Here is a 284422-nt window from a genome sequence, read left to right as displayed (position 1 = left end):
TACTGAAATATTTAGGGGAAAAAGGGGCATCATGTTTGTATCTTAGTCTCAAACAGTTCAGGGAAAATAATTATATTAGATAGGTTGATAGAGAATAATAAAGGAAAGTGATAAATTTAACATTTGAAGAACCTGGGTGAAAGATATGAGAGTTCTTCCTACTATTCTTGTACTTTTTCTGTAAGTCTGAAATTATTTCACAATAGAACACTTTGAAAGTGAAGGATACATGTCTAGATAAAACTGAGAGAATTCATTGCCAGCACACCTTCACTGAAAGAAACACTGATGAGTTTTCAGGCAGAAAGAAAATGATCCTATGTGAAGACACAAATGTGGGAAGGAGTGAAGAGCAAAGGAAAGGGCAGATAAAAATGGATATTGGCTATATAAAATAATGTTTAAAATATATGTAGAATTGAAATGTATGTCAGTAAAACAAAAGTGGAAGGATGGAGCAAAACTGTTGTGAGTGTCAGAATTGTTGATGAAGTGGTAAATTTCTCATTTATATGAAATACAGTAAGTCAGGGATGTATTGTGATATCCAGGGCATTTTAAACATCTCAGGACCCTTTTCACTCTTAAAAATTGAGGGCCTTGTATCCAGAAGGAAATCTACTTCAGGATGACACCTGCACTCCAATGTTCATAGCAGCACTATTTACAATAGCCAAAACATGGAAACAGCCTAAATGTCCATCAATAGGTGACTGGATAAAGAAGATGTGGTATATTTATACAATGGAATACTACTCAGCCATAAAAACCGACAACATAACGCCATTTGCAGCAACATGGATGCTCCTAGAGAATGTCATTCTAAGTGAAGTAAGCCAGAAAGAGAAAGAAAAATACCATATGAGATCGCTCATATGTGGAATCTAAAGACTCATGGACAGAGAATACAGACTTGTGGTTACCAGGGGGGTAGAGGGTGGGAAGGGATAGACTGGGATTTCAAAATTGTAGAATAGATAAACAAGATTACACTGTATAGCACAGGGAAATATACACAAAATGTTATGATAAATCACAGAGAAAAAAATGTGACAATGAGTGTGTATATGTCCATGAATGACTGAAAAATTGTGCTGAACACTGGAATTTGACACAACATTGTAAAATGATTATAAATCAATAAAAAATGTTAAAGAAAAAAAAAGTGAGGGCCCCCATCAAACACCACAGTAATTATTGCAGACAAGATCATCCACTGATAGGTGCTAAAATTAGAGGGTAAAAGTGTGGAGAGAAATGGCCAAGTATCCCCCCCACCTCAAGCTATTTAATAACTACAAAAGGAAAGAGTAATTTTAGTGGAGAAATCCATCAAAACCCACCTCGACACCAGCTAAAAGAGGGAAAATCTGACTTTTAAAAAGTTAGCAAGAAGAGAGAAAAGAGGGCATTAAACTGGTCAAAAGGAAAACAGATTGTAAGATGAAAGATATCAACCTTAAAATTTCAGTATTTATATTAAAGGGAAATAGACTAAATACTCCATTAAAAAGCAAAGTTTGTCAAGATTGGATTAAAAAAAGAAACAAGTAAGCCCCACTCATGCTGCTTACATCCAACATACCTTTAATGAAAAGACAGAGGATCAAAAGGAAAATGATGGGAAAACATACCGTGCAGACATTAACCAGAAGAAACCTGGTGCTATTATCAGACAAGATAGACTTAAAAAAATGGAGTGAGAAAGAAATATCAGAATGGTCAATCACCAGGAAGATTTAACATTTCTAAGTATGTTTATATCTAATAACATAGTTTCATACACAAAGCAAAAATGGACAGAACTGAAAGGAGAAATAGATAAAATCTTTTATAATGGGAAGTTTTAAAACATCACCCTCCATAACTGGTAGTGCAGGGGTGAGGGTATAGCTGAGTGGTAGAGCAAGTGCTTAGCATGCACAAGGGCCTGGGCTCAATCCCCAGTACCTCCATTAAATAAATAAATAAATACATACATACACCCCCCCAAACAACAAAAAAGAATGTAAGTAACTGGTAGTACAAAGAGATAAAACAATCAAGAGTCTTAACACAGTTAACAAACTTACCATATCATGAATGCTGGAGAGGGTGTGGAGAAAAAGGAACCCTCCTACACTGTTGGTGAGAATGTAAATTGGTGTAGCCACTATGGAGAACAGTATAGAGGTTCCTTAAAAAACTGAAAATAAAGTTACCATATGATCCAGCAATCCCACTCCTGGGCATGTATCTGGAGAAAACTCTTAATTCGAAAAAATACATACACCCCAGGGTTCATAGCAACACCATTTACAATAGCCAAGATATGGAAGCAACCTAAATGTCCATTGACACATGATTGGATAAAGAAGATGTGTGTGTGTGTGTGTGTGTGTGTGTGCACAATGGAACAGTACTCAGCCATAAAAAATGAAATAATGCCATATGAAGCAACACAGATAAACCTAGAGATTATCATACTAAGTGAAGTAAGTCAGACAGAGAAAGACAAGTATCATATGATACCACTTATTTGTGAAATCTAAAAAAATTACACAAATGAATTTATTTACGAAACAAAAAGAGCCTTACAAACATAGAAGACTTACAGTTACCAAAGAGGAAAGAAGAAAGTGGAAGAAGGGATAAATTAGGAGTTTGGGATTAGCAGGTACAAACTACTATATATAAAATAAATAAACAAGGTCCTACTATATAGCACAGGGAACTACATTCAATATCTTGTAATAACCTATAATGAAAAAGCATATGAAAACGAGTATCTGTATAACTGAATCACTACACTGTACACCAGCAACTAATACAACATTGTAAATCAACTATACTTCAATAAAAAACTTACCATATTATATATATGTATACATCATATTTATGTAGTTATATATGATATGTATATGACACTGTACCCAAGAAAGACAGTAAATATACAAAAAAGATGTTCAACCTCGTTAGTCAACAGAGAAATGCAAATTAAAATCAGAATGAGACATCACTTCACACCCATCAGAATGGCTGAAATTGAAAAAACGGAGAGCTCAGGTGTTGGGTGTGGAACAGCTAGCCCTCTCCTGCACTCCTGGTGGACGTGTGACTTGGCAAAACCACTTTGGAAACTGTTGGCAGTAGCATTTAAAGCTGATAACACACATACCCTGTGTGATCCGGCAGTTCCCCTCTAAAACATATATAGATAAATATATAAAATATAGACTGTTCAACACTGGAAACAAAATATAAATTGTGGCTCAGCCTTATCCTGTATAGGAGTGTTCTTCAGTGGTTACAGTGAATGAACCACGGCTGCGTGCAACGGCCTGGATGAACCTCTCAAGCACCGTGTTGAGTGAAAGCAGTCGTTTGTAAAAAATGCTTTCTGTATTATTCCATTTATATGAAGTCCAAAAATAAGCAGACTTAGTTTGTGGTATTAGAAGGTAAGTGGCGACTGGGAGGAAGTGTGAGGGGGCATCTGCCGCTGCTTTCTGGTTTTTGTCTGAGCGCTCGTTACTTGGATGTCTCGTGTGAAGACCCATGATGCTGTACGCTTAACATTTGCATGCCTTTTTGTATGTATACAGAATGCCAGGGAATGTTTACTTAAAACTACAATGAGACCATTTTTTAACTTTCCAGAATGACAAAGATAAAAAGCTCGATAAGATCGTGTAGGCAAGGTTGTGGGAAACACAATGCTTGTGGGGGTGTAAGTGGGAATGACCTCGAAGAAGGGCAGCTCATCAGTATTTATCAGAATGAAGACGGCACGTACCCGAGGCTCCTTCCGGGGGTATGTTTGCTCGTGTACAAATGGCACGTCTGAGGCCTGGTATTGAGGTTTCGTTTGTAACAGTAAAAGTTTGATAAGGGACAAGTTAAATTATGGTACATTCATGTGATGGAATACCTTATGGCTGTTACATAGAACGAGAGGGCTCTGTAGATACTAATGTGGATGCCAAGATATAGTAATTAAAAATAGCAAGGTGTAGAGTAGTATTTATATCGTACTATTATTTGTATTAGAAGTATATACGTATACACACAAATACACACATACCACCGTGTAATATACAAAATGTATGAACATAGGAAAGCACTTTCATATTCACAGACTATCTCTAGAAAGGTATGTAAGAAACTAGGGGCAATGGTGGCTTCTGGAAGATACAGCTAGGTGGCCTGGTGCAGGAGCAGGAAGGAGACTTGACTTTTCACTATATACCCTTTTGCATCTTTAGAGTACAGAATTGTACTATGGGAATATATCCACTAAATACTAATTTTTAGAATAATTGTGCAAAATCCCTTAGAAGGATATGATGCAAGAGGCTGGTGTGTTACCTTTCAGTAAGTCCAGTAAAGCTGCATTTCTCTTCACGGTGAAACAGATCTTTGGTGTGACACCAGATGAAGGGTTGGCTTTGCGTATGGGTGCCAAGATGTAAGGGGGGAACACCCTGCCACGGATGCTCATACTGCCAGGGTGTGTGGGAATGAGCTGATTCAGACCTCCTGTCTCATGCTCACTTGGAGACACAACACTCACTGAATGAAAGGGTGGGCCTCTCTTCACCTTTTACAGTGTGATTGTTCCTTCTCTCCTTCCTTCTGAACGTGTATAAGTTGAATTCAGATTAAGTTAAAAGTGATGCAACTCTGCTGCTTCCTTTTGTTCTTTTTAAAAATGTAATTGAGATCATATTATGAATATAACATCTGCTTTTTATGTCTTACTGTATCAGAAGCATTTTCCCATGCTGTCAGAAATTGTTCATATGACTGTGAACATTTGAATAATATTACATTACTGAAATATGTCATAATTTGCCTAATCATTACTCATTGGACATTTACATTATTTAAATTTTTTGCTATTATTAATATGGTGACAAGCCATCTTTATGTATTAGTCTTATACTGCATTATTTTCTTATTTCTTAGAAGTAGAATTGTTGTCAAAGGGTATGAACATTTTTCAGTACTCTTGAGATAGAGTGCTAAATTGTCTTCCAGAAATTGTTTGGTTTGCACTTCCACAGCACCCTTGCCAGCTTTGGATATTCTCATGCGAAAAAAAAAAAAGTCCTTTTTAATTTGAAAAAACTCAGTCTTATAACTTTACTGATACTTTTGAATGATAGGCCAGAGGCAGGGATATCAGTGTCCCTTTCAGCGTGAGCAGATTTGGACTGTTTCCCCAGTGTTGTGTGGAGTCATGAGGAAGAGCCGGGGCTCTGAAGCCTGACAGGTGGATGGGCTCATGCCCTGCTCCCCACCCGCGGCACCGGGACCTTTGAGAGGCAGCTTGCTGTCTGTGCACCTTGCTTCCTCATCTGTGAAATGGGGAGAATAAAGAACTGCTCACAGGGCACTGTGGCCACATGGGTCACATGCTGCAGGGGCCCACAAGGTGTCACAAACACAGGACGTGGAGGCCTGGAGTTGTGCACCTCCATGGCCCTGCACAGGGTACTGTGGGGATTCAAAGAGCTAAAAATGTAAAAAGCTCCTAAAACTCTTTGACACTTGGGTTTAGTTAGTTTTGGCTTTTATTCTATGTGAAGAGTGGGGCTATGAATGATTTTTAAATTTTCTCTATGCTTTTCTTTATTCTCCATGTTTTCTGTAGTTGACATGTGCTATGTTTTTATCAACAGATGATATCTATATATTCTGTATCATATGTCTACGTATTATAATATTACATGTATTATATTGTAGATAGAAGGTAGACAAAATATTCATCCAACATAAGAAACTGGGGGGAAGAGAGAAGTTGCCATTTAACAGATAGGGAATAAGAGGTCTTGTCTCTCTCCCATTGCCTAGCAAGATAAGCACTCAAGTATTTATGGATTGGTTGAGTACGTCATATTTATCTCTACACTAATAATGTTGACAATAGCAACCAATACCAGATTCATTTGAGCTACACAAGCTGGTAGTGACAAATAATGTATTGACCTATTAGGACAGAAAATGTTTTAATGGGTTCATATCAGATTAATATGAGGACTTTAAAAAAAATCTGACAGCTAGATGATAATTTAAAACTTTAGGAAGTATTTAGTAGAATGTCAAATAATAAACCTTCTGATCACATATTATTTAAGATTCAAGATGTAAAAGAAAACCCCAAACATTGAACTTTTGTAGCATTCAGTTAAGTGACAAAGTGAACCTTAGTTCATGGAACTCTGGTGACAGTGCTTTCATTAAGGAACGAAAATCTCCACCTTGGTTTGTGTTCTGCAGTAGGGTTGTTCCCAGATCAGGCTGCTTCAAGTGACATATGAAACAGCGTATGGCTGTCCCTACCATCCCAAAGCAAATGTTTGTTTTGTTGCAGTGATGGAAACATTTCCATTGGTGAAGCAAATATTTAGAGCTGAAAGAAACATTTGGGCAGCCAGGATGTGTCAAAATAGAACAGATGCCTGCCTTTTAAAAACACAATTAAAAAAAAAGCCACCTTGTACTTGCTGCTGGGGTACAGCCACAGTGGATTAAGCAAGAAATTAAATATTATGGATGTCATTCTAATCCCAGCTCCTAGGCGGCTTGCACCTTTTTTCTGTCTTGGTTTTTCTCTTCCAGAAAATGGGGATAACCATTCTAAGTGACTGTGTTCACAATGAAGCTTTTTTCCTCTAAATATTTTCTTTGTTTTTAAAATTTTGTTCTTTTGAATCAGAAATATATTCACATGAAACACAGTTCATAAGGATATACATACAGTGAAAAGTCTGCCTTCAGTCTGTGTCTCCAGTCCAGTCGCCTCTCCATCTGTGATCAGCATTACCCGTTTCCTGTCTGCCTTTATCTTAATGTGTATACACACAGCTACACACGTGTTTGTATGTGTGTGTATACACATATTTTCTCTTCTTTTTTAACACAGAGGTCCCATGTACCCTTCACCTAGTTTTCCCCGTGTTCTTTGTGTCCTTTTTGGTTTTCTTTGTTTTTGAGGTGGTTGATTCTAAGAGTTTCCTTATTTTAAACGTGCTGACTGTTAGATCGCAGAGTAGGGGGCAGGCGTGTCGGGCTGCTCTTGCTCGACCCTCCCCTGCTGGTGCAGTACGTGCAGCACGGAGTTGGGAATCTGGTTCTGCCCTGGGACTCACCATGGCTGTAAGTCCCTGCGCCTCTCCGTGTTCTTTTCTCTTCATCTGTAAAACAAAAGGGAAGGAGAAAGAACAGGAGATAGACTAGGTGAGCTTTAACTTTTCTTCCAGATCTGAGTGACTTCGTTTGGTTGTCACAGGTGAATTTGTTTTCTTTTTTTAAACAAACTTCACTGCCTCTTCTGAAAGGAGCAAGATTCAAGTACAGTTAAAGGTGGTTATTAATCTGGCCTTTCCACATATGCACAAACATACATTTGGCTTACCTGGCCTTTGGCATTCAAGCAGCAGTGATTCCTGATTATCATACTCCTTGGTCTTTAAAGCACGGTTCCTTGCCCTGGGACTTGTCCACTGCACTGTGGGAAGGGCTGGCTTCCCTGCTTGTTGCCGAGGACGGGCAGTGTTGGACACTGCTGTCCGGGACAGCCGGCAGCAGTGTTTGTCGTGCTATTAATCCTTTGGAATTGATGATCAAATATGAGAAGCAACGCCTCTTTGTTTTTGTTTTTAATTTAGCAGAGAGGATTAAAAGGAAAAAAAAAACTTTAGACTATAGATCTAAAAATAGACATCATGGATGCTGATTGGAAACCCTCCCAGCCTTTCATATGAGAGATCTCAATTTGTGTTACACAGAGGGGCAGCTCACTTCTGTCTTGTTCACCAGTTATACTACTCCCCAGAGAAGCTCAATAAATTTTATAGGGAAGTTTCCTCCTTATGTGGAAGGAGCTAAGCTCAATGACTGGTGTGGCTGAAATAATTTAGGGCTCCAAGGGAGTACGTCTGCCTTGTAGAGTAACATATCGGAAGTAAATGTGCAAAAACATTGGATCTTGGTTGATTTGTCTGTGTTATTGATAGTCCTGGGCACTGGCTCCTGTGACCCCAGCCTGTCCGATTTGGAATTAAACTGCCCCCTAAAACTTGCATTTAGTTCACTGCTAAAATAGTCCTCCTGTGTGCTCCACTGGTGGTGGCTGCGGAGCTTGCCTGCTCACGCTCTGCCGTTTTCACCACTAACCTTTAAACCTCCAAACTTGGGCTTAGTTGAGTTTTTACATCTCTCTTCTGCCTCTCCAAGCCGCACAGAGATCGTCTTCCACTGACATTAGGAAAACAGAGCTGCCTTCTCTTTTAGATTGACAGTGGACCAAGCCTGCCGGATTCCCTCCGTCTCTAAGCTAGCAGCGCAGTACGTTTTGCGCTGGCTTTTTACTCAGTGATTTATACTCGCAGACGTGGCTGGATGATATCCAGTGTCCTTTTGTCTTTGTGTTTATTTTTCTCGCACATTTAATGTATTTAAAGGATATATTGTCTTTATGGTTCACTGGGATAAGGAGGGGATTGGTGCAAGTTTTAATGAGAGGTCCCTGGCTCTCTGTGTTGAGATGAGAATTATTTTCTTGGTTAGATATCTTTCTTTCTTGCCTTAGGTGGCAGGAGGCAGTGTTTTGCTGCTTTTTGAAATAGCATTTCTGCCTAACGATTTTTAGAAGGATACTGAGAGGACATTCAGTTTCAGGGCATCATCAGCAACTTTTTCTCCTGTTGTTTGAACTTTCCTCATTTAAGGAGAGGGGAGAGTGTCCTGTCTTGTTCTTGAATTTACATATCAAGATCAAGATGGTGGGAACCAGCCCCCACCGTTGGATCAATTTTTCTAAAAACTCTTTCATTCAGGTTAATGATATTTGGAACTAGTTTTCTCAAAAACTGTTTTTGCTGCTTGGGAATAGTTAATTAGCAGAGAAGAAAGCATTTGGCTTATTTGCTTAATATTTTAACCAAGTGAATTAGACAGGTTGGGGGCTGGGGGAGGGGATAAGAAAGTGGGTGGGGGAGGCCCCATAAACAAGGTGATATATAATATTTTTTTTGTTCTCCTTTTAAATAAATACCGATCAGCTTTATGTTCAGAGACAATAGGAGCCGTTGGCTTAAATTTGCAGTTTACTGTATTTATGGCTGTAATATCAAGGTGCTGCCGTCGTAATTTCATGCCCCAATGAGAAGAGCAAGGTCGAAGCAAATGCTTCCATCGGCATCTGCTAACACACTAACTCATAAACAAGGCCCGGCTGGATCAGGTGGCACGGAATAATACAGGCTAATGAAATACAGCACAGCTTTCCATTACTGTTAGTTTTTACAGTGTCGTCATTACGTGTAATTTATGTGTAAAAAATTCAATTTTATACAAGGCACTGGGAAATAGGGGTCTACAGGTCATCCAACGACTTTTAGAGGCTCTGAGAGTCCTTATTGTACTCTACTGTTCCAACAAAATGTTAATAAAGTAAAATAAAAATACTTTTTTCCCTTTTCCCTCCCCTAACCTTTTCTGAGAGAGTTGATTTTTCTTTTAATTTGGGGAGTATTTTTAGCCAGCCATCTTCTCTGCCTCATCTCCTCCCAGAGTGTGCATGGGCAGATACGTAGCTGTGCTCTGAGAGAGGTGACCCTGCTCAGTCTCCCTGAGTCCCAGATGAATCTCCCAAGCCCTGTGAATAGAGGGACCATGGTGGCGGAGGAAGACGGCCCGAGTGGCCAGTCCATAACTGCTATTGGGTGCCACTGGCCCTCTGGCCCCATTCCCTAATCCCCGTCAGACTCGACGTTTTTGAACGTTTATAAACTTGGGCTGGGCTGGAAGGGACTGTCAGGCGTTCGTCACCTTGCTTATTTCCAAACTATTCCTAACCCTGCTGTTGCGGTGGTTGTTTGACCTGAAGGATGCAGAGAACACTGCTGTCTGCTGTCATCTGTCTTTCTGCTTCACCTGCATAGAGCTAGGTCCCGTGGTAGTGTCCAGCAGTCACTGGGGATAGCGTTGAGGTCACTTATTCTGAGAAGCCCTTGCACAGCCAGTCCCACAGAAAGAAGTCAGCCTTCCTCAGCGCCCAGTGTTGTCTGAGCTGAGTCGTGGGAAAGGACCCAGCGGCGCTGTGCTCTGAGCCAGTAGGCTGCAGCTCACAAAGCCAACCGCTTTGGTTTTGTTTGCTTTTTAATAGAAATCTTCAGAAAAAGAAAACAATTTCATGTGTCTCCTAAGGGATAAAAATAAGCAGGTGTAGCGGCCCCGAGGCCATTCACTTCAGTTGCCACAGCAGTGACTCGAGGGCTTTATTAATCAATAGAGTGTAGCTCACTTGATCTGTTCCTTTAAAAGAATCCTCTTTTAAAAGGAAGTGTTGGAAAAGAACTCTCTGGCCCACCGTTGACACAGGAGCAGTCTCCTGGTAAAGGAAACCGTGTGGGGAAGTAGATTCCAGAGAACTGAGGGAGCTAGAAGCCCGCCCTGACTCCGGGGCGCATGCAGCTCCGTTGGAATTGAGAGCTCCCAGTTTTGCAGGTCAGGCAGCTGTGGTCTTAAAGGTGAAATGACAGTCTCTGCCTCTCAGAAGCAGGCATCCTGCTCCACCTGCTCACCTTGGATGAGTCCCCTCGTCCCTTTCTCCTCGTCTTGACTGAAGCTAGTGAGTGGATGGAATAACTGAGCAGGACTTTCCAATAACACAGTTTAATTGTCAGTGTCACAGACTGGGGGAGGGGCTGGGAGTCCCTGGAATCCCCAAGTAGAAGAAGTGAAGTTACTGGAAGAGCATCTAAATGCAACGTGCTAGAGATACCAGATCATGCCGTTGACACCCCAACTAAAAGGAAATTTTAGGCTTTATTAAAATTGGTTAATTCTTCCAAAGGCAGCAGCTAAAGGATGACTTGAGGCAGGGAGGGGAGGGGAGGAGGTTTGCCTGCCACAGGATGGTGACACCCTTTCCTCCCATCTCTTCTCAGCCCTTGCTCAGTCCCTCTGCGGTTAGATTATTCCTTGCAGATAGCAATCAACTGGAAGGAAGTATGTGTGTCTAATTTGCATGAGATTATTTAAAACAAAAAAAAAAAAGGTCTGCATTAGCCAGGGTGATGGTAAACAACGCAAAGAGATGCCTTTTATAATATAGCCCGTGTCTCAGCTTTCAGAGCCAAATATAATTCACTTACAATTGGCAGTTTCCTTTATTATTCCTTTTAACCTTTTGGATTCTGCAAGGTCTCACTCTAAGCTCTCCACTGTTTATCTCACTGGGGCTGGATGGGAACTGGATGTCTGGTGTGTGGGTTCTCGGCAGTACCCCATCCCGGAAGGCAAGGTCCTTTCAGTGCCAGAAGCTGATGACTGGATAGATAACTATTGTGTTCTCAGAGGGGTGACACCCCACCCCACCCCACCTCAGTCTTATGAGCCCCAGGAGAATCACTTGAGTCTTGTAAAGTCCTAAACCTGGTCAGTCTTCCCTAAGCTGGGGAAACTCGAGAGGAAAAGGCCACTAAGGGAAGCGTAGGCACCAGTCTGTGAGAGGCTTTTGGATTTATTTGATTAGAATATTAGAATAAGATAAGGTCACTCTACCTTTGTCACTCTGGTGTTGTTTAAAAAGTTGTCCAGGTGTTATTTGCAGGTAGGACCCAGGTGTTCAGTTCCTGTGTTGTTTTGGTATGGCTCCCAAACAACATTCATTGGCTTTTCCCTATGGATGGGGTGCTGGTAAGGAGAATGCGGGGAGACAGTTTAGTCCTGATACCTTCTTTAACAAAATTGAAGATTTAAGACATCATTTCAGAATCTGCCATTTGATGTGCTGTAACTCTGTGCCATGGTGGGAAGCCACAGGCTGGAGATGGAGAGCCAGGGGTTCCACCTGGAATTACCATGCCTTTACTAGTATGATTTGAGGCGTATTTTTCACCCTCTTTGGGCCTCAGGTTTTTTTATCTGTTAACTAAGGGCAATGGCTAGGATAATGGCCTGGCTCTGATATTATATTTATTCAGCAAGATCATTAAAATGCTTATTTTTCGAAAAGGAGAAAAATGGTTCATTTTCTGTAACAAAATCAAAGTCCTGACTCTCTGGAGAACCAGGGATATCAGAATTCCAGCCAGTGTAAATTTAGAGCATCAGATGGTAAGGTCTCTGTAAAACAAGAGCTTGGAAGGAAGTGCCGATGCCCTTTACTCTGTGGCCTCACTGGTGGACTCGGCTGCAATAATACAATGAACATGTTTTATTAGGAAAATAGGCTTCGTAAAAGCTCAGGGCCGGAGGGCAGAACAATAGGCGGGGAGTCCTGTCCCTTTAACTGGCTCCAGCTCTTGGGGCCGCAGCACAGCCTGTAACTTACTGTATATTTCCCCAGCGTTAAACATTATCGTACTTGTTTATATTTGAAAGAGCCAAAAGGGAAAATGAGAATGCAACTGAATGCTCCTTTTGGGAAAATTATCCTCATTTGCAGCCAGCGGCTGACAAGGCGCACGAACCACCAGGTTTGTAAAATTCCGTTGTGTCCGGTGACCACCAGGCTCGTGCTGATGTCGCACGTGCCACTTTCTTCTCTCATGGCTGCTTATGACCAGTTAAAACAGTATCTTTCCTACCAGAACTCTGAAGGGGGTTCCCCTTCCTACTTAGAAGGAGTGACTGGCAGTCGGTACACAGGCTGGAGCCCGAGAGGCGTTCGCTCTGGGAAACGTGTTCTCCGCCTTTGCTGGCTCGTCTGTCTGTACTGCCCCTGTTCTTGGGAGGTGAAATCACAGTAAAGCGATCCTTTTGCAGCAAGCTGGGGAATTAGGGAGGAGGAACAGCCCTGTCTAGCCCCATGTGCTCAAATTCAGCTTTAGTATTTAAAGGTGCTAAGTGCTAACAAATGATCCTCTTTGCACCCTGCCAGCCTTTCATCTGCTCTGTCAGTCTGTCGAGAGGATGATGCACTCAGGGCCAGCCCAACAGCACTCAGACTTCACGGGGGTGTAGCCTTGCCCACCGCTGACTAGCTCTGCTGCGGGCAGAGGAGGACGAGAGAAAGAGATGCAGTTTTAAATAGGGCTAGACCTCAACTGCTCAGTGCAGAGAGGAGAAAAGGAGGTCCGGGCCATTTAGAATAGTTCAGGTATTCTCCCTTGACCGCTTGTGGTAGGCATGAAAAGTTTGAGGGACGGCTGCAGCCAACTCACACGCCAATATGGTGCAGGGCAGTGCTGTGCTTTCGAGCATTAATGTGCTCCATCTATTAGCCCCTTGGCACGGAGCATGAGGCACCATGCTTTGGAAGATGCTGATCCTCAGAACCTCCTTGTACTTCATCTGCCCCCAGGGGCAGATATACCATGCTGTGGGCCTGTAATGGAGAGCTGCCGACCAGATGTGGGAAAGCTCTCGGCTCTATTTCAAAAGCTCTGTGTTGTGGCTGGACTGGATGTTGGGATTCCCAGAACAGCACGGGCGACCGGAGTGCTCTTCTGCAGACTGGCAGTGACCTCCCACCTGCTTCTCCCACTCACAGCAGCTAGAGCACTTCGGCACACACAGTCCCTCCCCTGCTGCCCCGTGGGAACGTCCTTCTCGCACCTGCGTGCCCCTCTTTTTTCCGATGCTCTGTGTTGGTTGGTACGCTCCTCCTCTTCTGTCCCACAGAGCCAGCGTCTCTGGTTTGCCTCAGACCTGTTGAAATATTCCAGCTGCATGCCCACTGGAAGTGTGGTCTTCATGGGTTTTTCACTTGCCTTTTATTCCTCCGTGAGCAAATGCTCTCCACATGTCTTAGCCACTGCAAATGGTGCCCTGTTATTTCCTCATGTCCCTGGTGCACCGTGGTTTACAGTGTTAGGAGGATGGGGAAAAAGGGAAAGAGAAAAACTAGCCAAAGGCGATACAGGCAGCTTACGATAGGCTAGAGTAATAATCATCTGAAAGTTTGGGCCTGGCCTTGTTTTGATCTGTTTTCTTGTTTTATTTTCTTCTTTACATTCTATATCCCATTCATACTAATCACAGTCAGTCCTGATTTTTCTTTTTATTTCTGCATTTGTCATAAAATAAAGCAAATTATTCCCGTCTTCAGAAACGATCTAGACTAATTAGTCGTCTCACCCAATAATTAGTTTTTTGTTTCCCTGTCTGTTTTCATGCATTATTGTTAGTTTTTTCCCCTCTTTTTTTTAACACCATTACAGATTAAAATGAGCCACATTTGCAGTTGATGGTATCTGTTTTCGGGGGAAGAATGGAGAATTGCAGTATGGAGCGACTTCAAAAGCAGCAATAAACTCAAGGATAAATTAAGGAAATTGAATGAGCCACATTTGGAAGCAGTGTTGAGGCTAATATTCTGTCGCTTAAGGTTAAATTGCAACTCTGAGAGAGGTTCCGGAGAATCCGAAATTGGGGAAGCAACTTACCACAGGATTCTAGGCATTCTGTGACTCTAAGGTCTTTTCTCAAGTGAAGATTTTGTTGCAGCCTTGGACACTGCAAAAGGTACTCACCTGTGATTATGTCCTCTTCTCCCCCAGGGCTGACAGATGAAGAGATTGATTTGGCTTTCCAGCAGTCGGGCACGGCTGCCGATGAGCCTGCGTCCTTGGGCCCAGCCACACAGGTGGTTCCTGTCCAGCCCCCTCACCTCGTTTCGCAGCCATACAGTAAGTCACCCGCTCAAACTCCTGCTTTAACCTTGATTGGGATTCAGGACTCTGGCCAAAAAGCAGCGCTTCACATCTCCCAGACTCAGTAAGCCAGGAGAAACTAAGCGTAGGAGATGGCGCTTAGGTTTTTCCAAAAGAATGTGACATATCCAAATCCTCTTCTAGACAGACTTCTAAGCAGGTGACAAAGGTTTAAGAAGAGACAAGGGACCAGAATAAATGAGTTTATTGTATTATTTCAAGCATTTTGGTTTCAAGCAAGAGTGTAAAAGTATTCACTGGTTCTGTTTCCATTTTCTTCTATCAGTGCCTTTTGCATGTTACTGTTTTACTAATAAGAACATAAACATTTGATTCATGGGTGCATTCTTGTTTGGTCACTGAAATAACTTGTCTCCTAATTTTATTTTTTGGAGTTAATATTAGTAGATTTAGGCTAGCCTTCCCCACCCCACCCCGCTGTCCTTCCTTCCTTCCTTCCCCTGGCTATACCATGTATATTTATGTGGTGGCAATCTGTCAGAGAATTTTAGAGGAAAATGCGAAACTCCTTTTCAAATGTAGCTTGTAATTATTACATGAGACTATGACCCATGAGAGGTTTTTTTTTTTTATTTTTAAATGAAAGCTACTTTAGGAATAAAAAGATTCTTCAGTAATAAATGTGCACTTCCAAAATATAGGCAGAACCCCTTCTTTTAGTCTCATGAAAAGTCTCAAAAGGTTGAAATTGACTTCAAAGCAATGGAAAATTGCTTGGTTTTGTGTGTTTAACATAAGATCTTAGCCTTGGATCTGCTGTCTTTCAAAATGCCTATTTTGTAATTGTCTTCATTTTAATTGTCTCTCAGAAGTTTTATTTTTTCAAAACATGATTTAAAAGTTCTAGATATCAGATTTTAAAAGGTGCAATTTAAAATGCCAGACTTGTTTTCACCCCCACCACGTGGCCGGGAGCTACCTTCTACCCCCATTTCACTGTCTTCCTCACTGGCTTAGCCACAGCTAGGGAAGTGCAGTCATCCGTGTAGACAGCGCAGGGGCCAGGCAGTGGGTTAGAATCCACTTTGTGTGTCACAGATCTCATTTAGATACGGCCTTTCTTTTGCTCTGTGGATAAGGCTGAATGGGTGAGGCTGGGTAGCATGAACTCAGGTTGATCTCATCCGTGGTTGCACAGGTGTCACGTGACCTCTGAGGCCAGAGCTACCGCGCTCAGTGGGTGAGCCTTGTGCTGGGGCTGCCGAGTCAGCAGCAGCCGTTTGCCAGCCTGGAACTCGTTTCTCCTTCCTGGCTAGCGTTCTGTCCGATCCATTGTGTTGCTTTGGGTCACTGAACTATACTCTGTGTGTCGCGAAGTCTCCACACTTTTTCTTTAGTTGTGTCCCTGGGCTCAGGCGTCTGATGGGATTTGTTGAGGAAGGGCAGTGGCAGCTGGGGTGCAGAGTTTTCTAAGCGGCACATCTGTTCTATTCCAGCTGTTTTCCTCCATGGCTTAATACCAAACAGGTCTCTCGGCTGCTTGGAAACTTCTTGCTCAGAACTCATTGTTCTGGTTGGGCACAAGTTGGCCTAAAACATGCGTTTGCTTACTTTCAGTCGGCACAAAGGGTTAAGCTGCCAGTCTTTCTGAAGGAGGCAGAAGAACGGGGCTGGGAGGGGCAGTTCCGTCATTTAAATCATTCTTCTGCCCAGATCTCTCTGAGAAAAAGCATTACGCAGTTAGGTATTTAGGTGGGAGTATTTTTAAGAATCTCCCAGCCCTAAAAATAAAATACATCTTCTTAGAGACAGACTCCTTCCTGCTTTGACGCTAGTATAAAAACAATGGTAATGGTAATTTTAAGTACCTGAAGTTTTTAGTTGTCACCATGGCGCTTCATTCTTCTTCCACTGTTAACACTGCTCCTTTCAGCTCCCGGATGACTCTACCTCTTCACTTCTGTACTTTTGCCAAGAGGTGTCAAAACTGCTCCAAAAAAAAAAAAAAAGCTTGATTTTGATTAATATAGAGAAACAAGACTTTGCCTGACTGATAATAAAACTGATAAATGACATTTGAATTACTTGTAGCGGTAATTTATTACATAAAATATCTTTTATTTGACATGCGATTAGTTGCTGGAAGCATCACTCAATCTGACTAGTTTAAACATGCTCTGAAATGAACCCCAGTAAAAACCAGGGCTGTCTGCTGCTGGCGTTATGAAATATACTAATCCTGGAGTGAGGAAAAAATCTGACTTTAAATATTTAAATGATTAATTGGGTTTATATATTTTTTTACCTTTCTAACCCCCTTAATTACAAGCAAACTCAGGGGAGTTTCTGAACTAGGTGTGCAATCTGCATGCTTATCACCGAGGCATTGTCTGTGTCGAGGAGGGATTTATGGCCTCCATTCATGTGCGTTCCTGCCGATTTTACATCTGGAGCTTGGGCAGCCCTTTCCTTCCCATTTCTTGGCTTTTTAAGGACATTCCATCTCTGAGCCCAAGCCTAGAAAATGGGATTTTTCTGGGCTTAGCCCCAAATGTTCATGTCTCACAGAAAGGTGGCTTTTCTGAAACCACCCCAGGGAGCCCAGTGCTCCCAGATCCTCACCTCTGGACTTGCCCGCCCCCCTGCTCTTGGTGGCAGGTGTCCTGCTCAGTGCTTCTTTTGATATCTCTGCTTTTTGGTGAATGTGGTTGACCTTGAGATGTTAGTAAATGCCAGTGTCAGCAAAGAGAACATGGAGACCTACCGGTTCAATCCATCAGTGTTTATTAAGCACCTGCTGTATGCTCGGTACAGTATTATGAGAGCTTCAAAACATGATCTTTAGGAATCTTACAGGCTCTCTGGGAAAGATAAGACAAACTCTTAAGAAAAGGATAATAATATAAGACATTGTGATTTAATGCCAAAATTAATTATACCGACAAGAAACTCCACAGGAATACAGAAAAGAGAAAAATTAATGTGGGCTGGAGAAGTCAGAGAAAGCTTTGTGCAAGTGGTAGAAGGTTGACACCAAGGGGAAGCGTGGTGTCACCCAGTGTGAAGATAAACCAGTGTTGTCAGGGCCTAAAAGAAAGTCAGGCAGAGCTCAGGGAAAGTCAGGCTGGAATGTGAGAGGAAGTTTGACATCCTCTGTTTCTCATTTTGGTTTCTTTTTGTTCGATTTTGAATCAGGAATCAGTGTGTCTGTGTTTATGTGCAGAGCCTACCACAGTTCTCAACATAAAGTCCTGATAAATGCATGATTGATCCATTCACTCTAAGATGATTTTTCTTCTCTCCTTCCAGAGAGACGAGCAAAGTAACTTTGAGATACAAGCAGGGCCAGTGTGAATTTTGTACGGTAATAATTTTTCTTAGGCTTAAATATTTACGCCCCTCACTGTCTTTGATAAACAAATTAAGCTTTTTCAAAGACTGACCTGCAGCTTCAGTTGCCTCTTCTTAAAATAGGACTTAGATGTCTGAGGTTGGTGGAAGGCTTTGCCATTCAGTAGAAATCCTGAGAGAGAAAGTGTGTTCATTTTCGGTTTGTTTCTTTTATAGCCCTGTTTAGTAGCATAAACTTTCCCTTGATTATCTTAGTTCACTGAGCAAGCATTTATTCTTGAAAGCCTGTTGTGTGCCAGGCACGGTGCTAGACTCTTAGGATGAGCCGAGTAAGAAGTCCTGGCTGTTCACGCTCTGCAGGTGCTCCTGTCTGGTAGGAAAGGTGGCTGAGGGAACACAGCAGTGCTGTGAGGTCAGCCCCGCTGAGGGCGGCAGTGGTGCAGGCAAGGTGAAGGGGCGCTTCAGAGAGCAGGGGCTGCATCACTGGACCTGGGGGATGACTGGTTCAGTGACTAGACAGGATGGACCGGAGCAGCCAAGCTAAAGCAGAGCCATGTGGACGTGAAACCCTGTGATGTTCAGTGGCCGCAGCAGGGGGTAGAAGTATCAGAAGAGTCATTACCCTGACGGACCACAAAGTCACACGGGTTTTTTTTTTTTTCACTTTGAAATGCATCGTTTATTTTTGAGGCCATATTACCTATTTGACCATATTATTCTTAGACTAATATTAAATATTAAAATGATTTGTACCATCCGAGCAGATGCTGCATGGGGAATTGGAGAAGACACCCCAGGAGAGTGTTGGGTGGAGCCAGTGTCCAGATGCTCCCTTTCAGATACCTTCATTCTGGCTTGGACAGAGGTTCCCCTTGCCTTGATCAGTCCCCTGCCCACCATCACACGCCACTGAAATGTGTACTCACTTCCTATTAAACTGTGAGTTCCTTGAGCTCAGAGGCCTTTTTTTTCCCCCTAAATCTATGACCGGAGGCTCTGACTTAACAGGTGTTTTAGAAAATGCTTGTTGAATGAATAAATGGTGGTGGAAGTGTGCTTGAGAATTGAAAGGCTGCTGAGTAAGACCATCAGCTTGGGGGCAGGGGGCGGGGGGAGGGGGGTGGCCAGGTGGCCAGTCGGTGAGGCCTTCTGTGTGCTTGGCCGTGTGGGCTGCAGAAGTAGAGGATAGGCCTTGCCTTCAGGAAGTTTAATGTAAGGGAAGCCCCGGGCTTGGGGCAAGACAGCGAAGACTCTCTGTGCCATCCTGCATGGTGTGAGTGGTGAGAGCTTTCAGGATTTAAAAACAAAGGAGAAATCCCCAGGGTACTGGTGTCAGGCCAGGTCTGTGGAGAATTCAGCGAAGTCGGGGTGGGGCCAGGTGAGCACCTCTAGAGGTGAGTGTAAATGAAGGCTCGAGTGAAGACAGCCTCTCTTTGCCTACCATTTTTCTGTCAGTTTAGCACACAGCTCTCACTTTTTGCTCCAGAGGTTACTGGTTTGTGTATGAAAAAATCATTTCTCTAATTTTGAGGAAATTGTATGTTTTCTCCTTTTGTCCACGTGACTGGTTTAGACTAGCAGCTCTTCAAGGGCTGTCCGTTCTGTTTGCTTTGTGTTATGCCTGGTGCGGTGCCTCGTGGATGTAGAATAAATGCCACATGCAGACACTGAAGAGGCAGGCATTGCAGTAGAGAACTTTCCTTAGATTTCTTAGACCGCTGGAAGAGTCTAGCTAGGATTATGGCTGTGTTGACAGTGCAGCCTGTGTTAGTTATATGAGATTCTGCAACAAATAAGAGAAAACCCCCAGATCGGAGTGGTTTAAACAAAAGACTATTGTTCTGTTAAGTAAACACAGGCAGTCTAGGCTGCTGTGGTGGCTTTGTGGTTGTCAGGGACCTCTGCATCTCTCACACCTGGCCGGTATCCATCTCGTGTTCCAGTGTGACTGCTCCAGCTCCAACTGTCCCCTCCACAGTCCAGCAAGCAAGAAGCGGGAGAAGGAAGGAAAAGGGCAAGGCACCGTCTAGGGACATGTCCTGGAAATCGCCCACATCACTTCCGCTTTCTCCGCATAGGCTGGAACCCAACCACATGGCCATACCTGTCTTCAGGGAGGCTGAGAAATGCAGTCCTTGTTCTGGGGGGGGGGGCATGTTTCTAGCTTTCATATCCCATAGAAACTTGGAGTTGGAATTAACACTAAATTCAGGATAGTGGTTACCTCTGAGTGGAGAGGAGCACAGGGCTAGCTAGCTTCACTGGTGTTTGGTAAGTTTTAACTGGTGAAGTAGGCAGCTTTGGGATTGCTAATTTTGGTGTCATGTTTCATAACATCTAAATATTATATTCTACTGTGTGTATCAAATATTATGGGTGCAATTTAAAAAGTTGAAATAGAATTTTCACATCTTGCTTCTTCCCTTGGTCTCAGCTGCTAACTCAGCAGAGAACTTAGAACCCACCATGCTGGGTATTGTTCTCAATCACTGACTTCCTTTTGCTGTCTCTCTTTAAAAAAAAAAATTCCTAACAGACTTAAAAAAAAGTCAGCTTTATTGAGGTATGATTTGCATAAAATAAAAATACACCCATTTGATTTGTACACTCTGAGTTTTGACAAGTGTACACCCCCATGTAGCCATCATGGTGTAGAACATTTCCATTCCCCCTGAAGGTTCCCTGTGCCCCATTCCCAGCCAGCCCCACCCCACCCCGACTCTGGAGCAGCCCCTGGTCTGCATCTGATTGCTCCCCTTTAGGCTTACCTTTCCTAGAGTTTTACATGAATGGACTCATGCTGTATGTCCTCTCTCATGTCTGGTTTCTTTCACTCAGTGTCATGTTTTTGAGATCCAGCCAAGTTGTTGTGCGTATCAGAAGTTGCTTCCTTTTTATCATTGAGCCATCTTCCACCGTAAAGACGCACCATGGTTTGTTGATGGGCTTCGGGCTTTGGGCTGATTCCAGTTTTGAGATGTTAGAATAAAGCTCTTGTGAACATTTGTGTACAAGTCTTTGTATGTTTTTATTTCCCTTGGGTAAATGCCTAGGAGTGGAATTGCTGGGTCATATGTTCAGCATAAGTTTCACTTAATAAAAAACTGCCAAATGTTTTTCAGAGTGGTTGTACCATTTAACATTCTTGACAGCAATGTATGAGAGTTCCAGTTGCTACAGATCCTCATGAACAGTCGATGTTCTCAGTCTTTTTAATTTTAGCAGCTTTAATGTGTGCGTAGTGGTGTCTCATAGTCGTTTGAGCTGACGTTTCTGTGAAGACTAATAATCTTTTTATGTGCTTGTTGTCCATTTGCATGTCTGCTTTTGTGAGTGTCTGTTCCAGTCTTTGTCCATTTTAAATTATCTTCTTATCGAGTGGGAAGAGTTCTTATGTACTCTAGATTCAAGATCTTTGTCAGATATATGCATGGTTAGTATTTCCTCCTAGTCTGTGGCTAGCTTTTTCTTTTTCTTTATGTTGCCTTTTGAAAAACAATTTAAAATTTGATGACATCCATTTCTCTCTCTCTCTCTTTTTTTTAAACAATTCATGGTTTCAGTATCCTATCTATGAAGCCTCACTTACTCCAGATTGGAAAGATTTTCTCCTATGTTTTCTTCTAGAAGTTTTATAGTGTTAGCTTTTATCTTGAAATCTGTGATTCACTCTCAGTTAGTTTTTGTGTATGGTACAATGTGAAAGTCAAGTTTCATTTTTCCTAATGGATATCCAATTGTGCCACCACCAGATGTTCAAAAGATTATCCTGTCACCATTGAGTTACATGTCCCTTTATCCAAAAATAATTGTTTATATATGCATGGGTCTGTGTCCAGACTTATTTTTTTAACTTTTAAATCTGTTGAAGTGTATTTTATCTATTATAAAACTCACCCATTCCAAGTGTACAGTTCAGTGATTTTTTTGTAAATTTACTGAGCAGTGCACTTATAAATCAGCTTTAGAGCACTTTCACCCCACGTAAGAGCCTTTGTGCCCATTTACTGTTAGTCTCACCTCCAGCCTCAGGCAACCACTCACCTACTTTCCACCACTATAAATTTACCTTTCCTGAGCATTTCAGGTAAATGGACTCATACGCATCAGTCAAGTGATCCCTTGAGCCTGCCTTCTTTCACTTAGCATAACATTTTTGAGATTCTTCCATGCTGTAGCATGTAGCCGTACTTCCTTCCTTTTTATTGCTGACTAGTGTTCCATTATATGGGTGTCTGTCAGGTCCTGCTTTGGCTACAGGAATCACGCTGCTATGAACATGTGAGGGCCAGTCTCGTGTGGGCGTCCAGTCTCATTCCTCCTGGGTAGCCATCCAGGAGTGCGATTGCCAGGTCATATGGCAGTTTTATGTTTCTATTTTCTTTCTAATCAGCTTTTTTGAAGTATAATTTATACACAATAAGACTGATTCACTTTAAGTGTACAATTTGATAAATTGTATACATTATAATTAGCTTGTAACCAACACTATAGTCACAATATAGAAAATATCTGTCACCCCTGAAAATTCCTTTGTGCCCTTTACATCGTCCTCTCTCCAATTTCTGGTTCGTGTCAACCAGCCATCTACTCTCTGTCACAAAGTTCTGCCTTGAGAAAATTTCCATGTAAATGGAATCTTTCAACATGTAGTCTTTTGTGTCTAGTTTCTTTACATTAACATAATGTTTTTAACATTGACCCATGTTGAGATCATCTACCTACGTATCAGGTAGTAAAATATTTTATATGATAAGTACATATATTTATATAATTAATTAAAAAACATATTTTATAAAATAAATATATTTTAAAAGTATGTATATATCAGGTAGTAAATATTTTAGAGTTTGTGAATTACACATGTTTTTGTCACATGTTCTCCCTCTCCGCCCACCCCAGATTCTTTAAAAATAAGAAAATCATTCTGAGCTCACAGCTGAATAAAAGCAGGATGAGGTAGGACTTGACCAGCCAAGCAGAGCTTGCTAACTCCTGTTACTCTGTTGTGTGGTTATTTCACAGTTTGTTTATCCTCTGACCATTGATGGTTGTTTGGGTTGTTTCCAGTTTGGGGCTTTTATGAATAATGCTTCCATGAACAGTTGTGTACAACAAGTCTTTGTGTGCACAGATATTTCCTTTTTCTTAGGTAAATACCTAGGAATGGAATGCCTTAGTCACATGTTAGGTATATGTTTAACTTTGTAAGATACTGTAAAACTATTTTCCAAAATAGTTGTGCCATTTTACATTCCCATCAGCAGTGTGTGAGAATTTCCATTGCTCTACATCCTTGTCAACACTTGGTATTCTCAGTTTTTAAGTTTAGCCATTCTAACATATAGGTATTAGAATCTCATTGTACTTTTTAATTTCTGTTTCTAAAATGGCTAATGATGTCACACATATTTTCATGTGTTTATTGGCCATTCATGTATCTTTTGTTAAGTGTTTCTCCCAGTCTACTGCCCAGTCTTTTTTGGGGGGTGTGTGTGGTGTAATTAGGTTTATTTATTTATTTTATCTGTCTGTATTTTTAATGGAGGTACTGGGAATGGAACCCAGGACCTTGTGCCTGCTAAGCACGCACTCTACCACTGAGCTATACCCTCCCTCCTGCCCAATCTTTTTTAAAAACTACCTTGTTTGCCTTTTTGTCATTGAGTTGTAAAAGCTCTTTATATATTCTGGTTCCGGGTCCTTTACTGGATATATGTTTTGTAGGTATTTTCTCTCAGTCTGTGGAGGTATTTTCTTGACAATGCCTTTTGAAAGCAAAAATTTAAAATTTTGATGATGTCTGTTTTATTCTTTTTTTCTTTTTATGGTTCAAGCTTTTTGTATCTTAAAATGTCTTTGCCTATGCCACAGTTGTGAAGATTTTCTTCTGTGTTTTCTGTTTTCTTGCAGAAGTTTTATAGTTTTTGTTATTTTGTTTAGGTGAATGATCTATTTTGAGTTAATTTTTATCTATGGTGTAAGGTAAGGGTATCCTTACCCTCCATGAGTATCCAATTGTCCAAGCACAGTTGTTGGCAAGATTATCCTTTCCCCATAGAACTACCTTGGTCTCTGTCAAAAATCAGTTGTCCATACAGTCATGGGCCTATTTCTGGACTCTCCTGAATCCTTACAGTTTAATTAGAGCTCATATGTTTTAATCGTTGAGTGAGAATATAGATATACCTCTTATGTCCTTCCTGCCTAAAGATGACACTGCTGATAGCTTTGCAGCCCATGAGAGGTGGAAAATACCATCTTTCAAGTGAAGACAGGTCGTAGGTTTCCAGATGTGACTGCTGTCGGGCTGCTGTGGTGCCTTTGCCTTCCAGGCTGCCCGGGTGCTTCTGTTCAGAACGGAGCTGCTCTGTTTCTAGTCGCTGCGCCGGTCTGCCTTTCTGACCACTGCCTCTGGTGCCCTTTGGCTGGTCACCGCTCTCCATGCACTGAGCCTGGTGCTCTTGTGCTGTAACAAGCACTGTCTGGCGGGCTGGCTTCATTCCAGGACTTCACTGTGGATGAGCCTTTCTTATCATTTAATTTTCAGGGTGGCTTGTGAGAAAAGCTGATGGGGTGATTTGAGAAGCTCAGTATACGGCTGTGTGGAGTCACAGTTCCAGCCCTGATGAGCCTGGAGGGGACCACGGCGAGGCTTGCCTGGCACCTGCCCCTGCCATGCCCCACACTCAGGACGCCAGCCTCCGCAGGGACTGGATAGTTTCTCCCTGCTGTCAGCTAGCACGTCATAGGTACAGATCATCTCAGCAAGATGACTTGGTGACAGCTTTCAGCTCTGTATTGTTGATGAGTCTTTGCTGGATTGTGGTATTTCTGTGGTGTCCATGAGTCTCTGACTTTGTGACTTCAAGCTCAACATGGCTGTGCTGTGTGCGCGATTCCCGGCCTCACCTGATGATGTTTGTTCTCACCTGCTAGGTGAGAATCTCTTGGTTGATTGAGCTATAACTAAAGGAATTAAGTAATGTTAGTTTAGTTGATGTTCAGTGAATGGTTAAGGAGCCAGGGGCTCCTGCCCCTGACGTGGCTGCCGTACACTGTGAAATCACCTGACACTTGAGCCTTTGGGCAGGCAGACCCCAGGGACGCTGTCAGAGCTCAGGCTAGTTGATGGAGTCCTTGGGAGGTTAAGGAAGGCGTTGGGTTTTGAAGAGCCCTACCCTCGTCTCCCTACAATAGTTTGACCTCTGACGTCGCTGCAGCCTAAGACATACAGGCAGCCCCAGAAATGCTGCCACAGTCCACTGTCCCTTCATTCTCAAGAGAGGCCAGTGATGAGGTTGGTGAAGTGCTGTGCCTTTTGGTGAGTTGGCTAGTCGTGCCTGATGGGGAAGTGCTGTAGACAATTTGAGTCTGAATGCCTTTAAATGTATCATCATTCCTCAGTTCTTTAACTCTAACAAAGCTCTGCCACCTTCAGTCACATGGTTGGTGCTTGATAAGAAGAGAAGAGAAAACCGTCTTTGGGAGCCACCTGGTTGGTGGTGTGGTACCGGGATCTCTGACTTCAGGCTTCTTGCCTGCTTGCCCCCTGGGCTGCCGTGTCTGCAGCTGGGCATCTGCTTCAGACTGGAGGCTTTGAAGCTTTTGAAAAGCTCATTCATTCCATTGCTCTTAATTTTTTTTGGTGGGGGAGGGGGAATTAGTTTATTTATTTAATTTTTTTTAAATGGAGGCACTGGGGATTGAACTTAGGACCTTGCATGTGCCAAGCACGTGCTCTTCCACTGAGCTACACCCTCCCAACCCCCGTTTCCCTTCCTTTTGAGTTAGAGCATTAAAGCATCTGGCCCCATTTTCTGCCTGTGACTGTATTTTCTGGACATTTGGGAGCACGGTGACAAGCGGCTGTAGCTCCCAGGTCTCTGGGTTCCCTCACTGGGGGGTCTGCACTGGGCTTGGAAAAAATTGGCCCAGAGTGGGCAATGGGGAGGGCTCCAGTGGTCATGGCTGGGGGTTGAGCTAGTTTCGGGTCTCGCCGGGAGCTTTCTCGCTAGCCCTTGTCTGTAGCCTTTGAAAGGCGTGCAGTGGATAAGAGTTATCTCCACCTCAGTTTTTCTCTTTTTTCATTTTGCCACAAGACAGAATTGTATCACACATCTCCAAAACGAGTAAAATGGCATTTCAGCTTCTTGTCTTTATAGACTCTCTGAACTTTAGGAAAGATCATTCTGGTCCCTTTTCATTAATAATGAAAACCAGGGGGCAATAAAATGTTCTTAGCACAAGCACGGCAGAAGCAGGGAGCAGTGTGGGGGTGAAGGTGCGGCCGGCACGGAGCCACAGGTGTTTCTTGGTGCTTGAGGAGGTCAGGTTCCCAGAGGTGGCAGCAGCTGCAGGAGGGGTCCTGGTTCTTGGACCCCTGACCCGCCAGCATCTGCTCAGCCTCAGCCCCAGCACCTGCGGTCAGAGGCTGCACGTCTCCAGGCACGCATGGGATGTTTGCAGGAAAGAATGCAGCAGACTTTGGGTTCTGGTCCAGTTTGCAGCCCAGTTGCAGCTGTTTTCTTGTAAGATATTTATTGGGTATTTGAGAAGTCAGTGGTGAATAGAGCTTTCTGGACACGTGCCCATTTTGAGTGCTCCCTTGGGGGATTTTGGCAGCCCAGATGGATGTTCTGGGTGTGGATTAAAGCCCTCTCAAACAGTGACTTTCTTGAAAAGTGGCAGGGTTACTCTGTCTTTGCTTTGTCCTCCTAAAAATGAACTTGCCTTGGAATCAGGGCTCTCAGCAGAGCAGGCTGAGACACGAGAAGTACCTGCTTGGGCCTGGGAGCCTCCTGGCTTCTCAGGGTCACGGTGAAAGGTCCATCTACCTCAGTGGTCTCAGTGCTTTCCATTTAGCGAGCAGCACCTCTCTGTGTAGATCTGCGTCGGATGGGGTGGGCACTGCAGGTCAGAGCAACAGAACCCCCTCTGGAGACAGTGTTTAGATGTGAATCCTGAGTGTCACTGCGAGCCCAGAAGGGGGTGGGGAAGTTCTGGCTTGCCGTAACACAAACCCTAGAGCCCCAAAAGAATAGATTGATAAATTTATGTAAGCATGAAAACACTTATGCCAGAGAACACCATAAGCAGAGCCAAAAGAAAAATATACTCGGAAAGATTTTTGCAACTCCTGTCATAGACAGAGGGCTAATCTCCCTGCTGTATAAGAAGCTTTCATAAATTGATTAAGAAAATTGATAAAGAAATAGAGTAGAAAAGTAGGGAGCATATAGTATACCAAAAAGAAAATGCAGATGAAAAGATGCTCAGTCCTCACTCACAATAAGATAAATGCAAGTTAAAGCTAGAGTGAAGTTCTAGTTTTTTGCTCCAGCATTGGCAGAAATCTGCGCATGTGATTAACTCATTGTGTTGGAGTGGCTGTGGGGAAACAGGTGGGAATGAACTGGTTCAGCCCCCATGGAGGACCGTTTGGCCGTCTCTGACGCAGCCTCCTAGGCATTCCCGTTTACAGATGTGCTTGTACGTATATGCGGGATGCCACGTGTACGTGGTCATTGATGGCAGCACTGTGTGAAATTGTAAAAGACTGGAAGTCATCTAAATACCCATCAGTAGGAAATTGGCTTAATAGAATACAATGCAGCTTTAGAAAAAAAGAAGAATGAGAAGTAGAGGGAAAGAGAAGGAAAATAATGCCTATCTGTGTTGCCTCATATGTGCATAAAAATTCTCTGCAGGATAAGGAAGAAACTGTTGACAGTGGCTTTTGGTGGTGGAGGAATCCTCTTTGCAGTAGACTGATATGTGCTGTGTCATGTTTGGGCTATGTATCACCTATTCAAAAACTGTAAACCAGAGAAGGGAATTGAGGGTCATGGGAGAGGCTACCTGTTGCTTACAGTTTGTGCAGGAGACTCCAGGGCTGGGCCACATCGGGAACCTTGTGTGGAATCCACAGGCGGGATCGGCAGGGGGTCCAAGTAGAGACTCTTTCCAGGCTCTTCCATCACTGTTGTCTCTGCCTCCTGAGAGCCCCATTCAGCAGCTCAGGGAGAGGGTAGCGTCTCCCTCACCCCCTTGGGGTCTTCATGACTTGCATCTCCTCTGATCATACCAGCAGCCCCTCCCTACTCCATGTGCCCACATCCTACCAAGGACTTTAAAAACCATCCGTCACCTGCCCTCCTTTGGTCATGAAACCCTAGGATGTGACCAGTACCTCAGAGCTTGCAGCCCCAGGGGAAAGGGGAAGGCTGAAACGCCCAGGTGTCCGTCTCTGAGGACATAAGGCCTCGGGCTGCGTGCGGTGCTCCTTTCATTCTGGGAATGCGGTGGCTCTTCCTGCTTCACCTTCTCTCCCAGGCTTGCTTCCAGATCCTAGATCCTAGCAGCGTGCCTCGGATGGGTGCCTTCTGCGTCACTTCCCATGTCACTGTGTCTGAGTCCACAGACTGGTTGGTGTCCGGCACCACCGATGGTTCTGGAAACGGTGGCCCATCCCCCACCTCACACACACACACACACACACCATGGCAGCTCCCTTGAGAGGAGGCAGCTGTGTGGCCTGGACTTGGCTGCTTGGAGTGGACGTTCCAGGTGGATTTGATGCCTTCCCCTGCACCTCACGGAATTGCCAGGCAGCAGATCAGATTCTGGACCTAAAAGCACTTTGTAAACAGAACATGGGGAAGGTTATGGAGTAGAGAACTCCCCTCCCCTCCTGTGGAACTAGAATTTGTTCGTGGGTTGGGGGTACTCTCTGTAATGAAGGGCCTGCTCCTATGTGAAGGCCGGCTGCCCAATTCCAGATCCCCTGAGATGTTCCATCATGGTCCCAGTTCCTCTCACCATTTGTGGTCCCTTGCAGTAGCTCCTCCCACCTGCATCTGGTCATGGGTGCTACCTGATGTTCTCCCAAAATACAGAGCTGACCACATCCCTCCCTGATCCAGAGCCTTCAGCAGCCCCCACCGTTTGTGAAATGACAGGTTCCCTGGGTGCGCTCCCCACCCGGCCCTGCCTTTTCCACCTGCACCCCCCAACCCCTCTTCTGGCCAGCAGCAACCCTCCGCTCTTGGTGAGGCCCAGGGGCTGCCTCATCTGCTCAAGCACAGGTCTATCCCTGCCCATTCTCTTGCTCGTCCCCTGCCTAGAGCACTGTGCCCAGGACCCCACAGTCTTGGCATCCTCCTCCTCCAAGGGGGTGTCTGCCGCCCCGGCGCTCACACTGCCCTGCTGGCTGTTCTCCATACCTCTCTGGAGTCACCAGTTCAGTGATTTGTAGGCTGTCTCCTCTTCACCAGGCTCTGTTTTCACAGAGTAGAACAGATCAGGGGTCTCGTCACCTCTGTCTCCCGTGCCCCCAACACTGTCGTGCACACCGCCAGCACCTCCTAAAGTTGAGTGAACAGGTGATGCAGCCTTTGTCCCTGGGTCTGAGGTGGCTCTGAGCACAGCCCTGTACGTGTAGGGGGCATGTGGACGCACTTTCACCACACTCAGCCATGCTGTGTCAGCCTCACCGGGTCCTTTGTTCCACGAAAGTGAAGCCCGTGCCCTCGGTCTTCAGATCCCCACGCCGGCTCTCGGCCCCTTTAGACACCGCCACCCGGCAGGCGCACTGTTGAAGCAGGTGGTTCCGAGAGCCTGGGAGGCGGGGGAGACGCAGCCCAGCTGGTGTCCCGGTGCTCACTCATGGGCTCCCAGCGTTGCTCAGCCTTTGAGATGAGGAGACTGAGTTCACCTGCTTCCCCGGCCCCGGGCAAGGGCGCCAGCGCCACTTCTCCTGACGCCCTTTTCTCCCGACCTTAGGCCCTGCGGGCTCCCGGTGGAGAGATTACAGCGCCTTGGCCATCATCATGGCAGGGATTGCGTTCGGCTTTCACCAGCTCTACAAGGTAAGTCGCCCCTCCCCGCACACCCCTTGGCATTCAGCCCCGTTCTCCCCGGTCCTGGGGTGTGTCTGTGTGGAGGTGTGCAGGGGAGTGTGTGATGAACACCCTGGAAGGGGCATCTGGTTCCAGGCCTGTCCTGCCCCCACCTGGGCGGGTGTGCTTGGCAGGTTCGGACCCTGCCTCATCTGCGGGACTCAGCGTCTCCTCGGAGCCCCCGCTGCACAGGGTGATCAACAAGCCACGGCCAGTACTCAGAGCAGCACCCGGCACGTACTGAGCAGTCTGTGCTTTTCTGAGAGACAGAATGGCGTGGTGGTTAACAGCATGGTCACCGGAGCCCAGCTGCCTGAGTTGCATCCCGGCTCTGCCACTTAGTAGCTGTGTGACCACAGGCTCGGGGTTTCATCTGTAAAATGGGGACAATGGTATCTACCGAGGCTGTTGTGAAGCTCAAAGGAGTCGGTGCTGCTTTGGAAAGTGCTCTGTGCCCAGCACATAGGAAGCGCTCTGTACGCTATTGTTCCACTTAGTATTTAAAACCAGCTTTGAGAATCTCAGTACAATCATATTTACAGGATCTACTTTTTCCTCCTGTATATTGTGTTGGCATCCATGTAAATCCAGGATTTTTCACGGACTTCATAGTCAGCCCTCAGTATCCCAGAGTTCATTGCTGACGACAGAGCTGCAGGCGTAGAGTGAACGTTGATACCAGATCCTCCTAATCAGATACTAATTGCCAGGTCACCACTTTGATTTGAAGCAAGTCTTTTTTAGACAATGCAGAGCCAGGGGATGGCCCCAGAGACACAAGGTAAACAGGGGCTGGAGGGCTTAGTCTCTGTTGGTCCTGGAGAGACAAGCCCCCTTCTTTCTGAGGCCGCCTGCAACTCCATCCCTCATTTGGTGATTAAAAAAAAAAAAAAGAATCTGAATGAATACCCAGACTCACTGTTGTCATCACTTTTAGCACATGAGGCATGCTGCAACACTGCACTCTGGGATTCTTAATTTTTGACTTAAGTGCAAAAGCTAATGACAGAGTTGTAGCAGAATATAATCTTTTCGGTGTAACATCTGTTCCTAAACTTGGGAATTTCCATGTCAGAAGCAAGGGGTTCTGAGTCCTGGGACTTTTCCCTCTGAGCCGATGCCTCCCATTACCTTGTGTGCTGAAAGCCAGTTTCCAGTCACTAACTGCGTACAGTCACCAGGAAGAAGGAAGTGCTAAGACAGGATTCTCAAATTAATGTCCTGGCTCTACTGACTGGTACGTGATAGTCACACGGCTGCCCTTGGACGGCCTGTGATCTGGTGGGAAGAGAAAGCGCATAGCTCCCCTTGGAGCATAGCGGAGATACGAGCTATCATCGGTTGTTCCCATAAAGCTCTGATCCTTGGTCTCTGCTTTCAGAAGGAGGAGACAGTGAAAGATCAGTCACAACGGTGACGAGAATTTTTTAAATATCTGCAAAGTTAAAAAGAAAAAGGAGAGGCAAGCTGTCATCTTGTTTTGTAAATACATAAAGATTTAGACTAGGGTAGTGTATGTGTTCCTTTCCTTGGCATTTTTGATCTTAGAAATGAAATTTTTAGTTCAATACACACGTAAGAATTTCTTGACTTTTATACTTAGGAAATTTTCTACCTAGAACGTCAGGCTACATTTGATGAGTTTCAGCTCAGTTGTGGGTAATAATTTACACGATGGTTGAAAAGCACTTTGCAAAATAGAAAATGCTTCTTTATGTATACTAAACAGTGCTCTTCACTTAGGAGTTGCTCTTGAAATGAATTCTCCCACAAACCCCTTGTGAGAGACCTCCTTTCCCTTCCCCAGTACGGAAGCCTTAATGGAGAAGTTGCTGTCTTTTCCTATCCAGGACCCAAATGGAGTAGGAACCAAAGTTCTCCTTTCACACCTGCCACTTACCACACCTGCCAGGTGTGCACGGAGCTACCCCTGGTGCCACCTCAGTAAAGCTGGTGACTGGTCTCACATTCCTTAAGTGGGAGGGTGTCATGTCCTGAGCTTTTGGAGTTCAGAGCACATCTTTTATCTGGTTCTCCCAGCGGGCACCCTGCCGTCTACCTCCGCCCCTTCACACCTCAAAGCGAGGAACCAGTTACCAGCTGTGCCCCACCTGCCTTCTCCCTGAATGTTCCGAGACCCTCGTCCTCCCCTCGTCTGGGTTCCCCGTGTTCTGGGCCCCTTGTTTGGCTGCCCTGCAGCGTCAACGTCCCTTTTCCCCAAGGTCAGTTTCTTCTGGTTCTGTCTCCACCTCCCCCATCGCCCCACGTCAATTCTGGGAGAATCTGGCTGCATTTGTCTCTGACCTGAAGGAAACTTGTTCTGAGGATTCAAGGCTTTTAGAAAAAGACTGAGGTGTGGCCTCCTTAGATGGCCTTGGAATACCCACATATGACACCCTCCTAGTAAAAGAACCAGCGGTCCCACGAATCTCTTATGGATTTCGATCTTGTTTCTTGAATAATTTTTTGTTTAATTTTATTCATTTGTTTCTGAATAGATAATTTAGTCATATGGTTCCAAATGTTAAAGGTTCAGAAAAGTGTACAGTAAAACGCTTCCCTCCCACCCCTCCCGCAAGCCACCAGTGGTATCACTTTCTATATAACCTTCTACACTTTGTATCACACAACTTTAAAAGTAGAATTTTGAATGTTTTGGTCACAGAAATATTATCTATGGCAGTATTTAAAAAACAAAATAAAAGAACCAAAAAGTTCTCCATCCCAATAGGTCAAGTTGATTTTTCATGTTCCCTGGTTCTGGTTCCGATTCAGACAGAATTTTTCTGTGCTTGTGATCACAGCCTCATAACTTTTGGATATCTTGGTCATTTACGGTGTTGGCGTAGGGTTTCCAAAAGCCGGGAGTGACAGAGAAAGTTGGTCGGCAGAATCTGAGAGAGTGTTGGAGAATAACCCCAAGTACCTACGCGTTCCTCACGCCCGCCCTGCTTCTTGCAGAAATACCTGCTCCCCCTCATCACGGGCGGCCGCGAGGACAGGAAGCAACTGGAGAGGATGGAGGCGAGTCTCTCGGAGTTGAGTGGCAGCGTGGCACAGACAGGTAAAGATTAATGACTCCATCAAGTCACCCCTCAAAGCCTTCTCCGAGCAACCCCTTCTCTGCCCCCTCCCCTCTCCCCTCCGTCTCCACTTTATGTGGTGACTTCATTTATCTGCTCTGAGAATCTGTTCACATTTGCAAATGAAGCCGCCGTCATTTCGGTTTAATTTGAAATTGCTTGTTTACTGTCGGCGCGGCCTCAATTAATTATGTTTTTACGGAAAGGCTCCCAACCTCAGAATATTAATAAGGGGAATAAAATGACAGCCTTTCTAAGGGCTGTAAAGTTCATTTTTAATTTCTGCTTCTATGAGGTTTTCAGGGGGGTTTTCAGCAATTTTCCCCCTTCCCTCTAAGAATCCAACACGGGGTCAAGAGAGGCTGTAATTACTGCGGCTCCCGGGACCCTGGCCACCTCCTCTGTCATCGACTCCACGGGGCTCGCGTTCGTTACCCGGTGCCCCAGTGACGGCCCAGATTAGCTGGGACCTGTCGCGCTGGAGGTGATTTTCTCCTTTATAAACTTGTTTACTGGATGGAGGCTCTGAATCTAAAAACTCAGGCAAATGAGAGAGCTGCCTGTCCCAGACAGGAGTCTGTCCCTCAGGGGCATGTTTGTGATGCTCTCAGAAATCCTCCGGAGCACATGCCCTGCTAGCGTTTCTCCTCGGAGGCTGACAGTGAGGCCTGGACAAGTCGCCTGCCACCAGGGAGCTCTGGCGGCCTCGGGGGTGGATGGGGATGGCAGGAAGGAGCAGGAGGGAATCAGCATTTGTGATTTTTAACCACTCCTGGGTACGGTGGACCTGAGATGTCTCCCTCCCAGGACTGGAGGCTTTCCATGAGTTCCACAAGGACACAAGGAGGCCTGGAGATGGGGATGCAGACAGTAGCGAAGTTGGAAGAGCCAAGCAAATTATAAGCAGATATAATTAGAGGGGAGAGGTTTTGGACGGATATACTGTTGACCTCAGACAACTACATGATAGAAAGATAAAGTAGAAATACTAGAGGTTAGATACAGTGCAGGTGGATTACACAGAGTGCAGGTGAATTATATGGATTGCAGGGGGTGGGGGATGTGGGCAGACAAATCAGATGCAGCAGCTTATAGGTGTGTGGACAGAGAGAAGGAAGAGTCTGTGTGTATCGTTTAACAGATGCGACTGCTCTTTCCTCCCAGTGACACAGTTACAGGTGACTCTCGCCTCCGTCCAGGAGCTGCTGATTCAGCAGCAGCAGAAAGTCCAGGAGCTTGCCCACGAACTGGCTGCAGCCAAGGTACTTGTCCCTCATCCTCTGGTCCCTCCAGGCCCGGGTCTGCCCCGCACGCTCCTCACTCTGGTCCTTTGTGCCCAGTTCAGTACATCCCGTGGGGTCTGATTTTGTTTTTTCTGATGCTGGTTTCACTGTTCTTGTAGAGATAGGGGGCAGGCACCGTGTGGGTGGTGTGGTGTTCAGTGACAGGCTGTCCTTTCTGTGTCCCTGTCACCTCCCAACAGGAGGGAGGAAAAGCAGTTCTCTGTCTGCGGTCCTCCCGCGGCAGCACACACCCTGCTCTGGTGGTGGCTGGTGTAGACGCGGGATAGTCTCCACCTGCAAGTTAGGTCACAGGCCCCAGTGCTGCCTGGAGTGGTTCTGCGGAACAGGGCAGGAGAGGTGTGCCCAGGCCCTGGGCTAAACTCCTGTAATGGGCAGGTTCTCTAAACCCAGGCCTCGGGGTCCGGTAACCCCTAAAAGAGTGTAGAGCCACCTGAGATCAACCGGACGGTTTCCAAGCCTCACTTCCCAAATCTGAAGCCACCTTGGCAATATTAGATTCTAGAATCAGATCAGACCGCCGGGGTTAAAATTCTCCTCTGCCACATACTAGCTGTGTGACCACAGACAAGTTGCTTAACCTCTCCAATTCTTAGTTTCCTCGTCTGTGAAATGGAGCTATAACGGTACCTCCCTCATTGTCTGTACACATTGAGCACAGTGCCTGACTGCTGTCAGCTCCCGGGCTTCTGGTGTGGGAGTGTGTGTGTGTGTGTTTGTATGAATGAGTGACAGGGTCATTCCTGAGACACACAGGGCCCAGGAGATAGTGGTCCTGTGGCTCCAGGCCATCCACTGTCCTCCCCGCTTCATCCTCTCCTCTGGTTTTGCTTTCTGGCTGCTTCTATGCAGCCATGCTGTAAAGGATCTCACTCCGAGTGGCTCTCCCAGGGAAAGCCCCACCCTAGTGCCCAACTCATGTGAGCCAGCACTCAGATCTTCTGCATTTGCAAAACACAGCACCTTATAGGTGTGTGGGAATCTTTCCGTTTCGAATGGAATCTGGTGTACCTCCTGGGAAAAGGGTCCCCGAGAATCCTCGTGGGATACCGCACACACAGGCACCACCTGCACTTCCTCCACAGATGGCTGTGGTTGCTGGTGGCCATTGCCGGCCACCGCGCACGCTTCCCGCAGGCAGGCCGCCCGTGAAGCAGCCGGGAAGGCCGGGTTAAGGCCCCCACCCCTCTTTCCTCCATTATCTTTTGGAGTGCAGGCCTGCCCATGGCCAGAAGCCATTCCGGAAATTGGAAAACTGTTTTCAGACCTTAAGCATTAAGATTAAGACCACATGTTGCGTTTTAAGAGGGGAGGGGGGCCCAGGATAGTGTTTGGTGGTTGAGGGCCTCCTCTGAGAGTTTCTCGTGCTTGTTTTTCTGATGACCCCCCAGCCCCCTTCATTCTCTCCCTGCTGAAGCCCTGCTCACTGGTTTGGTGTCTCAAGCCGTAAGTGTGAAGATTTCGGTTACCCCATAAACCAAAGACTCAGAGCTGTGTTTTCTCAGCTGTAATGTAAGTTTTTATAACTGGCTTCCAAACTCCTACTGCAGCACTGTAAAAAATTAAAAAGAAGAGCGTTAAGTAATTAAAAAACCTACATAAAACTGAAGGCTGGGAGTTTTCTACAACTGTTTTTTAAAGAGACTGGCTAAAAAGCCCCAGATGTCAGATTTTATTTCTAAATCCTGGCATCTGGCACCGTACGCGTTTGGAAATTTGAGTCCTTTGTAGGCCGGTGAGTGGAAATCGCTCCCTTGTTAATGGGCTGCTCTGGCTTTCAAGGTCTCAGAGAAGCCAGCACAGTGGCTCCTGGATCTGCGCTGCCTGGTCTGGAGTGGGGACCCCGAGGGGCCGTGTGCGAGGCGGCGGGTGCTGCTGTGCATTCGCTCTGAGACTGCCCGGGATTTCCTTCCCGAGACCTGCAGCCCCTCAGAGGGGCTTCTCCCTGCAAAGTTGTGCCGGGGATGGGACCCGCAGCCGCCCCCACCCCATGTCAGAGGCCCCCTGAGGCTCCCCACCTTCTCCTGAACTTACATTTCGGGTTCTCTGTGTCCGGGGATGGGGCCTTGCACGATTAACTGTGCACGTGAAGCCACTTGGAGGCGGCCTCTGGCCTGGAAGATGCAGGCCCGCACTCCAGAGGCCGTCACACCTGGAATTGGCCCGTAAACACTTCACAGGCAGCTTGGCCACTGGCATCTCCCATTTGGGGGACAGCCATCCTGGCTTTCCTCTTCTCCATCTATCCCAACAAGATTTGCCAAAGAAAGGTGTGGTTCTCTGAAGTTTATGTGGAAAACAGCGTTAAGTTCAAAGGGAAAGTTGTGCACGGAGGGTGGCGTCCGTCTGAGGCTATCGTGGCTGTTTCCTCAGTGAGCCCTCTTCTGGGAAGGAGTTGATTCCAGGATGTCTTCCTTCTCTCTGCTGAGCCTTCAGGGTCATCCCAAAGAAACAGCTGTGGATGGGCGGCGGGGCTGCAGGTCTCTGACAGCGTGAGGAGGGCATCCTGGGTGAAGCCTGTCTTCTGGGCTTGCTTGAGATGAGAGCACGGGCTGGGCTGGGCAGTTGCTCTGGTGTCTCCCTTGACCCTCCAGGGTGGCTCCGAGGACCTGTGGGTGGAGGTGGCTGCCTGTCTCAGCCCCAGAGATCGTGTGTGTGTGTGTGTGTGTGTGTGTGTGGTATCTCTGCAGGGGACGGACTTAAGTGGAGGGAGTAGTTGGTGTATAAATGGAATTTATTTATCTTATTAGTTTTGTTTTAATGGAACATTTCAAACACACATGGAAATGGGGTTGGGGGCACACAGTGACCCCTCATGCTCTGATCACACCGCTGCCGCCCGGGCCTCATCTGCCCGCACTCCTACCCCCAGTTATTTTGAAGCACATCCCAGACAGCATGTCATTTCATGCTGCAGACCCTTCAGTTTGTATCTAAAAGATAAGGGCTCTTTGGCTGTTGCTGTTGTTTTATTTTACATGACCAGGGTACCACTACTACACCTAAATGCATGTCATGATTCCTTGGTATCGTCAGCTATCCAAATAGAGTTGTGGCAATGTTTGTTTTAAGGGAGTCGCCATTTACCGAGGCAGGCAGACCCTGAATGGGCTGTGGCAGGACCTTCCAGAGGGAGCTCCAGGCTGGTGCCACAGGACACAGAAGGCCCCGGGTTCCCCTGCCACCCCAGCAGTCCGAGCTCCGTGGGATGGGAGGGAGGTGCCACTCTGACTCCCTCAGCCCTCTGTGTTTTGACTTTCAGGCCACTACGTCCACCAACTGGATCCTGGAGTCCCAGAACATCAATGAACTCAAGTCAGAAATTAACTCCTTGAAAGGGCTTCTTTTAAATCGGTAGGAGCTGAGAAGGCACGGGCTTCTATTCTGCTTTCTGCCTAGGGCTGGGGGGGAGGGACCCCCCCCATCTCCCTAGGGGGCCCCTGTGCACCTGGTCCCTGACTGAGCATATGATTCAGATACTGACTTTGGGAATCTCCTGCACTTCCACCTTTCCTCACTGGTAGGCCCTGCCCTCCCTGCTCCAGAGGTGACAGTCTGCAGCGCCCACATGAGTTTTGAAATACAAATAGCTCCTCTGCCGGTCAAGACCTGGTCAAGAGCAGCTGCAGCCAGAAGCGGGACATTGAGCAGAGGAGAGTGTCCCTGCCCCTCCAGACAGGGCCGGCTCCTCCCCTGCCCTGAGCCCCAGCTGGACCTCCCAGTGACAACTTGGTCCCAGAGGAGGTCTCCCCAGAGGGCCAGGCCAGCAGTCTTTGTACCTGTTCAGCTTGAAGGGTCCTACGATTCAAGAAGGGCCTGCCCCCCCCACCCTCACTGCCTTTGGTCTCGCTCTGCAGCCCCTCCAGAGGGACAGCCCTGAGTGGAGGGTGATCAACTTGTCTGGGCCTATCTGATTTTAAAACTGAAAGTCCTGTGTCTTGGGTCCCAGGGGACAGTTGACCACCCACCTGCAGGGCACCCTGGGGTTTAGTGGGGGCTGTGCAAGACGGCAGCTCTTCAGGTATGGGGGCCTGGTGTGGTCTTGTGGCTCCAACCAGAAGACCCAGTTCTTCAAGCCACCCACTTGTAGGCTCTCTCTGGGAAAAGAGCGTATCCTTAAGAGAGGCAGGGCCAGGCTTGGGGTGCTAGAGGGCTGTCCCTTGGGGACATCCTCTGTGTTTCCGAACCAGGAGATGAGAGCCTTGGAGGCCAGAGGGACAGAGAGCAGGTTTTTGGGTTACTTTGGAGCCAAGAAAACAGCCAATTGAATTTCTCACTAGCGTCTGTGACACAGGTGAATGCTGAGGCCCGAGCTGTGTGCACTCTGCGGTGAGGTCTGAGGTGGAAGGGCTGTTCTGGGACCAGAGCTGGGGGCATGGTGGGCAGCCCATGAGGCAGCAGGCCTTTGTCCCCTTGGCTCAGGCAGGGGTGGTCCCACCTGTCCTAGAGATTGATTTCCAAGCCCTGGCCAAGTGGCCCTGACTTCCTGGGTCCCTCCTGGAGTCGGCTTTGGTCCAGGCTGGCTGTTGGCCCAGGGCTCAGGATGAGGGCACAAGAGTGGGAGGGAGAACTGACCCTGATGTCAAGTGTTATGCTCAGAGGTTTCCTAGAAAAGTGCTAGGTTACCAGTGTTACCCTTCTGGGGCTGGTACCTCTGAACCAGAAGCCAGGCTCTCCCCTATCCCCTGCCTTTGGCCCCCAGGCCATGGACAAGTTAGAGTCGAGGCCCAGGTGTCTTGGGTTCCCAGGCTTCTGGCTGCCCCTCCTTGCTCGCTGCCTCTCCTAGGGCTGGATGCTGGGGCAGTGTTGGAAGTACAGCAGGGAACAGGCTCTAGTGTTTCGCGCCTTTAGTGGGACAGGGTGCTCTGCAGGCAGCCACTCCAACCTCAGGGGCCCAGAGGCCCTGTTTCTGAGAGGAGGGGGAGAAGGGAGTTGGTAGTGGGTCGCAGAACTGCGTCCTGTCCCCTGCTTGGTGGCCCTGGGGTTGCTGCTCACCTTGGATGAGCGCGTGAGGTCTGGGAGGGTGTGGCTTTGCTGAAGGTGAGCCCTCCTCTCTTCTCCTTCCCCTGCCAGGAGGCAGTTCCCACCCTCCCCTTCAGCCCCGAAGATCCCCTCCTGGCAGATCCCGGTCAAGTCGCCGTCCCCCTCCAGCCCTGCTACCGTGAACCACCACAGCAGCAGTGACATCTCGCCCGTCAGCAATGAGTCCACGTCGTCCTCGCCCGTGAAGGAGGGCCACAGCCCCGAGGGCTCCACGGCCACGTACCACCTGCTGGGCCCCCAGGAGGGGGGCGAGGGGGTGGTGGACGTCAAGGGCCAGGTGAGGATGGAGGTGCAGGGTGAGGAAGAGAAGAGGGAGGACGAGGAGGACGAGGAGGATGAGGACGTGAGCCGCGTGGACGAGGAGGACTGCCTGGGGGTACAGAGGGAGGACCGCCGGGGAGGGGACGGGCAGATCAACGAGCAGGTGGAGAAGCTGCGGCGGCCCGAGGGCGCCAGCAACGAGAGCGAGCGGGACTAGGCGCCGGGGGTCGTGGGCCAGGTGCGGACGTGGCCTCGAGCCCGGCAGGGGTGGCGTGAGGACCGATGCCTGTCCCCCCGTGGGCTCACCTTTCCATGCGCCCAGCCTGCCACCTCCTCGGCTCAGCCCCAGACAGGCAGGCCTCCACCTTGTCCTTGTGTCAAGCCGAGGGCGCTGAACTCTGGGCTCAAGCCCCCCAGCCCCTCCCGGGCAGACGCTCTGTCCAGGGGTGTCTGCTGAGCGTCTTAGCCAGCCTAACACCGTGCATGACAAGAGGTAGTTTTATTACCTGACTCCTGACCCTCAGCAGAGGAGGAGCCGCGTGACCTGGCATCTGCCATCCCCTCCCTCTGCCTGCGGCTCCCTCACTGCTTCTCACCGGTGGCCAAGGGGCCTCCCTGACATGGTTCCAAAAGCAGGCAGCCCTGCGCGTCTCTCTGGCGGGGGCCCCACAGCCGGCCCTGCCCGGATGATGCCGCAGCCCCAGCCCCACCGTGCCCGGTCGTGCTGCACCTCTGACTGTCCGCTTGCCGCATCGTGGCCCAGCTACCGCCGTGGGGAGATGGGGTTCCGCCCCCACGCAGGAGCCGAGCATCAGGGCCTTCCTGTCTGTCCCCGCCCTGCTCCCTAAACACGTGTTCCTGTGTGTGATCAGATATAGGTTTCAGAGTCTAAGATACGACTGTATATAATTGTAATAAATACGAGTTGCCACTATTTAATTCCTGCCTGTGGCTCCCTGTCTGCTCACAGCTCCGTGTGCCTGGGAGGTGGATCATGGCCAAGGCCACGCCAGGTGGGCTCTAGGGAGGGGATGTGGGGGCCAGGGCCAGGGCAGCCCTGTGGTGGGCCTGATGGAGGGCAGCCCTGCCTCCCTCGTCCAGTCCCTCCCCCAAGGCAGGTGTTGAGGCAGGCGCTCACCCACAACTGGAGGGCTTTGTCCTCGGTCCCGAGCGTGTGCTGAAGGGCGACATTCTGATCTAGGAGGAGAAGGGACCTCACGTTACTGTATATAGACCTGGTGTGGAGTGTGATGAGCTCTCCTTCCTTAAATGGATGCGTGTGCTCCCAGGAGAGAGTGTCTCGTTCCCTCTTCCTCCCCCATCTCGTCTCCATCTCACCCTCCCTGTCTCCCTTTAACCTTCACACAGCACTTAGCTAAACCCAGAAAAACAGCGCTCGCTACTCCTTCCAGGGAGCATTCCGCTCCCTGGAGCCCCCGGTGCTGTGGCCGTGCGTGGGGACAGAGGGCCTGGTCACGTCCAGCGCCTTGTGTAGGCACAGAGGCTCTGGAAACAAAGTGCAGGGACAGCGGCCACGGAGGTGTTGCTGCAGCCCGGTATGTACCCTCCAGGGAGGCCCGTGGCCTCCTGACCACGGCACCCGGCCTCCCGCCCGCCTGGCCCGGGGAGGGAGGACACCGCTGGCTGAGGGTGAGAGACTTGGCACTGGGGCTGTCTTGTCTCAGAAAACATTTCACCTTCTGCCCAGACCCCCTTTTCGGGCTCCTGCAGCAAACTGACTTGCAGGCTGGGGGGCCCTTTGGAGGTGTCAGGTCATGGCGACTGGCCTCTCCCTGATCCTCTGAGCGTCCAGCCTGGTTTCTCTGGTTTTGTCTTTGATGCTTATAACCTCACATGACATCCTGGCTCTCTGTTTTTCCGCCACGTGCTCCCTAGGGCCAGGCAGAGCCCACTTGAGTTACCTCTGCTCCTTGCCATCCCTGTAGAAGCCAGGGTTCTCAGTCCCCAAGGGCTTCCAGCCCAGTCTGCCAAGGGGTCCCAGTGTCCGGGAGCCAGGTGGGCAGACCTGGGATGGGTGAGCAGAGGGCTGGTGGCTCAGGTGGAAGCATCCCTCGGCCTCAGGGGCTGGAGACAGGGTTTCCCACCCTCTGACCTCTGTGAGTGGAAACCTGGGCCCTGCATGAGGTCCCCCCTTTACTTGGTGGCCATTTCTCATGGTCTCTAATTTTGCAGAGGCTGCTCCTACAATGGGACCAAACGGGGTCGGGGTGGCCAGAGGGCAGGTGCCCTGGGACAGAGACGCAGCCAGAGCTGCTGGGGTGGGGACAGCGGGCACCATGGGGAGCATTTTCTCCAACCTGGGGGATTGGTAGTCTTGTGGGTCCCTGGACTCACTGCGGGGGGAAACGATGGAAACCTGGGCCCCAGGGGCCTTTTGCCTTGTGGGTCCTGAGCACGGATTTCGGCTTTTGAGGACAGAGATTCTGGCGTGATTTCAGGGAGGAAAAAACCCCTCCCCAAAACGGCGTGAGTGCTGCCTAATAAAGGCAGCTGCTGGACGGAGGGAAAACAGCCCTTTGAAAAAAAAAGCCTTTCATTAGAAAAATAATGCATTTCATCCAAATAAGGTAAAAATATTTGGAATGGGGCAGAAGTGAGCAGCAGGCAGCGCCTGTCAGGCCCTTTCTGGAAGGGAGAAGATTATTAAACTCAATTACCAAGTATTTTTGTGAAGTGTCTTTTAAGAAAGAACTCGCCCCAGTGCTCAGAGGCTGCAGGATTGGCCCTCTGGCCCCTGAGGTCCCCCCAGCTGCCTTGGGTGGCTTGTGGGCTCTGTCTTGGACAGGGCCCTGCCTAGGGCAGCCCCAGCTCCCTGCTCTTTGCGACGCCCCCAGAGCTGTTGAGGCAGCTACTCCCTCTGCCTGCTGATCGGCCCCCTTCCGCGAGGGCCAGGCATCGGTGTCCTGGGACACCCCAGCGGGGAAGGGAGCGTCTGGGTGAGGGAAAAAGGATGCTGAGTTTGTAAATGTTTTCTTTTTTTCGTATTGTGGAAATACATATCTGATGTTTAAAAACCCAATCGATATGGAAAGGAATAGAGAGTCCAGAACCCCCCTGCCTCCTCTCCGCTTGGTTTCACGGTGTGGTACTTAGTCTCTCTCTCTCCCTCTTTTTAAAATAAAGATGGGAAGTTCCTTTTCGGTGTTGTGTGACTTGCTTGTCTCACTGGAAGTGAATCGTGTGTCCCCAGAGGCTCACACCAGGTGGGAGGAGAGGGGTTCTCTGGAAGGTTTCTCCCCTGGCCTCCCCCTGTGCCCAGCCAGGACAGAGGCCAGAACCTCCCTCTCCTCTGGTGACTGTCCCAGCCACACCCCAGCCCCAGGCCCTGCCCCAGAGCCCAAGGAGGAGGAAGGGCAGGCAGACGGGCCTGACAACTTGATCTTCAGGAGTTTACTTAATCCTTAGTGTTTCTTCATCTGTTTGTTTAAAATTGTTTCTGCCAAGGCATCCAGAGAAGAAGGTCGGAGTCTCCAGATGAATCAGGCAAGAAGGCGCCAGCGAGACCCCGAAGGTTGGGATGGCTCCAGCCGCAGGTGAAGCACTCACCTGGGGGTAGACCCCCGTCCTGGCTGACCCCTCCCTGCCCCGGACCCCTCTCTGGCCCCTGCTCCTTCACCTGACACAGGTGTTTCCCACCCCAGGATCAGCCACCCCCTGCCAGGGGCAGACACCTCCAGGGCGCAGTGTTGGTGTGTGACTGCCACCTCTGCAATAGCTGTATCCCCGCCCCCATCCCTGCCCTGGGCGTGCGCTCTGACTCAGGGTGGAGCTTGCCATCTCGCCGTCTCCAGCGGTGTGGGGTGCTTTTCCCAAGTGGTGAACAAACCTTAATAGTTTACTTTCATCAAGCACTTTAAAGCTCTTGCTGTTCTAGAAGAAGAGATGAAATTTTATTATTTTATAAGGAAAACGCCTACAGCCTTTCCTAGGCTGACAAATCCTGGGAGGATCTTCTTTACAGTGACGCGGACACATTTTTAAATACACTTTGGAAACTCAGGTGCCCGGCCCTCCATGTCCCTGGCCTGGCAGTTCTGGGAGGATGTTTCAGGGCATTAGTTCCAGGATGCCCTGTAAATCCAAGGTGCAGCTGCTGGGCCTCAGGGAGGCTCTGGGCAGGGCCTTGGGGCTCTTTGGTGGAGAAAAAGCCTCGGGTGGTGTAGAGTGCGGTGCTCACAGGAAGAGAGGCGGCTGGGTCTGGCCATCTGTCCCTGTGCTGGCTGTGGGCTCCTGGCAGGTGCTTTCTTTCTGGCCTCTCTAGAGGGTGAGGTGGCTTCTTCCGGCGAGGGTCGCACAGGTCTGGCCCCTGTTCATTCCCTGCAAGGTCCCCAGGACTCCAGCTGGTCTGAGGGGTTCTGCCGCCCGCCCTGCTTGCCCTGGGCCAAGGTTGCCTGTTGGGCCAGAGCCACCCCTCGTGAAGGAACAACAAGCTGCCTTCTCCTGGGTTGACCGGACATGCTGGCCATGCTGCCCGGGGAGGGGCTGCCCTGTCGCTGTGGGTCCGGGTGGGCTTGCACTGGGCTGCCTGTGACTGCTGAGGCCTGGCTCCTGTGGGTGACTCAGTTGCTGGGAGCACCCAAGCCGGGCCAGGTCTGTGGGAGATGGGCAGGCCACTGAGCTCAGCGTGAGCCTGTGCAGCTGGTTCTGGCTCTTTCCAAGAGGTTACAGAACTCTTGAATTTGCCCCAGTTTGGGTGTAGGAGCGTCACCCCACTACAGCTAATTAAAGCCCATAATGAAAACATGTTTTACTGCAAGTTCTGCTGAGTCCGACAAGCCACAGGGAGACTCGTGGGGCCCGAGCCCACTCTGCACCCCTGGGGCGGGGCACCGCTGCGGCTGCAGGCCCCTCCCTCCTGGGGGCGGAGGCCATGGGCTCAGTGGGCAGTGCCTGGGCTCAGGGCAGTGCCTGGGCTCAGGGCCGTGGGCTGGCCTGGGTGCAGCTTCCTGTGGTCCCAGACCTTTGTCGCCCTGAGGCTCTTCTGAGGAGTGCCCTGAGACCTAGTGCCCCCTTCCCTGGGCTCAGTGCAGGGGCCCTGTCTTGTCCCGGGTCGAGTCTGGAAGCTGGTGCACAGCAAGGCTGGGCCTCCTGTCCACCATGTATGGATCCGCTGAGGTCCATCCAGGCCCAGGAGACCTGGGGGCAGCTGGGGAGGGGGCAGTTTTGGGGGCGTCTACCCTGAGTCCCTGTCCTTTCTCCCCTGGGCCCCAGCTGGAGTTGGAGCCTCTGTGGGCCCTGCCTGGATGCCGCGGCAGCGGTGCCCAGAGGGAGCCCTGTGGTCGCACCACCCACCCACCCGGCTGAGATTGGGGCCTGGCTCCCTGCCTCCCCTCAGGCCCTGCGGGAGGGCAGCTCGGCCCACCAGGGCCTGTGAAGCTCCAGTAATGGTTTTAATTTGTTGAACTTGTGTTTTATCCCATAAATTAGTCACTGTTTTATTTAACAGAATCGAGATATCCACAAACAATAGGCGAGTTCCAACTTGAACATTTTAATAAGACAGAAAAAAGTATATATTTTCACGTCTATTACAAACATATTTATGTAAATAGCCTGTGGGCCGCGTTCCAGGAGAAAGGAAGAAAGGGAAAGGGCTGGGGCTGGGGCTGGGTTAGACACGAGGCTTCTGTGGTGGAAACGACATTGAGCAGGGCCCTGGGAGCAGTGCAGCCCCTTGGTCCCCCCCAGGAAAGCAGTGCGCTGGTTGCAGGGGTGTGACACCCGGCGAGACGCTGCTCTGGTGGAGGAGCGCCGGGGGCCCAGCACACGTCACGTCTCCTCCCAGGGGCCCTGGGACGCCTGGCCACCTGGTGGGAGGTTAGCTCAGGGCAAGGCTGGCAAGATGGCACAGAGGATGAGCTTTACTGAGAATCGGGTCAACATGGAGAAGTGTCAGGGTGGACCAGGCATAAGGCCTGCGCTCTGGGCGGGGCCTGGCGGCTGTGCTCGCACCACCCAGGCTTCTAAGGGAGCCCCAGCTGTGGTGCCACTGGGGCCAGCAGCTCAGGCCTGGGGCTGGGGGCTACAGACCCAGGAATTGGCCCCCTCTGGCTCTGCCCCTGCGTGCCCCAGGGAGGAGCCGAGCCAGCATCCAGATCGGATCCGGGTACGCACTGTTCCCGTTCCCAGCCCAGGCAGGTTCCTGCAGGAAGGAGGAAGGAGCCGAGGGAGGAGGCAGAGGGATGACCCTGCCAAGCGCCTGCCCAGTAGCCCTGGCTTTAAGGGGCAAGGGCTGGCCAGGTTGGGGCCTGCGTGCCTCTGGAGCCTGTGCCCAAGGCCCAAGACATCTATGCGGGTCAGCTCTGGAGCCTCCTCGGGGCTGGGAAAGGTGGTAACTTCCGGCCAGGCAGTGCCTGAGTCCCCCACTGTCTGTCCCCAGCTATCCTGGAGAACTTGGCCCCATCCCGGGGCGAAACTGGTCTGCCTTCTTCCCTGCCAGGGTTGAAGGGTGACCGACACCCTCCTCCCCTCCCTGCCTTGGCACACAGAGCCCGACTGTGGTGGCTGTGCCACCTGGCACGGCTAGGTCACTGCCAGCCACTTGGGGCTGATTTTAAAAATAAAAGATAACTTGATAGTTTTTTTTTCCAGTTTTTATTGAGTGAAAATGTCAAACCTTGCATCAGTCATGCAAAAAAAATCAAATAAATAAAACACATATATTAAATTTCTAATAGCACTAAATTCAAGTGGAAAAATATTCAGTTCTTAATAACCAGGTGCCGAGGAGACCAGATTCAAGTAATCAGAGCACACGCTGTTCAGTTCGGTTTTCACGTTCTGCATTTTTCATCTCAAAACCTCTCTATATATCTCTATATATCTATATATGTATATACATATAGATATATACACACATATGTGCATACATATTATTTTATATTTATATATATACACATACATAGTTATAAAACATTAAAAAGAGCATTGGTGGATCAAGCATTGTTTTCCCCACGGAAAGAAAATAAAACAAAAATTACACGTTAAAATTCAAAATGAGCTAGCAATGGCTTATAGTCCTAGTGTGCAATATGAAGGTTACAAAAGGCTAGACTTCGCACTGTCGGCATCTTCTTCTTTTTTTTTTTTTTTGTTTGATTTTGCTACATTGAAAAATGTTTTTTTTGTTTTTTCCTTTACAAAACTCCTTCCACAGATGCCCCGGTTCTGTGGTCGGGCACAAAGTCTGGGCAAATGCTCAGCAGCAGCACGTGGTGCCCACAGAATTCAGGAGGCTCTGGTAGGGGCTGTTCTAGAAAATCATTTGTTTCCTGTTGAATCGGGTACACTCCATCTGACCGATCCTCCCTCCCTGCTCCCTCTCCAGTTCAGAGGATCCTGGCTTTCTGGCTGTGGGCAGCCAAGAGGACCAAAAAAAAAAAAAAAAAAAGTAAAAAGTAAACCTCCAGCCCTCTGCCCCAGCCGGGCCAGGCTTCCCTTGGAGACCTATGGGGAGGAGGTTCTGGGTGACAGCCACTCCCCTAGGCTGGGCCTGGCACACTCCCTGTGGCCATGTCACAGGGTCCAACCTAAGACGGGCTGGTGGCCTGGAGTGGAGAGAAGGTGAACAGGTGGGGCCTTGGGCAGCCTGCCCTTGGTCCCTGTCGCCCTTGGAGCCACTGGCCAGGCATGTGCCTGCCAGACAGAGCCCCCAGCTCTGGCCTTGGTGACCGCATTCTTGAGGGAGGCTGGGGGGATATTTTGCAAAGGGAACCAAATCTGGATGGGTTGCACCAGCAAAAAAGTATCCCAAGCAAAATAATAAACTGGGGAAAAAAAAGCCCGAAAAAGCCACACGCATAACCAATAGAGAAAAACTCAAATATTAAATTAACTACAAACTTGTATCAACAATAATAGTCCTTTTTTCTTGTCTCTACAAAATTCAAGTTAAAAGTTGGAATCACGCAGCTCCCATCAGTGCTAGTGTAAAGACAGACAGCCTCAAACTGGTAAGGCCTCTAAACTAAAATGCTAAACAAGAATCCCACGTGAGCAAATTGCACTCGGGTCTCCAACCCCAGGGCTGGTCCGAGGCGGCTCTGTGCTCTAGCCGCCCGTCTGCTTCTGTTTTCTTTTGTTCTATGTAGAATAATAACCTTTACAGGAAAAATACTGTACAACTTATTCGCATTTTTCCCCATGTAGAATATTAAAGCCCCAAACAGTCGCATCCTTCCTGTTCTCGCTGCCTGGGTGGCTGAGACCCCCTGCGGGCCAAGCACCGTCTGCTCTTCCGTCTGGGACCCAGAACAGCCCTAGGGCGAGAGTCACCGAGCAGACGGAGGCACGCCCCTTCCCAGGCCCCAACCCTGGAAGCAGACACCAAGGCCGGGCCGGCAGTGGGGACAGAATGACCCCGAGCTCTCATCACTGCCAATTCCATGAGGCACCCCGCCCCTGCGGTCCCTGTCACCCGTGCGGTCGCCTTCTGCCCCGCCCTCCCCCAGGGCCAGGAGGGAGGGTCTTAGCTGCACGAATGGGAGGCCCTGCCCGATGCTACAGGTGCTGGCGCCTCTGGTGGTGGGGGGCGGGGGTCGCAGCAACCCCCAGCGCCCGTCACAGTCCTGAGCAATGAGGAATCCCCCCGGCGCGGTCGCGGGCCCGGGGTCCGGCGCGGGGAGGGAGCTTGGGGCCGGCGCCCGCCTCGCCCCGCCGCTCCCCGGGACCCCTGCTCCTCGTGCGCACCCCGGACAAGAGCACCTTCTATTTCCCTGAAGAAGATCCCCGACCTGCAGCTAGAGGAGGGTCCCCGGCAGCCTCTGTCCTTCGGCCGTTGAGCTGCCGCGGCGGGCGGGGCGGGCGGGCGCGGGGGCGGCCCGGGAGCACCAGAGGGAGGCCCCCGCCTCTGTCCTGAGACGGACTCGGGGTCCGGAAGCACCGGCGGGGCCGGCGGGGCAGCCCCGAGCCCGGAGCGCCTCCCGACGCCGGAACCACAGCCAACACCTAGCTCTGTACAAAGGAAGCGTTACACATAAATACCGTTTCTTACAAAAGTAATAATAACGATAGGAGAATGAAGAGTTAAGACCCCGAGGGCGCCCGGGCGGCCCCCCGCGCGCCACGCGGCCCGGCGGCTAAGGGGAGGCGGCGGCGGGCGCGGGGCCGGAGGGCGCGGGGGCGCCGAGGGCCGCCAGCTCCGGGCTCCGCGCCCCCGGCCCCGCCACCGCCTCGGGCAGCGACTCCTCCGAGTCGGTGCGCAGGTCCTCGTCGTCGTCCTCGTCCTCGTCGTCGTCGTCCTCCTCGTCGTCCTCGTCGTCGTCGTCCTCGTCGTCGTCCGCCTCCTCCTCATTCAGCTCCAGCTCCTCCTCCTCGTCCTCCTGCGAGGACTCGCCGGCCGCGGGGCCGGCCGCGGGCGCGGCGGGGCCGGCGCGGGGCCCGAGGGCGTCGGGCGGGCCGGGGTCACCCTCGTCGCCCGGCCCCCGGCCCAGGCCCGCGGCGGCCGCGGGCAGGAAGAGCAGGGCCCCGGCGGGCTCGGCGCCCGGGGGCAGCGGGCCGTCTGGGCCAGCGGCGGGGCCGGGCGCGGGGCCCTCGGCGCCGGGGGAGGCGGCGGGCGGCTCGCCGCGCTCCTGCTTCTCGTGCTTGCGCTTGTGCGAGTCCATCTGCGACATGCCCACGACCGTGTGGCGGCAGCCGGGGTAGGTGCAGTGGAAGTGCGAGCACTTGAGCTTGTACTTGCAGTCGGGCACGGCGCAGTCGGCGCTGGAGCTGAACTGGCAAAAGCCCGCGGCGCTGATCACGTCCTGCTTGCCGTGGTGCTTGCGGTGCGCCGTGACCTTGGTGCTGTCGGTGCAGCGGAAGCGGCAGCGCAGGCAGTGGAAGTGCGTGCTGGTGCCCGAGAAGGGGCAGTCGGCGAAGTGGCAGCTGAGCGAGGCCTTGAAGCGCTTGAAGTCGTCCAGCACGAGGTTGTCCACGCGGTCGTGGTGCTGAGCGTGCTTGTACATGTGCGTGCGCCCACAGAACTTGTAGCCGCAGTTCTCGCGCGTGCAGTGGTAGTGGGTGACCTTGAGGGAGAACTGGCAGGCCGCGTCCTTGCAGTCCTCGTAGAGGTCGAAGCGCCGAAAGCCCTCCAGCATCATGCCCTCGTCCAGCATCTTGCGAGAGGAGGCTGTCTTGCGCCGCTTGCCGAAGGGCGACATGTCCTCAATAATCCAGAAGCGCTTTTTGGCCCCCGAGGCTGTCGGCATGGAGATGGTGTTCCCTGGGGAGGAGGGCCGGATCAGTAGCCCACGTGGGCACCATTCCCAGGATCGAACCCTCAGGGGTCCCCAATCCCAGCATGGTGGCCAGAAGGCAGCATTTGGGAACAACTCCTCGGCTTCCCGTGGCTCTGGGGATCTCTCCTATTAACTACCTCAGGACAGCCGGGGAGCCCCAGGTGTCCCCCTGGGTCATCTCATGCCTGAAGGACAGCCACATGGGTGTCTGCCTTGGTGGGTGGCAGAGCAAGTGGCTCTAGGGGATGTGGTGGCTGCTTCTTGGCCAGTTTGGGTGGGAAGTGAGGACACGTCCTGGAGCTAATTGAAGCTGAAGGGGGAATCTAGGTCGGCAGAGTGTAATTACACAAGTTGGACAGGGGCCAGGATGCCATCACACGCCTGCCTCTAATGAGGGACAGGCCGGCTCCTTCTCCCGCTGGCTAACCAGTTTCCCCGGCTGCCCGCCTGTCTGTGCATGGGACCAGCCCACTCCCAGCAGGGATGCCAAGCGCCCTGGGGCTGTTTGGAGCTGTAACTCCCTGCCCCGAGGAACACCTTCTCCTTGGTGCCAGGAGGTTCTTTAAGGTCTTGGGGTTTTCTGCCCCAAGTGGATTAGAAGGCAGCTCTGCTGAGGGGCCAGGACTGGAGTAAGGACTCAGCCAGCGGATGGGTGTCTATCTGTGCCCTATCTCCTGGCTCCAACTGCCTCTCTGGGCTTATGATGCCCTGTTACTAGGGCCACCCAATCCACTGTGTAGTTGTGCCTTCGTTAGTCTCTTTCCATTCAGGGTGAGGGGAGAGCAGCTCCCTGTGGCTGCACAGGCAGCTGGGGAGGGGCAGCCATCCTAGCACCGCCCCCTCCTTGACCCAGGCCTAGCCTACCCAGGGGGTAGGGTGGGCACCCTCCAGGCTTCCCCCACACACTGACCTCCCAGTCCTCCTGAACCTGCCTGGAATCTACCCTGCTGCACTGTCCACCTGGGAGCTAGACCAAGTCCCCCACCCTCAGCAGGTGGAGAGAAACAAGGACTGTGATGGGCTGGGGTACCTGGCAGCGGGCAAGGGAGGGCCTGGGGCCTGGGGATCCAGGTGGGTGAGGAGTGGCTGCTTTGGGTCTGAAGTCACAAGGCTCTATCTGGTTATGTCAACGACAGAACTTCCCCTGGGCTGAATTCCATGTGGGGGGACCCTCTGCCTTGCTCTTTACCATCCCCCTGGGCTAGCCTAGTGCCTGGGACTCAGACAGAATGTGAGGTAGAAATGAATGGAGGAGGAGGCAGAGTCAGAGTGATGACTACACCAAAGGGCAGTGCAGGGCAGGCCCTGTGCCCGTGGGGCAGCAGGTACAGGGTGGGACCAGGAGGCACCTTGGCTGTTGAATACTGCCCGGGGCCTGGGCCTCTTCCTGCTTGGCTCTGGGGCTGGGGGTCGAGGCTAGTATCAGGACCCTCCAGACCGGACAGGTCCCAGGCCCCAGTAGCTTTCCCAAGAGCATCTCTGGCCCTCCCTTGTGCCAGGCCGTAGGTGAATTCCCCAGAGCAGAAGGGATGGGCTTGGCCTTGAAGCAGGAATCAAGGGGTGGGGCAGACATGGCCATCTCGGGGCTTTGGCCAGTTGTTGAGATGGAGTGAACCCCAGGGAGCCCTGGTGGTGACCTTCTGGCCCGCCCAATGCTGAGCAGGAGCCGAGAGGAGCTGTCCTTGGGACAAGGACCAGGCTCTCTGATCTTGGGTGGTGCTGGGCTGTGAGGGATGCTGGGAGGCCCTGTCCTTGGCCCGGAAGGCTGCAGAAAAGGATCAGAACCTGGACCACAGTCTCGAGGATCTCGAGGGTCAGCTAGGGTGACAGACACTGGTGGAGAAGGCATGTGTGAGTTACCTGCGGCGTCCTGAACTAGGGGGACGTCACTTTTTACTGGAGTTGGAGTGGCAGTGATGGGCGGGAAGCTGGGCGGGCTGTTGACGGGGTGGGCCAGGCCCCGGGCGGCTCCGAGAGTGGCGCTGAGCAGAGAGTATGAGAGACAGGGTGGAGAAAAGAGACATGGGAGGGAGGGGAGGGGCGCCCGGAGCATGGCCGGAGAGAAGGATGGGGTCAGTGGGGGCTGCGGAGCCACGCGGGCAGCCTCATCACCAGCAGCAGCAGGAGGAGGAAGAGGAGGAGGAGGAGGAGCCGGGCAGCCTGGAGAGGGTGGAGAGAAGCAGAAAAAAAAAAAAAAAAAAGAAAACCAAAACAAAGAACAAACAAAAAAGAACCAAAATGAGAAACCCAATGGCAGAAGCAAGTATGATGAAAATGTGTGAACAGATGAGGAGCAGACAGAGGCCACAGAGAAGAGAAGGGGGAAGTGGCAGATGAGAGAGAGAATGGGAGGGGGAGGCAGTGCAGGCGCAGATCACAGTGGGCTGAGGCGGACCCCACTCTGGGGCCAGAGCCGCTGGGGCCCACCTGCCCCCTGGCTGGGGGCTGTGCCGTCTTAACCGACAGCTCTCAGAAAGCCCAAGCCTGGGTCTCCTCCTGGAAACGGAAGCTGAGGGCAGAGTGCTGGGGAGGTGGGCCGGGTGGCAGGAGGTGGCCTCAATGACCCATGTCCCTCAGACCAGCTGGCTCTGCCACACATTGGCCCATCCTCTTTTGGGGCTGCTTGACCATGAACCTCCTGTCCTAAGCTGAACCCAGCATTGCTGGGCCTGGGGAGGAAGGGCCTGTCCCAGGCTGGGAGCTCCCGGCTCCCGACGTCCCTCCCTGGCCGCCTGCTCACCTGCTGCGGTGCTCTCGTTGCCCACTGGGGTGCTGGAGCAGCTTCGGTCCATGGTGGAGGACTCGGAGGACATGGCACCCGGGCTGCAGCCGGTGTAATCCATGTACTCGTCTGTCTCAGTGTCCATCAGGCTCGGGGGGCCCTGAAAGGAAGTGTGGGGGCCCTGAGGAAGCTGGGCTGGGGGCGTACCACCCCCAAGGGGCCAACTGTTGCTTTGGGTGGCCTGGCCCACCATCTGGAAGCAAGAGCGTGACGAGGGTGATGCCCTATTGGCACCCTGGGGGGGGGGGGGGACGGCCTGCCTGCGCCTGGCTCTCACCTGGGAGGGGGGCACGCGATCGAAGTTCTTCCCCAGCATCCTCCGCATGTGCTTCCGGGCGTGGGAGGTCATCTGGTGCTTGAGGAGGAAGGAGAACTGGCAGCCCTCCCGGATGCAGTGGAAGTGGCTGTTCACCTGGTTGTACTTGCAGCCTGTGGACACAGCCCCCCTGGGCCGTGAGCCTCCCCCGACTGGCCAGCGCTCATGGCATCCACTGCATGCGGGGCTCTGTTCTGGGCACAGGGAATGCGGCCAACAAAGCAGATGGCGTCTGGGAAAGACGTACTTCCCCCAAGGTGGCGTTCCTATGAGGAGGGCTTGTACCACCCCACCTCACCCCCAGAAAGTCCCAGGCCACCAGGCTGTCCAAAGCCTGGGCTTCCCCTCTAGCTTAGCATGGAGACATGTGACAAGGCAGGCCGGCTCCCCCTCCCTGCCCCACACGCTGAGAGGTGCAGGGACTCCAAGGCAGGGGACCCTAAGGCCTATCCACTAGATCAGCCGCCTCCCAGCATGCCACCCGTCCCCACATCTCTCTGGAGAGCCCAGATGCCGCCTGCCCCTAGACTTGCTGAGATGGCCGCAGGCCGGCTGGCCCTCTGCCCTGCCCCCGCCCACCTCTGCTTTGCTCTGGGCTGAGAACAAATAGAGCAGGCCGGATTGAAACGGTATCAGCAAAGGGCAGGTGAAGGCCTGCCCGTTGCCGTGGCACCTGCGCTGGCCAGGTGTCTCATATCATCCCCCAGCTTTGTTTGGCCCCAACTACCACCAAAAACACCCAAAGTTGAGTAAATACCGGTAACTGCAGAATCCCCTGACATCTGTAAACTGAGCCCAGGCGCAGCACAGGCCGCCGAGTGTTGACATCTGTTGCCATGATTACCAGCCCTCTCTCAGGTCATGAATTATTTTTGAATTAATACTTGCAGGAAAGGTGTGTTTCCTTTTTTTTCTGGCAGCTGACTTGGAGAACCTTCCCCTTCCCCTATGCAATGGCCAGTCTGCTGCAGGCAGCAGCCCCGCCTCTGCTCCCCAGGACCCTGCCACCATGACCACCTGAGTCACAACAGGCCTTGCATGTGGCCTGGGTGTCTGCGTCCAGCCTGCCTGGCTCCCACCTGCCTTTAGTTTCTAGTCTCTTCCTGGGCAGATTCCTGCCTCACATCTGCAGGCCCATAAACATGTGGCTTCATCCTGAGGCCGGAGGGTGAGCTCTGCCCTCTGTCTGCTGGCCCTGGAGCCCTCTCTCCATGGTGTCCCCAGGGCAAACTGAGGCCAATGAGCTTCTCAGAGAGGCCTTGTTCTAGGGCGGGGAGAGGGGACAACTTCCCTGCCGAGGGCTCAGCTCTCAGCAGCGGAGTTAACTCCATGGCACCTGCAGCAGAGCTCAGGACCACTTGTGGCTTCCTCTTCCTTGCCCCATGGCCACCTCCTTCCAGGTCACCCCAGGTCACCGATGCTCTAGCTGAGTCCACAGTGTACCTGCTTGTTCCACCAGATCCCCAGCACCAAGCCCGGTGCTGGCTACAGCAAACACTCAAAAAACTCAAAAACTCAAAAACTACCTCATCTGTCACCCTCCACCCCACCTACTGCGAGAGCACAGAGCCCGGCACATAGCAGCTCCTCAATAAATGTGTGCTGAACAATGAATAAACCACAGTCCAACCTGGATAAAACCCTGGTAGTTAAAGCCATGGGAAGAGATCCCAGGGCAGTGAACTCCAAGCGTTCCTAAGACTTACCTGCAAGGCCCTGTTGAAAAGAAAAGGAAAAGGAATCAAGCGGAGGCCTGTACACCAGAGACAAGGCTCCAGGCATTTTCCCCGGGGGGAGCGGAGGTGCAGCGCTCTGAGTCACCCTTGCCCCTTTTCCTGGGCTCTTGGGGTTTGGACTGTTTTCCTGGGCTCCTGGGGTTTGGACTGTTTTCCTGGTTTGACAAGCCTGGCCTGTGATATCCATGTCATTTTTAACAAAACATGAAGCCTGATGCGCAGGGGCAAGAAGTGGGTCCCAGGAGAGATGGCCCAGGCCACAGGGCCTCAGGGGGCAGAGCCACAGCCCTGCCACTTGCTGCAATTCCGTCCCCCGGCCCTGGCCTTCAGTACCTAGCCTGCCGCACTCCTCACGCTTGGTGAAGTACTTGAATCCGTTGGCTGCCCGCCGCTCAGCTTTCTCGTGCTTCTTTATGTGCCATGGCAGCTTGGTGGTGATGTTGGTCACAAAGTAGCAGCCGGTCCGGAGACAGTGGTAGTGCCCGCGCATCCGGAACTCGCAATGCTGCAAGGGAGGACGGAAGAGTCAGGACAGGCAGGTGACTTCTGTTAAGTTCCCACCTACCCCAGGCCTCTGGGCTGCTGGCAGGCCCTTTGCATATGTGTGTACTTCCATGTTCAGAATCAGAAAACACAATTGTGTAAAGACCTTTCACATGTTAAAAAGTGTGACAGGGACATAAAAATATGTCCCCTTTGTCATTTGACTGAAACATCCTACCTGGTATTCATACCTATTCCTACATCCACTGCAGACATCATTAATCTATTCAAGCACTCCTCTCAGTGTGCCCAGACCTAGCCAGACATCACTAATCTATCTGAGCACTCTTCTCAGTGTACCCAGACCTAGGCAGACATCACTAATCTATCCAAGCACTCCTCTGTGTCTGCTCAGACCTAGGCAGAAAAAACTAATCTATCCAAGCACTCCTGTGTGCCCAGATCTAGGCAGACATCACTCATCTATCTAAGCATTCCTCTCTGTGTGCCCAGATCTAGGCTCAGGCTCCTAAATACATTGCCAGGCAGCCCCCACAAATTTTGGGGGTAGGCTTTTATGTTTATAGTCAATCTGATCTGCCCCTCCTGTCTGGGGCACAGACAGTTCAATCTCTTCTCTGTCCAATGGGCTTATGTTAATACTGTAGGCCTCTGGGGAAAGGGAGCATAGCTCTTCCAGGATGGGCAGAAAGATGCCAAGTGCACAGAAGCTGCTCAGCATGTCGTTATCACTGAGGGTTAGGATGAAATGACAGACCTCACCAACTGAGAACAATCGGAACTCCTGTCCGGGGGTCTTCAGAGGCCCAGGGGCAGTGTCCTTCCCAGAAGTTGGAGGGTGTGAGAAACAGCGTCTCTGCCAGGAGGATCTGGTCCTGGGCCCTGTGCCTCCCTGCTCCCACCCCCGGCCCCGCCCCGCCCACCTTGCTGACCTGGTTGGGACAGAGGCACTGCAGGGAGTAGTAAGCAAACTGGTCTCGCACGTTCATCAGGTTGTTGTTTGGGTTGATGTGGTCCAGGCAGTGGGACTCGGCCTTGCCAGAGGTTTTGCAGACGTACTTGCAGTTCCCAAAGAGACAGTGGAAGTGGAACTTGTTGGCATACTTGCAGTCCGTTGCAAGGCAAGGATCGCTGGAATGAAACCACGGCCCAGAAGGTCATTGGCATTCCTGGTGCCCGCCCCGCCGATGTCCTGACATTTGCTCATGTTGGGGTTCCACTCCCCAGGCCCCCGCGGTGCAATCAAGAGGAATGGCCCCTGGGCTGCCCTTCAGCTCAACAGGATGATTCAGCCAGAGGAGACTACAGATCCCAGAATGCCTTCTTGCCTTCTTTTTAGAGCTCTGATGGTGCATAAAGGATTGCAGTATGTAGGCTGCCCAGAGCACAGCATGCTGGGACACGTAGTTTCCATGGCCGCACCTCAGGATTAGAGATAAGGACGGCTGCAATCACTTCTTGGATATGAAAATGAGGGATGGTGCTGCCAGCCCTGGCGGGATGCCAGGGAGGGCCTGGCTGACATGGCACGGGCACTGCCCTGGCCGTAGCTGACTGACAGGTGCAGATGGGTGGGCAGCCCTACCAGGAAGCTTTGCTACCACGGGCCAGTGGGAACAGCTGCCCAGCGTGCCAGGTTCTGCTGAGGCTCACAGCTGCTGGGGCTTCCAGGGACGGCTCGGGGCTCGGGGCCACTACCCACTCAGAACCTCACAAGCCAGCTGAGTGGTGGGATGATGAGGGGTGCTGGGCAAGCCCTGGTGGCTGGCCTGCCCTGTGAGCGGCAGCCCCCGCCCTGGAGCCCCGCCTCCCAAGCTGCAGGCAGGTAGGAGGGTGCTCCATGCAGCCTTCTGCTCTGGCTGGCAAGGCAGCCACCCCTGACAACGGACCTGGGGTGGGAACTCTAAGTCCAGGAAACTAAGAGGGCTGCCACTTTGGGGAGGTGAATAGAGGAAGAGACACTGGGAAAGGGACAGAGAGGAGCACAGTTCCCCTTCCATGCCGTGGGCCCAGCCCCAGGTGCTCAGAGAGGGAGGACAGCTGCCACTCAGGTGGTGTGTGTTCATGTCCAATTTATTACTTTTATTGAGAACAGGAAGCCGCACACATAATGATACAGAGTCACCGTTCTCGCCGCAAGGAGCCACCACCATCCAGTGAGGAAGGTCCCTTTCACCCCTGAGAGCTCAGACCCTTGTGCAGGTGGGTGGAGGGGGACCTGGCCCCTCGCTACCCACCTATGACTTTGCTTGCCCTGCAGAGACTCAGCCATGGGCATGAGCCAAGAAGGCCTGGAGGGAGACACAGCCCTCTTTGCCAGGCAACGACCACCATTCCCAGCCCACCCAGGCTGGTCCTCACAGCATCACCACTGGCCTCTCCGGAACAGTGGCCGCTACCTCCACCATCTCTTCCACCCCTGGCCGCCTGCTCTGGGAACAGGCAGTGAGGTCTGAGCAGCAGCATCTTTGGCTAGAAGGACATGGCCCGATGACCGTGTCCCAGAGAAGCTGGGGACAGCCAGGGCTACCACACGGTGAGGAGCAGGGCTGCCTCAGCTGCCCTTGCTAGCACCTACTCCCGAGACACACAGGGACACAGGACTCCCGGATCATCGAGGGACTCACTTCTCCTGGAACTGGAGGAATCCGGGTTTGACCTGGGGCTTGGCGTTTTCTAGAGAAGTCGTTGCCAAGGGCGAAGTGGGCAGGTGAGGCACTGACGCTGGAATCTGAGGCATCTGGGGTATGGTGGAAGCCAGCTGCTTCCAGGCGAGGAGGGTGGGGGTGGAGGGCACAGCGGCCGGGCTGGGAGTGGGCCCCTCCAGGGAGGAAACCGCGGCCGTGGTGATGGGAGGTGCTGGAGGGGATGAGGGGGCCAAGGAAGATTTGGTCTCAGCAGCCGAGGCCGGGAAGGAAGCCTCTGCATTTCCTTTCACTGTTCCTCCCTCGGTCCGGAAGTGGAAGCTGCGAGAGGCAGAAGAGGGGGTCTCAGGTGGGGAGTGGAAAGAGTCCTTCCCTGGCATGCCTGCCTGCCTGCCTATGACCCCAACCCCAGCCCAGGGGCCCCCCTGATCTTCAGTACCAGGTGCCAAAGGCCACTCACCAGGAGGGAAGGACTGAGAGCAAACTACTGTGTCCTTTGATCTTGAACTTGGGCTCCTGGCTCTGCCCTAACTACACCTTCCTACTTGTGACCTTCCAAATGTGCTGTCCCTGGCTCCTCCCTACTCAGAATGGGGTGGGGGACAGCAGGCTCTGGCTCCTGAAGCCCAACCTTCCTTTCAGAACGTGTTCTAAGATATAAAGGTGTGTCTCAGGATTCAAAGACTGCTCTTCTGCAGACCAGCAGCAGGGGCTGCCTACGCAGTGAGAAGAGCCTGACCCAGGGCTTAGAGAGCAGTGGAGATCTGTTTTAAATGTTTGCAAGTTTGGGGTTCAATGACAACAGGCGGCTGGGCTTGCTGCTTTTCAGCTCAATGAATTTTACAAATTAATTTCATTATTTTTAGTCAAAGAGAATAAACAAATGCAGTACTGTGCCTTAGAAAGGCCTTCACCTAGGGTCCCCCGTGTGGGTCAGAGCTGGTCTCTCCAGCTGACTCTGCAGGGAGCACCTGTGGGAGGGCTGATGGCTGCACTGGGCTGGGTGCAGATGCAGCTGTTGCTCACGGAGGAGCCTGGGTGGGCTCAGGGGACCTGGCTGGGGGCTGAGCCGGTGGAAGGATGGGGGAGCCTGTCTTTTTCCAGGCAGCATCTTCTGAGAAGCCAGCGCAGCTCCTGAGGTCTGGTCAGAACTGCACATGGGTCCTGCTTGGAAGGCGGTTAGAGGTCTGTGCAGCCCCCCAGCCCCACCCAGCCCAGAGCCGGGCTAGGACGAATGGGGCTATGATAGAGGGGCCCCTGGGGACCCCTACTCACTTGGCATGCTTGATGGCCCCGTCCAGGGTGCTGAAAAGCGCGCCGCACTCCTCCACCACGCAGTGGAAGTGGGCCTTGTGAAGGAAATCACACTGGGCGTCGCAGAAGTCCTTGGTACCAAACCTGGCAGAGGAGCCGGCAGCTTAGAGGAGACCCTGGGGCTCTGGTGAGGCTTGGGTGGGAGGTGGGGCTGGACACTGGCCACCGGGATGGTGGGCATGGCTCTTCCCTCTCCCTTGCTCGCCCCGCAAGCCCCTCACCTGCGAAGGTACACCTTCCAGGGCTCTGATAGCTTCTCCTGAACCAAGGCCTTCACGGCCTTGCCCAGGAAGGGCGAGGACTCCCCGGCGGGGCTCCCCTCCGCTTCTGTCTTGATGTGCAACAGGCTGCCGAGGTTGGGGTTGCCCTGAGACATCTGTGAGGAGGACAGGCCCATGCTTCAGGCTGAGGAACCTCTGGACACTGACCTGACTGCCCTGGGAGCAGCAGCAGCTCTCGGCTGCTCAGACCTCTCACAACTGACCAGAGCATCACGGTGCTGGCAGCCAGGAGAGGAGGCCCGACTCCACGCGGCTTTGGCTACAGAAGAGCCCTCTCTGAATGGATGCTGCCGTGGGCAGCCTGCAGCGCCTCCCTGGCCCTGTGGAGCTGCCCAGTCTCCTTGACACAGACCCTGTGCTCCTAGGGAGCCATCACTCAATCTGAGGCCGAGACTCAGGGCACACACTCCAGCCCAGCTTTCCCCAGACTTTGCGGCTCCCTGGTTATTTTCCTGCCAGGTTTTCAAAAGAAGTGCAGGAGGAGGAGGGATGGGGGGAACCCCCACGAATTCCTTGAGAACAAGAGAAGGCACACAAAGGAGGAGCAGGGAGGGAGGGAGGGAGGGAGGCTCACAGGGTGAGATCCAGACAGGCTCACTGCTGCAGGGAGAGGAGGGGAACTGGGCGGGGGAGCCCTCGTCAAGGCTCGACCCACGCTGGGTGTTGGGTGTCGGGCTCTGACAAGAAGGAACAAGGGGGTGCAGGGGGCAGTGACCCAAGAACGGAAAAGGGGAGCAAGGGAGCAAGCAGGGGAGGGAGAGAAGGCGGAGGGCAGGGCTCGGGGCAGAGGCCAGCGGGAGGCTCCTACCCCCGTCAAGGGCCCAGCCAGACCCCCACCCGGTGAGGTCCGGTCCAGGCCCAGCTCCCTCCTCAACAGTCACTTGTGTACAGTAACCAAATTAATCTTTCTGTAGTCAAATTTATCATGTGAAGGGGGAAAATATATTTGAGATGATGTATAATTTACAAAGACCCTGCATTATTTAAAATAAATATTCTGGAGCGACCTCTGCGAAAGCGTCCGAGACCATTACTCAACCCGAAAAGTGGGAATTGATGCTTTGCTCCCACTTTAGTCCCCCCACCACCTTTTTAAACAAACAAAAAATATATAAAATAAATAAAATTAATAACTAAGAGCGAAAGAAGTTAGAGGGCTCTGGAAAAGCTTTTGGAGCCCTCCGTTTGAAGGGAAAAAAAGGGTGTCAGAGGCTGGAATATATTTCTTCAGCCAGTTCATTAAATTAATTTGTAAGCAGTGGCTCTGAAATTATATCCGATGAAAAATGGCCTCAAAATTTAAATGGTACAAACTCATCTTATTAGAGGCAAAACATTAAAAAACAAACACATCCCCCCCACCCCCCAGCACAGCTTTAATTTCTCCGGGCGGGGGAATGGGAGGCGTGTGATGGATGGTTCTTACCTTATTCATAAGCGAGGATAAAAGAGATGAATTTGCCGGGACTGCGTGGCCATTTGATTCATTACTGGAACACACAAACCAAGGGGCTTTAGCTCAGACATACGTGGGACTGAGCCCAGAGACTCACCCCTCCCAACCGGCCCCTGTGGCTCCAGCCCCGCCTGCTGCATCTGCCCGGGCAGGAGGCTGACCCCTTGTCAGTAGGGGTTGGCCCCTGGCCCCGCGGAGTCTGGCTCTGAGGGTGCCGTCTGCAGAGCCTCCTGCAGGGGCGCAGAGCTGGGAGGTCTGAGCCTCGCCTCACCTGGGCTCCTTCAGGGTCAGGTCTAAACTGCGGTCCTGGGAGGCCTCGTGGGGACCTGGGGCGCCGGCACTCTCACCAGGCTCCTGCTTCACCTGGGCTGGGGGGAACCTGGCAGGGGTGGCCTGCTGCCCGTTTCCTACAGGGGACGGGAGGGAAGATGGTGTTTGTTAGAGGGACCGAGGGCTACATGTGGGCACAAACCGGAACCGCCCAAAGGGAGGGCAGCGAGCTGGGTGGGCTGGGGCCCCTGGGGAGCCCGGGCTGCTGGTCAGCGGTTCTCCCCACTGACATGATCGCTTGTGACACTTCCCCCTGTGTGGCAATTCTTCAAGTGATAATTATTGCAAAATTATGTCAAAGTTGTCCTGGCTCAGGGCCTCCTGGAGGAGAAGGGCGGGAGGCTGGGGAGGGGGCTGGCGCGGGGGTGGGGGCCCTTCATTTTCTCCACCGACTGTCACAGTCAATTTGCGGGGCTGCCGCTTAGGCTTCTATTAAAGACTCTGTTAATGCTGAGGGAAAGTGGCAGATCTAGACTGGGAGCTGCGCCCCCTCTGCAGGTCCCGTCCCCACTGTTGCCGGGGCGACGGCCCTGCCTTCCACTGAGCATGCCCAGGAGGGGCATCTGCTGTGTCAGGGCTATGGAAGCTGACAGCCAATCAGAGTGGTTCAAACTATGTGACCTCGCCCGTCAAGCTGTCCAGGGCAGGGATATGAGGCCCACCCTGGCCAGGCTGGGCTGGACCCGAGTGGGGTGGGGGGAGCCGGCGGGGTGTGGGCATAGCGGGGAAAGGCTGGAGTCGGGTGGGCAGAGGATTCAGGAGGCCAAGCAGAACAGGGCAAAAGAAGTTGCTGACAGGACCAGGTCCACCGAGCCTTCCCCCACAATCCCCAAGTGACTGAAATATTAATTTGCCCCAAGGCACTGCAGCTGACAGAGAGCTGCTTCACAGACAGCAAGTGGCATTTTATTAAAAAATAAAGGAAAATAGTGCCCTCCCCTTCACTTGACCTTTCTTTTCGGGAAAAAAGCTTTTTCTAATGAAAAGAAAGTACTTGACAGTCTGGCCACTGAGCCCAGGGTAGCCCTGGAGAGGGCTCTGCCCCAGACTGCAGGCACCTGGCCCTGGGCAGCCCTGCTGGTCTCTACCACACTTGGAATGGAAGGTGGGTCATCCCAAGCTGCCAGCTGACAGGGGTGTCCCACTGGGAACATGATAGTTTTCAGAACTCACCAGGAGCTCCCCAAAGTCACCTGCCCAAGGTCCCCAGGACCCAGATCCTACTGCCAAGCACTGGTCTCTCTGGAGAGCCTGGGCAGAGACCTGGGCTGGGCTGCAGGAACCCTCAGTCTTGCCGGATCTTGAGACAGTCTCATGGGCTCAAGAGCCAGACTGCTGAGGTCAAGTCTCAACTTGGCCACCTCCTAAGGGGTGTATTTGGGGACCCCTGACACTGTTCCATCAGCTCCACAGGCAGGACTTTGACTGTCATCTTCCCTGCCATGTCTCCAGCACCAGCCCAGTGCCTGGCTCTCCAGTAAGCTGCTCTTAGCAAGCACTAGTGGTTGATGAATGAATGAATGAATGAATGAAGTGAGCCACATCCCAGACGAGAATCGAACTCTTCTTAAGGATTCAACTAATGCTTATTATCCGGATGGGGGAACGCAGAGAGACAGGAGCGAGGTAGACATAAAAGCCAAAAACAATCCAGAGAAAAGTAAAAACTTTTTTAAAGAGCAGAAAATTTGAGAGAAAGGAGAACTGCTCCCCATGACGAGCCAGAGGAAGGACAGAGATGTGACTTCAACCTGGCAAGCCACTGGCCAGGTGTGGCTCAAGTTAAAGAAATGCCAATTGAAATCCAGTTCCTGGGTCACATTAGCCAATTTCAAGCACTCAATAGCCATGTGACCAGTGGCTACCACATCGGACAGTGTAAAGCAGCACATTTCCACTAGAACAGAAAGTGTTACTGGACAGGAGATTACGAGGGAGAGCCTGGGAAGGGCGCCCTTGGCCTTGAGGGTGAATCCCGGCATGATTCCCCTGAGCACCCTTGTAGTGTGGCCACCTTGCCACTGGGCTGGACTCACGTCCCCTCCCAGCCACGTGGAGGAGGTCCCAGGGAAGCTCTGGGACTGTTCCCACCAGGGGCTGGACTTGTGACATGGCAGGGGGAAGACGGGGGCAGCGGAGCTAGCAGGTGCCCTGGAATGCACAGGTGCCCCATGGGGCAGGGATTATTGTCCCCATTTCACAGACGAACAAAGAGAAGCAAGAGCTGCCTGGGGTGGGCAGGCCAGAAAGAGGGCCCCTAAATAGGAAATAAACAGGATGGAGGCAGAGACCAGGCAAAGAGAGGGGCAAGGAGTAGAAAGACACCTCTGCCAAACATCCCCTGCCCTGCTCTGCTCTGCACTGAGACCAGGGAGCTCCTGGGGTCCGAGAGGTACTTGATTCCTGGGCAGTGCCCAGGCTGCTCACCTGGGTCAAAGGTGGCAGAGGGCTTGAGGGCAGCGGCTGCCAGCCTGGCCATCATGGGCGAGATGAGGCCCTTGCTCGCAGAGATCCTCTCCATGATGGAGGCTGGGGGCACCGGGACAGAGGCAGCTGCTGCCGGGGCCGAGTCACCAGTTCCTGAGGCAGCCAGAGTGGGCGTGTCAGGGGTGACCGAGGCTGCTGTCCCAGATGACATGGTACCCATGAGGCCGGGGGCACCCACAGGCAGAGAGGCACTGCCCCGGCCCGGGAGGATGGGGAAGTAGGGCGCAGCGGTGGGCAGGCCCGAGTTGGAGAGGGCCAGCGCCAGGGGGATGGACCCAGGCAGGCCCTGGGCCAGCAGCCCCGAGATCTTGCCGTTGGGAGGCTTCGTGGCGCTGGGCACAGCCTCGGAGGCGGCAGTGGCAGCGGCCAGGGAAGCAGAGGACTGCTGGCTGGTGGGGGAGGCGCTCAGGCTGGAGTTCTTGCTGCTCAAGGCAGAGAAGTCGACCAGGTCGTCGTTGCTGGACTCCTCGTGCTCCGTGTCCTTCGCGCCCAGCAGCGAGGCCGGCAGCCCCAGCACGCCCGAGCCCGAGGAGCGGATGTGCCGGCGCTCGTGCTTGCGCTTGTGTGAGGTCATCTGGCTGGTGGAGGTGAAGGTGAAGCCGCAGCCGGCGCGGATGCAGTGGAAGTGGTTGGTGGCCTTGCTGTACACGCAGCCCTCGTACTTGCACTCCTCGTACTTGTAGAACTTCTTGAAGCCATCCTTGGCGTAGGCGTCATCCTTGATGTGGTAGCTCTTGTGCTTCTCAATGTCACACTTGTTCTTGAAGGTGAATGTGCAGCCGGGGCGCCTGGACGGGACAACGGAAGCCTGTAATGGGGCCTTGTGGGGCCAGGAGAAGGCCTTGCCCTGCTCCCACTGCGGCCCTGGGAGGGATGGGCCTCCGGGTGGAAGACCAGGCTGGACACTAAGGTGGGGCCACTGAGCAGCCCTCCACTCCTATTCTTGCTTCCCTGAGGAGGCAGGGCCCTTGAGCCACCCTCTGACCTGGTTCCCTGCTTTCCATCCCTCCCCAAGACAAGAACCTCCCTGCTGCCTCCCGCTCACCTGCAGTGGAAGTGCGTGGTCTTCTGCCCGTAGAACTGGCAGTCGGCCGTGCCACAGTCCTCAGTGGCCCGGAAGCGCTGGAAGCCATCGTTGATGAGCTGGGTGTTCTTCTTATGGAAGTTCTCGTGGGTCATCACGTCCGATGTGCTCGTGTACACCTTGTTACAGCCCACCTGCCGGGACCAGAATGGCAGTCAGGGGAGCTGAGGCCAGAGCGGCTGTTCTGCTGGGTGCAGCTGGGGCCACAGGGTCGTGGGCCACTGACCCTGCTCAGGGGAGCTTTGGTACCTATAAACATCCAACTGGTGGGACTGAGAAAGATAATGTAGGAACCGCAGAAGAAAATCTCTAATGACCCCGCAGGCCCCTAGGGCTGGCCCGTGCTGGGTGTCGAGCTGTCTTCAGAGATTCCTGGGTGTCTCCCCAACATGGGACTGGGAGCCTCGTCCTGTAGGAGGTGACTCTGGAGTTCCCAGTCTGTGGCTCTACCTCTAAACCCCCCGAGGGTGAGCAGGGCTGGACCCTGGGGCCTGGCAGTCACCTTTAGCCCAGGGACTTGACTGGCGGACGGTTCCTGGCACAGGGCCCTCCCTACCCCACCCGAGCTGGGCCAAGGCAGGCAGTGTTGCCATATTGAGTAAAAACCAGTGGAATCTGAGCACTCTTGAGGGCTGGGCCGTGCCAGCGTCTGCACCATCTCAGCGCCCAGGGAGCGAGCCCCCCTCTGCTCCTGGGCCAGGTTGTTTCACAGAGGCCATAACAACCCCCTGACAAATACCGGGGGAGGCGCTCCCGCTGCTATTTGCAACCCAAAGTTGCTCCCCCTGGACCTGACACCTTGAAAAAGCCCAGACTCTGCGTGGCATTAAAACAAAGAATTAAACAAAAACCTCCTCAGGAATCATTTGCAATACTGCTCTTGGTGTTAAAGCCTAAAAAATGTCGGTCTGTATAAACAGCTCGCTGAATTTCACCCGCACCAAGTATGGCCATGGGGAAGGCCCCACCCTGGCCCACCAGACACTGCCCAAGCCTGAGCCCCCAGGACGCCCTCCTCTGGCTGCCCAGCCCTGGGAAGGGAGGCGGGGTGGGGCGGGGGAAGGGCCCTGCCCTCTGGGCGGGGGTGGGGCGGGCCGAGGTGGGCGGGGCACCTGCATGCAGTGGTAGTGGGTGCTCTTCCCGTTGAGGTGGCAGCCGTGGTAGTAGACGCTGCAGTCGTCCAGCGGGCTGAAGCGCATGAAGCCGTGCTGCAGGGAGTTGTCCCGCTTCTTGTGCATGTTGTAGTGCCGGATCACGTCCTGCTTGCTCGTGAACCTCTGCCGGGAGAGGGCCGGGTGGGCAGGAGGCTGGGCCTGGCCCCACGGCCCTCAGGCCTCCTTATCAATAACCCTCTTTGGGGTCGAGGTAGCCTAGACGGCCCCAAGGCCAGCAAACTGGATGCGGAGGGAGTAAGTCCAAAGGTTCCAGAAACACGGACTCTTCCCTGACCTACAGCTTCCCAATAGTTATGCTCAGAAGCAGAAAGGATGAATTGGGCCAGGCCTTGAAGGTAGGGGCTCTGAAAGGCGACAAGTCATTATGTCTAGTGCCACCTACGGGCTCTGCCAGGCTGGGTTCCCTGGCGAGACAGAGGGAGCAGCGCGGTGCAGATGGCCTCCACTCCCCTCTCGTTCACTAGCTCTGCACTTACCAGAGAGTGGCTTTGAACATAAGGGACAATCTATCTGAACCTCAACATAATCATCTATAAGACGGCACCGTAATACCAGCCTCTCAAGGCCACTGGGAAGAATCAGTTAGGTAAGGTGCCCAGGCTGTCTGGCACAGTCCTTGGTGCACGGTGGACTCAGTGAATGGGAGCTCGAACTGTTCTCGCTGGGACGCAGGTGGCTCCAGATCCTACTAGATGCCTGTGGGCAGCAATCTGGGAACACGGACAGGCTGGTAGTTTTTCTGGGCTCTTTGCCTGCCCGAGTTAGGTTCAAGTGGCCCGAGCAGGATGGAGCAACCCCGTCCTACTTTGAAAAGGCCCCTTGGCCGTGACGCCGGCACAGGCGCAGGGCTGGTGCCTGCGGACATACCTGGTAGTTGCACTCGGGGTCGAGGCAGTGGTAGTGCTCGCGGTACTGGTAGGCGCAGTGGATGTGTCCACAGTGCTGACTGCCTGAGAATCTACAGAGAAGAGGGGGCGGACTCAGGCCTCTCTGGAGGCCAGCTGCAGGGTCCTCAGCCGAAGTGGCCGAGGAGAGTCTGTGCCCGTGCTCTAGAGAAGTGCTGCTGCTTGGGCCCCTTGTGGAGACGTGCAGGGGCAGAGGTGATCCCCTGAGGTGAAGCAGTAGAGGCTGAGAATGCTGGGCGAGTGACTGGGCCTGCTGGGAATCCTAGACCCACCGAGTGGCAGGCCATCCTTATCTGCCCTGGGCGTGAGTGCCAGGTGGGCTTGGCACAAGGTGGGGAGGAGGAAGCCGGGCCAAGTCAGAAGTCAGAACAGAGACAGAGGAAGGGACCTGGACTGGGACGGGGTGAGAAGGTGAAGGCAGGAGCCCCCAGGTGGCCCACCTGCCGTTTCTGCAGGTGCTGCCCACCCCCTCCCCACCCAGCGCTGGCGCTAGGGACCCCAGGTGGGCCAGCCCAGGGCTCTGGTGCTGAGAAGTATTAAAGGGCTCTCTCTGTCCTGGGCTTTCCTGACACTTGAAACAGTCCAGAGTTATGAATTTTTAAAGCACAGCATCTGTTTGGCTTCTCATGGCAAGGAGCACGCTCTCCGTCAACTCCGTGGCCGGGAGCCCCATGCTGCCTGGCCACAGCCCACCTCCCAGAAAACCCGTGCCTCCTCCAGGCCCTGAAGCCGCCGGGGTGTGGTTCTGACAGCCTGGATGATGGCCACCCGGGGAGAGCACACCTTGACAACTGTGGACAAGGTGGTGGGCTCCGCCTGCCTGCCCCACCAAGGATGGTGTGAGACTGAGGGAGAGAGGAGACAGAAACCCCCTCGTAAGGGGGAGAACCACTGGCAAATAAATATTTAAGCTGAAGTTGCCAAAAGGGCCATCTGCTGAAGCACTAATAATAATGATAATAATAATAACAGAGCAGAGCAGAGCTGGAAAGACAGGGAGGGACGGGGACGGGAGATGCAGAGCGGGACGGGGAGAAGGTGGAAGGTCAGCAGAAAGACGGCTCTCAGGGCACAGCCCCTGCCACGTGCTGCCCCTCCAGGTGCCGGTCGCCAGGGGTGTGATCTGGGCGAGTCTGATGAGGGGAAGGTTCTTCCCCTGCCAATCCCACTTCCTTAAGGATGTAAAGGGGCAGGTCTAGAGCCAGGGGGTGAGGATGAAGGCCTGGCCCCAGGGGAGCACACTGAGGCCACACCAGCGAGGGCAGCTGCCCTCACCCCTCCTCATCCCTGACTGTTCCGCACTGGCCTGCACCCCACCCATCCATCGGGCCCTTTCGGGTACCCCAGCTCCGCCTGGGGCATAAGCTGCTTATGGGCATATGGCCTGGACCACGTTAAGGGGGCGGGGGCTCTGAGGCGGGGCAGAGGGTAGTCCCTCGGGGGAGTCTGAGAGCAGGAGTGTGTGGGGCTGGGGAGGCAGCAGGCACCTTGGACTAGCAGTCAGATGGACATATGGCCCCACAGTCCCCAGGCATTTCTGCCCTCACCCCACCTTCTCTTCATGGCAGTCTCCTCCCCAGAAGCCTACCTGGCAATATATTTCTGGTAAATGTTTACGTCTTCGGTGACAGCTGGTTTATCTGTGGGCAATCCATTCCTGGTGAGAGACACACAGGGCACAGCTGGTTAGCAGACGGTGGCCTCATGCCCCAGGAGTGTCTGGGGGCAGCTCCCTGCCCGGAGGCCCTGACCCTTCTCTCCCTCACTCTGTAGTGTTCCGGGCACTCAGGGTGGGACTGGAAAAGTCTTCTCGCAGAAGACAGGCCCAGGTTCAGTTAGCCCACCTTCGGCCAGGGCAGGGCTGTGGGCATGGGCCTGGCCTAGAGTCCAACAAGGTAGGAAGCCTGGGAAGCTGGGGCCTGATGCCCCCTTGTACACAGGGAGTCAGGAGGCTGCACAGAGTGGGTACCAGGGGACCCCAGGGGAGAAGGCAAGAGCAGCACCAAGCAAGTACGGCTGAGTGGTTGGAAAAGCTCCCCCCATGCAGAGGGCAGCTCCCTAGATCTGCTCCCGGTCTCTGGCCCTGCCTCCAGGGGGAAGGGTCTTGCTTAGCCCCACAATCATTTTACCACTGCCCAGGGCTTCACGCTGGGTGTGCCCACCCCACCCCAGCCTCCTACCTTCTCTTGCTGCCTTCCCATGGCCCAGGCTCTGAACCTGGGAGCCATGGCCACCAGCTTGGACCGCAGAACCCCCAACCCAGAGTAGGGCTTTCCCAGCCAGCCAACCACAAACCTGCAACTGGCCCTTGGGGTGGCAGGCAGAGGAAGTCATGGGCAGATGGGGGTACCAGGACTATGCAGTGCATGTGTTAACAGATGAGCACATGTACAGAAGTACAGGCAGACCTCAGCGATGTTGCAGGTTTGGCTCCAGATCATCGCAATAAAGTGAGTATTGCAATAAAGTGAGTCATGTGCATTTTTTGTTTTCCCAAAGCATAGAAAAGTTATGTTTATGCTATACTGTAGTCTATCAAGTGTGCAATAGCACCATGTGTAAAAAGCAATACACACACCTTAATTAAAAAATACTTAAGGGGTAGGGACGTAGCTCAATGGTAGAGCATGTGCTTAGGATGCGTGACGTCCTGGGTTCAATCCCCAGGACCTCCATAAAAAAATGCTTTATGCTAAAAAAAATGCTAAACGTCATTTTACAACGCAGAGGTTGCTACAAACCTTTAATTTGTAAAACCAACAACAACAAAACCTGCAATATCTGCAAAGTGCAATAAAGTGAAGCACAATAAAACAAGGTCTGCCTGTACCCAGCGTGAGCATGTGTGCACAGCATGATGTGTAGTGCATGAGTCCACCAACTGAGTCTGAGCGATTATGTAGACAGAGGAGTGTGTGTGTGTGTGAGTGGGTGCGCGCGTACGTATGGAAGCACCTGTGTGAGAATCTGAGTGCACAGTGGATGTGCACAAGGTGTGAGTGTGTGTGTCCATAAACAAGAGCTTCAGAGGCAGGAAGTGGGCCTCTGGGCCACTCCAGTCCCAGGCTCAGGGCTGGCAGTGTGGGTGGGGCGTGCCTTACTTGACAGTGGAGACGGTCCCCGTGGTGATGGAGTCTGTTTTGGAGAAGGTCGACTTCAGGTACTCGGGAGTGTTGAAAGGCAGGGAGGCAGGTGGCTCAGGGCCCGAGCTGGGGGCGCTGGGAGCAGTGGGCACGCTGGCGAGGGGTGCAGGAGCCAGGCTGGGGGTGGGCGGAACCTTGGTGGGGCCCGGCTTCGGGATGGCCCGGACGTCATACTTGGAGGGGCGCCCCACCTTGCCCGTCTTGAAGGCAATGGCCCCGCCCATGTCGGGGCTGCCCTCCCCGGGCTTGAAGAGGTGCAGGTACTTGACGTTCTCCAGGTCGTACTTGGATGGCTTCTTGTAGGCGCTCCCGTTCTGGGGTCGCAAGTGCTCACCTGTCTTCAGTTTCTGGATGAAGAAGTCATACTTGGAGGCACGGGCCACCAGGCCCTGCATGGGGACACTGCTGTGAGAGGGCAGAGGCAGGATGGTGGCCTTGGTCTCCAGGTGCGCCGTGCTGCTGGGCAGCCGCAGGCCCGGCAGGGGCCCCACGGCCTCCTTGCCCGCCCGCGCCTCGGCCGTGGCGCCGTGGGCCGGCCAGGACAGCTGCTCGCCGGCCTTGAGCTTGCGGATGTACTCTTCATACTTGGAGAACCTCGCCCGTTTGCTGAGGGCGTCCTCAGAGGCGGGCAGCGCGGAGGAGGTGGTCGCCTCTGGGGTGGAGCCAGCGTGCAGCTTCTCGAAGCTGATCTTCCTGGCCAGCTCGTCCCTCGTGTTCTGGTCATCGTAGCCAAACATGCCAAGGAACTCAGTCACGGTGGAGGCCGCATAGTCCCGCAGCGAGGAGGCCTCTCCTACAGCAGGGAGGAGAGGGGCAGTCAGGGGAGGGAGCAGGGTAGCCAAGGGACAGGAACCCCCACCCCCACAAAGAGGGAGGGAGCCGCCTGGGGAGGGGCGGAGCGGGACATGATCTATGGACATTTGGCTCACTTGTTAGGTTTTACGACTCTTAAATTAATTTGTTTAAAAAAAAAGTAATTAATACTGGGGTAAAATAAAACGAGTTCATCAATGCCAGGAAAATCAATTTCCTAAATGTTCTGGCCGATGGCTTTTCAGTACATTAAACAAAGTTTCATAAATGTCTCCGCTCTCTCGCCTTGGCCTAATATGAAAGAGAAGTCATTTTACTGGAAGTAAGGCCAGATCCTAACCTGCCTCCGAGGGTCAGGGTGAGAATGGGTGCTGGGGATAGGCAGGGCTGAGGGCCAATGGCTGGGCAGTCAGGAGGGATCCCAGGGGCCAGAGGAGCCACTGAGGATGGGTCGGGGTAGGCCTGGCTGAGCCTGATGGAGGGTCCTCCTTGCCCCCTACAAATGGACACACAGGTCACTTATCCCTGGGAGGACGAGGAGCTTACCCCAAGTCTTCTCAGGACCTGTCCTCTTGGCCCTCTCCCAGCCCCCCAGGTTGCTGAAGGTCCCAGACAACAGGGTCGAGGGGACAGGGACCCTGCTGATGTGTTCGCTCAGACTCCCTCAGGGTCCCCTACTCCAGCCAAGACTAACAATGTGGAGGGTGCTTCAAACCTCCCTGGCCATCCTCTGGTCATTCATGTTCATGCACAAGGGTAGGCCACCCCGAGGGGAGTGAGGGCCGGAGAGGCAGCAGCTATGAGTGTGGCCCATCTCTTGCTCCACTGTCCACGGCAGGACACACAGAGATCCCTGGGGCAACCTCCCTACAGGGACACACGCACATGCACACACACTCAACCTCACATCCCTAGTGACCTTCCCAGCTCCACAGGCACACACATGTGTACATAAACCTCCCCAAAGTCCATACCCAGCTCCCCAAGATGAGCCTCAGGATGGCGGGGCAAGATGACCCCATTCTGCCTGGGGCTGAGAAAACCTAGCAGGATGTAAAAAAGTCTCCGAGCTCCTGCGAGGAGAGGGAGGAGGGAGGACGGCAGTCCTGTGAGGACCAGGACCCCACCAGGTGAGGAGAGGACAGTGGCGAGCAGCACCTGGCACCCACGGTGGGTAAAGCGATTAAAGCAACCGACAGACAGCCGTTCCCCTGGGTGAGGTGGCCGGTGGGCAGCTGTCCTGACCTCAAGCTACTAGGGGTTGGGGACCCAGCTTGGGAGGAGTGGGCTCTGGCTGCTAGATTCAGTGGCTCAGGGACCAGGGAGAGGGGCTAAAAATAGCTGGAGGCAGCTGAGCCCTCGCTATATATGGCAGAGAAACAGAAGGCTTTGAAGGGCAGGCAGCTTAGAGCAGGGAGGGGGCCGGGCAGGGGTCCCGGGGGGAGCCCAGGGGCCTGCATTCCCAAGCCCAGGCTGGGTGGCTAGGGCTTCGGCTGACTATCTCTAGTGCCCAGGGCCGAGCAGGCCAACCTGGGTGTCACACTGCAGTCCCATAGGGCCTCAAACCAGAGGGGTGAGGCCTGGGGCCATGAGGCCACTGGCAGTTCCAGCCCTGCTTCCCCAGCTCTCTGCTCCCCGGGGAGGGGCTAGGGCGCTGAAGGGACAGCAGCCTCTGTCCCTGTCCCTCCCCTCTCCTCAGGCCCAGCGCAATCACCTTGTGTCTGGGAACGGCAAGGGCTTTTCCTATCAGAGGAAACTGAAGGTCACACTTTTCCTCATTGATCTTGCAATGTTTGTTAATTACTCTGTCACTGATGTGGCGAAGGATAATTAAACAGCTCTGTTTATATCTTATATGCATAATTATGTGGCTGCGCAGGGCTCCCCGCGCAGGGAGGAGATGCGCCCCTCGCTGCAGGGAGAGGGGACGGGGAAGCGGGCAGGGGAGGCTCAGGACACCAGGCACAGGCTGAGAAGGAGGCTGGGAAACTGAGAAAAGACCCCAGACCCAGAGTTCCAGCCCTAGCAGTACCCCTTCCCACATGGAACCCTAGGCCCTCCCTCCCTGGAGCAGAAGGAGCTCAGGGCTGCTCTGGGTCTAAGGACAAGCAGACACCAGAAAAGCCTGGCCTTAGCCATCTCGTGGGAAAGAGGTCAGCCAGGGGACTGCGTCCAGGGCAAGTGGGTGTAACGAGATACGCCAGCTGGGCCATCCCTGTGGCTCTGTGCCTCGTCTCTGAGCAATCCTGCCTAGGAGAGCCAGGATCCCTGCCAAGGAGAAGGTGGGCTGGTAAGATGGGGGGAGAAGGCTTTGGGGAGAAGGCAAGAGGAGGGTGGGAGAACAGTCTCATCCTAGAGCTTCTTGGAGAAAACACCTTTGCTGACAGCAAGCTCGTGCGGTTCATGATGCTGACTACCACCCGTCCAGGGACTGCATCACCCACGGCTCCTCCTGTGCAGGTGGGCGTGGATAGTAATCTACCCGTACACCGTCCGTCCATCCATCCATCCATCCATCCATCCATCTGCCTGCCTACCCATCCATCCATCTATCCACTGCTTCCTGAAGACCCTCTGTGTGTTCAGCAGCCCATCTCAACCCTGCTCACACATTTGGGAAACTGCCTTCTCAGGCCCTTCTCCTATCCTTGCCCAAGTCATCTCTCCCATTCCAGTCGTGACCTTGGCCCCAGCCCACCCATCCTCAGTCCTCACTAGGTCTGAATGAGGGGTCACTATTTGCAGCGAGAGTGAGGGAAGTGGGCATGCTCTGTGGATACACACCACTCCTTCCTTGCTGGGCTTCCCTCCTCACGGGGTTGTGTTCCATCTGGGGCTTCAGACACCCACCTGAAGCCTGCTTGGCACTGGGGCCACTGTCATCCTTGGAGGCTGCCCCGTCCGAGTCCTTCTCCTCCATGCCGCCGCCTTCCTTGGAGGGCTCTTCGCCGTGGTCTTCCTCGTCGCTGCAGCCCTGTGGCTGCACCATGTAGACACCCTCGGGCGGCAGCTCCAGACCCTCTCGGGCAATCCGCCCCAACACGGGCGTGGGTGCCGGCTCCTCACTGTACTCCCCGTTGACCCACTTCTCAATCACCGCCCGCCTCTTGTCTTCCTCACTGCGGGGGGCCCGGGCCACCCCCGGCTCGGGGCCACTGCGCTCTTTGTCCCGGGGCCTCAGTGGGCTGCCCTCGGCTTGAGAGCCAGCCTCCGCTCCCTTCTCCACCACCACCTGGCGGCTCAGCTTGGCGCAGATGGCATTGAGCTTCAGGCCGCCTTTGCGCTTGGCCGCCATTGCGGGTTTGCCTGTGGGTGGGTCGGTGCACCGGGTGCCTTCAGCTGCAGGGATGAAGGAGAGGGGTCAGAGGCATGTGTGCCAGGCACAGCCACTCACCTCAGCAGCAGGGCAGAGAGGACCCTGCCCGGTATCCCCCAAGCCAGAGGTCTCCCCAGTCATGGTTCCCCCACGCTGCCCCAAGATGGCAGGCACTTGTTTGTCCCCTCACTAGACTGTGAGCTCCATCCCCAGAGCCTGGCATGTACTAGGTGGTTCAGAAATACTTAGTAAACGAACAAATGAATGAATGAATAACTCTTCAAACACAGAGGCAGTCTTTTCCCAAGCACCTGGCTCCTGGAAGCATTTCCTATACTTGTTTGGCCCCAGGTATCTCCCTGGAGAGGCAGGCTGGCCGTGCCCTGGATAAAGGAGGGTGGGGTTCCCTGTGACACTTGAAGACACTGAGGGACACAGACTAACGAGCTGGTCTTGAGGCAAAGCTAGCAAGTGACAGCAGCCTGACTCCACCTGGGAGCTTCTGCCCACCACACGGCCTGCCGGGGAGCAGACAGCCAAGAGCCAGGGCAGCCCATGCCAATCTCTTGCTTACCATGCCAGTAGCACTTGGCTGGTACCCCTCCCCACCTGGGCACCTCATCCCCAGCAGCCCCTCCGCCCTGCCTGGTCCCTGGGCCCCACCTAACACCAACCTCTGCTCTCTGCAGAGCCCCAGGATCTGCTCCTCTTCTCCAGCCACCAGGACCCTGCAAAGGCGTCCATTTTTCCTCCTTAGGGTCCTTCCTGCCCCTTCACAGACCCTCTCTTGGCTCCTCTGGCCATATTCTGTTGCTTCCCCTTCTCCCCAAGCCTCAGGTAGGGCTGTTCCAGGACAGAGTCCCTCACTGCCCTTCTGAGGGCCACTGGTCTCTGGCTGTGGACCTCCCTCTGTTTTCTCTGCCTCAGCCAGCTCCTGCAGGCCTGGAAGGCCAGGCTGGTCCCAGGAAGCCCACTTTCCAGCCCTGAGAAGCTGCAGCTAAAACATGTTGGGATTCCTCACTTCCCCAATGAAAAGTCCAGAAGCTGTAGTTACGGTGCCTAGTCCCTGAACATGACAGCCCGACACAAACAGCTGGAAACTGTAACTTGGCTGCCTGAGCGCTAGCCACCTCCCTCACGACTGCTAAGCGGGGCGCCCAGGGCCCTGGGGGCAAATGTCAAGATTACTCACCATACAGCCTGGGACCTGCCACAAAGGCCAACAGAAGTGGACACATGTACACCTGTTTATTTGTGTATCTGTCCGTCCATCTGTCTGTCCACCCATTCATTTAGTGAACTCCTATTGTGTGCCAGGCCCTACGGTGGCACCAGGGGCGGGGGTGGGGGCCACGGCAGACACAATCTTGGCCCACATCCGCTTTGTGCACAGGGAGCCCCACTGAAGCAGGGCTCTCTCGTGTGACCCTCAACAGAGTGTGGGCATGGCCAAGTCTGCACAGAGGTCAAAAGGCTAAATGAGGGCAGGTCATGGTCTCAGATTCATAGTCAGAAGCGGCTTCACTATAATGGTCAAGATCCTAAAAACCCACACACCTGGAACCCACTGAGAGGCTTGCTGGGGTGGCCACACCTGTGCCAGGACCTATGCACAAGCAGACTTGGCTTCTACACACAGATGGCTGTCCCCCGATACAGACAATGCCAGTGCCCCCAGATCCTTGCCTTGAAGCCAGGTGACAGCCTGTATGGCCTCACTTGGCCCACAGGGGTCCAGTGATCCCAGCCCAGTGCCAGAGAAGGGTCTGCTCGATTCCCTCCAGTTCTCCCATTCCTGCCACCCTGGATCTGACGGCTCCACCCTCACCATAGCTGGATGCCAACTCTACCCACATTTGTCCACATCTCCAGGTTTGTGCTGTCCACACCCAAATCTCCAAGCATTGTCATGGGTTCCTTCTCAAAGCTCAGCGATGGGGCCCCTAATCACATTATCCCAACCAACCTCTGGCCAGCCGCCAGGCTCCGTGACACCAGGTTTCCTCCAGCAGGCCTATGGAGAGCAAGCCTCACCTGGCCCTCTTTGTCCCCTGCCCTGGTGTAGAAGGGAAGGGTGGGAGTGGGGGAGCCTGCTCTATTTTTACCAGGAGGTAAGCAGCCAAGTGTGTATGGCAGACGGCAAATGAATCTATAAATATTTATCCCAAGGAAGAGGGAAGCAGAAGCTCCCAGGGCTGCACTTGCTGCTGGTGACACCCCCTCCCTGGGCCCCCACCCATCCTGGAGCCTCCTGGCACTTGGGCCCACCCAGCCCAGCCCACCCTCTCCTGATCTCGGCTGTGTGCCTGGCTCAGTCCCTCACAGGCCCCCACCAGCTGCGATGCAGCTGTGCACCCAGGGCCCACCCCCTCCCGTGTGCAGGCCCCTTGGCTCCGCCTACACCCCCTACACCTGCCCTCCAGCTGCTGCTCTGTCCCAGCCCACCTGCCTTCCAGATGTTGCCCTCCCTCTGACTCTACCGCTGGTCCTGGGGGGAGGTGAGAAGGCGTGTGGGCCTGGGGTGCAGGGCAGGAGGCAAATGCAGGCCTTACTCATAAGTGCAAACACATGTGACTTTGGGGCTGCAAGGAGGGGTGTATGTAAGAGATGAGGCTCAAGCTGCCTGCTTGCCCGCCCACCTCCGGCCCTCACGGTGGGGCCTTTCTCCCTCCCGCCCCCATCAGGGTCCTAGGACCTGCAGACTACCCCCTTCGTGGTCTGACCCCAGGCTCCTGTCCATGTAAACATTCCCCTGACTTTCTTCCCTAAAATATAAACGCCGTGGCCAGGCCTCAATGGGAGGAAGCCATCCGTCCCCGGCCCTGTCACTGCCCCTTTCATCTCCTTCCCGCCACCAGCCTGCCCGCTGCTCTATTTACACTGGACACTTCCTCTGGGAACAATACTGCCCAGGAGGCAGGCCTGGGCCGGAGGCTGGGAAGGAGAGGGGACTCCCTTACTGCTTACCCAGGAACCGGCCCAGGAACCGGAGGAGGCGAGGGGCGGGGCAGCTGTGGGGGGCCCAGCCGGGCCTGGGGGGAGGGGAGCAGCCCGGGCCCTCCCAGTCTCCAGCCTCTGGCCCTGGTGGTGCTGGACAGGCTCGGGGCGAGCCCTGGGAGGTGGCACAACACCACGCATGGTCCGATCTCTGGGGTCAGACAGTCGTGAGTTCACTGCCTGGCCTTGCTAGCCCCGGGCCCTGGGGTGAGCTTCCTCCCCACGAAAAGGCTGCAGGCCTGTAAGGTGAGAGGCTGCTTGTCTGTGCCAAGCACAAGGCCTGAAAAGCAACGACCTGGCAAAAGGCAGCCGAGCCCTAGGAGGGGACAAACAGGCAAGCATGGTGCCACATCCAAGCACGAGACCCCAAGACTACGAACCACACCCGGTCCAGAAGAGGCAGTGGGCACAGGAGAGGCTGGAGGGCTGGACTGTGGACAGGTTGGCTGCTCAGCAGCAAATGGTCCCTTTCTGGCTCCCAGAGCCTGAGCCTCCCCTCTGAGGGCTTCAAACCCAACAAGCCCCAGCAGGCAGCTCTCATCTCCAAGCCGAGCGGGTCCTGCTCAGGGTAGAGAAAGGAAGAGGCGAGAACTGCTGTCCATGCACCCGTCAGGCACTAGCTCACGATGTCTCACAAGGACCCCGTGAGGCAGGTACTGTCATGGTCCCATTTGACAGTGGAGGAAACTGATTCTGGAGCCAAGAAGACACTCCAGAGGCCGAGCTCACGAGGGCTGGGGCTCAGCAAGGTGCAGGGCCACCACCATGTCCCCATGAAGGATCCAGGTTGGCTCTAGGAAGTCTTAGGCCTCCCTGCAAGGGCTCCTTTCCACCCCTGTCCATCTCTTCCTCGCCCCCACTCCCAGTTCCCATAACACGGAGCCCCCTAAAGTGTTAACTGTGATGGGTAAAATGGTGCAGCAGATTGCTACAATAAATAATTTACTGATATTTATAAATATGCAAATCAGCCAGCTTCAGAAATCGAATGAAGGGAGGGCCTCGGGAGAAGGGCCCGTTATGGCAGGAATCTCATCACTCCCTCCAAAGGCTGGGGAAGGCCAGGGCTCCTGCCAGTTCTGGTGGGGAGAGGGGGGCTCCTGTAGCTGCACCTGGGCCCCTCGCTCCTGATCCCTGGGGACCGAGGGGGTGGCTGCAATGGCTCCACCTCCTCGCCTGCTCAGGGCCAGGTCCTCCCCTGCCCTCCAGCATGGGCTCATGGGGACCAGAGGCTCCAGTGCCCACCACCCACAGCCAGGTCTCGGAGTCACTTGTCCCGCCATGGGGGTGGGGGTTAGTCCCTGGGGGCTGGGCAGGCCTGGCAGCCCCTCCCCACCCGTGAGTAATGTGTTTCGGGGCTGGGCGGCCTGTCAGCTACCAGGCTCCGCGTGCTTTATGGGCTCTGCCTGGTGGCTCTGAACTCCCTGGTAGGAAATAAAGTTCTCCCTGCGCGTCCCTTCTAAACATTTCACTCAGTGGAAACGGTGTTTAAGAAAAATGAGGACATATTTCTTCCTAAGGATGCAGTGTCCCCATTGGGCAGCCTAATGCCCGCTGTATATCAAGAGGTGGTAAGACAGGGGCCAGGCACCCGTCCCCTCGGGTGGGGGTGGTCTGGGGCCCACCTGCCTGCTGCCAGGTGGCTCGGCGGCCACAGGCACCACTGGGCCACTCTGGTGGCTGCCCGGGCCCATGCTGCCTAGAGAAACACAGCGGCTGGCACCCTCTGAGCACCTCCCCAGTGCTGGAGGTGGTGCCGGTCACTTCTCAGCAGCACCGCAGTGATGCCCCAACATCCCCACACGGCCGCTGTCCTGTCCCTGCTTCCAGATGAGGAAGCAGAGCCCAGCGACGTGGTCAGTTGCCAGGGTCACCCAGAGTCCGCGCTAGAGCCGGACTCCCCCTGGGCTTGGATGCCTCACCATGTAAGACCACACACAAACCTCCCACAGTCTACCAACCAGGGTGGCAGCAATGCTGAAGCCTCCCTGCCACCCCTAAGAACTTAACTTGACAGGCCACGAGCCCCAGTGTTGGGGTGCTCTGCCTGTGTTCATTCAACAGTCTCTGAGAACCGTCTACAGGCCAGGCCCTGAGATTAATTCTGAGGCTATGACATGAATAAGACAGACCGTCCTGGTCCTTGCCATCACGGACTGTTCAATTTAGATGAGGGGGCAGACGTTCAAGTCATTACCAGTGTGATCACTGCGATGAAAAGTCTAGGTGCCATAGGAGCAGCGAGTCTGCAAAGCAAGGAAGGGTTCCTAGAGTCACCTGCTCTCCTACAAGCTCCCCGCACCACATAGCCCATCTCCATCTTAACAGTTCCCTCCCTTTCTCCCTGGCCAGGCCTATCCCTGAGGAGAGGGCTGTCCTTCCCTCTCGGGCCCAATCCCACCCCGGGCTTGAAAGAGAAGGGCCACTGAGCTTCTGCGGGAGGAAGGAGTGGCCACTGATCCCCCAGGGCTGTTAGCCAGGTCCCCTGCTCCCGAACAGCTTCAAGTCGGGACGCGGGGGGCCCAGCCACTATGTCCTACATGCCCCCCTTTGTTTATTTATTTATTATGATTTTTCAGTCCAGTTAAAAGGTTTACTATCCAGACGCGTCTAAGTGGCCTCACTTAGCGTAAGTAACTCTATAAATCAGGGGAACTGTTAGCATCCACCGCACAGGCTGGCTATCAATCTCCCCCAGGTCACAGCCAAACAGGAAGGGGAGAAAAAAAGAGTTACCACCCAGGGGAGATTTAAAACACACACACGGCGCACACACAGACTGCGTGCGCGCACACATACGCGGGCATTTCTCTATTTGTACACTCATTATATTCACACAAGCACATGAGAGCGGCCCGGAAACCGGCAGTGCTGCGGGTGGTCATGATAACCACGCACAAACACGGCTCCTGCAGCCTGAAGGGGATACGGAGCCTGAAGGGGGGTAGTCTCTGGTGGGCCCCCAGGGCCGGGCTCTCAGTGCCTGAGCCACCCTGCCGAGGCCAGCAGCTCTGGAGGGCTGCGGAGGGGCTCTGCTCGGGCCTCTCCCCTTCTGTGGCCCCTGCCTCGGCCAAACCCCAAGGGACCAACCTTTGCCCTGTCGTGTGCCGGAGGGAAGCACTCGGCAGGGAGGTGGAGTTCAGGAACAGGGGTAGGGAGGCTGTCAGCTGCAGGTCCTTGCCCACCGTGCCCAAGGCTGGGCACACCCCAGGCACGGCACAGGACCCAAGGAGGGCAGCGCCATCCCAAGGAGGGACTGGCGGCTGTGCAGAGCACGGGAGGGTGCCCAGGCTAGGCGACCACCGGAGCAACCTTTCCACAGCGGCCTCAGGACTGCCTCCCCTTCTCACTGGAGTAGGTGTGGCTGCAAGTGCACAGAGCTTGGACACAGGCTCCCACCCCATCCCCAGAGAGGCCCCATACCTAGAAGGCCCCACTAGGACCTGGAGTGGGCAGGCCACTCCTGGGCACCCCTCAGCCTCTCCTGGTCTCCTCTGTGGATCCCCAAGGCAAGAGGGTGGAAGACCCGCCCAGGCCCACCTCCTCTCCCACCTCGCCCAGAGGCCTCCCTGGCTCCCCCGCCCGCCGGCCCGCTGCATCTCCCCATGAACTCTATTTCTCTTTCCTCTCTGAAAACAACTGAGCTGTAAATACTGTTTAACCTTCTCCCCCCCTCCCCCCCACCCCCTCCCCTCCGCACTATAAAAACACAAATATGCTATAACTCAGCCGGCCCGGCCGCCCAGCCTCCAACATGCCCTGCGCCCGGGCCTCTCAGGAAGGTCATTACAAACGACTTTCCGATTCACTGCTCCTGAAATAATTTTGTGTATTAAAACCTGAATCTGCACTTTCTGGGGCCGAAAGCCTCGCTTAATTATGGCGGGTGTCCTTGGGACGGACAGTGATCCTTCACTCGCCAGCCCGCGCTCCAGCCCTCCGCCCGCCAGCCCGCCCCCCTCCCTGGGCCCAATCTGTTTTCAAAGTGTGTCTGTCCTTTATTAAATTGTTTTCTTTTCCACATTATCAGTTGCCATGGAGACCTCATCTCTCGGATTATTTGAATTTCATTATATCTATTGATTTGGGAGCATTTCATCTTTTTTATTGTTTTTCTGTCAATTTTCAAAACGAATAACCATCTAATTTGCGTCAGTGCTGATTATGTTTGTCCCTCAATAGAGGTCGGCAGCTGCGCTGGGGAAACAAATCAATGAAAAACCATCATAAAACTCCCCACTCCAGTCTCCAGGATGTGTGGGTGACATTCCACGCCTGCGAGAGACACACTCATCAGCTCCAAGTTCAGCTACGGTGGCGGCAGCTCCGCTCCACGTCCGCCTCCTCTGGCCTTAATATTTAATTCCGCGATTTGGGGCATTATTAGTGGTGTTTTTATTAGTGCGTGTGCATGTGAGTGTTCTGGTGGTGGGCTGGCTGTTTTGTTAATTTGTGGGTGAGGCAGGGAAACCCTGGAGGAGGGCAGGGCAGACGGTGCTGGGGGTGCGGTGGGAAGTGGAGAAAAGGGGGGACGCCCTGGGGATGGGGCCCGGGACCGGGAGGACCACAGTGAGGGGCTGGAAAAGGGGGGACGCAGAAGGGGGACCTCGCAAAGGGGAGGAAAAGAGGGAATTCAAACTGCTTACTTTGTTGGGTTTTTTTAAATAATTTATGCAATTTTAAGCATTTATGTATAAATTTTTTAATAAGCCACCCTGGAGCAGGATGGCCATTAACATCCCAACGTCCTTCTGTCCAATGGGCTGGCGGAGAGGATCAATTTCTGAGAGTACTTTCCCTTTTTTATGACATGATAAAATGCTTTTAAAGCAACTTACACAAATATGGAAATTTTTTTTTCTTTTTTCCCCGTCCCCTCTCCCTTCCCCTAACAGCTTTCTTATCCACCAGGGAGGGGGGTGTGCGCGCACACACACTTGTGCTCACGCTCTCTCTCCTGCTGGGGAGGGGGCCGGGGGGCTGACCAGGAGAGAGCCCCAGTTCTAACTGGAACTGGCCGCCTGTCCTTCTAACAAGGGCATAAACTTTCATTACCCATGCACGCAGTCAAAGACAATTTAGGGAAACGCGCTGCTCGGAAAAGGAAAACCTCAGCGATTCGCGGCCCACGCTGCCGCTGCCGCTGCCATCTGGGGGGCTGCTGCCGCCTCCAACATGAGGGAGCTGGGCCCTGAACCTCTGGCCCTGCCCAGAAGGAGGCAGGGAGGGGCCCAGAGGGAGAGGAGCGACCAGACAGCGCCATGGGAGCACCCCAGCCTGGGGCGGGGGCCGGGCCTCTTCCTTGGTCGTGCTCTCCCCCAACACCCCTCCACTGACCCCTGCCAGGTGTGGTCCCTTAGGGCAAGCACAGGACTCTTCGTTTCTGCCACCCAGTGCTGTCTTGGAGCAGAAGGTTGGCTCTGTGGATGGACGGATGGACAGACAGAGGGACCGAGTCAAGATAAAGTAGGGAACTCAGCCCAGACAGCCTGGGGTCCCTGCAAGAAACACACAGGCACTGGGGAAAGGCTTCCTCTCCAGATGTCACCTGTTCTGGAAGTGGGTCCGGGGCAGGAGTGCCTCTGGGTGTAAAGGATCCGGGTACCAGAGTGAGAGGGGGTGGCCTGGCCACCATCACCTTGACCCTGGGTCCAAGCCCCTAACTCCCTGAGATGGAGCCGAGCCTTGTGAGGAAGAGGGTGAGTGGCCTGCACCCAGACTTGGGGACAACCCTCATTTCCGCATCCCCTTCACCTTGTACACTCTTCTCTTGATGGAAGACAGCTAGAGGGACCTGAGGTGTGAGCCCCGAACCAGGGCTGAGGGGGATGATTCTGGTTTCTGGAGAGGGCCCTTCCCCACCTTGCCACTGCAGTCCCTCTGAGGCCATACCTGGGCATCTGGACGTGCGCAGCTTCCAAATAAGACAAACTGACATTAGAAACTTGGCCCGCCTCTTATAGCTTGCCACTTAAAGCAAGTTACGTCTCTGCACTGGCCATCAGAGTCCTCGCCTGAGATGCAGGGCTGTTGAAGGGATGATGTGGGGTGACATGTCTGGCACAGAGCCGTGGAGTATGGTGCCTGCCACGGTACTCGACGGTGACTGTGGACAGGGCCCCTGCCTCGGGGGCAGGAAGGGCTGGGGCTGTCAGGGCAGAGAGTCCAGCCCTGCTCGGCCCTGCCTTTGCCCAGGGATCTGGGAACTCTCAGTGTCCTCCCGCTTCCCCCATCCCCTCAAAGCCCAACTTTCTCCTTGGGCCCTCCCACCCCAGAACCCCTGAGCCTCTCTCAGGAGGCATCCTTTCCTCTGGGCGAGCTGGCCATGGGCAGCCCAGGAAGGATCCCACAGTGTCCTAGACCCTCAGCAAAAGGAGCAAGGGAGCATCTCTGGTGTGGCCAGGCACCCCCAGCCTTCAGTGAGGACGCAAGCAGAGCAGGGCTGCGCCCACCCTCCTCCTCTTTGGTGCTCAAACCACCCCCCCCAACTGTCATTAAAATAACAAGTTTCTGTTACAATCTAAACATTCCCACATCGCATAAAGGGTTATATTACACCCGAGTCACTCCCGGGCCCGTGTTTGCACAGAAAAGCTCACGGCAGGTCCCCCCTCCTGACGAAGTGACTTATTAAAGTTTAAACAGTAATTAACAGAACAATAAAAATAAAGGGATGTTTGGGGAGTCATAGCGCACACAGGGTTTTTGGCAGTGCCAGCAGTTTTTCAGTGCCCTGCGCTGGCAGCAAAATGCGACTGTGAAGCCAGAGGGGACGGAGGACGGGGCCGGGTTGGGCCAGGGAGACTTCAGGCCTAAAGGGTGAGAAACTGAGGGCAGACAGGAGGAAAGGGATGAGGGGTCCGGAAGGCCCTTCCAGGGTCTGTGTGGGGCCGCCAGCCCCACCAGGACCTGGGGTAGCAGGTAGCAGGTGGGCACAGCCAGAGCAGGAGAGAAGGTCTAATGTTGGCAGGAAATCCACCGACCCAGGTTGCGGAGGCTCTGTGATGCCAGGGCCCAGCCTGGCCCCAGGCACCTTCTGGGAGCTCAGTGCCTTGGTCACATCCAGCCACCTCTGGCATAGACCTGACTTGGGGAGGCGTCAGGTACCCCGGCACCATAGGCATCACCAAACCCTGCAATTAATGATTCCTGGGACTGGACCTCGGCTACTTTAAGCTTCTCTCCCAGTGGGGCAGGTACCTCTCCCTACTCCTATGGCCAAGGAGTTGTAGCCACTAGCCCCTAGATGCGTAAGGACTCAGGGGAAAGGCCTTCCTCTCCACCCTCTGGGAGGGGGAGACCAGCTGGCCCAACTAATGCTGAGCCCCACCTGAAGAAGGAAGTACCTGGCTCACTAAGCCAAGGTGAGCCCCCACTGGTGGAGTCCTCATTTGCAAAGGTTCTCAGGGAGCCGGGCCTGGAGGGGCTGCCCTAAGGCCAGGGCACCCCGCGGCTAGCAGGCCAGGCCAGTCATCCTTTGCCTCTCCTGTTCTCCCCGCACAAGTTCTACCCAGAGGCTCAGACACCTGGCTGGGCAGCGGGGGGTGGTGGGGGACACGGCAGAGAACCAGGCAGGAGCCTCGGAGAGAGGAGGGGCTCCACCTGGGTGAGGCCAGCCTGCTCAGTACTTTATCCTTGAAGCCTCGGGGGCTGGGGAAGAAGGGACAGCAGGAAACCTTAGTGACCATAACGCGCGTGTGTTATCTCATGCTGGCCATGTGATGGGCACCAAGGTACTGCTGGGCTGGCCCTAGACTTACCAGCTCCCCAAGCTGCCCTCTCATTCTCCCTTCTCCCAGACTCCCTGGGCCCCGGTTGTCACAGGCTATGTTGGTGGGGTGCTCTCCCAGGGCCGTCCTCTGTCCTTACAACCCAGAGCCCATGACCAGTCTTGCTTCCCTTGCCTGCCCACCGCCCATGCCTGTCTTTCCCCTCCAAGGAGAGCCTCTGTAGAATCAATGTTCTCACCTCATCAAAGAGCGCTAGTTCCCACAAGAGTCTGTTCAGTATCGCATCCCCAACTCAGGTAATTCCCACTAGGGCACAGCAAAGGTCCGAATTGGGAACACCATGAGGATCATGAGAGTGCTCTGACCCTCCTCTTGGTCTCCTCCATCTCCCTCTGGGCCTCAGGTGCCAACCTGCCGGGGCCCACCTGGGGATACTAGTTCTGCCGTAGCCTCCCTCCACCTTGGTGCCTGCCACTGGCAGCCTGGACCAGCGTCAAGCCCAGAAACCAGCCCCTGGCCCCAGGGCAAGCCGCACCACCAGGTCCCTAGCACAGGTTCCCCTGCTGGTTCCTCCGCATCATAGCCGCAGGGGCTGACGTGAGCAGCTGCAAGCCACGCTTGGAGGTGAGATGCTGGGGTGAGGCCAGAGGCTCTCTCTAACCTCATGTCTCCTGGGATCTGGTTCCTGGGCAGCTGGCGGGCATAAAGGGCAAAGACTTGCTTTGGCTGGGCCTCCACAGTGCCTCTCACTGTCTCTCACCAAGGCCCCTGCTGCCCCGGGAAGTACAAGGCCCCCAGGACCTCAGAGCTGCCCGGGCTCTGGGCACGGAGAATTTTGCCCTGAAGACGTGGAGAAGAGCCAGCAGCCTTCCTTTCCCTCTTTCTCAGGCAGAGCTCTTTGGGGCTCCACCCCTGCCCCAAGATGAGTGACTCATGAGGGGAGAGTGGAGGGCCAGGCAGAGAGAGCTCAAGAAGGGGCAGGCGATGCTTCTCAAGCCCCTAGCTGCTGTGCTCAGGAGCCAGGCTGGAAAGAATGACAGAAGCTCAAACCTCTTCGCTGCTGGAGAAGGCCGACTGAGTCACCCAGCGCCAAAGCTTGGAGGAGGGGGGCAGGGAAGGTACGCTGAGGGTTAGGAGAACTGGCAAAAGGCAGGGCCTCAAAGAGGGCAGGTGGGGACAGAGCCCTTCTAACAGGTGTGCTCTAAGGTGGGCAAACTGGGAGCAGGCTGCTCATCGTAACCTACTCTGTTTCTAGAGCCCCCCCACCTTCTCCCCTACCCCTGGAGCATGGCAGGCAGCTCTGGTTGGACAAGGAGCTCCCAAGGGAGGCAGCCATCAGGGCAGAGGCTGGGCTAGATCTGTATGGAACTTAAGAACTGGAAGGGTTTCGAGGTCTAAGAGGTTGCGAGGCTTGTCGAAAGCCCAGGCCACTCACCTGTCAGGACCAAACAAATCCAGAGACCCAGTTCCTGATCCGGGCTGTCTCATGACCAGCAGATCAAACTATTCCATATTTATGTTTTAAAGGGGAATTTTCTGCAACACTTGGGAGACTGCTCCAGGGCCCATCAGCCCCAAACACCACGAAGGTTCCCTGCTGGACAGGCTTTGAGCCTCACACTGGCCCACCTGGACAAGGACTCCAAATGGCTCTGAACCAGTATCCCTAGGGTGCAGGGCCCAGAATTTGGGCTCCTTGACTCCCTCAGGGACGCACAAGTGGCATCTGGCTCTACGACCTGGCTCCCCCCCTGGAAATGGGTAAGACACAAGGGTGGGTGACCACGTGGGAGGCAGAGCCTGGGCGCACAGAGGGAGCTCGAGGGTTGGGGTAGGGACTTCCTCTTTCAGGGACCGAGCTCCTCCAGAACGTGCGGGCTGTGCTATGAAGGGGGAAGGGAGCAAACACCATTCTGGGATTAGAGGAAGAGTCTGGGAGAGAGAGGCCCTGGAGCGGAGGCGGGTAAGCACAGCCTCAAGGCAGCCCCAGGAGAGAAGATGGGAATGGCAGCAGGGGGCAGAAGGGCGCTGTGGGTGACACTGCCACCCCACCCTCCCCACAGCCCATCTCCACAATCCCCTTGCTGAGGCCAATGGATGACATGAGGGAACTAATTTAGGAGTATTTTCAAAACTGTGGCCCTGGTGCAGGGGTTTAGCAGTTGTCAGCCATCTGGAGTAAGGAATTACCGTCACCCCCCTGATCCTATAGTCCCTAAACCCAAAGCTGGTTACAGCTCAAGGGGGAGGCAGCAGGTGGGTGGGGGTGGGGCCCATTCCAGGGAGATGCCTGCAGGCCGGGAAGCACCTTCCCTCGCCCTAGGAGGGGGCCTGGGCCCTGGGGAGGGGACTGGAGAGCCCAGTGTCCTCTGTGCCCACTCAGGCTCCCCCACCCGCTCACGCACGCTCACTCCCTGGGCCATGCCGGCTCGCGCAGGGGCCGTCAGGTAAATTAGATCTGAAAGCTGACAATTTCTGACCATATTTCCTTGATTATTTCAAACAAATGCACAGCAGCCGCTGTAAGGAGATTAAAGTGACATAAACGTCCCGAGTGGGAGGGGGGAGGGCAGAGGATTCAGGTCACCCCCATCCGTCCCCCGCCTGACAGACGCTATATCGCTATCCAATCCAATAAAAAATCCCCCCCTTTTGCTTTAATTAATTTTACAGCTAGCTTGCTTAATTACTTTCAATCAAAATCCTCCTGCCATCGCAAAATTAGAGATGGTTGAGCTCCATTAGCCTAAATTCTTCATTTCCATATAGAAAAGAGGCTGTCTGCATAGCCAGCCCGGGCCCCTGGCAGGACAGACGCCCGTCTGCCCGCCCGCTGCCAGCCAGCCCACTTCTGGCTTCCGCCCCATGGCTATCTGTGGCCTGTGCATTTCCCTGTTCTCCATCCTCGCCCCTTGGGCTGAAAAGAGTTGAGGTCTAGGAGGGGTACACTCTCCCCTGCCCCCAACTCTTCCCCGGATTTGTGCAGGGACTGCAGAGCTGGGCTGGACTGCTAGGGTTGGCTGCTCCTGGCAAAAGGATGGCCAATCCTGGAATCCTGCTTCCCTGCTACGGGGCCCCTGATGCCCCCAAACCCAGGGCAGACAGTTCTCCTGGGCCCTCTGCCTCATCCCTGCTCACGAAGCAGAGCTCCCAGCAGGGCAGAAACACTTCCAGTCTTGGACTTAGGCCCGGGTCGGTAAAGACCCCTGGAACCAACGCCACCCAACATCAGCCAGGGTCACCTCTCTGCTGTTTTCAGCTGGAATCCTTGCTCACTATCAGAGCGACTCCAGGGCCAGCTGTCTGAAGGGTGCTCACCGGCAATGCAGCAGCCCCCAGACTCTGTCTGGCCTTCTCCAGGGGGCCCCATGGGCTCACCCCTGCTCACCCTCCCGTAGCCTTGGTTCCCAGCCTGCAGCAGCTGCTCTGTTCCTCCACCCCCAGCCTGGGCTGGGGAGGTGGTGGGTCTGGGCTCTGTCCACATCCTGTGCCTCTAGTGGCTCCCTTCTCCCCGCTGCCTGCCTCCTCCTCACATCCCCCAGCCTCAACTCCAGAAGCTCCACTTCAGGTTTTCCACACCACAGCCCTGAGTGTCACCACAGGGTCCAGCCCAACCTGGGCTCCAACTGATTAAGGATCTGCAACAGGATGTAGGGATTACAGTAAAACCTGGCTCCGGATCTACAGGGGCAGAGGGCCAAGTCCTGGCTCTGGGACTCCCCTCACCTCTCCTTTCGGCCCGCCCCCTCAATCTCAGCTGCCAAGGGCCAAGCAAGGCTGAGCCTCTGGGCCCTCTATGGGTTCTTGGCTAGACCCTGGGAATTAGATGACAAGGGGTAGCATAGGGGACCCAGGCCAAGTCTGGCAGAAAGGCAGAATGGGGATGGGGTAGGGAAGGGGAGTGACGGCTAACACCTGCCCCGGATCCTTTGTTGGGACGGGAGGCCAACCGGGTCTTCCTTCTCAGGGAAACTGTACGGAGATAGGGTGTCCTGGGTCTGACTTCTGGAAGCTCCCTAAAGGCTCAGTGAGGCCCTTCCAGGAAGCAGGCTTTAGGGCTGCCCTGTCACTATGTCTGAGTGACTCTGGGGTTGGGCGAGTAGCTGAACCTGGACCTCGGAGCCAGTCTTCCTGGACACCAGGGACTCAGGCTCAGTCAGCAGGTTCTTCGCGGGTCTTGGGTTAAGGGCTAACTCAAGTCCTCCTCTTTCGGGGTCGGTTGAGTTTCTCAAATATATCTCAAATACCTTATGGGCACTGTCCCCATGGGCGCTAGGGACCCAGGGAGAATGGTTTCAGGTACCAGGGAGCTCAGATTCTAATGCGGAATACACACCAGCACCAAAGCATTCCCCACACCACTGAGGGCACAGAGGGGAGGCCAGCTGTGAGTTCCAGGAAGACTTCTTAGTGTCCAGGCCCAGGCTGTGCCTGGGAGGCTGGCAGGTCCAGAAGGTAAGAAGGGTGGCTCCCCTGGGCCCTGCTCTGCCCTCTACACAGGCCTCTCTCCTGCCCCCTCTTCAGTGAGTCATCTGCAGAGTGGACTGGGACTCCAGGAAAGGCAGGAGCAGTCCCAGTCTTTGGTGGCACTTACTGACCTCCTGGTTGCTCTCTCTTCCCTGGGGTGGAGCTGAGCCGAATTCCTGCTCTGCTCCTGACACACCATGCCTGGCACAGACAGGTGAGGGGGTAGAAGGGTGTTGAAGAGCAAGTTCTGGGTCAGCTGCCCAGAGGGGCACAGCCACGGTGCGGTGGTGCAGCTCACCACCCGTCTCCCACCTGCCAGCCAGTACCTGTGGAACAGGGAGCACCCGCCTCTCATCCCTACTCACTCCTTCAATGGGGGAAACACTCCTTCTTCAATTCGGGGCAGGCTCGCCCTCCTCCTATGCATCCCTCAGAGGTCCTGGCTGAAATTTCACTTCTTCCAGGAAGCCCTCCAAACTGCAGGGTCCCTGTCCTCTGTCCTCTCATCACACCCCGCTGTGTTAGATGGCACTTCTATAACAACTTGTTTAATGACCCTTTATCTTGCTCAACTGCAAGATCTGTGGGACAGGACCACTGTTTTAGAGCAGCACCTGACCCAGTAAATATTTACTGAATGAATACAGAAAACTAAGTGCTTCTCATTAGGGAAGAGCTGGGATCAGGGATGTGGCCTGACTTCGGCACCAAGCCTGTGGGGCTCTAGACCTTTCCTCTCTGCAAGGGCGGGGACTCCTCGGGTGGGACTGAGGCTGAAACCCCTTCTCTTGAATCTCTGACCCTCTTGAGCCTCAGGCTCACCTCCAAATGCCCTTCACAGGGCTCTGCCTGGAGAACAAAGGAGGCCCCAGTTGTTCCAACATTTCTCTGGGAGAGGAACAACTGTTGCCGGCCAGGCCCTTTCTGAATAAATCCGGCAACTGTTGATAGTACAGCGCAATTCTCTCCCTCTACTTCTGTCTCTGTCCCAAAAAGGAGAAAAGGAAATGGAAAAAAAGATGGGGGAAAATCCCACCCCAAGCCCCGCGATCTCCCTCTGCCCGCTATCAAGTCTGTCTGAAAATGTTATTTACACAAAGAGGGCACAGGGACAGCCACCTGCCATTGCAGACAACTGGGGCAGCCGTGGCAAAGGGCGAGGCTGTGAGATCAGGACCCAAAAAAAGGAGGTGAGGGAGTGAAGGATGGTGGGGCAGGGCAACAGGAAAGATCAAAGAAAAAGGAGAGACTCTGGAGGGCAGTGGAATGCCTGGCCCTGCAGCCGCAGGAAAGGGCCCTGAGGAGGAGTGAAGGGAAAGGCCAGAGACCTGCAGAGACACCCAGAACCGGAGGGCCCAGGAAGGCTCCCGGAGGCCAGGCTGAATGCGGAGGCAGGAGGTTTGTGTGGGGGCAGTGGGTACAGTGAGGCGGGGAGGTGAAGGGGGAAAAGAGAAGTTGACTGGGGAAGAGGGAGAGAGGTCTATTAAAAACCTCTCAGTGCATAACACAAAATGTCAGGGTTTATAGCTTCATTCTTGGCATTGCCGGGACTGAGAACCCTGCACAGAAATGTCACCGCTTGTCATGTTTAATCACCTGCTGTTTGTTAACACCTTCCCTGCAAGGAGCCTGTCTCAATCTGCCCCTGGGCCCCCGAGGGACCCGGAAACAGAAAACATCCCCATCTCCTTCTTGGCCCTGTCTCAGGATCTCGAGAGCGGTGCTCCATTCACCATCCATCTGAAGGCCACCCAGGAGTCTCAAAGTGACCCTTCCTATCAGGCAGGCCAGGGAAAAGACCCATGTGGTCCTAGCAAGGGGCTATGACATCTAGCAGGGGATGGTGTGTTTCAAGTGGCCGGAGCTGGGGTGCTCCCAGGCTGACTACCTTTCCCCTGCTCCTTCTGCCTGCCTTTCTAGGGCTGTCTGTCCACTCTGTCTAGTCCACTCCTGTTCCCCGACCCTGGGTGTAAGAGAAGATAAATAAAAGAGGGCCCGCTCAGATCCCTGCAGCCTGGAATCCACCAATCTCTCTGCTTGAATAGCAACTGCCACATAACGTCTAACATTCAAAGCCACCATCCTTCCAGTTACAATCCCGGATCACACCATCTGTGGTTCTGGCTTGGCTCTCTCTTGGAGCATGCTTTGCTGGGTTGTTTAGACTAGGAATTCTCAGTCCTACTGTCCTGTAATTCCTTCCTCTGGGGTTGGGGGGTGTGGAACAGGTCACTTGAGCAGCACAAGTCTTCCCAAGAACACACCTGACTGTTCCCCACCCCTGAAAGCACAGTGTGGTTAACACCAGGCAAGGGGCTGGATTACACAACTCAACACATCCACCAGGCTCAAACCCCATGCAGGGACAGCTGTCTGCAAAGCAGCAAGATGATCCTATACAGTAAAGTAGCCCCGTCACTTCTAGAAGCGATAAAGGCCAGAGGTGAGCTGAGCTGTAAGGGTCTTCCAGTGAACCAGGGCGATGTCCTGATCTTCCTTTCCAGCAAAATCCATGCTTACACAGAAACATATCTGACAAACACGCATCCGCACACCTGTCTCCTAGGAGAACGCCCGTTCACTTAGACTTTCCTCCTGAAGAATCCTTCGCCCAGTCCATCCATTCCCACTTCAAAAGAAACAACTCAGAACGTTTTTCAACTCTCCTTCGATCCTTTCCTGCAAACAGATGGGAGCAGCCCTTTCTCTGGAGATAGGCAATAATGAATGCTTTTAGAGGAGGCTTCCACCAAAAAGTTCAAAATGCATTTGCATCAACAATTGTATTTTCTCTCGCAGGGAAGGCTCAGGGATGTGTCCACATGTTTCAGGTGGGATATAGTTGGGGCCCGGGGATGCTGGGGATGTGGGCCGGCAGCACTGTCAACATCCAGGACTGAAAGTTCTCTACCTCACACTGCATTGGAGTGGTCCTCAGGGAAGCCCTCCTCCCCATGAGAGGGAAGCCCTATTCTGCATCTGCCTCCCTGCATTTGGAAACAAATCCATAACTGTCTCTGGGCCTCTGGTTTCCCCATTTGTGAAATGGGACAACTCCCTGTGTCTTTCGCAGAGGGAACTGATGTGCAGAGATGGGACAGTAGATATGGTGTGCCTGGAACCTCCTGGATAAACTCATGGGGTTTCCGTCATCATGATTCTGCATGTTGCACCCGGTCCTCTGCAGGGGAGAAGGGGCTCAGTGTTAACGGGGTGGGGAGAGGGTGGGGCCGCAGCTGCAAGACCTTGCCTATGCCTGGCAGAGGTTTTCAGGCAATGCCTGCTGTGCCTCAGTGGTGAGGTGGGCATGCGCACACCCAGTCGAGTTCACGTGCAACCTGGCTGAGCGAAGCCCACAGAACTGGATGGCTTTAGTCGGAGACAGTTGGAAGTAACCCATCCTGGATGGGGAGTATTCTAGTTCTCAAGGTGCCTGGGCTCTCCTGGACCCTGAAGGAGGGGCCATGTCAATCAGCCCCTCCTCCTGCCTCCAGGACTGAGGGGGTTCATGGGAGATGGGTCTTTCCAGGCCTGAGCAAACCAGGGTGGTCGGTTACCACGTTGCTGACTACATGGTGTGACAGCTGGAAACTGCTCCGAAGCCCCGCCTTCTTGGTGTCAAGAGAAGTGCTCTGTCTCCTGAGTGAACTGACCACACAGGGCCTCCTCATGCCCGAGGGAGGTCAGACTTGAGCCTTTCCTGCCTTGGGGATTTGAAAAGCTCGCCCTCGCCATTGAGGGGGACCCTGAGCACACATGGAACACATCCTCCCAACTCAGCAGGTCAGGGTGGAGCCCCAAAGGAGCCAGGAAGCAGGGTCCAGCTGAGGTTCAGGGGAGCCCCCTGGTCTAGAACTGTTTTGTCCAAGCCACTTGGATTTATCAGATGAGCATGGCCTCCCAGCCAGGCCCCCCGGTATAATCCTCTCATTAACTTACTATTCGATGGGAAATTACTCCTTGCCCAGGAATATAAGTTTTCATCTTATTTTAAGTTAGATTCTTAAAGCAATTACCAGGCATCTGGCGATGACTTCACCGCTGCGGTTGGGCCCTGGAGGGGAGAAGGGCAGCCCTGAAGCTGCACAGATCCCTGGCTCCTAGCCTCGGAGGGGAGTTCAGGGAAAACAGGGAGCCCCTAAACAACTGTCCTGGGTCCTGGGAGGGCAGTGGGGGGCGCACCGTCATCTCTGATATTTGCTGTTGGTGGAAACACTCCTCTGCAGCACCACCTGCCCCATGAACCCACTGGTGACAGTTGCTGAGAAGCCTCAGCAGCTGGTGCCACGGGAGCATTTTCTATTTTTAATTGTTTGATCGGAATATTAACTCATCTAGGCCTGTTCCCAAGACACACTTCCCAGCCAGAGGGTTTCCCCACTCCCAGACCTTCTTCTCTCCCTCTCCAGTCAGAAATCAACTCTGAAGTTACTAACTGGACACACAGACCTCTGTGAGTCTGCAAAGGATCAGAGCACCGGAGAGAAAAAGAAAGAAGGGCCTCACCAGCCTGGGTGCCCCGGAGCAGACCTCTGAGCCACTGACCTGAGGCTCCAGGCAGGGGAGGTGGCTCAAGCATCCAAAGGCACCGCAGCTCCGACCTGACCCCACGTTCCCCGGCCAGCCTCTCCCGCTCCCCTCTGGTCAGCCCCACTGACCCAGTCTGCTCACTTGTCAACCTCAAGGGCGGGGACACTCAGGAGGCTCCCAGGGAGGGGGCGCTGGGAGGGAGGCACGTGGCCCCAGGCTCAGAAGGGCCGGGCTGGCGGCTGACTTGCAGCTTCTATTTCTGAGAGGGAGGGAGGGCTGCCTCTCTATGGAGCCCACAGGAGAACCTGCCAGCGATTCCTCTGTGGGAGCAACACCAAGGGCTTCAGGCCCAGCCCCTGACAGGAGAGTCACACCGCTCAGCCCGAGCTAAGCACCACGCGAGCCTGAGATGGACCTGGCCCCTGCGCTGCTGAGGACAAACCCGACCCCTGTGGCCCCCTCCCCCGTCCTCGGAAGGCCTCCTGGCCCCACACACCCTTGGCCCCCCTGCCGTGCTCTGCCCTCTCAAGGTCACAGGGCTGTCCACACCAGGAGTATTTACTCACCAGACTGGCCCTGTTAGCAGCACTCACCACAAATATGCTTTCTGATAAAGTTGGCAGAAAAAAAGTTCTAGGGCTCAAAACAATGTCAGAAATCACCCCCCACCCCCACCAAGTGACGGTGAAGAGGGGGCTGCCAACAGGTCACACAACCAGCGGGCAAGAGTCTTGGGGGCGGCTTGTGTCCCCCTCACTCTCACTTTTCTCCTTCCTGTTTTACTTCCCAACACACAGCCTGTTGCCAGGGGACCAAGGGCTGGGAATGGTGCTGAGCTAGTACTGGGTCTTGGCCCCCAAAGGGTGCAGCCCAGAAGCAGGGGCGTGGGGAGCGGCCCTCTGTTTCCTCCGCCAGGAGCTCTCTCGGTGGCCTCTGGAGGACAAGGCCAGGCGGCCTCTTACCTCTCTCTCCCTGGGCCGTCTCACCTCGCTGAGCCCCCTTCCCACCCGCCTGCCCTCCCTCTGTGCACATGGGCTTTAATGTTTTTATTACCTGTTTGACTCGCTGCCTTATTGCTTCTCCCCTTAATGGGGCCGTAACCGTGGAAACGAGGAATAAACGGCCACCAGAAAATGAGATGATTAAACAGGTCACCCTGGCAAAACAAACTCAGCCAAGGAACCTCTGGGGGTGGGGAGGGTAGGCTCCTCCTCCCCCACCCATGGCCAGCAGGCTTGGACCAGACCCCAGACCACTGTACCTGTCCCAGGAACTGGGGCAGATACAGTGGGGCGCCCCCTGCTGGGCAGTAGGGGCACCCGGCCAATCCTTCCCCAAGGCTCCCCAACTCCCAGGCAGCCCTTGGGCCCTGGGCTGAGGGGGTGGCAGGGAGGGAAGGCCCTGGTCTAGAGGGAGGTAAAGATTACCACATCAAGGAGATGCACTTTCTGGTGACACAAAGCTCTAGAATTCTCTCCCTGCTGGCTTCCTGGATGCCTCTGGCTTTCTCACTGCCCCGGAGTCCCCCACCTAATGCGTCTCCTGTTCTTATGCAGCACACTGTCCCCTGGAGGGGAGCCCTAAGTTCATGGAGAAAAGGCCAGCGTAGGCCAAGCTCAACTCAGGAAGGTTTCCTCTGGGAGTCCCTGGTCTTTGGAGCCACAAAATGTGTCTGTTCCTCCCCTGGGCCAACCAGCTCCCACAAAGCCTCAGGCCAGCAGGCAACAAGACAGGGTCCTCTTGACTCTCAAGGGATCTCAGCAGCCAAGACCCTATGGCTCTGGCCAAGACTGTGGGGCCAGGAGAGCCCCCAGGAGGCAGCCTGGGGGAAGCTCTGAGACAGACCTCACAGCCAGCTCAGGAGCAGTCCAAACACCACGCCAGGGGGCAGAGGTCCAAAGCCCCGGCATGGGGGCGGGCCTCAGCACAAGCCACCCCTCCTTTCTGGCCTCACTCCCTGCACGCGTCTACCCAGCTGGAGGGGTCCTGGGGCTGGGAGCAGGACCTAGAGACGAAGGACATGCTGCAGTGAGATCTGCTGGGAGGAGATGGAGATGAGCAAGTAAGGAAGCAGAGGAGAGCCCCAGACCACCCACTGGCTACCGCCCTCCTGCCCCCTCCGGGGCGGCAGACAGACTGCACATCAAGACCCCCCAGCCCCAAACCACAGGCATGGTTAGTGGCTAATGTGGGGTCTCCAGCAACTATTCAACGCCTATCTTCACTCTTATGCCCACTTTCCCCCTTCTTGTCATCCCTAATCCCAGCCCCACTCCTTCCTGTAAACCAGGCCGTACAAAGCACTCAAGGAGCTAAAACCCAGGTCCCAAGGGAATCAGCCAAATGTTTCCTGCCTGCCACCCGCTGCCCCTACTAAGAAGCCAGGGAGGCACTTGGCGAAGAGGCAATCAATCAATCAACTCCACCAGCACTAACAGTGGGAAGGCGCGAGACCAGCCCTGTACCACGCACTGGGAGGAGATGCGAATGCAGCGCTAACGCTAATGGTCGCCGTTACGAGCAGCAGTAGTAGAAGGAAGCAAGGTTCCTGGCCTTGGCCTCTTGGGGCTGGGTACAGAAGTCTGAGTGTCGCCCTGACACATTAATGTCATGGGCACAACCAGATCCTCAGAGCAGCAGGTCCCCAGCCAACCTCTGATCTCTTATCTTTTTCCAGGGCCAACTTGGGTGTGAAGCTGCAAAGGAGGAGGGGCAAGAATGTAGGCAGGACAGCCTGGCTTTAGGGAGCTGGGCAGCCTGCGCCCAAAGGGGAAGAAAACTGTGGCTGCACAATGGGAAGTAGGAGTTCTGCTCTGGAGGTGAGGGTTGGGGGTGAGGAGTACAAGGCAGGAGAGAAAAGAGGCTGGTGGAAGTCTAGAAGGTGTGGGTGATACACGACACATCCGTCTGCCTAACTCCGTCTGTCTCAATACCTCCCGTCCTTTATCAAGTTCAAAGACCTTCACAAAACTCCCTGGGCTCTCTGCCCCAGCGCTCCTCTGCCTTGTGTGACAGATGAACACACCTGCTGTCTCCCTCTACCAGGAAGGCCCCGGAAACCTGGGAAGGAGCAGCGGCCTTCATTTCTGCAGCTCCTACAGCGGGTGGTCCCCAATGTGTACTGAATTGAAGACCTCACTACCTGGGGTTTCTTCCCCAACAGAGGACGATACGTCCAGGTGGATCTCGGGTATGAGGATGCTATGCTGTGGTCAGGCAGCCAGAGGGGTGAATGCTGGGCCACCAAAGTTGCTGCCTTTCACAATCAACCCAAGTGAAGCAGTCTCCTCTCCTCTGCACAATGGGACCACCAGCCCTCCTCCTCCTCCCCCCAGCTCCTTCCTCCTCCTGCTGTACCCTGGTCCTGGCTACCCCAGAACAGCTGCTGCCTGCCTTGGGGATCCACAGCTTGTAATTACTACAGAGCAACTTCCTTCCCCTCTGAAGATGAGGAGCAGGAGAAGGGATGAGGAGGAGGTGGGGCAGCAGCCAGGGTGGTCAAGGTATAAAAACCAGCTCAGGGAGGGCAGTGTACAGGACAAGCCTTGGGGCTTGGGGTGGAGGAGCCAGGGGTGGGGGGTCGGGTGTTGGGAGCAGGGGTGAAGAATGGCCTAACTGTTCTCAGAATGGTGGGCCAGTCAGAGGAGGCTGATGGAGGGTCACCTTTATCCTGGCAGGGTCCAGGAGAGGAGTCTGGGCCTGGAGCCTTCCCGGGCCCCACCCAATCCCCTGCCCAGGGACTTGAGCCAGGGGCAGCAGCTTTAATGAGGAGATGTTGCTGCCATGACTCAGCCCTCCAAAGGTACCTTCATTTATTTTATTTTTCCATCATAAAAACCCAAGCTGCAACTCAGATTCCCTGGCCATGGGGGATGGGGAAACACCAGCAGTGACAGCAGTGAGGTCCTCAGAGAGGTCTGACTAACCCGCCCCAGTGCCCTTCTTAGAGAGAAGAATTAATGGGTTCCCTGGCTGGTCCCTACGGGGAAAAGGGACCTGGGATGGGGACCCTTTAGGGATCCTTCAGACCTGCCCTCACGGCCTCTGCCTCCTGTTGGAGCCACTTTTATCCAGGCCAGGTCTTTTATTCAGAGTTTTGCTCTGACTAGACATCATAGCAAAACTTGAACTAGTGCCAGGGCTGGTTCAAGGGGCCACTTCACAGTCCAGAGCTGCCTGCCTGTCTCAAATGCTTTCTTCCAAAGAGAAGGTCCAAATGATACGCTTCTCACCTCGTCCACTCAGCCCCTCCCCTAAGACTGCCCCATTGAACCCTCTTGGTAAAATCAGGCTGGGAGTCAGAGAACCGGAGACCGTAAAGGTCATCTGATGCCCAAGTCCCTTCAAACGTCATAGCCAGCCTCTGTTTGAATGGTACCAGGAAACTTGCTACTTCCAAGACAACCCATTCTGTCCTTGGCTCTGACTGCTCCTTCCTGCCAAGATGGCACCGAAGCACATATCCCCTGCAGCATACTGGCAAAACCGGTGTCCAACCTGACTGCAGGCACTGGCCCCAGCTTATACTGGTCGAGTGAGTGTATCTGGCCAAGTAAAGGCTTGAGGAAGGAAAATTGAGAACAACTCGCTCTGCCCCAAACCTGGCATGGAATCTCCAGAAACCACACAAGAACCTTCCCGATCCCCAGTCTGGGTCTATCGTGTAACCAAAGCAAGCAAGGTTCCTAGAAGCCTCCACTCCTGGCAAGGCCCTAGCCTTGAACTGGTGGCTCACAGAAGTCTTGAGAGTCCGGAGGTGAGCTGACACTCAGAGCAGCAGGGGCTTGGTTGGGGAAGCCAAGTTCTTGGCTGTCTGGGGTCAGATACTTTCCTCTCCTCCCTTGAGACTGTGCCCTTGAAGCACCAAGCCTCCAGGGAATCCCACTCCAAGAACTAGGCTACTGAGCCAACCTGTCTCCGCTCCCTTGATCCCATCCTTCCTGGCCTTGCCCACAGCTGAGGCCAGGCCAGGATACAATGCTGGAGAGGGGCGGGGAGTCTGTAGGCAATGCAAGGGGGTCTTGGCCTGGAGTCCCAGCGGAGCTCATTCCAGGGGAAAAGAAACAGGCCTGGCTCAGAGAGCAGCACTGATTCCTCCTACTGACTCATTTCAACAACACGGCTGCAGCCACCGTGCCAAGTGGACAGTGCCGCCCCTCACGGCTCCCCCTGCGGCCCCTGGCCATCCCTTTGAACTTGCTCTCTTGACTATTTGGCCAGTTACCTGGCAGAACCTACCTCGGATCCTCTGATGGACAGCTCTAGCCCTGGACAGCCCCTTGCTTTCTTCTCAAGATCCCCCTAGGGAGAGTGGGGCAATTATAACCAGATCCCCAAGAATTAGGGGCAAGTTCCTTCTCAAAGCGCTACTGCTGTTTCAAAGCCATTTTCATCCTGTCTTCCAGTTTTTTTTCAGGGCCTAGGAATCAGCCTAGTGGGGCCTAATCCTAGGGAGCTTCCCAACTGCAGCATGGATTTACCTGTGTCTGAGAGCTTCCTCCCTCCTCCCCTCCCCCCTCCTGGCTCCCTCCCCCAGGGAAATCACTCTAAAAGGGCCTAATGGAACTATGTCCTCCTCTCTTCCTCTCTCTCCTCCCTCCCTCCCTTTCTTTCTCTTTCCTTTTTTTTTTTTATTAGCATTTGTGGAATTTATTCCCAAACTCTCCTAATCTTCCGTACACAACCATTTGATTTGCATAACCCAACCCCCTCTCATAAAAACTGGCTGCTAGTTTAATTAAAAAATGTAAATTTGCTGTCATCTCGGGGCCTGGTGAATTAGGACGACATCGGCATTTTTTATTGCTAAAGACGTCCAGATTGATCCAGCCCTTGGCTGAACTATGGTGGAAGAAAAGGGGTCCACATGGCCTCTGAGGGTCTTGAGATCCTGCTATCTCCTCCTGAGAAGCATTGGTTCTCCCACCACTGAATTACTTGTGGCCAGAGTGCTTCAGAACCTAGCCCTGTCCGAGGCTGGAGGCGATGTTATCCCATGGTTGAATGCTTACTGGGGGCCTGGTGCCAGTAAGCTTTTGGGGACTGTGTCTCCAGTTCATATTGTGCTGGAGAGGTCCTCGGCAGAAGTTGCCCATGGTCCCCCAGTAGAAGAGAGCCCCTCACCACACTGGCAATAAGCCCTGGCCAGAAATGAGGGCCCTGGTCCTGGCTGTGTCCAGAAGTATATTCCAGAGATCGAAGGAAGATGAACATGGAGTTGGCCCAGAGACAGGCTCAGAGGGGATCTCAGAAATCCCACCTGCTTCCCTTTTTTAGTGAAGAGGGAAAAAAGTGCTTTTCTTCTGAAGTTCTGAGATTAAATGAAACTTCCAAGTACAAAGAAAAGGTTAAGATGGTATCACCAGATGACTCCTCCAGGAAATAGTCAGATCTTTGACACCCTGGACCTCCCCTCACTGAGTGGCCAGAGTCCAGGCCTGGGTCCTGCTGGGAGTGCCCTGCTCCAGCTACGGGAGGGACCAGCTGACCTCAGGGGCCCTTCTAACTTCTAGGAAAAGTTTCCAGAGTCTGCCCCTGGAGCACTGGGAGACGTAAGCACTGGGAAAGATGCTACAAGAGGTTCTGCCACCCATGGGCACAGGACACCCTCTCTCTAGTAGGGGACACCCTGCAGAAGGGCTTTGGAGTGTATATATAGGGTACAGGGCAGGAAGATGGATATCAGTTCTACTTAGCATCTGGATTAGAAGGAAGAAGATGAGGAGGGCCTGCCTTCCAGTTGAGTAATTCCTGGGTCCCATGTGCCCGCCCACAAGCAGAGTTCACCTGCCCCGAGCAGGGGGTGGTATGTTATCACCCACCCATCTATAGGGTCTGCTTCTTGGCTGGGATGGGTGGGAGACCTATTTCTGAAGAAAGGGGGTGGGGCCCAAGAGGGAGGTGATGAGACACCTGATTAGAGGTAGGGGCGGGCTGCTTTTCTGCTGGAGTGAAGGGCGGGGAGGGGCAGGGCAGGGCGGCAGCAATGGCCTCAGACACCTTCACCACTTTGCCCAGCAGGGGGTGTCACACTCTTCCTGGGCACAGAGGTCCTGAGGGCATCCACACTGAATTCATCAAGATCACACCTGGCTGCACATAGTCTTAAAACCCCTTCCCCCACAAACATACGTGCCTCCCTCCCAAAGCCGGTCGCCATGTCCTGTTACCCAACCTGGGCCCCCAGTTCTGCCTCCTGCCTTCTCTGCCCACTCCCCTTTGACTCCAGAAGGTCAAATGTCAGCTCATGGGTCCCAAGGGGCAATGCCATGAACTTGGGCCATTATAAGCAACTCTCCAGCCACCCACACCACCTTCTATAAATGAAACAGTAGGGTTCAGAGATCAGTCTTAATGAATTATCAACCTGTTTATTACTGACTTCTTTTGAAAACATTTAGGAAGAAGACCGCTGCTTTTGTCAGTCTGGGATCTGAGAGTCCCAGTCAAAATTCAGTTTCAATACAGAGGGCTAATGGAAAGCCTAGGAACTTGAAGCAAACCTCATTCTGGACTCAGGTTGGAAACTCAGATGGGAGGAGAAGTGAAATACTGAATAAAATTAGATTAAAACCGATAAAACACCAAAATCTCAGGATAAACTCTACCCTAGGCCAGCACCATACTACTGGGAACCCTAACCTAGGCATCATGCTAGGCCCCTCAAAACCCAGACGTCAAAATTTACTAGTTTGTCTGGCCTACCCTCTCCCGGGGTGGGGGCTAAGGGGGATGGGAGAGTCCCGGGCCCCTCACTTTGAACTGATAACAGCCGCCTCATCCCACGGATTCTCAGGTGAAAAATACTCATTAGCCGTAATAAGCAGCTTGATCATCCGACACAGCCTTGTCCCAAATAAATTAAATTCCTTTACCTTGAGACAGTCGCCCCGAAACCAGACTAACCACCTTTCCCAACAGGACGCTGCTTTCAAAAACTAAACCACCCCCCACTAAAAAAATAAAAACACACACCCCACAGCCAGACACACAGAGATCTTTGCTGGGGAAAAAAAAAAAACACAAAAAACACGGAGCTATTCAAAAAATACGGAGAACAAAAACCCCCACAAAAAACCCCTAAATCCTCTCTCTGGGTGCCCCCCAGCTCCCTCTCCCCTCGGTTCTTTCATAATGACAAGCATCAAATTAGTCACAGCCACTAAGCAAGTAACAAATAATAACAATAATATCATCAGAAGCCTCGCAATCCAGAAACCAGGGTGAGAAGCGCAGCCGAGCCGGCACCAGACCCTCCTCAGGCCAGCCCCCACCCCCTGCTCAGCTGCTACCTCATTGGGCTAAAAATAATAACTTCCGTAAAAGAACCGAAAGAAAAGTGAAAGAGCCTCCCTGGTTCCCACCGGCCGGTACCTGTACCAAGATCCATTCTTCTCTCTTTGGTCCCAAACTCTTCGAGGAACGCCAAAAAAAAAAAAGAGGAAAGAAAAGAAATCTGTTTAGTCTGTCGCAGTGCCCCCCACTCCCCACCCCAATCTCCCCCCTCCGCTCGCCGCACCCTCCCCCCATCGAGGGGCGGTCAAGTCCCAGGGGCTGGGGGAGAAATGAGAAGGGGGACCGGGGAGGGGGAGGGAGAGCGAAAGTTTCTCCCTCCCTCCCCTCTCGCTCTCGCGCTCCGGCATTGCACACTCAAAGCAGCTCCTCTCTGCTCTCGAGTTTATTAAACTAAAAGAGAAACTATTTATAGACGCGGCCCGGGTCGGGGGGCCCCGCCGGCCAGCGAGCCGAGGGGCGCCCCAGCCTGCGCCCGGCCCGGCCCTACTCCAGGCGCCCCTGCCCCGCCCTGCCGCGCCCCCCGCCCCGCGCCGGGGTCGGAGCCCCGCAGCGGCGCCCCCTGCCCTCCCCCGCCCCACTCCGGTACTCACCATAGTCGGAGAGTCGAAAGCCGAATTCACTTAAATAATCAACTTTCATAATACTTAATTAATGCCTAATTGCAACTGATTACTCCCCGAATAACAAGTTGTTTTAAAGCCCTGATGTCATTGCTCCTGACGGTAACACTCAGGGTAACAGTTTGGCAGGACGGAGCGGGCGGGCGGGAGCGGCCGGGGGCGCTGCCAGGCGCCGAGGTGATTGGCAGGGCGGCCACGGCGCCGCCTCCTCCGGGCCCGGCCCGCGCCGCCCCGGCAGGTGAAAGAGCAGAGCTCAGCCCGCCCGCCCGCGCGCGCGCGCGCCCGTCCGCCCGCCCGTCCGCCGGCCGGGATGCTGGAGTGAATGGGCTCGCGCTCGCCTGCCCCGCGCCCTCCCCCTCGCGCGCGCGCCCTCCCCCTCGCGCGCGCGCCCGTCCCCACTCGTCCCTCACGCGCACCCCTCGCACGCGCGGCCCCGCTCCGCGCTCGCTCCCTCACGTGCACACGCGCGCGGCCTCAGCGCACCGGCTCGGGCGGCTGGCCTTATTGGCTCAGCGATTGCCCAAACCTTACACTTCGGGAGGAGAGAGGCGGGGACTCGGCGCAAGGGGACGAGATGGAGCGGGGAGGCGGGCGTGGGTGCGGCGATCCGAGAGGAGCCGGAGGCTGGCGCTCGCGCCCCAGCGCCAACTCCTGCCGGACGCCGGCAGGCGCGCGCTCGCAAGCTCCCCTCTGCGCTCCCGTCCCGCGAGCTCGACTCGACGGCGGCCGCGCGCGGACTCGCTCCCTGTCGCCGGGCGGCCGAGGGCTCGCGGAGCGCGCGGCCGAGCAAACTTTTCCGTGCGGGCGGGCGCAGTGTGAGCGCTTTGGGGTCGCGCCCTCCGAGGTCTGCGCCCCGTGGGCTCGGGGTGCGGGGTCACCGAGGGTTTTGTTTCCTCCCCATCCCTGAATCTCCTCCAGTTGTTGGGAGTAGCATTTTCTAACTCGGAGGTGAAAAGACTCTGGGGCAGTGGGCCTGGGTGTGCCGGGGAACACAAGCTCGGCCTCACGCCGCTCCGCACATCGTGTCCCGAGCAGGCTCCACGAATGCGGGGGCCCGCGGCTTCTGCCACTTCAGTTTGGCTTTACCTTTAAATGGTCACTGGCCCCTTCCCCTCTCCACCTTACCCCGAGTCCTGACTAAGACAGATTGACCTCTGGTCCCCTCTACATCACTGCTCTCTGGACCTTTCTTCTCCTGCCCTGAAGTTCAGCCCCCAGCCACGCAGCCGCGACACGATGGGGGGCCAGCACTTCCTCCCTCACCCTGCCTTGGCTGCCTTTCCTCCTAGTGCGCCCACCACAGAGCTGCACCGTCACTTGGGCTTCCAACCGATCCTCTTGCCCCTGCCGCCCCCCATGCAGGGCCCTGGCAGACAGGGCACAGACACCCCTCAACCAAGGAGCCAGAGTCCTGCCACCTGCCCCTCTGGCATCTGCTGCATTTCCTGTCTGCCAGCTCATCGCTGGACCAGGGCAACTTGTTCTCTCCTTGCCCTCCTTTCCCCTCAGAGAAAGCGCTTTGGTGGGTCTTTCTGTCCCCAGTCATCCCTGCTGCTGCCAGTTAAGTTGAGATTCCTTACATTTTAGTCACCCAAGTTACCCACTGAGTGGAGGGAAAGGAAGGAGGCAGTCAGGCCAGCAGAAGGTGGGCAGTTTTGCTAGTGAAGTCCCTAGATCTCACTGTTCCTAGCTCTGACTCTGTCCCTTCTGTACCCACTCCACTGCCTTCCTCCCTTCTCCTGTTTCAGGGGAGGCCACACTGCCTTCAATGAGGGAAGGGGACCAGAACCCAGGCTTTCCTTTCTCTGGTCCTTGGGCAGCATTCAGCAAAATGGCGCTGGACTATTTTTGCAATATTTCTATTTTGCAAAGGGAGGGGCTCGGGGAGGCCTTAGGGCAAAGAAGTCAGAGTTAACAATCTACTCTTTCTTCCACGTTCCCCTTATTTTTTTTCTTCTTCTCTCTCTTTTTTGATTGCACTTTAGTTCCAAATAACCTCACAGGGAGGTTATCATGCCTCCCCTATCTGACTGTCTTCTCTGATACCTTCTTGGCAACCCCCATTCATGGTTGTCACACAACCCTCCACCCTTCAGGCCTGCCCTATCCCTATGCAGGAAGAATAGCTGGAGAGGCCAGGAGCTCTGCGTGTCCCCTAGCCCTAAAACCCTGAATAAGGGAGCAGAGCTCCTTAAACAAACCAAGCCACGTGCTCTCCAGTGCCAGAGGCTGGTACACCTGCTGGCACAGGGCAACTGGGCAGTGATGACTCTGAGCCTCTGCTCCCCAGGTGGGATCTCAGAGAGGGCATCTTGGTGTCCAGGAGTGCTCTGGGGTACACACATGCTGCTGGGTGTTCCCACCCATGATCCCCCAAAGCAAGGGTTACAGCATTGAGTTGGAACAACAGGCAATCAAACCCAAACCCCAATCCTGAGCCTCTGCTTCCCCAACTGAGATGCAGAAGGAAGGCTGAAAACACAGGGGTGGAAGGGTGATTTCTGGGTGCATTTGAATTGTGCACATATGGGGGGCTCCCTGCATATGAGACCCACACGGCCTGCTGGCTGCCTGTGAGTGTCCTTCTGGGCTTCTGCTGATGGTGGTCAGGGTGTGGGAGGGCATGCCTTCCAGTTATCCACGCAGGACCAGCTTTGGGGCCTCCAGTGGACAAAGGCTGGAGAGGAATGGCTGAAGGGACAGAACTAAGACAGCCGGAAGGAAGGCAGAGCAGCAGCGCCGGCTGGAGGGACTATCCAAGCACAGCCAGTAGTAGGGGGAGGCAGGAGCTGCCGGAGAGCCTCAGCTGTGCCAAGACAAGGGCCACAATCAGCCACCGCAGGCTTAAGAGGCCCTGCCCAAGAGTGGGGACTTCATGGAGGAAAAAGGCCAGAGAGGCACAGAAAATGAGGCCACCTTGGCGTGTTATGATTTGAAAAGGTCTAAGAAGGTGGCTGAGGCATTGAGGTTGCAAGTGTGAGTCAGAGGCTGTGTAATGGAGGGGTCCCCTGAGTTCTTTCTCTTTGGGTGGATACTCTTACGAAGGGTATGGCCCTGGACTCTGGCATCTCTGAGCCTACAGCCCATTTTGCCTTGAGACCCCTGATGTGTGACACTTCTTTGACCTTGAGGCCATGCCACAGTTTCTGTGCCTGGGGTCCAGGGGATGGGAAGCCTAATGCCACAATTCCTCCTGGTCTCAAGGCCCTGGGCCCAGAGCCACAGCTCCTCCTCACATACCCCATCCCCAGGGGCAAATGTGGAGGCATGCACAGCAGTCCCACCCACCAGGCCCCTCACATGGGCCCAGGGAAACCCATCAGCTCTCCCCAGGCAGACGTCCGTCGCCGGCCCCCCAGTCCCCTCGCATCCCCAGCTTGCCCACTCATTCTCTTTCCCTCCCGAGCCCACGGCCTTCTCACTCACCAGCCTGTTTACACACCAGGTATCTCATGCTTTATCTGCTCTCATTTTGAATTTGTAACTTTCACATAAACTTGAACAAAGCTCCTTTTGTTCCTGCACCCCACCCCAGGATCCCAATAAACTGGTTCCCTCTGAGGCGACTGAGCCAGGGCACAGAAACCTTGGCCAAACGACTGTGTGTGCATGTGAACAAGCATGTTCGCACCTGCGAGGGAGCCCGTATGTTTGCGTGTGAGTGTGCTCCCCAGGCTGACGGCAGGAAGGTGTCAGGGAGAGCCTTGAGCCAGCAAAGTGTGGACGGGAAGGATGGTGGGGACGGAGGGCAGAGCCCAGACACCAGGGCACAGGGATGGGGTCTTCTGCCAGCAGGGCATGAGAGGTCATGGGCCCGGTGGGTGGGCGCTGGGGCAGGGGTTGAACAGTGATGAGGAGGAAACAAAGGGCAGAGAGGTGCAGCAAAGCGGGTGGTGGAGCGAGGGGCTGAGGCCAGGCTCAAACTAAGTGTAAGGCAGATCCAGGGATTGCATTATGGCGGTCTAGGGGCTGGCACAGCCGCACGCTCGGCCCTGTAATCCTGTTAGCCAGCAATCTCCATTCCGAAAGAGCTTCATTTCTTTGTGAATATTTGTAAACTAGATATCTAATGGAAAATTATAGGAAAATTATAGTGAAATTCATGACGGAGAAATCCGATTATCCCTAATTCAATTATGCCATCTTAGCCCACACAGCACATTTCCCATTTTTTTCCCATAAATACCGATGCCAGGGGTCCCGGTAATCAAATAAAATTGAAAATCATCTTCCCATTAAATTCAATTAGCCGCAATTTCTAAAGCCTATCAGAGATTTTAATTACTAAATTATAAAATTCTCCAATGCTAAATTGAAACCAAAAAAATTGCACATCCTTATATTTCAGAGAAAAAAAAAAAGGGCCAGCAAAATCCTTGGAAAATGCCCTCCTCTCTGTGCCCAGCGCCAAAGCAGGTTCCCCACCTGGAGGAACCTCACACTGCGGCCGACTTGCCAGGTTGGGAATGAAGCCAGGGGGTGCCAGGGAGAGGGCCCTGTCAGGGGACGGGCTGAGGCATATTAATTTAGCAGAGGGGCAAACCACACCTCCAACCCCAAGCAGTAGGGGCAGGGCTGGCCCCTAGAAGGGACCCACCTTTCTCACTGGCCATCCTGGCTCCTGAGATGCCCTCAACTCTGTCCCCACCAAGAGTGAAGTCTATAACTGCCACCTTCTTGGCCTGTGGACAGGGCTCGGGCTCAGGCTCAGGTCACAGCTTGGCCTCGGGGCTCTGCCTGGTTCTAGGGTAGCTGACCAGAGGCAGCCAGCTTCTTATCCAGGTGCTGGCCCTCTAACCACCCAGCTGGGCCCCCAGATGGCCTGGGCTGGGTCAGAAGAGGGAGTAGGAAGGAGCCCAATGTTGAGGGTGGCCAGATATCATGGGATGGTTCTGCGGCCCTGAGTCTTCTCCAGGGTATTCCCAGGAGCCATGGGTGCTGGCAGTGTACCAGCCTCCTGGGAGAAGAGCCGGGGATGGACATGGCCCAAATTTGGCCTCTCCCTGCACTTCCGGTTCATTCCCTGTTCTCACCCTCTTCTGGCAGACCCTGGCCAGAAGGAATACCCTTCCCCACGGGAAAGCTGGCTCTTTTACCATCCTCATGTCCTTTTAGGGTAGTGCTGGCCATAACCCCAACAGTAGCCCCTCCCCCCTCCCCCTCCCCCCGCAGGCCACTTACCCCACTCTAAAGGCTGCTCTAGGAGTCAGAAAATCCTGGGCAGGTGACATCAGTGGTAGCATAAACTGACCCTAGATCTGAAACCCAAGGTGGGTGGCGGGGTGGGCAGCTGATGGGCCTGGCCGTTTCAGGGCAGCCACAGCAGAGCTGCCAGGAGCCCAGCACCCAGGGAGCAGGGAGCAGGTTTAATTTGCCAGGCAGTCAGGAGTGCCAGCAGGGGAGGCACCCGCAAACAAAACAAAAACAAAAAAGTTAATTATCTTTGGCTTTTTCTTAATAAATATCCAAACTGGCCCGGCCGGATCCTCCGCTTTGGAGGGAGAGAGAAGGAGGAAAAAACCCCAAACCGAATCCAACAGACTCATTCTCTACCTTTCCCTTTGTCTCTCATCCTTGTATTTATCTCTTATCAGAGGTGGTGACAGTTTCACATTAATTCCCAAATTTTGCAGATGCAAGAATGTGGCCACGAAAGTTTTTTTGGTTGTTTTTTTAAGTTTTGTGGTGGGAAAGTGGGCGCGTGAAGAAGAAGGAGGCATGTGGGAGGGTAAAAGGCGAGAAGAAACAGGACAGAAGCAAAGGAGAGAGTGAGAAAAAGACAGAAGAAAAGAGAAGAAAAGACAGAATGTGTGATACAGGAAACTGAGCTAGTTGCGTTGCCCCTGGGGGCATGGCCCAGCCTGTAGCCCCAACCTGGGCAGGGACCTGTTCTGGAATGTTGTGTTGGCATTTTATTTCAGTTACAATTATCAGCTACAGGAGATAATGGGGATTTTTCATTTTAAAGCTCCAAACCACCTAGGTCTCATTGGCCACTTCAGCTCCCCTGTTGCTGCTTGTTCCTGTGCCAACTCTCTCTTCCAGGAGCTTGGCTGGGGAAGAGGGGAGGTTGGCTGTCCTTCTGAGAGGTGTGAAATTTTTCTGTGTGGAATCGCAAGTTTACCTGGGGAGAGAGATGCGTGTTGCCACCTGGGCCTGTGTGTTCAGACGGTGCTCATACACGTCTGAGCCCATGCTGTTAGAAACATCTGGTAGGGCACGTGTGGTGGGAAGCAGCCAGGACATCAGGCAGTCCCTCACAGAGCACAGGCTCTGGAGTCCCACCACCTGGGCTCAAACCCCAGCGCCACCTCTCACTGGCTGTGCAGCCTTAATCAAGTCACTCACCCTCTCTGAGCCCACATTTTCTCAGCATCAAAGGGAGGATGGAGAGTGACTGCTAATGAGTACAGGCTTTCTTTCATGGGTGATGGAAATATTCTAAAATTAGATAGTGGTGATGGTTGTACAGCCTTGGAAATATACTAAAAACCACTGAGGTGTACACTTGGCATGTAAATTATATCTCAATAAAGTGGTTATTTAAAAAGTGGGGGTAAAAGGGGGAATGGTAATAATACTTATTGCATCAAGTTGTCATAAGGGCATACATAGCACATAGCCAGGCACAGAGCATGCGCTCAGTAAGGATTAGTGATTAGTCATTAATACAAATCGGGAAGGAAGGTTGGCATCCCGGGGCCTGGGCTGGGATTCATGAACGTATACTGCTGGGGCTTACAAATGTCTACCTGGGACCCTGGTGCCGGGCCAGCAGGTTGTCAAGCAGCTGAGCTGCCCCCAACTCAATGCTTGGTTGGGGCTCTTGGGCAACTGCTCCCTGGCAGGGATGAGAGAGTGCACAGCCCTCCTCCTGCCTCCCTGCCTGGGTCCCTGGAGAGGAGACTGCCCACCGTGGCAGGCAGACTCTGCGCTCACTCTCCCTGTCTCACAGAGCACTCATATTTTCCATGTGCAGCAGACCGTGAATTCACCTTCATACTAGTTACAGGGTTATTTAGCTTCTCCTGACACTGACAATCACCAAACTTTAATTCGCTGCTTGGCTTCTCCCTGCTGTGCCCTCTGCCCATCCACAAAATCCCTGGGAGGGGATGGGAAGAACCTAGGTCTGGCCCCCTCTTGCCAAAGCTTGCCCTTTGGAGTGATGGAGGGATGGGGAGGGTGGTCAGAAGGAGAAGATGATGGGCAGAGGGTGGGGGGAGAGAGCAGTAAAGGAAAGAAGAAGTACCACCAGGGCTAAGGGGAGCTTCCATCCTGCTCCTCCGGCCTGACACTAATGTATTCAACCCAACATCCATCCTGTTATGAATGAAGACTCAGCTTACTAGGCTGTGGGTCTCAGGGCTGGCAGCCCTGGCCAGGACCCATGGGACCAGGACTCACTGGGGTCCCAGGACTAACCAGCTGCCACAGGCTGGCTCCTTTGCCTGATGCTGGAGGAGCAGGTGCCCATCTGGGAACCCACCAGAGGGAGCCCATTCTTACCAATCTCAGAAGCCAGCTCTCATTTTCTCCTGCCGCCCCCGTGCCAGTCTCCTGCCAGGCCAAGCCATCCTGCCCTACAGAAGCTTCTCTCTAGCTTAGAGCCCTGTTGCCTGCATCACGCCTCTCTTCCTTTGATGAAGGCAGGTGGGTCTGGCTCAAAGCCGCTGACAAACATCAGATGGAAAACAGAGACTGAGAGATCTCCCACCAAGGACCCAAATCACACAATCTGGGGACCAATCTAGGAGACAGGGCCCAAACTGGCTGTCCAAGTGCCTGCTTCCTCGCCCACTGGGAGAGGCTGCTGCTGCCTTGAGCACCCACAGCAGCCCCAGCAGGCTCTTTGTCTCTCTTCCCTTGCCTTCAGCAGATCCCCTTCATTCTGTCTCCTCTGTGCTCCCACACCTTTCCAGGAGTGATCCCCGCTTCCAGAAGGTCCAAAGAAGCCTCTGGTTGGCTCAGGAGCCAGGCGAGCCCAGAGATCTCGGACTTTTCCTCTCAGCTACCCTCCACCTCCTGAAGCGGTCACCATCACCTTTCCCCAAAGCCTCCTGGGCAATGAGGTTTCCTCTGAGGACCATTCAATGGAATCAGGGGACTCTCTTATTCTCCAAATCCAACCTGGCCCCATCAGTCACTCATTAGGCAGAGAGTCCCAGGAGCAGAGAGGATTCACAAGGCAAGGCCCTGGGCTGAGGGGCTTGGAAAAGCAGAGGCAGTGCCAGGGGCAGAGCCAGGAGGGGAGAGGCAGGGAAATCCACTGGTGGGTCCAATTTCTGTCTGCTTCCTCACAGCCCCAGTCCACTACCCCACCCTGGCTGGCAAGGGAAGTGGCCATGGTGGCCTGGGCAAGAGAGATGTCAACGGGAGCAATGGCAGAGATGGGAGAAGGGGCTTGTTGACTGCAAACTGTCCATTATGGCTCAGATTATAAGCATATTGCGCAGGGCTCTCTGCACGATGCCGAGGAAATCCAATACGCTGAAAGGTTAATGCAATCAATTAGGGTGACAAGGAAGTAAAGTAAAGCCTTCAGAGTAGATGAAAAGGAGAGAGAGGGAGAAAGAGAGTGCGCCATGGAGTTGGGGGTGGCAATCTGGGTGGTGGGAAGGCGAGGAGGAAGAGAAACTCGTGGGATGCAGAAAGAAGGCTGGGAGGGGAAAACACATACAAAAGGCCAGGAGCCCATGAAAAGAGGACAGTAAGAGAGATGGCAGCAGAAGCAGCAGGAAAGGGCAGCTGGTGAGCTGTGCGGGGACACGGCTCCCGTCTCAGACCTCTGACTGCTGTACAGCTGCAATTTCCTTCCCCCTCCTCCCTTCCCCTTTCCCTACCAGCTCATCCTCTAGGGCTTGGAGTCTGGCTCCCAGGTTAGCTCCCAGCACTAGCTGTGTGTCAAGCAGCCTTGGTCCCTGCCCCTGTGCAGAGCAAGTGCCCACCATGTACCGGCCAGAGCCTTCTCAGCCAGAACTGCAGCCTGGTTCCCACCTTCCCCAGAATGGGCCCAAGTTCAGACCCAGACTTTTCCCTTGGCCTGCTTTGTTCTCAGTGGCCCCCACAATCACAGCCTTCACAGCTTTCCCTCACACATCCCAGTTCCTACTTGAAACAAGCCTGCAAAGCAGAGAGCACGGTGGTCAGGACTTCCTTTTACAGACGGAGAAACTGGTGCTCAGAGAGGTTATGCAACTTCCCAGGGCTCTGCAGCAGATGGAGGACCCAGGACTGAGCTGAGGACTCCAAAGATTCCCAGTCCACCACCCGGACGGCATTTTCTTCCCTGGCGCTCACTGGGGGCGAGGAGCCTCACCTTTTCCAAGGTGATGGACTCAGAGGTCCCAGGGCAGGGGTGGGGAACTCCATGGAACCTGCCCAGGGATGGCTGCTGCCTCCTACATGTACGAGGGAGACCCAGGCTCTGGGAGGTGAAAAGGAAAGAAGGCCTGTCAGGCCCCGGGCTAGACACTTTAGGCCACATTAATACACTCACTTGTCCCATAACCCTGCAAAGTAGACATCCTGCTCAGCTTGCAGAAGAGGAAACTGAATCTGAGAACTTGCTGAAGGCTATATGATGGAGCTACAAGGCTCCTGGGATGCCAGGAGCAAGAATTCTGAGGAAACAGTGCCTGTCAAAGAGAGGATAAACCAGGACTTCTAGGTAGGTGGAGACTGAGTAGAAGATGAGGTCCTACGGAGAGCAGAGAGAGAGAGAAGGTGGCCCAAAGAGACCAGGGCTGCAAGCAGTCCCGCAGCCTCTGGGACAGGGCTCCTGGAAGGGCCCCTCAGAGCAGGATGAGAGCACAGAGCAGGATGATGGTTGTACAACACTGTAACGTACTTAATGCTAGGGAACTGCACACTTAAAAATGGCTACGATGGTAAATTTCATGATATGTATGTTTTACCACTTTAAAACAACAACATTAAAAAAAAAAAAAAGAGCAGAGGACAGGAGCCAGAAACTCCAGAGCAAGAGATTGTAAACTTTTCCTATAAAGGGCCAGGCCAGATAGTAAATATTCTAGGCTTTTCGGGCCGGTTTTTGTTGTAGCTACTCAGCTCTGCCAATGTAGAGTGAAAGCAGCCATAACCGATATACAAATGAGTGGCTACGGCTGCGTTCCAATAAAACTTTATTTACAAAAACAGGCAGTGGGCCAAATTCAGTCCTCAGGCCACACGTGCTGAGCCTCGCTCCAGACCATGGAAGCACCCGGGGCTTCCAATGGAAGCAGATGCCAGGTTCCATCCCACTGCCTGGGGACAGAAGTAGCCAATCTGGACCTTACCAGGAAGTGGAAGGAAGGGCTGGGTAGAGGCCTCAGGAGGAAGTCAGGTTCTCGTTACCGACAGAAGATGGAGAAAAAGAAGGGAAAGGGAACAAGGATGGGCATGGGAAACAGATGTCCAGGAACTGGGCTTTCCCAGCTCCCAGCCTCCCGAGAGGCCCTTCACTGTGCTTCAGACCCTCATGTGTGACGTGAAGGGGCAAGACTTGCTGCTTTCAACATTCTAGGAGTCTTGAAGTCATGAGAGAGGTGTTGCGCTACGGCTGGGAGGACGGTAGTGGGGCAGCCACAGGGTTGGGGTGGCTAGGGGATGCCAGGAGAGAGAAAGGCGAGGAGAGAGGCCTAGGGAGCAGAACTGTAACCAGGGTGGTGCTGGCGGCAAAGGGAGGAATCCACGGGCCCCAGCGAGAGCGCAGGGCGCGGGCCGGGCCTGCCCTACACTGGCCGCCTCTGATCACGTTTTTCAGGGCCACTGCCCGCCGGCACAGACAATACTGGGAGAGCCTTTGAAGTCCAAAAGGGATGCCGCGGTGGGAGCCGCGCGAATCTCCTCCCTTCCCCCGTCTTCCTGGGGGAAGGGGCTAGCAGGACAAAACCCAGAGCCCGTCACAGCCGGGCCCCCGAAACGCGTGAGACAAAGGGAAAACAAACAGGTTTGGAGCCAGGCGCACGGTGCCGTGTCTGTCCCCCGCCCCGCCGAGCGCGGATGATGGATGGCTGCAGCCAGCCAGCTCGCCCGCCGGGCAGGCCCCGCTATTTACATAACACTGGCGTTCCACCGGTCACCTCTGACACGGCGCTGCCTGGGGCCGAGGCCCGGTGGCCCCAAGGTTCCTCGAGCCACCCGGGGACAGAGACAGCCTGCGAAGGCCTGGCCAGGCCAGGGGAGCCCTATGACTGGGGAAGGGAGGGACAGCAGCCTCCTCTGGGCACAGGGCCAGAGGCCTCAGGGAGCAAGGAGGAGGCCACGGGGGCCGGCAGCCTCCGGGGAGAGAGGCCGGACTGAACTTCTAGGGCTTTCAAGTCCACGAGGTTCCCCAAGCACGAGCTACACGCAGAGCTCCCAGGGAGAGCCAGCAGTAGCCTCAGCGGCCAGACAGTGCCGCGGAGAGCTGGATCTGGTGCTGCCCAGCAGCTGAGCCCTGGCACCACAGATGCCCCTTGGCTTCACGCCGCCTTGAACACATTCCATGCCCAAAGTCAGCGATCCACAGGCCCCCAGCCCATTTCCAGGCTAAGAGCCAATATGAGACCCTTCTGCCAGGGTCATCTTTTCCTGCCAGGTTCAAATGGGCAGTGTGGTTCCAATTCCCCATCTCCATCTTCCTGATCCAACCTGTGTGTTCCACACGGATGGACCCAGCCCAGGGTGACACGTGTACCAGGTGCCAAGCCACCAATGAGGAGAAAGACCAAAGGATCAGGGTAGGGCTTGGGCCTTACCTTGTAGCGGGTCCTAGAGGCTCCTCTCTCACGGTGGGGGCGTCACTTCATCCTGGGAAGGGACAGACAAGAGCCACTTAGCCTTTCAAGGCAGGACACCTACCAATGCAGCACATGCCCTTTGTACCGCTGTGTGCCCCAGGGCTCCCTACAGCCCCTAGACCGAGGGGCTGATGCTGTAGGGCTGGCCAAGGATGTCAAAAATTCAGACGCGTGGCATGGGCACTTACTTTAGCCCATTTAAATATATGCCAACCATTATTTGAAAAACTTCAGAAAGCAGTGGGAGCTGACCACAGTGGAAATATGGTCCTCAGGACACCTCGAACCAAAGAGAGAAAAGTCAGACCACATTGCACACACCTCCGTGGAGACAGAGCTGACAGTGTGCGGGTGGGGATGCTCCTGGGGAGCTGCAGTGGCTGAGCAGCGGGGCCTTGGGACAATGACAGAGTATAGCAGCACCCCTCCCTTCACTCTCTTCTCCTGGCCTCTGAAGAGAAAAATGACCGATGCCAAGCTGTTCACTATAGCAAATGGGTGACAGAGGTGTGAATGTGGAGCAGGGGCCAGGGCACCAAGGAACCTCAACCCCCACGAACAGGCTACAGACAGTACCTTCCACCCTGGGGTCCTACTGATGAGTCGCCATCATGCTGGGGGCCCTTGCAGGGAGAGGGAAACTGGTCCAGCAAGGTAGGGGGTCTTTAGCCAACACACAATTCAGCCCAGCTTGCCAGGCCTAGGCTCTCTTGCCCAGAGCATGAGTTTGGGGAGCCAGGTTCAAATGGGACATACTCCTCGTGTGGACAGAAAACCCAAGGTGCCCTCTGTCTGCTGACCTGGGCCCACCTGCCCTTGCCCAAGCCAGGCCCTGCCACCCCCACCCCCACTCCCCCAGGCCTTCAGAACTCTACCCACACTCAGGAAGGGTTTTCTGTTTATTAGGTTTTTTTCTTCCCACTCCCTTATTTGTGGCTTATCAATGATGCAAGAGGAATAACACCAATTTCCTTAGGCCGTGTAATCCCCAAATCAGATTGGGGGGATTGCGAGAGGTGAGGTGACCTTGTACAGGGCTCCCGGAATGCCACCCAGTCCTGCCGCCCGCCCTCCCGTTCCCAGGACATATTTAGACAGATAATGCTAATTGTACTCGACACATCCTCCTAAGGAGGGTTGGGTCCTCTGCCAGCTTTTGCTGCCTTTGCTGGGCTGCCTGGGCCGAGGGTACCCACCGGGGCAGAGCCCACCCTGCTGGACAAAGAGTTCGGGTGGGCATCGAGCAGTTGCCGGGGGAGGTTTACCCCATAGGCCTCTGATGTCCATCTGATCCAGATGGTGAGAAGCTAGGGGTCTTCAGAAAGCTGGGCAGATGGAGATAGGGGGCAGCAGAGAGGAAGGGGGAGCCCTGCTGAGATGGCAGAAGGGGCAGAGGTTGGGAGAGTAGACAAAAATAAGTCGGAGAGGAGAGCTAGATGAAGCAGAGGCCAAGCAGGGTTGGGCCATGGGGCAAGGGACGGAGACCCAGGGCCTCCACTGAGAGGCACTGGGCAGGCTTGGCTGTCAGAGCTCACATCCCAGCCAGGCAGCCCAGGGACCCAGTGAGGCATCATCGCCGTCCGGTCCATCCCACACTTGCCTGCCTGAGATCTCTCAAGGCGCCCTGGCCGGCCTCCCTTGAACCCCCAAAGCCCCCCAACTCCACAACTCCAGTATCTCCCTTCTACCACCTTTTTCTCCCCTCCCATCCTCCCCGGCAACTGTGCATTTATTAATTCATGAGGCACTAATTAGTTCTTTGTTTAATTTTGTGTTAAACAGACTGACCGGAATGATAACGACTTGCAGCGCGGTGTTGCCGTCCCCAACCACCCCTGTTTTCTGACAACAAGGGAGCGCGGGAGACCAGAGTGCTGAACCTAAATCCCTCAGCAGTTGCACTTCATTAAGTCAAAATGTGACAAGAAGCTTAGAGAGCAACTTGCAGATCTGATCACACAGAACAATCGGGGAGGAAACTTTTCAGGAGTTGGTTGGGGGTGGAGGAGGGATAGGGGAGGGGCAGAGATGCTTAACCGCACGGGGACCAGGACGTGAACTGGGGTCCCGTCCCTCACCTGCCCCTGGGGCAGGTGGCCTGGCTGATGGGAGCAGGGAGGCTGTCTCTGGGTGGGATCTGGGATGCTGGGTGGATTCTGGAACTCCAGTGGGGACCTGAGAAGTTCAACTTTAGCTCTCTTTTCTTGCATGAGCATCTTCTCCTGTCTCTCTCACTTTTTCTGACGTTTGATTCTGGCCTGTGTGAGCTAGTGAGTGGGCACACCCAGGGCCGGCAGAGAATCAGAAAGCTGCGGCAGTTAAGGAGGGATTCTATAAGGCTGAGGGGAGGTACTGAGCGGGAAAATGCAGAGGAGACCAGGAGACCACTTGGGAAGGGTGAAGTTAAGTGCAACCCTCCCAGGCTAAGAAAGAGAAGTAATGTGCTCAGGGATCACGGCCAACAGACCCACTCTCTGCCAGCTGCCCACCCACCCATCCATCCATCCACCCAGTATTCCTTATCCTAACCACAAAACTGAGGACCAAGAGGCTGAGTTCTATGCAGAGGTACATGGCAAATCAGAAACAGAACGTGGTCTGTTTGGCTTCCAGGCTGTGGTGACTGTAGGCAGGCAGCTGAGCTAACAAGGACAGCAAGCCTTGTTACCTGCTGCCTCCTGTCCTTGTGAAAAAGCAGGATCTCGGCCCAGAGGGGTCAAGCTGCTAACCCCATAGGTCAGCGGCAGGAGCGAGGACGGGAGGGACTGGAACCAAGCCCTGCCCCAGTCTAAAGACACGGCCTCTGCCCTCCTTTTACCCGACCCGAACCTCGGAAGGTGTGGACGATGTCTTACATGAATGAGAACGTGGAAGGGGACATGAGGAGAAGAATGAAAGCACACAGAGAAAGCTGACAAACGGGAGCCCGGATCGCGCGCGAAGATCCTGTTGCCTTCTTCCCATTGGCCACTGCGCCAGCCCAGGTGTGGCCAGACCCACCTGCTGAGAGCCCGCCCAGCCAGCCCGGGGGCCTAGGCCTTCCCCTAGCCTTGCTGAAGTGCAGTGGTCTCCTGCCCGAGCCGGCAGCCCTGGGCTGGCTTCTGTTAATTTGCTGTCAGGCTGCCTAAGCAAACCAATTAAAACTAATCATTAATTATAAAAGAGAGCAGGAAGAGCAGAAGAGAGGGGAGAGGGTGAAGGACCAAGGTGGGAAGGGGGAGAGGGAAAGCCGGACAGAGGGGAGACGCAGAGGGCCTGCAGGGAGCTCTCTGTTGGGGGCTGTGGGCCTGGGAGCTGGAAGGGACCAGGGGCCAAGAGGCGCTGGAGTGGAGGGAGGGCAGGAAGGGAGCCCAAGAAGGTGGCGAGGGGGCTGCCAGGGGCAAGGGGTGGAGCGAAAGGCCAGGAGAGGAGGGACGGGGGAGAAGGAAGGGTGAAGAAGCTGCTGCGACCAGCATACCAGGACCCGAAGAGGCCTCATCCACCCGCAGTCCCCTCGGCTGGAGCCACCGACCATCCTGGACTCGGCTTCCAAGCGTCTCACCCCCGGCTCCCAGGCTCCATATTTATGAGGCTCGGTTGATTATGCAGCACCAGGCCAGGCTCCTCGTCCCTGACACCCCTACCTGCTCTCCAGCCCTCTCAGGCCTTGGAGGCTGGGAGGCTCGGGGCAGCTGTCGGCTGCCCACCTACCCCCCAGTGCTGGCTCCTGCCCCCTCCCCCACCCTCACACACCCTCTCCCCATCCGGCCGCCTGGCCCTTTCACAGGGCTGAGGCCATGTCAGCCGGCAGCTTGAGGAGGGGGGCAGCGCAGACAACAAGGGGCAGTGTCATGGAAACGGGCACTTTCCCCGAGAAATATTCTGTTTGGCCTCCTTCCTGCATTGAGGAGCTGTCAGGAGCCTGAGTGAGAGCCACACCACCCCGGGACCAGGCGTGACAAAACCTATTTTCTGCCTCAAATTTGATTGATTAAAAAACTTTTTAGGAAAACCATGTTAAAAGAGTAAAAAGAAAAAAAAAGAGAGAGAGAGTGTAAGAAGGAGAGAGAGGGAGAAATGAAGGGGAAAGAAAGGAGAGAAAGGAAGGTGCTGCTGGGTGCAGGGCCACGGGCAGGGGCCGAGCAGCTGCCCCCGCAAAGCCGCCAGGGCCTGAGTGTCAGCGGGCGGCCGCCGCGCCGCCAGGCAGACCGGAAAGGGCAAAGGGGGCCCGGAACTTTGACACAGTGCTTAGCAGGACAACGAGGGGGCCGCAGGCCCCGCACAGTCCAGCAGGTGCCGGATCCAGACGAGGCGGCAGCCCGGGCCGGTTCCCCATCCCACTTGGGGAAAGGAGCCCAACACCCCAAGGTAGGTGGGGGTCAGCGCCAGGCCTCTGGACTGACTCCTGGGCGGGTTTCCAAACAGAGTCTAGGCTGGAATCCACACAGGGGCAAAAGGAAGGGGTTAGTAGTTTGGGGGCAGGAAAGGGGTTTTCCCACCTTGTACTCGGAAGTCCTGGGAGGTACCCAGCAGACCCGCTGGTCCCGCAGCGGGCGAAGCTTTTGCGGGTTCCATACCTCTCGCTCGCCCTCTCGTCTCACACTTTCCCTGCCCAGGCCCTTAGTTCCTTTGCCAGATGCTGCCCTGTGTGGTCCTCATGCTTGGCCTGCCCTCTCTCTTTGCCCACCTCAGAAATGAGAGCCCCATGAGAGGCTTGGATGGTGATGAGAGGCCTTGCCTTACTGTCTCAGGGCTGCAAGGGAAGGGCCAGCCTCCCCACCCCTCCTGAGACCCTGCAGGGAGAAGAAACTCCACCATTTCCCAGAGGCCCTGCCTGACCACTCAAGGCAGAGGTGGTTCAGAGGCCCCTGGCAGGACCCATCCTCTCCCCAGGGCAAGGGGTCCAGGTGTGTGGCTGGGTTTGCTCTCCCCCATCTAAGGGCCTCGAAGGTCAAGGTGAAGAACAGATCTGGCGAAGTTGTCAGCAAGGTTTCTCCAGGTGCTGGGAGGGGTGCTCAGCAGCCAGTTCAGGCCCCCTGGGGGCAAGGCAGTGCCTCCTTGGACAGATGGCACATTCCACCAGACACACAGAAGCACAGAAAGACAACGCCTGCTCCCAGCCCTCCACCAGGTAATCGGCTTAGATCTTTCCCTATCCCTGCTCCACAGTGATCGTCAGGTAGTCACTGAGCACAAACTGTGCTAGGCCCGAGGAAGATAAAACATACAGCTTACGGGAGAAAGAGCAGAGTCGGTGAGACCCAGGTCTGAATCCTGCCTCTTCCACTTAGCACCATGGTGTCTGCTGGGGCAGGCTGCTGAACCTCTTGGCCTTAGCTCCTTCAACTGAAGAGTAGTTTATGAGTCCCTACCTCCAGTTCATTTAGTAATATTTCTTGAGCACCTACTATGTGCTGGGTACTGTCCCAGAGTATGGAGAACACTGGTAACCACAGACAGTCCACATGGAGCTTCCAAATGGTGGTTGCTGTGAAGACCCGTTGAAATAATGAACAGCACTGTGGTCTGGCACATAGTAAGCACTCCAGAAACATCTGTTATAAGCCTTTGGGGCCTTGCCTTTAAGAAGCTGGAGAGAGGTCCAGCAATTCTACTCCTAGGTAAATACCCCAAAACTCGGACACAAATGTTCATAGTGGCTCTACTCACAACAGCCAAAAAGTGAACACAACCCAAAGGTCCATCAACAGATGAATGGATAAAGGACATGTTACCCACGCAACAGAGTATTATTCGGCCATGAAAAGGAATGGAGTTCTCATACACGCTACAACATGGATGACCCTTGAAATTATTATGCTAAGTGAAAGAAAGGAGACACACAAGACTGCACATTATGTGGTCCCTTTATATGAGATATTCAGGATAGACAAATCCATAGAGACAGAAAACAGATCAGCAGTTGTCAGGGGCAGGGGGAAGGAAGAAACAGGGAGTGACTTTTAGTAGGTATAGAGTTTCTGTCTGGGGTGATGAAAAACTTCTGGAACTAGATACTGGTGATGGTTGCACAACACTGTAACTGTCCTTAATCCCACTGAATTGTACAGTTTACAATGGTTACAATGGTAAATTTTAAATTCTGTGCATTTTACCACAACAAAGTAAAATGATACAGATAAGAAGAAGGAGGAAGAGGAGGAGAGGCAGCAGCAGGGAGAGGAGAAGGATATTCTCACGTGGCAGCTCAGCTTGGGTGTTGGGAGAAGCCAAGCAAGGGGGCAGGAAGGTGAGTCATCCTAATTTCAGATGGGTCCTCTCTCCCTCTTGTCCTCAAGGACGGCATGCACAGCTGCCCGAGGTGTCCCTAGGCCTCCAGATGCACTCTGTGACAGCTGAGGGAAAAGACAGTATAGGGAGGTGGGGTGGCTCCAGGGATGGGCCTCCCCTCTGGGCACATCACTCAAGAGCCTAAGATTCTGTCTCCCCAAAGCTACCGTTCCTTTGCACACACACACAGCGCGTCTCCTCTCTCGTGTGGATCCCGCCACGCACGGCTCACTCCATCCATCTCTCTGCCGGGCTCCCCAGATCACTTATGCTACTGCCCAGAGTCTTAGTGCAACAAGCTGCCCTCCACATGGGCAAGGAGGGTCTGAGTAAATGACTTCTCCACCCACAGGGCTCTAAGGCTCCCCAAAGACGGGGAGTTCCACCTTGCAGGGAAAGCAGAGGATAACCAGGGAGCTAGCCCTTGGGACAGCCCCCCTGAGCCCTCACCCCGCCCTCTTGCCTGCTCCTGAATGCGTGTGTGCACAGAAACCCCTGCCTTGGCCCGGGAACTGTCAGGAGATCAACAAACAAAAGCTGCTTCTTGACAGGGAGTCATTTATATTTTAGCTTCGTTCCATTATCCTAACGAATCCTTCATCAGCAGATGCAATATTAACAGCAGAAAATCAGCTCATCACATCCGGGGGGATTTCATCAAGACGGCAATCATGTATGCAGCTCCCCAAGCCTTCAAGAGGCCAGTGTGGCTGTTATTTATTTATTTTGTTACTTATTTATTTAATTTTTTGGGTTCTTTCCACATAATTGCACCGCATCTCAGATCTTTAATAAATAATTTGTAGGTCCTGAACTGCAGACAGCTTTGCTCTCTGCCATGAGAGCCTACATTAGCCAAAATATTTACCAATATTTGAAAGTCATTAGAATCAGGAGGGAAGTGGGGAGGGGGGCACTCTGTTCCTCTAGAAACAGTCTGCTCTGGGGCTCTGGTCTTCCAAGAGCCGTCTCTTAGAGTGTGGGGAGCCACCTGGCCTGGAAGTGCCTGGGAGGCAGGCTCATGCTGCTTCCCTGGGCTCACTGAGTTTGAGCAGGGGATTCCTGGGTGCTCTTAGAGAGGGATGTGGCCATCTCTAAGGATGACTGCGGGCTTCTTTCTCAAGGCTGACAGGGACTTGCTGTTGGACAGGACCCACTTGGACAGGACAGGACAGGACGCTTCCAGGAGGCCTGAGCTGGAGCACTCTGTTGGGGTGGCGCTCCCTAAGGTCACTTGACGTCAGGGTGCTCAGCAAGAGAAGCCTTTCTTGTGCTCCAGCAGGCCCTGGCTCTGCTTAGCAGGAAGAAAAGTGTGATCCCTTCCTCTTGGCTTCCCAAGGTTATGCCTCCAACTTCAAATGAAGGGAAAGTTGAGTGGGCCCAGAAGGCAGACTTGTCCCATTCTACAGATAAGAAAACTGAGGTTCAACAAACTGAAGCTCTCTTCCCAAGGCAGCACAGTCAGGAAAAGTCATAGAACCAGGATTTAGGCTCAGAAGTGGCTCGGCTGTGCCTCCATTCTCTCCACGAGGCCAGAGCCTTCCAACAACACAGCCCAGTCTGCCAAAGGCCCCTGGCTCTGACCCACCAGGCTGGAGTGGCCACTAGGGCCAACGGGCAGCCCCTGCCACCACCACTGGGCTGGCCATGCTTTCACAGGTTTTTCCCAGCGGGGGCTGGATTTCTGCCCAGCCAGGAATGTGCTCCCAGGATGTCAATTCTAATCTCCCCAGCGCTCTGACAGAATTAAGCTCCAGTTTGTCCGACAACATCCCAAAGTTTCAGAAATCCAGGGCAGACTCCCTAATCAGGCTGCAGGACAAAGGTCTGGCCTGACCCTGTCACTTCCACTTACTCCTCCTGTCTGTCTCCCGGCTTCGGCCTTTCTGCAGTTTCCTCCACCCTCTGCCCTTCCCTGGCCGGCTCAGCCCCCACCCTCTCCTCCAAGCTCCCCTGTTTCTCCGCCCAGCATTTCCCCTCTCCTAGCAGCTGGGCTAATCCTGTTGCTCTACTATCTAAAGCTGAGGAATTCCTCTGAGGCTGACCTGCCGCTAGTGCTAGGCCTGCTGGCCTCACCTTGGCCAGGGTTCCCTCCCGTTCACTCCTTCTAGGGAACCCCCCAGGCTCAGCCCTTCTCGGCCCCAGGGAGAGGGTGCTCAGTGCAAAGTTATTTCTCAAATTCCCCTGGCCTTTGGGAAGTCTGACTTTGCACTCGTGTGGCTGCCCTTAAGCATCCTTTGGCCTTGCCCAGACTCCATCCTGTTGGAGGGGACAGCTTGTGGGCTCTGGAAAGCCTTGGCCCCTCAGCCATGCTTGGCGACACCTATGTGAGTGGAGACTTCCCTTCCTCAAGCAACCCTGGGAGGCACCAAGAGGAACACTTGAGTGGAGGACAGCAGAAGCAGCTCTGAGCCTGGGATGGGCAGGGCCACGGTGAGAACCCCAAGCCCTGACTCTGCTGGACTGTGGAGCCATTAGAAAGGGGTGAGGAGTGCGGGAGGCGGACAGCTGGGCCAGGAGAAGCATCTCTGTGCATCCAGACAGAGGACAGCTTCCCAGGACACAGGAGAAGCAGAGGTGCCTCTCTCCACTTCTCACCATATCAACACCCAGCTTCCCTTCTACACGGTTCTCGTGTGTCCCCAGAGCACTGGTGCCTGCCTCAGTTTCCAGAGGAAGTCATATGCACATTCAAGCTGGTTGCAAGAGGCCAAACCTTACAGCACATTCAGAGGGGTGTGGGTGGGGAACATGAGCTTAAATCTGGTTTGTTCACATCAAAAGACTCCCCAGGACAGAGCACATGGGAAGCAGCGTGGACAGTTGCGAGGAGCACCGAGGGCTGTAGCACTTGAGCCGTGTGCTGACCAGAAGGCCAGGTCAAGGGGACCAGGCTCCCCCAGAGAAAGCAGGGGCAGGAGGACACATCCAGGTGCAAAGAGAAGGTTCGAGGAGGAAAACAGAAGTAGAAATGTTGTTCTGCATTTTTGCTGACCCTCCAGAGGCACAAGAAATCTAGAGTGGCTAAGGTAGGGGCACTCCCAGAGCCGCCCAACTGGCAGGGAGCACAGAAAGTCCTGGAATGTCGCAGGTAGGCAGGGCCATGCCACTGCTCCTCGGCTTCCCCTGTGACCTGGGTGGAGACCTCAGCCTGGGCATGGAGTCCCGTCCTGCACAGACTGTCTCACGCCCTCCCTCCCCGGCTCCCTCGGCCATGGCCACGTTCTCGGGAGTGGGGAACACTTCCTCAGAATTGCAACGGGGGGGGGGCAGCTCCTCACTCCCTGACGGTCCCTCCTGTACCCTGCATTTCCCCGATCCCAAGACTGGCCCTGCCTTCACCAGCACAGCCAGCAGGGGTGGCCTGGAGGATTCACCTAGAAACCCAGGTGAGCTGGGCTGGTGGAAGGACAGGTAAAAGCAGCTGAGGAGGATGACATGTCTCTGTAACCAGCCCTTTCTCTGGAAGAATGAAAATAATTACTGTATTTTTTCCCCTTAATAACAGAAAAGTCTACAAAGGCCACCGGTGGAGAATGGGAGAGTGCCTGCCTGTCAGCCCTGCAGCTCCACGGCACCCTCCCCACCCCCAACAACTCCACGATCCCCCAGAACTCCCAACTTTGCTTTTCTGCCCTGCCTTCTGCCTCCTCGTCTTTCCTTTCTTGCTGTGCTGGGTGTTGGTGAGATGATGGGTTTTTTCTTTTTTGCAATTTATCAGCAGATTGTGTGGAGCTGAGTGGTGTGAGCCTCACCCTGCTAAATAAAGCTTTGGTATTTCTGATAAAGCCATCAAATTCCTTATCACACTGACACAAAGTGCATTTAAAGAGACAGACACCCTGTCCCTCCCTTCCCACCAGCCCCTGCCCCCTCCACTCAGTTCAGATTTCCAGCTTCTCAGGCTCTTCTGGATCAGACACCAAATACAGCTCCTGAGGATGTGGGGGTGGGGGGGAGGGGGAGGCCAAGGGGCGGGTTGCCCTCTCCAACTCCCACTCACCCATATCAGAGCTGCCAGCACCCTGACCAGGGACTCAGGTCCACAGGGAGTGGCATGTGCTTCCTGCCCCAACTCTGGAACCAGAGAGAGCAATCAGTAGACACGCCCCACAACAGGGGATGTCCTCACAAACAGAACAGTCCTGTGTTAGGACAACAGCCAGCAGCTGGAGGAAGAGTCCCCGGTAAACTGCTGGGCCTGCAGGGCTGCTCAGCCACCGTGAACACATCTGGTGACCTCAGCCACTGTAGGACCAAAGCGAGGTCAAGGACGGGCCCGAGAGGGGCCACTGGTGCCTGCTCAACACGGGGCTGACCAACGTTCACATCAGGCTTGGACCACGGGTTCAGCAAAGCCCTGAGTCCTCACAGGGCCCTGTGAGGTGGGTGAACTATCACACCATTTGACAGATGAGGAAATTGAGGTTGGCCCAAGACCACAGAGCCGGCGGCAGGCCCAGCTGCAGCTCCAGCCCCGGCCGGCCAACGGCTCTGCTGAGTGAAAGACACTCTTCCCCTCATCAATCTGCAGGACTCACGCCCACCTCCCCATTTATGACCCCACAAAGATAGGCCTTCCCGTGTCCCAGTGCCCCTCCCACCTCCCCAGCCCTCGCTCGTCAGCCCAGGCCCTGTGCCCACACAGCCTGTTGGTTGAGGAATCAAATTTATTATTTTTAATTATTTTGATTTATCAAAGCAGCAGCTACAATCATATTAAACCAACTTGGCTTCTTGGCATTTAACAGATACAGCTGCCGCAGGACTCCCCCGGACTCCATAAAACACTCGGCCCGTCCACATGCTCCCCAAGGAGGGCACCCACGGCCCCTTCTCCAAGACCCCCAAATTTGATGACCATCAGCCTCCCACCTGCCCTACCAGAAGCACATGCAGTCCGCGTGGCTGAGGGCCAGAGCGGGAAAGGAACAAGCTGGGCCAAGCTGCTCTGTCCCCCAGCCCGGGAGACCCCTACAGAGTCCTGACCCACTGGGGAGTCACACGTGCCCTCACCTGGCATTTGCAGGGGCCTATTCTCTCCAGGCCTGCAACTGGGCACTCAGTATAGATGAGCCAGATTACTCCTCATGGCCTGGCCCCCGCAGGAATGACTGCCCCTTTGTACAAGGGAAGAAACTGAGGTTCATACAAGGGAGGTCATCTGCCCAAGGTGCATCGCTCAGAAAAACAGCCAGGCCAGAACCCAAACTGATTCATTTTGAATGAAAAGCCTTCATTCTTTTGACCATCCCTCACTGCCTTCCACTTAGGATCAGGAGCAGTGTTCCCGCCCAAGTGCTGGGGCTTTTGGAAGAAGGTGGCAGAAGAGAAAGGGCCCTGAAGTTCAAGGTAATGGCCCGAGGCTGCACACATCAAGCATTTAGAATCCGGGTGCTTAGGAGAGGGGATCCTCGCGAGGCAGCACTGTGGGCAGCAGCACCAAACCAACCAGTTTCTACGGGATGCCCAGGCCCAGCCCAGTGCATGAGGAGGGGGTGGCCCACCTGAAGGGCATGGGTGGGGGGTGCACAGGTGGGGCACAGTCCACTCCCTCTGCATCCAGGAGCCTGCGGGACTGCGAGGTAAAAACCATCAGGGTATGAGAACAGAAGAACTGGGCACTTCAAAAGCCTAAGCAAAACTGGACACAAAGAACATGGGTGATTCTGGCAGGCCTGGAGTGGGCACCTCCAGCGTTCAATGGGCCACAGAACACACTGGAGTCAGTGCGCCACCTCCTAGGGAAAGGCAAATCTTGTGAACATGGGCAGGGCTTCTTGGTGGGGTGAGAGGAGGCAGCAGGGCAGAGAGACAGTCTCAACACAAGTCCTCTGACTTCACACACAAAAATTACAGTTGGCTGTCACCAAACCAGGAGCCAGACCCTCACTGATCCCCACTGCCCAGAGACCCCGCAGCCTAGCATGAAGAGCTTGGCTCTTGTTGCAAGTTCTGAACTCTGATGGGCCCTGATGGTCATGTTATCTGGCCACTCTGAGGTCGAGTTTCACTATCTATCAAATGTGTGCAATAGTAGTGCCTATCTGGGAGGGCTGTGGTGAGGATTCGGGGACACAATGAGTGCAAAGCTCTTAGCAAAGTGTCTACACACTTTCTATGAGCAAAAAGTGGTGGCAGTTATCATCATCACCACCATCATCACCCTAAGCACTTCTCTAACCAGGATACGGAGCCAGGGATTGTGCCTTTGGAGCTGGTGACGGCAGAGAGACTGGGGAAGCTCAGAAATGTCTACAAGAGGTCTTGCCCAGCATACTCGCTAAAGCGTCGACGAGGACTTAGAGCTTAAGGCAGGAGGGGAAACTAGGATGACCTGCGCAGTCACGTTTGCCTATCAAAACTATACATTCACTTGGCTTTCCATGGGGACTCATGCCCTAATATGGGCCCAGCAGCTTTCTGGGTTATTTCGAGTGTGTGTGATAATGACTCCAGGCTTTGCTTCTGCTGCCCCCAGAAAACTTTCCATCTGGGGAGAGGGATGACGGCTGGCAAAGAATGAGAAGGGCACAGGGAAGTCCAAGGTCACAGAGTATGCAGAAAGTAGGCACAGATGGGTTCGCCAAGGGGAAAGGAAGAGCAGGAGGCTGGAAGAGTGGGCTGACCCAGGGGTCAAGGTGAGAGAGGAGAGACAGAGTTGGGCAAAGCCAGTCAGAGCTCCGAGACACAGTGGGTCTGTAGCCCGCCTCCTCGCGCACAGTGCTCATGGGGGCCCCTTTGGCACAGGGCCCCAAGCTGGGCTCCTGGGCCCTAGGCAACCACTTGATGATGCCCGGGGTCCCTGGCTCCTGGATCTATTTACATACGAATGATCTTCTGCCCAAGCTTGGCCCATCAACTCCAGGCTGCAAAGGGTTAACTCCAGACGGAGGGGCTGGCAGGCTCTGCCTTCACTCTACCTCAATTTCTACTGCTCCCATCACCTACCTCCCCCACCCCCTGATCTTAGGAAAAAAACCCCATCAAAATAACTATTTTATGTCTCCAAATATGCAGATCATTTTCTTTAATGAAAGATGCTTGACGTCTCCGATCCAATTAATATGCAAATGCAGGAGAGGATTTATTTGTGACATTCTGTCTGGGTGAGAGAAAACAAAAAAGGCCTGTTAACCAAAACACTAATTGCTGTGACTGATTGTCACATATCATCATTTTCATAGGATCTCCTCCATTCCCAGCTCTCAGGGAGCTTGAAACCAGGACTCATCCACGAGGCATCAAGGAGAAACAGGGCGACCAGCTACCTGTAGTTGTGGCCCCCTCCCACCAGAACTGTGTTGGGGGCCAATGAGAGTGGAGGCTCCGACCATTTCTGGACCCACGGGGTTGGTCCAACCTTCTACAGAACTTGCCAGTCCACCTCCCGTCCTGCAATGCACTTTACTGAGGTGCTGATGTATAGGCTGGAGGAGGGAGGCCTGGTCTCCACTGGATCTGATAGGACAGGGGAGGCCTCAGACAGTATACTTTCCTCCCTTGCTCCAGGACAACTGCTTTTCACAGCCAGTTCCCACTAACTAGGAGGTAGAGGCCGGCCAGTGTTCAGAGGAAGGGAGACAGCCTCTCTGGGTCCTGTCGGTTACCACCCTCTGCTGCCTCTTCCCTTGCTTCTCGTGCTGTATGTTTCACCTTGAGGCTCTCACAGCGCTTGTTGAGAGCAGCCACTTGGGGAAACTGAGGCATGGCATGACATCCTCTTCTTAAGATGACATGGGGAATCTACGAATACATTTGAAGACACCTAGGCACCCACTGCAGCTGGGCAGACACCTGCATGTTACCCCACTCCCCATGACCCCACTGAAGTGGGTGGGTCAGCTGTCACAGCCTCATTTCCCCTGAACAGCTCAGACCCCTCAGTGGGACCATGGGGCCTCCTTTAGGGAAGGGAGTGAGTGTTGATGGGCACCCTTGTTCCCAAAGGCCAAGGGGGAACTGGAAAAGACATGTTTTACTCAAGATATTGGGTAAAGGACAAGAGGGTTCTGGGTGCCGCCAAGTTCCAAACTCGAGGCCAAGGGGCAGAAGATTTGCCAAGGCAGCCTTCTTTCCCACATGGGCCAGTGGATAAGAGAGACTGAAGGGCACAGACTTAGGGCCCTAGTGATGGAAGGCTGACCCCTTGCCACTTGAGCACAAATATTCTGGATGCTCAAAGAAGGCCCCTCTACCTTCCTGTCTCCCCTGTGGAACTTCCCAGAGTTTCCAAAGACTGAAAACTGGGGGCTGGGGAGCCAGTGTAGCAAGGCCACGGAGCCATGGGGGGCTCTGAGCCTCTCTGTGGGTGCTGAGTTCCCACAAATTCGCTGAAGGTCAGTGAAGCAACAGTGGTCAAGTGGAGGACACCAATGCAGGTCAGCCCAGCGTCAGAGGTTGACCCCAGCAGGGCCATGGTGGTGGTGGGAAGGTGGCTGCATCCCACTGACTCCCATCTCAGATGTCCCCATCTCCTGCCCTAGCCCAGCTACCTCCCTCTGGCAACTCCACCACAGCCTGAAGGAATAGCTGGCGCCAGAGCAGCATGGGGCAGACACTCTCCCCCCAGAAGTCCTGCCCCCGCACCCTAGGAACAGGCTCAACAGGATGCTGTGCGGGGGAGCTTGGAAGCCTTCCGGGAAGAGCACAGCCCTGGCACCAGTCCCGCCGGGAAGGAGGTGAGCTGGGTCTGCCACTCCGTCTGCCGCTCACCTGACTCGCGCCCACGGCAGCTGAGCACCAATGGGGTGTGCGTGGGTGCAGACGGGAGGCGAGCATCATGGCGCCAGGAGGCAAAGGGGGAAGGGCGGGCCGTTGGGGAGTGGCAGCAGGTTGGCTGGTCAGCTGAATGGTGCTCTGGCTGTAAGCTCGAGGTGTGAAGGCTCCCCCCACCGCCGGTGTGGGATAAGAAGAAGGATCCTCACGGAACACAGCCTGTCCTATGTGGCCCAGAAGCAACCACTTTCCCGGCCTTGCTCGCCGCCATCAGCCCATGAGAGGAGACAGGCTTGCTCCTACTTAGCTTGTGCCCACCTGCAGGCGCTCACAAGCACAACCTGTGGGGCACTGGGGTTCAGAGAACATCGATATGGTCTCACTGTGCCATGATTTTGAGCCCCTTTAAAACCAACCCATCTGAATATTAAACCTCCCATAAAACCAAGGAGTAAGTGGCTGTGGCTCTGAGCAGTCTATTAAAGCCAGATGCCCACTCCTCATCCCACTGCCTCCTGCTTCCCCTAGTGCCCAGTCTGGGAGCAGCACATGGGAGCCCGGGCTATGAAAGGCACGAAGAGCAAGGTTGGGTCAGGTGAGACCAGCTTCCTAGCATTGGGCGAGAGGCCCTGCATTTCACAAGTGCCCCTGTCATGGCTTAGAGGGAAGGCCCGGACCTCAGGGCGTCAAGTTGGAGGCTCCCTACCTCCCTCAGTCTTCCTTGGCCCTGTCTTCCCCATGGTACAGCTCCTCCAGGACCAGATGCCCAGACAACCTGTCCGACTGATGCATTTCCACCTAATTCTCTCCTGCAAACCGGCTGCTCTTGCAGCCAGTTTTACTCTGCCATCTCAGGTGGCACTGCCTCAGCCTCATGCACCCCAACCCCAAAGCCCTCATTTTCCTGGACCCTAGGGTTCTTCCCAAATCCAACAACATCAGCATCAGTCAGCCCCAAACTCACACCCAACCCGAGCATCTGCCTGCGTGTCTTACTTCATTCTAGTTCTGGGTGGGGACACATCTATTTCCCAAATCCAGGATCTTAGAGCTCTTCCCTCGTGGGGCACTTTCAGAGAGGCAGAAGAGTTCCCCCATCTTTGTGGAAAGGGGTATAAGGTTAACACCATGCCAGCTTTAAAAATACCCCAGCATACAATCCACAGGGTTAGAGCAAAGGCCACGTGGTCAGAGCCCAACTATAAATAACCAGCAAATCCTTTCCCAGAGCCACGGCCCCCTCCCCAGCACCAAGAACCTTTCTGAGGAAATCAAAGTGAACACAACTGTTACCAAGTCACTACTAAAATATTTACCAGCCTGGCGAAGTGCCGAAGGTGCTTGGCACCGAGTGTTTGCTTATTTACAAGGCTGTTTTAAAGGGTAGAAAGCAAAATAAGGTAACCTGAGCTATTAAACCGAGGGGGCCAGGTGGTACCTCCCAGCTGTCAGCTGTCCCAGGCACACAGGGAGCTGGAACAGCACTGGTGGAGATTCCCCCCAAAGTGGGTTGGAAAAGCCAACAGACAAGCCTTAGAGCTCCGGAGTAACCCAACCAACAGGGGCGGGGGCTGGGGCAGGGGGAGCTGAAAGAGCGTTGCAGTTTGAGGTGCTTCTCCCCCAGCCCAAATTATCAGACCGCCGCAAGCTCCCAAGCTGCCCTGGACATCTGCATCCTCACTCAGTGGGGGAACCAGGGAAACTGCTTTTTCCAGAGGTGGGGGGCTCTGGTAGGGAGAGGGGAGGCAGGCGGTGGGGGCCCCCTGAGAAGGACATTAGGGGACATACGGGACCTGAGGAAGAGAACGCACTCCAGTGTTCTTTTCTTCCTCTTCTTCCTCTTTCTTTGAAGTTCCCTTGTGGTTTGAATTTAATTTTGATTTTCTCAACTTTAGCAGATTGAAGTTGAAATAATCTACAAATTACTTAATGTGTTGTAAATCTGGGGGAATTCAGGAGTAATGGGGACCACATGTTGGCGGGAGGAAGCCCACAGAGGGCTGAGGGGAGGCGGCCCTTGCAGACACGCAGGTGGCCATCCCGGGCAGGGACACTGATGATGCCCGTGCTCCCTTGGAGGGAGGGGGCTTGGGCTCCCCTCTGGGTTGGGGTAGGATTCCCAAACTGGCCAGGGAGTCCTGGATGGACACAGCGAGAACGTGTTAAGACGGTGGACTGACCAAGTTGCTGGCCGGGGCAGCCTGGTGACCGTGGACAGGGGGCAGCCAAGTAGGCTGTGTGCCAGGCGCCTGCCAGGCCCCTCGGCCGCGCCAACGCCGCCGTGCTGGCCCCGCTCCCCTCTGGCCTCTCGCTGCATGTGTGTGGCTGTCAGCTGAGCTCCCACCTCCCTTCTCCCCCCTCCCGCCCTCCCTCTTCAGCAGATTTCTCTCAAGTACTAAGCCATATGGTTCCAGTTAAGCTCCATATTTTTCCTTGTCGATTGAAGAGACACACTTTCCTCTTTGCCAGACAGTTTGCAGATTGCTCTGTTGGCTCAATTTCTTATTGGATTTCTCAAAAAACCTGACATTTTAAATTAATTTACAGCCACAACAAAAAGAGTTCAGAATTTTAATGGTGTTGTAAGTAATTTTTAGGTAATCCACTCCAGATTTTGATATTAACCTTTGAAACTGGAGTTCATTGAGCTACTATGTTACAATACCCAGTCAGATTCCAGGCCTAGGGGAGGCCAGGCCTAGGGCAGGGGGCAGAAGCAGCGTTCTGGGGACCCCGTCCAGCCAGGAAACCCAAGAGAGGTAGTGCCTGGGGAATCCTGGATTGGGTGAGTGTCAGTGACAATGGGGTGGAGAGGGGATGGGAAGGGGCCTGTAAGATAGAAGGGCAGGTGCTGGAGAGTAAATGTGGGGGCAAGGGGACCTGCTGAACATTCTAGAAGGACCGGCCAGATTCAGCAGGGGGCAGCATCCCCAGGTCCCTCAGTAGAAAGAGCAGGCTCAGGGCAGGCATGAGGCTGCCCCTCAGTGTACCAGGAAACAATAATGGTAACAGTAATAATAAGGATGACAGCTAACATTTGCTGAGCACTCGCCGTACGTCAGACAGTGAACTACGTGCTTTACCCACGTTGTCTCACTGATGCCTCAGAACCACCCATGGGGTCATGCTACCGCCACCACACCTAATACTAATCATATTAATTGTTAACATGTATTGAGGGTTCACCATGTCTCAGGCATTAAATGGTAACAGAAACCCTGTAAGAAAGATATACTATTCATATCCTCAGGGAGGTGAAGTCAGGTCTCCCCGTTTGGCTGCTACGCACCCACAGCCAGAGCTCTGGGAGCCCATCTTTCCCTGGCTCACCCCACATCTTGTTTCTCCTTTCACAAAATGCTACAAAATATTTATTGCCATCCTGGTCCTTCTGGCTGGAGTGAGCTAGAGGGAGGTGGCGAGGGGGTGTGGTCCTCCAGGCTGGCCAGGCTGGGGCCTGCCCAGGATGCCACCTCTTCCCCGGGCTGCCTCAGGCTCGGCTGAAGGCCGCACGCCAATCCGGACAGAGGAAACTCCGGGCATGGGGAGCGGAGCCCTCGCCAACGTCTTTACTAGGCTCTGGCACTAAGCGGCCCCTGCCTGGGTACGGTGCCAGCTTACTACAGCAGAGTGTTAGCATTCCTTTCCTGCAGGAGCTTCCCAGGGCACCCAGGAAAGGAGATGCAAAGATGGGGCCCCAGCCAAGATGGTCCCCATCCCCGGAGGGTCTGCACTTCAGGGGTGGTCCAGGGCTTGGAAGGGAGGCCAGAGAGAGGCTGGACAGGGGTTGCCCTGAAACCAGGGCATCTTCCTTGGCCCTCTCCCCATCTTGGGGGAAAACAGTTCGGGGGTGAGTCAGCCCCTGCCAAATCCACAGAGACGTCATGTAAATATCAGTGTATGGGACTTTAGGCTAGCTTCCCCACCACGGAAGCTGGGAGAGAATAGATGGCTGGGCAGAGGACTGGAGGGCGACCAGAAAGGTTTTCACTTTACTCGCTTTGGAAGTGAACAGAGACCCCGAGCACACGAGAGAGAAGGACTGAGGGCTAAACGAGGATAGAGAGGGACCGTGGGAGCCAGCGTCAAGGCCGGAACCTGTGAGGGAGGGCAGAGGTAGGAAGGGACCAGCAGCAGCCCAGGCCTCACAACTGGGCGACTGGGGTGTAAGGCAGAGCAGTAGCTGCGAGACCACGCGCCCGTGTCCTTCAAGCCCAGCCTGTGGCCCTCAGAACGGGAAGTGGCCTGGGAAACGCCTGCTCTGGCCGGGTCATCTGTCCATCTAGCAATTCACAACTGTCTGCTGTTTGCTATTCTGGGTGCTGGATTCCTACAAGGCCTTGGATATTCAGAACAAAAAAAAATTCAGCCTCCTAGAAACTCACAGACTTGAGAATCTCGGCCCCTGTATCCCCAGGACCTGGGGATGCGGCAATGGCCCTCCAGTGCCCCAGATGACCCAACCCCAATGCCCGTAATCTGAAAGGTTCTGCCTTCTAGAGTCCCCTTCCTTACTCCCCTCAGGCCTCAAGTAGGAGTCCCAGGCTCCATGAATGAGAAAACCTCCCCCAAAGTGCTGGGAACCATGACAAGAACTGTCCTCGTGACACTTTCGTGGAGAAAAGGAGTCGGAGCCCTCAGTGTCAGGGTGCACACAACTCTTGAGAAGTGAGGGATGGGCTGAAGCTGGGTTTCACCTCCTTCCTGATCCGAGCTCTCAGAAGGGCCAGGCAGCAGCTGCCAGGCTGCCCGCTGCTGTGCCCAGACCGTGCGGGCCTCAGAACCTGTGGAGCCCCTGGCCAGCGGCCAGGCAGCATGTATGAGTGCCGGGGGGTGGGGGGGACTCAGGCTTTCCATGCCCCCGGCACCATGCCAACACGTGGAAGGTTGCACTCACCCCTGGCGGGATGCCACGTGCCCAGGGAGTGGGCATCTGCTGGCAAGGCGTCGTATGAAGAACGTGGGGTCCCACCACCGCCTGTCACTCTGGGCTTCCCTGACACGTCACGGGGGTTGGTCAGATCCTGCCCCGCACGGTGTGGACTATGGGGGCCCTCAAATGTCGCCTTGGCGCCATGCCCACCACATACCGTGGGCCATCCCCATTGGCACCAGGCCGCATATGGAAGGACTCAGACACTCTGCTGGACTCCAGCCAGGCTCCGAATGGCTCTCCCCGCTGGCTTGAGGCCATAAACTGGGCATCTCTGGGTTTGGGCCCATGGTACCATGCACTGTAACAGCCCACAGGACTGCTGTCCCTCCCACTCTGCCCGCAGACAACCACGTTCCATCATTCTTTGGGCCACAGGAAAACGCCAGAAAGCCTCTCTAAAATGAGTTGCATCGTACAAACTATATGTAAAAATTAAAATGAACATCCTTCCCCTTTGGTCACTGGGACAATCCCATCTGACTGATTAAATTTTCATTTGTGTTCCAATTGAGGGAGCAAACCCCAGAAACTTTCTGAATTGTTTCCCTCCCCAGTTGTCTACTGGCCTCTCGCTCTTTCCAAGTCTTTCTTTCTCGGTTTTTTTTTTTTATTATTTTATTTTTTATTTCCCCCTCTTGGTCAGGTTAAAGCGCTCCTGAGGGGTGATTGACGGGGGTTGCCATGGAGACCCTGGCTTGAAAAAAAGCCTCGTTAGTTGCCAACTCTGTGTGTTGTTGTTTTACAACTGTGACCGACCGTCACATGAGAGGGGGGACAGCTGGGGGCCGGGCAGCACAAAGGGGAATGGCTTTTTAATGGAGTGCCTGGCCGGCGCTTGAAGACTCAATAAAGAGTTGCTGGTGAGTCCCCTCGCTGGGCCCGGCCCAGCACACGGGGGCCGGAGGCCCTTTGTTCCTCAGGAACTGGGATGGGAAAGTTGGGAAACCAGTGCTGAGAGGTGAAAACAAGAGGCCTTCCCCCACCGCTCGCGGACAGCTATTTTCTCTCACTCTCAGGGTGCCCGGATCGAGGGGACAAAACCCAGTGTCTTGGACAGACTGCCATGCTGGGGGAGGTGGCTGGGAGGCAGCTGGGGGAAGCAGAGGGAGGTGAGGGAGGCGGCAGGCCTGCCTCTGGCTCCTGCCCCCCCACGGCTCTCGGCGTGAAAGCAGGTGGCCGATGGGAAACTGAGCTGTGCGAGGCGGGGGCAGTGAGAGCCCCAGCTCAGGACCGGCCTGAGCCCCGATGCCACCAGAGGCTGCAGGAGGGTTTTCTGGGGGAGGACAAGGCTCTGTAGGAGAGACTCATGCCATGGGCCAGGAGGATGCTGGCATCCACACACACAGACTGCAAGGTGATTTCTGCCCCTGTCTCTAGGCCGCCCACAAGGACCCCACTGCTGTCTCACCCCATGGCAGCTCCAGATGGGCCCTGTCCCCAGGAAGGGGCCGGGGGAGCCAGGAGGAGGTGTTGGATCAGGCCAAGAACATAGCCCTTTCTGAGGGCAGAAATCAAGTGCCAGTGCGAAACACTTTTCTTCTGTCCTGACCAGACAGAAAGAATGAGAGAGAGAGAGAGAGAAAGAAAGAGACTGGGGTAGCAGTTCTCCAAGTGTGATCTGTGGCCCTCTGCAGTTCCTGAGACCCTTCTGTAGTAATACTAGGATGCAATTTGCCTTTTTCGCTGTGGTGACATCGGCATCGATGGGGCAAAAGCATCGGTGGGTAAAACGCCTGGCTTCCTAGCACAGGTCACTGCGCTGCACTGGCGGTCACTGCGGTCTTCAGCACCGTGCACTTTCAGTTAAAAAAAAAGAGCCATATTCACTTACGAATGTCCTTGATGAAGCTATAAAAAGTGTTAATTTTTATGAAATCTTGACCCTTGAGTATGCATCTCTTTAATATTCTGAGGGATGGAAAGGGAATTACACATGAAGCGGCCCTGCTGTATCCCACAGTCTGACGCTTATCTCGAGGAAACGGACCCGAGTGACAGAGCTGAGAGCTAAACTGGCCGCCCTCCTCACAGGCACCATCTTTCCTTGAAAGAGCAACAGACAGAGAAAGTACGGTTTTTCATATTTGAGGGTTTGGCAGACATTTTCTCAAAAGTGAACAAAGTAAGACTGTCACTTTGCGAGGGGAAAAAAAAAAACCAAACTGACAATATTTGTTGCCAGTGGTAAAATCTGAGCTTCCAAGTGAGAATTAGACTTTTGGGAAATAGTTGCCACTATGACTTTGACAGCGTCCTAAAATGTAACAACTTTTCTGATGAAACTGGTGATGATACTAATGAACATCATTTTTTTTTTCATATCATGTAATGGAATGCTTCAACATTTGGAAGATCTGCCTTCCAAGTGAATCAATATTTTCCAAATGACCCATGCGTGAGGTTACAAAATCACGCATAGGGGAGTGATTCATTCAAAGTGCAAGACAGACCAGTGGGCTATAATGCAACAGTACACAGAGTTCACTGATGTGGTTTCAGATCCCATATTGCAACTAACCTTTGGGAAACTACCAGCTGGTGAGTTTGAGCATAGTATCAAAGAAGGATATCCACAATTATCTGCAAAGGCTATTAAAATAGTCCTCTCTTATCCAACTACACATGTGTGGGAGGCTGGATTTTCTTCATAGACTAACGTAAACAATGCATCATCAAGAATTGAATGCAGAAACACATCTGAGGTCCAGCTGTCCTCGGTTACGTCATATATTAAAGAAACACAAAAATATAAAGTGATGTCACTCTTCTCGCTGAAATTTTGTTTTGGAAAATACAGATACTCTCATAAAAGTATGTTCTTGATGCTAATATGTCATGGATTTATCATTATCTTTTAATGAATTAATAAATATGTTTTTTAAATTTCTGGGTTTTAATTTCTAATACAGAAAATATTGACAGCTATAACCCACATTAGCCAAAGCTCTTTGGGACACTCAATACTTTTTAAGAGTGTAAACTGGTGCTGGACCAACTGTTTGAGAACCACTGGCTTGGAGCAGTGGAAACAGAGAGAAAGGGGGCAGAGAATATGCACCGTCGGGCTCTGTGGAGTGGGACTTGGCAAGGATAAGTCTCTGTACCCGCAGTTGGCCTTGGACTTGGTGAGGGCTGCCTGCCTAGCACTGCCAGGGCATTTGAGGAGAATCACACATCACATCCTAGATTGAGAGGTACAACATCAGGCAGAAGGAGAAGGCAAAGGCTGAGGCAGGGTGAGATGGTACCAGTAAGTATTGAGAGAACCACCCAGGGGCCCTGGGTGAGCAGAAGGAGACAGAGATGGGGCAGCCACCACTTGGCTTGAGCAGGGTCTAGCCCCATAGGGTGGCAGCCCAGGGACGTAGGCAAGGAAATGGGGACCTGAGCCCCACTGCCCTATCAGAATATAAAGAGTTGCTGGTGGAGGGGGTGCCCAAGAATTTAGAGCTAAACAGGGATTCTTGCCACCAGTGTGCAATTCACAGGATGCTCGGGGCCCCTTCCCAGGGACATGTTAATTATCTTCCCCCACAGGTCCCCGTGGGTAACTAGGCTGGAAATGAGCAAAGGCCGGCACCAGCTCACTTTGCTATGTTCTGCATGGGAAAACCAATGGTCCTCAGCCCCATGCTTCGCTCTAGTGCAGAGATGTGGAATTTTCCAGGAAAACTTCAAAATCATCACTGAGAGGGAAGACATGTGAAAACTGATTTTGAAGAGGAGAAAGAAAAAGGGCAGGCCAGGCTTCCAGCGATGCTTAGGATGGGCTGGGGATACAAAAGCTGAAGCCATGTGTTTTTATCTCACACACGGAGTCCCAAGAATAGCACTCAAACTTGACCTGGGGAAACAGGTCACCCCCTCCTCCTGGGGTTTGAAGCTCAGGGACCCACAGGCCCTGTGGCTTCTGCTGAGAGCAGCATCTAAGAGGATGTCTTTGGATGTACAACTAGCCAAATGTCTATGCCAAGTCCCTAACCTCTGACACCCTGAGCAGAGGCTCAGGGTGCAGCACCCAACCAGACACACCTGCATGCCCACCCATCCCACAGACTGCACCGAGAGCTGGCTCTATGCAGGCACCACCTTACATGCTAGGGGTCCATCAGGGATGACGGCAGAAAGCCCTCTGCCATCACAGGTCTCTGCTCTCAGAGAAGTAACCAGGCAACCACAATTCAGTGGCACAGGCACTCGGACAATGAAGCTGTGGGAACACAGAAAGAAAACCCTAACTCAGTCTCAGGCAATCTGGGAAGGCTTTTGGGAGGAGGTGGCATCTGGAGGACCTAGTAGAAGAGACAGTTAAGTGTAGGCAGTAGGAGCCTGGGCTCTGAGGCCAGACTTGGGTTTGAATCCTACTTCTTACTTTTGTGATCCTGAGCCTTGGCCCCCTCCTCCGTAAATCAGAGACGTTATTAGTACCTGCCCCATAGGGTTGCTGAGGGCTTAAGTAAAATAATGCAGGTAAAGAGCATGACACAGGGCTTGGCACATACTAAGCACTCAGTAAATGTTAACTGTTGTATTTATAACTGTGCAAAGTTCTCTTCCCACCCCTGACAGGTCCACCCTAGTGAGACCCCCAGACTAGCCCATACCAGGCACTGCTGCCAGCCCAAAGCAGGAGCACTGATAGATCCCTGGCCCCAGCAGCCTCAGCCCCGACCCCCTCCACATACCAGGCACATCAGGGGAAGTGGGGGAGGGACACCCCCAGAGCCTAGTCCAGCGGACGACAGGCAGAGGTGGCGCTGCCCACCTCTCCTGAGCCTGTGGAGTGTTGAGCACGACTCTTGAAGAGTCTCTTCCAGCACAGAAACTCGAAGTCACCTGCCTGGGAAGGAGGGGAAAAAAAAAAATCCCACGGCCATGCCCTCCCCTGTAAAAAAAAAATTCTAGGAAACAAAATACAACGACATCTTTTTATTTTGTTTTTTTCGGTAATTATACTAAAGATGAAAAACTCATAATAAACATCTCCCAGTCCCCACCTGCTAACAGTAATTATAATAGACTCAACAATAAATGGTAAAGCAGGGCAGAGCTGCATCTCGGGAATTCTCTAGGGCATGTGGATTAGCTCAGAAAGCCTGAATGATTAAAATACACTAATTAAAATTTTGTGTTCCTTGGTAACTCGTCTGCCTGGGCCCCTGGTGTTGGCAAAATGGGAATTAACGTGACAAAAGCAACACAGAGGGTTTTTGTTTTAAATAAAGAAAAAAAGAGAGAGAGAGATTGGGAGAAGGGAAGATCTATATAAACAAGTTAGACACCAGGAGAAAAGAAAGACGAGGTGGTTTAGTCTCTTTCTAACTGGAACTCCAAAATGTTTGGGACAGGAAAGTGTAAGAGAGAGGGTCCAGGCCCTGGAAGGGAGTCCTTCTGCCTGTCCTGGGGTCCCGTCGGGGGCATGGGGAGTATGTGTCCAGGGGTCGCTGTTTAAAAATAATTACTGGAGAGAAGAGGGTAGGAGGGAGAGAAGTGGGGGTAGCAGGTGCCCACCCAGTCCGGCTTTCCAACGGCATTCCTCCAGGGCGGGCCACATACCCCCAACTCCCCGCCCCACGGCCAACGGGACCCTGGGAGGACGCAAGGGAGCTTCTACCCCATTGCAGTTGCACAAAAGAAATTGAACACTTTTGAGTTGCCCTTAGCAACCTAATTGCATCAGTACATTGCACACAGGAGCCAAAGTAACTGAATTTTGATGAAAAGACGGCGGTAATTTACGGCATCACAAAATTAGTTGTCATGGCGACGGGTTAATTACATCTCAAATTAACAATGCAAGTGTGGTGAAATTAAATATAAATCATATTTTCTGCATAAATTATAGGGGTTGATTAGACCGGGGCTCTGGGAGAGGGAAAGGTTGAGCCGCCACGGGCCCCAAGCTGCATTCTGAGCTGACGAGAGAGGCGCCTGCAAACGCGGGCGCGGATGGGGAGCTCTTGGAGGGGACGGGGGACCAGCGGAGTCAGGCGCCAAGGCTGCCGGGGCTGCCTCCCTCTGCTCCGGCTGCCACTCGCAGGCTCAGCTGGCTTCACGCAGCGCCAGGGCTGTCCCCAAAGTTTGTTTCTGTTTGGATCAAACTTTGGATGGGGGAAGGGGCGGGCAGGCAAGAAGGAGGGACGGCTGGTGCCTCTTAGCTGAGTGCCAGGGACAGAAGCTCTACCTTCACCCATCCTAAATGACTCTCCGTGACTCTCCCGGTTTCTATGCCCTGAGCCCTCAGAGAACCCACCACAGATGGCTGGCTTAACCTTGCTCTCTTCAGTTAAATGGGGTCAAATGGTTTCTGAGTCACGGGCATCTGCCTACCAGGGGACAAGCCCTGTGCCACCCGACAGGCAAACAGCACATGGTTTTGGTCAGGGCTACACCAAGTGGGCAGGGTGTGCTGTAGGCGCCCAGGGTACCCAGGCACAGCAGCTTATGACCACGGGTGGCGGCAGGCACATCTGGTTGAAGACTGTGCTTTTCCGGCCAGCCAAGGCTGATCAGACAACACTACCGACCCTGCTCCCTTCTACCCCGTGGCAAGGCGGTTTGACCCGCCTTCCTTGAATAGGGAAGGGCTGCAGAGAGTCAAAGGCAGGAGAGACCCCACAGAGCACCATGTCCGGGCCTCTGGGGCTCTGTCTAGCGGTGCACTGACAAGTCATGGGAATACTAACCAGGCCGCAGCTGCAAAGCGGAGGGCGCCCCAAATGCCCACGCCCTGGTCCCACCCACCTGTCGCTGATGGGCAGCGCTGGCAGCACATCTAGGCCCTGACACCGAGCACTACTGGACCAAATTCAGCTTGGTCAGGCCAGGCAGCTTCACCAGAATGCCGCTGGGTGGATGCTTTAGAAGTACGCCTGTCTCCTCCTGCTCCTCCTCCTGCACCCGTTTCTCAGGTTCTGGAGAATACAGAGGAGAGCTCTGGACTCACAGATGAAAGCCCCATTTGCTACCTGGACACAGGCATCATGAGGCAATACGCCAGGACTTCCAAACTTCAGTGAGCAGCAAATCACTGGAGAAGCTCATTAAACCCGTAGAGTCCACGGGCCCCTGCTTCAGAGATCCTGATTCTGGATCTGGAGGGACCTAGAATCTAAGTTTCTAACCTGCTCCACCAGGAAATCTGATGCAGGCAGTCCCAGGTCCACACTTAAGAAGCACCAGCAACATTGTTATTAATTCCACTTTGCAGATGAGGAAACTGAGTCCCAGCAAGATTAAGTCACTTTAGAAGACAGGGCAGAGCTGAGATTCAAAGCCACCTCTGAGTTGTTACCCATCCCATGCAATGCCCCCTCAAGGCTGTGTCAGGTAAACCCTGCCAGGCCATGTGGGAAATAGGGACCAATGAACCACAAGTTTGTCCTGGAGGAGTACACAGCCTAATGGGGACACAGAGGGTCAAGCAAACAGCACAGCCCAATATGTCCAACCCATCACTAAGGGACAGGGACCTGGGAGCACGGGAGCAAAAGTGGGGACAAAGGGAAGGCAGGGACCAATATGCACTGTCAGCCAACCCAGGGTAGGAGGCACTCCCTCAGGGTCCCTGGGACGGCTGAGTGCCCAGTGGGGCTCTGCCACACTTCACCTGGCCCAGGTGGGAGGAATTTCCTGAAAGGCTTCTGCAGAGAGGTGGGGTGAAGGAAGGAAGAGAAGGCCCTTGGCGGTCCCCCTGACCACGGATGTGCATGTGCAGCTCATGAATATTTTAGTGGCCATTTATTTATCCCTGCACCATCCAGCTGCTGGGGCCACAGACCCAAGGTGGATAAATATAGCCACTGGGCGATCAATGAGGCATCCGCTCCCCTCCCCAGCCACATCCATTAGGCCCCTTGTTCCCACAACCTGCTGGCTGGGCACCTTGTCCTGCTCAATTGGTTTCCGATTTTCATTAGCGGTGGAGGCACAGCCCCTCTCCAAGCCTGGGCGTCCCCCTCACCCTTCTAGGCCCCCCCTTCTTGGGCTGGGCATGGAGCCCGAGGCTGTCGTCAGCCTGGAGGGGCCTTTCAGGGAGCCCGGCCCACCAGAGTGGTGAAGCAGGGAGGTGCAGAGCTCAGCAGCCAGACCTCGCTTCCCTGGCTGGCCCCTGCGCAACGCGGAGGGTGGCGGGGTTTCCCCGGACTCTGCCACCCACACCAGGGCCAGCTGGCAAAGGCAATATAGTTATAGAAAGCTGGGGTTCTTCTTTGCTCACCCTGAAATTTTTGGGTGGCCTCCACATCTCACACCTGGGGGAATGGTGTCCGAGACGGAGTTTCACCGGCAGTAGCATTGGGGTTCCTGAGGCTGCCACAAGGGGACCCACAGCTCCAACGGCCCCTGCTCTTCCCCTGAGCTAGAAGTTACATACAGGCCACCTAGGCCTCCTGTCTTCAGGGCCAGGCCTGGCTCCAGCCGACCATCCAAAGGAACAACAGTGGGCTGCCTGCCGTGCTCTTTTAGGGCCTTGGGTCAGACTGCAAGGCAATGGCTAATTCCTGGCCCCTGCTCCTCGTGCCGGGCTGTGGACACCTCAGCACCTGGGGGCACTGTGTCCAGCCAGGCAGTGACTCCAGGCGCAGTCTTCGCCCTGACAGGGGTCCCGGACCCTGCTCACTCATTCAGCAAACAGTTCCTAAATCCCAAGACGTGCCAGACATTGTCCCAGGGGCACAGCTGCGAGAGAGACAGACCCAGACCCCTGCCTTCAGGAGGGTCGGCCTTGGTGGGGGTGGGGAAGGGAGTGAAATGGGAGTGGGGGAAATGGGGGGTGGGGACAGACAAATAATCAAGTAAACAACTAATGAGTTCTAGAGAACAGTAAAACAAGGGGCGTGGTAGAGAGTGACAGAGGAGGGGGTGGAGCTACTTTGGCTACCTCTGAGGAGGTGACATTTGAACCACAGAGAAAAGGAAAGATAAAAGGGAACAAGTAACCTGGGCCTTCCAGTTGAGGAAGGTGGGAAGGGGGTGGGGAAGGTCTCAGTCCTAAGGAGCTGAAACAGGGAAAATGCCAGAAGGACACCCCACCAATGCCTTCCTCTGGTGCCAGGTGGTGGAAGCCTCAGACCAGTGGCTGGCAGATCAGGTGCCCCCCAGCAGGCTTGCAGAGCATCAACATGGCCTGCGGAGGGGTAGGAGAGGGGAAAGGACAACGGCTGGCAGAAGACCAAGGGCCTGAGGCCACCTGCCCGTTGGCTGTGAACACAGGCCCCTCCTCCAGGGCCACGGGCAGGACAGAAGGAAGCCCATCCAGGCCTGCGTGGGGTCCTGCCTGTACTGGGAGCTGCAGGGCCATGGGGTGACCAAGGGCCAGGGCTGTCTCCAGCCCCTTGACTCCACCCTGAGCCAGCTCCAGAGATGGATGGCCTTGCCCCTCCTGTCCATGTCCATTTGCAGCGAGGACGCAAAGGGTAGCGTGAGAGTAAGAGAAGATGGGGCATAAATCCCAGAGGGAGATGAAGAGGGAGGCAGGCCTGTGCCTTTAAAAGAATTTTCATTTAAAGGCTCCTCTCTCTTCCACCATTTCAGTGATCTATATGCAAATATGCTAATGCATGCAAATTAAGACACCACTTTTAGTCCCAATTTAATAGAAAGCATTAAAATACCATTTTTTTTTCCAAAAAACTCCATATGCATGAAGGAAGGATTTTTTTTTTTTTTTTTTTTTTTTTTTTTACTTTTCGCTAAAGTCACATTCCGGCAGCAATTTTATGCTGTCAAAATGTTCTCAACAAGGGGAGATTTGACTGGCTTCTCTAAGAGCCAGTCACAGGAAGCTCGGGCTCTGCTTCTTGTTGAGCTTCTCTTTTTCCTTTTTCTTTAATTTGGCGGTGGGGGGGTGGGGAGGGGTGGGGCAGGTGGAAGGAAAGAAAGACAGAGAAGAACAACAAAAAACAAGACACCCAAGAGTCTTTTGAAGGGTGCTTCTATTTTCAGGCCTGGGGCCAATCCTCTCTGCGTAAAGTGTGTTCGTTGTTAAACCTACAGCCAAGAGAGTTGCGCGCGTGCGATCTGGTTGTGTGTGCTTGTGGTCACTCCTGCTCTCTGGAGCGGGTGCAGATAGAGCTCAAGATGCCACTGTGTGTGCCACTTGGCAGGAACACCTTCAGGGGCCCTGAACCGCTTGGGAGGACAGTGCCCTTGGTGAGGAGGCAGGAGGGCATCAGGGCGGGGGAAGGGCGGGGGCGTGGCCGGCGTGGCCGGCGTGGCACGGCTCAGCAGCCCCAGCTGCACGTCAAGGGCTGTCTATTTTCACTTCATTCGCTGCTCTGTAATTAAACTCACTGCTCCACTTGGGCTAACAGACCTTTTCCAGAGCGCCCCCCCACCCCCACTGGGCCCATTCCCCCTTATCCCAGCCTTCTTGGCCACTTCGTCGAAAGACTTCAGATCTTAGATCTGAAGGGCCTTTGTCAAAACAACAACGGCACCAACCCTGAACCCCACTGCAGGCTACCCATCCCCGTCCTCGGAGCCCTCTCTTTGGAGTTCCAGCTCCTGTTAGACCTTGATGACTCCAGCACCTGCATTTCGCCAGCTCCTCCATCATGCCTGGCATTTCCTTCCTGGCTGAAGCTAGTCAGGCCCAGGAAGCTGTAAGGTGCTCTGATCCCAGTCGGGTTCCTCCCGAAAGGGTGACAGCCTCTTACAGGAAGAGAAGGGCAAAAGCAATCCTGCTGCCAGGGCGGTGCCCTCAGGGGCAAGGCTCAGCCCCGGGCCACAGAGAGTCCCTGTTTTACAGTCAGGGTGAACACCAACCACCACCAACTTATATGGAAGGGCCTAGGGGCTTGTCATGTCTTGGGTTCATTTACTCTTCTCAGCCACCCCATAGATGAGAATCACCAATTACAAGTTACTAATATGGAGAAGCAAGGCTCAGAGAGGTGAGGCCACTTGCTCAAAGTCTCCAGAAACTAATGCCAAGTGGCAGAGTGAGGCCTGTGTGTCGTCCACATTCTCAGAACCAGCTGGAAGTCAAGGGGCTGTGCTTCCTACCCCAGTTCTGCCCCCTCCCACTTAGGAACCCCAGCTGCCCCACTCGGGGCTTCGGATCCTCATCCGTACAATGGGAGAGGGAGGGCACAGCCAGCTATGGCCCCTTCTGGCTCCATCTGTTCACAACTGTGTAACAGATGGAAGAGAAACAAGGGTAGGGTGGGGGTCTCCCCAAGCCAGGCAGTGAGGTGGACTGGCTCCCCCGGGCCACCCCACACTGTGATGGAGGCCCTGGAGGCAATGACCAGGAGGTCAAGCAGAGCTCAGGAAAGGGGGGTGGAGAGAAGGGTCTAAAAGAAGGAGGCAGAGGAAGAGAAATTGAAAATTGGGGGTAGGAGGAGATTAATGAAATCAGAAAAATACTTAGGCTGGGAGAGAGGAAAAAGAGCAAAGACAAGAAGAGAGAAGACCCACGGGTGCTGGTCCCAAGGCTGGTTGTGGGGACGTGGAGCAGACTCGAGTCACGCAAGTTCTGGCGGCCGTCGGGGCCTGGAGCTCCAGCTCCGGGTGACGGGAGGGGGTTTCACATACACGTTTCTCCAGCGAAAGTGCAAAGGCAGGAGGGAAGAGCAGGGATGCGCCGGCATGATGGGGCCCGTCTAGCAGAGCCCACAGTGGAAAAAAGAGATTTAGATATTTACGGGAAATACATTTGTTGGTGCCAAACCCCTGGTTTTATTGTCAGGGAAAAAACAAACCCAACCACCGAAACTCGTCCTCAACTGAGAATCCACATGGAGGCAAACGATTTCCCCATCAAACCAGTTTTATTGGATATAAATATCTAATTATTCATACCAGGCCCTGGAATGCCAGACATTTGCAGCTTTTATAACATGCGTAGGAGTCTTTATAAAAGATATATACACACACATATATATACACGTAGTTATATATTAACAAACTTGATTTGAATTTCATCTGAGTTATTTTTTGCTTAGTGGGCAGTTTTTTTTGTTTTTGTTTTTAACGAACCTGGAAAAAAGCTAGAATGTTTTGGTGTGGCTCACACCCTCTTTCTGCGGGGGCATTTTATAAGACTTAATATGCCTGACCCAGAAAGCTCTGGGGAAAGGAACCCCTGCACCACTCTGCCGAGACCCACACGTCCCCCCGCCCTCCACGGCCACCTGGCAGTTAGGAAACGCACACTCACTCACAGCACTTTACAACCACAGGACCCACGGCTGCAAGTCAATACCCCACACATGACACAAACATGATGTCCCAAACAGACAAACAGACGTATTGACTTTTTGAACATAAAGCACACAATTATGCTTCAGAGCAACCCCTGTGTCAGCTTCCCACAAACCCTGGGTGACGACAAAGAGCTGGGCAGAGGGGGCAGGAGGGTGGGAGGGGGACGAGGAAAGAGGGGAAGTTGTCTTATGGGGAATAATGTGGATCAGCCTGTCATCTGGAGACCCATCTTCATCTAGAATTAATGCACTAAAGTTCTTTTGTTTTCCCTCTAAATGGTTTTAAAGAGACAGTGAATTCTCGGCCTGGACACGGGGCTCAGTGTGCAGCTGGTCCACCCGCCGGAAAGTGAATAGATCACCAATTCTAAGCTGCCCCCAGTCCATCATCTTCCCATCCCTGTCCCTGCCCCCAATCTCCTGCCGCTGTGCTTTCTCTCAACTTGTCTTGGTGGAAAGAAAGTTAAAAACCTCTGGTTTCACCACTCCTGACCCAAACGCTGTGTTCTACAGAGTGGAGAATGCAAAAGCCCTTGGCCAGGCAGGATGAGGAGTGGGAGAGGAAGAGGGGTGGGTGGGAGAGGATGTAAATACTGCTGAGCAAGGTGCTTGGGCCTGCGCCTGGGGTAGGGGCTGGCAGCAGCCCCCTGGAGGCGGTGCTAAGAGAGGCTGCAGTGAGTACCACAAAGGCTGCAGGAGCCCCCCAGAGCTGCTGAAGCTGACAGGGGGATGGGGACTGGGGAAAAAGAGTTTGAACAGGAACCAGAGAATCCAAGGGGAACCTTGGGGAAATTAGGGTCAAGGGAAGCTGTCCCTTGAGGCCCAAGGGCCGAAGGAACCATTCCAGTTAGAGTGATCTTTGGGGAGACTCTAGCCAGGGGCTGGCTGTCTGCGTGGATGGCAAGAAGGAAACCAACCACATCTCCAGATGCCCTCAACTCAGACCTGTGGATTCACAGGGAGAAAGGGCTCAAGATTAAGGAGGGCCCAGGGCCTCTGCCGAAACCCTTCTAAGAATGCCCACACATCCTCTGCTCAGAGACCTGCACTCAGGGGGATGGAGTGGGGGCCGGGGAGCCGAGAACAAACAGCAGCAACAGGAACAGAGTTGAGCCATTTCAATTATTCATACGCCAGATGGATTCTTTTCCTGCCTTTTTTTTTCCTATAAAAATAAGGAGGGAGGGAGTAGGTCTTACGACAATTTCCTAAATGGGGGGAGGAAGGGGAAACGGGAGGAAAAAATAGAAATCAGGCCCCCCATTCGTACCCACCCCCTGCCCTGGAGACCCCTGATCTCCTGACGGGAGGGCAGGATGGACGGAATGCCCTCTGTCGGGCAGGGACCAGAGGTGTCATTTAGTTTCTCTATGAGCAGAGAGCAAGAAGCAAGGGAAATTGTTGAAGAAAGGGAGGGCGACAGAGAGAGAGAGAGAAGCACGGAGCATGGGGTGGAGGGGGGAGGCAGGCAGAAGAGGGTTCCGACCTTCTGTGAAGGATATAAAAAATCCAGCCGCCTCAGGGGACACCCAACTATCTAGCATATTGCTGTTAAAATGTCTGCAAAATTTAATACACTTGGCATGCCATCTAATCAGTCCTTGGAAACTCGGGCACTCTCTCGCCTATGATCAAACCGCCTCAGAACTTCCGCCTGTGGGAGTCCCACCCCCACCCTGTCCCCCCATTTTAGACAAAGTGGTCCCCCCTCATAAAAACAGCTGCTGTGGCTTTTAGGACACATTTCATCCTGAAGTTCACCCAAAGTGCAGAATCTAGAAGGTTTTTTTGGAAGCAGGTGGAACAGCAGAGAGAGCTGGGGGTGGGGTCCAGGACTTCTGTACCCAGACTTCTCCTTCTCAGCAGGAGAGACAAAGGGTGCTGGGGCAGGCATGTACTGACAAGAATACATGGTCCCAAGATGGGCAGGCAAAGGTTGCTCCTTCCGGGGAAGCCAGTGAGAGCCTGACAGCTCTTATTGAAATAGATGCCCAGCACACAGAGAGCTGTGTCCTCACCAGAACGCAGGCGGACATCAACGTACACATGCCCAACCCTGTGCTCCATCAATCCATCCATTATCAGGAAACTTCTGTGAACCCCACAAGATCCTGTGGCTACTCCAAGTCCCGAACAATCAGCTAGGAAGTTTCCAGATTAGCCCAAGGATGGCTGCCTGACCTTTTACCCCAAACACAGCAATCAGAGCCCTGCATGACCTGGATACTTTGGCACCTGTGTTTGGTTTGACTTGACAAAGAGAACTTACAGAGCTCCTGGCTGGGACTGGGAGGACTGATCCCCCCAAATCTTCCCCCTTCACCCCAAGGAGAGAGAGTTCTCACCAAATCCTCTTTGTCCTTTTTTTGACTTCTTCACTTCTGATTGACCTAAAGTCTAAAGCCGTCTTAAATAGACCTGGAGGACCCAGAGAGGCTCAGAGAACCCCAGAAAGCCTAAGCCTTGCCAAGGTAGAGTGCTTCCTCGTAAGATGGGGGATCGGTGGGGCAGGCCAAAGATGGGGAGAACACAGAGTGCTCCGTCTGCAGGGGAAAGCCACGCTGGCCGGGGACATGGAGCACAGGTGGCCCCTGTTTAACTCCCCTGCCCCTCACCACACAGGCGGGAACAGAGGCAAACAGGTGAAGGAGGTTCAAGGGGGTTCAAGGGGGTGTGGGCAGGGCCAGCTTCCCGGGCAGGCAGCCCCCACAGTCACAGGGCTCCACGCTCAGAAGGAGCGTGCTTGGTTCAAGACCCTGCAGTTGCCATCGTGAAATTCTTAATCATTTTAAGAACGAGGGGCCCTGCATTTTCCTTTTGCGATGGGCCCGGCACATCATGAAGCTGGTCCTGGGTATGGATTGTGGAAGATCAGAGGACCTGGGTTTGAATCCCAAGGCTCAGTCCCCTATAAGCCGAGTGACATCAGAAAAGTTACTAATTGTCTCTGGCTGCAGGGAGCCACATCTATAAAGTGGGGTGATCACACTGCTCTCAGAGTAGCCAGGAGGACCGGGAAGGGTGAAGCGGGGAAAGAGTTCTGGGAACACGATGACACGTTCTTTGCGAGGCCTGCTGACCGGCAGGGGAAAGCGAGGCCTGCTTGTGTTGGTGGTGGCTTCCTCCACCGGGGGGACGACCTCTTCCACTGTGGCAAGAGGTCTCCTTCCCGAGCAGTGTGGCAGGGAAGCCTCTGGCATGCTCAGCCTGGGTGGCCCCACTCACAGGTGAAGAAACTGGGACAGCGTCAGCAGATGACCTGCCTGTGGTCACAGAGCTGCCTCCAGGCAGGGCGACGCTCAGGACATACTGTTCCCGCTGTCCAGGCTTGGCCTTGGCTTGGCCTAAGACACTTGAGATGGGGACAGTGAGAAGGAGGAGTAGGAGGCAGGGTTTGGAAAAGGGACGAAGGAAAGGCCTCTGTACACACCACACACACACACACACACACACACACACACAGCAAAATTAAGCTGAGAACTTGGCTAAAAAGAAAAATCCTATCCCTGTTCCATCGAAACTTACTTTAGGGCAGGAGGTAATTGCCAAGGACCCAAATAAAAAGCCAGCCACAGGCTGTAAATGGCTCTAAGTCTTTAATTAGACCCCAAGAAAAAACAGTGGCGAAAAGAAAATGAAAGTAGGCGAAGGCTCCCGGAGTAGGGACTATGTATGTGGTCTCCTGCCCCTCCCCTGCTCCGGTGGCTTCAGATGAAGGCTACTCTCGCCTGTGGCGGGCATCAGCATGTCCCCTGAACCGGCGAGCACTGCCCACTGTGGGGGCCGGCACAGAGCCAAGATAGCTCTGCACACCCCAAGCGAGGGGTAGCCCTGGTGCTGGGTTCTTCTCCCAGGGCCTTCCTACGCCCTAGCCCACCGAGGCTGCCCGGTGTCACGGCGCCATGGGCCGAGGGAAGGTGAGCTATTTCTACCAGCTCTGGAATAGAGGGAGCAAGGAAAGAAGAAAGCTTTGGGTCTAGAGCAGCTTTTGACACACTCAGAGTACTGCCCATCAAGCCACAAGATCCAGCTTCTTGGCCACTGACCGATCTACCCACACAGCACTCTTCCCCTCCCTGGAGCTGTCTTCAGACTGAGACTCCCAGCCCCTCTCCTGGACCCATGTAGAGTTGGGTGGCTCTGAGATCCTGTAGGCAAAGCAGATGCCCCCAGGCTTCTCCCCAGAGGGACCCTCCTAATCAGGGGAACACTCTCAGAAATCCTCTGGGTGACAAGTGGCACGTGACAGAAACCCCCAGCCGCCAGGCCATTTCACCAAGGAAAGGAACGCACACACAGACCTTTCCCTCCAGGTGGCACCAGCTGCTCCATGACTTCCTTCCAAGCCCTGGCCCTGCCTCTGGCCTTTGGAGAACACAGGTGACCTTGGACTAAGAGTGGGGCTACGCAGAAAAGGGTAAGACATACTTGGGAAGGCAGGGGCCTGCAGAGGGCAGATGTCCACACTCTCCCCTCATATAAACAGATCAACCCAGTGGACCAATCAAATCCCACAGACGGGGAAGCGCTCCTGCTAAGGGCCAAGACCAGCATGCACCAAATGTGGCAGAAGCAAAGGCCTCTGTTGATGTTATAAAAGCAGCCAGGTCCCCATGGCAGAGGGGAGGCATTCCGCCCAGGGTCCAGGGATGAGCTCAGGTGTAGAACACATCCCAGCCCACGAGAAGGAGGAGGTGGAAGCTGCTGTCCAGTCCCTGCCTTCTCATAGCGGCAGGGTGGCGAAGTGGGCTCACAACCAAAGCCCAGTCCACTACAAGCGGACACATCCAAGTGAGGGAGAGACCCTGCCCGACCGCAACTGGCATCAGAAACAGCAGGGGCAACCTCCCTTAAGTCCCCCATCCTGCCCCCCAACAGCTGCCTGGGGCGAGAGTTGTCACACCCACACCTAGCTCCCCTTCCAGAACCGGCACTTGCTGAGAGTGGGGTGCATTGTGCTCCCCTTTCACAGGCCCTCTTCTGCTCCTGCCCCTTCTAAGCCTGGCATACGGGGACACGTTCCAGAACCCCCAAGGAGTGGACTGGCCTCCCAGCCAGAGCGGCAGGCCATGTCCTGCTGTATACATTGTATTCTTTACCTATTTCCTTTCCTGTTTCTCCGACAGAACTTCAGAAACCACAGATTAGGAGGAGGTCTGACAGCAGCATTAAGGGCAGCAGCCACCCTGCCTTCAGCATCTAAGGGCTCTGGGCCCTGCCGCAGGCACTTCAGAGACAAGATCCATGCAAAGACAGTACCACTGTGCCCATTTTACAGAGGAGGACACTGAGGCTAAACATGGTGAAGTGATGGCCACACATCTACAAAACGGTGGAGCTGGTTCCAAAGTCTGTCTCTCTCCATCGTATCTTTCACCCAGTTAGTCCTTCTGTCTGACCATTAGATCTAAGTAGGGGCAGGCCTGGCTGACCTCTTCCCCCCTGTTGCTCTTATACTGGGTTCCCTGGTCACTGGTTCAATGCACGTAAAGTGTAATGTAGGTGACAAGCATGACCCCATTCCCAGCCCCCCACCATGCAGTGCGGGGATGGCCCAGGCCTGCACAGCCAGAGCAAGCTGGAAGATCTTCCCGGGAGGAGAAGCAGGTTTGCATCTGACCCAACATCACATGTCAGTCGGGTGGGGCCTCCCTGCTGGCTCCCCTCCTACTTGCCTTGCTCTGTGGGGGTGGTCAGGCTTCCATCTATCAGGATGGGAAGTGGAATTCCTCTTGGATGAGGAGCCCTATGGCTAGTGCCCCCCGAATTCCTTACCAGCTTGGCAGTGGGTTGGGAGAAGCAGTCCAGGCCCCTGGCAGAGACAGCAGGAGTCCTGCTAATTAATTAGCTCTCCAACCTCCCCAAATGCCCACCAGACACAACCAGATGGTACCAGCAACACGCCCTCTACCGCCATCCTCCCCCTGGGACCACACTGCATCTTCACCTCAGGGCCCCCTCCATCTTTCCCTTCTATGTTGCAAATTCAGTTAGGGACCTTGGATGGGCATGCAGGGCACCCAGGATTGAGTTGGTCCCTATTTCTTGGAAGTGTTCAGAGATGGCCCTAGATCTGAGAATTTAAAACCCCAAATGAACAAGGCCTGGCTGGTACCCCCCAGAAGGGCACCACATAGAAGCTGCTCCAACCAGAAGCAGAAGCCCACCGGGGTCTCTGCAGCACCAGGGACACCCCACTGGCTCTCTGCTGGCACCTCCAGGTCCTAGGTGGGGCTGTGGGCTGCAAGGTGCATGGCTGTACCCTCCAGGCGGGCACACTTGCCCAAGCAGGGGTATCGAGTAACAGAGTATTGGGGTCCCAAAGGCAAGGAACTGGAGTCAAGCAAGACTGGAGCTGCAGTTGAGAAGCCCTGGAAGGACCGAGGCCCAGGAGCCGGGATGGCCCCTCTGCAATAGGTCCTGCCTCGGGGGAGACTGCACGATGACAGGGGCCCAGCACCACTTGGCAGCCTGTGCCCCCGTGCCAGCAGCTGTATGATGTGGGCTCTGGCTGGTTAACCTGTTTTGTTTTTCTGGGCATCGGGTTTTCCCACTTCAAAAGTGAGCCTGAGCTGGACCAGATCCCTGGGGTGGCCGGGAACTGCTGCACGTAGAGCAAGGGGCAGAGTCCTGCTCATGGCTACGCCCGGAGGACGTTCGCTGGGGTCACGACTGTTGTCACTGTTATCATTTTCAAAGGCGTCACTCTTTTTGATTTCAAATATCCTAGGAGCTTCCTTGCAGACAGAGCTACAAAGTAACGGGGACTATCTGAGCTTACAACCCAGAAAAGCCACATTTTCTTAATTTTTTATGCCCAGAATCAAAACTAGTGAGGAGAAGGTAGTGAAGATTTGATCAGAAGCTCTGCAGGGTTTGGCCAGGTTTTGTGAGCCCAAGTGACCCAGAACTGGCCCGCCTGGGATCCAAGAGGCACTGACCTCAGAGCTGCCAGGAGAATGCAGGCACGTGACCGGCTCTTCTGGGCCCATCTTAGGGGGGATGATCTTTGGGGTGAAGCATATTTATCTGGGGCAGCAAGGGTTAATGTGGGGCTGGGAGAGGCCAGGCAGCACGGAGCACTCCCTGTTTATTAATAAGCTATTTATCACCAGCTTTGCTTTTAATGCCATTTGGGCTTAATGTCGTTAATGAAATATAAATACCCACGCTAACGATGTCGGTCAGAGGCAGCACGGGCAGCAGACAGCTTGCGAAGCAGGGCCAAACCGCTGGGCACGCTGGGGAAGAGGCTGAGAGCTCGGGAAGTGGAAGAGGTTCCCCCCACCGCCCCGGCTCGGCACCCCCAGCCCCCTTCTGCTCCCACCACAAGACTCCCCAGCTGGCTATGCCGGGAAAGGCTGGGAGGAGGGCGGCCCAGGGCTGGGGCAGAGGAGGTCTCCCTGCGCAGGGTGCTGTTAACTCCTAGAGAACAGAGCAGGAGTGAGAGCTCCCACCTCGGGGGCTGTGCCCGCCTGGCATCAGGCCCCTTGGCTGCAGGAGGCTGGACTACCACCAGCTGGCAGCGGGCCCCTCTCGCCGCCCTGAGTTCTCTGACCCCTGGGAATGGAGCCGGGGTGAGAAGGGTCACGCGAGGGAGCAGTAAGGACTCCATCATGTTTTCCAATAGAGACCACCCCTCCCCATCCCTGGAATGACGTCCCTGGTAGCCCAGCCCCCTTGGATGGCGCATCTTCCCTAAGAAGCCGGTGAGGGACTACTTGGTGGAATTTGGGGCGGGCTTAAGAGCGTTTGACAGACCAGATGGGTATTTTGGTCAAGACCCAGGGACTCTGGAAAGTGGAGGTGGCCCTGAACAATAGGCTGTAGTCTCTGACCTTGCGCCTGACCTGGCCTGGCCCCCTCCCACACTGTAAGCCATCTCTCCCGCCTCTCCCAGGGCTCAAGCAGACATCCCTTAGCGGATGACTGCCTAACCCAGATTACCCCAGGAACTTCAGGCCTTACCCTCAGGAGAGGCTCTGGAAAATTCCCAGAAGCAGCCTCACCTGGTGGAAGTGGCCCTGGGACTTGCTCCCCAGCCCAGGGACCACAGGGCCTTAGGAGGAAACTTGGACTCCACTCATCCAAGGGCCACCTGGGCCCAAATATAGGATGGAGACTCCAGTAAGTGGTCGACCTTTGCTCCTCTCCCAGTACCATGGTGGTGGAGGTCACTGTGCCCTAGTCCCCACCCTGCCTGCCAAGTCCCCGAGCAGCCCCCCAAGAGTGCTTCCTCTTCCAGAGGGAGCTCCAGGCTGTTCCCAGCGGGAGCCCATAGCCTCTGGCCCTCTACGCTCATGGATGCCCAAGAAAACACAGGATGACTAGTGAAATTTGAGTTTCAGATATACAGCAAATACTTTTTTCGTGTATGTCCAAAACATGGCATGGAACATACTTATACTGGAAATTATTTGCTGTTTATCCGAAATTCAAATTTCACTGGGCTTCCTGTATTTTTATTTGCTAAATCTGGCAATGCTATCCCAGTCCTTAGCAGGTAACACCTGGCCGGTGAGGCCGGTTTCCGATGGGTGAGCAGGACTGTAAGGGGCAGTGAGGGAGAGGAGAGGTCCCTGCCGGCTTGGGACAGTAGATTCCTTTCGACTGGCTCTGTTCATAGCTGTGCCCTGCCTGTCCTCTCCCCTCACTGGTCATTGCTGCATTGCCCAATGCCATGGCTCACCTGTGGAGGGCCCCTCTCCCTGCACCCCCCAAAGTCACCTCCATGTCCCCAAGGGGTACAGGGCTCATTTGCTGGGGCTTGGTGGAGCTCAGCTCAGCGGCTAATCCCCTGGGTGGCTCCTGTCAGATTATTAATTAGCTAAAGCGGATGGGTCCTGGAACAACATGCGCTTGGACTTCAGATAAAGCAGGCCAGGGAAGCTGGGCGGGGGCTGCTTAAAGTGACAAGACCCCGATTCTGAACTGCTCTCCGAGGTGGGGCTGGGAGAGCAGGCAGGTGCCGGGTCAGGGGACTGCTGACAGCCCCTCTGTACTCCTCTCATCTGCTCAGGAGGGCGCGTCGGAGCGGGGTGTGTGCAGACACACCTGGATCCCGGCACGAAAGGGCCCATGAGAGGAGGAGCCAGCGACAGTGGGTCTTGCCTTTTAATAAAGAGCTTGTGCCTAAGCAGATCATGTCACTCAGAACTCTTCTAAAAGCTTCTTATTTCACACAGGACAAAAGCCTGAGTTCTCACAATGGCTCCAAGGCCTGCAGGATCTGGGGGTGGGGCCTGCTCGACCCCCTTGACATCACATGGCATCTCCCCAACTGCAGCCACACCAGCCCCCATGCTGTCCTCCAACATGCCAGGGGGGGCTCCTGCCTCTGGGAGCTCACACTTGCTGTTCCCCAACAGGAATGCTCTTCTCCCAGATATTAATTAGGGTGGCTCAGTCCTTCACCTCCTTCTGTCCTTACCCAAATGTCACCATCTCAGTGGCGCCTTTCCCAAACCCCACATCTAAAATTACAAACCATCCACCCCTCTCCCCCCGCCACACATACTCCCCATTCTAGTCTCCAAACTTGCTTCAGTTTTCTCCTGGACACACGTCACCATCTAACACTACTTTATTTCTTTATTTCATTTATCATTTGCCTCCCTCCACTAAGATGCAAATTCCACAGGGACAGGAATTCTTGCCTTGTTCACCACTGCAGCTCCAATCCCATAGTGTCATCAGCATCAGTAATGCTTGTTGAATGAATGAAAACGAGAAATGAATGATCAGAAGTCAGGGTCTGGACCACCACCCCTTCTGGCTCTGAGTCTCAAGTGGGTGAGCCCTGGCCAACCCTGGTGGGCTCCCCAGACACCTGTCTCTTCCCCCTAGCCCCACCTCATCCCACCCTTCCCGGTTCTGCATCACACTAGGTGCTATTCATACCCCAGTCCTAGCATCTCCCCTAAGATGCATTTCCAGATTCTGGGTGTCCTGAGGGATGTCCTAGGGGACCCATCTCTATGCCACCCTGATACTCCCCTACCAGCTGGGATTGCAACTCTCTCTGCCCAGGGAAACAGCATAGGGTGGGACACCAGTGAGGTGAGGAAACCAGGACTTCCAGCTGCTGCCCGGGCCTAGCTCAGCTGCCGGCAAACTCCTGGGCTTGGATTGTTTTGACCTGAGTCGGTGAAGCTGAAATATTGAGTCACAACGGCCCTAAACTTCATTACCAGCTCTCAACACAGATTACTAAGGGAAAAAAGTTGCTTTTAATTGCGTTCCCCGATTAGCATTTCTGGAAAAGAAATCAGTGATTAATTACACCTTTCCTCCTCTCAACTGCCCTGGCCATAGGGGTCCCAACCCCAGGCTACCATGAGAAGGCTCTGGGTCAGAAAAGGCTCCTGCTCCTGAAGGGCCAAGAAACCAAACCAAACTGGATGCTAAGCACACGGTGGGGACATCCCCAAGGCTGACTTAAGAGAACAAGCAGCTGACGGTGTGGGGAGGCCCAGGTCGGTAGCCATCCAAGGGGCCCCCTCCCTGGCTGCCTCATGCCTCAGCGGGGTGTCCTCTGGGCTGAAGGACTTTCACCTGGACCAGGTCCATACCTGGGTGGATTCTAGAATCCAAGATGAAGGGAGAAGCTGGGAGAAGACAGAACAGAAGCAGCCTGAAGATCTGCCAGAGGAGTTGACGCATTCACAGCCACTGGGGCTCCCCTCGTGTGCAGAACCTGACATTGCTTTTCCTATGCCAGCATATTCTCCCTGTGGAGGGTCCAAGGTCATGGGACGGGACAGAGGCAGGGCAGAAGTGCTTCTCCCCTTATCCACAAGATGTTAACCCTCCCAAAGCCATGGGCCGTCCACTGTCCCCTTCGGAGCAACCACATCACCGAATGAGGCGAGGCCCCTGGGTAGCTCCAGGCTGGGTAGGCGCTGCCAGCCATTCCCAATGCCTCTCCCTTCAGGTCTGCACCTGGTGGAACCCAGGGGCTTCTCACCCCACTAGGAAGGCGGGAGGCGTGAGGGAGAACCGAGGAAGGGAGGCCCAGGGCGGGAGTGTTGGCAACATCAGGCAGAATCCTCGGGCAGCTCTGAAGCCAGAAGGATCAGAAACTTCCCAAACCATCTCCCGCCAGGTCTCTGCCCAGCCCAAAGGTACTGCGACCTTGGAGTCCACCCCCGGGGCATGCTGGAGGACGTGGGTCCTGCTCCCCCCAGCCAGCAAGTCCCTCTCCTGATCCTGCTCCTCCTAACCCCTACCTGGCTGCATGCTCTGGAGCGGCTGGCCCCACATCAGATCAAAGCCTCGGAGGATGGAGTTAGAACTGTCCAGTCCATTTAGGAGTGAAGGCCATGGATCCAGTGCAGGCCGTGGAGGCAGAACACAGAAGAGCCTCCCCCACATGCATGGACACACACGCCTGCCCCACTCAGACACACCTTCCCCCGGGGCTCAGCCCAGCGTTCTGAGGCCGGCAGACACACCCAGGAAGACTGGCTGACACCTCTTGGAGCCAGAGGCACCAGCTGCACGCCTGGGACATCCTTATCAACCCCCGCAAGACGTCGTCGGCAGTCTGCCCTCCTGCTCCCTCCTGTCACTCCCCGTGGAGGTCAGGCCTCCAGAGCTTTCCTGGAGGGCTGAGCTGGCCCATATGGATGGGAATATGTTGCCAGCATGGCCAAGTACTCACTGGGGCCCCAGCAGCCAGCTGTGACAGCTCCAGCCAGGCCTCTGCTGCTGTCTGAGCCATGCAGTGCCCACCCAGGGAGGCCAGGGATAACTTGCTGCTAGGACTGCCTGCCCTGTCCTGGCCCAAGCAGATAGTACCAGGACCCAGGAGAGTGGAGTCTTACGACAAGGACCCTGGAAAAAGGGACAGTGGCCTGGGTCAAGTCTGATGAGGTCCCTATGGCAATTCACACTGTGAACTGTGGAAAGACTTTCCATGTGGAGGGACAGCTAGGATCCCTGCCCATGAGCTGGGGCTGGAGGTTAAACTGGTTGCCTGGAAATTGAGGGGGGTCTTAGACAAACCTATTTTTCAGTCCCCAAAGCTAATCAACTGAGATTCTGTGGGTCCCGGAACACAGGGGAAGGTGCATAGAAGCTCAGCCTTTGAGAACAGAGATCACATTTAAAGCCACAGAGAGGAACTGTATGAGTTTCTGGGCGCAATCTCAGACCCAGCACAGAACCCATGGAGCAAAGACACAAAACAGGCTTCGGCACAGTCTTAGCACCAAAAGGACAGTGAGCTGAGAAGTCCCTGCAGGCCTCAGGCCTTGCCTCCACACAGTGCTGGCCAGGAGGCACCTAAAGTACTCCAACAAGCTTTCTTAGCAGCCAGCACAGCGCCCGGGATGGTGCTTCTCCCCTAACCCATAGATGTTAACCTCTGAAAGTCATGGTTCATTCTTAGCACTGTCGGGTCGGGGCATGAGAATAAGAAGATGCAGGGCCACACATCGGGGCCCCGGAATGCCAGAGTCAGCCCAGGGTCTTGTCTCCCTCCCACCCTGCATTCAATCCATCAGCAAGGCCAGTTCACTCTCGCATATACACACACGGACTCTGCCCTCTTCCCTTCATTTCCACCTTCTCATCTCTGCCACAGCCCTCACTCCAGCAGCTGCGGCAGACTCTCCTCTGGCCTCCTGGTTTCTGCCCTTGCCTCCTTCAACTCCCACGGCAAGCCCAGCCAACTTTTTAAAACAAAAATCAGATCACTTTACCTCCTTGCTTAAAACCCTCCAGCAGCTCCCCATCACTCAAAGAATAAATCCCAACTTCCCCTGGCCCGCCAAGCCCTACACAGCCTGGCCGCTGCCCCTTCCACCTTCCGGCACTGGGACCTCTCTCTGTCCACTGAGCACACTGAGCTTCTCGACCTTGGTTCCTCTATCCTAGCTCTCTCTTTCTGAAATATTCCACCACTCTTCGGACGGCTGTCCACTTCCCGTCCCTCCATCTCAGCTACCTGTCACCTCCTCAAAGACGCCTCCTCTGACTGCCCAGTCACTTCCCACCACCTCCTCCTATTTCCACTCTGCACTAATGGCTTCCATGTTATTTTGCTGGGTTTGTTTACTGTCTGCTTACCCAACCAGAACTCCATGAGAGCCACGGCCATCTTGTCACTCTATCCCAAGTGATCAGAAGAAACCAGGCCCTCCGTAACTGTTGAATAAGTATCATCTAGAGCTGCAGTGTAGCTGGAAATGGGGAGGATCAGAGTCAGACAGGATCAGACCTGCAGACCAGGCTTGAGTATGCACTTGCCTCCAAGCCCACGTTCTGGTGTGGGGATACCTCTGAGACCACGGGTCCCCGCTGCCACCGGGGACCCCAGCCTGGGGCCAAACCCAGTGGCTGGAAAGGGCTGGGTGAACAAGCAGGGGCTCGGCCACGACATTCCCACTCGGAGCCCTCTGGGTTCCTAGGCTTCATTATCCAACCCGAGACGGCTGATGCCAGGATGCGGGAGTCCCAGGGGCTCGTGGAGCCCACACCCTACACCGGGTGCAAATCCCCGCTGGCACGGCCCCTGGGAGCCAACGGTGAGTGGAAACTTCGGAAAGGGAGAAACTAATGGGCATGTTTTGCCGAGGGAATGAAGAAAGCAAAAGCCTGCCACTGAGAAAAGAACTGGCAAACATTCTCCCCACGAAAGCGGCTCCACAGGCACTTTGGCTACCTGCACGCACAGGACACGGGCAGCCAGGGAGACCATCCAGAGGCTTGAAGACGTGTGGACTTGCCATCCCAAGACCCGTGATCATCAAGGACTCAGAGTTAGGCAAGAAGAGCCCAGGAAAGAGCAGAGACACAGACGCTGGAGCGGACCCGGCCAGAGGGCGGCACGGCCATCAGTCCACACGGCCCCGCTGCCGTCAGGGACAACAGCGGCACATCTTAAAGTGTGGACGGACCAATTCTGGGTTGTGATCACATTCTGGACACCAGGAAGGAGAGTCTCAGCCGGATGGTTGCTCCACCACCGCAACCAAGGGCCACATTTACATCTGATTTGCAAACCTCTAGGCCTTATCGAGGGCTTCTGCTAGTTCCTAAGGTGGCATGGCCCAATATGACCAGGCCTGCAGCTTTGGGGACCACCCAAACCCCAGTACCAAGGCACCCATCTCTGCAAGTGCTTCCTTCCCGTAAGTTCAAAGTCCGGAGTTGCAGTACTTGGCCACTGGAGGGAGGGGCAGGACACGCTTGCCCTTGGTGCCCAAGGGGAGGGAGAGCACAGGGCAGGGAGCTGGGGCTGCTGATGACAGTCTGGCACACACGGAGGAAGAGCCCCCAGCCCTGCCCTCCCAGACACTTTCTAGTCCTCAGCTTCAGCCCCTACCCTAAGACACTGTCCATCAGTTTTACCAATACCCAACCCCTCTGGGCTGGTTCCCTCTGGATCTTAAGAAAATATTGATTAATGATCAATATGTGGAAGTCACCTGCTACGGGTCAACCCTTCACCCCAAGGACTGCCACATTTGACACCTAAGGTAAATTGCTGACAACACCAGCCCCACAGACTACCCATCACAGGTATAGTACCTGCCTTAAACAGGGGGCTACTTCTGAGCCTGGGCCAAAAGACACCTGTGGCTTCTTCTCTAAGAAGGGTGCTGCTCGGGCTACAGGACCATTGAGAGAGCCCCAACAAGTCACATGTGAGCTCAGGGAGCAACAGCAGCCGGTGGACACACAGATGGGCCAGACCTACCGTTCCCAGAGATGACGTTCAGCAATGACCCGACACATAGCTGCAGGAGCGGCGTCTGCCAGGGCACAGGCCTCTCCTGGAGGACCTGCACGCTGCTAGCAGCGTTCAGTGTCCTACAGTGGTCATGCTGGGAGGATTCTCCAAGGTCAGTTATTCCAACCTCTTTACTTTTCAGGTGGGGAAGCCGAGGTCCAGAGTGGGAGAAAGCAGTGAGTTGACAGCAGAGCCAGGGCCAAAATGCAGACGTCCTGTTCTGAGGCCCCCACTCTCACTTAGGGTGACTGAGCTGCCAGCAGAGAGAAAGGCCCACACAATCCCTCCCCCGAAGAAGGAACCCCTGAACCGGCCAGTCACAGCCACCACCCACATCTCCCAGTAACATCTTGGGAATCGGGAGCAGCTACCTTTGCAGCCCAAGAAGCTGGGGTCTGAAGTCCATTCCAACACACACCACGGGAGCTGCAGGACCCCCTTCCACGGGAGGTGACAGTAGGAAAGGCAGGTAGGGTGGAGAGGGTCTCTGCCTTCACTCAGCGAGGCCTGTTTGCCTACCGAGAGGAAAAAGGAAAACAGATTATTAGGCCATAATGGAGACCCACAAAGCTACTCTTACCCCAGCCCGCGAGGTGGTAAGGGATTCTCAGACCTTCCCCGCCAATCAGCAGATGGCACTGCATTTAGCATGCTATGCCTGACCCTACATCCAGGGCGCCCTTTGCAAAATTACCAGCCAATTGCCATGAAGTTGTCGCACCTAATAAAAGAATCAAACAGGTAGAAACAAAAATAGGCCAATCAGGTGCCACCTCAGGTAACAACAGAGCTATCACACCCAAGCCTCGGCACCTGGGGTGAAAGGTCAGCCTGACAATGAATCAAGCTGACACTGGAAACCAGATCAGATCCACGCAACTGAACCAACCCTTGGCCTCCCCAGCCTCCCATCCCTCCAGACTTTCCCTCGGCCAGCTCCCAGCTGCTCCCGTGACCTCCCGGTGGCCTTATGGGAGTCCCTAAAAACAGAATCAACAGGTGTCTCTGCAGCTACCAGGATGGCCAGTTTGGTTTCTTCTCTTTTCCCTTCCCCCTCCCCACTCTGGTACTGTGCCCTTACATCTCATAAAAAAAGAAAAGAGGGTGCACCCAGGCACACCCTAAAAGGGGGCTGCTGAGATTCACTTGCCATAGGTGTTGGGCCAAAAACCTGTGGCCAAAGAAAGTTGGTGCCCTGCTACCAGCAACCTTTGTGTCAATTTAAGCAAATATTGTGGTGTTTCCATGGTGATTCCTGTTTTGAATATCCACTGCACTCACTTTTTAAAGGGCTTTTCCTGTTTGCGTTTCAACTTCAAACCTGTAAATATTTTCAGCCTTTTTAGCAAAATTAGCCCATGTGCGTGCAAACACAAACACACCACCAGAGACCTCAGCACACAAACTCCCAGGCCTGGAGTTCCAGCTTCGTGGATGTGAGAGCAGGGTGTGGGAACCCAGGGGGGCTGCCTGTCTGCTCTCACAGACACCCTGCACAAGGGGCTGGCATCAGGGAGGGTGGTGCCTGAAACACCGGTCCTTTCGTTCCCCCTCTGCCAGGAGACTGCAGCATCCACAGCGCCTGGCTTGTGAGTGAGCTCGGCCCTGACTCCACAGTGTGGCATGGTGTGGGCAGCTGCCTGGCAGGTTCTCCCACTTGGCCCAGCCCTCGGATTCCCTGGGGCCTCCCTGGAGTGCACGAACCCCTCCTTTCCTGCCTCCCAAGCTTGGGCCGCGAGTGGAAGAGGGAGTTGGTACTTTGAAGGCAAGACCTTCCAGCATCAGCGCCACCCCACCTCTGCTCTGGGCAGTGCCACAGAGACCAGCTCCCTGGGGGAAGCCTCAGGGAGGACAGTGGTCCTGGGTTTGGATCAGCCCAGCTCCCACCCCACCCTTCAGCACTGTACAGGGTTAACAGCGGGTTTCCTGGTTTCCATGGATTCCCGCCAGGCCCCTAATGTGAGTTTCGTGTGATTTGGGGGAAGTGGATTTCCTTTGTTTTCCAGTTTGGGAATATTTTTTCTTTAAAAAAGAGGAAAAAACACTTTAATGGGAACTTCAGGGCCATTGGGAGACTCACTCCTCTGGCCTCTGTCACTCCCCTGACTGTTGGTTCAAAATCCCCCAAAGCCCTGGGCAGCCCACCCACCAACCAAACGTCTCTGAGCTGAAGACAGAGTGCCTCTGATCACCTACAGCTCCCCACCCCCAGGCCACACTTCTGCTGGGGGGGCTGTACTCAGACACACCATCAGAATGACCTCTGCCCCACCTGAAAGCCAGCTTCTTACATAGATGGCTGACACTCCCCCCTTCCAGGCATACAATTCCCCAGAGAAGAGGTTGAGAGAAACAGAGGTTAAGGTTCCTCCCTGACTCCTGGCGAGGAGCTAGAAAGACCAGAGCCCGACCACACACAAGTGGTGAATGTGAACGATACCAGGGTCTTACGTCCTGGTTCAGAAGGGGGTTCCAGTTACAGGGGAAGAGGGTATTCCAGACCCTGGTAGGGCCCTGGTCTGGCCTCCTCCGGCTGATAGAGAGGCTTGCCCAGGGCAGAGGGACCTTCTCAGCTTTGGCACCAAGAGCAACTGAATAAAGGGTGTGCCCAGGCCTCCTCCTCCTCAGTCTTCCCCATTCCTGCCATCCTCCAGCCTTGCCAGGGTGCAGCCGTGCTCCGGTACTGTCCCCAACAAGTGGCCTGACCCATTTACCAAACCAGGGCACAGGCTCCCAGGCTGGCCACGGACAGGGCCCTCCTACAGCCCAGGCCCCAGGGCAATGGCGGCAGCAGGAATCCCGGTCAGTAGGTGCAGAGCCCAAAGCACGGAGCTCTCTGGCCAGCAGCTCTGGGGTGAAGGCGTGAGAGGCCATGTGCAGGTACAGCAATAACACTGGCCCTAGAATCTAGAAGACATAGTCTGCGTCCAGGTTCAGCCACTTCACTCACTGTGGACCCTTGGCTAAGCCATGGACTCTCCCCAGGGCCCTTCTCCTCACTGGTTCAGGGGAGATAACACCTTCTTCCCTCCTACCTGGCAGATGTGGGGGACCAATAAGAGATACGAAAGGGGTTAAGAGTGCTCCAGAAATGCTCTCAACTACCAGCACCCTCTTTTTCCAAGTCTCTTCAAGGTAACCTTCCAAAATCTTCCGCAAGCAGACCCATGTGCCCCTCTCCTCTGCTCCTCATTCATCCTCCATTGTGGCGTTTAAATCTGTACTGAAGTCATTTGTTCACGAGTCTGTCTCCACCGCTGGATTTTTAACTCCTCAAGGGCAGAGACCAGGCCTTAATTATCTCTGTGTCCCTAGCATTTAGCACAACAGCTGGCCCACGTGGGCAGCGTTAAGTGTTTGTGAAACTGAACTAGTCTCTGATTTCATGTCAGAATCAGTAGGCCCCAGCGCAGAGGCGTCCCTCTCCTCTGACAGAATACTTCCTCAGCGATTTTCACGCTCCGTTCTGTTTTGTTCCCCTAAGTCTCACCCAATCTGCTTCCTGGTCTCTCCCCACCCCTCCATCAGCACCATGAATTAATAACTTTCAGGTTCAAGGAGACCTCTTGGTTACTTGATCCTCCTCCAACTGGTTCCAGTAAGAATTGACTGAGCACCTACTATGTGCCAGGGAATGTGCTGGGAGTGAAGGGCACAGCCTCTATCAATGGGTCTATGTGAGAAGTAATGATATTAATTAACTGGACGTCTTCTCTTCGCCAAGCACCATGCTGAGTGCTGTATATGTGGGATCTCATCAAATCTTTACAACAGCAAGTAGGAAGGATTATGATCCCTGTGGCTAGTTTAGGGAGGGCAGGCACAGAGATACGAAGTGACTTACCAAAGGTCACACAGCTTGCAAGTGCTGGAGCCTGGCTTGGACTCCGGCTGACGGGCTCCAAGGCCCAGCTCACTTGAAAGTTCCCCTTCGTCCCCACCCATGATCTCAGCACCCACTCACATCTAATGCTATTTCCCCTCCTGAATCTCAGTTCTCCTTCCCCCCAAAAAGCTCTCCATCAAATCCCCTGAAGCCACCAGAACGCACTCAGAGGTCACAACCAATAGGAAGGCTAAGGCCAGGCTTAGGTGTTTCCTTGCTAGGCTGCAGGTGGGGGGAGGTGAGGCCAATGGTGACACAGCTGGTGAGCAGGAGGAACCCCTGGATCCACCTGGAAAACAGGGTCCCAGCCGGGGGCATGACCTCCTGGAGAAGGGAGGGGCTAAGTCACCCAGCACTGTCACATGACAGGATGAGGACAAGGTGGCCACCCAGGAGGCAGACATTCTAACAGGACAACTTCTATTTCTTCTCTCCAGACAAAGGGTAAGCTAAGGGGTTTAGCCTAGGGTGGAGGGGGGACACAGAGATTTTGGTTGCCTCCCCAACATGGGGACCTCCCACTGCAATGAACACCTGCCTCAAAGATGCAAGAATGAGAAGCAGGGCCACAGGATCCCGATTTTCACTGGGTGAATATGCAGGGGATGGGAGCACCCATCTCCTCAAAGGCGAGAAGAGGCTGGGAGGTGGTGGGAAAAGATCTACATCCGAGAGGATAAAGGGGAGGAAGATCACGCCAGGGTGGGGAGAGGACAGAGCCCTAATGAGCAGATTTCATAAACCACCTGGAGTGAAAACAAAAACACAGACGTGCACATTGCCCAACTTCAGGGCTTTATGGAAAAGGAAAAAAAAAACAATAAAAAAATCCACATCTTAATACAAAAATCCTACACGATGTGTTGTGGCACGAAAGTGTTTTTCACTGCATTTTTCATCCGTGATCTCACACAGCCCAGGACGGGTACGCCCAGCGCAGTAGGTACTTGATGGTACACAAACAGGGCAAACACATACACAATTAACCAAAACAAGGGCAGCAAATATTCAGATTGGTCCGAACTGGCATCTCATGGCTTCAGCTGGCCTCTGGAGATGGCTAGGTTGGCTCTGAGCATGGGCCCCTTTAGATTCCTGAGGGAGGAAGAAATGGGGCAAGAACACAGCTCAAATGAAAGGAAACGTATGGAGCTTGGAATTCTCAGACCTCCACAGGTGGAACTCCAGGCCAGCTGGTTATGTGGCTTTCTGCACTTAAGGTGCTGTCCCGGTGGGGACAGGGGCCAGAGAGGGAACCCACACCCCAGGGGCCCCTCCTGCACGTCACTCACCCAACAGTTACTATCTGTCTCCTTTTTGCTCCACCCCTCCCCCCTTAAATTGTTGGATGAGTTTACAGAGTTGTGTGCCAAAAACAATCAACTCCAGGGAACAGAGTTATACAAAAAAGGGCGTGTCGCCAGAGGGAGACGGATATCCATAGAAACCACCACCTTTTCACGGTAGCCTAGGTAAAGACGGGGGAAGGGGGATGGCATGGCGGTGGGGCCATAAGCTCCACCCAGAACAGGGCCCCAGAAAATGCTGGGTCGCTGATGACCTTAGGGAGCCACATATAGTGTGGAGAGTCAGGAAGTGGGGTGAGTGGAGACCACCTTGAGGGCAGGGCTGTTTGAACGTGCATGAGCACACACACACACACCACCCCACCGGATCACAGGACAGCAGGCCACAGTGGCTTAGTGTACAAGGTTTGGAGCGAGACCACCAGGTATGAGCTGCCATTTACAAGCTGTGTGACCGTGGGCAAACCACTTTAACCTCTCTGTGCCTCAGTTTACCTATCAGTCAATTGGAGATAATGAGAGTACCTCCTACATATGGTTATGAGGCTTAAACAATGTATTATGTGTAACATGCTGAGAAAAGTAGCTGGCACATAGCACATGCTATTGGTATTTAATCAAATCAATCAAAAAGGCTACATGAAGAGAAGGAGGGAAAGGTTTCCAGCCTCTGCTTCAGTAGAGGAGAAAAATAGTAACAATTCCTGTTTATTAAGTACTATGTACCAAAGACCTTAATACATTAATATACATAATCATCACAAGAATCCAATTAGGTAAGTTATTATCCCAACTTAATAGTTGAGGAACTAAGACTCAGAGAGGGAATGTGACCCACCCAAGGTCACACACCGGGAAGTGACTTGAACCCAGGTCTGTCTGACAACCTACACAACATACTGCTTGGCAAGGAGAGGGAAGTGGTGGGGAGGAAGCAAGGAGGGATGGATGAGCTTCCGGGAGGTTCTCTTTCCAGACTGGACTTAGATGCACAGGAGTGAAACCCGGATGCATTTTTCCCAAGTTTACAAAGGAAAACGGAAATCCTCCAAGCCAGTGACTGCAGATGGAAGGAACAAGGAGCGGAGAAAAGCTAAGATGGCTAACAGGCCCGGGTGTCAACATTCCTCGGGAGGTCCTATCCCAGTCCTGACCTCAGGAGACAAAAGATGCTCTCCACAATCAGGAGGTCCCTAGAGGGAAAGCAGCAATGTTTGGGAGCCACCTCCAAGCAATGAAGGCCCAAGCCTGGGAAAGGTCCTATTTCTGGGTCAGAACCTTATGAACAGCTCAAGTGTCTGCCTTACAAGGACCCAGGCAGATTCCTGGAGGGGATGGAGCACAGGTGAGGGGGGCACAGGCCTCTCCTGTTGCAAGGCCAGGCCCAGGGAGATGTAGGAGGCCTGGGAAACTGAGAGCTGGAGTCGGAGGCTGCCCGCCCTGAGCGATCTGGTTCTCACTCTGCTCGGAGACAGAGGCCACACAGGCCTGGTGGCTCAGCCCTTTCTGCCATCGACCACCCAGACTCATTCAGATATTTCCTCTCTCACTTGCTTTTTTAAAAAAATTTAATGTTCTCTATAATTCATCCGTCCCAGAAGATAATCGATAGAGCCCGTAATGAAAATCTGAGCCATATTTTATGATCCGCTGCAAGCAGAAAGGGCCACATCAGCAGGTCCGGTTTCGGCTCTCCCTATCTGTCTTGCCCACTGCCCCAGGGGTTACTCACCCAGCCACCCAAGCCTGCCCACAGACCCCCACCCAGAGCTCTGCCCTCGGCCACCAAGGTGGGTGTGGACTGGCCAGCTGGAGAAGAGGTTGGGTCCACCACCTTGACATCTCCCAGGCAACCCCGACACCCACTCCACCAACCCCAGTCACAGGATGGCCACCCACCATTACAGGGTCTTTCTGGAGTTGCCCCTCACCTGGGGCCCCAGCACCCCAACCCTGGAATTGCACAACTGTCTACAGTCAGGGCCCTTCCAGAAGCTCACTAGGGTCTGGAGGCCTGCACAGGCCCCGGGGAGCCAGGCCAGCCCCCACCGTGGCATTTGATTCACGACCACCCCCCACCAAGAAAGGCCTCCCACTCTCTGGGGGCTCCTGGGAACAGCTGGGACCCTAACGTCAGTGGCGAGTAGATCACGATTGCTCATTATTACTACCCGGAGCAGGTCCCTCCTGTCTCTGGTCTCCACCTTGTGAGATTAAGGGGTGGATGAGCCAGCCTGAAGGGACACAGGGGGGCTGAGGGGGCAGCCCCCTCCCGTTCTGTAAGAGCCCACGGAGAGGGAGGCAAAGCCCCGCCCCTTGCCCTGGCACCACCACTGGGAGCCAATCAGCAGGTGAGGCTAGGCTCCTCCCAGAATCCCCTGCTGCCTAAACCAATCAGAGAGCACCACAGCGCTAGTGCCAGGGCCAGGAAGGGCGACCCTCCCGAGGGCCCAATCAGAGCCCAGCGAATGCTCCAACATCCCGGGAACAACGACCGAAACCGATGAGAAGTGTGATTCAGTCATATGGTGGACTACTATGCAGCCACTAACAGACATTTTCAGAAAGCAGGAAATTGTCGAGTGACAAAACTCGTATGACTGTCGTTTAGAATGCTGTCCAGTAGAACCTTCAGCGTCGTCTAGCACAGCAGCGGCTGGCCACGTGTAGCTCTCCAGCACTTGAAATGTGGCGGGTGTGCCTGTGGAGCTGAATTTTTTATTTTATTTAATTTTACTTTCATCTAAGTTTAAATAGCCACACGTGCCTAGAAGTTACTGTATTGGACAGCACAGGTTAGATAGAGAATTTCGTTAATGTAAAAAAAAATTGTTAATAAAATTTAGAAGCTTATTATCTCAAGGCAGTAGAATAATCACTATTAACTAACAAAAATAGTTAATGTTTAAGTACACTGTGTGCCAGGCTCAGTGCTCAGTATTTTATATGGATCATCACACTGAATCTTCACTCTCCTCCCAGATATGTATGATCATTATCCCCACTTTATAGATGAGGAAACTGAGGTTCAGCCATGTTAAGTAACTTACCCAAAGTCATAGCGCTGGCTGGCAAACCTGGGGTTCAAACCCAGGTCTCTATGTTCGCCTAACCCATACTTGTAACTACACTACATATTTTAAAATTATTTTCTTCACAGCTTTTTGTATCTTTCAGTGAACATGAGTTATAATCAGGGAGAACATGTCTTTTTCAAAAAGACCTTTAAAAAGAGGCAAATCCTTTTTCTCCAGGAGGGAAGAAGGCCCTGGGCCTCCAGCTTTTAAATGGACAAAGAAGGCAGTGTGGTCTCAGGTCCCCTCTGTCATTGATGCTCCTACTGCCCAGATGCCTGGCACTCAGGAAGCCCCAGGCCCACAGACGATGCTGGGCCTCGGATCCTCCAGCAGCAAGGCTGCCAGTGGGATCCAGTTTCCTCCCAGCCCCACCCTGGAGTCAGTTCCTGACAGGTTTCTGAGCAGTTTTGCAATCATCACCCAGGTCTGCATCTTAAAGAAGGCAGCAGGCCACAGGGCTATCTGCAAAAGACAACGCATTCTTACCGTGGACCACCCTTTCCCACTACCTTCTCGAAGAGCCAAGAACTCCTGGCCAGCAGCCCAAGCCTAGAACATGCTGTGTGCCCTCTGTGGGCACGGAGAGGCGTGTTTTTCCCAGAGGGGACCATCGGAGCCCCCATTCATCCACTCTTCGGACTGCAGCTAGGTTCAGAGCTGGGAGCATGAAGAAAATCCCCTTGAAAAGTCTGTGATGAAAGAAAATGGCCCAGCAAGTACCGAGTCCGGCTAGAAATGGAATCAGGGAGGGTTCTGAGTTGTTTTTGCTCTGTTTCCATAGCACTTCCTGGTGTGTGGGGGCAGGGAGTGATTACCCCACCTGAACTGGTTTCCATTTCAGCTTTTTCTTCCCCCCTGAGATGCACAGATTGTTCTCCTTTTGGGGTAGGTGGGATAAATGTCCTTACTTAGAAGGTTTTTTATTATTATTATTGTTACAGATTTTTGGTTCCTTGCTGTCTGCACTTCTCTGTCATTTCCAATCTACTTTAAGTTCCCCTTGGATATACATGTATTTATATATATATATTTTTTTTTTCGTTGGTTTCAGGTGCTTCTAGTTTATCAAACAATCAGCCCTGTGAGGTACGCTGGGTGTTTCCAGAAATTACATCACAAAAAATCATGCAATTAAAGTGTAAGGGAAAAAAAAACATAGCTGTTGCTTAATTTTGTATTTTAATTAGCGACTTATTGTAAACGGAGACTTTTAAAATGGAGGCGCCTCTGCAAAGCCAGTAAACAAGTTTTTCTAATGAATTAATTTCACCTCTTCCCTCTCCCTCCTCCCCCTCCTCCTCATGGCAAATGTCATCGTCCAGATTTTCTTCGCTCTCTTTTTTCTATTCCACTTCTTAATCCTTGACCAACACACATTAGAAAAAGAATGCCCTGAAATAAAATCAGGAACCCTGGCACCCAGGACTTCTACAGGAGCCCCAGCTTGTATGATCACGGAAGAAGCTTTGATGGTGAGGGTCCTGGCTGAGGACCCAGCATGAAGTTTGCCACTGTGCCTCTTGCCCTGTCCCTGGCCCTGCTTTGCCCCTGCCACACTGCCACACCCCTCACTGCTGGGTCCCGGAGGCCCCTCTGCTCCAGTCAGTGCCCCAAGCTCAGGAAGAGAGAGAAAAGAAAGCCCAGTGCAGCGCCGAATGCCAAGGCAACAGGAAGAGGGTGGAGTCTCGGGACACCTGAAGGCTGAGCAAGAAGGAGGTGAGGAGACCTGGAGAGAGAGGGAAGCTCCCGATGTTGTGAAACCCACGAGACCTCTGGTTGCCTGGACGAAGGAGAAGGGGCACAGGAGGGAGAAGGAGGAGGGAACACACAGAGAAAGAGAAGCTGAAGCTGGAAGGATCTGTCCAGATTATGTGGCAGCTCAGAGAAAGGACACGTCCATCAGTCCCAGGCACCTTCTGAAGGGGAGACCCAGGCCACCACCATTAGAGTCGAGTCCTGCTCCTCCCCTCATAGAAAGTTCCCAGCTTGGGTGGAGGCGGGGGAGAGCAAAGAAAGCTAATTTGCCTCTATTAGCCCAGTTTCTGGGAGAGAAGGCTCCCTGCTCTCTGTTCAGTCCTGCCACCCCAAGGGTAGACAAGCCCCAGAAGTCCCGCAGAAGGGAAGACCCCCGGAAGCTGCCTCTGCCCATCATTAAGAGTGGGTATCACTGGAGGCCTCAATATCCCTGTTCACTGGGGAGCATCTGAGCCCTCCTGTCACCCCAGAGGCTAGGCCAGCTTCACAAGGGCAGGTGTCCACCCAGAGCACCAGAGAGGAGCATGCCTCCTTCTCAGCACTGTCGTCTCCCCAAACCATGCAGAGACACGGGTCTGCTTTCTAGACTCTCTTCTGGGACAAGCCAGGGTACTCAGTATCATGAGCAAAACCCCACACTGGCCATTTTTATTTTGAGCAAGAAGCATTGTAACGGTGAGCTCAGAAAGGGCTATCGTTTACCTGCTTCGTGACTACACTGGTCGGGGAAGGAGGCACTCAAGAAGGCTCTAGAACACCTGGCGGCAGAATCCTGGCCCCTACTCCCAAAGAAAGGAAGGAGGGGAGGAAGGAAGAAGCGGAGAGGAAGGGGCTGGACCTCCATGTCATCACGCACCGGTGGGAACCCAGACCCAACCTCACGACAGATCCTGCTGGGTTCAGCTTCAATCGGAAAGGAAGGCTCCCATCAAACATGGGCTGGGCAGGGATGTGGGCACTGAGATTAGGAATTTGGAAAACCATCTGAGGAACCTGGCCCTGGGAAGACAGCAACAGGATTTAATACCTTATCCCGGCTGTCTGGTAAACACCCTGAACCATCCCCACACTCCGTTAGGCAGCCTCGGATCCTCAGGTGTGCCGGCGACGGGCAGGTAGAGACAGACGTGGGCAGAGACAGGAAGGGGGGTAGTGTAGGCCTGGGGGAGGGGTTGGGGAGGATCTGGCCTGGGAGGATAGGATGGGTGGCAGCCAAGCCAGACAGTCAATGAAACAGCTGACAGGTGCAGAGAAGGGGGGCAGGGAGAAGAGAAAGGTGAGCCGGGGGTGCAGAGTACTTGGGGATGCCACTGTCACACCCCAGGCGGCTGAGCTGGGTGAGAGGAAGGGTCACAGGCTTGTAGGCCACAGACCTAGGAGTTCTGGCTGCCTCTTCTCCCAGTTAAAGGAGAAACAGGGGAGGTGCTATGGACCAGGCCACAGTCTCCCCGAAACCAAATAGGACAAAGCAGCAGGTCGGGGGGCTAGCTTCTAGGGCTTACTGGCACCTGTGAGAGTAATCTGCTGGTGTCCTTTAGGGTCGCCCTCTCCCCAACACACACATATATACCCCATGCCAAAAAGAATGTCAAATCAATCAAGATAGAGCTTCCTTCTAATCCAGGCTGGAGCTGACCTGTGACAACAGGCGTTGAGAAGAAGCAGGGAGGGTGGGGAGCAGCCCTGAGCTACTTCAGAGGGGACTGACTCTCCAGAGATGGCTCAGGGAGAGTTAAGTGTAGACGAATAGAAAAGAAATGCCCAGGGCCCTGGATGTTCCTCAGGGCTGTCCGGGGCACACCCCCTTAGCTAGGATCCCAGCACAGAGGTCAAGTCTAAGAGGCACTCGTGGTGCCACCTCCACCACCAGGCCCAAGCAGGCCACGCCGCTAATCCTCTTTTCCCATTTCCGCCTGCTCCTTGATGTAATTACAGTTTTGGATGGAAATCCACCCGAAGTGTAGCCCCCCTGCCTGATGTACTCTCCCTGCTCTCAGAGAATCGGAAACCATTTCAAAAGCTAAAAGACGCACCACTTTTAAATGTTTTCATCTCTGGCTTCTTTCAGCAACACTCTCAAGGCTGCACTGGCCACCTCTGTCAGCTCCCTCTCAGCCCTCTCAGAACCACAGGGCCTCCTGTGTTCCCAGCAGCGGGAAGGAAGAAGCTCCTGGGCTGTTATCGGTCTGGGCTTGGAGTCCCTTGCCTTCTGCACATTCCCTAAACCCCACGATCCCAAGAAATCCCATCCATAGCCCCTTGATCCAAAAGGCAGCTGAGCGTCCCAGATGGAGAACTGTCCCGCCCCAACCATAACCACATGGGGTGCTGGCCCTGCTGCTGGAGGCTGGCCTGACCCTCAGATACTGCCTACCACCTGAGTCAAAGCAGACCTCTCTGCTCCAATCGTGACCCTGGGGGCACTAGAGGAGCCACCAGGAGAGGTTGGGAGCCTGTGCCCACCCTCCCCTGCCCCACTGCCAAGTTCCTGGCCACCCAGGAGCAGAGTGCTAACACCCAGAGCTCACACCAGCTGCAGCTGTGGGAAGTGTCTTCTGCCTCTGTTTCTGCTCCAGGGTCTCAGACAGAATCTCTCCTCCACTTTCTCAACTTTGGCCTTGCTGGTCTCGACAGTTTGAATCTTTGCATTCATTATACACACAGACACACACACACACCCCACTCCCAAACAGCGAGAAAGAACACACTGAAGCAAAAACCCGCAAGACCTAGGGTTGGGGCTGGAAACCGGCGTCACCAGCTCACCATTTCCCCCACACCAGGCAGGCAGCCAGAGAACCCTGGGCAATACACGCTGCAGACCTCACTAGACATCAGAACACTTGTTCGGGTCCCTACCCTTTGGAAGCGGGTCCCCAGTGCAGCGCTTCGGGCCATTGCTGCTGATAATTTTTCAGAGATAAACAAACCGGTTTGGATAAAACAAGAACCAACCTGAATTCTTTACCCAAAACTCAAAATGAAACTCTCCAGTCACCCCTTCCCTTCCTTTCCCTTCTCCACCTTCCTATGCCATCATCTAGGTCACTAAAATTCAGACAACTTGATTTTTTTTTTTACAAAAATTCAGTACTCCGGCCTTTTTGGCTTATGGACACTACCCTGTGGCCCAACATGGAGAAATGCTGGCTTATTGAAAACATCCTGCATTCAGTTTCTCAAATGTGCCTGAGTCAGGAGGAAGAATGGAGAAGGGGGTTGTGCCCGGGAGCCTCTGCCGGCCTAGTGCCTGGCCTGGAGCCTCCCACCCCCAGGCTCCTTTCAGGCTCAGGGTGTTTACTCCACGTGCCTATGGCTCCCCTCAACCCGCAGCCCCTTTAAAAGGGGTGTTGTGTGGACTGGACATCTGGTCTACCCCTCCTTTCTAGGAGCAGAGGAAAGTAGTTGCTCAGTTCCCCTTGGGAATTCACCAGGTTAATTGAGGCTCAATGTCAAGACAGGAAGGAGGCCAAAGGGCAGAGAGGAAAGACTCAGCCCTGAGGACTGAGGCCCCAGGTGTCGCCCTGCAGGCTCAGTGTGTGATGTGCCTGCCTCCAACCAGAGTAATTCACACCTGACACACCCTCCCCCACTACCCCGTCCCACCCAATCAGGATCCCCGAGTCCCCCCCAGCCTCTCCATGGGGTGCTCTCTGCCTTCTGCCCTAAGCTTGTCTGGAAACTCCACCAGGGCTCCCGCCTCCCAAGTCCCTATCGGTGGGGTCTGCTCGGTCCCTGTAGCTAATTTACACCCGTCAGGGTTTAAAATAGCAGAGGCATAAATGAAAAGTCCAATTTCTTCAAATTTGCATTGTAAAACCATCCTTCAACTTCCTTGAAATAAATTTTACTATTTTATTAGTGCAAACAAAATGGTAATAAAACACTAATACAGCGCCTTGTATCCAGGGGAAGAGCTAAAATTAACATAGAGCGAGCAGTGTTTGCTATTACATTCAATTACCTTTTTACTTGAGATTTACATTCTCATCCCCTTAATCTCCATAGTAGTGGCTTCACAATCATTCCTCCCAGACTCTGCCCTTCCGGAGCCCCCACAGCTGGAAGCCAGGCCGCCTGCCCAGATGGCGCTCACCCCGGGCATGGCGCCTGCCCCTTTCACCACAGCTGCCTTCTGTCACAGGGTACCACTTCCCTCCCTTGCTCTTAATTTTCTCACGTCTCAGCCTCTCGGTACCCAGCAAGTGCAAACCAAAGGGCTCTGACTCGAGGCACATTCAGGTGTGCAGTTATCAATAAGCAGGTGCACAGGGCATGGGCCGGGGGCCTTGCTCAATGAGCCCATAAAGGCTCTCCCTGGCACAAGAAAGGGGCAGGGAGCTAGCTCCTGGGAGCCCTGGGGAAACTGGCATCTCTGGTTTGACAGGTTGTGGGAGACGGTTTGCTGCATGGCACAGCTGGGGACTCTGCATTGTGGCAGGAAGCTCAGCCATCCAGAAGTGGGAAGGGACGAGGAACCACTGGGTCCAGCCTCTTACTCTATCTACAGACAGCAAAGCTAAGGTCTTGGGAAGTGGTTGCTTGTGGGTGAGTGACAGAGGTAGGGCTAGAACCCCCCCATCCAGCACTTTCCTCGACAGAGACAGTCCCTCAGACCAGAAGACCAATCACCCCAACCACAGCCACAAAGCATCTGATCCTCCAGGAGGTTCCCTTTGTTTCCTGTACATGGACAAAAGTAGAATTCCCTGTCTGGGACTGATCAGCCTTGCCCTGAGCCATCAGGGAGATGATCATGTTTCCAAGTGGCCCAAAGACTCAGTCCTGGTTCCAAATCTATTCCAGACGAGCTGCATGATCTTAGACAAGGAACCTTCCCTCTCTGGGCCTCAGCTTCTTCATCTGTAAAACAGGCACAACAATCCCTGTGCTGCCTTCTCAGCAACGGTCATAGTGACTGAAAGATCAAGAAGTCACATTTAAGCCCACGGAGCCTCTGAAGTTTGATAGTAAATCCATTTCTGAGGTGGCCTCTGCAAGGGCAGACAGATGCCAGAGTAAGGGCTGGGATCCTCATCAGGGCCTCAGACATGGGATCTGAGCTCCAGGCCAGGCCACCTCAGACCTCGGGGACTTCACCTTTAACCCACAAGCCTCCTTCTCTTACTGGTCGCACTGCTGCCAAAGACCCTGGATTCTTCCTACAAAATCCTTTAAACTAATTCTGAAGAAAGAATTGCCAACTGGCCCAGGGTCCAGGCCGCCTGACAGGTTCATGAAAGAGCTGGTTTGAAGCAGGGGGAAAAGGTCATACAGGAAACAGATAGGTGCAAGGCCCTATAAATTTGACTTGGCCTGGCTATCACAGCCTGGGGACAAAGTGATTAAGACAAAAGGGGACACACGGCACCCACAATCACATACACAGTCACACAAACAACCATACACAACCACTCACACACCATTTCACGCATGTACAACACATCCAATCACACATACATTCACACATATACAAGCACTCACACAACCAGACACAATTACACACACACAGTCACTCACACACAACCACGCACCACATACACACACCCCATTTGCAACTCTCCCCTCCCAAGACAGTTCTTTCTAAGTCTCGTTCTTAAAATGTCTTCCAGTGGACACTGGGAGAGCAGTCTGGTTCCAACTGGTACAAGGCAAACTTGCCCCCCTCACCCCTGATTCACATGAAATTCTGAGTCCCCGTAGCACAGAGCTGCTTCTGGGACACCGGAAGATAGGAACCTTCTTTAAACCCAACCGGAAGTGAGGGCAAAGGCTGTTGGCAGTTGGGCAGTACTGGTAGAACAGCCCAGCGAAACATTCACACTCACCAGAGCCCAGCCTGGCTGTCCTTGCTCTCGCCCTTTCTGCCTGGGCCCCTCCACTCTCACCCCCATCAAGTTCTGGCCCAGAGATGAGCTTTCAAGACGTAGCTTTTCTGTTCCACAAACAAAAAGCACACAAACCCCCCTGCAAGAAGCAACCCCATGCACAAAACATGAGGTGTTTTATTTGGTTCAAACTGGTCTTCTGCAATTTTTTTTCTTCTTATTTTTTTTCTCTCCACTAGGGAAACAAAAGAAAGTTTGTTGTTGAGGCTCAAACGTTTCTTGGGCCTTGTCCGAGTTCTACCTTGTTTTTCTTTTCCTTTCTGTCTGCCCCCCACCCCCACCCTGCCTTCCCTGTCTCCCCACCTTGAATAAATAAAGCACCCGAAGCTGGCACAGGCTGGTAAGGAAAGTACAAACTATCTCATAATTTTATAATTTTTTTAAACACACTGGCCTAGGGTTTTGGGCAAAGGACAAAAGCTATTGTTGAACAGCATAACACGAAGGTCTGAGTCACCGATACGCCTTGGCTTCTGGAGACCTCATAGGTTTCTGTGGCTGGCACAGCCCTGAGCTCAGCACCCTGCGGGGGCCGTGGGTGCAGGCGCCCTCTCGCCTGGCGCTGCCCCACCCCCTCCCCCTCCCCAGGGCTCCCTACCGGGCGGACACGTTAGCTTTGTTGGTTTTTAATCATAGGGGGGGAATTTAAAGAAACTATTGTGAAATTTAAAGAAAAAAAAATAAACCCAATCACCAATCACCGTCAACCCAGCACCCTAACGCTCTAATCGTCCTTTTAGAGGATTACCTGGCGAGCTCTGTCCATACACATTGGTGATTTTTATAGAGTTTCTATCATGGCGTTCACAACTCTTTTTGGCCTTCAGCGTGTTGTTTTGTTTTTGCTTTTTCACTCACATAATAAACATTTTTCCATGTTTCGAAATCATCTGCAGGATTATTACTTGCATAGGTGACAGTATTTCTTCTGCTGTGTTATTCTTGGGCTGACGCTAGGAAACAAGAGGGGGCGAAGGGGGCCGGGAGGACCTCTCCTTGAACGGAATCATTTATCCATATGATTCTAATCAAGGAGGGGCTTTGCCTTAGTGATCTGGATCACCTTGACTGTGGGACCTGGACTGGGAGTGTGAACCTGGAGGAAGGATGGGGCGGGGGGGGGGCGGGTTCCACTGAAACCTGCCCATCCTATGCGGGGCCACCAATGCCCCTGCCCTCATGCCCAGAGAGACGCTGGTTTCAGCCATGGCCTTCACCCCCACGCTGACCTTCACCCCCACAAACTGCACTTCCTCTTTATAAAGCGCCCTGGCAGCAAAAGGCCCATGACAACACTCTGCTCTCCATTTTTATATCTGAATATCTCAAAGCACTTAGCAGAGACTTTCATTTTCTCATTACCCCAAGGAGAGGAGGTCATTCGGGAAAATGGTACAAATATTCCCATTTGTCAAAAGCAAGGAGGAAGCGAGTTAAAAGGAAAATTCTACCACTTAACTGAGCAAAACCAACCAGGAGGGAACATAAGGGTCTTTTTTGCCACTCCATTCACCCAGTTTGCTTTCTCCAATGCAACTTCAGGAACCTCGTTACCGAAAAGATGGCTCCAGGCCAAAACCAGGTCTCCGTTTCGCCGAGAATCAATCACTTAGTGGCCGCAGCTCAGGAGACCCTCCCACCTCGTCCTGGGTCTCAACCCAAACCATATTCTCTTATGATTATAATTATGTAAAATGTATATTACACACATATATACAGTCACCAAAAGAAAAAAAAAACATGGAAGGAAATACATCAAATACTAAATGAGGTGGTGTTACAATAGTTTGATTATGGGTAGATTTTTCTTTTATGTATTTTCAAAAATTATTTAAAGTATGGTTATATTTTCCTGTATGGAGAAAAGCATGCATGTCAGAGCTATATCAACCTGCATTCAAACTCTGGTTTTCCTTTAATCAGCTGAGTGAACTCGGGTAAATTACTTAACCTCTCTGAGCCTCGTTTCCTGATCCGTACATTGAGCATTGGACTTCTACCTGCCTTGTGTCCTTCAATCCCACAGAAAGTCACAGCACAGCATCTGACACATAGTTGGCGCTCAGTAAATGTCATTTCCATCCGCTTTTAATAAAATGAAAATGTAAAACCAACTCGGTTTGCTTGCTGCCCCTTGGACACCAAAGCAGAATGCTTTACCTGCACCCTCTCCAGTTTCCTCCACATCCTTCATCTTTTCACTGGTTTCCTCTCACCCCCCACCAGCAAGCCCCTAGCAAACAGACCTGACCATGCTGCTCTTGGCTCTCCTGTGACTCACCTGGAGGGTGAGGAGAGGTCTCTCTCTGACCCCCTCCACCAGGATGGGCCCGGTGGGCCCAGGCGAGCCCCTCCGGGAGCAAACAGGCCTCGTGCAAGGACCTGGAGGACACACAAGGCGATCCCTGGATTTTCACCTTGTTGGCAGCCACCCTCGGGTAACAGGTGCCAGGCTGCAAAGGCCACCTGCTCCTGGGGGAGGGCAAGGGCCACTCTCCGACTCTGAGGAGAGGCCAAGGAGAACCAAGATGGCGCCAGAGTCTGGGAGGTGGCTCCTCCCTGGGCCGGGCAGTCCAGGCCTGCCCAGGGGCTGCCACCTTGGGGGGGCCAAGAGTCCAGCCCTGCGCATGGCAAGTCTCCTCCCTGCTCCCTCCAGGGCACTGTACTAGGCCAACACGTTTGCTTTGCTGGTTTGACAAGTATGCTTCAGCAAAATTCCGGTGGCTACAGCCTCTGGGCTGGGGCTGTAGCCTGGTCTTGGACGTCCTGGAGCCCGAACACGGAGACAGGGCTGAGCTCTCTGCCTTTCTGACGACAGACTGGGGAGGATGGAGTGGTAACAGTAACAGCAGCAATAACATCTCCCCTCTGTTACCATGTGCCAGGCTTTGTGCCATGTATCTTACCAGCATTAATTCATTTAATCCTTACAACAACCTCATACTATAGGCACGATTATCATTCTTTTACCAGTGAGGAAACTGAGGCTCACAGGGTTAGGGAGGTGCCCAAAGTCACAGCACTAATAAATGAGGGACTAGGGACTTGAACCTGTACACCTGACCACTACTCTCTGGTGCCTCTGCATGGGGGCCACTCTCCCAGCACAGCTGCTAAAGCAACCACACTCCACCAGGCCTTTTCCAGAAAGGGGCCCCTGAGAGCATCCCCAGTCACCAGGGGACACATATACCCCCAAAGAGCAGGCGGGAATTCTCCTGAATGAGTGCCTCTTGCCCCCTAGGAAGAGGAGAGACTCCACACCTCCACCGAGGGACGATGGTCAGGCTAAAGAGATGCCATTTTACAAACATGGGGTGATTGGAGGAGCATCTGCAAGGTGGCAATATTTCCCTCCCTGGCTCTCTTGAGAATGTTTAAGTGGGGAGGTCTAGGGACGTGGGACCATTCGCAAGGAAGGGCCAGGTACAAGTAAATACCTGTTAGCTGATTTACTGGTGTGGACATGATGGAGAGGGGAAGTATGGGCAGCAGAGCCCACAGCATATTCGAACCCTCAAAACTGCAAGCCTCCTTTGCAAACCAGGGATGATGCCAGCTCAAAATGGTGCACCTTTTCTTTTCAAAGTAAAATTTATCTCTAATGGGAGACTGGCGGTGGCGGGGGGTGGGGTGGGGGGACACCAGACAAGATCCTTGCAGCATGGGCCACCAGCTCCCCAGCTGCCAGCAGCAGGTCCCATGGAAGCTGGTGGAGCCCAGCAGGGTGGGGGCCTGGTGGGCCACCCGGGGCAGACAGTCTCCAATCGTGCTGAGCACAGCACATCGCTTCATTCAGGAACCCAGAGTAAAATGTACAGCTAGGTCTAGAGTTGATTCAGCCCTTAACTCGTTCGGGATCGCTGGCGGAGCCACGGAGGCAACAAGGGCAGGGGGTAGGGAGTTACAGCAACCTGGGGGAGGTAGGGAGGCCATCCCTGGGGCAGGGAGCAGGAGGCTGGGGCAGAACCCCTGCTGATAATGTTGATACACACAAAAAGAAATCATAATTCTTTTCAAAACCCATCTCAAAACCAAATAAGCACTGGGAGTTTCGGGAGGGTGAGTGAGTGTGTGTTGGGTTGGGGGAGGGGGAGGGGGAGCTTGTTTTCCACCCACTGCCAAATTCTCATTTACTGTCAGCTCCAATCCATTCGGAACTCACTGACTCAATTGCCTTTTCACGGGGAAAGGAGCCTGCACAATGCAGGGGACTTTTCAGCTCCACATTAGCACACAGGGCACTGGGCAATGTCCAGGAATAAACACACACGTCCCTCCCAGAGGCCGCCGACCCTACCCCCACCCCCAAACAACTTAGCCAGCCCTGCCAGGGCCACATCTGCTCCCCCCTATTTCAATATTTTGTTGTTGTTGTGTTTTTTAATGTATTTTGGCCAGTGGAGAAGTATGTGTGTGTGTATGTGTGTGTGTGTACACGTGCACGCACACACTCGGGCACACTTATATATGTGTTGGGAGGGGTAGGGGTTCTACCTCTCAAGTACAAAGGACTGCAAGAGTTAATTCTGGGGCAGTTACTCTCCCTTTCTCCCAAAAAAAGGAGGGAAGAGGAGAGATGAAAAGAAGGAATCCAAATTAGGTTCCCAGAAGAAAGGGATCTGAGGAGGTCGGGGGCTCATTTGAAGTGTTGATTATGGAGAAATCAGCATCTGGTCGGGGAGTGTCCCTAAGAACTTGGCAGCCACAAAAGCTCTTCAATAATCGTTATGAAAATAATATCAACAATTACAATTATAATGATTATAATAACGGTGGTCCCCATTTTTCAAGTGCTCGCTATGTGCCCAGCACTACAGTAAATGCTCACACTCATCAGCTGAGTTAACAATTGCAAGGACCCAACAAGGTAGGTACCGTTCACTGTTAGCCCAAATTCACAGGGTCAGAGAGTTAAGAGCCCTGCCCAAGGCCACAAAGACAGTAAGTGGCAGAAGGATTTTAACCCTGTTCTGCTGAACTCTAGCTCTGCCATACTGCCCTGTCCTGGAAGAGAGGGAACATACATGGAATCTATAGAAAGGCAGCCCTAGCACCACAGAGGCCTTGGTTCCAGACAGGGAGGCCCCTCTGACATGTGGGTATCTCCCTGCTACCCACCCCCTGCCTCCATCACTGTCCTTTTAGCCCCGGCTCTGAGAGAAGGACCCTTCTTAAGCCCTTTTGTCCAGTAGAACTTTACGCAACGTTAATGTTCCTTCTCTGTGCTGCCCAATACAGTAGCCACTGCATGGGGTACTTGAAATGTGGCTAATTCGTTGAAGAACTGAATTTTTAATTTAACTTAATCTAAACTGCCACATGGGCTCGTGGCTACTGTATTGGACAGAACAGATCCAGAATCTCTCCAGCTACCCCTTTCCCTCCCAGCCCAAGAGCTATTTTGGAAATAAACGAAAAGTAACCAAAGACAGAAGCATGGCCCACCAGTTAGGCCCCCATCTCAGCCACCAAGCTTCTCCTCCACTCTGTCCTGGCCTTTCAGAAATCACTGGTCTGTCTCCAGCTTATCTGCCTCCCTCCCTCCTTTCCTTCCTTCTTTCTTATATTTCTTTTCTTCCTTTCTTCCCTTCCTCCCCTCCTTTCATGCCTTCCTTCCTTCTGTCCTTCCCTTTCTTTTCCCTCCCTCCTTCCCTCCCTTCCATCCCTCCTTCCTGTCTTTCTTTTTTTCTCCCTCCCTCCCTCCCTCTGTCCTTCCCTCCCTCCCCTCCTTTCTTTCTTTCTTTCCTTCTTAGAAAAAAGCATCAATTTAATTAGATAAATCCTCGGAGCACGTGGCCTGGAGTTCGTCATGGAAATTAACCTGCTCCCAGATCTCAGATAGTGAAACAAGAACCGGGGTGTTTTGGCATAGCACAGTGAAATGGGAGAGGCTGATGGAGTTTCATACACCTCATCTTCCATAAGTGCCCCTCGCCCCTCCAGTGCTCCCCGCTTCACAGCCCCCATGCCCTTGCCTCCTTAGGTCACTGCCACCAGGCCTCCTCTATTTCTGCTCCAGGCTCTTCCCTCCTCACCTCTGCTCAGGCCTGGCAAGCGCCCCCCAAGGCAGGATCACCCACGGGTTGGGGGTGGGGGGTGATAACCTTGGCTCCATCCCCATCACGCCCCTGCCCAGCTCCCCTGGTTAGGCCCTCTTGCACCACAGCTGCAGGTCATCCAGGGACCCACCTTAGGCTTGGTCTAAGGCTGGCCTGTTAATCATCCAATCTTCATCCCACAGTCCCTACTCTGTGCTGCTTGCTGGACTAAGCGCGGTTCGTGAAAAGAATGCTCTACATCAAACCTCAGCACATGGTGACTACAATCACTGTCCTCTCACCTAATTCTCACAAGGTAGGAATTCCAACTCCCATTTTACACACATGGAAACAAAGAACCAGTGGAATTAACTGACCCAGCTGAGAGAGACACAATTCACACCAGGCTCAGCCTGACTCCAACAGCCCCTCTTTACCCCCTGCCAGCCACACAGCGCACCAGAGCGAGCCTCCACGCATGCACAGGCCCCAGGGACCACTGGCACCCAGCACTAGGCTCCTGGGCTGGGCAAACAGGCAGAGACCACCCAAAACTTGAGTGAGTTCCAAGGGTCCACCCCCACCCCAACCCTTGCCTCCTGGCTCCCATGATGAACCTCCCCCGACCCCACTCCCAAGCCCCAGAAACTGCCAGTCTGGCCACAATGGGAAAGAGAGACCAAGGACCCCTGCCCCATTTGGGGTCTGACTCAGAAAGTGGGCATAGCCTTACTTCTCATCTCCTTCTGCTTCATCACCAAAAATACCAGGAGGGCCCCAAGGCAGCCCAGAGAGGTAAAACCCAAAATGCAGAATTTCCAAGCAACACCACAGTGCCAGTGCCCTACATGGACCAAGGTCCAGATATATAGAGAGCAGGCTCTCCCCACTCTCCCATCCACAGCACTTTCTGGTGGGCAGCAAATACATGCAAATACATCCACGTGCACCTCCAAGTGGGTCTGGAATACACAGGCCTGTTCTAAACACTTTACACATCTTAGCTTATCTAATCCTCACATAAACCTCACTGGGTAGGTACTGTTATCCCCATTTTACAGATAAGAAAACTGAGGTACAAGCATAGTAACTGATATAAAGGCACGAGTTTGATCCCTAGCTAACTGGCTCCGGGATGCGTAATCTGTAATACATACAGCTCCTCAATGAATCCATGGCTCAAAACGGCTAAGCACATGTCACATCCAGAGTGGGCTTCCCAATACTACCTGAAAAGCAATACCACCCCCCAACCCCCACCCCCACTCTGCAACCAACTCAGCCCCAAGCTCCCAGTGATGAGAACCAAAAACCACAACCTGGTACAGAAATGCAACCCCAGCACCACACAGCATCTAGATTCGTGGCTTTCTGGAATGGAATTCACAGGGGTCCCCTTTGAGACTAATACCATATTATATAAAACTGGCTCATCTGACATTGGGAGCACCCTGCACTTGACAACGCAACCATGATAAATTCTTCATTACGCTTAATTATTTCAAAGGACTTTCACAGCTACAAGCCCGGTCGACTGTCAGCGCAACACTGTGAGGGCAATAGTGTCAGAGGCCATTTGATAAGAGAGGAAACTGAGGCTCAGAGAGGTCAAACGACTTGCCTAAGGCCACACAATGATTTATTGCAGAACAAGAACTGGAAGGGGGTCTCCTGATGCCTACAACTAGACCTCAGTGGTGCTCAGGACCGCCCAAGTCTTATCCCGTCTCCTCATCCCAGGCCAGGGATGCTGGGGCTTGGCCCATGATCCCCCTCAAGGATCAGATTTCCCTGAAATTCCCAAAGGAGCCTCCAGGACTAGTGGGCCCGGAAATGGCCCTCACATAGCAAGCTGCACAGCTGAGCTCCCCGGGGGCGAGGGGGGCAGGCGGAGCTGCAGACGCTGGCACAGCCCCCGTGGGTACTCTGCCAGCAATTAGTGCTGGGGAAGGGTGCCAGCCTGGCAGAGCTAATTCTCCCACCCTGTCTTCTCATTCACACACACACACACATACACTTACATCCACGCTTACCCACCCCAAGACCAGCAGCAGAGAGGCAGCGCAGTTTCCTTTCGGTAAATCTCGTCAGCAAGGCATACGCAGGGCATGCAATTTGGTCATTACTGCTTTTAAACAACAGAAGAGCCAAATCCACCCGCCATTAACCCGTCTTGCTCTCCCTCCGGGCTTCACACCAGCTCAGTCACCAGCCTCCATCTCTAACTCCCACGCACCCCCTTTTGCATGCTCCCCAGAAGTTGCTTTCCAAAAGAAACAGTCTTAAAACGCACACACACACAAAACCTGACTACAGTAAGTCAAACCTGAATTGTGTCTCCCTTCCCACCTCTGTCCCTAGAGAAAACAATCCATGGTTCTGACATGACCTTGGCTAGGACCCTTCCTCAAACAGCCTAGGAAGCCTAGACAGTGCCAGGCGGATGAGGAGAAGGCTGCCTTTGGCCTGGAGAAGGGCATCTACCTGAGCAGGTGTGGTTCTTCAGATGGGAACCTGGGTGTTGGCCCCGATCCACCTGCGGGGGCCGTGTCACAGTCTGACACGGCTCTGCTCTCCCAGTACTGAGGCCGGCAGGGGTGGGAGTGGCAGTGAGAACTGATTTTGCCTCCTCACTGCCCGCCCCCTGCAGTCCCCCTTCCTGGAGAATTGGAAAGAAGCCCACCAGAGCAAGGAACCCTAGAGGGTCCTTAGCTGGGTTTATAAGATCTGTGAAACCCCTCAAAGTATAAGCAGTATTTATGCTTATGAGATTTTTTTTTATTAGGAGGGTTCTCCAAGGGGGCACATGAACTCAAAAGGGGAAAAAGCAATGACTCCCCCCCCACCATGGGCTCAGCAGTGCCTCACACCCAAGTGGCAGAAAACACAGGGCTGGGTTCCAACTGGCCCTCCTGTAAGTGGCCCTGACGGGCTGCCTCCCTCCACGGGAGCTGCCCCCGGCCTCCTGCTCGCCTTGCCTGGAAGCTGGTCACTGGGAGTGGCGGCCCTGGGAGCTGTGCCATGCCCCTGGGCTGGCGCCCACTCGCCTTCCTGCCACTCGGCCAGGGCTGCCCGCAGACCCAGCAGAGGACAGGCATAGCAGAGCCCACCAGCGGGGAGAAGAGAGGAAGCCAGCGGCTGCTGTCTTGGAAAACCACGCAGATCCTCTAAGCCACCTAGTGTCCGGAGCTGAGCTCTGGCCGCTGCTGTCCCTCCCGCTTCCCAAAGCGGACAACGCAAGGGAGTCGGAGCGAGCAGGACAAGACTCTGGGGCCTTCTCCAGGAACCCGAGGCCAGGCGCAGGGCTGAGCTGGCTGGGAAAACCGTGCCCAGGAGGGAGCAAAGTCTCCGTGGCCCCTGCCCCCCGCCACAACCCAAAGCAGGGCTGAGCCAGGGAGGATGTTCCCACCACCCCTGCTCCTTGCCCCAGCAAGTCACCCTCTCCTGGAGACCCCCCGGTGTCATCTCAGACAAACGTCTCATCCAGGCTCCTCTGGGTCCCCCCACCCCAACCTCTAAGCCTCCTGCAGGGCCCCCAAACCCTGAGCCTGCCACTCCCTCAGGGCCACTTGGGCCCCCTCTCCCACCCCCTCCTCTGCTCTCTCTTTTCTCTGTGTCCTCAAGACTCCTCTCACCTTGAGAAGTGTTAGGATTACCCAGCATTTACACTCAATGCTCTTCTTTATTCCTTAAGACTTATTAAGAATGATAATGAGTTCCGAAGGAGCCACACGTCTCCTTCTCTCTGTCTCTCTCTCTTCCATCCTTCCCTCTCTCTCTCTCTCCCTCCCCACCCTCCTCCTTTGCTCTCTTTCTCTACGTGTCTTTTCCACCAAAGACACACAGGACAAATCCAGACCAAAGGGGAAAAAAAAATCCACCAATATGGACCAAGGGCACATGAGGATTTATATTCAACAAACCCCTCTCTTTTCCTCCCTCTCTCTAGTTGTTTGTTCTCTATTATTCAGATTTAAAAAAAAACTCCCCCTTCCCTTCCCACTGTCCAGGCCACCCCTCGCTCTACTGGACTTTGAACAGGGGAAACAGCAGGGCCCGGCTTGCCTGCACAACCTCCTTAACATGCTGCTCTTAAACGGTTGATTAATTTTTGCAGAATTTACGACAGGCTTTAGCTCTCCACCCCACTCCCTGACACTGTGGCCTCAGAACCACAGCAACTTAACTTGGTGAACTTGAAGGGGGCAGAGATGGGGGTGCCCCCACCCCAGTGGCCTCCTGTGGCTGGAACCACGGGCGGCCTGGCGACGGGAGGTAGACGCACCGATGCCAAAGGCCAGGCAGGAGACAGACCTGCTTGAGGTGCGGCGCGGCACCCACAGGGGAGACCACCAGGCAGCCAGAAGCCACAGCTAACTTTTGGCAATTTGGGACCTTTAAATTCCAAAATGAGGAAGCCAGCAGAAACTGGGCAGAGAGGAAACAAATGACCCTCAGAGCTGACAAGGATGCCCAAGTTCATGCCCACCGGGCCACGCCACACATCCCGGCAGAGGAACTGGCCTTATCGGTCTGCCGGGCTGCCCTTCAGAGAAGGGGAAGAACAGATCCTAATGAAATTACGGTTTTTAAAATGTCTATAAATTAAATCTCTCTCTCGCTCTCTGTGAATCTCCCCCTGAGCTCGCTCCTCTACAAGGCTTGTTTGCCTCTCCTCCGTTCCCTCTGCTCGTGTCTGTTTTTCTGATATAGACATCAAGAGGTTACGGGCTCAATTACAACTCCGCGGCAGTCTCAGCCATCAGACTCGCCTGGCCTTCTCTTCTCCTCTTCAGAAACCAGATACCAAATAAATCCCTCTTCTGCTTTATATTTTTATTTTTAATGCTGAAAGCCTAAAGATTCATTCAGTTGACTCACACCCTTTTTTTTAAACTTACTTCAGATGGGGGAAATATCTTTTTTAATTGCATCGAAATATAAATATAATATAAATGCTTTTCTCTTTATCTCATTCCCCTTCCTTAAGGACACACACAAAACCCTGGCTAATGTGAAATTTCAAAAAGAGGGAGAACAGAGTACAAATGTGCCTAATTAATGCATCTCTGTTTCAGGAGCTGCTGGAGAATATCAGTTGGACAACTAGTATATTTCTAAAGTTACGGGGTGACATCATAAGGCTTCTTATTGGCAAAAAGGTCCATTTGAAAAGGGTGGAACATAAATGGTAAATTTTTTTAATGAAAACATTGCTTCTACTTTTCCCAATACTGTCACTAGATATAGAAAGGAGACGTGCTGTCTATATCATTTCACTCCCTCAAAAGCTCTTTGCCCACACCAAAAAAAGTTTAAAAATCCAACACATAGTCCATCATCATAACTGCTGATTCCTAAGATACAGAAACCAGCTCTGAGTTGTAGGTCTAAGGGGAAAACAACAAAAACAAAATCCCACTCTAATGCTGGAAATAGTAACCAGAGGGGATTCCAAAAGGTACTTTTCCAGGAAAAAGCACTTGAGACAAAGGCTGGAGAAAGCTGAAGTTCAAGGTGAATTGAAAAGAAAAACTTTGTCTTTCCATTTAACCAGACTGGGGAAGGGGGGCAGTGGGGGGGGTACACATTACTACCAACTCATTAATTCTTTCCTGTAAACAATTTAATTAAATTCTGCTAAATACAGGAGAAATATTCATCTTGGAGTGCCTCCCCCCCACCTCAAAAGCAAATTCCTTCAGGTTACTCCCCCCCATGCCAACACTTCCCCTGCTGTACAACCTTCAAATGGATTCCCAACCCAGGCGTGGACTGAGCAGCTCTCGGCTCAAAGAATGACAGCCTCATATGTCTGAAAGCTGACACTTCAGCTTTTAAAAGAAATGGGGGAAAATAAGCTGTTGACTTCTTGGTTAAAGTATTTTCTTGTTCTAACTCATGTTCTTATGTCACTGGGCTAAAAAAGAGAGAGAGAGAAAGAGAGAGAGAGAGGAGAGAGAGAGAAGAGAGATATGACTTTCCTTGAATGATCTGTTTAACCTAAGCCAGAGGAAAAAAAAGAAAGTCATTAATTACTTATGTGAGCTATTGCTTCAGAAAGACAATAAACCTGCCCGGTCGCCATGGATATGACATATTTGCTCTGAAAACAACACAATAATTAGCAAAGGGGAAAGATACAAGGAGAATATGCAAACTCCTGAGTTTAAAGCCACAGTGCTCTTTTCTATCCGTAAGCTTATTCTGTTTGCAATCCAAATCAAATTTTTAAAATACAGCAAAGAGGGAAATAATAGGAATGGCTCCTCTCTCCTCTGAGCTGAGAAGTAACAACCACTCCACCCTCTTCCAAAATAAAATAATATAAAGGAGAACCAGGATGGCAGAAGGGAAAAAAAAAAAAAGTCAAGTAATGCTTCTGTTTTATTTCCTATAGCAGGGGTGGAGTCTGAGGTTTGTTTTTCTTTCTTCTCTTTTTTTTTATAAGTGTGCTCTTATTTAGCATTGGACCTTCTGGCAGATATAAATTTATTTACAAAAGCCAAATGCTCTGTGTGTCTCACCCCTCCCCAAAGTTAAGTGGAAAAGTGAAGGGGTGGAGGTGGGGGGCTCTAGTTGAAAAAGTAAAACAGTATACTCAGAAAGCATAAGCTCCAGAGAGGGACATTCACTCCCCCCACCTCCAAGAAAATGGAACCTGGGCCTTACTTTAATATTAAAAATGCATTAAATGGTTTTACCTACAACTTAGTCCCAGAGGATCATTAGGAAATGCAATCGCTTTGTATCGTATCTGTCAGCGTGATAAATACCTGAGCTCAGAGTGGGTTTGCAATTTTTCAGTGTCACAAACCAAGATAATTTTTTTGGCCTTACTTTCTTAATTCACTGCACCCACTCCCCTCAAAGTCACAAGTCTACAGAAGAATACCTGAGGAGAGAAGAGGAAAAAGGAAAAAAAGTTGATGTGCTCTCACACGCCAGACAGAGCTTACTGATATTCTCCTAAAAAATAGAGAAATTAAGACTTTAAAATATTTGGGTAAGTATTTTTTAAAAATTTAAAGGACTCCATTAAGTTTGAGTGGAAACTCCTTTTCCCCTCTTCCCAGAGGCTAATTTTCCAAAAACAGATGGTCAGGATCTAAAAGAGAAGCAAATATACCTCAACCCCCACAGGCAGAGAAATCTAACTTTGAACTTCTTTTTAAATTAAAAAAAGGGAGGGGGGCAAGATAAACTATTAATAAGTATGAAAAATTAGCTGAGCTACAAGTTTTGTTTTTCTTATTCAAAAAATTCTTTAAACACAAGGGGAGCAGATATATAGGAGAGGTTCACATTTGACTGACTTCCTCTTTTTTTTTTTTAACTATTTCTTTTTTTTTTAGATTGGACTCTTTGATCTTGAAAGAATTTTGCTCTTATATGATGGGGGAGAAGAGGGTGGTGGTGAAATGATCTGTTTTAAATGATGATGCAACTTAGGGATCAAAGCCTTGGCTTTCTTCTAGCCATAATAAGCTGTACTTGCCACAAAGCATAAGTCTCCGGGCTCCTCTCCTTCATAAGACGGAAATAAAATGCACGGAGACTCAGAAAAACGCGAAGTGTCTGCAAGGTGCAAAGTCTAAAAAACAAAACAAACAAAAAAGGCGGGGTGGGGGGAGGAGGGAGGTACTGCCCCTTTAAACGTTTTAGTGCATATGGAGTTTGATTTCTGAAAGAGATCAGTTTAACATCTCCATAGAAACCAGCAACAGATTATCATCAACAGAATAAATAACTAGTCTAATAAATTAAACAGGAGGCATAAGATCGCTGGAAACCTGATTACTGAAGTTCAACAATATTCCCCATAAACTCTCGTTAACCGCCTCTAAGGTGGCTAACAAGATGAGGGGGGGATGGATGTCAATCTCTCCAATTCGCCGGATTCCGGGGAGAGAGACAGTGGCCGCTGCCAGGAAAGGAAAAGTTCCCCATCTTGCCCTAGAGAGGGTCTGAGAGCTCGAGTGAGGTGAAAATCATATTGCCGAAGTTTGGGAAGTGGGAAAGCGGCTGGGCGTCAGGAGAGGCAATGCGAGTCGCCTGAGATGGCGCGGGACGCGACGCTCGCCCGGGACGCACCGCCTCGCAGCCACCAGGACGCAAACACCGAGCTTTGCGCTCGGGCGCCGAACGGCCCAGCGCCCCCTCTGGGCACGTGGAGCGCAGCCCGGGCGCAGCCCCCGGGGACCAACTACCCCCCTCACCACGCCCGGCGCAGCTGCTCCTGCTCAGTCCGGACAGCTCCCTTCAGGACGGCGACGTGTGTGTGGCGTGTGTGTGTATGTGTGTGTGTGTGTGTGTGCGCGCGCGCGCGAGCGCCGTGGGGTGGGCGGGAGGGGGGCGCACCAATTTACCCGTCGATCTGTTTTCCAGTCCCCTCGCGCGCTCTCATCGCGCGTCTGTACCAGCTTAGAAGCGCCCTAAATTTACCAACTTTGCCCGGTGTAGTCGCCTGGCTGTTTCCCCCTTGTCGCCCCCACCTCTTTGAGTGTACGGGGTGTTGGCGGGACAACCACACATTCTGAGGTTCGTGGCCCCAGCCAGACTCCGCAGGGACAGCGACGCATAAACCCCGGGTCGCCCCTTGATCCAGCCGGGTTTGGGGGAGTTCCAGGCTCGTTGGAGGGGTGTTTTTACTGCTTCCCTGGTGGACAAATCATACACACCGCACACGCGCCCGCACCCTCCCCAGCGTGACTGGAAGGAGGTCCTCGCCGCACCCAAGGCCGACTTCCCAAGCTGAGGCTGGGTTAGGAGGAACTTGTGTGGAAGGGAGAAGCGGCCCCCTGCCTCCCTCGGCACTCCATTCCTCCCCCAACTCTGGACCCGGGTCGGGAATGACTTGGAAGAAGAATCTGCGCCCACCCGCTAAAGAAAAATCTATTATTATTATCTTAATCTACGCCCCCAAAGTGTCCCTCCCGCCGTGATTGACGGCGCATACACCTGTTCCCCTCGCCGAAGAGCTTCCAACGCTGGGGACAGACTTTCGCCCAAAAGCTCCGCAGCGGCCCAGCGCCCGCCCGCCGCCCTCGCCCGGCCAGCCCCCGCCCGCCGCCCCAGCGCGCCCCTGCCCGACCTTGCCACCCCAGTGGCCGCCCCCTCCCCTTCCAGGCCCGGCTCCCCAGGCCGCCCGCTCCCGGCCGCGCTGGCTTCGGAAAGAGAGAAAGAACAGAAAGCAAAACTTCCTGGCGGCCGACGGCCATCAGCTGCACATTCTGCAAATGCCACCGAGTAAAAATAAACCGGCCGCCACTCCGCCCGGCCGGCTCACCCCGGGCGCACGACTCGGCCCCCTGCCCCGGGAGCTCTCTGACTGTCGGTCCGGCCCGATCCCCCATTCCCGCGAGCCCCCTGGAACCCCACTCCCCGAAACTCCTCTGCCTGCCACCACGCGCTCCTTTGCCCTTTAGCTGGACCCCAGTTGACCGGGAGCACCGGCCCTCTCCCTTTTGGTGCCCCCTGTGCTCCCACAAGCTACCATTCTCTCTGTTCTCCACCTGGTGCCTACTTCAGCCGTGCGCCCCTGGATTCAGGGCTCTTCTTCCTCAATTGCTGCGCTCCGGCGTCGCCCTCAGCCCACCCTGGGAGCTCAGACCCCGCCGGACCCTCGCCCACCTTGGCACAGCCCCCTGGGAGTGCACTATTCCACCCACCCGCCGGCCTGCCGGCCCGCCGGCCCGCCAGCCCAGCGTCCCACGTCCCCGAACGCAACTTCTCTCCCAGCGCACACAACAACCGCGGCAACTCCCCCGAACTTTTCCCCGGACCCAGGCGGGCCCCGGCCGACAGCCACACGGCCCTGAGCCGGTACCCAGGCTCCCTGTGCCCAGCACTGCCACCCCTGCACCCGGGGAGGCTGGGGTGGGGGTGGGGGTAATGAGGAGCGCCACTTGCCGCGCCCGGAGCAGCGCACTTGAGACAAACTTCCCAGGCACAAATGAAAAAAGGGGCGCCGCTCCCCCCAGCCAAGCAACCTCTTGTCTATGTTTTCCCATCAGGAGGAACCCCTTGGCACCCCGCGCCTAAGTGAACACTGCCTACCTCTGCCGGTAGCACCTACACCCTGGTATTGGGGCACAAGAGTCGGCTGGAGGGGATTCCCCACCCACCCCTTCCCTCGAGCAAAGTCTTGCAAAGTCACCCCAGGCGCCCCTCACCCTTGCCTCCTTCTCTGCCCAGGAGAGCGCACAAACCCCTGCAGCTGGGAAGGGGGGTGCGTAGGGGGAAGGAGTGATTACCGGTATTGGCGAGCACCTGCCCCCCCAGCCCCTGGGAGCCGGCAGCGCGGGAGGCGCCCCCACCTTATTTGCAAAGTCCTGCACTCGTGCCTGGCACCTCCCCCTCTTCTCCCCTACCCCGCCGCCCCCTCAGTTGGAGTAAGTGACCCTTAGGAGCAGCAGCCCTCCCCTCCCCCGGAGCCGCGCGCTGGGCATTCCCTGGCCGCAGCGGGCGACGCGCCGCCCTGCGCCCGGTTGCCAGCCCTCCGTGCCCCCTGCCTCCCGCACGGCCGGAGTTGGGTGGCAGCCGCCGCGCACAGGCTGGCTGGCTGGCTGGCTCTCTCTCTCGCTCGCTCGCTCGCCCGCTTGCTGCTGCAAGCGGCAGCCCCGGGGGTGGGGGGCTGCACCGGGACAGGAGGCGAGGCAGGGAAGCACCCCGGGAGGCCCGCGGAGCTGAGGGGCGTGGGGGGACCGCGGCGGAGGGAGCGCCGAGTCTCTTACCTGCACTTGGGGCGGCTTTGGGTGACTTTCCAAGTCCGGGGGAAAAATGTGTGTGTGTTTGGGATGGAGCGCCGCGGGCGCGCATGCGCTGCCCAAAGTTGCCGGATCCTGGATTTTTCGCTCCCAGTCTCCGCTCTCGCCCGCTGTGATTATGGAATTCTCCGCCGCCGAGCGGGCGAGTGGGTGGCATGCAAAACCCGGGCCGGATCGCGGGGCCGGGCTCCGCTCCACCCTCACACCCCCAGACCTTCCCCTCCCGGTTTCTTCCCACCCACAGCCCCGGCTGAGCTCCGCTGGCGCGCGCGGCTAGACGCAGCCTGCGGAGAAGCATCTGAGCTCGCGGCTCCCTTGTGCGGCTGGAGAAGCTTTCTCCACCCAAGACTAAGTGGAGCTGAGGCCGAGGGACAAGAGAGGAGGAACCCGAATGGGTTACTTTCCACCTGTTCTGAACCCCGCGAGCCTGTCTGCTTCCCACTTTTCCCATGAAGAACTAGCTCTTTTCTGCAAGTTAGAATGTTAGAATTGTCGAGCCCAAAAGAACGTGATGTTCTCCCTGTTTGATCCGCTTTGCACTTATTCTTTGCAAGGGAGTTTTTCATTCAGTCCATTGTGCAAGAAATAAATCCTTAAGTGAGCGAGATAGGCCGTGAAGAATGAACCTGGGGCAGGGGTTGCAGATAATGAACATTAAAACAATAATATTCAATATTCACGTTCAGAGAGTGAAAGGATCATGAAGAAAATAAAACAAGGCAAGAGGATAAAGAGTATTTTGGGAGAGCTAATTTCCCCCACCCAAGTGATAGAGAAGGCCTCTTTGAGGGGAGGACATTCATATTCCATTCGAGAAACCCCCTTTTCTCCCTTTGCCCACTCTGCCCACCTCCCAGGTGGTTTGAGGTGGCTGCACCAGGCTGAGCCTGGAGGTCCGCAGCAGTAGCTCTGACCCTGCCTTTCACAGCCAGGCAGGTCCCCATCCCAGGACTGAGCTGGTCACTGTACCTGTTTTCCCTTCTGAACAAGGACAGGATGGAGATAGACCCGAAAAGAAAGGGGAAGCACTCTGATGGTGAGATAAGGAGAAATTGACCACTATAGTAAACAAATAGCTAAATGATTCCTGTCGAATAAATGAATAAAAATTCAAAGTATGACCAGCAGCTTTAAGAAGTATTCAGCAGAATGCATTCAACTAGAAGGAAATGCCAGAGACCAGTAAACACTGTTGCAGGCTGGTAGACTTTGGGGCCTAATCTGCAAGGTTTCAGCAAAGCCTCTCAGGACTAGTCGGGAGTAGTGACCTGGGAAGTGGCAAGGTAGGTCTTCTAGCTTTTGATTCTGGGCGCATTGTGCTCCTGGGGCAGTATCAAGACTGCTTAACGGCTTGGGATTTGGGGTCAGACCCCAGCCACTCTCCAGCCGGCTGACCTTGAGTAAAGCATATGACCCCTCTGTGCCTCAGTTGCCTCAACAATAAAATGGGGATAATAATAGTACTACTGCCTGGGCTTGTTGAGAGGCTAAAATGAGTTAATGCAGGAAAAGTGCCTGGGCCAAGACAGTGATCGATAAATGCCAGTAATTGTCGTTGCTCCTTGGGACATCCAGTGCTCCCTCTACTTCTCATTTCTGCCTGTCCTCTCTCCCTTCCTTCTCCTCCTCTGCCTTTGTTTTCTCCAGTCACAGTCCTGCACGCATTCATCCATTCAGCAGGCATTTGCCGAGCCCCAGTGAAGAGCACATCCTTACCAGGGCTGGGGAGACAAAAATGAACAAACAGGCCTTGTCTCCGAGGAGCTGGCTGAGGGGTTTGCTGGTCTCTCCCCTCTCCTCTCCCCCACTATAAGGCTCACCCCTACCACACAACCCCCCAACAGCCACATCTCACCCACCAAACTTTTATTAAAACATTTATTCTTCTCTCCATTTTTTCTCAGATGCTTCACAATTCTTCCATCCCCTAAGGAGTCTTTTCACCTCCTCTGAAGGAACCTCATTTGGGGTGGAGGAAGCTGGAAACTGTGGCAAGGCTGGGAGATGGAGGAGGACATTGGGATGAGGTGAAAAGGGAAGGTTCCTCTTCCTTTCCCAGCAAGGGGCCAGGAGAGAGCCCCACACCCAAAAAGTAACCCTGGTCTCAAAAGCCTCTTGTTCCCCACCCCCAGCTCCCTTTGCAGGGACTGAAATCAGGTGCTCTTTTCCTCATTTGCTTCATTTTAGCATTTCCTGAGCTTCCCTAAAATAAACTATAAACTCTTTCCCACAGTCAGCAAGGTCTGGCCACTGCCCACCCCAGACCTCACCTCCCTCCACCCTCCCCTCAGTCACACGCCCCTAACACACTTGCTTGCTGCCTTCGAAATCACCCAGCTTGTCCCTACCTCAGGGCCTTTGCACTTGTCCCCTCGGCCCAGAATGCCCTTCTTCTGATTACTTCCTGGCATCACTCAGGCCTTTGCTCACACGTCACCTCCTCAGGAAGTCTTTCTCCCTCAAATAGCTCCCCAGCCTTTCTCTCTCACTTTGCCCTGCTTGAGGGTCTACAGAGATTTTGCTTATTCATCTGTTCCCATATTCCCTGTCCAGCTGCTCTCCTAGAATGGGACTTCCTTGGAGGTGGGGACTTTGTTCTGTGTCCCCTTGTGTCCTCAGCCCCTCAGCCTGCCCCTCAGCCTGGCACCTAGTGGGCCCTCCCTCCCTGTGAGTCAGGCACACTGAGTCAAGATAAGCCAATGTGGTCCCTGTCCTTGAGGGACGTATACTGTAGGAGAATGACTAGAAAGCGCCTAGGACAAGGCTTAGGGCAGGGTGGAGCTGGTACAGTCCAGGAGTTCCCAGGTTAACATGGTGGCTTTGCTGAGTTTTCTACTCCCTGGCGTTTGGCCAGGGGTTGACAGTGGGGAAGTAGATGGCTCTGGTGACCTGGGCCTCAACAGAGGAGGCTGCTTAGGTGGGAGGGGAGGTGGGGTCAACTAAGGACCCTGTGGAGGTCATCCATCTAGCCTCCTGTCTCCAGGTGGGCTGCACGTGATCAAGAGCCTCTCCCATTTCTGAGGTCCCGGGGAAGACCCCCCCCCCACTAGACTGTGAGGTTCCTGTTGGAAGGGCCTGTGCCTTTATCACAGAAGCCAAGTAGCCAAGCACAGTGTCTGGCACCCAGGAGGCTCTCAATGATTGATTGTTGAACAAATAAATTTAAGTCTGTCTCAGCCTGTGTAACTGGGAAAGCCTTGAAAGTAATCACAGCTCAGCTTCCTGGTCACAGTTTTTTGGTTTCTGGTCCTCTGCAGTGATGAAAAGCAACACCTAATTGTACGTCAGTGGCTGTTATTTACCAAGCGGTTATTATGTGCGGGCAGCATGCTAAGTGCTTGTACATATCATCTTATTAGATCCTCATAACAACGGTACGACGTGGTCACTATTATGAATATACCCACTACACGGATGAGGAAACCAAGGCACAGAAATTAACTTTCCCAAGGCTGAGCTGGGCTGTCTGATCCCAAAGCCAATGCTGTCTACCACCAGGATCAGCTGCTTGGGTGGGGAAATGACAGAAGCCTCACTCCCTGACTTACCCCAGTGCAACAAGCGTTTTTACCTTTACTCTGAATTCATAAAGAGATGAAACTTGGATGTGGGTGCATTGGGAGAGGAGGAGGAGGAGGAGGGAAGCAGAGCAAATCTGTTCTTTAACTATAAATCTTATTTGCATCTAGTAAAAGACCAAAAAACCAAAGAAATCACAGGAGCAATCACTAGCCTCTGTACACAGTAAGCACTCAATAAATGTGGGCTAAGAATCATCATTTTTAAATTTAAAAATTACAGACAATGTGCTTGTTTCCCTTGTTCCTAAGCTGCTCCTGGTTTTGAGGTTCTCCTTGGGCGAGGCCTATGTTTTTCGGGTTCACTGGGCCTAGCGTCACAGTAGGTGCTCAATAGACACTTAGTGACTGAATAATTAAACAAATGCCTGAGATAAGTGATTATGGTCATTACTGGGCAAGTTGTAATTAAAAATAAAAAAAAGCTGAGTGCATTTCTTTTATTTACGAATGTCTCTCTCGGGAGTCCTGGGAAGGGAGAACGGGAGAGGGGCTTTTTCCCAAATGCTAAGCTTGGTTCCCAAATCCCTTCCAAGTCGAATTGGACAAGCCCTTCCACCCACCAATTCCCTAATTCTTTTTGCAAAGTACGTGATTATTTGTTTCTGACTATATGCATAATACATGTTCATTGTAGAAAACTCAGAAAATACAGGTAAACAGGAAGAAAAACCATAAATCATCTGTAATCCCACCACTCAGGAATAATCACTATAGATTTGGTGTATTTCCTGCCAGTCTAGGATTTTTGTTTTTGTATTTCGCTTTGTTTTGTTTTATAACATCAGCACACAGAACACTCTGGGTTTTTCTTTAAGCCAGCCAGCCATGTGTACTTAGCATGAACATTTTCTCACGTCGTTAAATATCTTTTATAACATGATGCCCTCCGTGGCCGCAGCGTAGAGTTTGACCATCATTTCCTCAACCAGTCCCTCACTGTTGGAAATTTTGGACATCGAACATGTTTCCAATTCGTTTCATTATTACAAGTAACACTAATGAACATCCTTGTCCATAAATAATCACGCACGTTCCTTAAAGTGGAATAGAGTTTAAACTGTGTGCATGCATTTCAGAGCTTTGACTCCCACTCCGCGCAAGACTGTGCGAACCTGCCCTCCCCCCCGGCAGCGCTGCGTAAGCCCCATCTCTCCTCACGCCCTCCGACCTTCGGTATTCTCGCCTTTTTTTTTTTCTTTTAACCCCTGTTAATTTAATGGGTGAAAGAGTCTGTGATTCCAGTAATGAATCCTTATTAGAACTGTGCTGGCCACAAGCAGGGGCTGTTTCAAGGTTTGCACGGCCTTGTTCAGACCCACAACCTCAGGTAGCTGAGAAGGGCAGAGGCCTAGGAGCCCTGAGCTGGGGGAGAGCAGGGCCTCCGGACAGGCTCGCGAAGCAGGTGGGGAGGCTTCCAGAACATCTACCCGAGCCCAGGCTTCTTGGGTATCTTCTCAGCTCTTGGAGGAAGAGGGGTGGGGTCTGTCTCTGTCTTTCAGCCTCAACAGAGAGGAGCTCCTGCTTCGTCCTACCTCTCCGCCCACACCTTCCAGAAACCTCTCTCGACAGAGGAGCCTTAGGGAGTTCTATGCCTTAAATACTACCTGTTTTCTGAGCTCAGGATCCACACTTCGTACCTGCTTTCATTCTCCCTGCCTGAGCTCTCCCTCAGCTCCAGTCAAGGGACAGGCTGTTTTGTTGCTCTCTGGTTCCACCTTTTTCTCTTTCTAGTTTGTTCTAATTAATTTACTTTTTGGGTCTTTATGTTTACCCCTACCTGGTAAAGAGAAGAATTGTAGGTGACTAATTTTTCCCTTTTAGGAAATGTTCCCTAATCCCAGAGTCTCTGTTCTCTGTAACCCCTTACGGCTTTAACATCCTCTGAACCATCTCACTATTTGTTTAATAACTTTACATTTCTGAGGGAAAAGGGGGATAATTTGCATTCAACGCTAACAGTTCAGGAAACAGAGAAATGCAAATGTAAAGTTAATCCAGAAAATTGTGAAACACACACAATTAATTGGACTTAAAAAGTTAAAAGGATAAATTTAAGTGAAATCCACCAGGTTCAGCCATGTGAGCCCAAATCAGCAGTGGCCTGTGCGTGGGTAGGAGGTCTGTCATGCCAGGCGGTGAGGTATGTGTCTGATTTTATCTGTATGGAAGAGTGAGTATGCACACGCACTTGTGGAGCTATGTATCCCTTTAAAGGAGGGTTGGGGTCTATGCAGGTATGGCTGAGCTGTTTGCACACTGGAAGATTGTGCTCATGCTGTCAGCAGACATCTGAATACAGAGAAGTACAGCCAGGTGAGGGGCAGGGCTGACTGCTGACATCACCTCTTGGAAAAATGATCCATGGCCGACACCTACCCCCTCCCATGCCAGCCAGGGAGCAGCAGGCTGGCACCAGGGCCTTGTCAAACAAGGGAAACCAACTGATGGAGAAGTTGGAGGGAACACCTGTCGTCCTCAGAGCAAAAGCCACACTGCCGGGGCCTGGTGGTTCCTGCCACATACCACGTGGGCCCAAATCTCAGCCCCTGCCCCTTCCTCCTTCCTCCCACCTCTCCCAGATCTGAAATCACACAGACCTCTGAGGGCAGAAGCAAAGTGGACCAGTCGTAGCTGTGCTGCTATGTCCCAGGATGCGATCCCGCCTGAAGTTGGCGTGGCCAGGCCACGGGCAAAAGGAACCCACTGGGAGACTCCGGAAGTGGCCGTGCTTCCTCCCGACTGGCACCTGTGCAGGTGCTGGCCGCCGCCCATGGCACCATGTCTCACGACGGGCGGGGCTGGCCGGGGAGGCAGGAAAGAGCTGTTTTGCTGATGAAGTGCCCTCATGTCACACAGACAGGAGTGCCAGGTAACTGAAGGTGGGTGGGGGAGGGCTGCGCCACTGTGCCAACCTGGCCCGGATGTGAGAGACGGCCCTGCCTGCCTCTCCAGCCTCACCTCTCAACACTCTCTCTGTCACACATTTGTACACTCTCTGCTCCAGCCACACAGAGCTGCTTGAAGCTCCAAACCCTGCTGGATTTCACCTCTAGGCCTTCGTCCAGGCTGTTCCTTCTGCCCAAAGGGCTTTCCTCCCCTTCTTTTCTTGTCCTCCTCCTACTCACCCATTAAGACCAAAGCAGGTATCACCTCCTCCAGGGAGTCTTCCCTGAAATCCTCTTGCCCCAAATTAGGTTAGATGTCTCCAAGTGGGCTCCCACAGCCCTCTTGTTTCCTCTGTCACAGCACTAATCACACTGTAGTATAATTATCTTCTCTTAGTAGATAATATGTATATGATATTTTGTAATCTATGTTTAAATAATCAATATATTGGAGCACGGATTTCTGAGTTGAGTGGGTTGTGGGTTCAAGTCCCAGCTCTGGTACTTTGAGCAGTGTGACCTTGGGCAGGTTCCCTGATCTCCCTAGGCCTCAGTGTCTCTGCCTCTCAAATGGCAACGAAATCAGTATCTGCCTCACAGCGTTGTCAGAAGAATTAATTGAGATCATTCACTCAAAGCACTTAGCCTGTATTCCCTCATAATAACCGTTGTTGTTGTTATTGTTCCCAGCATCTAGCAGAACGCTTAGAAAAGGCCAGGTGAGCAAGCAGCATCTCTGTGTTTGATGTGTACGTGTGTGGACGTGGTATATACCAGGGGTAAGGGAAGTGAACCAGCCCATACAAGGTGGCGGGTCTTGTAAAGATGTGTGTGTCCACTCCGAAGGGTAATGGGCCGGTTATTTATGGTCATGGCTTAAGAAAAAAAAAAAAAAAGACAAACCAGTGTTCAGTAATGACAAAGTAATTACCTTTTTATTATTTTTTCAATAGGATTCAAAGGGAGTGTGGGCCTTGGCCATGGCCAGCACATCTAGCCTGGCTTTGAGAATATCCTGATGCTTTGAGCTACTCCCATTCCAACTGCCCCACCAGGGATAAGGCTGGAGAGGGCTGAGCAGTACTCCTAAACATGGATGGGGTCAGGGAGAGAGGGAGAGACGCTGCCCAGACTACAAAACAGGGACTTCAGAGGTGGAGTTCTCCCAAGCTCTGGCTGAGTTGTCCACATAGAAGGGGCCAGATTCAGAACCCAGAACAGCCAACAGAGAACATTCCAGAGTGGGAAACTGAGGCCCAGAGAGAGGAAGTCACTGACTCATCTATGATCACACAGCAAGTTAGTGGCAGAGCAGGAGCAGAACCTGGGTCCTCTGACCCCAGGCCAGTGCTCTTTGCCGCCACAAGGCTCACTTGAAAATGGGGGTCTGCCTGGCTCTAGTTTTGCCTCAAATCTCTGCCTGAAAGTGCTCTGATTTGCTAGAAGGAGATCTTTTTTCCAGGGCCGTCCAGAGGATTGTTGGAGACATAATTTCAAGACATCAGGATCCCGGATGTTAGCTAGACTACCCTAGGATTAGCATTATCTATCCATTGATAGCGAATAACCACTGAGGGGACCAAATCAGCTTTAACCTCTTATTTGTTCAAACATCCATCTGTCCATCCATCCATCCATCCAAACTTCTATCCATCCATCCATCCAACCTTCCATCCACACATCCATCCATCCAGTCACACATCCATACATCCAACAAACATCTGAATGAGTGCCCCCATGTTCCAGGCCACTTGCTAGAACCTGAAGGTCTGGGGGTGCTGAGTTGCACAGAACAAAATATTGGGAACAGCCCATGAAAAACATTTTGTGGCACAGGAGGCTTCTCAAAGACACCTAGAAATAAATGCAGGTAGTGAGGGGTGTCAAGCCCCTGGAGTTCTATGTGCAGCACTGTCACTTGCTTGGTAGGGGGTCTTGGATAGGTCCCTTCTATTCTATGTTATGGTTTCTTCCTCTATCAACTGAGAGGGCTGGACTAGCTCAGAGGGCATGTGGATCCTGCAGAGAAAAGGTCCCCTGGATGGGCAGCCTTTTGAGTGGGAGGCTATAAAGCTCCAAGGGGGCAGGGGACAGGAGTTCCCTTGGTTTACAGTGAGAGGATGAGGACCAGAAGATTCTGGAAGAATAAGGAAGAGGAGGTGAAGGATGGGGAGTCTGCCCCACCTCCACCCCATTCTGTGGATCTTCAAACCTACTAGTACTTCAAACCTACAAATCTACTTTTCTTAACCTGCCTCTGGGTCACCTAGACCTGGATCTCTGATTCCAGGTAATTGACAAGGCCCTTGTCCCTTTGTCCTCCCTTCCCCACCCCTGAGCTCCTGCCTCCCGCAGCTGTGATAGCCCACACGTAGCACTCTGCCCTCTGGAATTTATTTTAAGGTCTTAGCTTGTTTATTTATTTTATTTAGAGATTTCTCGGCGCTTTGTAGGGAGGAAAATTCGAATGGGGTGATTATGAAATACTATTTCACCTCGCTGTTCATTCACAACAAACAAAGAGAAATGATTGGTGATTAAAAATGCATTCTCTCTGCTTGTTTTCTTTTGTTTTACCATTATGGAAATATTATAAATACTGAATACTAATCTGGACCTGCGGGACCTCACAGACCTTCCAGAAACCAAGGCTCCTGCTCTTCCCTGGGGCAAACTTATGCCATCCTCTCGAGCCCCAAACTATGGCTCAAGCCCTCCCAAGAGGGTCTGAGGCCAGAAGGCCCTGTGACTCAGTCCTCAGTGAACAGAGATAGAAGTCTCCCCACTTCCTAGTCCCGGTGCCCTGCGTGAGCAGAGCTAGTCAAGGAGACCAGAGCTGTGAACATGGAGAGCCCTTGATTTGTCCAAAAGTCACAATCACAGAGTTTAACTCCCAGAGTGGGACTGCCTGATACTCCCTGCTCTACCACTTCCTGGCTGTGTGACCTTGGGCACATTGCTTTGTGTCTCTGAGCTTCTGTTTCTTCCTCTGTAAGATGGAGGTGAAAACGGTACACACCTCCTAGGGTTGCTTTGAGGATTAAATGGGTCATAACATCTTATCACAGGGCCTGGCATACAGAAGTGCTCCAGAAATGTTGGCTCCTCTATCATTTAATACTTCCCCTCCTCATCCCACTTCCGGCTCTCAGTTTCTCCCTCTGGAAGGTGAGGGAGTTACACTAGCTGTTCTCTAAGTTCCCCCCAGCTCTGGTGGGTGAGGCTTCTGCCTGCAGGATGGGGCGCAGTGGGGGACAGTCCTCACCCACCTTGACTCTCTGAGAGACCTTGGCTCCTTCCCAGGAACGCAGCCTGTGCCTGCTCGGGGACTCATAACCACAGCCTGCTTTCCGTGGACTGGTTTTGAGCCATAAACCTGGCACTTCCCCATTTATTTCAATCACGAGCAAATAAATAGGAGTCAAAGGGCCCGATCCAATTCCAAAGTGTTACACCAAGTCCAGATAAACAGCAAGTTCCGTGGTGTCTGCGCTCCTTTTATCTTTCACTTTATTTAACCAAATTAACTGCTCTCCATGTCCCCTGCGTGTGAGTGTCTCTCTCTGTCATATAAAATACAATCACGCTTGCTTGCTACATGTTTCAGATACTTTATCATTAACATCAATTCCAGCCAAATTAGGAGTTTCTCCCAACATAATTGCCCTTCCCATTATCCAGCACTTTATTTTTTCAAAGCACTTTCCGACCATTAATTAGTTAACCCTTAGGACGCCCCAGAGCCGGCGCTCAATGTCACCCTCCCTGTCTCCCAGCTGGGAAAGGGGAGGTGGGGAGGGGTCAGGTGGTTTGTTGGAAGTCACCCTGGATGTGGGGGCTGGGGGCTATGATAGGACGTTGGTAATCCTCCCTCCAGCCTCAGACCCTCTGTGTGGGCTGAGTCCAGGCTTGGCTGGTGAGGCAGTGGGTGGGGGGTGGTCCCCAACATTTTTAGATCTCCTCACTCCTGATTCTCTCTTTGGTTCGCCAAAGGAAGGAGGGAGTAGAATAAATGATTGTCTGGATAGTGGCACCTTCTTTGCTGTGGGGAACCAGGGCAGAGGGAAAGGAGCAAGACACCCATCAGACAGAGGGAGCAGCAGGTGCCATGCCGACAGCCCAATCCATTTACTTGTTTCTGCCACCAACAAGCACCCACTGAGTGCCTAGAAGGTGCCAAAGTAACAGACTGACCTCCAGAACGTCTAGTAAGTGAAGTGCTTTTGGTATATGGTGATGGCTCCTAACGAGCAAGGCAAAGGAAGACGGGGGTTGATCTCTTGGGCACCCATTCCGGCTCCCAGCTGGGGCCCAGCTCCCTTGGTAATTCTACCAATACTTTGTTCCCTCCTGGCTAAGTGTAGCCGTAGTCTTAGTCGGTCCCAAGTTAGGTGGGCAGCTTAAAACTTTGGAGCAGACAACCTAGACAGATTCGGTGAGTGGGGTGGGGCATCAGGGGAAAACAAAATGATTTATTTCTTGGACAGGGTTCTGGCTCGTCAAGATGAACTCTGCTCGCAGCTGCTAGGGATACACTGTCGAACCACCAATATTTTACATTTACGGCCTCTCCATAGTCCTAACTTCTTTAATGATTGCTTTTTTTTTTCTTAAAATACATGAGCTGGCTCCCACAGGGACATTGCCAGGAACCTTCAGAGAGGTTTTCCAAGCTGTCGTTAACTCAGAGCCCAGAGCTTCACAAGCTTTTTTATTTCAGTCACCCTCCTTCCTTCCAGTTGCCTTGAGGCCAGGGCCACCCATGCTAAGGCAGCCTTGTAGACAGAACGCTAGCTACCAGCCTGGGAACTTTCCCCTGCCCTCCTGCCACACCGTGTCTGTCTGAAGTCAGACTGCAGGGAGCTTTTGCAACCCAAGGAATAGACTCGCCTGGGCAGTAAAACTCATACTGACCATTTACCCTCTGCGGTCAGGCATCCTGGGGTCTGAATCCCAGCTCTGCCCCTTACTAGCAAGTTTGACCTTGGGCAAGGTGACCTCTCTAAGCCCCAGCTTTTCAATTATCAAGTGAAGTCTTTGTGAGGATCAAGTGAGATAACGTAGGTGAAGGTCTTAGCACAGCTCCCGGCTCACAGTGAGTGCTCATTGGACGGGAGCCATAGTTTTGGTCAAGGAGCAGATTGTAGCCTTTAGTGTGACTTTCATTCTTCCAACCTCCTGCCTTTGATTTTTGTCTCCATCTAATTTCTTTCAGGCTCTGGATGTGAATATGTAAGCAAGGCAATAGGACTAGACAACACCCTCGTTCTCCAGCTCTTCATTTAACGGAGGAGAATAGGTATATGGAAGGGCGAGATCTGGTTGTCCCTAAGCCCCCCACCTGCCATCCTAGATATATTACAGCCCACACGGCCCTCGTGCTTCAAATCTGGCTCCATTGCCTGTCGCCATAAGCACCATGAGGGCGGGACAATGTGTGGTCCGTCCAGGGTTACATCCAAGTGCCTGGCATGTAGCTGCCACTCCTCAGAGACCCGTGAATACCTGAATTGTCCATGGGACTGCACTCTTTCTTCTGGGCTGGGATTATTTTTCCCATCTCTTTTCAACTTCTGGGGCTTTGTGCAATAATAGGCAATAGCTCAAGACAGACAAAAGCCAGGGGGGACTCTTTCCTTGTTGCCCCTGCCTGTATAGCTTCTCTAAAAGGGAAGCTCCTATTCCTTCTGCACTAACCAACCATTTTCCTGTAATCATGCATTTACTTGTTCACTTATTCACTCAACAAACATTTACTGACTGTCAAGGGCAGCTGACCTGGGTTTGAATCTTGGCTGTATCATTTCTTAGCTGGGAGAACTTGCGCCAATGACTTAACCAAGATGATTCTGGGATTCCTCATTTGTAAGAGGAGATAAGAGTGCCCAGCTCATGGGTCTGTTGTGAGGAGGTGATGAGATTTAAGCAATGCCCAGCATTTAGCATGGTGCCTGGCACAAAGGAGGTCCTGCATAAAGGGCATGTGTTTTTACTACAGGCAAAACTCAAGTGTAAGGACCATCAGGGGTGCATCTGAATTTGAGTCTCTGCCCTTAAAGGTTTCTGTCGTGGAAAAAGGTTCCTGGAGAAACATTAGCCAATTTTGATTCCTAACAAACACGATCCCTGAAGCTTTATGACGTATTGCCAATTCGCAGAGCACTCAGCTGGTGATGCCATCCCTGCAGGACTGTTAGCATTTCACATGAGTATCAAAACCCAGAGGGGTTGTGCTGCTTTCTTCAGGTCACAGAGCAGAGCCATGTAGCCAGTCTGAGAACCTCAGATTCAATTTCTAGCACCTTCCTCTACCATTCTCCTACTCTGCCTTACACCCGGCCCCTTACTCCCTACCCTCTGATAATAACTTTTACTTACACAGGTGCAGCCTAGAGCTTTCTCCGGCACCCATGAATGGTCAGTTGGCACTCTGTGGGGCTGAGATGCCCTATGCAAGGCCACCATTATAGGGGGTTACACTAGAGACCCCACCAGTGCCACTTCCAGGACAGCAGCAGTGGAAACCATTCTTCTCTGGGCCCAGCATTTCCAGGTGATGTTGAGGTTGCTGAACAAGCCAAAAGCATCAGAAAGAGAAGGGTCAGGTTTGGCCTTACCTGCCCTGTGTCTCCCCGTACAAGGACCCGTTGAGATCCTTGCCTAGTGTCCCTGAGTCCTGGCAGCGAATGGGGGAACCCTCCCAAGTGGTCCCAGCAGCCCTGTCCAGAGCCTGGCACGACCCCAGCAGCTAAGGGATGGAGCCACCTTTCCAGGTGGGTCCTGTGAGCAATGCTGGGCCCTGAGCCACAGAGGGAGGGCCATCCTGCCTGCCCTGCAGCCCCCAACCCAGTTCTGCTGGGGCTGCTGCTCCTCCTCTGCCCACCAATAGCCAGAGGTTAGTGAGCTCAGCCTTTGACCTTCAGCATCTCATTTAAGCCTCATAGACAGAGTCTATCATCATTCCCATGGTCAGACTAAGGCTTAGAGAGGTGGAAAGTCTTAGCTCTGTGCCCCTAGCACTGGGGCCTGTGCCCGGCAGGTACATAGTAGACCCTTGATAAATGTCTGTGCGATAAATAAAAACATGACCAAGAGAGTGAATAAATGAAAGACAACAGCTCCTATTAATCGGGGAGGAGGGGGGCGTACCACATGCCAGCCACATTCTACAGAATTTCTACAGGTTAGTTTATTTAATTTCCGTAGCAATCCTGCGGGCAGGTACCATCCTCATCACCTTCATACACACAAATCAAGACCCAAGGAGACTAAGTCACTGGCAGGGGCATGCTGCAGTAGGCAGGAGTTGGGAAGGGGGGCTGGGTGTGGAATCCAAACAGTCTGGCCACAGGACCTGTGTCTGTCACTCTTCTGTCACGATGGATAAGTGAATGGTGGGGGGGTGGATGAGGGTATGGGGGTCCAGGAGCTCCACCTCCACAGGTGTCATTCTGCCTCTGCATCACTGGTGCTCCCAGCCAGCAGCCAAGCCAGGGAAAGCATTTCCCCTAAGTCCTGACCGCTCTCCCCTGCACATTCCCACCGTTACCTACACAGGGAATTAAGACTCAAATCCTCGTTTGACACGATGCAGGAGGATGCTAAGTACTTAAGCGCTAATTAATTAGTGAGCTGTACCCGCCGCCACCAGCCGCTGGAGGAAACCTCAAACAGACCCCCAGAGCACCAGCACCCTCCCTGCCACGGAGGCCGAGGCATCAGCAGAGCGCGGAGGGGACAGAGAGGAGGGGGCTGCGCAAGGAGCCCCAGGCCCAGCCTCTGGTCAGAACAAAGTCCAGACTGGTTCTGACCCCTGCCTTCTAGCCCTCAGAAACCTGTGGAGGTTGGAGTTCTGGGATCCTGCCTGGGCTGGGGTTCTCGATGAGACAGTCCCGTGATGAGCAAACCTGGATTTGTCTGACTCTGCAATAAGCTCTTAAGGCAAGGCCAGATTCCAGAAGCTGCACTGACCCCCATACTGGGGGAAGTTTCTGGGGCCCTTGAGACAAGAAGGAAGCATCTTATTCTGGCAAACCAGCTGGAATGTGTTTTCTTGAGCTAGGCCAAGGGGCAGCTGGGCTTCACCAGGGAGCACCAGCTTGGGACTAGGCTCCCTCCACCTTTTTGACCTTGGTCTTACCATCTGTGGCTGGCCAAGGTTAGTCTCCCACATGAGGCAGACGGTCACTGAAAACTAGGGCTTTGGCGGCAAATGCTGGAAAGGGTGTAGAGAAAAGGGAGCCCTCTTACACTGCTGGTGGGAATGTAATTTGGTGCAGCCATTATGGAAAACAGTGTGGAGAGTCCTTAAAAAACTAAAAATAGATTTACCATATGATCCAGCAATCCCACTCCTGGGCATATGTCTGGAGGAAACACTAATTCAACAAGATGCCTGCACCCCAATGTTCATAGCAGCACTATTTACGATAGCCAAGACATGGAAACAGCCTAAATGCCCATTGACAGATCACTGGGTAAAGAAGACATGGTATGGTGAGGAGGGTATAGCTCATGTGGTAGAGTGCACGCTTAGCACGCACAAAATCCTGAGTTCAACTCCCAGTACCTCGATTAGATAAGTAAACAAACTAAACCTAATTACCTGCCCCCCTAAATGATGTTAGAAAAAGATATGGTACATATATATGTACAGACATATACAATGGAATACTATTCAGCCATAATGGAATACTATGCAGCAGCGTGGATGGACCTGGAGGTTTACTACACTAAATGAAGTAAGTCAGACACAGAAAGACAAACATCATGTGATATCACTTATATGTGGAATCTAAAAAAATGACACAAGTGAACTTATTTACAAAACAGAAAGAGAATCACAGACATGGAAAACAAACTTATGTGGTTATCATTGGGAAAAGGGGGGCGAGGGATAAAAATGGGAGTTTGGGATTAGCAGATACTAACTACTATTTATAAAATAGATAGCAATAAGGTCCTACCATATTCAATACCTTGTAATAGCCTATAATGAAAAAGAATATGAAAAGGAATATATATATGTGTATATATATGTAAATGTACAACTGAATCATTATGCTGTACACCAGAAATTAACACAGCATTGTAAAGTGAGTACACTTCAGTAAAATAAAATAATGTAATGTGAAAAAATATACATGTGTATATATGTGTGTGTGTATAACTGGATCACCATGCTGTACATCAGAGACTAATACAACATTGTAAATCAACTATACTTCAATGAAAAAGGAAGGAAGGAAGAAATAAAAAAAGAAAGAAAGAAAACTAGGGCTTTGGAGTCAGACTGGGTTTGACTCCCTATTCTGCTGCTTCCTAGCTGTGTGACCTCACGCATGTCAGTTTCTGAGCCTCAGTTTTCTCAGCTGTACAGTGGGACTCCACAGGTCTGTTTGTGGGGATCAGTGAGGTGATATGTGTAAAGCACCTGGTGGGGTACCTGGCACATAGCAGTCACTCCATAAAGGGTGGTGGTGGTAATAACAGATGTTACCATCACCAGTGTCATCATCATTGAAGAATCTTCCCTCTTGACTCTCAATTCTTTGACCCTGTAGGGAGATCAGTCATCCTGGTTCACTGGAGACTGTCCCAGTTTTAGCACTGAAAGGCCCCCGTCACGGGAAACCCCACAGTCTAGAGCAAACTGGGACAGTCGGTCAAACTCCCTGTGCCCTAAAGGGATGGAGAAGAGGAGCCCCGGCATTGCTGGGCAGAATTGCTCTCCACAGTGCCTTCTCTCAAGTCAGGACTCCCTCAGACCCCAGGCCCAGAAGCCCCCTCCTCAGATGTGACTAGACTTGGGGAAGGGTCAATAGGACACCTGGAGCCCTGGGCAGATTCTGTGGGTGGCAGGGCCCCGGGCCTTGGGGCTGTAATTCTGATAATATCCACAGCCTGCGTCAGCGGTGGGGCCCGCCTCCTACAATATTTGCTTAACAATCAGCCCAGAAACGGCATTGTTCGGGACAAAAATGAAAAACACTGGGCTGGGACTTGTTTTTTCTTTGCAGTCCAAATTCCTCTGGGCCCTTGGGAGGGGAGACGGTATCTTGGCACCACCACCTCGAGGACAGGCAGAGGGAAAGGCTGGGACACCCCGTTTCTGTTCTCCACTTCTACCCCAGGAACTTAGGAGCAGGTCCTCAGTTTCTCCAGATGCTCCAAAAAGGAAACCAAACTGGGAGCTGAAAGAGGCCGGAGAATATCTGGTTAAGCTAAAATAGCTATCACCTTATATGCTTTAACTGAAGCCTCCCAACAATCCAGGAAGGAAATCTCATCCCCATTTTACAGATGAGGAAGTTGAGGCCCAGAGCACTCACCAGAGCCAACATCAAAACCAAAGCCAATCAGAGGAGATGAGAGAGGGAATTTCTATTTGGCATCTCAGGAGAGCCAGATTCTTCCCAGAAATGGGCCTTCTCTTCGTATGTGTGTTTGCTCATTAAATACCTTTATCAAGGGCTGAGGAAGTGCGATGGAGAAATGAGGGAAGGGGGCTTTGCCCCTTTCCCCAGAACTCTTGGGCCCTCAGAGACTGTGGCTCCCTTTGTGTGGGTACCTGCTTTTTTTCCCCTAATCCCATCTGGGAGGAGGCAGCGCCCTATAGGACCCCGCCCCCTGCCCAGCCCCTACAAGGGTGGCCCCACAGGACAGCCTGCTCTTTCCCCACCACGCACAGTACTGGGAGGGCAGGAGGCGGGCCTGGCTCACCTGCCAAGTCTGGCAGCTTGGCATGCAAATGGGAGTGGAGCAGAGACTGAATGTGCCCAGGGAGGGGTGCAGGCAACCAACAGAGGCCAGACAGGGCCAGGGCTGGTGCTCCCAGAGCACCCTCTGTGTTCCAGGCACTTTAAAGACACACCTCCTGTGTCCTCATAGCAACCCCTTGAGGGCTACTCGTCCTCATTTCCAGGTTCTGGGAAGGGAGGGGAGGAAACTGAGTCTCAGGGAGGTGGAGTCACTGGCTCAAGGTCACCTAATGGCAGGCTTGAACCCAGTCCTGATTCTCAACTTGGCACAACATGAGTAAGCCCTCCGGCATTAAGAGATGGTTCAGGGGTCAGGCCTCTTGGATTCAAATCCTCACTCACTCACAGCTGTCGCATAAATGACGTCACTGGTCTGTGCCTCTGTTTCTCCATCTGTGAGATGGGGCGGTAATGCAACCTCCTCACAGGGTTATCGCGAGGGCTCAGTGAAACGGTGCGGGCACAGGGGAGGTGCTTGACACGGCAGCCATTGCTGTCACCGCCCATAGAGTAATAACATTATTACTTTATGACTCAGGCAGTCTCTCTGAAAGCAGCAAGTCTGGCAGGGGTTCCCCCTCCAGGGCTGGGGGTTCTGTAGGCTTGAGACCCCATATCATACTCAAACCTGATCCTCCAGCTGCTCCCCACTCCTGCTCCTTGGAAGCATTTTTTTTAATCCCCAGCCCTCGGTTCTGGACCATTCTAAATGCCCTGGTCTTGCCAGGACCACTCAAGACTACTTGCCTGGTGGTCACCCGAGGGGGTGCCTCCCGACGCACCCCTGCCCTCATAGGTGCCTCACTCTTCCCTGCTCCAAGGTGGGGAGGGCGCTCCCTGGCCTGAGATCTGGGTCCTAGATTCTCACCCTAGTTTGTTCTCCAACTCAAGCAAGGCTGTCCCCAGCTCTGGGCCTCAGTGCTCCTATCTGGAAGCTGAAGACAAGACTGAATGAGCCCCAAGGGCCCTTAGAACCCAACATCTGGGAGCCCCAGGCTCTCTGAGCTGAGAAAGGAGGAACAGTACACCTGGCTCCCCTCAGGCTCCCTGGCTCCCTGGGAATTCTGCAACCACCTCCTACCAGGGCACGGGCCCCAGGCTGATCCTGTCTACCCGCTGTCCACGCAGCAGCGGATTTGAGCTGTCACTCCCCTTCAGAGCCCATGAGAGGCCATCAGGGTTCCAGCCTCCTTCATATGACTCACAAAGTCCCAGCTGGTGTGACCCTGCCACTCTCTCCCCTCTCCTCTTTGGCTCCCCCTGCCCCAACTCACTGTCCATCTGCTTTCCCTCGAAGGTGCCATGTGGTCTTGGCTCTGGCCTTGGCTCATGGCATGGCATGCCTGGGAATGCTCTTCTTGTATTGTCCCTGTCCCTACCCCTCTGTTGTCAGATCTCAAATGAGACAGCATTTTCCTAGCCACCTGCCATAGTCTTGGTTATACATCCCCCCTCTAAGCTCCCAGAAGCCCTTGCTTTTCCTGAAGGTGAGACCGCCTGGTCCCTGCCCTCAAGGAACTCAGCGTCCAGGGGAGGAAATGAAGCCAGCCCACAGTTGCTGGCTCATTCATTCATTCATTCAGTTCATTTTTCATCCAGCAAGTATTTATGGAGCACCTACTATGGGCCAGCTGCCAGGGCCGAGCCGGGGGGGCCTACACCCCTGGGGTCTAGAGACCTGGGGGTCTGGAGGCCACAGGCAGGGGGGATTCATTCTATTTAGAAAAGTGCTACCAGCCTATATGATGTGATCTCCATCCCCACAGGCACAGGCCGGGACTGTGTGTTCATTTTTTCCCTCCCTCTACCCTATCAGGTACAGCACAGGGCTTGGCACACAGTGTGGGTTGAAGAGAACTGAGGTGTATTCTACATTAAGGCTTTGTGAGTTCCAGGCGGGAAAAGGAGCTGTTGTGAGATGCAGCAGGCCGAGGGGACTTCCTGGGAGAGGTGTCAGGAACAGGGCCTTGAAGACTGTGGAGGCTCAAAAGTTGGTGGGGAGGAGGGCAGACTCCTTCCAGACATGATGGGGGCTAAGGTAGAGGTGGGACAAAACAGGGTGGGGGCAGACGGGGAGTGCGCACGAAGCTTGGGGCTGAGGGGCCTGCCTATGCATCTCATTTAGGAAAGATCCAGGCTGCCCACGTAGCCGCTGCTATGCCTGGGACCCCCTGCGTCCTGCTCTGGCTGGGAGTGGCTGGGATCCCCAGTTCTTGTGTGCAGGGAAACCAATGCCTGTAGGCAAAGATGCGGACACCCTGCCCCCAGCCCCAGAGCATGGGGAGTGCCCTGGGCAGGGCTTGTCCAGGCCTGGCACTCGGGCGTGCCCTCTGCCCTGGGACATCCCGTACCAAGGAAGACCTATTAAAGGGACAAAGGTCCTTATGGGGTGCAAGCACCCCAGCTCAGCCCTGGCAGCCTGCCATCTCAGCCCTGCCATCTCAGACCTTAGGGCAGAGAGGGAAGGAGCAGGGTCCTGGGGCTGTCTCCCTTGGGCAGCACCACCCAAGTTGTGTGACGACAGGATGCTGCTTCACCAGTGCTCTCCACCTGGCAGGGCTCAGGCAGGAGGCGGGAGACACTTGATAGTGTGGACCCTGGAGTCCAGCAGTCTTGAGTTCAAATCCTAACTCAGCCCCTAACCCACTGTGTGACCTCGAGCAAGCAACTTGACCTCTCTGAGCCTCATTTGCTTGCCACTGGGTAAAACGGGGTTAAGAATAATACCTATTATTCATGACTCCTTGAGAAAATGCCTGAAAACACTGCCACAGAACCTAGCACGAAGTAGGTCTCAATAAAGGGTAGTTGGGGTGTGCTGTGCTTCGGAGAGAGGGATGGACAGATGGACACCACAGGTTGGTCTTGGGCTCTTTCTGTAGGTCCTGGCAAAGAGGAAGCAGCTTGGAGATTCTCGCAGAGATGGGAGGTAGCATCCTCTCCAGAAGTTCCACAGGGGGTCCGCCTGGGGTGGGGGTGATCAAAGTGCCCTGCAAACACCCCATGGGGTGGGGTGGGGGGCTTCCCTGGAGGTCTCCTTGGGCCAGCACAAGACACGGCTTCCATATCGCTGAATCAGGGCGCGGGGGCAATCAGCTGTTAGAAAGTGGACCCGGGTTTTATTATTGCTGAACGTTATCATCCTTGATAAGAAGCAGATTAAAAGGAGGGAGGGGGAGGCAGAGGCGGGGGGAGGGGGCGGGGGAGAAGCAAAGTGCAGTGTTGGTCTTGCTGAGCAAGCCCTCAGCTGCTCTTGGGGCTCTGGTCCGGGCCTGGCCAGGATCTGGCATCCAAGCCCCTTTCTGGGGGTCCTGGGAGAGGCAGGGAAAAGTGCAGAGACTGGAACGTGAGCTATAAGCACCTGCCTGGTGGAACGAGGGGCAAGTACTCTGCAAGCTGAGGGCTCCCGCACAGGGACACTTAGCCCAGCGGGTCCTACGCTGCCAGCTGTCACCAGGGGTGACCAGCTAAAGCGACCCAAGTGAGGGACAGATCTGGGTGTGAACCCAGCTCTGCTACTGACAAGCCCGGTGACCCTGGGCCAAACACTTCGGCTCTGCCAGCCTCACTATTCCTGTTTTTAGTGTTCATTGTGGCGCCTCCTCCGAGGCTCAGAGTGAGGAGTAAATGAGAAGGAGACGGAGGGCCTGCCACCGGGAAACACTTCCTCCTCCTGCCAAGTCCTTCTTTGAAACAGTAACTGTTTTCTCTGGTCCCTTTCCCTTTTCCTCCTGCCATCTCAGGGGCCAGGCCATGGGACCTGCTGGCCCTCTGCCTTGTTCTCCCCAAAGCTTCACAACCCTTTACCACCATGGGAGGTGGGCAAGGTGCACTAGTCCCATTTTACAGATGGGGAAAGTGAAGCCTAGAGAGGGACAGTGGCCTGCTCAAGTCCAGAGTCAGAATCGGGGTTCCTCACTCTGTCCAGGACACTTCTGCCTTCTTGGCCAGCATCCGTGGCCCTGTGACACTTGGCAGGGGTGGGGGCCTGGCCTAGAAGGGCCCCAGACTGCTGGGGTGTCAGTCTGGTGTGGCTGTGGGGCCCCCAGCCCCCAGAGGTCTCTCTGCCCGGGGACAGGACTCCCCAGGACGGGCCCCATAGGCATTCCTTGCCATCAGGGAAGGCTATAAAAAGCAACACTTTTCAGCCCTAGAGTGTGACCTGTGCGACTTCACAGAATCCAGAGAAAAACAGAGATAACCTTGGGGAGGCCCGACCTTCAGGAGGGGCAGAGAGTGGAAGGGGGCACCCCCCAGGCTGTAGCTTGGCCTGGGTTTGAGATGGGGTACAGAGACTCGGTGTCAAATAAAAACCAATGCTCCTTGGTGAGAGTTGGATGATGATTATTATTAATTATTAATTAATTTAAAATTATTATTATTAGAGCCACTGAGTATTCAGGACTGGCCATGGGCTGGCCCTGTGCATCAACCCCTGGGTCCTCCCAGCTCCCGATGAGGTGGCTCCTTTTTGTTATCTCATTTAACAGACCAGGGGACTGAGGCTTGGCGAGGACCAATAACTCGTGCGAGGTCACAGCTGGGAAGGAGAGGGACTGGATCGAACAGCCCCCACCTCACTGTGTCCCACTCAGCACACCCTAGCCACAGTGGCCTCGTCTCAGCTTTTCAAACCCTCTGGGCTCTTCACTGGAGACCTTCACACACTCTGTTCCCTCTGACTTGAGGGCTTGTCCCTTCTCTCTCCACCTCCTTGCCCCGCCAGTTTCAACTGGAGTGTCACTTCCTCAGGCAGGCCTCCCAGACAACCTCATGTATCCACTCATTCAGCAAATATTTATTGAGCACCTAGTATGTGCCAAGCACTATTCCGGGTGCTGGCGACACAGCAGTGAACAGAAATGACAAATAAAATCCTCTGTCCTCAAGGGGCTGGCGTCTGGAGTGGATCAGCAAACCCGGAGCTTCTCGAGTTATGTGAGATACTGCCCCGTGTTGGTGGGAGATGAAGCCGCAGGGTAAACCTGGTGCATCATCTCAATACATCAATTTCTTTCTTAAATCTGGCGGAAGGCTTTGGGGCACAGGGGGAAGCATTATCTTTTCCTGAAGCAACACAGATCCGTTGAGGGATAGCACACCCACTTCTGTAAATTTTTAAGGGAAACACAAGACCGGGGGAAGCCCCAAGGGTTTGCCACCAGGACACTCTGGTTAAGGGCTGCTCTTAGCGGCACTCTGGGGAAGAAGGTTTGAGAACTCGTGCCCCAGTAATTGAGTTGTCCCAGCCTGAGAAAGCCAGTTGTCCAAAGGACTGGGCCTATGTTCCTTTTGGATGCCAGGAGCCCAAGTTCAAGGCAGACTCTGATTCTGCCTGCTGTGCAAGCCTCCTCACCAATCCTGGGCCTCATCTTCTTGTAGGTGAAATGATGGGCCTGTGTTAGAGCTCCTTTAAGGTCCCAGCAGGCCGGAAAAACCCATGGGACTCTCAGGCCAGACTTTGCTGCCCAGCTCCATCAGGTCCCACCACGTCTTCCCAAGGTCTTCCCTCTCCCCTTCCCCATCTCCGCGCCTCAACATCCATCCTAGTGGGACCTCCTGCCTGAGACCCAGCTGAAGGCGAAGACCCTGCCCCACCGCACCCCCAGGCTCAGAGGGAAGAAGAAGGAGAGGCAGAAGGAAGGTCACATTTCTTACTTGGCCCGCGGCCTGGTTTTCATTAGGCCTGCTGCCTAATTTTCCTGGGCGGCACTTGCTAGCTTGGCTAGTCTCCTCTCTTTCTTAACCATTTCAGAGGAAAGACTGTCACACCCCATGCCCCTCGCCGCTGGCATCATGGCCTGCAGTTCTTCCTGCTGTGTCACCTCATCACCACGTCAGCCCGTGTCCCCTTTTCCTGGAGTCCCTGGGGACAGAGAGTAGCAGCTCAGAAGTACCCAGACTTGATTAACAATAACCCTAATTATGACCATCAGCATTTACTGAGCACTTACTATGTGCCAGGCTCTGTGAACTCAGTAACTTCCCCTCACAACTGTATGAGGTGCGGGCTAGGATCATCACTCCCATTTTATAGATGAGGAAATTGTGGCTCTGAGAGGGTAAGTGGTGGAGCTGGGACCCCAAATCAATGCCACTGACCATCATTCCGTATGGACTCAAAGAGCCTATGAATGCCCTTCTCCTGGCTAAACCCTCCTCCACCCTTCCCCCTACACACCCATGTCTTCTGGGTCTCCCCTCGCTCTGTTCCAGAATGGTGTTTAAGGAGCCAAAGCCCCAAACACACTGCCCTTGGGAGAATGAGCTCTGAAGGATCCAACCCAGTTTAAAAGTGAGGGAGGTAACGCTGCGCAGGTAGGACCTCCGAGCCCAAAAGCTGGTTCCTGGGGATCTCAAGAGCCAGGCATCTTTCTGGGTTCGAGATAGACTAATGATAGGACTAAGGAGAAACTGAGCCATCTGGGAAAGGATAAGGAGACTCAGGGTCTGCATGGGGACCCAGGTCCCACCTCACCCCCAGACTGGTATAAGCAGGACCAGAGAGCTGGTGGCTGGACATCAGTTAGTCTCACGGCAGACTGGATTCTCCTGTGGGCAGAAACACACAGAGGGGGAAAGACTGTGCTGGGAAGTCTTGTCGATGCCCAGCTAGATGGGGGCCATGCGCCCTTCCCAGTCAGAGCTGGGGGAGCGTGCTGCTGCCACCAGCCATGCCACTCCACCCCGCTTCAGGAAGAAATAACCAACTTTCCCCAGGACTCAGCTCAGCTGGTACCAGTGGGTGGCCCAGCTCCTCGGGGCCAGGCCTGCAATAAAAATCCTGCAGTGGTGACTGCAGCGATCAGAGTCAAAGAGCAAGAGAGGGAGAGAGAGAGAAGGGGGGAAAAAACCCTCTAGTGCCTGACATTCTTTTTAGGATGCCCATAAAAGATAATGTGACCTGTAAAATCTGCAAGCTGCTTCTCAGCCTGTGGCGCCTGGGCCCCACGCCCCACTCCCACCCCCAGCTCCACTCTCCTGCCCTCGGGCCGAGGGCATTACGCTGGGTGTCCATCCGGGCTCAGGCCCTCAGAGCACTGGGGACCCTTGGACCGAGGGAGGCAGCCTGCCCCCAGCTGCCATGGTCTACAGAGGTGGGTGAAGGTGGTGAGGCCCCTTCCTTCCTCTCTTCCTCTGCACCCCCTTTTCCCCAGCCCTCGGGTCAACAGGGCTGCCGCTGCCAGGCCAGGGGGCGGAAATGTGCTGGGGCAGATCCCGGCTCTCTCGCTGTCTCAGGTGAGTCACCCCCGTGGGAGTGTGTTGATGAGTCTGAATCCCGGCTCTTTGTTTTCAATTCCTGGGAATTCACACACTGGGGCAGAAACCCTGAGCCCTGGTTGTGCGGCTGGGTAACGTGGAGGGATGGGAATCAGGCCTGGGTTCTAGTTCCAATGTCATCACTGACCAGCTGCTTGAAACTAAGTCCTGAGCCACTTTGGGCCTCAGTATCTCTATCTTTAAAATGGGCATTAAAAGTCCTGCCCTTAATTTTGCAAGAAGGTAATAAAACAAAAAAGTATGTCAGAGCATGGGATGATGACAGCAACCATTTACGGAGTGCCTGCTCTGTGCCAGGTGCCGAACTAAGAAGTTTATAATTAATCTTCCCCAAAACCTTATGAAGTCTGCGAGATTATTATCCTCCTGTTTTTAAAGAGGAAACTGAGGCTCAGAGAGGTTAAGTAACTCACCTGAGGCCACGTGACTTTTACACCCAGCCACCAGGCTCCCTGGCCACACACAGTGGGAGTTAAGGGCATCCCTGCAATCGCCAGGTGCTGTGATCACCCTGCTGGCTGGGCCCCTCCCCTCCCCTGCCCCACAGGCGGGGGTCAGTCCTGAGTTCAACCAGGTGTTCCTCTCTCTGGCTTCCTCTCCAGGGGCCCGCCCCTGCCATGGGTGCTGATGGAACACACAGCATCCTCCCCGAGCCATGCCCCCCCAGCCCCACCTCAACTCGGAGAGGCCCTGGCTTCTCCCAGCACCCTCCTGTGGGCGGCCAGGGCTGAACTCTCTGTCCCCAAACCCAGAGGCATATGCATCACAGCCAGGGAGACTTCCAGATCTGTAGATCTGCCTTGGGAAGGCCCAGCCAGCTGGGTTTCCCAATTTGCTGGACTCCACATCCTCGCCCCACCCTGGGGAGCAGGCACATCCTTGGGGCCCCACGGCCTCCTGAGGACAGTCCCTGAGAACACCCTTCCTTTGTAGGGTGTGAAAATTTGAGTTTCACCTCTAACCTCCCCTCAGCCCCTTTCCTGGGGTCCATCTGACATGTCTAAGTGGGTCAGCTGGGCAATGAGGCAGAAGCCCTTGGCCTGGTGTTTCCTTCCCCTCTTTACATTTCTCTCAACCCACTCATTCACATTTCCCAATTCCCTACGTCCCTTAGGAAAGCCACTGCCTCTCTTTGTGTCCCCATGGCCACAAATCAACCACGGCAAAGGGTGCCGTGTGTCAAGCATGTGCTGTGAGTGAGTTAGGTGCTCTCCATTCGAGTGCTCGTTTCACCCTCCTTTTACAGATGAGGGAGTTGAGACTCAGAGAGGTCCAGTGACTGCCCAAGGTCACACAGTCACTGGTAGAGCCAGAATTCAAAACCCACATCTCCTGGGCACAAAGGCCCTAGATCTTAACCACCAAGGTTCCTTCGAGCTCTGCCAGCTGGCGAGGCTCTTACTGATTTTGTCTACGCTCAGAGCAGCCTGGTACATAGCAGGTGTCCAGTGAGTGCTTCTAGGGTGGAGGAACTTACCGAGTGATTGTTGAATGCGTAAAAGCACAAGTGAGTGAATGAATCAGCAAATGAATGAATGAACGACCTCCACCATCTCCATAACCGTGAAAGATGGGCAGTAGGATCCTCATGTGTCAGATGAGGCAACTGAGGCTCAGAGAGGAAACGCAATGTGCTTGAGGTCACACAGCCAGTTGAGGGCAGAGATGAAAACACAAGCCTCTTGACCCCTGTCTCAGAACCCTTCCCCCACCGCCCCAGCCAGCCAGCCAGCCAGCCAGCCAGCCAGCCAGCCACGGGCCCTTCCCACCTCCTTCCTCCCCTCATCATCCTGGCCACACTCTAGGCCCAGCTCTGCCTCCCATCTCTGAGGGAGGCTGCGGGCACAGCGTCTTTAAGCTGCCCTTTGAGGGACAAGCCGAGAAGGGAGCTGGGGAGGGGGCGTCCACCCAGCACGCAGGGCAGGGAGCCCAAGCCCGTCTGTCTGAGATGGGGTCAGTGCGGGGGGTCTCTGCAAGCACTTACGGCACAATTGATGGGAGAAGCACTCATCAAATGAGGGACAAATCATAAAGTTCGGGAGATGGAAATTAGGCACGGACAAATGATCCAGGTGCAGGGGAGATTTATGGGGGAGGCTGTATTCTAGCTAATGATTTCTGCTAATGATTCTCCGAAGTGTACAGTGGCACGGAGCCCGCGCTCCGTGGGGTGACATGAACCCTGCGGGCCGGATGAAGGACGTTCCTGGGGAGACATAGATGGCAAGGGGATGATGAAGAATGACAGAGGGACCCCCAGACCCCCAACCCCCAGGGGCGGCTGGAGGAGACGGGATTCTTGGGGTGTGAGCAGGCTCTGTTGAAATTTATTGCTCGACCCAGCTCTTTGGCCCTTTCTCCACTTGCCCTGAAAGTGCCTCCCTGCCTGGCAGCTCTGAGTGTTGGCGGGGTCTGCCCACTGCTGACACACACATTTTCAGAGCCCACCACCATCTTTCATTCCACCAGCCCCCCTCCCAGATGCAGGTTTCTGGCTGCAAACAGTCCCTCCCTGCCCCCTTTCTTCTGTTCCCTAATCCTCCCCTTTGTAAGGGTCTCTCCTCCAAAATGCCACTTGCCCTCACTCCATGGTCCTTCTCTCTCACTGCCAAATTTCAGTGGCCCTGAGGATGCTGCTTCCGAGGACTCCAGTCAGGGACTCCCCCAGCCTCTGGCCCTGAAGCACCCAGCCCCCCTCTGTTCTCCTTCATCACCTGGCTCAGGGATGCTGACCCTCTCAGCTGGGACAGCCCCTCCCAAATCTACGCTAAATCCTACTTACTGTGGACCAGGTCCAGCCTTCTGGGGACTCTTAGGGAACGGGAAGGCCCTGCCTTTCAAATCCATGACCAGAGAATGTTCACAGTAGTTAATTCACAGGGTCAAATGGCCAGGGAATTACATTTGCTTCTTAGAATCTTTAGGTGTTTTCTGATTTCTCCACAATGAGCTTGTGTGTGTGTGATTTTTTCAAAGTGAAGAATGAAAGTGAGATGATTAGTGGGTGTGAAGATGAAGGAATCAAGATCTCAGAGTCCCTCCAGACCTTTGCTCCGGCCACCCCTGCCTCACCTGGACAAAACCGCTCTTCTTTTCTGAGCTCCCAGCAGGAGCCCAAGCCCAGGACTGAACACTCACACCCACAAGCTCATGAAGTCCTCGCAGCAACCCCACAAAGTGAATTTATTATTTCTGCCGTTTTTCAGATTGGAAAATTGAGGTTCATAGAGGTAAAGAGCTCATTCCAGTCCTCATGGTTCAAATATGGCAGAGTGATGTTTGAACCCAGGTCCCTTGAACTTACACCCTTGTTCCTTTCTCTGCATCAAACCCTGCCCATCGCCTGGACCAGCTCATGTCCTTGTGAGCTGAGACACTCCTCGGCGGATGGAGCTGAAAGAGAACAGGGGAGAGGGATGCTGAAACATCCTGGCTGAAGGGACCAGGAGAGAAAAGCAGGGTCAGCCGCTGATTGCCTTACCAGGGAGGACCAAAAATTGGAAATAATTGCTATGTCCAGCCTGAAGGAACTGGTTAAGTACAGCAGCGTAAGGAATCTTATGTAGGCATTGAATGTAGCTTTCAATGTGCTCACATGGAGAAATGTCCAGAAGACACTGGAAGTGAAAAGGGCAGTTTTCAAAACAGTCTGAGGCACAGCGTCCTGCTCTCCCTCGCAGAGAAAGATCTCTATGTGGATACATGCACAGAAACAGCTGCCTCCTTCCCCGGTGTCAGCAATGGGGAGGGACGATGTGGAGACTTCTCTTCCATATTGTCTGAGCCTTATAGGGCAAGCATATGTGACTTCAACAATCAGAGGGGAAAAAACCCAGCAAAGCTATTTTCATTCTGAAAACAAAAAGGAGCATCCCCAAGAGTGGACCAGAGGCGATGCCCAGATTGGAACCTAGTTGTCGGAGCACCGGCTTCAGGCCACCCTTGTCGTTTGTCCTCAGAACATCACTTCTGATGGCAGACACTCGTGCATGTCGGGAAGGAGGTGTCACCTTGGAATCCATTCTCCCCCTCGCCCATCAAGGCCCCTACCCCCACCCATCCAGAGACCACCCACTACTCTCTCTGGGTGTGCTCAAAGGCCAAAGTGAAAATGAGATCTGAAACTTCAGCCTGGAAAAGCAGCGATGCACTGATGCCAGGATAAGAAGGATCACCGCTCACCAGCTGGGCACCCTCCCCACCCCTGGCGCCGCCCCTTCCCTCTCATCACCTCCCGCCTGCATCCCAGGCCCTCTCTGGGAGCAAGGCCCCAGGTGTCCCCCACCCCATCCACTGCCAGAGTGGATTGAGGGGCCTGCTGGAGATGCCCCCTACACTGGCCTCATTCCTTTGGACTCAGACAGCATCTCTAAAAGGCTCCTCTGGTAGAATTAGTAAGTTCCTAGTGAGACAACTCGTAAAACTGGCTGGATGGAGTGATTGTATCAGCCACTGGGAGAACACAGCCCTGATGGACCAGGGTTGGGACAAGTCCGTTTAATGGGAACCAGGTGGGGGCTCCTGGGACAAGGGACTCTAAGAGGAAGGAGGACAACTGGAGAGTTGAAAACAAACTGCACAAAGCATCGTGGAAAGACCACAAGCTCTGGCAACAGAGTCACCCAGTTACAATTCCAGCCTGGCCATTTCTAGCTCTGTGACCTTGGGCAAGCCACTCAACTTCTCTGAGCCTCCTTTTTATCATCTGTAAAATGGAGATAACAGTAACAACTTCACCCAGCAAACAGAGGGATTCGATTTAATATATGAAAAGCAGTTCATAAGTGATATGTGCTCAATAAATGGCAGCTATTACTCTTGCCTTTGAACTTAGAGAAGAAGAGACAGTAGGCCTAGGAGGACCACGGAACTTGTCTAGCATCGGAGAGGTTTGGGGTTGAGTAGTCACAGTGTGTCTGGCCCACCCAGTGACTAGACCAGGGGATGAGAACAGGAAGAGGAAGGGGAGGGGGAGGCAATGGAGAGATAACCAAGATAAAGATATGTCATGATCTTGCCCCATCTGGGTCACCAGCTGCACCCCAGGAGTAATGATTCAGCTGGTGAGGAAAAGTCCCCACCCAGAGACTGGTCCCACAGGCTGTGGCCCAGGCCCACAGGTACAACAGGCACACGCTGGGAAAGCCTGTGGGGCAATGCCCAGAGTCACTCATCTGCACAATGGATGGGGCATCTCCCAGCCTCTTGACAACGCAGCCCAGGCTGAGGACCCAGAGCCAGCTAAGTGACCCCCCTGAGGCATGGTAAGCTCAAAGTGATCAAGGAATTTGCTGGGGCCACACAGCAAGTCCTGTGAGGTTCATCCCATCCAAACCCAGAGAGGTTGAGTCACTTGCCCAAGGTCACAGAACTCAGGCATGATAGAGCTAGGAAGTTGAAAGCTGGCCCATGACAGCAGGCTGCCCAGTGTCTGGCTGGAGATACTGCTCCTGTGAGTCTCAAGCCTTTTAATCCTAAACCCCTAGAGCTGTGGGACGCTCACGAGGAGGGGTTCTGTGGGCCTGGGTGCTCAGGGGGGCTTCCGTGAATCTCCTGAGGACCAGATTTGGGGGACACTTTCACAGCAGGCCTCGCCCCCAGGAGTGAGAGATGGACAATCCCGCTTGTCCACATACCCTTAGGGACTTACCTAGTCCCCGAGCCTCCCCAGACTCTTCTCCTTCCACTGACACCTCCTCATCTGCACCCCTATTTAAAGCTCTCTGATTTCTCCTCCAGGCAGACTCCCTGCCCCTCGTGCCTCCCTGTGCCCTGGCCCCCGGTCCCGGTGCCCTGGAATCAGCATGCCTGACTCTATGGGGCTGGGTAACTTCTCTGGTCCGTTTGTTCCTTCTCTTCGGAGTGTGTGTCTATGCGTGTATCCCCCTGTCTTTTACTTCATGGCATGTATCATGTGTATGAGTGTCTCGTCCCCCAGCAAAGCTCCAAGCTCCCCCAGGTGGTAACCACATCCTCAGTGCCCTCCTTCCCCACTCCACCCCACTCCCTAGGACAGGGCCCTGCCCCCAGTGGCGGGTAGGAGGGTTCCAGCACAGGTCAGGTCAGCGTCACTGTAGCTAAAGTAACTCTTTTTTGACTTACTAACCCGATGCCCGAAGTGGGGACCATTTACTTTACAGGAAGTCTTTGCTTTAGAAAAGGATACTCAGCAGGGTCCTTCAAACAGCCAGCTTTCCTGGTACCTGGAAATGGATCTGTTCACAGAGATCCAGCTTCCCCTCCCTGCTCTGAGCAGTGTGGGCTGGGTCAGCTGGCAGCCTGAGAAGCCCACATACCTGTCTGCTCTGTGTACCTCTTTGGTGTGGCATTCTAAGGCTTTCCCAATCTAGCTATGAAAGCTGCCTTTCATAGCAGAAATAAAAGCTATGGTTGAAAAACACAAACAAGCAAAACCAATGTTAACAATGGGGACGGTCCTTCACCCAGTGCCCGAGGACACTTGACACGGCTGGCGCTTCATTCATTCCTCGGATGACTCTGAGATGGGGTGTCAATTGTCATCCTCACTGTAAGAGGGCAACAGGGAAAATTTGAAATGTCCCAGAAGGGAGCTGGGATTTGAGCCCAGGTTAGCTAGTCCCCCAGGCAGATTCCTAAACCAATGAACCACACTGTCCAGGCTATGACAGCCTCTTTTACAGCCCTGTCATTGCTGGCCACCAGGCTCTATAAAGTTCTCCTGCCCCCAGAACTCTCCCTCTCGGTGTCCTTGGGCCCAACTCCTACTTACCTTTTCAGATCCAGCTTTAATGTCACCTCCTCAACCCCCACCAAGCACAATTCGTCCTGGTGGCCCTACATTCAGATCTCTGTGTCACCAATGGCGTGGCTTTAGGATTGTTGATATCTGTCACCCTTGCTGAACCAGAAGCCTGGCCACTCAGTCAGGATGTATTAGAATCATTTGCCTAGTCAACTGATATTTAATGAACACCTACTATGTGCCAGGACTGGTGGTAAACAAGACAGACGAGGCCCTGAGCTTACAGAGCACAAATCTGAGAGGGGGAGAGAGACAATATGTGTGCTGACAGACACGTGAACAAGACAATTTCAGATGGTGATAATTCCATGGAGAAGCAGACAAGGTGATGTTCCAGATGGAGCCTGAGCAGGTGTGGCTCTGGTCTTCACCAAAGTGAGTCCTTCTCTTAGCCTGGTCGGCTCTAGCTCATGATCAGTTGCATCTGTCGCTCACTTATTCATTCATTTACTCAATCACTTATTCACCAAGCGCAGACCATGCCAGGTTCTGTCCTCTGACACCCTGGGGTCCCCGGGGGAGGAGCATCTGCTCTGAGTCCTCATGAAACCAGGGAGACTGAGGCCGGGGCGGGGAGGGAGCGAGGTGGGGGCTACATGGTATAGAACATTTCCACTCCCTCTGATCAGTCATGCTTCCTAATTCAATAAGGTGAGAAGGAGCATAATTTGATCATATTTGTTTTGCATCACTGCAAAAACAGAGAATGAAGGGCTGCAGAACCGCACCAATTTACTTCATCCGACCTTGATTAAAAGAAAATTAATTGTCGCATCTCTCAGGATATCAGAGGCAGCAGCCAATGGCTCTCCAGGATACCACAAAGAGAGGGAAAGAGAGCGAGAGACACTTCATGCCCTTTTCTCTAACCACTTCCAGCCCGGCTGGCAGCAGAGGCAGCCGAGCTGGTGAGGCCCCTTGCTGCACGGGAGGCTGCTGGCAGATGGGAGGGGGCCCTGAACCCTGCCCCTTCTCCCCGACACTTGCCCACCACCCAGGGAAGATATTGTGGGCTGGAGCCCCATCCCAGAGCCCTCAGGGGCTCCTCCCCTATCCCCAGGGCTGGCAGATGCCTTGTAGAAGAGCCCCCAGGGAAGATGCCCCCCAAAGAGCCAGGCCCCCTTGAGCTTGCCCCACCCCCACGCCAGTCTGCCCAGCCCAGCTCTGAGAGGGAAGAAGGAAGGCGGGGGCTTGGCGCTGCCCGGGTGAGCCGGGGCAGGGGGGTGGGGTGTCAGTGGGGAGAGCATCTCATGAAAAGTTAATGCCCCCTTGCAGGTTGTTGATTTTTGTTTGTTTTTCTCTTTTTGCCAGAAGAGAAGCCTCTTTCATTAGCCCAGACTGTCATTACCCGGCATTAAATTTTCATAGAGCGGGCGGGAGGCCGGGCAAGGGGAGGCAGGCAGGGGGGCGGGCTGGGGGCTCCCTGAGCTGGGTGTGCTGGGGGCTGAGACCAGCTCCCCTGGGTCCCCTCTGCACACTGCTAGGTCTTAATAATAATAATCGCTTTTCTCTGTCACCCTCAATGCGTTAGGCACGGCCCATGGACTATATAGCCTATTCTCTTCCTAATGCTCCTATGTGGTGGGTTCTGATTCTCCCCATTCTACAGATGAGAGAAACTGAGACTCAGAGAACTTGTGTCTCTTGCCCATTACAGACAGGAAGTGGTGGCACCACTGTCCCCCAGGACGTGCTCTCCCCGGGGCTGAGCAGCAAAGAGAGGCGTAGTTGGGTAGTGGGGTGGAGGGGCTGAGAGACAGCCGTGAGCCGTTGAGGGCGCTCTACCCTGGGGGGAGTGGCAGGAACCTGGCCCCCAGCCCCATCCTGGGAGGCGGGTGGGCGGCTCCTCTCAGCTAGGCGAGGGTCCGTGCGGGCAGGGCCTGCGCCCCGCCAGGCAGGTGTCAGGGCCTTCACAATGGTGCACCTGGCATGGGCGCCAGGCTTGCCCATTCAGCCCCCAACAATCACTGCTCTGCAGCCGCCCGCCCAGCGGCCTCCAGGGGCGGGAGGACAGGAGGGCAGCAGATGGGCCTCGGGTGTCAGATTTCCAGTCTGGGGTTGGGGGGGTGGGCAGCCCTGGAGGGGGAAGGGGAGGGGTCAGGCTCCTCCCCACCCTCCTATGGCCTCTCCCAGCCTCTGGTCCCCAAAGGAGGGTGGAAGGGATGAGGAGGGGGAGGGGGCCTGTCTGCCCACCACCACTGCCACCTAGAGCAAGAAGGAAGGGAAACCGGCCCCAGGCCAGGACTGAGCTGACTGGGGTTGTGGGTGGGCTTCTCTTAGAGCTAGGGATCCCTGAGAAGGCTGCACTCTGGTCCTATCCCCCACTGGAGCAGCTCACAGAACCTCTCTGAGCCTCAGTTTCCTCACGTATAAAATGGGTGTCCACTCACTAAATATATCCTGGGCACTTGCTATGTGTCAAGCAGCACTCTGGGCACCAGAAAAGCAGCAGTGAACAAAGCAGATGCAAATCCCTGCACCTCAAAGCTCACAACCTAGTATAAGAGACAGACAACAATCAAGACGAAAGATTTAAATACTTAGCGGATAAGGTGGGGTGCATAGAGGAAGTGGGCAAGGGGGTTACAACTGGAGACAAGAGGTCAATCCCAAAAAGAGGTCTGGAGCCAGCTGGGCAGATACAGAGGGAAAAGCATTCTAGGCCCAGGGAACAGCAGGTGAGTGACAAGAGTACCTGGCCTGCAGGATTTTTGTGGGGCTGGAGGAGGGGACGCAGGTAAAGGGCTCAGAACAGGGCCAGGCCCACAGTCTGGGCTCATGGACGATGCACTAAGAACAGTGCTGGTAACAATACTTTTCACACTTCTGTGCTGGTTTCTTTGTCTACCCTGAAGCCTTGAGGCTCTTGAAAGGTAGCACCATCATCGCCATTTTATGCATGAGAACACTGAGGCTTGAGGAGGGGAGGGAAATAAGTCACACCCATGTACTGGGTGTCGCACTCTCCTGTCCCAGGTCAGAGGTGAGACGTGGCACAGTCAGGACTCCATCCAGGCTGGGACTCCTGCTTCAGTGCTCTGTCTGTTTGATACCATTCAGGGAGAGAATGGGATGGTGAAGTCAGGGAAGGAGCAAATGCCCCAGAGCCAGTGCCCATCTTTGCAAGGGCTGGGGGGTGAGTTTAATGCCCCTGCACTTTGGGAAACCTTCCTCATTACTTTGAACTTGGCTTTGAGGCACCAGACACCCAGTGGGGTGGAGACAGGAGAATCTGAGAAGGAATGGGGGAAGGTCCAAACCCCTCATGTTACAGAAGGGGAAACCAAGGCCCAGAGAAGACCTGTAGAAAAGACTCTGCCCATTCCTGACCTCATTGATTGCATCTGTGCAATGGGGCTGGGGCTGCAATGGATGTAAAGTACCAACTGCTACAGGAGCGGAGGATATTCCCTCCACCCAAGGCTGGGAAAGGCCAGCCTGAGAAATCAAATGGGAAGACTCTCCTGAAGGAACCTTCTAGCTGTGGATGCTGGCACTCACAGGAGGGCCGTTGGGGTGAGGAAGCGCTCCCAATGTGTGCGGCAGGCCTGGAGGCAAATGGCGGTGCACCAGGCAGGGGTACAGACAGGGACTGAGGGGAGGCTGGAAAAGGTGGTCTGCCCACTCCTAAACTCCGCTGTGATTTCCTTGGGTGAAGTGAAGTCTCCTTGGAAGGATGTCAAGAAGCTCGTGGGGCTCTTCCCTGGACCAGGAGGGCAGCTGCAGGTGGACGAGGGGTGACAGCCTGCCGGAGGTGAAACTTGTACGCCCCAGAGTCCCAGAGACCTGGCCTCAAACTTAGGCTTTGCCACTTGCTGGTGTGTGGCCCAAGATGTTCATATGGCCTTCCCCATGCCTCAGTTTCCTCATCTATAAAATGGGAACTGACCTCATGGGGGTTGGGGGAGGATTCCAGGAGACTGCATGCAAGGCCCTCCTCACAGCTTGGACACAGGGTTAGTGCTGGGTATGGGCACTGTCATTAGTGCTAGGTGAGCAGTGGAGGGGCCCCACACCTGCAGGACGGGTCATTCAGAAGCAGCTGAGGCCTGTGGAGTTTAGGGACTCACCAAGGTTACACAGCCATTAAGTGAGAGGCAGGATTCGCACTCACGTCCACCTGGTTCCAGGGCTCTCCCTGGTGCACAGCGGTGGAGAGGAAGGCCCAGGGGAAGTCAGGGATGAGTGCAATGAGGTGGTTTCTAGGCCCCTCCAAGGCCCAGCTGGCTTCTCCAAGGACCCCTCCCTCTGTGGGCTCAGGGCCTGACAGTGCTGTCTTACTCTCAGTAGTGGCACCTACCAGGGAGCTGATGGTGCATGTTCCCCCTTCCAGCCACCCCCAGGCTTGGCTGGGTTCCCTCCCTCCCATCCCTGCTTGCTCATTCTAGGAACAAAGGCAACGCGGGCACAGCCCCACTTCCTGGCGGTGCTGATTATCTAATTCTCTACCCCTCAATTAGCGCTTCCTGAGGGAGGCATTACCCTGGGAGTGTCTGCCCTCCTGCCTGTTCCAGGGGCTCTTGTGGGTGTTTATGGTAGGGGTCCCCATCCATTCAGGGAAGCCCGCAGGCGGCCAGGCTGGGCAGCCTTCAGGAAGTGGGCCCTCCAGTCGGGGTACTCAGCTCCCCCCACTAGGACTGTAATGGATGTAAAGGCCCCACCTACCACCTCTCCCAGGATCCCGGACTCCTGGCCTGGATGGGCCCCAGGTTCACAGGCTCTCATGCAGTCAAGGCGAGGTGTGTGCCGGCCTATGTGGGGGGGTGTGTTAACACATGTAAGTGATATGCATATGTGTGAACAAGTGTGCTGAAGTCTTTAGTGTATAAAAGTGTACAAAGATATGAATGTGTGTATGTATATATGACAGTGTATATTTATATGAGTGAGAAGGGACAAAGATGAGTGTGTAAGATGAAACTATGAGCACATATGTGAGTCAGTAACACAGTGATTACACAAATGAGTGTGCAAATATGTATAGTTGTATATACATTACATTATATATATTATGTATTTGTGCGTGGCTAAGTTTGTGTTGGACTAAAAACAAGTGTGAGAGGGTGTGACTGAGTGTGGACAGGGCCGCCTGAGGCTGGGGCAGGAGAAGGGGGACCCCCACTCTGAAGCAGGGGAGCTAGCTGGGCCTGGCCATGGTGAAGGGGGGAGGGGAGGGGGGATGGCCCCCAGGCCGGCAGGCAGGGACCTCGGACCTCCAGCCAGAGGCCTCCTTCCTGCTGCCCCTGGAGCTCCCATCCATCCTGTCAAAGGGAAGGAAGTGCTCACCTAGGGCAGGTGGAGCTGGTCGCAGATGCAAAAAGACTCGATGCTGATTTGCATCTTTTATTTGCATACATTTCCATAGGGCCCACTGATTTGTTATTTGAAAGCCCCCAATCCCTCCCAAGCCCTGCCTGCTTGCGATGGCCCTCCCTGGATAAAAATCAAGGTTAGGCTCTGCTTGACCAAGGGCTGAGGCCACCTAACCCCCCGGCCCTGCCTGGGTGGGACTGGGTACTCACTGAGAAACAGCCCTTAGGGAATTCTCACCAGCACAGAGCAGCTACCATTCCTCAGGTCTTGCCTGATGCCAGGAAAGTGCTCACTGGCTATTCCATCAATGAATAAGCAAAGTTGTGAACACAGGCAAAGCTGTGCTAGCTACCTGGGCTTCTCAGATCTGCAAGCAGGGTCCGAACGATGAGGTCCCTGGAACCTCTGAGGTGGGGCCTGGTCCCCTGGGCTGGGGTGGCCAGCCCTGAGGGTGGATGTCAGGGAATCTGAAGGCTGCTAGTCCTGCCTCCAGCTTTGCCTCCTGCCTCCCAACCATCCCTCCGCCCCCTGCCCCCAGCCCTCCCCACTGAGATGGGATTCGGAGGCATGACTTCCTCTCTCCACATCAGGGCCAGACCCCTGGTCAAGCATTTGGAACATTTCTGTGTCCCCAGGTCTCTGAGTCTCCCAGCAGCCCAAAGAGCAGGCAGAAAGAGGCGGGGTGAATTCTCAGAGACAAGGAAAGAACTGAAATTCCCAGCAGAGGGGTGAGTGAGTCAGTGTGTGTGTGTGTGTGTGTGTGTGTGTAGACATGTACATGTGTGTGGCTATATTGTTGGATGTGTGCACATAGGTGTGAGCACATGCTCTAAACGCATGTGTATGTGAACATCCAGGCTCCGGTTAACACCCAGAGGTACCACATCTGTGTCTGGCACACGCTTGGCCGTGTGCTCCTACATGGCTCCTGTGTGTGTCGTATGCAGTCATGATGCAGGAACACGGCACTGCACGGGTGTGCCGAGGGCCCCGTGGGGACATGTGGGCCCAGGGTTGTGCCTGCACACGTGCGTGAGCACAAGGGGTGTGCGTGGCCATGTGCAGTAGGTGTGTGTACAGTATGGCATGTGTTTGCATATCAGGAGTTGGGGATGTTTAGTAATTAAATCCCTTTTCATCCTTCTGCACCTGTCTCCTTCTGAAAGCTGAGAGAACAGACGTCAAACGGGACAAGGGCTGGATTGAATACAGCCAATTCTGAAATATTTATTAGCTTGCGACTCCGCTCAATGGAGGAGAAGGAATGCCAGCTAATCCACCCAGCAGTGCTCACAGCAGGGACATTTTTCAACAGGGACTTCTTATATTTCAACGACTGCCCACTCTGTCCAAAAACGGGAGCGTTCTCATCTGGGCCCATGCAGGGTTCTCCAGAACTCTGCTTAAGAACCTACAGGGCAGAGAGCAAACCTGAGCTCCCTTTCCTGGGTTCCCCTGCCCCCCTGCTCAGCCCTCCCTGGGGCCCCTCCTCAGGCAAAGTACCAATGAACTGGCAGATGATTGCGGTGGCCTGTGCCAGCCACCATTTGTGGGGCTCTCACTCTGCTCCAGGCGCTGTGTATGGAGCTAAAAAGCTAACCTTCTAACCTCCTTTAACCTTCACCAAAATTGAATGAGATAAGTGCCCCGTATCATCCACTTAATATACTGAGAAACCAGGAAATTCAGAAACATTTAACACACGAGGAAACTGAGGCTCAGAGTAATGAAGTAACTTGCCCAAAGTCAACAACTATTTAGTGGTGGAGCCAGGATTTGAATCCAGGGATTCAGGCCCCCAAGCTCAAATGCTCAGTGGCTGTATCTGATACCGTGAACTACTAAGCACCTGCACGGTGCTGAGAAGAATGTTAAAGCTGCATTTAAGATCAGTGAGGAGTGAGGTGGTCGATTAGTGACGTTTGCCACGGTGACAGGAGGGAATGACTGTATACTTGCTGTCCCTGTCCTCACCCACAGCGAACCTGCTCATCTCCAAGTCTTCCCTTCTTATAAATGGCAACACAATTCCTCTAACCACCCAGGCTACTTTACAGTCTTTCTTTACTTTCCTTTCTCTCTACTCCATATCCAATCGCTTGGAAAATCCTGGTCCCTTTACTTGCAAAAGGTTTCTGGATTCTGGCCACTTCCTGCCATCCGCATGGATGCTTCCCTGTCTGAGTCACCACCACTTTCCCTTGAGTTATTGCAATGGCCTCCTAAACAGCCTCCCTACATCCAATCTTGCCCCCCGTGGTGCTGTTCTCATGGCCCACTACCGCCGCTCTGGGGTCTCCTGGGATCCCCTTCCCCAGATATCCATGCCGCTTCCTCCCTCACTGCCTTCAGGCTCTGCTCAAGTGTCACTTTGCTAAAACTACCCTGTGAAAACCAGCACACTTCCTGCCTCTGGGTCTGGCACACCCCTTTCCCTTTATCTAGTTTTATTGTTCCCCAAAGCTTTTATTTGACATTCTATGTATTTGCTATTTTCACTCATTTTAATGTGACAAATATTTATGAAATATTTGTGCCAGGCACTGTTCTTTCATTACTGGTTTTCGGTAAGCTGACTGTGACGTTCCTAGGTGTGGTTTTCTTCAAGTTTCTTTTGGTTTCGTTTCATGATGCTTTGGGGATTTGTGGTTTTATAGTTTTCATCAAACTTTGGGAAAATTTAGCTATTGATTCTTCAAATATCTTTCCCACCCCCACATCTCCTAGAACCCAATTATACATGTGTTAGACCTCTTGATGTTGTCTCACAGGTCACTGAGGCTCTGTTGGGTTCCCCTCTCCCAGTTCTTTTTTCCCTCTATATTTCATTTTAGATGGTTTCCATTACTATGACTTTAAGGTCACTGATACTGCCTTTGGCAGTGTCTAACCAACTATTAATCCCTTCCAGTGTATTTTTTACTTCAGATATTGCATTTTTCATCTCTAAAAGTTTAATTTGACCGCTTCTTACATTTTTTATTTCTCTCATTGTGTACATGCTTTCCTCTACCTCCTTAAACATGAAGAGTATATTAATAACTATTGTTCTAAGCGGGGAGGGTTTAGCTCAACTGGCAGAATGCACGCTTAGCATACATGAGGTCCTGAGTTCAATTCCTAGTACCTCCTCCAAATATAAATAAATAAACCTAATTACCTCCCTCTCATTAAAATAATAATAATAATTGTTCTAAAGCCCTTGTCTGTTAGTTGCGCCTTCTTTTTTTTTTTATTTGCATTCATTTTTATTGAAGTATAGTCAGTTTACAATATTGTGTCAATTTATGGTGTACAGCATAATGTTTCAGTCATATATATATATACATACATATATTCATTTTCATTATAGATTACCACAAGATATTGAATATAGTTACCTGTGCTATACAGTACAAACTTGTTATTTATCTGTTAGTTGCACCTTCTGATTCTATCTCTGTTGATTGATTTTTCCCCTGGTTATGAGTCATATTTTTCTCCTTCTTTGTTGCTTGGTAATTTTGATTAGATGCTGGACATTTTAAAAATAAACTTTAAATTCTGGAAAAATTTTAGATTTAGGAAAAAGTTGCAAAAGTAGTACAGAGAGCTCCCATACACCCCATTCTCAGTTTCCCACATTGGCAGCATCTTACATTACCATGACACATTTATCAAAACTAAGAAACTCATACTGTATAGCACAAGGAATTATATTCAATATCTTATAGTAGCTTATGGTGAAAATGAATATATGTATGTTCATGTATGACTGAAACATTATGTTGTACACCAGAAACTGACACATTGTAAACTGACTACTTCAATAAAAATATAAATAATTTTTTTAAACTAAGAAATGGATATTGGCATATTACTATTAAGTAAGCTTCACACTGCATTTTGTATTCACCAGTTTTTTCTTCAGTGTCCTCTTCCTGTTCCAAGATCTAATCTAGAATATCATTGAATTTAATTGTCATGTACCCCCAATATTCTCTGGTCTGTGACAATTTCTTAGTCTCTTATTTTTCATGACCTTGATGGTGTTAAGGAGTCCTTGCCAGGTATCCTATAGAATCCCTGGGCTTTTCTGTTGTTTTTCTCATGATTAGATTGGAGTTAATGAATTTGGGGAAAAACTACCACCAAAGTGCAGTGCCTTTCTCATTACATCCCATGAGGAGTTAGATGATATCCACTTGATATCACCTGGGATGGTAACCTTCATCACTTGGCTAAGGTGGGGTTTGCCAGGTTCCTCCACTGTACAGTTACTGTTTTCCCTTTCTGTACTCTATTCTTTGAAAGCAAGTCACTAAGTCTAGCCCACACTTAAGAGGGTGGGAACTAAACTTTACCTCCTGTAGGAAGAATATCTACATACATTGTCGGGAATCCCTCTGTAAGATTTACCTGTTCCATCCCTTTATTTATTTATTCAATCGTGTGTTTATATCAGCATGGATTCATTTATATTTATTTTACACTTTGAGTTCTAGTCCAATACTACACTATTTTATTGTCCAAATTGTTCCAGCTTTGACCATTGGGAGATCTTTCCAGTTTGTTCCTATGTCCTTTTGACATGCCCCATACTATTGTTTTTGGAGTTCTTCCTTACTTTCAGATACTACAAGACGGTCTGGTTCATCTTGTACTTTACCTCCTCTGGTCCTAGACTTCTATTTCCATTTTTATTGGAGAATGGTATTAAAAGCCAAAGTGCTGCTGGTTATGCTTGTTACTACTAGCATATCATTGCTTCTAGGCCCTCTCAGGAGACATAACCTCTGGATACATGCATATCTGTAATCGGTTCTGCATCTCTCCATCTGTATCTACATTACATTAAGCATGACTTCGTACTGATATCTCCAGCTCTAATTCACAGACTTCGTTCTAACTTCCCCTCCTTGCTTATCTGTAACCTCCCTCTTCACCCATGAGAAAACTGGCTCCCACCATCCACCATCCATGTACTTATTTGTTCAACCAACAATTTAAAATTGTACACTGCTGAGAACTGGATTTGGTTTTATTCCTTTAAATATTGTTGGCTTAGTTCCAAGATACGGCTAGGTTACATGGAATTGGCTTGATACCATCAAGGAGGCTTGCTTTTAAGCTTTGTGAGCATTTGTTTAGAGCAGCCTTAGTCTAGGGCTCACCTGGCCCCTCTACTAAGGCAATGCCTTTCCAAGGACTCTACCTAATGCCCCATGTAGTGGGAGGTCTCTCCAGCTCTGGCTGGTGTGAGAGGGGACCCTTTCTCACATCTCCACATATGCTCTGTGCAGCAACTTCCTCTTCAGTGTAGCATCCCACAAATTCCAGTCACTTGGCCTCCCTGAACTCTGGATTCTGTCTCCTCAGTTCACTGAGACCACCAGGCTCCACTTGGCTTCCTGTTTGCCTTCCCTATGCTCTGGCCTGGTACCGCTCTCTAAACGGTAAGCTGGGGGCAATTGTAGGACTCACCTTAAGTTTTCCTTCTTTTAGGGGTCAGTGTCCTGTGCTGCTGTTTGTTACAATGTTGAAAATTATTACTTCATAGATTTTTGCCCAGTTTTCTAGTACTTTATGATGAGAGGGTATACCTGGTCCTGTTGTTCCATGCTGTCCAGCAGCAGAAGTGCAAGCACTGTTCTACAAGCAGGGGACACAGAAGCAAGTGTATAGACAAAAAGCCCCTGCCCTTGAGGCTTGCATTCTAATGCAGGGGTCAGTACATTTCTGTAAAAGGCCACATAGTAAATACTGAGGCTCTGTGGGTCAAGAGGCAAAATCAAGTCATAACGACATTGCTGTGACTTGCAGTAAGCTGGGCAGCAAGCAGCGCACAGCAATGAGGACGCCACATCCAGTTTCTGCGGCCGCTGCTCAGCTCCGCCCTTAGAGCATGAAACCAGCTTAGAGGCCCGTAAATGAGTAAGCATGGCCGAGTTCCAATAAAACTTTATTTATGACATTGAAATTTAGATTTCATATCATTCTCGCATGTCACAAAATACTATTCTTCTTTTGATTTTTAAAAATCATTTAAAAGGGTAAAAACCATCCTTAGCTCACCAGCCATCCATAAGCAGGCGGCAGGCCAGGTTCGATGGGCTCTAGTTTGCCAACCCCCTAACCGGTGGGAGGGATGGAAAATAAGCAAGATAAATAAATCAAGAATATGGTATTTTAGATAAGTGCTGAGGAGAAAAATAGCAACAACAACAAGCCCAAAAGGAGAGGCAGGTGAAGCCTTAGACAAGGTGTCTGTCCAGGTAAGTCTCACAGAGAAGGTGACTTTTGTGTCAAAACCTAAAGAAAGTGTGAGAATAGGCTACCTGGTGTTTACAGTAAGCAGGAGGTTTATTTGCTATTGGTCTAGCGTCTGCCAGACCAGACCCAGCTCCTCGAGAGCGAGAACGGAGACTACCTGTGTCCCTGCCTGGCCCTGAGCCGTGTGTGTGTGCGCGCGTGCGTGTGTGTGTGTGCACGCACACGTGTACGTGAATTCCCTAGGCAAGGTGACATCAGCAGAGCTGGATTCGAATTCTAGCTCTGCTACCTTCCCGCGGAGGAACCTGGGAAAGCTTCTTCACCTCTCTGAGCCTTGGTCTCCTCATCTGTGAAACAGGGCATTCCCACCAGGGGTTCCAGGACTTATAGGAGATGGCACATGGAAAGTGCTTGGCTTGTCCTGATGCTGAGTTTCAGGCCACCATTTTGTTGGAAAGGGACAGAAGCTCTGCCCTGGAGTAGCCTTTGGGTTGGGTCTGGGAAGCCAGGGACCTGGGTTCCCCATCCTATGTCCTTCACTTCTGTCCCAAGAGGCCTTGGACTCCTCACAGCTGAGTCCAGAGCACAGGGACCCCCATCACCACCAACTGCTGTAGGGCTGTGGGCAGAGGAAGGAGCACTGTGCCAGGAGTCCCGAGCCCCATGTTTGAGTCCAGGCTGCCCCACTGCATCCCTTGAAACCCTTTGACAGGACAGTGATCCCAAAGAGCAGGGAAACAAACAAGCTGGGCCCTACGACAGGCCCAGCTGACAGCCGGGAGAGTTTCCAGGCTGCAGCATGGGGAAGGAAAGAACTCGTAAGGAGTGGAGCCAGGATTCCAAACCAAGCCTCAGTCTTAACCAGCACGCTGATCTGCTTCCCCCAGCGCCCAGCCAACTTTGGCCCAGTGGCTCCCTGGAAAGAGAGGGAGCCACGAGACACAAGTTCAAGTCCTGCCATTGTCACTTCCTGGCCACAAGACCTCAGATGCTCAGAGTCAGACAGGGCTCTTCCTCTGCTCTTGTCATTCAGGCTAATGTCACCTCTCAGAAAGCCCTTCCCTGGCCACACCCTGATGGAAGCCCCTGGTTACCATCACTGTCCTGTGTCCTGTTGCCCTCACAGAGCTGATCGCTACCTGGTTTTGCCTTCCTCACTGCCTCCCGTCTTCCCACCAGACTGTAAGCTCCATGAAGGCAGTGCCTGTGTCCGTCCCCATCCATCACTGTGTCTCCAGCACCGAGGACAGAGCCTGGCAGGGTATAGGTGCTCAGAAGATACTTGTTCAATGGATGAAGTCAAAAAATCCTTAATAATTATTCAATCAAGTGGACCACCTTCCCCCATTACACAGATTGGGGGGGCGGGGCTGAGGACCACAAAGGAGAGGGACTTGCAAAGGGTCCCCTGGGAGTCTGAGGCAGAGCAGGGCTTGAAACCCAGGCTTGTTTCCCTGCTACACACTGCTCCTCCCTGAGCCTCAGCTTCTACATCAGGACAGCAGGTTTTGGTGGGCTGCCAGTGAGTCCTGTAGCACAGCGACCGGCTCCAGTGAGCTGTGGCTGGGAGGTGGCAGTGAACACCTCTTTAGAGTCACTGAGCAGAAGCCCTACCAAGGGCGGGGTGTCTGAGCGTCAGAAGACCCTGATGTGCCAGGACAAAGCAGTCAGCACAGAGCTGCAGCCAGTGGAGCGATTATGATTACTATTATCATTTCCCTCTCTACCCTCAAGGTTGTTTTAAAGCTCAAATGTGACAATGTGTGTGAAAGCGCTTTGTTCTTTGTGAATCTACAGCACAGTGCAAAAGGCGAGGGGGCCCTATTTTATTGTTATTATCAATAATAATGATACTACGAACTTGTAATGTCATGGACTTCCTTCCAAAAGGTATAAATAGGATGGTATAAATCCATCCTCACTGACAAACAACCCTGAGAGATAGGAAAGCAGGGAGGACTCTGTCTGATCTTGCAGGACCTGGAGAGGTGAGGCAACTCCTCCATCCTACAGCTCACGGCAAGTGGCCTAGCTAGACCCATGCAGCCACCCACAGCGCCCAGGGAGCCCTCCCTCCCACGCTCCCTGTGTCTGCTGAGTCCAGCCCAAGCCCCCAGAGCTTGGCTGATTCTTCCAAGGCAGGTCCCCGTGGAGCCCCCAGTCCCTGGGATGAGGGACAAGTCAAGGGCAGACAGGGCTGGTTCGGGTCTGATGCTGTTAAGTTCACAGTGCCCAGTCAGCCACCAACCAGCCCCTTGGGACCAACAGTCGGAGCATTAAAAGGGGCTCAGCCCACAGGAGCCGCATGACTGTTACATTCCCAGCCCCAAATCCTCCCTCCGCAGGCCCTAGCGGGGCAGCTGAGCCAGGCCTGCCCACGTTCTGTCCTCCCTCCTGAGGCCCAGCCTGTGCCCACGTGAGGGCTGAGTGGGGAGCCCAGGGGCCATCAGAGGGGTCTTGAGCCAGCATATGACCCAGGTCAGCCTTTCCTGAGCAGCCTCTGAACCAGGCCCTGTGCCAGGCACCTGGGGCCGCAGGTACAAGACAGGTTGCTGCCCTCAGGGAGCGCATAATCCATCTAATTGTGGAGGGAGGAAGACAGCCAGGCTACTGCCACATGGTGTAGCCACCCCAGAGGAGAGGGCCAACCATCTGAGGCTGGTCAGGGGAGCTTCTGCAAGAGGTGGCCCATCATGCTGGCCAGAGGACAAGCAGAGTTGCTACGGGTAAGAAGAGGAGAAAGGGGATCCCAGGTAGGGCAGCGTCCTCATCAGAAAAAATGAACATTTGCACCCAAATCAAAGGGTTGTCATGTTTTACAAGAAAGAAGGAAGGGGAAAGTTCTTTTAAACTGGAAATCCCAGGACACATGCAAGGAAGTATTAATTAGGCCCTTACATAGCCAAGGGTCCGAAGTCCCCAGGTTCCTCCATCAGACCCCCCCAGGGCTGTGTCTCTGGACTACACCCAGGACCCACACAGCCAAGGCTCATGCCATTGTCCACCCCAAGAGTCCAGGCCCTGTAGGAGTCCCCTAGGTCACCAGGCCCACCTTGGACACATGCTGGGTACAAGGCAAAAAAACAACACCCATCCAAATCCCCTGTTGGCATACTTGTTTTTGGGCCCTGGCCTAGGTCAGCACTCTGTCCTCCTGGTTCCAGGCCTTTTGCTTCTTGCTATGTTTCCATCCTTACCTTGGTTATCACTCTTGATACATAGAACAGAATTGTGACCTTGATGGCCCCTTACAGGTTGGATTAGGATCTACCACCTTCCTGTCTTGGTTTACACCAAGGGAGCTACTCCTTGTAGTTTGATGCAGACATCACCATGACAACCATCAACAGGACCACCACCCTTGATCACTGTGATCATCATCATCACCATCCTCACCCCAGGCTTATTTGTGTCTGTGCCCCTGTCCTGTTGGTTTCCTTTGCTTGGAGTGTTTTTCTCCTTGACACCTCTGTGGTGATGACTTCACTCCAGAACCAGAGCCATCCCCCACCCGCAAAGGATGCGTTTTACCCCCAAGTCGTCTCTGCTCCCAGGACCTGTTCTGCTCGCTTAGATAGGGAGCCATGGCCCCGCCATGGTTCTTCTATCCGCCCTCTAGACGGTGAGCTTCTTGGGGGCAGGGCTGAGTCTTCTTCTGCTTTTTATTCCTGGCGCAGAGCCTGGCTCAGAGTGGGAGCTCAAGAAGTATTTGTTGAATAGATGAATGCTTGTTAAATAAACGTATGAAATGTTGCAAATCATGAATCAGAGAGCTTTTGGCAGGAAAGAAGAGGGGGAAATGTTCTATACTCTTCAGGGTGGGGCCAAGGAGAGGAGAAAATGGGGGAGAAGACTGTGGAGGGGAATGTGGGGGCCTTGGTAAAACATCCCTGGTGGAGGAAGTCCTGTATCAGATACACTCCATCAGCTGAAAAGCCCTCTCAGACCATAGCCTCTGGCCGGGTGTTTGGGGGAAGTGGGGTCATGGGTTCAGCTGCCCACCAGCCTGGCCCTCTCCCTGGGGACCCTCAGCCCTGGGGGAGGTGGAGGAGGAGGAGGCAGGCCAGCCCCCCTTGCTGCCACGCGCACTGTGGCCTCCACTCGACCCCTTTAAGACAGCCCGGGCGGCCTCCCTTTGCTTGTTGAAACTGTTCAGTTTTCGGACAGGACAGAGGAGGGGGGCGGGGGGGAGGTCACACCTGTTGTGGAACTTGAGAGAAGGCTTATTTATAAATGTTCAGGGCTCGGGATTCTTGCGGAGCTGATGTCCGGAGGGGAAGGTCACCAAAATGCTTGTTTATAAAAGCAACAGCAACTGGGAACACCATAAACGGGCTAAACGATGAAATTAACAAGCCACCCGAGGCGGGGCACGGCGGGGCACGGCGGGGCCTCCGCTGGGCAGAGCCCCAGGCCTGCCTCCCAGCCAGGTCCCTCCCCTGCCCCAGCTGCCCTGCCTGCCCCCCTGGGCCCGGCCTCCCTCCACGCCACCCGCACCCCACACCTGCCCTTGCCCCGTCCCCACTCAGGGACGCACAGCCCATGCAGCAGCTCCTCCAGGGCCCAGCCACCCTGGCAAGGGTTGCTCCTTCATCACCCTAAGGTGAGCACTTCTGGGCCCCCACCTTCTCTGAGCCCCCCAAATGTGCTACGTTGGTGCCAAATTGGGAGTGAGTTTTTGTTTGTTTGTTTGACTCTCTGAGGCCGGATGCAGCCCTCCAGCCTACCTAAGGGGTGGGCCTGGGGGCCCCCTGGAAGTGGCAGGGGACGGGCATTTCCCCCACGCTTACCCCACCCCCCGCCCCCAGGACTGTCTGTCCAATTCCCAGTTTCAGGAAAGCTGTGTTTTCCTTGGGTGACTGATGGCTGAACAGGTGGCTTCTGGGTTAGAGAGAGTGTCAAGTGAACAGCGGCCGGGAGAAGTGGCCCTTGTATGGCTCACTTTCGCTGCCTGCCTGGTTCTTGGCTGCTGACAGCTTGCTGGCCTCCCCCTGGTGAGGGCGTGTGTCCGGCTGCCCACCCACCCTAGCCCTGCAGCCCACCAGCCAGGGCCGTCAACACAGCAGATTCCTCACCGAGGGGGCGTGGGGACAGCTGACAGGGAAACTGAACCCTACCCTCCCTCACACCATCACACTTACATGCGTGCACACACCGCACATGTGATCACAGACACTCGGGAACGGTCATGTGAGGAGGGTACACGTTTTCTTGGATGCAAAACACCTGTGGATGCCCCACTACCTCTCAATCTTCCATCAAATTCAGCAAGTGTCAGCCAAACAGCTCCGTGCCTAGCAGCGTGCACAGACACTTCTGGACCTGACAGGCACAGACAAGCTGGGCTGCACACTCACTCCATCTCTCAGCCTGCCTTGCACACAGACAGGCTCCCCGCTGGCCTCTTTGCCTCCGTCCCCCAGTGTGTGTGTCTCTCTGTCTCCGAGTGACTCCTAGTCTCTCTCTCTCCTTCCTCCTCTTTTCTCTCTGTCGTCTCTCAGAGTCTGTCTCTGTTTCCCATGTTCTCTCTTTGCTCTCTCTTCCTATCTTATTCTAGATAAATCTGTCTCTTTTTGTCTTTCTCTCTTTCCCTCTCTCCTCTTGCCGTCTCTCCCAGCTCTCTCTGTCACAGAAACCTCCCCCCGCCAGCACATCCTTCTGCGTCATCATTGTCAGATCTATTTCCTCCCTCAGCCTCACTACTCAACATTTCTACACTTTGGCCTGGGCCTCGCTGTGGGCCCCGTAAAGCAGAGTGGGCAGCTCTCTGGGATCACTAGTGTCCTCGTGGCCCATTGAGCACCTACTATGTGCCAGGCACTGTTCCAGGCACCCTGATGAACCCACAGTCTAGAGAGGGGGGTAGACAATAAGCAAAAAACAAATATGATATATTCTTGTAATAACCTTTAATGAAAAAGAATATGAAAATGAATATATGTATGTGTATGCGTGGCTGGGACATTGTGCTGTACACCAGAAATTGACCCATTGTGACTAACCATACCTCAATTAAAAAACAAACAAACAAATATATAGTTACACCCGGGGATAAGCTCAGTGAAGGAGGCAAGAGGATGCCGCCACGGAGATTAAAAGGGAGGCTCCTTGGAGAGGAGGTGACTTTTGAGACTCAAGACCCTCCTTTCATCCTGGAAGTAGCTCTTCTCCCAGTGGGGAGCCAGGATTGCACGCTCTACCTCATCGCAGACTCTGGGCATACTCATAGTGGGTTAGCAGTTATAAAAACTTCAACAGGACTGAAGTTGAGGACCTATGTGTGCCAAGCACCGCAATTTACCTTGATGTATTATCTCTTTTAGTACACAGAACAAGCTAGAGGCAGATACTAATAAAATAAGACTTTAAAAGTTGAGAAAACTGAGGCTCAGAGAGGTTAAGTGGCTTGTTAATGTCACACAGCTTGTGGGAAGCAGAAGCAGGATTTGTATGACTGCCGCCTCCCCCATGTTCATTCTCCCCGATTCTCCTTCTCCTTGGGAGCCATCTCTGGCCCCAGAAAAGAGGGAGCAGCCTGCACCTTGGTGGGGCAGGAGGAACTGGGAGAAGAAGAGATTTCTGACCCCCTTTCCAGAGTACCTGTCCCCATTAATTCCTCTGGACTGGGATCGTAGTCCTTCTCATCTTCTCCGCTGTGAACAGTGGGCTCCCCAGTTCCCCAAACGCTCCCAGCTGGCTGATGACTCCAGCTCCCCCAACCCCACCAGGCCCCCCAACCCTGCAGGCACTCTGGGTAGAGTGGGGCCCCATCCCAGTTCCCCAGTTGCCATTGTCTTCCCCAGACAACCATTAGCATCTGTGCAATGCAATTACCCTTCAGCTCTCCTGGCCCTGGGCTGACGTGGAGGTCCCATCCCCAGTGATTTGGGGGAAAGGGGGGTTATTACAACTCACAAAACCTTAAATTAAGAATGAATAAGGGGAGCGTCGCATGCCACTTCTGAAAGGCTGCCAGCCCAGGCTAGGCTGGGTGACGGGTGTATTATACTCTGAGTCGATGGATGTGCGGATGGGGGTGAGGCAGGATTTCGGCTGGTACCCACCCACGGCTCAGGTCCAGGGCCTGCCCAGAGTCTCACCTGCTGGGTGTGGATAGTCAGGCCCCAAATAGCCCTATGGCTGTAGGATCTGCAAAAGGCAGAAGTGGGACTTGATATACACTGTAGTAGGAAGGAGGGGGAGGGTGTGATCAGAGTCTTCCTGGGGAAGTTGAAGTAGAGCCTGAGAGTTAAACAGAAGTTGGCCAGGTGAAGTGGAAAGGGCAGTGATCCAGGCAGTGGGACTGGCCTGTGCCAAGGTCCTGTGGTAGAGGGGCCATGACACATGCAGATAAAGAGCTAGAAAGATCGTGGAGACTAGAAATGGAGACTAGAATGGAGATGGGGGGTGACCCCAGAGAAGTCAGCAGGGTCCATTCCCTGATGAGCCTTCTTGGCCAGCATATGATTTGGGGTTTGACGGTAGGAGTGAGGAAGAGTGCAATGTAACCTTGCTGCGTTTAAAAAAGGGCTCTCTGGCCACTGTGCAGAGAACAGAGTGGAGTTAGTGGGGGACTTTGGGGACCCTCCAGGAGGCCTATGCCATGCTCCAGGAGAGAGATGGTGGCCAAGTGGACTAGCTGGGTGGGGGCGATGGAGAGACATGGACCTCCTCCAGTGGTATTTGTGGAAGGACAGACTGGTGGTGGTGATGGAGGGGGTGAGGGAAACGTGCTGGATTCGGAGCACGTGCAGCTTGGGGAACCCAGATGGGCAGACGGGGCGGGGGCAGGTTGAAGGGTGGAGGGACAGAAAAGGTTTGGGTCTGGATATAAATGTCACAACTCACTGAGCCTCAGTTTCCTCAGTCTGTAAAGTACGTGCAAGGCCCGGCTCCCACGTCGGAAGGTCAGAGCTGAGGGAACTCACTGGGGTGGGAGCCTCGGGGGACGGTGGGGGAACATGAGGAACACAGAAATCACCTCCAAGGGGCAAGCTGTTCTCACTCCACATGTCCAGGTGGGGCTGATGGAGGGGACTCGGGGGTGGGCAGGGGGTGGGCAGCATACAGAGAGAGCTTCAGGGCAGGAGGCTGTGACCCCGTCTGCGGGCTTGTCCTCTGCCTGCCATGAGCTTTCATTCCCTCGAGAGGGGTCCCTTGGCTCTGGCGCCCTTGGAAAAGAGAAAGGCCCATGGCCCAATCCGGGGAAAGGGGGGCCTCAGCCCAGGCTCAGCGGGGCTCTAGGGAAGGTCGGATCAGACCCGCCCAACCACCAGCTAAGCAGCCGGGATCCAGGCTTTCTCTGTCTCCATCAGAGCCTGGAGTTGAAGCTGGGAGTCCTCAGGCCCCTTCCCTTCCAATCCCACGCCCCCTCCTGTACCTCGGGCTGCACCCTGTGCCTCCCACAGCTCTAGGGTCCTTCCTCCTTAACACACATCTCCCAGGCTGGCAACTTGGCCCGGAGCCAGGAGAAGCAGCGGCTTCAAGGTCAGTGGGGATGAGCTCATGGGCAGGGGAAAGATGGGGCTGAGATACCCCCACCACCCCCACAGGGATAGGGAGCAGAGAGGGCTCCCTTCTGTGACCCTGGGCTGCAGGCGAGTGGCGGGGAAGGAGAGAGCAGCCCCTTCCCCCAGCCAGGAGCCCTGGGCCTCTGCTCGTATATCTGTCCCTGGATAATGTATATCCAGCTTATGGAAAATATTCATAATGCTCCTTACACCAAACTGGCCCCCTTCCATAGTGCGTGATCTAAAATTAAATCCATTTCAAATATACAGTAGATCGAGTCAAGCTAATATAAATGAAACATGATTAATAGGCAGAACACTGTCCTCCTTCGCAGGGACGAGGAGGCAGGACTGGGGCCACTCTACTTCTCCCTCCCCACAGCCCCTAGGCCCCCCTCAAGGCCTCCACACCCCTGTCCTCATCCCCAGCTCCGCTCCTCCTGCAACTGAAATGTGGATTGACCTTAGAACTTGCCCAAACAGCACCAGGCCATTAGAGCAGAGCATTTAAGAGAGTGGACTTCGGGCATCAGGACAGAGCCAAGACTTTGAGTATGCAACTTTGTCTCTCTGCGCCTCAGTTTTCTCATCTATACAATGGAATGTTAACAACCCCTGCCTTGTAGGGTTGTTGTGAGTGGTCAGTGAGATGATGACGCAGAAGTAGCCAGCACCCCAATAAAGACAACGAGGGTGTTAGGTTGCCCCCAGAGGTCTGCTCCGTGGCCCCTACGGGAGTCAGGATCTGTATCCCCCACTAGCCCCCGATCAGCCGGCAGAACAAGGGCCAGCCAGAATTCCTGCCATTGCAGGGATACACTGGGTGGGTTATTTTTAGTTCATTGGCAAGTGACTGTTACTGACCAAATGTTCCCACCACTGGGGACAGACTCTGCTAAGAGGGCACTTGTGTGCTGAGCACAGGGTGGGGACGGGTGTTTGTGGCCCGTCCCCAGGGGCTCCATGTGTGTCCCTGTTGCACACACATTTGGACACAGTGTCCGTGGCTGCTGGCGGAGTGGGGAGCAGAAGGGCCTGCATGGAGCAGGGCACATGCACGCCTGGCCTTTCTCTCCTTCCCAGTGGGGCACGTGGGTGCTCTCGCTGAGGACGCTGTTCAGCGTGGAACGATACACAATGTCACCCTTGGAGAGGAGTGTAGCTCTCAGCCCGCTGGCCAGCACTTCATGTTCCTCCCTCCAGGAAAGACCCAGGCTTCCACAGGCTGAGTGTGTCATGTGCGTGCCAGGTCATCGCCTTCCAGGCTGTCCTGCTCCAGGTGGGGGTGCCCCTTCCTACTCGCCTGGGCCCCTGACTCTCAGTGTTCCTGAGTCCCCACACCATAACCCCCACTGCGGGTGATCTTCTGAACTTCCTTGTCTCTTTGCCCCAAAGGGGAAACCCCACCTTTTGCACAAGCCCCTGAGTCCCAGGGTGTCTTCATTCAGCCATCCAGATCTGTGGGAAGGAGGCGAGCCCCACTGGGTGGGAGGGGGTGCCACTGGCTCTTTCCTTGTCATTGGCCATTTGCTGCCTGCTTCACCAGGCGTGTTTTGAGCATGTTTGCATAAAGTGGATGCAGGCTGCAATTCCGTGATGAATTCTATGAATACTAATCCGCTACTACCCTTGACCTTGGGGTCACCGAAAGATCAAAACCAAACCATTTAATATTTTCCTTTTGCAGATCAATAGAAGCATAAATTCCCCCTCAATGACAAGTATAATTTCAAACAGATCTATAGAAGCATGCGTGCATTTGCAGCCGCAGCAGACACTCGCTGCCTGCCGGCCTTTTGGGGAGCAGACGAGGAGTTTCTTGCCTTTTCTACCATTGAATTTCTTTTTGCCTTTTTTTTTATGGCTCTGAAATGCTATTTTCAGCAGCTGCTGTCATATAAATATCTCTTGTTTTTCTTCTCCTCTTTCCCTCCTGGTGAAAAGGGCAGGGGACCTATTGAAAATTCCGCTTTATCTCTTTCAGTCGGGTTCAAGTACAGGTCGAATAATCGATCCCTCCTCCTTTTCTTTTTTAAGTTTCCTGTCGTTCTTTTGGCCGGATCAGCAGCAGAGAGAAATCAGGAGGGCAGCTCTCTTTATGCAGATCCTCCCAGAGGTCTATATTCGCTGGGTCTGTGTGCGTGTTTTCGTGTGCTCACGTGCAACCTGTGATGGGGTGGGGTGTATGAGAGTGTGTGTGTGTGTGTGTGTGTGTGTGTGTGTGTATACCTTGGTGCACACGACCATAAACGCTCATGCTAGTTCAAATTCTCACCCAGAACTTGAGGAGGGAGGAAATAGAAAATTATCAAAGAGAAAAAGTTGTGGGCTGGCGCGGTCATCATTAACCCCTGCAGCTCCCAGGCAGAGCTGGGGTGAGGCTGGGAATGTCTCCCAGCTGGCTTTCCACGCAGCAGCTTCGTGAAGCACCTCCTCAAGGCTTCTGAGTCTTTTTATGACTACAACTCTGAGAAGGGGGAAAAGATGTAAAAAGAAGAGGGGTGGAGAACAAAACAAAACTGGAGGCGGAGGGGAAAAAAGCAAAAGGAAAAGAAAGAGAATTAAACCATTAATCTGCCCAGATTTTCCACTTCACAGAGTCATCAGTTTGGAAGTGACTGAAATAAAGTGCAAGGCACGAATGCCACCACCTCCTCCCTCCAGTTCACGCTTCTTATTTACAGAAAAACGGGGAGCCGGGGAGGGGTGGCTTCTCTGTCCCCCACCAAGGCCCCCATTTTCGCTCCAGAGAAGGACAGGGACCCCAGCCCTCAGCCGCAGCTGCCCGATGCCTTGACACCCGGGCGACGGCCGCCCTGAGCTGGAGGTGCAAAGCCAAGATGATTTAATTTATAGAAAGGACAAGGATGTCGTGTAGCAGATTTAATCATCGGAGAGTTTAAAAAAAAATAAGGACCGGGCTAATGTCGTAATTTACATTTCAGGCTAATAAAGAGAGAAAGACAGAAAAGGAAAGGCCCATAGCCTGCGAGAGGGAGTGAGGAGGGGAGACCAGCCAGGGGGCCAAGGGAGCCCAGTAGATTTGCCTGAAACACCAATAAATTTAAAAACAAACCCAGAAAGCTAAAGACAGCCCCTGGAAAGTGCTGGGAAAATGGACCATCGATTTCAGACTTGATCTGCATTTTGTATTTTAATAATGCTCTCTCTGTCTTTTCTTTTTCTCTCGCTCCCTCTCTCCCTCTCTCTCTCTCTTTTGCAAAATATAAAAGCTGATCTGATAAATATTAATTTGAACCATCATAATGTATTTGAAAATTCCAGCTAAAATGTCACCACATGGAACATTAATGTAATATTTCAAGGCCCTGAGAGCAATACTCATATTGATTGCATTTATTTCACTCTAGGGAGGAGAGATAATTCTTCAATGTGGGACACATCTGGGAGCCAAGGAGGCAGGGGCTGAGGGGAGAAATGCGAAATTATATATGGTCATAAAAAATACAAAACAGAAAATCCTCCCCAAAACTCTCCCCTCTCCCGTGGCGCCCCACACCCAAACTTGGCTTTGTAATTTCTCAGCAGGGCGTGGGGCATGGGAGGCAGAAGCTCGTGAGCCTTTGGGCAAAAGGCAAAAGCTCCAGAGTCTGCCTCTGGGGCGGTGGTTGCAGTATTCAGCTGCCTCTCCCTGGGCCCCACTGCGTGGGCCCTGCCTCCGGGTGTTCGCTGCCTCCTGGGAAGGCATCGGGGCCCAGCTGGGGATGGACAGACAGAGGGACTGGCCCAGCTGGGGCCCCCCCAGAGCTGCAGGGTGAAAGTTGGTGAATGCACAAGAGCTGTGAGGTCCTGGGAGGGGAGAGAAAAAGAGGAAAAGAGAGGAGGGGGAAGGAGGGGAGGGGAGGGCAGGGAAGGGGGGAGGGGGAGAGAAGTGGAAATAGAAAAAAGAAAGAAAGAGAGGAAAGATGCCAAAACAGAGAAAGAGGAAAGAGGGAAAGAGAGAGACAGAGACAGGCATGAGTGAGAAAGGAGGGAGCGGGGACAAGGAGTAAGGGAGCAAAGTGGGGACGAAGAGTGAGTGGGGAGGAGGAGGGCGAGGAGAGGTGGAGGGGGGCGCGGGCAGTCTGGAGTCCCAGTTCCTCTCACTGTCATTAGGATATTGATGTGCTCAGGCGTCAACGAGTCTTTGCACAAGTGAAAGGAAATCCGATGCTGGTGATGACCCCGAGCCCACGCCCTCCATGCCCCCTGCCCCCTGGAGCAGAGATCTGGAGGCAGAGGTGGGGAGGAGGGCGGTGGTGAGACCCCCCATCCAGAGTTGAGATGGAGCCTCTGTGACTCCAAGCTTCCCCAGCCCAGGGCCCGTGCAGAGATGCGGAGGGCTCCCCTGGAACCTGCTCTTTTCAACACCGGTGCTCAGGGTTGGGCTGGCTGCCTGGCCTCTTACCTCTGCCTTTGGTACCTGCAGCTCAGACGCAGACTGAGCAGGGATGCCCTCTGGACTGAGCCCTCAGCTGGAAACGGAGACTCATCTTCCTCCTTGCTTCTTGGGGTGTAGGGGGTTGACCTTTATAACACCCCTAAGAGGCCAGGGGAGGGACAAGGAGAGGCCCTAGAAGCCCAGGGACTGGCCAAGGTCAGGCGCATCCTTGCCATTCTTCAGCTCTCTGCACAAATGTCACCTTCTCACAGAATCCCTCCCTGGCCACTTAGCCCGGGACACACACTCCCTATCACGTCCGCGTGTTTTGTTTCAAGCAGAGCACTTGTCACTAACTGGAATTATCTTCATTATGCATTTACATGCTTTTTCTCTCTTCCCCCCACTTGGAGATTAAGTTTTTAAGGACAAGAACCTTGCCTACCGTGTTCAGCATTACATCCCTTTCACCTGGAACGGAGCAGTTGCTCCTAGGCGTTAGTTGACATGATCTAAGGATGGATGGACCCACGGAAGGACGGACGCACGCGACAGACGGACGCTAAAGGCCCTGCCCTTACGCTAATCACCCTCCTTCCCGGCCTGAGCCCCCTTTGGGCCGTGTGACCCGGCATCGCCCCCACCCCCAGACCCCTCCCAGCCCCAGCTCCCGCTGCCGCCAAGGCTGCGCACCCCCGCCTCCCCTGAGCCGTCACTCGCGGAGCTGCCACAATATTGTGAAGGCTCCGCGCTCCCGCTCCTCCGCGCAGCCCGCAGCCCGCGCGGGGAAAGCGAGGGAGGCGGCGGGCGGGCGGCTCGGCGATGAATAATGCATGACCAAGGCGCCCCCTACCGGCGGCCGCGGGCTCCGCGGGGCACGGCCCCGCCGCGCCCCGGGGACCAGATGGACAGGGCAGGTCTGCCTTCCCTGCCCAGGGTGTCCCAGGAGGAAACTTCCCGCCCCTGTCCTCCCACCCGCATCCAGCCGCCCAGCCCTTGTCCTCTCCGGGCCACTCTCCCTCCCTTCATATCTGGGGAGCAGCCTCCACCCACCCTAAGACTGAGGGCAACGTTTGCTGCGTTTGGGGCGATGGGGGAGGCTACACAGAACTGGGAGCAGGCCTATGTGGACTCTAGGGATTCGGATCCCCGGTGGGAATGGGATGGGGAGGCGCACTCCCTCTCACCCCGGAGCTTCTGCGCCAGGGTTTGGGCTGGGCCGGGAGTGCAGCCTCAGGGAGGGCCCAGCTGGAAGGCAGGGGAGAAAAGGGAATACGACTTAATCCGCTTATAAAAATTAGTGCAAATTATTTGGTGACATTTTTGTGTCTATAGCTCATGGTAAATATCTAAATATATAATTATCTGATTAAGTTAACATTATCAAAAAATTAGTGCAAATAATATCGTGTTTCCAAGTTTCTGTAGAACATTTAGAACATTGAGATACTTTTCTTTTTTTTGAGTTAAAATAAAAAAACAGGAAAACCCACAATGTGTACGTGGGTGTCTGTCATTTTAGGATAAAGGTTCTGAAAGTGTCTTCTGGTGAGGTGGGGGGTGGGGCTCCCTTCTGGGAGGAATGGACCTCCTTGGCTGCCCTCCACCTGGAGATGCCAGGTGACAGAGGGCAGGGGCAAGGGCAATAGCCAGGAGCAGGCCCCCTCCAGGCCTGGAGTGTGCCCAAGATGGCTGCGCTCTTGGGGTCCACTGCCATGACTGCCTTTTCCTCAGCCCACTATGTCCTAACAGGCAGGTGATGAGAAGGGAGCCATAGGTCTCTGCTGAGCTTGCGTGGCTGCTTTATTCCCAATCACACAGGCTCCTGGGGAGCAAGGCCTCAACAGCCTCTCCTCCTTGAAAACAGACTCTGTTGACACTCCCTACTCCCCCAGTAATTCCTTCTGTCCCCTGACCCACTGCCTGAAAAGAGGGGCAATCATTTCAGAGGCTGGGACCTCGGGCCTTTGGGAAGTCTCTCTGGCCCATCTGTTGAGCACCTGCTACAAGACTGGCACATGTTAGAATATCTAGTCCCAGCAATGCCCTGCGAATGAGGACTGTTAGCCCCATGTTACAGATGTGGAAACTGCGGCTCAGAGAAGTACAGTCACGGGCCCAAGATCACACAGCTCATATCTGAACTCAGCCTTACACTCTCCAGGGCCTGAGGCACGGATGAGCCAAGAGGCCCTGAGCAGGGAGGAGAAACTCCAGCCTCCTGCCCAGACAGTCATCTTGTGTCCTGGACCCCATCCCCAAGAGACAGACTTGATCCTGAGCTGGATCGCAAGTCCTCCCTGTGGAACCCACTGCAAATGGGTTGCAAACTTAAGTTTCCTGGGGACCAGCTTGCATCACCACACATAGGAAGGAGGTCCATTTTTCCACGGAATGCGTGCTGAGGGAGGGGTGGGTCTCCTGGCCTTTTTAGGAACCCAGAAATGGGTATTCAACTTAGCCTGGCGCCAAGAGGGCTTCCTGGAGGAGGGAACATTTTTTCCAGCAGAACCTCAAGCCAGAGACTCAATTTTCTGCCCTGGGGCCCAGAGGGACATCACCCCCTACTGTCCCTCATTCTCCAAAGCTCCTTCTGGCTGTAATAACTAATATTAAATTGCTGGGCTGGGCCAGCAGCTCTGTCCCCTCCACCATCCTGGACTCCAGGACAACTGTCCTCCCATCCAGACTTGTTCTGCCCCTGGCAGTGCTGGGGTGGGGATGCAGGTAGTGAGGAGAAAAGGCAGTTCTGGGCCTAGGACCTGAGGGACTGCCTGAGCTTAGCCAGCAAGAAGTTCTCAAATCTTCCAGAATGGCTGGAGAGCTTGCTTTAAATATAGACACAGGTTTCATTCACACCTCCTGACTCAGAGTACTCAGGCAAGGATTTGAACTTCTGCATTTTCAAGCAAGCACCCCAGGGCCTCCTCATGAGACCAGTGGACTTGGCTGGGGACCCATTCTCTGCTCTGCGCTGAGCTAGTTGTCACCTCTCCCTTCTTCAGGGGAGCCTCCCCCAGAGACTTCCTGTGGCTGTGAGCTCCAGGGAGCATCCCTGCTGCCACAGGCTCCCTTGTGTCTCCCTCCTTAATCATCCCTCCCTTGCCTGGTTCTGCGACGCCAAGGAAAGGGGTGAAGAAGAGGAGACCGCCTCCCCAGGGATGTCCTCCCTACCTCTGCAAGCTCCACCATGCAGAGACTCCCCACCTCTGTTCCCTGGAGAGCATGGGGGAGCATGGGGGCTCCTCTGTGACTGAATCTGTGACCTCCCATTCATTCATATGCATGGATCAAATTTTGGAAATGTAATTAATTACCTGTTGTTGTGTCTGCTTTAATTATTGTCGTGTTTTCTACGCACTTTGCACAATTTAATAAACAATTGGGGAAACAAGATCTTCATGGCGGCCAGGGCTGGGGAGAAGCTGGGCTCTGCCCCCAGCCCTGGGAAGCCCTTTTCATGTGTCATTCATGATCACATCCATTCATTCTTTCACTTGCTTGTTCATTCATTCTCTAGTCAATCTGTCATTGATTCATTCACTCAGTCCCTCATTCATTCATATATTCATTTACTCATTCATTCATTCATTCATTCATTCATTCATTCATTCATTTATCCAGTGAATATGTATTAGCAAAGCCATGTGTCAGGCTCCAGGAGAGGTGCCAGGAAGGTCACGGTAAATAAAACAAGAAGATTCCTACCTTTCAAGAGCTAACAATCTGGTGGGAGGAGACAACGAACAAATACATGCAATGAACACAAATAGAGCCAGCATGATCAGGGAGGACTTCTTGGAGGAGGCAACAGTTAAACCCACTCCCTGGTTTATTCATTTGTTTATTTATCCATTTGGGCAGAGCAGGCTCTGTTTCTGGGGAAAGCAAGAGATAGATGGTCCAGGTCTGAGCCAAGATGGAGGGGGAGAGACAACTGGCAGCCAAACTGTTACAACACAGTGGGAAACGTGGTGGTGGAGGTAGGAACCAAGTGGGCGCACGGAAGCAGGAGAAAGAGCCAGGGAAGGTTTTCTTTGGGAGGAGGCACAGAGTGGGTCTTCCAGGACCCGCAGAAGGTGAGTAATCTGAGCCTCAAGAGGACAGGCTCAGGGACCATGCACAGCTCCTTTGCAGGATGGACCAGCAAGTTCTGGTGGCAGTCACAAGGAGGGAGAGGAGGAAGAGGGGGTCTGGTGACTAAGGCCTCCTGGTTCCCAAACCCCAGGCTGACAAATTCTTGCTTGGAGTCAGAGGGGGCTTTGGTAAGGCTGGTGAAAGAGCAGTTTATCAGCCAGAGAAGGGCTTTCTAAGTGAGCCCTGCACAAGCAGAGGTCTAGGGGCAGGAAGGAGCTGGCCTGCTGGTGTCGGGGGCGGGGGGATGGCGGTGGTTGGAGCCTAGCTTTGTGGCCGAAGCTGGATCCTTAGGCCCAGGAGGGGGGGAACAAGGCGGCTGGATCACAGGGGGCTGCAGAGGGCAGTGCTGAGGAGGATTCTGAGCAAAATCCTGACAGTAATCAGGAGACAAGGATGGTCTTCAAGCTGGGGAGGCATCTGTCAGAGCTGAGTATCCATGTTTGTGTTTGAACACCAGCTGCGGGCCGGGAATATGGCCATAAGTAAGACATGGCTTCAGCCCGTGCTGAGCCAATGACTCCCAGGGGGGCCGATCGGGTAGTAAAAGTGCCATTATGGTGACCATCCTAGGTACCCAGGAGCCCAGAAGAGCGGGTTAGGCTCAGGAAAGAAAAATTAAAAGCTAGTAACACCTGGTATTTATCAAGTCCCTCCTCCACGCCAGGTGCCTCCCATTTGTTACCCCATTAATAATAATAATAATCAGAGCAGCAGCAGTGGTAATAAGTAACACTTACTTTGTGCCAGCTTCTTTCTGTTCTAGGTGCTTTTACCCATATTAATTCCTTTAATCTTCACAACAACTCTATGAGGTGGAGAATATTATCATTATCCCCATTTGACAGATAAGGACATGGAGGCTCAGAAGCTGAGTGACTTCCGCCAGGAATAAGTAGCTGAGTTGGGATATGAACGCAGACCCCTCCCAGTTCCCCAGCCCGTGCTGGTTTCTTCCTGCCCCCTATTCCATCAAGGCATGAGCTGGGGGCTGAGGGGCCACAGGCGTGGCTGGTGCTGGGCATCGGTGATGAGCCGATGGCCGGGTCCTCTCCCCTCCGGCAGCCCCGAGCTGCTGCATTCTTCTGCCGAATGAGGCTGGTGTTTTATGAACCCAGAACCGCAGCAAGATTCTCCTATTAATTTATTGGTATTGCTAATTAAACATCATATTCGCAAATGTAAATTTCCTAATGGCCTCCTTTCCATTTCCGAAGTTCCCTAAAAGAGCTCTCTTGTTACGGTTGTCAATTGAAACCAATTAAATCTCACCGGAGGGGTGGGCTGTGGCTGGCTCAGGGTCACTGAGGGGATCTGGGGCCTCTGGACAGGGTCTAGCTGGGGCCCTTGTTGACCACAGAGGAGAACTGGGCTCAGGGAACACTGAGGAGAAGGAGGCAGAGTAGGCCCAGTCCCAGGCTCCTGGGGGTCAGCTACCTTCTCCCTGATCGCCCTAGTCAAAGCTGGGTTTTCCTCTCGCCCCTGACGTGGATGCTGGCCTGGGCCTGTAGCTTTTTGCAAGGCTGAGTCAGGGAGGCCAGGACTAGGACGAGGAGTGATGAGGGAGGTGGAGGGAAGGGAGAATCTAATAGGAGGATCCAAGAAGGAGCAAATGCCAGGGCTTGGAGGAAACTTGGAGACTTTTCCAGTCAAACCCCTCTTTTGAAAAATGAGGAAACTGAGACACCGAGGAGGAAGTGGCCTGCCCAAGGCCACAGTCAGTAAGTGAAGGAGCTGGGACTTAAACAGAGGTCTGCCTCTAGTCCCTTTGGAAATCTGATGAGCTATGTGCCCTCATGCCAGAAAAATGTATGCAGGGATTACATAATTGCTCCGTACCATGGCAACCCCCTACCCCAATTCAGTCACCCAGCGTGTTTAAAAGCAATAGCTTTTGGAATCCCACATCCAGCAAGCTCTCTGCCTCTCTGGACCTCAGTCTCCCCATCAGTGAAATGGAGCAGCAGCCTCTCCCTCTCACGGCTGCTGGGAGGGTTATTTGACAATGCACGTGCTCAGTACCAGGATGGACCTCATCATGTCGAAGCCCAGTGGGAAGAGGGCTCTGGCTGGCACTGGCCTGGGCTGCAAGTGGATCCAGGGAGGTTGGGAGCAGGTGGGGCCACACAGGCCTGAGGCTGAGCCTCCTGTTTGGAATAATGGTCCCCACTCAGTGCAGTGCTGAGACATCACAGGCATCATCTCTGTAATTCCCCCTGCTGAACTGGTAGGTGCTGTCTTTGCTTCCTTTACAGATGGGGACACTGAGGCTGGGGAAGTCCAGGACATGCCTGGACTGGGGTTCCCTGGGGGAAGGGCTCTCTGACTCCAGAGTCTGAGTTCACAACTGCTCTGCCTTGGCTGAGAAGCGGTGTGAAATATAAGAACCATCAGGGAAACAGCCTCCAGGATTTTTGGTCCCTGTTCTGCAGCTTCTTTGCTGGGAAGTCTTGAGCACATCCCCTATGCTGGCAGGGCCTAAGGACCCCTGTGAAATATGTCACAGAGGACTGATGGTCTCTGCAGGCCGGTCAGAGACACCGGAGTGCACGATGCAGTCAGCACCGGCCATCCCACTCCAGCCACTGCAGCCCCTAGTATCCCCTCTCGACATCCCTAAGCACGGCCTCTGGAGAGAAGGGCAGAAAAGGGAACCTGCTGGGGAAACTGAGCCAAAGGGCCTGGGCATTGGCAAGGACCTGGAGGATGCAGAAGATGCCTTCTGTTGCCTTTGTCCCTGGTACCTGGGGAGCGGGGCTGGCAAGGAAGGGGGTAAGTGAGGGGCGTCTCCCAGATGCCAGGAAGCATCCACCTCGCCCCAGCATCCCGTGGCCTATGCGGCTTTTGTGTGTCAGTATCTTTAGGGGACCAGCGGGTAATCTGAGTGTTTTGGTTGCTGCTTGGGAATCTCCATTAGGGAAAGTTTTAAAAATACACTCTATTGTTGTTTATTATTAATGGTAATGACACAGGGAGCGAGGCTCTTCGTCAGCTCCCTGTTGTCCTGGGCTCTAATGTGGAAGTGGGTGGAGCAGCCGGGACCAAGAGCCCTGGGTGGAGCATGAGCTGAGCTTAGGGCACGGGACGGCCCCTGGAGTGTCCAGATATTTTTTTTTTAATGTTTTAATTGTGGTAAAATACACGGAACATAAAAATGTAACACCATAAGCCTTTTAAAGTGTGCAATTCCGTGGCATTAAGTACATTCACAATGTTATACAGCTGTCTAGTTCCAAAAATTTTTTATCACCCCAAAAAGAAACTTCACACCCGTTAAGCAGTCACTCCCCATGTTCCCATCCCCCTGGCAACTGCTAATCTGCCTTCTGTCTCAATGGATTTGCCTTTTCTGGATTTGCCTACTCTGTACTTGTTAAACACCAGCTCCTCATTCCCCCTGCCCCCAACCCCTGGTGACCACTAGTCTACTTCTGTGTCTAAGACTTTGTCTATTCCAGATTCCTCATATAAATGGAACCATGGACCATCTGGCCTTTTGTGTCTGGCTTCTTTCACTGAGTATCATGTTTTCAAAGTTCGTCCATGTTGTGACATGTACCAAAGCTTCATTCAGTTTTATGGCCGAATAATATTCCATTGCATGGATAGACCACATTTGTTTGTTTGTTTGTATGGGGGGCAGGTAACTAGGTTTTTATTTATTTATTTATTTATTTATTTATTTATTTATTTATTTATTTATGTACTTTTTAATGGAGGTGCTGGGGATTGAACCCAGGACCTCGGGCATGTAAGCATGCGCTCTACCACTGAGCTATGCCCCCACCCCTGACCACATTTCGTTTATCCATCATTCATTGATGGACTTTTGGGTTGTTGCCACCTTTTAGCTACCGTGAATAGCGTCCAGACCCTCAGTACACAATTACCTGTGTTCTGAGAAGGAAGAAGTCTTGATTCTGGTACGCAGATGTCCTGAGAGCAGATAAAAGGTTATCCTTTTATAGTGTACATGAGGGTGTCCAGGCTTCAAACCCCCAGCTTAGGGCCCCAAAGGACCACCTAGGTGCTCTCATTAAGTAGGTGAGCTCCAAGGGGCCCAGGCCCGAGCCCCAGGGAAACAATCTGCAGCTGGAAAGGGTGCAGATTCCCTGAGGTCGGGGAAGACTGGCTGGGGGTACCCCTTAGGCACGTGAGCCTGTGGGACAGTAGGGGCCGGATGAAATGACTTTCTGAGAGCCCCTTGGAGGCTAGCACACAGGCAAAGTCTCTGCCCGCTTGGCAGCATAGATCATGGAACACAGAATGTCAGAGAGGCACAAGGCCTTGCTGTTGTCCAGTTCAAGTGCCCCACCCAGGGCATTTCAGAGCTGCGGAAACTGAGGCCAGAGAAGAAGAGACCTCTTAATGGTGTCACCAACACCTTCAGCTACCAGTGACTGGCACTTCCCAGTACGAGCTCCCTTAAACCACACTCTTAGTGAGAGGTGTTCTGATGTTATTCCCATTTTACAGATGGATACAGGAAAGCTCAAAGAAGTGAACCCCTGTCTGAAATATAGGGAAGGGACAGAAGTTCTCAGGTGTCCCCAAAGGAAGCCAGAGGTTTTCCAGCTAAACCCATTCCACTGTGGCCAGAGGCAATTGTCCTCAAGGTTGGCACCAAGTCAGCCTCTCCCAGGGTGCTCAGCGCCCTGCACCCTCCTGCTGGCATCTCCGTCCCACAGCCTACCTTCAAGCCAGAAGCTGGACTTCTTGGGAGGTGGCATAAATAATGGCCACCTCATAAGCAGAGCACGGACTTGAGTGCAAATCCCAATTCTACTCCTTGGAAACTTACTTCATCCCACTGAGCCTCAGTGCACCCATCTGTAAAATGGGGAGTCTTGCCGACACCCACTGCAGAGGGCTGCTTTAAGAGTTAACTAAGTTGATGTATCCATGAGGCTTGCACAGAGTGTGGCACACTGAGTGCTCCAAAAATGTAGCCCAAACAAACAAACCTGGCTTCCCACCAAGCCTCGCTGGGAAGAGCTGGACAGAAGATCATCTGTTGGACGGGAGATCAGGGAGCCTGGTGCTGCCCCCTGGGATTCACCACTGAGAAGGAGCAGCACTCACGGTCCCCACGGGATAATCAGAGAGGACACCACCTTAATTCCACCTCCATCAGACCTCTGCCAGAGACACGACCCTTTCACCTCATCAATATTCAAGAGCTTAACAAAAAAAGCTATAACTAGGGAAGTCAGAAATAATGGAATGCAGTATTGATTATTTTATGGTGCGATTAGGGGTAATTACATGTCTCAAATTTTATTTTAATGTTACTTTCTACTACTTTTAGCCTTTTAAAATTATCCCAAACATCCCCATTTAATGGAACACACATGCCTTCAATTTCAATGTGAAATACTTTTTTTCTGCTAAAGTGTGACCTCAATATATTTGAAAACATAAATTACACCATGTATAAACCATAAAAAATGAATGATGAATTTAATTCTGGTGAAGCGTGAGGGATTGAGGAGGCAGGCGGGCGGAGGTGCTGTTTATCCAGTGCAGAGGGGACAGTCGGAGGCAGGAGAGGGCAGTGGGGGCCAGAGAGGGTGCCTGACCTTCAGGGGCACCGGAACAGGACTCAGAGCTCTCAAGGACACAGGCCAGGTGGGGACGTGGAGGCTGTGCCTGCCCCAGTGCCCTCCCTGCCTTCGAGTGAGTGTGTGGCCACTTCCTCTGCCCACCTTCCCTAGGGAGGGAGTTTCCAAAGCACATGCAGTTATATGGTCTGGCTAGAGCCTCCCAGCCTAACTCTGTCCATCATAGGAAGTGTGGGGTGGTCGCTAATGTGCTGTTGCTCCAGCTTATCTGTTCCATTATACAGATGAGCAGACTAAGGCTGAAGGAACTCACCTAAAGTATCTTGGGGAGCAAATGCTGGGGTTCTGGGTGCTGGCTGCAAAGCCAGAATTGGGACTCTGCAACCCAAGGGCTTCTAGCTGTCAGGGAAGACCCTGTAGTAACTGCATCCCCGAGGACATCAGGGCAGTGAGCAGAGTGGTTGAGGACACAGGCTTTGGGTTCAGATAGTCCTGGGTCCAAATCCTGGCCCCTGTATAGTGCTATGAGGACTCTCTACCACTGTAAAGCCCCTAGGAGGTTACTTCTGTTCCTCCCTTGCCGGGAGTCTATGGTGGGGTTGGAGTGGGGGGCTTTGGGCCCAGGGATGGGGGTTTTCAAAATGTGGGTAGGGATTTCTCTTGAGCCCTCAGGGCACAGCCTCCAAGCCTTACTTCCGGGTCTTCCGGGTTCCTGAACACTCCCCTTCCCCTGTCCTCCAGGTGACTGGCAGCTCATTATTTGGGGACCCTCCTGCCACCTTCACTACATTGTGAGCCCCCTGGAGGGCAGGGGCCAGCTCTCCTTGTTGGTCATTGTGTCTTCAGCAACAGCACGTTGTGGGACCTCTGCATGAATGAAATGCAGAAAACAGCATGAATGAAATGCTCCGGTCAACTGGCTGATTTCAATGGCCAGTTCTCAGCCTTCCTTAGTCCATCAGTGGCATTCGCCACACTGAGCCCCCTCCTCCCCAGAACGCTCTCTTGCCTTGGCTTCCTGGCTCCCGCATTTCCTCCAACCTCCTTGGTTGCTCCTTCTCGAGTCCTGTGGGATTCCTTGTCCTCTTCTTCGCCTTGGAGGGCTAAGGGCCCATCCTCAGGGCTCACCTCTCCCACAGTCACTCCCAGGGTGACCCTATCCTGCGCACACGTTAACGTCCACCTAGACCCACACTGTCCAATAGAAACAGCACGCAAGCTTCTTAGGCAATTTAAAAAAAAATTTGGTAGCTGGATTTTTGAAAAGTGAAAAGAAAAAAAAGGAAGGTAAATATTGTACTTTATCTAACCAATTATACCCCAAATCATGTCATTATAATTTCAACTTCTTATTAATATAAAATATCATTGATGACCTATTTTCCTTTTTTAAAATCCTAAGCCTGTGAAATCCGGTGTGTATTTTACATGTATAGCACATCTCAATTGGACTAGTTGCATTTCAAGTGCACATGTAGCTCCTGGCTACAGCGTGGAGCAGGAGATGTTTTTATACTAACCATTTCCAATATGCATGTCCAGCCTAAATCTTCTTCTCAGTGGTGGACACTGACTCCTGCTCAATGTCTTCGTCTGAACATCTGAGAGGCATCTCAAACTCCAAACGCCCAAAGCTGAATGCCTGTTCTCCTCCACACCTGCTCTACCCACAGCCTTCCTGCCTCTATTAACGGCAGCTGCAGCCTTCCAAGGCTCAGGTCAAAACACTTGAAGTGACCCTTGACTCTTCTTCCCTGCCAACCCCTGCTCCACCCATCCACTATCAGCAAATCCTCTCTTCTGTCTTCAAAATACACCCAGAATCTGGCTACTTCCCACTTCCTCTACTGCTGCCACCTGGTCCAAACTACCAACACCTCTCACCTGGATAACTGCCTCCCAAGCCCACTCTTGCCCTGGACCCTACAGTCTATGTTCCATCCAGATCCCAGAGCAGTCCAGTTAAAACATAAGTAAGTTCCTGTCACCCTTCTGCTCATAACCCTTCAATACCTCCCATCTCCTTCAGGGTGAAAGTTCAAGCCCATAAACCTCAAAACACATAAGCATGTTCCTGCCTCAGGACCTTTGCACTGTCTGTTCCCTTGGCCCATATGGCCCTTCTTATAGATATCTATAAGGCCAATGTTCTCATCTACTTCAATTTTTTGCTGAAATATCACCTTTTCATTGGAGTCTTTCTTGACCTTTCTATTTAAAATTGCCATTTCTTTCTCCATCCTCTCTTTAACCCTCTTTAATTCTCTCCTTTATTTCTCATATGTATAATTCACTTATTTATTTTATTGATTGACTGCCTCTCCCACCAGAATGTCATCTCTACAAAGCCAGGAATTTTTGTCCTTTTGTCTGTTTTGTTTACTACTCCGCCCCAGCACCGTCCACATGCATGGTGCCTGGTCTGTGTTAGGCATTCATAAATATTTGATGAAGAAATGAATAAACATTTACTACCAAATGGATAGCCATTTGAACCAAGACCATTTATCGAATTCCGTTTATTTGAAATGTCACCATAATCATAAACTAAATTTTCATATAAACATGAATCTGTTTCTTTCCGTTGATTGATTTATCTAATCTCATTCCAATACTACACTGTTTTAATTACTATAACTCTATAATATATTTTGCCAACTGTTAGGGCTATTCACCTTTGACCTTTTTTCCAATATTATTCACGTTTTATTTATATGAACTCTACAAGTGGACTATCACACTTGGTGAAAATTTGTCAAGAACTTCATTGAGATGGCATTAGATACAGTAATTCATTTAAGAATTAATTTTATTTCAATATTTTCATCACATCCAAAATATATCTCTCCATTTTTTAAATTAAAAATACTAGAGGAAAATATTTCACAATTTTCAGTAGCAAAAACAAGACATGAAACCCAGGAGACAAAAAGGAAGAGGGTTGTAATCAAAACTTAACATTTCTATGTCACAAAAGATCACCAGCAGGCTGGGAGAAAAATGACCCATATCCAGAATATATTAAAATAGTCCATTAGAAAAATGGACAAAAGATATAAACAGACATTTCACAGGAGATGAAATTAAAATGGCCAATAACCATCTTTTTTAAAGTTCACACTCAGTGATCAGACAAATGAAAATTAAAACAATGGAATTTTTTTTTGTTTTTTGCTTGACAAATCGGCAAAAATTAAGGAGAGTGATAATATCAAGAGTTGATAAAGATGTAATGAGGGCACATTCACACAATGCTGGTGAAGGCGGTTGTGAGTCAAATTTTGGGAGAACAATTTGTTAATATCTATTGAAATAAAAAAATGTTTCACCCAGCAATTCCACTTCTAGGGCTTTCTTTACCAAAAAGACTCACTTGGATGCACAAAGATGCGTGTAAGGATGTTTATTACCTTGCTTTGTAACAGAAAACATTTTTGAAAAAAACATGAATCGCCATCAATCAGAGATTGGACAAAAACTGATAGTGCAGCCAAACTGTGAAACCTTGAATAGGTACTTCAAAACAGTGAAGTAGATCTATAAAAATCTACAAAGATCACAGAAAGATCTCCATAGCACACTGTCAAGTACAAAGAAGCAAGTCAGAACAACAAATGTAATGTGATTTACATAAAAGATAATTAAGATACTTGAAAAACTGGCAAAGGGTTTGAACAGACATTTCTCCAAAGAAGATATACTAATGTCCAAAAAGCACGTTAAAAAGTGCTCAACATCATTAGCCATTAGGGAAATGCAAATCATCATCACAAGATAACTACTTCGCACACACTAGGAAAGCTATAATCAAAAAGACAGATGATAGCAAGTGTTGGTGAAGATGTGGAGAAACTGGAGACTTCATACATTGCTGGGGGGGCTATAAGAAGGTGCAACCACTTGGGGAAAGAGTCTAGCAGTTCCTCAAAAGGTTAAACACGGAGCTACCATATGACTCAGAAATTCTACTCTAAGTATATACCCAAGAGAAATGAAAACATAGGTCCACACAAAAACTTGTACACAAATGAATGTAACAGCATTATTCCTTATGGCCAAAAAATAGAAACCCAAATGTCCACTAACTGCTGAATGGATAAATAAAATATAGTGTATCCATACAATGGAATACTATTGAGCAATATAAAGGAATGAACTACTACAGATGCAGGCCACGGCAAGGATGAAACTTGAACACATACTTAAGTGCAAAAGCCGTACACAAGAGACTACGTATTGTATGGCTCCATTTATATGAAATACCCAGAACAGGCAAATCCACAGAGATAGAAAAATTAGTGGTTGTTTCGGGCTGGGGAAATTGAAGGGAATGGAGAGAGGCTGCTAGTAGGTAGAAGGCTTCTTCCAGAGAAGAAAAGTGTTCCAAAACTGGTGCGGTGATGGTTGCACAACTCTGAATACACTAAAAACCACTGAATTAGACACTTTAAGTGGGTGAACTGTATGGTACGTAAATTATACTCCAATAAAGCTGTTTTTTAAAAAAAATCATTAAGATGCTTGCATTTGGTGCTTTCTCACTATTTAATCATAATCAAGTGTGTGGACTCTTGCCCACAATCCAATCCACAGCCTGTATCAGCCTCCTTTAAAATCATGGTGAACAATCCATGATGAACAAAATACCAACATTTTAAGTAAAACAGGACCTTATTCCTGATTTTTCATCCGCCATAGGCTTCAATAGGGCTCAGTTCAGCAGTTACTGATCTCGTCTTTAAAATGCTGATAGTTTGTCCATCACTGAATTTTTTGCATTAATTTTGCTTTTTAAAACTATTGTATTAAAGCATTATTTATCTTGGTTTCTGGAAGTTTTTGGTGCTCCTTAAGTTTTGCATCCGAGTGCTTCAGTCGCCCCACCCTAGTCCGGGCCCTGGGTCACAAGACTATTACCCCTGGCCTTGGCCTTGTCCCCAAAGGAGCCACCTGGGACTCCCAGGCTCCAAGGGGCTAGAAAGGGGAACTTGGTGGCGAGAGGCTGCAAAGCCACTGCCCGGGGCTGTGGACAGAGGCCACCGCCTCCCGCCTGGGGCAGTTGACTGGTCGTCCCCAAGACCTGGATAGCAAGAGACAGAGACCACAGAGAGATGCGAGATGTAAGGGGAACCAGAAGGTGGGAGTCCGGGAAGGAGGGAGAGAGGGAGAGACTGGAGAGAGTCAGGGGCTAGCCGGGAGAGACCAAGAGGAGCCAGGTGGGCGCGGGGGCGGAAGTCCCACCGCGAGGCGCCCCTCCCCGCATCCAGCCCGCCCCCTCCACCGCCCGCCGGCAGCGCGGGAGGCCCCGGAACGACCGTCAGAGGCGCCCGGGGGGAGGGGGCGCTCCCGGCCGCCCGCCGCCTGATGCGTATCGATCGGCGCCCGGGGTCGACGCGGGGGCACCAGCTGCCGGCGGGCGGGGCGACCGCACATTAGCGCGGCCGGGGACCACTCCCCGGAACGCGGGCCCGGCCGCCCATTAGACGCCCCTGGCGGGCCGCGCGACCACCGCGCGGGCGGGGCGAGGCTGGCTCCGCCGAGGCGGCCCCTGCGGCGGGCGGGCAGGCTGCGGGGGCCAAGAGGGGTTGCAGGAGCCCTCGAAGCCCCACCTCGCCCCATTGCCCGCTCCCAACAGCTGGTTTCCTGAACTTCTGGCGCGTGCTGTGCCCTCTGCAGGGATGTGCGTCCTCGCATCGCTCCTCGCACAGCTGAACCTCCCTCATTCTTTGGCTCTTGCTTGAAAGTAGAGTCTTTCAGAAGCCTTCCCTGAACCCCCAGGCGCAGTTGGGCGCCCACTTTTGCACCCACCTCCTGAACAGCCCCCACCTCCTGAACAGCCCCCACGAAAGTTGGGGGTTAGTAATTGAAATCAAGGATTGATCCCCTCAAGTTGTCTGGTCCACCTGGGTGCCAGGTGCGCCGCTGGGAGCTCCTCTCCATGTCACACCTTGTGGATCCTGGGACCAGCAGTTGGGGGCACCTGGCACACCTGTAATGAAGGAGTAAACACAAGAGCTAGTCAGGAGGCAAAATCTGCAGAGCCAACAGGGACCTTTGACAAGGACCTCTTGTCCCCTTTACTTACTCTCCAAGGACGGTGTTGGGCAGAATTAGGGTCGAATTCTAGTTTTGCCACTAAACAGCTGCAATGACCAAGTTATTTAACCTCTCTGGGCCTCCGTTCCCCCATCGGCAGCTTTATCAAGCTGTATTCTAATTCCTGTTCCTGCAAGAGACCCCCAGAGATCCTACCCAAGCTGGGAAGGGGACTGGAAACCCCATAAGGAGTGGCTTCAAAGGCTGTGAAATGTGCCAATGGGATGTGAGCATGCAGGAAAAACAGGCCATCCTGAAATGCTGTTGCTGGTGGGGATTGGGGATGGGGAACTTTGTGGCCACAGTGACTTTCCCTATCTTCAGTCTCTTTCTCATCAGCCTCATTTTTCTCCCATGCATCACTTCTTCCTTGACCCCACCTCCCCACCGACTACCACCCTCTTCTCTCTCTGCTCCTTACCCAGTAAGATTCCATGAAAGAGGTGCCTGAGCCCACTGTTCTCCGATTCCTCTCTTCCCAATGTCTCTTGAACCCACCCCACACAGCTGCTCTAGTCCAGGACACCAATGACTCCATGTCGCTAAGGCCAACAATGGTCAATTCTCAGCTCTCGATTTACTTGCCCCATCAGTGCCCTGGACCAAGGTGGTTACTCCATCCTCCTTGGAACCCTTTCCTTACTCCGCTAGTGCTCTCCCTTCCCCCCAACTGCTCCTTCCAGTCTTCTCTGCAATATCAGAAGCTCAGTCTTCTGACTTTTCTCCGTGTACCCTCTTTCCGCCGTGATTCCCCACCCCCCAGTGCCATGGCTCTTTAAACAACAGTATATGCTGACAATTCCCAAATTTATATCTGTAGCTCAAACCTCTCCCTGGAGCTCCAGTCCTGTCTATACATCTGTCAACTCAACATCTTCACTTGGTAATAGGCAGGGCTGCCTCTAGCTCATCACAGTCCCTTGCAAGTTAGGAGAAATTATCTTTCTTAAGTTTAAAATTAAAACTTGAAAAAAATTATACTACATACTATTCTACCCAACTGTAGGCAGGCTGGCCAGGAGAAAGCAAAATGCACCTGCCCCCTCCAAGCCCTGCTAGGCAACCCCAGACTGGCCCTTGTATAAAGGATGAGGATGGGAGGAGAGGGAAGAGAGACAGGAGAGGGAGAGGTCGGGAAGCACTGGCTCTGGGGTTTAATCAGTAACATCCAGCTTAAATTCATCTGAGTGGCAGTTCCATAAATCAGACCTCTTGTTACATCTGTGGCCAGAACATATGCGTCCAGTTAGGAAGCGGTGAAGCTTCTGGCTGTGCTCCCTCACTCATCCCCTCAGCTTGGCCAGGATCTGCCCAGAAGGATTTTCCTGGGGGGGCAGCCCTTGCTGGGGCTCGTAGCCACACTTCTGCCCAGACACTAAGACAACAGTCACACAGTGAACACTCCTTCCACCACCCCTGTCCTGTGAGGTGGATGTAGCAGGTTTAGAGTTGGGTAGAGGGTGCGGGGTGGAAATCAGGCCTCCTGAGAGAGTCTGGTAAATAAGAAGAGCAGCCTCAGGGGATGCCCTGGGCATAATTGCAACTGGACACAGCCCTTCACACATGTGCCAGATCTAGAAGTTAGACAAGTCTGTGATCAGAGTGAAACTTCCTTGGATATACTGCCCTTGGACAGTGTACAACCTGCACAACCTAACATGGCAGTCCTACTAATAGGTGCCTGTATTATTCAGAATAGGATAAATTACGCTGTGATAGCAAACAACATTGGAATCTCAGTGCCTTACGACAACAAGCATTCGTTTCTTTGCGATGACATATCCAGGGCATGTGGGTAGAGGGCTCTCTTCCATGAGTCACTCAGGGTCTCAGGCTGATGGAGGTTCCAGCTCGGCACATGCTCCTGTGATAAACTCAGCAGGGGACCAGCAGAGTTGGAAGTGATTAGAGCCCCAGCCCAGAAATTACACACATCACTCCACCCACAACTCTCTGGCCAGAGTTCATCCTTTGGCCACATCTAATTTAGGTGGGCAGGAAGTACCATCTTCCTGTACGTCCAAATAGAGAGCAGGCTATGAGGCTGGCAGTGATGGCTGCCTCAGCGCCCCAAACTTAACATGTTGAAACAGAATTCCTCCCACAGTTTTCTCAGCTGTATTAAATGTGTCTCCCATTCTCCAGGGTTCAAACACCCAACTTTGGAGACATCCTTGATTCCTCTCTAATATCCCATAGCCAAGGGATTTGTGAATCCTGTCAACTCCATTTTCAAAATATATCCAGAAGGAAACCACTTCTTTCCACTCCACACCACCAGCCTAGTCTGAACCACCATCATTTCCCGTCCTAGCTGTCTCAGGGGTCTCCTTGCTGTCACCTTTGCCGGCTAAAGAGATTCTCCACCCAGGGGCTAGAGGGGTCCTGTTAGATGTAAGCTGGACCACATCACTGCTCTGCTCAGAACCTTCCATGGCTCCCACTTCCCTCAGAGGAAAGTCCAAGTCCTTACAGTGGCCCTCAGGGCCTAGAGACCTGTACCCCCTCCGTTACCTCTCTGACTTCACTGCTATTCCTCTAGTCTAGCCCCACTGGCCTCCTGGCTGCTCCTTGATCAATCAATTCACGCTTGCCTCAGGGCCTTTGCACTTGCAGGTCACTGTCTGGAGTGCTCTCCCCTCAGATCCCAGTTTAGCTCTCTCGTTCACCTCCTTCAAGACTTTGCTCTAATGTCTCCTTCTCAGTGAGGCCTTCCCAGTCCTCCTTATTTTAAATTGCACCCCCACCTCTCCGTTCCCTCTCTATTGCAATTTTTTTTTTTTTTGGCCAGGAAATTTACCATCTTTGAAAAATCGAAAGATTTCACTTACTGTGTTTACCATCTGTCTTCCCATCTAGAACATAGGGCAGAGATCTTTATCTGTCTATTTCATTGCTGTATACCTATCATCTGTACTAGTGCCTGGCACACAGTAGCTGCTCAGTAAATATTGTTGAGTAAATGAACAAACCTAAACATGGCATAGTGGTGAAGGGCTCAGGCTCTGGAATCAGGCTGCTAGTGTCCAAAGACCAGCTTTGCCACAAACTATCATGAGATTTGGGGCAATTCCCCTACCTTCCTTGACCCTCAGTTTACTCATCTGTACAGTGGGGATAAGAGTATTATCTACACATGGAATTGTAAATTTCGATGAGCCAATGCATATGAAGCTGTCTGTACAATGCCTCGCGAAGAAATGCTTGGTGTGGGCTGGCTATTCCTATTTTAATACGTTGACCCTATAATTCTACTTCAGTCCACTGAAATGAAGAAATCATCAGAGGTTGTTCTGATTATGGGCAAAGATTTACATATAACAGTGCTCATCACAGTGTTCTTTTAATAGTAAAAGGTTGGAAACAATCTACATTTCTAAGAAGATAAGATTTATTAAATAAAATATGGTACGCCCTTTGAAGGAATACCAGGCAGCCATTAAAACTCAAGTTCTCAAAGAATATTTCATGGCATGGGAAAATGTTCAGAGCCTAGTGCTAAGTGAGAAAACAGAATATGACTTTTAAATTGAGTAGGAATATCTGGCTATTTGTTTCATTATTGTTCTTTAAACTGTATATACTCTTCTCTGTGTATTAAGTAAGTCGTAAAAATGCAGGAAAAAAGCAGGATGCAAAACTATGTGAATCCCAATTTACATTTACATGTTTTATGCACCTTCCTACACCCCTACACATTCATAGAAAAAAAAAAAGACTGTAAAGAAATGAATAAAATGTTAACAGTGGTTCCTTCTGGTTTATCAGATATTGAAAGAGCTAAACAATCTTTCCTATTCCTTATTACATTTTCTAGATTTCTTACAATGAACATGAAAACTGAAATGCTTTGGTAATTAGGAAAAGGGGGAGTTTAAAGAGTCAGGTCAGAGTTTTCCAAACACTAGTTCCACGGATGGTTGAAACAAAGGTTCCAGGGGGTCGGGGAAGGGAGACAGTGGTGGGAACAAGGGAGTACAAGCAGTTTCACTCCTGCAGGGCGTCGCAGAGCCTCTCCTGTGGCACCTGTGAGGACGGTCAGTGAGAGGAGCCACCTGCTGCTTGTGGCGAATCCCTGGGTATGACGTGGCACTGTGGGTGCCACCCTTACCCACTGCGGGGCCTCTGTGCTGATCTCTCCAGGCTCCCTAGACAGGATCAGAAGCCTGGGCCTGGATCTGCCTCTTCCGGTCCCTTTGCCAAGCCTCTGTCCATCTGGAATGCCCTTCCTCTGCAATAACCCCTGCCCAACCCATCCTCAGGGCTCCTCTCTCCCCAGAAGCCCAAGCCCCTTCAGCTGCAGTGGCACCGACTGAGTCACCAGACTGAGCTGGAGGAGTTATAGATGCCTCCCTCCCCAACCAGTGGTTTTGTGATTGTATTTGGAGGAGGGAATTGATTTGTCGTCCCAGCTGATCTGCAAGACCCTGGAGGTGACGCTCTCTCCGTGGGCTTCCCTGGCCTCACATGACCCCCCGCACAGCCTGAACACGTGCCCCACCAGGAAGCTCACCCCACCCTGCTGCCCTCTGCTCACAGAAGCCGCCTCCATTCCCTCACCCAAGCCAAGACACCCAGCTGCCACCAGCTCCCAAGGGTCCCGTCCCCCAGTTCCTGTTCCTCTCCTTTCTGAAGACCCCCTGCCAACCTCCTCCTCAAAAAGTTCCCCCGATCCTCGGTCCAGGTGGAACTAATCCCTTTCTCAGGCATTGCTAGAAAGAGCTGCTTCTCCGCACCCACACCCATGCCAGGCCCAGAGGTGCCCAGACAAATGTGGCACACAGAGAGGCACTGGCCTGTTTCTCTGGAGCATCCTGAATCCAGGTAGTTTCCTGGGGTTTGCTGCCTGCTGACTCACCCAGAGTCTGAATCATTTCCCTTCCCTAGGTTTCGGGTTGCCCATCTCTCCTATAGGACCAGGAGGAGAAACATCCCGTTTCTCACCATCGAAGACCCTCTGGTCCATGTGCATGCACTCGGACTAGTCTGGAGTGGGGCTTTTATTCCTGCGATGTGATTTCTTGGGGTAAACAAATCTGAGTGCAATCCTGGGACAGTGCTCACCCATGTCAAGTGCTCATTTCCGTGGGTGTGATGCCTCAGGGAACTGACTCTGTCCCTATGAATCCTGGTGTGTATGTGTGTGTGTACCTATGAATAGACATGTGTGGAGGTGGGAGTACACGTAAGCCAAAAAGCATGTGAACATTAATGAGGGTCTAGTGTCTGACTGTGTGACCATAAGGGTGTAAACACCCCATGCCTGCAAGCGCAAACCCCAGAGGTGTGTGTGGATTGTGTGTGTGTGTGTGTGTCTTTGCGCTTGTGGAACCATGGCTCTCAAATGACTCCTTCTCCCATAAGTCCCTCCTTCCCCAGTAAGCCCCTAGAGATCTCTGTGGGCCTCTGGGCTTGGATCACAGGACCAGAGTCCCAGCCGGGCTGGGGTCTGCTGCTTGGCATGGGACAGGACCTCACTCCCCTCACATCTCCACGCCCTGCCCAGGGAGACTCTACTAAATTCACACCTGCAAGCAAGGGAGGGCTGACGAGGCCACTCCTCCCGACACACACAGCCCCTGGAGTAACGTGGTCCCTGAGTCCAGCCAGCCACGTGCTCTAAGGGGCAGGCCAGGAGCCCAAGGTGTCAGAGGCCCCTTCAATACTGCTGGGTCCCCCTACGGCCCAGGACTCACTGTGGAGGCTCCATAGAGCCCTCTCTGTCCCCCCACAACTGGGCTGAGCAACTGGGGAACACCTCCTGCCCTGTCTGCAGGGACCTAGCTTTGACTCACAGACACAAACAAATGGAGTGAGGACCCCTGGCGCCCCAGCGCCGGCCCTGGTGGCCGCTCTTCCCGCAAAATCAATCATCCTGCCACCGCGTTTGCGGGAAGTGAGGCGCGGGCAGGATACGCACAGGGCACCTGCTTCCTCGTGGGGTGGCAGCCCAGCACAGGCAGTGAGCGCGGCTCGTGGGCACTGGCTGGGGGGCCTGCCGCAGACCCCAACCCCCGGCTCCAGGCCCCTTCCCTGCTGGCCCTGAGCTGAGGGGGTAGAGTGGGTGCGAATGACCCCAGGGGCGCAGCCAAGGGTGCAGCAGACCAGGCGGGGCGCAGAACAGGGCCCCCGGGAGGCTGGGGTGGAGAGAGGTGAGGAAGAGGATGAGTGTAACTGCTTAAGCCGTGTTAAGTGTCTCCTGAGTGGGAAGTTGGACCTGATTCATTCATTCGTGTGTTGAAGAACCTTCCCCACGCCCTGGCAGCCCCGGAGGTGACCGCCAAGCCCTCTCAGCGCTCCAGGAGCTGGCGTGTTATGACGCATGAGTCTCGACTGTGGGTGTGGGGTGGGCGGGACTGATGAGGAAGAGCCCCAGGCACCTCCCCCAGGGGTTGGCCCCTGTTGCCCGAATTCCACCATTAGAGAGCTGTCTCCCCACCCCTGGGGAGGGTGACCTCCCCTGCTCCTCTTGTTACAAGGATGTTCCATGGTTGGGAAACAGATAAGGAGCTGACTACAGCCTCCACTCCCACCATCACTACTACTAAAAACCACCATTACCACCTAACATCTGCACTGGGCTTTAGCAGATAAAAAGTGCCCTGTGAGGGTGGGCAGGGGAGCAGGCACTAATATTTTCACATCTATTTTACAGATGAGGAAACTGAGGCTCAGAGAAGTCCATCTGTTTGCATCAATGAGCAAATGGCAATGGGTTGGGGCAGCTAGAGGAGCAGAGGAGAGGCCAGAGTGTGCAGGGCATGTGGTGGGAGGTGGGGGCGGTGAAGTGAGGGGGAGGGGAGGGCAGACAATCTCCTGGGAAGAGCACCGGACTAGGAGTCCTGCAGCCTGAGTTGAGCCCTGGCTCCTTGCTGAGCAAGCCTTGTCGCCTCCCTGGGCCTCTACTTCTCCGTCTGTAAAATGGAGTTAATAATCCCTGCCCTGCCCTGTGGGATGTTGCAGGGACCAAACCAGTGTTACTGGTTGGGAATGGGCTATAGAAACTGCAGGGAGCTGCCAGCATGCAGGAGTCATTAGCCCACGTCTGCCTGCCAGCATCTCTGTGCCCAGAGGGAGGCAACCCAGCTGGACCCTGGGTTGTGGAACCTGGAAGTCTGCCCAGCTCAGAGTCCCAGAGCCACACCTCGGAGCCCATTCGGCTCAACTACTGCTCTCCTCTCCGGGCTTTGAGGGGCTGAGGTGGGAACAGAATATGACAGCCCAAGACCCACTGGGAGCTCCCTCTACTCTCCTCAGAACCTGGGTTGGGGAGGGGGGGCGTGGGGAGTCCAGGCTGCCAACCTGAATATTAGCTAGTGTGAACTAATTTGATGGTGCCGATAAAGGCTGGGCTGCCTGGGGCCCCTGAGCCCCACCCAGCACCCCCCCTCCACCCCCGCTGATAACATCGAGGCTGAGCTGTCCCGGCTCCATTCTCGGTGATGAAATCCCAGCTCCGTGGTGCTGGCTAGCGCTGCAGTTACCAAATCGCTGTAATTGAGATTAATTTGGGTGCCTGATTGGGTCAGCCCTCACAGGCACCCATTAATTAGTAGGGGAGGCTCAAAACCCTAAGAGCTGGGCCCTGCACCCAGCAGGCCATGGGATAGGGGGTGTTGAAAGATGCCCCGGTAGGTATATGGGGGGGGCGTGCCACTCCCTCAGCCCACCCCATCCTGAGCTCTTCCTCCTCTGCCCAGGAGGGGAGGGGGCAGAGGGCCTTTGACTCAGACCCAAATATAGCTCTGGGTCTCCAAGGGTTAAAGGGCTCATTATAGTGATGGGGGGTGGGGGTGGGGGCTCAGAGGCTTCCTGGACATCAAATAGCTCTTGCAAAACTCCTAGATGAGTTAAGTGCAAATGAATTTGAAACAGACAATGAAGTTCCCTTTAGAGACACCTGGGCAGAAAAAAGAAGGGAAAAGCGCCCCAGGGAGAGCTCATTTGGGGATTTTTTTTTCCTGATCCCAAAACACACAGGGAAAAACAAACCCACCCGTCTACCCTGCCTACACCGGGTGCCAGAGGCAGGCTGGCACACCCTGACTTAGGGCTGGGCTGGCAGTGAGCAGGGCACACACGTGAGGCCCGGGCACACACATGTGAGTGGAGAGCGGCCATGTGAACTCGTGCTGAGCTGAGAGTGCCCAGGACACACGTGCGGGGTGGCACAGCCCCACGACGGGAGCGCAGCCCAAGCTCGCTGGTGAAGAATGAGGGCATGCGTGTGTGGGTAGCTGGAGGGAGGCCAGATGGGGTGGGGGATCTGGTCCTCTGGGGTGAGGGGCAGAGCCCCAGGGCCCCCCAGGGTGGCAGTGGGCAGGGCCCCCCAGTCATGTGTACGCTCCTGGCCCTGGCAGGGTCCTCCTGATTGCCAGCCAGGTGCCCCACCCACCCCACCCTACTCACCTGACTTGCTCCAGTTAATTGCCTGTGTGTTTTATTTTTTTCCTGTGAATCTCGCAGAGGGACAAAAGCAGGTTCTGAGTCACCAGGAACCAGCCCCCACTTCCGCCCACTCTCCGACTTACCCTTGCTCCCACCCCAAAGACCCGAGGACCTTGAGGTAGCTGGGGCCTGGCCCAGGGTGGCTGCAGGGCAAAGGCGAGGGTGGTGCCGGACCCTGCTGTGTCTGTGAGGTGTCCCCACCGCTGACCAGCAGGGCCCCCCTTTCAGGGGGCCCAGGGCGTGTGACCTCCCCAGGGGGCCTAATGAAGCAGCCTCCTCACTGCAGCGCATTTGCAATTCATGGCTCCAGCCGAGATTGCATTAGGGCCCGACTGTCACTCGTGATGAATGTCGCTTGTTTTTCAGAAAAAAACAGGCCCTGGATGCAGAGTGACAGGGCTGAGGGAGGCGCCCGGCCCTTCCCCAGCCTGAGGACCCCAGCATGACTGGCATCCTCAGCGGCCTGTCAGTGGTCTTGGAACTTGAATCATCCGCAGGGCTCTCAGGGGCCCACACAGCCTTTCCTGTTCGCTGAGCCCCGAGCCCTTCAAGCCCTTCGCATTGCCTGTCCCCTGGGGTTCTCCCAGGAGCCCTGCCAGAAGGACTCTGAGCTGTTCCACTTGACAGATGAGCAAACTGAGGTTTGCAGAAAGAGGGAAGTTGACGGAAGTGTGTTGGCTGAAGGTGAATCGGAGAGTGGTCCAGGGGTCTGCGGGCACAGGAGGCTTCCTGAAGAGGAAGGTCTGGGAGACGTTAGGGGGAGGCCAATTGAAGAGGTGGGAGGAAGAACCCCGGTAGGCACAGCTCTCCCTACTCCACCCTACCTGCAGGGAGTAGGGCCGCCCCAGGGATGGGAGGTGCTGTCTGCCCACGCTCTACCTGTGCTCTGCCTTCTCTCTCCCTGGCGCCATCCTTCCTGTCCAGAAGAGAGGAGGCCCAGAGGTCTGAGGCTCTGGGCACTGCCTCTCGCTAGATGCTAACTTCTATGGAGGCAGAGGGAGTTCTTTCCTTTCCATCCCACTCCAACACCAGGCCCACAACCAACTCGGAGAAGCAGGGAACTGGGGTGCAGGAATTAGTTGAAGGTCTCAGCTATGGCTCCTCCAACATGCCCCAACCCCTCAGCTTCGCAAAGAGCCAGCGTTTCCCAGGACTTTTGGAACAGAGAAGCCTAGAACAGCCTCCTGGGTGACTGCTGGGGCTCAAGAGCCCAACATGGCTCCCACCTTCCCAAAGTTCCCCACCTCTTATTTTGGTTCACCCTTGCTCTTGGCCTTCCCTTCTGGTGGCCCCAGGCTGGAAGGGCAGCAGACATAAAAAGAATTCCATCCATGGGTGTCTTATCAGACCCATTCATGGTAAAAAGAACAATAGCTCATCTGGGGACAGCTTTTACCACGTGACATTTCACCTTTGTGATTTCACACAATTTAGCCAGAAGTTGGTGAAACGGGCGACGGACCGCTAATCCCCCATCACAGATGAGGAAACTGGAGCAGAGTTTTCATGGCAGAAGGCTGAGGCTCTGTCTTCGGCTGGGAGTGCTGTTCTGTTCACTGATTATGTCCCTGTCCCAAGAACAGTGCCTGGGTTAGAGTAGGTATCTGATGAAAGAGTGAATGAATGAATGAATGCGTTCATGGCCTCAGCGAGAGACTGTGGAAGCTGTGGGCTGTTGGAGAGGCTGAGCCATGGGGCCAGGCACTCAGGCCCTGATGCCCCCTCTCCTGACCTCCCTGTGTCCCTGTGCCCTCAGTCTGGGAGTAGGCAACCTGCTGACACAGCCTTAAGGCTTTTCCTTGGGCAAAGCCAGCTGTCAGGGGTGGGAGCCTGGCTCTCACCCACTCAGAGGCCAGGTTTCTTGGCACCCAGCCCCAGACCTCCAAAGCCACCCAAAGGAACCAGAGCAATGCAGACCAGAAGTGGGGAAAATGCGTTCTCCGCTGATCTAGAGCCCAAGTTTGACTCCAGATATGTTATAATAGCAGCTTCTGTGGCCCCAGGCCGTGCTAAGTGGGCTCTTCCTGTGTGTTATTTCCTCTCCAGGACAACCCACCGCCTAGGAGGGGCCATCTCTGTCTCTACTGCACAGATGTGAAATGAGACTCAGAGGCTAAGAGGTGGGCTGGGACTGCAGCTCGTGGACCTGAAAACATCCCTGGTGATGACTTGGATCCTCCTGCCCATCCTTTCTGGGCTCATGAAGCAGCAAGGCTCTACTCCTCTTGCGGCCCTCCCCTCCCTGGTTCAAGCTCCCATCGTGGCATTTTTGTCCAGCGTGGAAAGCCTCACCGAGAATACCAGGGGTCCACTCCCACCTGTCCATCTGTTCCAGGGGGTCTCAGGGACATCACTGTCAGAGGGCATCCCTCACTGTCAGTCCAACACGTGGATTTTCCTTGGCAACGAGGCCAGGTAAAGTCCAGCTCTGGAATCCCTTGAGCGACCCTCCCCTGGCTCCCCAGAGTCCAGGGACCAGACAGGTTTCTAGAATCCCTGTCCTTCCCCATGTGGGCAGATGTCGATCCTGTCTCCCTAGACTGCAAACAGCTGCATGGCAACTCAGGAGCCTGTCAGAGGCCGAGGCTCAGGGCCAAAATCCTACCCACCTCACCCAGGGCCAACATCCTACCCACTCCACCAAATGTACCTTCCAAGAGAAGCTTGGAGACCATTGGCTCTAGAGCAAGCTGGCTCTGGGTTCAGATCCACCCATTGTCCTAGCTGTGTGACCTCAGACAAATCCTTCACCACGCTGAACTCTGGCTTTCTCATCTATAAAATGGGCATGACCATGCTTCATGGTTCACGGTGGATGTGAGGCTCAGGTGAGCTATATGTGAAGCACCAGAGACGGCAGGTGCTTGCTAAGGGGGTAGGTAATATAACCCACTCTAGAAACCGGATGCGCAGTTCGGTGCTCTGAGCCAGTGGGCACCATTCCCGGGTCCCTGGGTCCCCTCCACTCTTGTCATCAGTCGATGCTGCTGTGCCACTTCTGTGGCCATCTGTCAGCACCAGCTGTTGCCTGCGGCCATCAGGGCACCACTAGAGGCCCCAGATGCCCCTGGGGCCCTGCCACGCCCTGTCCTCCCCTTCCCCCCCACCCCCCCACCCCACCCCCGCCGACTGCCCCAGCCTGCCTCTGGGCTCTCAAATGCAGGACTCCAGCAGCTTCCCCACATCCCAAGGGCACCCTCTTTATCCTCACCCCAGGGCCTTCTGCATCCCCAGGGACTCCTCACGAAGGTGTGGGGCCCAGGGACCAGACTGGAAGCCCCTCTGTTCCCACAGCACGGCCCCCGCCCTTCCTGCCCCTCTGCCGGCTCTTACCACATCCTGCCGCAGCCCTGCCTCTATTTCATCAGGCCAAGGATTGCTTTTTAAATAAATCTAAAAAACTCCACTTCCTCCTTGGCAAGTTCATTTTAAGTCATTTTATCTCTTTCCCCCCTATATTTTTCCCAAATAATGTGATTAAGTGACTCAGCGCCGGCTGCCTCTGGCAGGCCTGGCCTCTAATTCAGTTTGAGGACGGCCACCTCTGACCCCACTCCACTCTGGCTAAGAGAACACTTAAGCGATAGTCTACCGCTTCCTACAGAGAAAGGCTGGGGGGGGGCGGCGAGGTGGGGGGCAGCGGCGGGCGGGGGGAAGCGAAACAAACTTTCACATAAAATTATGGTATATGGATAATTGAGAAGTTTAAAAACATGAATCTAATTGTACAGTCCCCGGAGAAGCCCATATCGAGCCACCCTATAAGAGGCCTGGAATCTCCCGATGATGATTTATTGCTAAATCCTAGTATTTTTCAATACATTATAGTTTTTAAATTGTGTTTAAATTGAGTGTAGAGGAGCAGAGGCCATTAGGAGATGCAGAAATGATGATTATATTTAAATATTCATGCACGCAGTACCTTATTATTGAATCTGAACACTAACAAAATCAATATTAAGTGCGGTTTGACATGAATTTATTTATGAATTTCGACTTTCTAAGTACTGTATTTTTTCACTCAAAAATTGTGAGTATAATGTAGTAATGATATCAAAACACAGTGTCAGAGAGCATTAGCTGGGGAGGTTATAAACCTCGGGATTAGGGGGCCCCAGATTGCCCTCAAAAGTGCTTAGTACACAAAACCCAATTCCATTTTTTTTTTCCTTCCCTGTTTCTGAATCGTGCAAATCCACATCCACTCAGAGAGGGCGGCCAGGCAGAGTAGGGGGAGGGCGGCTCAGCGGGAGTGGCAGGCGGGGCTGCGGGCACTCAGCTCATCGAGGCTGGGGTGCAGGGGAGCCGGGGTTCTCTGTGCGCTCCTCCCCTGAGCTCCATGCCTGGGAAGCAGCCCCTCTGGCCAGGGGGTCCCGAAGGTCTCAAGGAATCAGGTGCTCTGACTCCCTAGAGGGGGACGCTACAGGGGCGGGGCTGGTCTGAGGGTCTCTTTATTTCCCAGACTTTTGATTCTGGGGCAGAGTGAAGGCTGGTGGGATCTGGCCCAAGGAAACCAAGGTATAGGAGCTAAAAAGAGAGCCTTTGCCCCACCAGATACTGCATCGGGCCCCCAGGTGCATACCCAGGGCAGAAAGTTGAGGCCACCTCCTCCTGCTCGGCCCTACTCACCTCATCAGGACCTGCTGCCCAGACTTGGGCGCTGATGCTGGCAAAGGTGATGAGTGCACAAGTCATCCTCCCTGGGCCCCCTTTCCTTCTGTTCATCCACAGCTTCGCCCTCGTGCAGCCCAGGACCCTTTCCCAGCCTACTGTTCCTATGCCACCCCTCCCAGTAGACCACCTGCAGCTGAAGGGTTGCTCCTCCCAACCCTTCTGGAGACTTGATGTCTGCCTGTTGGCTTATGCAGCCCCCCCACTCACCCTCACCCAGCAGAGTCACAGCTGGTGGTGGTCCCCATACACGTGGAACCGCCTTGCCCTGCCCCATTCATACAACCCGGACCTCACAGAGCTCTGTGTAGACACACACACACACACACACACACACACACACACACTGCTAGTGTGAGAAGAGACCAGTCGCCAGCTGGGGTGAGAGCCCATCTTTCAGATGGAAAGTGACTACGGGATTTGGATTTGCAGTCTTTTGGAAAACAGGCAACATGCATTCCCCATAGGGAAGGAACCAAATACAGAAATACTTCTACTCTCAGCCCGCCCCCAAGTATCACACGATTCTGACTCTGATGGTCTGTGGTCCCAGTGTCTTCCAAATAGACTCAGGACACCCCATCCATAAACCCACAAACACCCCACAGCCCGGCAGTCACCACATCCTGCCCCCAGGACCCCCCAGTAATGTAACACACAAGCACACACACCTCAAAACCCACAACTCCCAGCTCTCCCACGCAAAAAAAATCACATGGGCACACACGCTAGCACACACCCTGGAACACACAGTCAGACCACAATCATCTTGACACACAGCCCCACACACCTCAATACACGGGCACCTCGACACCCCCATTTCCCAACACCCCAGGTCCTCAGCACACACACACCCCCATCCCAAAGGTGGCTGGAGGCCAGGTGGGCAGTGCAGTCTGTCCAGCGGTGAGTGGATGCAACCTGGGGTTGAAGGTCAAAAAGCACTTAGAAGCTTTGATTCAGAATATTCATCAGCCTTTGGTGGGGGTGGGGAAAGAAGCCCACATAAGGGGGAGGGGGAGGAAAAAACTCAACCCCGACCCTAAACTCTTTTCCAGTAAATCGATGTATTTTGCTATAATTTTATTAGGAATATAAAAGGAGCCTTTTCAAAAGTGCTTAGGACGCAAAAAAAAGAGGCGGGCGATGGAAACATTAGTCTGTCTGTATTAGCAATCCCATAGTCACATTTTATTGTTACTGTCAGGATGCAAAAGCTGTGCTTAAAACAAAATAATACATAATGTATTACTGAGGCATAAACATCAGCGAGCCGCGAGCGGTCGGCATTTTTATTTTAAAAAGAAGATGCAGGAAAAAAATATATCGAGGGACAGAGGGTGGGGGATGGGATGCGGGCAGCCTCTAGGAATCACAGTTGAGCTGGGATCCCAGACCCAGAGGACTGGGGAGCCCCGAGCAGGGGTGGGGCTGACCCCTAGAGGTGATTTCAACCACAATGTCACCACCTTTTCAGCTCCCCCAAGAACAATCTGTCCCCCAAATTAACCCCAGGCTCAGGGAGCTCCCACCTTCTAGCTCACCCTTAGCGCCTTATGATTTATAGAGCTTTGTCCTTCCCCAACCCTGACCCTTGATGCATCCCCAGGGAAGGAGGCCGGACAGTTATTCTTGTCCCCATTTTGCAGATAAAGGCATTGGGGCTCAGAGAGGAACAGTTATTGACTCTAAGTCACATAGCCAGTGAGTGATGTGGTTAGGACTAGAATCTAGGGCAGAGCACCAGAGTCTCCGTTCAGTGTCCTTTCCACTGTACTCAGCTACCCAGGTGCTTGACAGTCTCCAGACAGGCCCCTGGCTCCCTGGGGTGAGCTCTTTGCCCCACCCTACCCCCCTGTAATTCACTCTCCAACATCAACAAGTATAATCTTCCAAAATGCAAAGCAAATCTTGTCTCTCCTGTGCTAATACCCTCCAGGCACATTCCACCCCACCTAGGAAGCAATCTTTGCCTCGGCTGGATCCTCCTCCTTCAGGCCCTGCCCTCCTCTGTCACCTCCTCTCCTACCCCTGCCCAGTGTTCCCTCTGCATCACATCCAGAGACCTTCACCCTATTTCTTCAGCCCACTAAGCTCACTCCTGCCTCAGGGCCTGGGCTCCTGCTGTTCCCTCTGCCTGGAAAGTCTTTTCTGACCCTTTCATCAAATACCACCTCCTCTAAGAAGTCCTCCTGGACTACCCAATCTAAACCTGACCTTCTTTTTTATTTACTTGCTTATTGCCTATTTCCCCCAAACTAGAGCATAAGTCCCAAGAAAACAGGGACCTTATTGGTCTTGTTCACTTTAGTGTCCCCAGGTCCTGGCACGTGCACAATCCTTGTGTGAGTGGAAGGGTGAATGGATGGATAGCACTGCCACTTGGCTATCATCCTGGGCTGAGGCTGGAGCACATCTGGACTGTGGCCTATCCTTCTCCAATTCCCAGAATTCCCTGGGCAAGCCCAGCCGCCCACATTTGGGGGCTCTACCATCCCAACCAGAGCCAGGGCCTCCAACCTGGGCTGGGCCCACCACAGCCTGCACAGTTGGAAATAGGGCCTCCTGATTTCAGCACCATCTGGACCCAGCACTGCCTCTAGTCCCTGGGACAGCTCCTCCCCCATCCTGTGCCTGCCCCCCAAGTTTCTTCCAGCTGTTCTTGGCCCTTTAGGGGAGCTGGCTCTGCTTCCCCACCCTGGGTTTCCTCTCCAGGCCTCTCCCTGTGTTTTTTTCCTCCATTTCCTGGACCCTCAGTCAGGCAGCTGCTGGGGGGATCGGGAGAAAGACTCTTCCATCCTCCCCTCCACCTGGCTTTCAGGCCCTGGCATTTCCCCTCCCAAACCCACTCCAACCCTTCAAGTCCCCCTGCTCTGAAGGCTTTCTCAGAGTCTCTGGCCAGCTAGCTCTAGGACCCACTGGTTCATTCAGGGGACCACTGACCCTTATGAGACAGCTTTAGGGAAGCAATAGTTAAGAACAGAACTGGGAAGATAGGATTTGAGTCCTGGCTCTCCTTCTTATTAGCTATGTGACTTGGATACATTGCTTTAACCTCTCTGTGCCTCAGTTTCCTCATCTGTAAAATGGGGACAAGAATGATGTCTACCTCACTGGGCCTTTGTGAGGTTTGCAGGGAAATGTAATGTATGAAAATCCTTTAGCACAGGGCTCAGCACTTGGGAGCTGCCATGACATTCAAGGGAAGGGCCATGGGGACAGGGGGCCCAGCCAGTGCCAGCATGGAGGACGCTGGGACCAGCCCCTCCACCCATGCCAACCCCTGAGCCCTTCTGGGGCAGCTCCCCACTGTCTCAGGGCTCTTGGTGCCACCTAGTGGTGGGTGGGTGCACCTGGGGCCCGGCAGGGGCAGGGTGGGGTAGTAGGGCACGATGGATACCAGAGAGGAAAGCAGTGGCCAGGAACAGGTATCCACCTGTTTCGCTGGGCACTGCCTGGGGCCAGCATGCATCAAAGAGGCCACCCCACCCTTGGCCTGGCTGCCATCCTGGGAGGACAGAACAGGGAGGAGCCACCTCCAGGATGCCCTGTGCCAGGCTTAGGAACCCCTACCAGCCACAGCTCAGATGCCTGGACTCTGATTGAGGGAGACTGACAGCGAAGCAGGAAGGGGCTGGGAACGTGGTCTGAAGCCCTGAAGTGGCCCCAGCCTCCTGCTCATCACAGCCCCTCCATTCTCAGGGCCTGGGACAGTAAGAGGTCCTTTGTGTCAACGCTGGATGACCCTGTCCATTCAGGCACAAAGTCCTTCCATGCAACACATATCTGTTGAGTCCCTGCTATGTGCCAGGACACTCGGGATACAGAGGGAACAAGACAAATGCTTGTTTGAAAGTCAGTGGGGCTCATATAGAGAGCAGGATGCAATGGGTGGGGAGAGGCAGAGGAAGGAGCAGAAAAGCAAACAGCAAAAATTCACAGCCAGCACAGACGGTTAAAGTACCCAGAGTCACAAAGCAGGGGAACTGGTCAGCAGGGGAGGCTGCAGTGGAACAGGGTGCAAGGGCCACCTACAGCCGCAGCATCGCCTGGTGGTTAAGGCCTTGGGCTCTGAGTTGCCAAGCTGCCTGACTCTAATCTAGCTGTGTGGCTTTGGATGAGTGTTTAAACCTCCCTCGGCTTATTTCATCATTGTTGAACTGAGGAATAATAAGAGCTACTATCTTACTACCTGATGGCTGGGTTTGTCCCCAGAACTGAATGAGGCTCAGAACACAGGGAAGATCTGTGGCTTTGATAGTAGCATCACCTCCAGGACCCTCTGCTTCTTAAGACCTCGCTCCAGCTTCTTCATCACACACACACATACACACACACACACACACACACACACGCACACACAAGAGTCTGGGAACTCTAGGGACCATATTCATGTAGACTTGCCCAGGTGGTCTCAGGAATCAGGGCTGAGCCTGTACAAGGCCCTGAATGTGCAAGGCCATGTGTGTCTGTGGATGTCCAGCCCGGGGAGCCCGTCTGTGCATCCTCACACGCAGTGGGCATACACTCATGAGCCTGTGAAAAAGACTGTGTGTGTAGCTGTGTGTCTACAGGGCTGGGGGTCTGCCCCGTGTACGTGTGCACCCTGGTGTGAGGGTCAGGGTTACTGGGAGCAGGGCTGTGCTCATCATGGGTGGGGAGGACCCTGGCAGGGCTTGTAATTATCATCAATTGCACGGGGAAGTCACTGGCGGAGAAATGTCACTCAACCGCTCCTCTCAGCCTGTCCCCAGCCTGGTGGGGTTACCCCTGCTGCAGCCTCTGCCTGTCTAGCAACATCCTGGTGCTCACTCGGGGATCCCCCTGGAGCTGTGGGGGTTCAGCCCTGGGGTTGAGGTGTCTGCCCATGGAGGAAGGCCACACTCCTTTCTTCCACCATCACAAAGCAGAGATTGGCTTTTCCTGCAGCAGTGTCAGATGTCACAGTTCTAGGTCCTGCCTTGCATGGAGGTACCCAAGGATGGGTGGCCACAAGATCTCTGTGGTCAGACAGACCTGGGTTCTAATTTTCAGCCTCACCCCTTCATGGATGTGTGGCCTTGGACAAGTCATCTAACCTCTCTGTGCCTTGTTCCCTCCCCTATAAAACAGCAGGATTTCTGGTGGGAACTGACATCATAAGAGTGTGTGACACTTGGCCCATGACACTTAGCAGGTTCTCATTAATGGCCTCTTCCATTGTATTACCGACCACGTTTGTGGAGACCTTTGCCTGCACTATCTCGGTCTTCAGATCCTCCCAGGAGTTCTCCATAGTGGCTCCTTTATTGCCCTCCCCATTCTTCAGATGAGGAAACAGAGGCTTGCTGAAGTGGAATGATTTGCCTGAGTCATCAGTGAATGAGTGGGTGAAGAAGGACTTGCCTGGGAGACTCCAAACCTGCACTCTTGCCCCCCTGTAGTCCTGGTCCTGCTCTTGAAGTTCTCCTCATCCCAGCAGTCCCTCCACTGTGCCCCAGTTCAGCCCCCAGGGCTGAATTTTGCTGAGTGTCAGCAGGCTTCAAACAAAGGCTGTGAAAAGGAGCCAGGATGGCCAGGCAGGACTTCCTTGCCCCACCCTATACCTCCCCGACTTCCCGTGTCTTGTTACTAGGTCAGTGGTGGAGAAGCTGCCTCGTCCCTCTCAAAGGATCCCAGAGCAAGTGAGCTGGAG

General features: G+C 53.2%; 2 protein-coding genes across 6 annotated transcripts in view; one reads left to right on the top strand and one right to left on the bottom strand.

The window, feature by feature from the left end:
• PEX14 (peroxisomal biogenesis factor 14) overlaps window positions 1-40487 on the top strand; it is a 120615-nt gene extending 80128 nt beyond the window's left edge. Inside the window, exons 4-9 of the mRNA XM_006196642.4 lie at window positions 14496-14624; window positions 29745-29830; window positions 32822-32924; window positions 34108-34205; window positions 37507-37598; window positions 39318-40487. Of these exons, the coding sequence (XP_006196704.1) occupies window positions 14496-14624; window positions 29745-29830; window positions 32822-32924; window positions 34108-34205; window positions 37507-37598; window positions 39318-39765 (956 nt within the window). The 3' untranslated portion in view covers window positions 39766-40487. The remainder of the gene's footprint in view (window positions 1-14495; window positions 14625-29744; window positions 29831-32821; window positions 32925-34107; window positions 34206-37506; window positions 37599-39317) is intronic.
• Window positions 40488-46640: 6153 nt separating this feature from the next.
• On the bottom strand, window positions 46641-200380 carry CASZ1 (castor zinc finger 1). 5 transcript variants are annotated; one of them, XM_072975410.1, is made up of 22 exons: window positions 200270-200380; window positions 161740-161883; window positions 114457-114508; window positions 102171-102209; window positions 74748-74801; window positions 73608-74096; window positions 69903-70737; window positions 68390-68458; window positions 66764-66854; window positions 65834-65998; window positions 64683-64855; window positions 63578-64425; window positions 61092-61227; window positions 60791-60854; window positions 59305-59459; window positions 59045-59167; window positions 57752-58090; window positions 56057-56255; window positions 54954-55125; window positions 52846-52997; window positions 52527-52668; window positions 46641-49770 (listed from the first exon to the last, which is right to left on the bottom strand). In XM_072975410.1, the coding sequence occupies exons 4-22, from the start codon at window positions 102184-102186 to the stop codon at window positions 48647-48649; spliced, it is 5346 nt and encodes a 1781-aa protein (XP_072831511.1). In that variant the 5' UTR covers window positions 102187-102209; window positions 114457-114508; window positions 161740-161883; window positions 200270-200380; the 3' UTR covers window positions 46641-48646. The 5 variants fall into 5 exon arrangements, with proteins under 5 accessions (XP_072831511.1, XP_072831510.1, XP_072831513.1 ...); XM_072975409.1 differs by lacking the exon at window positions 200270-200380 and adding an exon at window positions 194059-194219; XM_072975412.1 differs by lacking the exons at window positions 74748-74801; window positions 200270-200380 and adding an exon at window positions 194059-194219.
• Window positions 200381-284422: the final 84042 nt, after the last annotated feature.

Source organism: Vicugna pacos, chromosome 13, assembly GCF_048564905.1.
Source record: "Vicugna pacos chromosome 13, VicPac4, whole genome shotgun sequence".
Classification (NCBI taxonomy): domain Eukaryota; kingdom Metazoa; phylum Chordata; class Mammalia; order Artiodactyla; family Camelidae; genus Vicugna; species Vicugna pacos.
This window is presented reverse-complemented; position numbering and strand designations above follow the sequence as displayed.

What these genes read in the sequence shown, in the direction of transcription:
- CASZ1 (XM_072975407.1), bottom strand. Translation starts at nt 102,731, where the DNA reads ATGAAAGTTGATTATTTAAGTGAATTCGGCTTTCGACTCTCCGACTAT. An exon ending in ACCCCGAGTGCAACTACCAG is followed by an intron (nt 65,999 to 66,763) that starts GTATGTCCGCAG and finishes CTCTCCCGGCAG; the next exon opens with AGGTTCACGAGCAAGCAGGA. An exon ending in ACCACGCACTTCCACTGCAG is followed by an intron (nt 64,426 to 64,682) that starts GTGAGCGGGAGG and finishes TGTCCCGTCCAG; the next exon opens with GCGCCCCGGCTGCACATTCA.